This window comes from Pseudopipra pipra, chromosome 1 (genome assembly GCF_036250125.1).
Source record: "Pseudopipra pipra isolate bDixPip1 chromosome 1, bDixPip1.hap1, whole genome shotgun sequence".
Classification (NCBI taxonomy): domain Eukaryota; kingdom Metazoa; phylum Chordata; class Aves; order Passeriformes; family Pipridae; genus Pseudopipra; species Pseudopipra pipra.
The window spans coordinates 146,956,690-147,245,047 of record NC_087549.1 but is presented as its reverse complement, the minus strand read 5'-3'; the positions used below and the strand labels follow the sequence as shown (position 1 = coordinate 147,245,047).

General features: G+C 39.0%; 3 protein-coding genes and 1 long non-coding RNA gene across 6 annotated transcripts; 2 read left to right on the top strand and 2 right to left on the bottom strand.

Moving 5' to 3' along the window:
* Positions 1–163,670: 163,670 nt before the first annotated feature.
* LMBR1 (limb development membrane protein 1) lies at positions 163,671–251,537 on the bottom strand. Of its 3 annotated transcripts, XM_064638150.1 has the most exons (17): positions 251,224–251,534; positions 235,726–235,798; positions 233,259–233,298; positions 230,736–230,875; positions 225,541–225,644; positions 206,385–206,511; positions 206,104–206,172; positions 203,595–203,659; positions 202,437–202,509; positions 196,852–196,932; positions 195,764–195,840; positions 195,424–195,501; positions 194,445–194,518; positions 194,119–194,209; positions 192,562–192,628; positions 188,136–188,297; positions 178,687–186,210 (listed from the first exon to the last, which is right to left on the bottom strand). In XM_064638150.1, exons 1-17 carry the CDS (start codon positions 251,284–251,286, stop codon positions 186,128–186,130), a joined length of 1,467 nt encoding a protein of 488 aa, XP_064494220.1. In that variant the 5' UTR covers positions 251,287–251,534; the 3' UTR covers positions 178,687–186,127. The 3 variants fall into 3 exon arrangements, with proteins under 3 accessions (XP_064494227.1, XP_064494220.1, XP_064494236.1); XM_064638157.1 differs by lacking the exons at positions 178,687–186,210; positions 188,136–188,297 and adding an exon at positions 163,671–165,693 and having other exon boundaries at positions 251,224–251,537; XM_064638166.1 differs by lacking the exon at positions 230,736–230,875 and having other exon boundaries at positions 251,224–251,281.
* On the top strand, positions 165,836–173,199 carry RNF32 (ring finger protein 32). Its single transcript, XM_064637568.1, is given in 7 exon segments — positions 165,836–165,849; positions 166,379–166,659; positions 167,005–167,027; positions 172,163–172,258; positions 172,698–172,735; positions 172,737–172,857; positions 173,041–173,199. Coding segments are annotated over 7 exon segments (732 nt in total).
* Positions 251,538–256,432: 4,895 nt separating the features above from the next.
* On the bottom strand, positions 256,433–263,694 carry LOC135403801 (uncharacterized). The gene is made up of 3 exons (XR_010425498.1): positions 263,111–263,694; positions 261,323–261,446; positions 256,433–257,699 (listed from the first exon to the last, which is right to left on the bottom strand). It is a non-coding gene; the product is annotated as an uncharacterized LOC135403801 (long non-coding RNA).
* Positions 263,695–272,551: 8,857 nt separating this feature from the next.
* On the top strand, positions 272,552–287,747 carry NOM1 (nucleolar protein with MIF4G domain 1). Its single transcript, XM_064638128.1, has 11 exons — positions 272,552–273,784; positions 274,559–274,683; positions 275,619–275,814; positions 277,799–278,122; positions 278,636–278,746; positions 279,852–280,019; positions 280,598–280,719; positions 284,498–284,630; positions 285,000–285,131; positions 285,835–285,944; positions 286,799–287,747. Exons 1-11 carry the CDS (start codon positions 272,603–272,605, stop codon positions 286,974–286,976), a joined length of 2,781 nt encoding a protein of 926 aa, XP_064494198.1. The 5' UTR covers positions 272,552–272,602; the 3' UTR covers positions 286,977–287,747.
* Positions 287,748–288,358: the final 611 nt, after the last annotated feature.

Sequence of the window (288,358 nt, the reverse complement as noted above, 5' to 3'; positions counted from 1 at the left end):
CTTTGACTCACTCCAACAGGTTCATGTCCTTCCTGCTCTGGGGACCCCAGAGCTGGGCACAGCACTCCTAGTAGGATCTCATCAGAGTAGAGTAGAGGGCCAGAATTCCTTGACCTGCTGCCCGTGCTGCTTTGAATGCAGTCAGGATACGGTTAGTATTGCTCCTGCAGTCCAACCTCATGGTGTTCACCCCTGGCCTTTTTTATTTTGTCACTTGGATTATCATTCCCAGCTAGGGCTGTATGTGGGTACTATTTCCAGCAAGAGTCAATTCTCATCTTCTTTAGATGTGAAATATTGTCTCTGCACTGTAATATTTTATCATATCGCATATTGGCCAATAGCCATATAATTTCCAGTTCATAAGCACACCATCACCCATCAAACACAAGTGCTGAGGATGCAAAAGAGCTTTTGCAAAGGGATTCCTAAGTCCTGGCATTACAAGTAACACCTGCTTTACGTGACGACTCATGAAATGAAGGATTGTCCTTGATTGTCTACCTCAAGATGATTCAAAATGGTCACAAATGGTCTAATTTGTATTTTACAACCAACTGAAACTGCAGAAACTCCAGGGCATGCATTCTAGAAGAGCTGACAGCCTAGTTTGTGTCCCTTTAAATGTCACTGCTGTGTCACATTACTTCTGACACAATATGTCATGTGTGGTGTGATTTCAGAAAGCAGGCAGCCTCTGAGCCAAGCACACAGCAGATGTTGAAGAGACCAGGTGGCCACAAGAAATGGGTAATTTTAGATCTCTCCAACTAGTTCAGCAGCCAGGCTTCTTCACTGTTTGTGCATCTCCACTCCAAATCTCTGACAACAAAGACAGTAACTTTGATTTCCCAAAGAGCATCCTCAAACACATTTGATTGTCTCTTGATCTTTAGAGTATAGCCACTTGGGTTTATAGCAGAAGGATGGGTGAGAGACTAGCAGGAAGAATGGTACAGCACAAGTACCTCTTTACTAGCTATTTGTCAGGCAAATGCAGTCACAATCAACAACCTACTTCTGCTGTCCTGGTGAAGATGGTTTAGTTATCTCTGTGAACTTCCTACTCCTCATCCTCTGCAATACAAGTAATTTCGATATCGCCTTTTCTCACACCTTCTTGTAGATCACAGCTTCTTGTAGAGCTCAGGGCAACCTACTGCTGTTAAAGCTGGAGATCTGACCACTTCACTCCCACCACATCATCATAACATACTAATTTCCTGCTTAATGTTTATCCATACTAATTTCCTGCTTAATGGAGTTCAGCTCATGTAACTACAGCCATCCAAAAATCAGGTGTTTGCTCACAGCAAGCTCTCCATGCTCCCTCTGTAGTCCAGAGATGAGATGTTCTTCTAAATTGTCTCCCCATCTATCTCATATGCCTCTTTTAGGAGAATTAAAAAATATACACCTCTGCCCTCCATTGACTACAGAGGAGCCTGGATGATAAGCATAGATTTAAACCCTGATTTTCAGAAACATAATAGAGTAAATCCCACTGCACACCATCTTCCATAACATTAGTTTCCATGTTACACACCTAGTCAGTTTTACATGCAGAAAAAGCCTCACCTGTAGCTCCTACTGGTGAGGGGTCATTGATGGTCACAGCCAAATAAGAACCAACAATTTTGTATTTTAGGTAATGGCCTTTGGATACCTGTGCCAATTCCCTCACCAAATTTTCAGTGAGCAGGGAAGCAACTGTTCCCAGAGAATGTTTCCCTCGTTTCCTACTCAGTAAGTGTATGTCAGAGCAGTAGGAAAGACTTCAGGAAGCTGATCAAGTTCTTGATTCTGCAATGCTCAATAAATCTGAGCTGTACATTATGTTGATTTAAGTATCTTCCAGTTGTCAAAGCCCCCTAGATTTTCAAGAAATAGATTGTACTGCACAGAGGTCTAACTACATGCGTGCTAGCAAGAGCAGAGCACCTTTTCACCTATAAATTTAAGCAGATATAAGTTGTTCTTGTCCCTGCCCAACTCTATAGCTATAGAAATATCATTTTACTTTTTCTTGTATCCTGGAGTCAAAGAGTTCATTTTAGGTAATAAATCCTGCATAACGGTAACATAATCCAAGGAAGCAGTGACTGCAGTGATACAGAAAAGGTACTATTTTTCTCAGTCATGATTTAGGTCACAGCTTCATCAGATTGGTTATTGCTATAGCAACCACAGCTTTTGCTTTTGTACAGAGACTTCTAACAGTATTCCACAAGGTAAAAGAAACATTCTGAAACACAGGAGATAAACCAAAGACATAAAGGCATACAGTCCATCAAGGTAAAAAAACCCGAAAGCAATCTACTCTTTCCTTAAAGACTGAACTAACGCCTCATTGCGAAAGAGAAAGAATGAAAGTAATGAAAATAAATATAACAAGTGTTTCATGGACCCTGGTAGAAATGAAACCATGGTAAGGCTATTAGAGCTCAGAACACAAAGGACTCTTTCCTCTGGTACAGAAGGTCACAGATTTAGCTCCTGTGAAGGGAAAATCCAAGCATACTTCATTTACTGAGCTACTACACTAGAATAAGCACCTTTAATTATTTTAGTCTCTCTCTCTCTCTGCTTTCCAGACAATGACAAAGCCTTGTGAAGGCAGGGTTTTTATTTATTACCTAGTCCTGTAGGACGCTTTATTTAACCAGCCTTGCCAACACAATGATTTCCTTTGGAAACTGTGTCCTTTACCACAAATTACGTCCTATTAATTTAAAGAAGCGGGGACAGAAATTAACTTTCTGCCCCTTTTGCCACAAACCTGCTTATAGACCATTAAAAATATACCAATCCAACTTGTTAAATGTACTTTAAATCAGCTGGCTTAAACTGGCAAAGCCCTGCATGTAATGAAAAACTTTTTGAGTTGCCTTTTAGTTGGGCTAATGTATGAAAAATAAGAGAGGACCTAATAATGGCTAATGGTCAGCACTTACATAGCAGAGCACTTTTCATCTCCAGAGTGCTTTTCAATATTAACTAATTAAATTTAACCCATTCCTGCAAGGGGGATGTTATGAATGCTTTATTGATCAGGTAAATGAGGATAAAGGTCTGAATGGTTTAACCCCAAAGCCAGGTAAAATCAGTGACAACCAAGACACTGCACTGACTTACAAGATGTTCTCAGTATCTCAGGTTCATCCCTTTCTCAGGTGGCAACTAGTGACAGACCCCAATGGTTCTGCTGGGCACTTAATGGGACAGAATGGGACCATATAAGCTTGTTAAAAATTGCTACTGAGAGGTTTTGGTTTTCAGACAATGAGGTCCCAGTCCAGCAAAGAAATCTGAGTACAGTCCTTGGTTAATATTTATCCTGAAAAGTCTGTGCTGAAGACTTAGTACTTGGCATAGTGCTGTCTGTGGTATACAACCCCAACAAAGGACAGAAAGCACATTGCCTCCCAATGGATATCAATGGACGAGTCCTACTCTATAACTTTATACAAAAATGTACTTCTGCAAACAGACTGAGGTTTGGGCTGAAATAACTGTTCCTCAGTATTCCATCTCATATAGCCCTACTTCATTCTTTTGGCCAGCTGACATTTGTTCAGATTTCATAATATTTACTTACTCATGTTTCCTTTTTTTACTGTATTTGCTGAACTATATAGCTTTCTTTTTATCTGTAGATACAACCATATGCATTGCTGAAAATTGGTAGATATTATAAATGTACCCACAGCTCTAAAATCTTCCAGCTCTTCCCTCAACAAGATAAAAATTAAAATAACTATATGAAAATTTTGCTAATAATTAATAGATATGGACCACATCAGAAAAGTGCTTGAATGCCTGCCCTGCTTTTCTTCGGTGTAAGAGTATAGATATGGGTTATGGCTACATCATAGTAAATAAAGCAAACTGGAGAGTGACTCTCATCCCCTCAGCTAACTCCTCCAGGTCCATCAATAAGGACTCCAAAGCCAAACTGATCCCCAGCCATGCCCAGACATCAAATAACAAGGTCAGTACCTGGCCTTCAGTGGTCATCTGCAGTTTACTCCTAAGGATACAGCCTGTGTGCCGAAAAACCACCCAGCCCATGAGGTAACATTTCAAAATAATGGAAATCTTAACATGAGTTTAAACCTGACTGAATGCATTTCAGGCAACAAGCACTGTATGTTGCCAAAGTTGTTCTCAGGCTCCTTGGACAACAGCCTATGAGAGAAGACACACAGGACACCACATTTTTTGTTTGAAGAATCTCTATAAGACAACTGGTTTTCAAAATTCAACAGAACCTGGGAGAGGATGCCAGGATAGCTTGGCTCAGCAAGAGAAAATTATATGGAAAGTTTGAAATGCTACACTGAAAGTTTCCTATCAGGGTGGAAATGAGGCCACAACCATTGGGGTAGTCCCACAGGTGCTTCTGAAACCAGCCTGCCCCTAATGACCTTGTATATCATTTGCCCTTCTTCTCCAGAGGCAAAGATCCGTGACAGTAAAGACATCCCTTATGAAGCCTTCATTGTTATGTGATGCAGCTCTTTTACAGCTTTCACTTATGTTAGAGGCATTGGCATCAACCTGGGGTTTACCCCTGGTCTGAGAGTAGGTGGTTTGGGGGATTCATTATAAGATACCCCAATGCAGATGCTCCCTTTCTTTCAGCTGAAATGGTTTGCCAGTCCGCTGCTCTGCGTTTGTCTTTCAACTATCAATCTTTTTGGTGCAAGTATCTGATGTCTGGTTGTACCTATGGTGTGTTAGGTAGGATAGGGCTGTATAAATGCTGGACATTTGAAGGAGGAAAGGGGAACTGAGAAATTACAGGCTGAGCAGTAGAGGTTTTTCCCTCTGCCTGTTAAAAAACATCTTCAAAGCTGACTTTAACAACTGAAATCAGAGGCGGATATGATTCAAAACTATTCTGGGCTTGTTAAACTATTTTTATAAATGCAAAAGCTTTTATTAGCTTAACATACTATTCCAATCCACACGAGTAAAATGAAGCGTGTCTTCGTAATTCTGTCAAGATTATGCACATTTCCCTCCTGACTCAAGACCACACTGATCATAATGGCGTTAATTGATATTCATGTGCATGCCATATTTACTTCTGCAGAGTTCCCGTGTAATTGAGCAATAGTTAATGGGCACTTAGGACTCTATTCACAAGAGATTACAAATGTGTGTGTATTGGGGAGCTTTTCCCTGTGGAGTTTCCATGTGTCTGGATAGGTGCATAATCAGTGCGCCAGTCATCAGACAGAGCAGCTGACACTCGTGGTCCTGGTGAGGGCTGGAGCGAGACAAATTCTCAGGCCCTTCCCAATTTGGACTGGGGGGAGGGATGGGGACTGCGTCAGGGGGAGATGATTATGAGTCAGGGCTGCTCAGCAGAGACAGAGATGGCATCCATGAAGATTCAGGATGAATCGTGGCTCCAACCTTCAATAAACCAGAGCTGTCTCCTTTCTCCCCCTGGGCAAACAAATCTCTCCTTATTTTATCCTTAGGCAACCCTATAGCCTGTGTGCACCTTCCCCACCCTTCCATCACTGGGGCATGTGGCATCCCTCACATCAGCCAAACGACCCATTTCCCCCCATTTCCAGTCTTTAGACTTAGCCAGGCGTTCACAGATGTCCTTCCCTGGAAAGCATCAGAATTATCAGAATCACTGAGACCCTGCAGTGCTCCACTGTGTAACCTTTCAGATGTAGCAATAACACATTCAGGGAGCAGACCTCACTGAGTGGAACCCCAAAGCACTTTACAAATTACAGAGAGAGGAATCACGTTAACTCCCTCCTGATAAGCTGTCATTCCTGGTCTGCAACACAGCAGCTGGTTCACAGCCCACTGCAGCATCTACAGCAGCTCTGGACAGGCAGCAGAACTCAGTACATCATCCAGTGACATGGCAGGAGAAAATAAACCAGGCATAGTGTGACTCCTTGGATTGGACAGTGGGTTTGGTGTGTGCATTTGGGCAAGGTTTCAAAGGAGAGTGAGTGTCACTGGGTGGTGACATCCCTGGGATTTTTGAGTTAATGGAATAAGGGAGAGGAATGAATAAACATGAATTTTCTAACACACTACCACCAGCGTTTAGTGGAAAATAATATAATTTTTCATTTTCATTTTTTATCTTCTTTTCCTCTGCTAATAACTAGAGTACAGAGCTCGTTCTGCTCAGGCAGCTGGGATTAATAATATAAAACCCTTGAGCTGGTAAGAGGGAAATTGTTATTTCATATTTTAAAGTTCATTTACAATTCTGGTTACAAATGCTACTGATTTTATTGAGTGCTTCTGGACTCTTTCTCTCTTGCAATGCTGCTCCTTAGGCTTAACACCATCACTCTGACCTTGAGACTTACTCTTTCCTTATGAAAGCTGAAAAATTGAAAGCTAAAAGATAGAGAAAAAAATAAAAATAAAAGCAAATCTGCAAAGTGAAGGAAGACAAGTTGGAAAGTCCACACCACTGGCTTGTGAAATGGACTTCAACAAAAGTCATACGAAATCCCATCACAGTGGCAGTTCTGGAAAAACACAGGGGAGTCTTTCAGGTCATAGTCCCTGTCACAATTTCATGAAGTTTAAAAGCTGGCATGCTCTTGTAATTTTTTTCTCTTACAAAACACAGCTGGGTCATTCCTTGTCAAAAGAAGTACAGTATTGCCCAAAAATATGACTTACGCTTGTCTGACAAGTTTCTTGTGCCTTGTCACTTAAACATCATTCCAATAGAGAGTCTAGAAGCTGTATCTGGAGACAACATCTGTGTCAATGCTCTGTTGGGCTGCCTGCAAGGTAACTGCCCTCAGCAAAGGTGTCCCCTCTAAGGAGGAAGTTCAGAGTCTCTGGGACTGGTACAAATTTCTGTATATTTTAACAAAATCACCTTTCCCATTGGTCAGGTAACAGTAAAGCTGCTTCCACCCTAGAAAAAGATTAAAAAAAAAGTTATCCTTAGGTTTCAGAATTGCATGGAATGGTATGAAAGAAAGACCTACTGTTGTGTATTAGGGGAAATGTAAAAATATTTGCTGTCAGAGTTAAAATACAAGAGAGCTTACATTAGGCATCTCTGACACATGGATTTCACTGATGTAGGTATACAGTTATCACATGGCATTCACATGATGATCAATCATCTCCAGGTGGAACAGCTCCAGCAAATGAGAATGAATATGGGAACCTTTCCTTGTATTTGTCATGTAAGAAATAAATCTCTATTGCCAAAAAGAACAGTAACAGCATTTCTTCCTAGTCCGGATAGTGTTGTCTTTGTCACATCCATCATGATGCTAAATGCGGGACCAATGATTATAGAACTTTTCCAGTCCAAGATGTGATTGAAAATGAGACCACTGACTTCACATATCAAAATCTTGACTGGATGCGATATTGTTACAGCACAGAAGCATTTAGGGATCATCCAATAAAGGCTGGCAATTGTTGTTTGTTTCATCCTGAGACAGATATTTTGGGTTCAATGTAGGCTGCGGTCCAACATCTTTCTCTGCTTTCAAATATTTCTACCTTCACTTCTGTTTGAATGTTTTACCCTCCGAGGCAGAAAGCGTTCTATGACAGGTTTTTCTCTATCCACTCTTTTGGAAAACTTTCTGTGGAAGACTGAAATATTTTCTGGATATTATGGATTCAATGGGATTTACAACCTTCCATTTATGAATTAGATATGGCAGCACTTGGGAATACAATGCATACAGTCCCATCATGGAGGTATCCGTAAGTCCAGTTATTACACTGTGCTAAATTATAGAGTTTCTTCATTATTATCTCCAGTAGAGAATTTGCTTCTTTTATAAAATTATCTCCCAGACTGGTAAATGACAGTTTCCAACCTTTTTAAGAGTTCTCAGAGCAAATGGTACATCTATTCTGGGTCAAGCCCAAACGGACAGAGACGTGCTGTACAACCTTGGTAATTGTTAGAATGGAAAAGGCATTCGTGGGTTAGGTGATGACCTTTAGCTGTGACAAAAGTGAGGTGTTCATGGCACATCTTTGCAATACAAATTAGTCACATCACTTGGCAGAGTGTTTCTCAACAAGCTGGAACAGATCGGATTTTTTTATTGTGGACCAGGTTTTGGAGAATCTCATGGGCACGTGGTTTTCCTCTCAGCAGTGAGAGGAAGTGACAGTAGTTTTCAGGATCCAGCTCATGCCCATTGAAACTAACCAAAGTTTTTCCACTGGCATGGAGAGAAGAGGGAGCGAGGCCTGAAAGCCCTGCATTTCAGCAGGACAAACCAAGCACTTCCCTGGCAGTGCTGAGCCCAAGCTTCCAGGAGAAACACAGCATCCAGAGCCAGTGACAGGCTGATAGCATCCACCTCCTCCCCCGTTTGCTTCCAGGGTTTGCAGTCACCAGCACTTTCTTGAATCTTAACTCTTCCCTCATCAAAATATAAAATTTCCTTTGGAGGAACTACATTTTTTACTGGGCCAGGCAAACAGTTTGGGCAATAATTCCAAAATGAAATATTTCACAATGACTAATCTGAATTTTTTTGTCTTGATGAGAGAAAAATTGTATTGATTCTTGTTTTGCTTTGGCATTATACTGAAATCCTGTTCAGTGCAATGTGTATACAACTATCAGATTTTAAATGTGATCATCTTCTTGACATGGTCCAAAGGAATTGAATGGTTTTATTCCTCCAAATGAAGATTACAGAATGATTTTCCACTAAATATTTCAAATGCGTATGGAGGGATCCACAACCAAAACAAATTATAAAATCTTTTAACCAAAGCAAAATTAAAAGTGTTGAAATTGCCCAGAAAGGTGTAATTTTACTTTAAATATATTTGTCAGAGGTTTCCATGTTTTTGTACAGAACCCAAACTCAGACACTTACTACAATGAGAGATGTGAAAAGTTTTTCCATATCAAAGCCTGCCGCAGATTGAAATCAATCTGAACAGCAACAACAAAAATGTCATTGCTTATTAAGATTGAGAGAAGAAAAACTCATAAATTATTTTTTCCCTTTAAAAAGAAAATATCTGTGGACATTTTGCTGAGAAGATCTCACATTTACATGCCTCAACTGAGGCTTTGAAAACTGTCAGAAAAGACTGATTTATGGGAAAACCTTTCACATTTGTGAAAATGTTCCAGCCAATGAAGGTAAAAGACTCTGCAGAAGGAAAAATTAAAGTTCGAATGTGCTCAGTAGACACTCATTAAACTTTGGCAGCTGAATTTGTCAAAACTCCTGACTGTCTTCCTGAGCAGTGAATATATGCCAACCCAAAACAAAACCTCTCTCACAAACCAGCAATAAAACTTTGAGTGCATATCAAAATACAGCCAATGTTTGCTATTTTCAGTGGAGATGCCCATATCCCCAATTATTTTGGTCACTCCATGATCACAGTACCTCTCCAGGCTGCATCACACCCCCTGCCATCCCTCTGCAGCCAGGAATAGCAATACCATGACAACAATGGACCTCACTAGAGCTATCCCATAGTGTTCCTGATTGTGTGGGAAAAAGAAACAAAACAGTCTCTGGTCCCTCTCTCCCCTACATTTACACCAATCTTCGAAATGGATTAGACACAGGCTAGATGGTGAATTAACTATCTCTTTTTCTCCCCTGTACTGCCACTCACTAAACCAGAATTCTTGCATTTAGCTCAGTATGCTTCTGAAGAACTTCCTTACAGTGTCATGCTTATAACCACATAATCACAGAATATGGTGAGTTGGAAGGGACCCATAAAGACCATCAAGTCCAACTCTTATAATCTTAGAGTATAATGACAAAATTTGTGATTCAACCACATCCTGGAGCTTCTGTGTAACTGCGTACAGGGTTAATGGAGCTGTTCTGCAGAAGCCAATGCAGCTGCAGGGAACTTTCAGTACATTACAGAAGCATTAGCTCAAGAAAAAACAGGGGAAAAGAGCACATGACCCATTAACTGTACAGCCAGCAAGGTGTGTTTCACTATCTGCTCCAGAGAAAGGGTGTTAATATCAGTTTGTTGCATCCTCAGAAGGTATGAAGGGAGACACTGTGTTTGGAAAGCACATGTGTGCCCTGGCTATTGACTGTGCCATACAAAGGTGCTAAACTATCCTTTCTCAGGGGAAAGTGTTCAAATTGTAAACTGGAGGCTTATAACTTGTATGACTGTGGAGTGTTGCAACTTAGCACCATATAAAGTCACAAAGGGTTGAATGGTGTAACCCCATCCTGGTTTGAATACAATTACAAAGCTGATGGAATTGAATGAGTTGTGTAAGTTACCATGAATATAGCATCTAAAGCACTTTTTCTGTACTGCTACCCACTTATCTATAAATATTTCTAGATATATATAATGCAACTAACAATAAAAAATGCATCTAATGCTCTTTCTTTGTATAACTGTCCATAAACCTGCCCAAAGAAAGAGAGAATATATGTGTATATATGTTACATTTATTCATTTTGTTTTAAAACAACTTTTTGAACAGTCCCTAGGAGTCTTCAGATTTCAGATAAGTAGACTGTGTGACAATAACAAACATTAAACTACTGTTTAAACCAACTTTAACAAAGTTGGTTAAAAGTAATTCCAAAGCCATCATATTTCTAATTAAGTTTGAAAGTGACGCATAACAAAAGAACTCAGAGAAACTTTAATTTCATATTCCAAACTAGTTAGTCCAATTTGTTTGCTTTGAATCGCTCATTTCAATAAGGTGAAAACTTGTGTTAATCCTCCATTCATCAGTTGCCTGGGTGCGTGTGAAATGAGTCATGTGGACAAAATAAAGCACTGCTAGCCGCAATATTCTATTGTCCTTTAAGCTTCCTCAAGGGGCCTCTTCACAGGTACCAAAAAGCCACTTTAGACACTTCACATATTTTTGAAGATCCTCCCTTTTTTCACATCGTACATTACTCACTCATTGAAGAATAGCCGAAAACAGGCATAAAATGAAGGAAGCTGAAGTAGGCCAAACTCATTTTCTACACAGAGAGAGATAATTGGCACTGCAGTAATTTTGAGGAACTGAATTAAATGAATAAATTGTGACATGGGAAAAACTGAAAAGGACAACAGTTTCCTGGCTTGCACATAATAGTTACTCTGGACAGCATTTTTCTTGGAGACCAATTGATAAAACAGGACAAAAATGTTTTTCCCATTAATTGCTTTCAAACATTGTCCTGCTAAATGCCCAATTAAAAGGTAGAAGTGTGAGCTTCTTTTTTGCTTATAATGACCACATATTGGGGGGAAAAAAATCAGTAGCAACGTCTTAGCATTTTCTTTTGTGGATGTGGAATAAAAAGATCAATGGAAAAAGGTTCTTAGCTTACCTTGAACTAAAACAGCCTCAAAGTCTGGAGACAGCATGGGGGTGAGCATGGGGTGGTGGGTAGTGGGACACATACAGTATCACTGCACTATGCTGAAACTATCATTTACACTAAAAAACTTAATTTCATAAGTTAGTAAAATGCATAAAACATAAGTTCATAGATTATTTTGAATGGATTGTAAATGGGGTTATTTCTTGTCCAAGAAAGAAGTAGTTATGTATATAAACATTATACCAAAATTTCCCCTCATTTGATTTTTAAAAAACACTTGTAAAGACATGGTTCTCTGACACTTAAAGAAAATTCTGATGGGTCACATACACAAAAGGCAATGAGTCAAAGTTATCTCTGAGATAACTCCACTGAATTAAAAGGGGTTAATTCATCACCCTCTTCTTAATTATATTAGTTGAGCTCTTAGAGAGTTGTCACTGTGAGTCAATACTAAAAACATTCATTACTTTTTGCAATGCTATTTTTAACAGCAGATTTCTAGACGGGACTAGCCTAAATCTAGCAAAAACATTTTAAAAGCGACATCTTCATAACAAAGTGGCTTTTATCTGTCCATACATCTTACCTGTGCATCAGTAATGCCTATATGTTTCACAGAGCTTTATAATTTCTTCCAGACCATCATGCATACTTATCACTATCCTTACATTAAAAACACTCTAAAGATGAAATGGTTGTACAGTTTAGTTACAGAACAGCTGACATGGCCCTGCACTGGCTAGTAATGCATAGGGAATCTGTTTGGCTGAATTTAGTGATAAATTCTGCTTCATAGGAAAACAATCTCCAATTTTCAGGTTGTTCGGAACTCTCTAGAACAGAAGATATGTTTGGTGTTCCAAAACAAAGCATCACTGCTGGGCAGGGATCTCATTTGCACCAGTCTGTGTCCAGACTCTACCTAGAGCTGTCTCTGGACTACACCTCCAATAAGCCATTGATGTATGAATCTAAATATACTTATGCTCTTGCAGAGAAAGTTCAAAGAGAGGTAAAGTGGAGGGCCAGTCCCTTCCTGACAAAGGGAAGTCAGGGGCAAGAACTCAAGTGATAAGAGCTCCACATTTTACAAACTGACTAGCAGTTTAAAATCTCAAAATCCAGCTGAAGGGAAGGATGGCAGGAGACACATGTTGTCCTGGGTACTGCAGGAGGCTGCTGTACCCCCAGCAGAGATCTCCTGTGCATGTGCTACACTTGGATGGACAAGCCATGCAGTCCATCTCCAAGGTCAGCATGTCAAAGAACCATCCATTACCCTTTTGTAGCCATTTCTAGGCCAAAAGAGAAAGTTTCTGAAGATATCATGATTGTAGTGATCCCTCATCATGGCTGGGCTTTCGCGAACGAAGATTTGGGAAGGCTCTATCCACATTTGCTACAGGCACGCTGGTGGCTTATGAGGCCAATACGAGACAGACATATCCGATTGCAAAAGGCACAGCAGAAAGACTCCCCAGATGGTGTATTCCGCAAGACACGATTCTTTCTGCGTTGCCTTTTCTTCTCCAGAGTGATCCTGCGTGTGTTCTCAAAGGCATCAGCAGCGTTATAGATTGTGTGTCTCCAGGCCTCCCGATTGGAGGCCAGAGTAGACCAGTTATGGTGATCAATATGACCAAGGCTGAGATGTTGTTTCAGGGAGTCCTTGTATCTTTTTTTCGGGGCTCCTCTCATGCGGCGGCCAGTGGCAAGTTCACCATAAGTGATCCCTACATGTCAGGTTTTATGTTGATTCTTTTTTTTCTTGGCAGCCTAAGTGAAATTTTCTGCCTTTATCATAGAAAAGAGACTGGTCCCTCTGGGGCGGCAGATTTCTCTTCATCCTCGTTGCCTGAGGCACTGATTAAGTGAAGTGCTTAAGCACCTGGGTGACTATAAGCACATGAGCCATTGCACTGAGTCAGTTAAAGGTAGTCAAGTGCAGAAAAAGACCTTGCTACGGGAAAGTTACTGTGCAGAGCTATCTATTAACAGGAACACAAACCAAAAATTGCAGTAGGGCACCTCTGTGTATGTTTTCACTATTTACAGGGATTTAAAGAGCTCTGTGAAATAGACCCTGATCACAAATTTTAAACCATTAGCTTTAAAATTTGAGTTAGAATCATTCTCTTTTGTTTCAAGACATCATGATTTATATTCAACATCTGCTTCCATAAAGTTCCATCTTTTAGTTTGAAAAGTGAGACATCGCTCTTATGCACAAGGGGGAACACAAATATGATTATTAAATATTGTAAAAAATAGTCCTAAAGAAAGCTGGGTGAAGAGTTTTTAAAATTTGCATACAGTTTATGTGTTGACTCACTGTAGCACGTATCTTGTTGGGAACAGAGTGTGAGAAAAGTATCACAACAAAATGCCACAGAAGTTTCATCCTGCAGCAGCCATCCTTACCTGCAAATGAAATGGTTATTTCATTAAAAAAACCCACAGTCTCTTTAAAAAGATCTATTTAAAGCATTATGTTACCTGAATCCTCAAGAGTTACTTAGGGGGCTGTCTGTGTTGGAGGTAAAACTCTGCTTTGCCTCCCCTCCTTACTGCTCTGAATGAATGGCAAAGCTCTCTTTGTTGCTGCAAGAGGATTTGGCACTGAAGTTATCCTAAATTATTTGTGCAGGGACAAACTGGAGCTGCAATGCCATGCCAATGCTGTGCCTCTGTGTAGAGTCCTGTCCCACACCTCTCTACCTGCAGATTTGCAGTGCAGATTTGGCTAGTGTCGAGAACAGTGACCACCTCAGGGCAAAGACCATGTCTTTCTATAATTTTGGAAAGTGTTTATCAAATCAGAAATATTCATCTAGTCCAAATCTGTGTTTATAATGAAAGAAATGGAAGAAAATTATCATCATCTCCAAAACCCTGTTCCTCCCCACACTGCTCATCACATGCCTGTTACATCTCTGGGTCCAAGTCTCTGCAGTTACATTCTAGTCCACTGGGACAGTACCACTTCAGGAGTGATTATGCAGTAGAAACTCTGGGATTACCTGCTTTCCTTAGGTGTCCTTATCCTAGAAGGTAGCAGGTCTGCTCCATCCTGACTGAAATGGATGGCAGACAGCCCTATGGTGATACACAGGAATTCCCTCAAGAACCCATTAAAATAAAATTATAAGTTTTATGAAAGCATCTATATACCCTGTGGTGCATGTGCAAGTTTGCCTTCCCTTTTGCCTCCTATCCCATAGTGAACTGACAACTCAGATTATTTTGGGTGGCTTCTGGAATAGACAAAGAAAATCCTACAGCTGTCTGCTAAAGCCGCTGACAGGGTGGCCTGAGGGACACTCAAATCATGAGGGAACTCGAAAAGAGGAGAGCCATGAGCATGACAATTCAAGCAACCAGTCCCTGGCAGTGGTGGCTGGCAGAAACTTCAGAAAAGGTGCTGCAGAAAGGAGACCTTCCCCTGCTACATCTCACAGCACCTCCGTATAGCTCCTTTTCCCAAAAGTCTTTCTTTTCTACACCATAACTTGAGATCACTGCTTGTGTCAGGTTTGATGATTATCACCTCTTTTAAGAATTAGCTGGTACACGTCCTTTAGATCAACAGATAGTAACTAATACATTTTGTCAGTCTCTTTAGATTCATCTAAATAGTACAAGATGTGTTACTTTAGTACAAGACTGTGCATTATGTTACACCATGCGGAGAGGTAAAAATTCCTCTGTTTTTCTAACTTGATCTTCCTCTGCTTCTGTGTCCAGGACTGCACTCGTGCTTTTCTTCCAGCATCTGCGTGTCCATCAATTTTCTGTTGATTGTCAACTATTCACTGCCTGGTACAACTCATATTCTTCTATCACCTTCAAAATGAGACTTTTTTCCCCTAGATTTTCACTCTTTCAAGATGGGTCCTAAGCCCAGACATATAGTCAACTTATCATTTCCTTAATGTCAGTCCTTGAACAGGGGACCCAGAGAAGCCGTTGGATGCCCCATCCCTGGAAGTGTTCAAGGCCACTGAGCAATCTGGTCTAGTGAGTGGCATCCCTGTCCATGGCAGGGCGATTGGAACTAGATGATCCTTAAGGTCCCATCCAGCACAAACCATTCTATAATTCTATAAATCAAGCCTATATAAAATGGCATAGTGCTATAGACTCTGAGAATTATGTGCTAGAGATTTGCTTCTAATATTCTTATTGGGAATATTGATATTTCTGCCCAAAAATCCAGGTCATTTTTACTGCATGTGTCTTGCATGGGATGATCTGCATTAAAAAGTAATGTACATTTTCTATTTTTGAAACACTGTAATGATACTGACTTTAAATTTTTTAATATTGAGTTTCTGAAAATGGTGCTTCACATGCTTTGCTCTCGACCACATACAAACACATTTTGAGTGGATGTCTCTTTTAAGTAAAAATCTATTACGCATAAAAAGAGTAAAAGTCCAGTAACAACTTATCATTAAGGTCTTCTGTGTCATCGGGTCCATTACACATTAATGATTCCTCCAGAAAGAAATGAAGAAGCATGAATTTATGTGTACATTGTATATCAATAATAATCACAGTAGATACTAAAATTATTGCATGTCCTTTACAGTATCCTGTTGGATAGTATAGCTTCTATGGGAATATAAATGAGATAATTTGTGTCCCCCAAGCAATTTAAACAATATGATTTTTTTATGTCCCTGCTACTTTAAATGGAATTAGTGAAGGCAGTATGTTATCCTCAGTCACTATCCATCAGAAATTACGCTAAAATTGATTAAAGTATTACTTATCCTAAGTACTGTTGACCTATTTTCTTTCAAACCTGTCACATATACATATAAGATTAAATATACAGTAGGAATCATGCAAAGATACAGGATGAAAAACTTGGAATTCAGAACAAAACATAGCAGCTGATTGCTTCCAGAAGAGTAACTTTCTGAATGTTCAGGAGCTATTCGTAGGAGGTAATTTTAACATGAGCCTGGATAGTGAAGATTTTTCTTAGGGATTCATATATCTAATTTTATCCTTCATATAATTTTTTCTTCATTCTCCTGTTTTCTGTGCTCTACTGTTTCCTGCCATCACTCTTTGTAACTACAAGCCATGATCTGCAGCAGGGTTCACAACCATGGTAGGCTGCCAAAATAAAGTAGCAACATAACCAGACCTGGCCATAAATATTTTTTCATTTTTCCATTGATCCACCCATTGCCTGTTCACATCCACTCTCAGAATTACAAATCAGGTAATTCCTGCATGGAGTGACAGCATAACCTGCCATTCTCGTTTCAAGACAGGGTCCTTAAATCCAGAAGCATAGACATTTATGAAAATCTTGCTGTGGGTAAATAGCATTTTGGAAGGGGGCACTCACAAAATCTAAAAAAGGCAAAATAAATTTTTTTAAATAAAAAGAAATGGAGGAGAAGACAGGCAATTTTAAAATATTTTCCAGTTTAGCCTACCATTACAATCCTGAACTTAGTTTTTTTAATATTTTGTAGTCTGTTGATTCCCATATAACCCAAAGTTCTCTGCTGTTTCTGTCAGAACGAGACATAACCTTGAGGTCTGACCGCTGGGCTTGGATTTCTGGCAGGGATCAGCCCTTGCACACAGTGATTCATTAAGCTTGTAGTTTAGCATAGCACCTGCATACACATTTGGAATCCTGGAATCATAGAAAGGTTTGGATTGGAAGGGACCTGAGAGATCATCTAGCTCCAACCTCCCCTGCCATGGAAAGGGACACTTTCCTCTAGACCAAGGCGCTCAAAGCCCCATCCAGCCTCACCTTCTAGGGTTGGGGTAGGCTCAACTTTTCTGGGCAAGTTGTTCCAGTGCCTGAGCACCCTCAGAATGAAGGGGGAAGACTGTGTGGCTTCCAACCACTTGGGCTTTCAAAGAAAGTCTAAATAAAATTTGGGCTGCATTCAGAAAATCTGATAAGAACTTTTCCCTGAGGAATTGCTTTAAAATTAGCAGGTTTGTCTTATCTCCTGTGATACTCACAATCATCTCTGTTGTGATTCACTGGGTCTTTCTTAGAAATAACCTGATTTCCTGCACGGATTATCTTTCAAAACTAAGGCCTAATTTTGGTATGTGCATTAACCAAAAGGTGATTAATAAACCCCTCAGTTCTGTACTCATGAGGCTGCACCTGGAAAAATGTGACCAGTTTTAGACCCCTCAGTACAAGCGGGATTCACCCAAACAGGTGGAAGGCTGAGGCACTTTACAGACAAGAGAGACTGAAGGTGGTTTAGCCTGAAAAGAAAAAGCTAAGAGGGAAAGTAATTGCTAGCTTTAATTACCTAATGAGGGGCTGTGGAGAAGATGTAGCCAAGCTCTTTTCAGAGCCATGGCTAGCAATCTTGAAACATATCCTACAATATTATACCAAGCACCTCAAAATGAAAATATTTCAAATTATTAATTTACTTTAGTTATATTTATACAAATTAATCAAGATCAAAAATTAGAAATTAATCAAGCATTTAAACTGAAAGTTTAAAATCAATTTAAACTTTTAATTCTGCTTCAGAACTTATGAGTATTTTTCCAGGACCATCTCCAATTTTTCAACACACAAATGTATGGTCATACATAGACTCCACCAGCTCAATGAGTCAATTCTGAACCCTAATGCTATCGAAAGTAAGCAGTCACAGAGCTCTGTGCTGACTGTTCTTACGCATTTTGGGTGAAACACTTTGAAAATATATTTATTGATGTGGATCTTGGATGTTCATGTTTATAACAGACATTTTGGTGGAACATGGTGCACTGTTCTCTCAATATCTCAACTGCATTAAGACAATCTTAAAACTGTGGTTATAGATATTGGTAGTGCCTTCTATACTGGGCTGAAAATTTCTAATATTGCCCACAAAATTCTTCCATATACGTGTACTTCAATTTCTGTATTTTCTTGCTGTAGCCCACTTATGATGGCCAGCAGATCCCACTATACATGTTTTACCTGAACAGGCCATTAAAAAGAATCCAAATGACTAAAACAAAATGTTTGCCAGTGAAACAATGAGGTAAAATCAAATATAATTTCTCTTCTGCTGCAAAAACTTAGGTATATTTCTTTTTCTCTCTTACTGTTTTCAACTGTCAATTCGACAAGACTTTGTTGGTTTGACAGGCTACCCAAGCACTGCCAAACATGCAAGAAAGCCTGCCTGGGTACCTGGCAGACATGATCATGTGTAGCTTTTTAGAGCAGGTTGGACAAACATCTGTCAGAAATGACGCAGTTAGACATGATCCTGCCTTAGGGAAGGGAGCTGGACCAAATTACCTCTTGTGGTCCTTTTCAGACTTTTATTTGATGATTTCACAGCCTTGGGCTGAGGTGACACATTGGGTCTGATCTTGGGCCTGGAATGTCCAAAAATTTTACATCGGTTACATGTGGGTACATAACAGCATACCTTTCTGGCCACCACTTCTTTATTCATCTGTCTTTCTTTTATCTAAGGGCTATACACAAGCTCACGCACTTCTCAGAGTTTTTATTAAACTATTATTAAACCATTCAAACTGAAAACATAATGAAAAAGTATGAATATTAGGGACCGAAAATAACCTTTGGCATTCCACCCATTTTGCAGTCTGTACTTTCCCTGCTGGGGTTTGCTGTCAGGAAGACGGCACTGAGGATTTTGATATATTTTCTAATCTGCAGTGCTGTGTAGGTGTTGCAACGTTTGTGAGGTTTCCTGGCTGGTTCTTACTGTTTGTTTTGCAGAGCCAGAGGTTTGTATTCTGAGATACTGGGAGACAGAAGACTGCAGTTGGGTGAAGGGAACATATTTGTCAAGGGGACTCTGTAAATGCTGCTTCTGCCCTCTTTTGGAAGAATTCATGCATCTCTAACATCTGAGTTCTTTAGATGTTCAGCGCCAGGAGTAGAACCCCGGGTTTGATGCTGTGGGAACATCTCTCCCATTTCTTTATGGTCCCCATCACTCTTATTGCTGATTTTGGGGACTGCAGTAGGTTTCATTTACACTGGTTTCTTAGGGATTTCAGCTACTGCCAACACAGAGTTGCCACGAAATATCACAACTTCACACAGGGCCGTATCGCAAGCTGGCTAAAGAAAAGGTTAAAATACAATAAAATGTTACTATAATGTAAAGTAATGTAAAGTAAAATAAAATAAATATTTTTTACAAAAGCCAAAATATATTCTGTTTATTTCAGTTTGTGAATTACCTGTTCATGGGCCTATTAGAAAGAAGAAACCTGTATCACAAATTATCCAGGCTATCATTCTGAGGCTGGATTATTCTGTCATCTCTCTTTCCTTTAAAATTACTGTCCTAGGAGGAAAAGGAGATTTATCATTCAAACTCATACAAACATTGCAGTACAATCAACTGCTTTAGATTAAAGTCATAAAAGACCACTTTTACATCCTGCTCTGAAGGGAAATATAAATTTTCTTTTTAAGAAACAAATAAATGTAGATAAAATAAAAGTAAGTTCTGATCCAACTCCTGATTAAGTACGTAATTGATATTGAGTTCAGCTATCCTTTGCTTCAGTAATCTTTATTGTGCGTACTTATTTCTGTACTTGAGTCTTTAAATATGCCCAGTTCGTGTCTGGTAAGCCCTAAAACAGAAATATAGCAGGACAAGAGGATTCTAAATGTAACATAGCTGCCAATATCAATAGGTCCAATTCCTGTCTATGTTGAACAATTATTGTATGTTTATCACTCTCCGTTTTCCCTTCATTTTTTTTCTGATCACTGGAGAACTCACATCTATTTCTGGTTTGATGTTTTTAAGTGTTTGCAAAGCACTTTTTGAGAATAATTTATAGCCTACAAGTTCTCCCTCACTTGCTCCCTACAAGTATTCACCAGACATTCTCCAGGCTGAATTGGATGAGTAACCTAAGACATGTGGAATTATTTCTGCTCCCTGGCAAGACAATTTCCATTATTTAAAAAGAGGTAATAAAAAATGATTATCAAGTGACATGCTCTGCCACCACTTGTAAATATTCATTCCTGGCTCATATCCATGAATTCTGCAGAATACACAGTGATTTCATGATCATGTGAGCAACCATCTGAAGATTCTCTAAAACCCTGGATCGCAAGGAGCAGAGGAGTGAAGTGATTATATTTATGTGCGCTTTTTTTCCCCCATTCGTCAACAAGCTCTGCCTTTTAAAGTGTGATAAAAAGATACACAGATGCTTATTTTTTTGTATTCCCTCACATTCTAAAGAACTCACTAGAAAGGCACCTGCATAAAACAATATCACAAAGAATGGTCAATAACGACTGAAAATAGTGTTAGTACAGGTGTTGTATGAACATCTTTGATCTTGAAAGCTCTGCTTCTTTTAAAAGCTTTAGGAAGAATGAATGTGTTTAAGTCAAAGAAAGAGCCTACGAGTATTGTTTTCTAAAGTAGACAGGAAGAAAAATCACTGACTTTATTCAAATACCTGCTACACTACAGCAAGAATAAAGGCTGAAAAGAAGCTAAAGCTTTTTATATATATATAGCAATATGAGTGGATTAATTCAGCTAGAACTGGCTCTCCAACAGTAAAAGGTGTCATACATTATTCATAATCCTCTGATGAGCTACTTCTAGGCAGCCTCAGATATGCAATTTCTAACATAAACCTCATATAGATATCTTTCTCTAGGTTCATATCTGTTAATTTTCTAGTAGTTTGCATTGTAGGATAGCAAATGTGATTGAAATGCTGACTCTGTTCCTGAGGTTGTAGTGAGATCTACAGAGGATCTGTACATTTGCAAAGATATTTGGGTTCACATGGAGTCCTCATGGAGACAGTGCCATAGCCAGGAACTAGATATGTTCATTTCCTGGAAGTAACAAGACAAAACAGGTGTGAAATACCTGCCTGAATTGTATCAAAAGTCATATGGTGACTTAAGAGCACACAGCCTCAAAAGTTAGAAGGCTACTGGATGATCCAAACTGTAGATGTGTGTCCAGGAGGAGCCCTATTTTCTAAAAGATGAGCCCTTAGGAGGTGCCTCAGTCAGGCAGCCAAACACTCCCGGAAATCCAGCTGCCTGTTTCCTCATTTTGAGGTAATAACGTGGTGTTTAGTACATTATTTTTGCTGGTAAGTCATCCATAAGACCATGGTGCAACCAGTCAAGGCACAAGTACAGCGCAGCACAGTGGGTTTATTCGCTTGTATCTGGTTCCTTTCCAAACCCACACTATTGCCTTGATTGAATTAGCTCACCCTTATGAGCAGAAGAGAATATCAGAAGTTAAAAGAGAGAAATAGTGTAGCCAGTTCAGGGTTAGAGCCTAGGGGATCAACAATAACCTGTAGCTCCACAACACATCATATCTGAAGGTTCGTTTGCAGATGGAAGTTACTATCTCCCTTGAAGAATGAACTCGGCTTAATTCTTACATCTCTTGACAGCAGCCTTGGCCAGAGAATAAAGGCAGAGGCCTTCTCCTGAGCTATTTGATCCTTGATTTCCATAGCTGAGATCAGGGACTAAACCCCAACCTCAGACCAGTGAACTGAGAAGGTTTTTTATTCACTTTGGTCAGACGAGACCATAATCTAATTCCTAAAATGCAGAAGAGTTGAAAATGAAAGGTAGCTATAAAGGACAGCTTTCCTGAGACTTCCCTGTAGTGAAACATAAGATAAGGACTTCATACATTAAGTTGTTGCTAAAAATGTGGATATCTATGCTTTCTTCAGAAAGCAAAAAATAAACAAGTAAATGACACTGGTTACAGTCCAGCCCACGTCAAGAATGACTGTCAGAGTTTCACAAGAGAGGTGATGTTATCAACCAGGAATAATGTTTATTAGGAAAAAAAAATAAACAGACTGGTTTGATTCCCTGCCATAATGGAGCAGTGGAGTGTGCAGAATGCCTCTTGCTGAGAAGTGCCAGCAAAGTACCGAGCGATATTAGTGGAAAATGGAATTCAGCTTTTCCGCTGAATTCAGCCACTACTGAAGTAATTTGGGTCCAAAGAGAAAGGGAAGCGATGGGTGTTGCACAGGCTACTAAAGATCCCTATTTAACAAGCCAACTGTATAGTGACAATTGCATTTAAAAGAATTTATTTTTATGATTATGTCAGTACTTCTTCTAAAGGGTGAAGTTACAGCTTCACTACAGCTTAGAACAAAGTCCTAAATTTCTAACAGAGACAATAACACAATAGAAGTAAAGGAAGGACTTTGTGTCTCTGATGCTTGTTTCAGAAAGAAAGGCAGGTCGGAAAACAAGAAATCAATTAATTAAGATTTAACATTAACTAGAACTTTCATCTAATTGTTTTTGTTGCCTTCAGAGCTGACATTTCAGATGTGCATTCCTCTCTGCAGTTCAAGGAACTCTGCTGTGAGTTTCCTTTAGAACACTCTATTCTTTAGGATCCCAAGAATAACCCTGCTCCATTGTCACACTAATTCCCAACAATGAGTTCCTCAGCCTCAATAGCTGGAGAAAGGTTTTACTATACCAAATTTTCACAAAATCAAAGTGGCTAAAAGCTACTGTAACTCCACATTCCCTGAGGTGCCTTGTGAAAACATTCAGAAGCTTAGCACTGTACTTAGCTGGGGGTTTTATAAGTTTTGTCTACTCAGCCCATGTCTGCATTAAAAAAAACATTCAGCATCTCGGGATTACAAGAGCAACAATTAAAGCAAAGCCTAAAAGCTGACCTCTCTTCAAAACCTTGAGCTATTGCTGTGCAGGAAACTATTTTATACTTAGATGCCAATCTTTGCATAAGCCTTAAGCTTCCCATAAGCAAACAAAGACTAAAGAAACATTCGTCTCCACCAAACATCAGTGGCAAACATAAACATAGGGGGGTTTTGTGTATCTGGTGAAAAGATGGTTTGGGAATGGAACCATAATTCACTCTAATTGCCAGATCTGACTTCTGCTCTTTCAGAACAAAAAGATAAATTTGAAGCTTCGCAATCTCTTTGGTCAACTCACCTACACCAGACATCAGACACTCTCATTTTCGCATACTCTCGTGATAAGTTTAATTTGAAAGTGCCCTTTAATGTCCTGGAAGAAAAAAGCAAAGTGAAGAAATATCTCTGACACCTCAGTGCTAGGCCTCCTAAAGCAAATGATATAACAACTAAAGCTGAAAACAAATCCTGGTCATCAGCATTTCAAATCTCATATTCATATGAGATAAACTGATTTTTGTTTGAAATCGCAGCATAAAGCAGTCACCAAGTGCTTTAGTAAAAAAGGCATCTTTTACTGAAAAGATGGAAAACTCATACAAAATATTTTCAGTGAGCTATAAGGATCAGGAATAGAGTCTGCTGAGTTGCATGTGTCAGATTTGGAGAGCTACAAATGGGTCAGGTGACTGCGTGAAGATACTGGGAAGGGAGAGTGTAAACTGGAACATGTTTTTCAGGTTAATACAACAGTGATTATCCTCATAGTTTAAAGAGGTCTGCAACCAATGATAAAGTTGGGTTGAGTTTGACAATTAAACCTAAATTCTTCCTCTGCCAATAAGAAATTAAGACCACTGTGTTTCAACATCTTTAAATAAACCATTTTACTTACATATCTTGCATTTTCTGGTTTTGATGCCTGTAGAGATTCAGTCATTCACAGAGATTGAATTTAGCTGTGTTAACACAGAGAAGGAAGCCCTTTCATGGGACACATTCTGTCCAGGAGGTGGATCTGCAGCCATTCTTGTGCTCCTTGGAAGAAGTCCGATGGAGTCAACTCCCTGAAACCAGTGATTGCTGCATGTTGAGAGGCTGTGTAATGCCATACACTGGCATGCACTGTAAAACAAAGGAGTTACGGAAACCACAGATAGAAAATCAAAGGAAAATCCACTCTATCCCTGTCTATTCTGACTTAACTTGCCTGAAGAAGACATAGGCATAGATCAGAGAAAACAGGTGCTCCGGCCACGATATTTATCATTTAAACTACTTCATTAAAAAAAAAGAGAGATTGAGAAGAATTAATTGGACTTAGATGTGATTTCGTTTGTGTACTGCAAGTGGCCCCTGATTATAAGCAAGGCACATTCGCAGACAATAAACTATCCCTGATGGACTGAGGAAAGTCTGCTTTCCAAAGTCAGGGAACAAAAATAATTAGCATTAGATAGCACTTTCAGTTAGCAAAACACTTGCAGGGTCAGTACAGCAATATCAAGTGAAGGAGGCAAAATGTTTTGAAGGATCACTTAAAAAGTGTAGTGCTGTCGTGCAATATTCCCATTCTTGTGACCTGGGTCATGATCTGGTGGAGGGTGTCCCTGCCATGGACAGGGGGGTTGAAACTAGATGATTTTCAAGGTCCTTTGCAACCCAAGCCATCCTATGATTCTATGATCACTTCATTGGGAAAGTACTGCTCAAAAAGACTGTCAAAAAGACTTTTCTATGGCAAAACTAGTATGTTGGATATCTGGCAAAATATCTCATTTCGTTTCAGTTTTCTGATGCTTGCCCCCTGAATTGTTGTTGCAAGGGGTTTCTAGTCATGTCAGCCACACTGTCAGCAAAGGAAGGGAAGATATTATAAGTAACAACTTACAAATATGAAGTCACAGTGGCCAGAGTAGGAAAACAGTCCTCTAACATGCAGTTTATGTCATATGTACTTAAGTACATTTAGTCTGGACACATGGTGGTTATTCTTCTGCAAATCACTCATGTCAAATACCTGAGCTGGGGGATAAACTAGTGGGCAAAGGCCACCCACAGGAATTTCCCTCAAGGCTACAGGTTATTATATAAAACACCTATTTAGATATCTTTTATAGCCAAGGAAAAGGAAACATCCTCAAAAGTCAATTAATCCCCCTTCCTTGAAGAAGTGAATGATCCTGAATGTCGCTGGAAGTACCTGTCCCTCCCCACTAGCCAGTGAGGAAGCCAGATAATCCAGCCAAGATGCCTAATTTGTGCATAGATATAGTCAAATCTAAGCATGTTAGTTAAAGTTATTGAAAGCTAGGGTTTTTTTGAGCAATGCTCACACTCTGTCTTTAGCCTGCAAGGTGCTGCTAGAAAAATTATCACAAAAATACTTTTTTTTTCTTCTTTAGCTCTTATGCCCAATTAGGAAAAATAAAGTTCTTTAATGATGACAAGGTCTCACAGTTCTCATGAAAGAAAATATTAAAATTAACCCTGTATCTTTCTTTCCATATTTTGTTCTCTCCACCTCATTCATGATAAATGCTTGTCTTTATTAGAGCATCTTTGACACTAAGTAATTCACAGCTTTCCTAATGCTTCTACTTTAAACCAGCTTTAACTGCTGCTACAAGATGGCTTGATGTAAGCACCTGCTGCTTTCAAATTGATGGAGGATGAAGGAAGAGGCATGGATGCTCCCATGACTGCGCTCACTCCAGAAGAATGACCAATAAGAGATTTCTTGTTTCTCCCCAAGGATTTTGCCCTGCTCCCTCTGTTCTTGTGTAAAAAGGGAGATAGAGCAGAAGGTAAAGCAGAAATGGTCATCAGCTACCTGGGATTTCAGAGCATAGGTAACATTTGTTATTTATTAATTGAATTACAGTATTTCTACCGTAAAAGCTTCAGTAAGAAAAACGTAATATAATCATTTAAAAAAAAATTGAAGAAAAGACTGTCTTTTCCAAACATGTCAAAGCATATGGAAGTAGTCTGGCAAATCAAGCAAAAAGATAGCTAATGGGCCAACAGGATATCAATATCTTTCTCTGACAAGGGAACAAGTGTAAAGGTAGGCAGTAAATGTGAGAAAATCAAGGGGAAGGAGGAGAAAACACTCAAATGAAAGAAACAACGAAGTATGCAAATAAGGTTGTTTCCACCCTCCCACTCTCCCTTTCAGAGAAACAGCCTCTCATTTTTTTAGGAAGAAGTTACAAGAACTATAAGCAATCCTTTGAATGCAAAATAGTATGTTCCTGTGCTGGTCTACTGCCTTTCACGTACCTAAACTGACAAAGGTTGTAGCACCAAAAAATGTGAGTATTAATATTTTATAGACAGATGGCTGGAGCTTTTTAATGAGCATGTACATAAGCAGACTGCAACTCCAGGCACGCTAAATTTAATCTTAGGGGTAGAATCCCCAGAAAAATTTGAACACCATTTAAAACTGGCTAATGTCAAACAATGCATTTGGTACGTTCACAAAATCTGCCAAACCAAAATGAAATATCCAGACGGTGGGATCCACTTACATATTAGCTCTGAGTTACCCTCAGAGCACCAGATAAAGCCACCAGACTTGAAGTAGTGGAAACACCACTGTAGCACTCCAGTCAAAGAATATGGAGCTCAGAGGAGATGCTCAGCTATATGACAGTACAGGTCTGGGCCACTGACCTCATCTGACCAAAGGACATGTGAGCAGAACATCCACAGAAAAACATGCCTGGATGTGTTAGAGAAATTAAGATGTTCCTGAAACTGTCATACTTTAGTTCCTAAAGATTCACTCCAATACCTTTGATTTACCCAGAAATCCAACAGTGAGTATACTATCAAAAGACACATTTAATGGATAACCTGTAATATTTTTGGCTCAAATCCGTACATCAACTTCATTTGCACCTGAGTTTAGAAACAAAATGTTGTAATCAATCAACTTTTAAGCTGTTTCTCCCCTGTTGTATTCAGGACACATTCTGGACAATGAAACCACAAATGGGATGTAATTTGGAAAGCAAATGTCCATGTGCATATTTACCTATATACAGCTGTTTACAAGCATCTCTTGTTTTAGGACAGCCACAGTTCCTGGCTCTCTGACACAGCATCTTCATGAACCAGGCCAGAAATATTCCTACTCTCTGCCTCACTCTTCTATCGTTAAGTAAAAAAAATACGTTGACTCCAAAAGTGCCCTCCATATAGTATAAATTGCAGCACTGCTTCAAAACTGGCCAGCTTGCAGTGGAGACATAAGAATTGGTATCTGTCTACAGCCATCTTTGTCAGTGTACCCATATGATGACATCCATCTTACATAACTTAAGGTATCTAAAAATTAAGCATCTGATATATGCCAGGCTTCTTCAACAGCAGCGAATGAATTTCTTTGGGTGTAAAGTTCCAACTGTGACTCATTCACTGACCATCAATTTAAAATTAAGGAATATTTTCATCCTGTCATCTTATTTAGTTCTGATATTTTTAATAGTGTTATAATTATTTTGGCTAATGACGGTGAACTTGTTTACGATTGAACCCATTTAGTCTCTAGGTACTGTGAAATTATAATGCTGGATGTCACTGCTAAGGGAGCCCATTAGACAAAGAAGATGATAAGTCAATTTATCATTGGCTCTTAACTCAAATTTCGGGGAGTTTGTTCAATTCTCCTCAGTATTTTTTTTACCAAACAAGTCTAGAAGTTGGAAACAAAATAAACAGATAAACAAACAAAAACAAGCAGAAAAAAGACCATCAGCTCCAGCTGTGTTTTCTTAATAATAAGATGCTGCTTGTGCCATCCATTTGGGTGTGCAGATGGCAAAAATCTCAGACATCTCCATAAAATTAACAGCAAAAACATTCGATGTGATCACAAAACCCAGTGACTTAGTGACATAAACATCTCAGGTCTGTGGGAATTCCAGAGACTGGATGTTGGGAGTAGGGGACAAGGGGAGTGTGAGGGTACATTCGGAAAATAGGGGCCTGCTACGGACAATATTGCAGCTGTATAGTATGTAGAAGATTTCTTGCACAATGGCTACAGTATTATTTTTTAATAAACAGTTAAAAGAGAATGAGTGTCTCTATAGCACAGGTAAGTAATTAAAATTCTTAACTGCACAGTCAAACACATACAGCAGCACATTGCCAACTACAGACAAAAGTAGGGCTGTACAAGTCTGAACATGCACCTATTTATTAAATCTTATTTAAAACACTGAAATAAGTGCAATGTCTGATGAAATATTTAGGGTGTTTAAAGGTGCCACAGCTGACAGAAAGCTTTTTTTTTTTTTCCCCCTACTGGCACAAGATTATTCTGTTTGGGTTTTTTTTTCTCTTTTCTTTCAAATAAAAAAAAAAACAGGGTAAATTATTTGAACAGCATCTAAGTAAAAGGTAGGCTTTACATGTCTCTAGTTTCAGCATGGGGTTTTCTAAAAGAAGTGCTGCTGATTAATTGAATAACTTTTTGTTTCGCTGGATTTTAATCCATAGAATTTCCTTTGTAATTCTAAAGACACAGTGTTTGCATATAATGTGACATTGTGCCATTTAATATCACTGCATAGCTGTGCAATTGGTCCCAAGTATAATGTAAGCCCAGACAATCTATTCTTTTGAATCGAATGTCCTGGTAGTGATTCTGGCAAAGTGCAAAAAAAAGGACATTGTATTACAAATTCTTTGAAATATAGAGGTCTCACCATCCCAATTCCTCCTTCAAGCAATAGCAACTGTTAACACTACTGCTAACAGACCTGAACCTTCACATAACCTGGCCCCAGCAGAACAGCTCCACCAATAAAATTTTGGTAAGTCTTCCACAGCCTCCTTTGCAAAGTACACTATTCTCCTTGGATGGCACAAGCTCCCAACACACTCTTCCAAAGAGCCATCTATTCATCACTGACTTATTGTGACTAAGAAGTGAGCTGAACACTGTACAAATTGCTTTTTTCTGCCTTCACCTCTTAACAGGCTCCTGTCCCTTGGCCAGCCTGGACCTTGTGAGCTCCACCCAGCATGTCACTCCCTTTTTGACTTTGTGTGAAGCTCCAAGAACCCAGAGGTCATTATCACACGCCAGATAATACTGTTTTCTGCTTTGGTAAGTGTTGTTTCTTTTACATTGATCACTTGCTATTTCATGCCACTATACTTCCATAGAGCTTCCTGTCAATGGTGATGGTTGTCTTGGTGCCTATTGGTGCAAAATATATACCCCTGAGAGCAATGAACATTATTTGCATGCATGCACACAACCTTCTATTTGCTCTTGCTGGTTGACAAACCTATCACAAATTATTCTTGGTAAGGCTATTAACACATTACATTTGAACGTTGTGGTTTCAGTGACTCCATAATAATCACTCAAGTGCCCTCCTCAGTTTTCTGGTTGCTCTGCCCATTTTGCAGGCTATTAAGCATGTGTGTAGTGCAAATCATCCAAGAAAGCACACAGCATCTCTTAGGTCACTTTGAGTCCCTTCCCATTTACTGAAATGTGAGTGGTCAGCTTTCTCACCCAAGCACATCCTGAGCAGCAGGTCCCACCAGCAGGAAAGGTAGGGAAGGGAAAGAACCTCAGCAAGCTCTGTCAGGTCATGCCACAGACGTTGCTGTTGGGAGCTGGTCTTATTTTGAGGACACAGAAAAAAAGATGAGGAGAGAGCAAGTCAAAGTGGAGCAGTAGGATGGGGGTCAGGAAAGAGACAGGAATTTAAGGAATGGTGAAAAGCAAGCCAAGGTAGAAAAAACTGGGAAAACTAAAAATGGGAAAAGACGATGGTAATTCCCATTCAAACAGCCCTGCCAAACACTGTTCTAGAGCTTCTTCCATGACTGGCTTGTCTGGATGCAGAGGTAGACATCACAACACACAGGGAAAGCCTTAGAAGAATATATGGCTGAGCTGAACGACCACTTCAAATGCTATAATAGAGTAAATGTCTGAGGGAACTATTTCCGCAGCTAAAAGGGATTCATTTCTACTCTGAGTTCCATCTATGGGAGCTGTAGACACCAACACAAACCACCTGAAAGATGCTGTGTTGAAGGCCCTCAAGGGTACCATGTGTGTCACCAGCAGCAGCACCTTGGCAGACCAGCCACTGAACTGACATCCAGAAATGGTGATCCTGTTTCACTCCTGACACACGGAACCACACGTGGGCATTGCTAGTCCAGGAAGCCCTATCCATTGAATTTGCCTCCATCTTCCTTCTTAAGTCAGTGCTTTTAAAGTCTCAGTGAGCTTCTTGCTCCTATCCCTTCTGGATTGAATGGGAGGATCTGCCTTGACTGCAGCAAGTATTGGGGCAGATCTTTACAGAACACTGGAAAGATTTTCTCAGTTACTAATGAACAGCCTAAAAGACCACAAAAGATGAGCTTCTCTTTTTCTCTTCACACACTCTGTGAATGTATCATCAATCTTACAGATGTCATCCTACGATGAGTAAGTAATTTATAAGTTATCCAGTTGATGATTTCATCCTGGTGTACTATAATTTTGCAGTTTTCTCATGACTGTTCATCCTTCAGATTAAAACATATCTGTTTATTCTTGGATTGTTCTGATGGTTCTATTGGGTTATTTTGTTCCTTTGTGACTAGTCATAAAAGTCACACGATCTGTGCAGTTTCAAATTCCAGACTGGATAAATGCAAAAGTATCCACATCTTCGATTTTATAACAGCTTTTATAGTTGGCTTTTCACAAAAAAATTGTGAGAATTGTCCACTTTGGACAGCAAATTAATTTATTTCAAAATTGATTGATTATAACTAATTGCTGTAACAGCTGTTGCCCAAAAAGCACCAGATATGTACTATGTTTTGTGCTTTAATAGACTAATGAAAATTTCAGATTTTATAAAGAAAATGTGAGGCTGGTCAAAAGGAAAGGGAAGGGGAGAAGGGATTGTGAATGCGTCACTGATCCCAAATTTACAGTAGTTGTCACTGTACCTCACCGTATACAAAGACAATACCCTGCTTCCCTCCCTAAGACTGATGCTTTCTGCCTTCTTGTTTGCTTTGCAATGGGCAGAACAGTTACCAGTGCAAACTTAGCAGGGTATTTGGAAGGAATATGGGATGTCTTATTCGTGAAAGAATAAAAAATTGGATAGACAATACGTCTGTAATTATTCATATTGTAGTAGTAAGGAGAGACCCTACTCAGAGAACCATGCCATGGTAGGTGATATGTGTATTTATTGAAAAATCCCAACGGTCTTTCCTCTAAAAATCTCACCATTTAAGCATGGGATGAAAACAACAGGTGGATACAACGAAGAGGGAAATAAAGCAGTCGGGATAACAGCATATTTATCGTCTTCAGTGGAATAAGTAGCAGCACACCAGCTGCTGGGCTATTGTCAGATGTTTTCCAGCCACCACAGAAAAAGTGAGTTTTGAGGAGGGGTTTGAAGGAGAATAGATTAGCAGCCTTATGGCATTATTATGAGGAGTTATGCATATGCATAAGGAGTAGCTCTGAGAAAGTAAGGAGGCTCTTGGACTAACAAGCGACGAAGAGAGGCATCATGGGGCTGCCACAATGTAGTGCATATTGAACCTGCTTTCATATGTAAACAGACAGCATGCTGCAGTCTCACAGGATCTCTGTTGCCTTTTATTCAGCATCCCAGTGCTGCATGTAGTGGTGGCTGCTATGCCAGTGATACATTAAATACATTTAGTTAAATAAATATAATTTTAAATGTCTCAGTATTTGAATACTGAACACAGTTATAGTGTGATGAAGAACAAGGAAGGAAATGGTAACTATGGTATTTTAGGACTATTGGAAATAATGACCAATTTGCTACTAACGCCAGCGGAAGATAGATTTCACTCTAAGCATTTTGGAACCTTTAAGCTTCAGGGCATAAGCAAGCATGCAGTGTGACTTAGGAAAGGTTTTCCTTGTTGATAGGTTATCTTACAGGTAACTTTTGCAAGATTTCCACTTTTCTCCTGTGCAGGAACATACAAAGCACAGCGTTGACTCCCTGCAGTGAGCCTCGTGCTTCCAAATAATTTATTGACATAGCTCCCTCTGAACACAGTAGCTTAGGAAAACAATTTGGAATAAGCTACACAAGAATCAAGTGAAACTTTCTTCATTTTCCAGATGTATCTGATTTTTTTTTCTGTCAATCCCTTGCATCAATAATATTAGGAAAATGAGGTGGTTTTTTGATGACAACGTTTACTTTAGGATAGTGAATATGCTTCCACATGAAACACATGGGCCATGTCAGTACACGTCCATGTACTGCACATAACCTTTTCGTTTGAATTGTACATGTGTTAGGAACATATTCGCTGGGGCTACACTGGATGCTGAACACTAATATTTGCACAGGAGGTTCTGTTCCTGCATTTATTCCTCAGTGGGCAGGCTCCTGCCTTCCTTTGAAGGCATTTATAGGAGTATGGTTCAAACAAAATGTGCTGCAGACTGAAATCACCTAGTGCAAAATAATATATGGAGGTTATTTGCTCAACTGTGTGAGCCTGAGACCAAAGCATATCGCTGCAGGAAACCATGGGGACTACACTGTATTTTCATTAGGTACTTAGGATTTAAATGATTTGAAAACTGCATTTCAAGTAGAGAGAAAATTTGCTGAATGGCCTCTTCACCTACCTTGGGAAATCTGTGAGCTTTCCAGTATTTCAGATATTTCCACAAGCAAATAGGCACTTCTAGAATATCTTTTACGATTTATCATCAGCAGGGCTCTGTATGGAAGGCCACTGGAGTGCCTTGGCATTCTGCAAACACCCTGAACAATTTAGAAATGTTATTTTGCCTTCTTATCAATAGATGGAATACATTACAAAGCCCAGCCCTGATAGAGAGCTCCTGCTCTCACAAATAGTGGACCTAGCACAAAAAAAAGTGAAAGATTTTTAACTCTTCCAGCTCCCTTGTCACACGCCACACCAAGTTACTTCAGGACTGCCACAGGCAGGTGAAAATCCACAGGGAGAGACATATAACATGGTGCAAGCACCAACTGACCCCACGAAACATGTGTTGCTGAGCAGCCTGTTCGAGGAAGGGCTGCTTGTCCTGGGGGTGCCACTCAGGAGAGGGATGCACAGCAGGGAGGGAGGGCAGGAGTCTGGCCCTTGCACCACCAAGCACACAGATTTGAAACCAGAATGCAACAGGGATCAACCTGTGTCATTTGGGGGATATTTTCTGGGCTTTTGTTTTGTTCCAGCTGATCTGACTCCTGCTGTGTTTCCTAGCAGTTAAAACACTTTTTCAAGCAGTTTGATTCAGTTTTGTGGGCATCTTTCACCTTACTTTTACTTCCAAAACAGAGTAGGCTGCATTTACCTCTCCGATTCAACTTCCAGAGCGGCTGATGTATTGAACAACAGGGTGAGATATGAAAGGCCAGGGGATTAGGCATTTTGCATTATGTTTAGGAATGCTATTTAATTTCCCTCCAACACATTTTGAGTCAAAGTCCTATAGAAGGCTTGAGAAAGAAAACTGAAATTCAGTGTGGACAAAACTGGTTCACCTCAGTGTTTTGCACTGCTTTGTGGTTTTGTTTTTTTTCTCTTTAATAACTGATAGTGCCATGGGCAGTATCAGTGGTGTAGCCTTATCAGCTTCTATGTCTTAAAAAACAGGGTGGATTTTCAGAGGATGGGTAGGAAACCAGCTACTGTTGTCTTTCAGTGGACATCCTACCTCTCCAAATAGCCTTATAAAATATGCCCCTATAAGTGGAAAACCTGTCAGGGAGGCATGCACGTTCTGCAGTCTCCTACACTCAGTTTTATGCCCCTTTTTTAAACAATTCCAGCCTGGCTAAGGCCAGAGGCAGCCCTGTGTAAACACTGCAGAGCCGTGTGGCTACGGTTGCAGGCATGGGCACCACTTCCAGGCAACTGAAGGGCAAAGCAGGAAAGAAAGAAACAACCTCCTTGAACCCCCTTTATGAAATCCATACCAGGTACAGCAGATCTTGGTTTGCACAGAAAAGTCCTTTTGTTGCTCCTCTGCCATGACCTCTGTCTGTTTGTCTGCCTGTCCATCCAGAGACTGAAAGCACCAGCTCTTCCTGAAAGCCTAGAAAGTGCCTGTAACATTGTGGGCACTACCACAAACAAACACGAGGAAAGACAAAGTCTTATAAGATGTTAATAGGAATGTGAAGGCAAATAGTCTTGCAAAATGCAGGAGACCAGACTCAATTATTCAAAGAGTCTTTCCTGGACCTTGTTGTTTATCATTCCATGATAAGGGATATATTTATCTTTTAAATTCTTACTAGTCAAACAGAAGAGCTTTGCTTTCCCAGAGGAACAATTTCCCTCCTTCCCAAGCTGAACACCTCTGCCTCCCTCCCACCCTCCCCTCTTCCCGATACACACAGCTCCTGGTGCATGGAAAGAGCAGTGGGACATGTCAAGTACATTTTTTCTCCTTAAAGCACGTGTACCTGGGAGGTCACAATCTTTACAAAGTCAAAGTTTTGTGTGTTTGAGAGCTTTGCCCTACTACCATGTAATTGAAATCAAGCTTTTAAAAGCTCACGACAATGTGTTTGTTCTTTAACCTCACCCAGCGAAAAGAGAGGGCTTTGCTGAGAGAACCCATTGTTAAGCTCCTACACTTAAGTGATAAGGCACTGATACAACCAGTAGCAAAGAAAGAAACTAATAATAATAATAAAAGAAAATATTCACATGTCTTCCTTCCCCACTACATTAATTCCCTGCCCAGATTAATTTTCTGAGTTCTTAACAAATGAGGCACAGCATCTTTAATCATATAAAAATATTGTTATAAGACTTATTTAATAACAGGGAGATGTAATGAGTTCTCACATCAGAAAATGGAGGGTTTCGTGCATTTGAAAGTCTGCTCATTATCCATTCCTACATCTTAATGATAGATGTATCTATTACTCAAAAAAGTAGAGGATCTATTCAGAAATGTTTGAAACTAAATGACTGGAACAATACATGCTTAAACCATCTTACATCATCACCGAGCATATGGGACACTTATGTTGTTATGTGAAAACCTCTGAGCACGTGGGGAGGCAGCACAAAGACTGAAATGGAACAGGGCTGAGGTGTTGTTTCTCTGACCCCGAGGAGATGACGTGCAGGTTGTGAGAGTGTGTACAGCAATCAAAGCAATCACATCCTTTCCCGTCGAGGAACTAGGAGCCCGTGAGTGAATTTTGCAGGTGTTTGGATTCTGATTTTTTTTTTTTTTTTTTATTCATGCCAAAGACTACTCATAAAAGATTTGTTTCCTCAGTAGAAGGTTTGCAGAAGCATGATCCAGCTTTAACACGTCACACCTCTGGCTTGCCACACAATTTATAAACCCAGAGCTTTCCTTCGTCATGAAAACACCTTGCAAGGATTCAACCATTTCCACCCTGACTAGCTTGCTGATCTGAGAGTTTTCCTTTCCTTACATCATGGTGCTGCCATGAAAAAGGACCAGGATTTCAGTAAGTGGCCTCGACCTTCAATAACAGAAAAAGATGCCTGAGATCCAGCAGTGAAAACCATAGAATGATGGTATCTATAAAGACAAGAAGTTTCCAAGGGCACTAATTGAATTCAACCGGCAAACTTCTCTAAATGGAAAATAGCTAGTAGCCAAAAGATTTTTCCTGGGAAACCACCCAAAGATAGAACTTTGAGCTGACTTCATCAAAGGAGATTCTCAACTGTGAAAAATGATAACGCCCCCATGGCAAGTACTGCATCAAAATCAAATAAGGCTTGGAACAGTAGGAACTAGAAGGGGAGTTTGTTGTGATGCAGCAAATATCCGTGTGCAGTATCTGCAAAGAAACACTATGAGATAGTCTTTAAAGCAGGAAATTTCCACCCCAGTGTAAAGTCCTTCCAAAGAAGCAGAGAGCGATATGGACCAGGATGTTTTCACTGAATGGTAAGCCAAACCACTTGGAATATGACAAAAGTCTATTGAAAAATACATTCCTTTTAGCAGAGATAATTTATAAAAAAGAAAGAGAAAACCTAGAAAACAAAGCTATTCCCAGTAGCCTGACCAATTTTTACAGCTGAAAGCTGTCCATGTCCCTACGTAATGACTAGTTATGCTACTACAGTGTTGTGTTTTACCTTCTGAGCAAGTGGGTAAGAAAATTTACACAGCCAAAGAGATATGCAGGGAGGCCTTTTTGATTCACTGTTTTATTTGCTGCTTTATCACAGTGGCTGTATAAAAGCAAACAAAATTCTCTAGTTCCTGCAAGGCTGCCACCAAACTCCCCAGCACAGAAAACAGGTGTGCACAGTGAGCACCGATGCAGTTTTGAGCTGCAATCACTTTTAAGCAACAATCACTTCATACCACCTGTCTCAGTGTTATCAGGGATTTTAGTTGAATTGTGGCCTAATGGTAAATAATTCAGCAGAAACTGAGACTCACATACAAACACAGACAAAGACAGAAAAGTAAAATATAAAAGATCAGAGGGAAGATCCATCTCTAGATTTGAAAGGTCATCAGTAAAACCCTATTTATAGGCTTTTCTGACCAGCTGAAGCTCTGTCCCTGGAGGTAAAAGCTGTCTGAAATGTCCCCATGTGGGCAGAGCAAACAGAGCCATTCTAACGAGTGAGGAAAGGTTAGGCTCAGGGATGAGTATGAGTGAAAAATATTTGGCTAGACTCCTGGTACAAACTCCCACGCAATGCTTTGAAAATCTACCCCTCTGTGTCCTTAGCATTGGTTTTCAAAGTACAGCAGCCTAGAGACAGATGTGCCATTATTGTTTATGGTTCAAAGGCAGAGAACTCGTTTGGTGGGGAAATAAAATCCATACTAATAGAGCAAGTACCAAAAAATGTTCTAAGAGGGAATAAGCATGTTCTAAGGTGTTTTAACAATCTTCTGGCTCCTAGCCCAGAACTCAGTTGGAACAGTTGTATTCATCTCCAGGCCACCACTCTTTGAACTTATGGAAACCTATGGTTATATTTAGCTAGCTAAAAGATATATGGCCAGTGCATTGTAACCCTTTTGTCAATGACTCCCCATTACAAGTTTTAATTTTATTGCTTTTTAACCACAGTTGCTTAATTCATGGGTTCAGCTGAGAGGGACGGAAGGCAGTTGATGGATGGTGTGACAATGGCACTCCTGGCTGATGTTAAGGCACTCATCATCTTAGGAGGAAAAGCCAGTTTGCACCACTCTGCTCAATGGGTGATCTCAAAGTGACACGTGCTCCGAACCAGCCCTCTCTCTGCTTATGGGACTATTAATAGATCTGCTGTTAACAAGACAATTTGCAGACAGAACATCCCCTTAGATAGACAGTGTACACAGGGCATTGTTGCCAGCAGATTTTAGAGCATAAAAATGAAATTTAGTAGTATTTAATACTGTACAGGTGCTCATTTGTACAGGGGGGGGAAATAAAATCACTAAAGAAAAAACAGCCACAAAAAAAGGAACTTGTTCAGCAGCCCACACCTAAAACTTTTCAGTTATAATGAGTTTCATATTCTTTTGGTTATAAGGGGATCAATCAGGAGAATGTAAAATCTTAATGAAGAGAGAATAAAGCAGAATATTCAGAATATTCATAGACCTGACATTGTCTTCCTGTGTGATTGTAAAGATCAAGTCTGCAGATAATGTGCCAAAAGGTCAAGCAATTAAAACCACCACCAAAGCTCCAGTCTACTAATAGGTCTGGTAAAAAGAAAAGTTTGTGTAAGTGAGAAGTTGTAAAAGTATCACAGCTGGTCCACTGGGTAGCCTGAGTTTCCAGCAACCCCAAAATAGCACTACAGATAACGGGTAACAACGAGGGCTTAGAGGATAAGAGGCAACTTTTCTCAGTTTAACCTCCCAGTTTCCAGTGCCAGTCCTGAATAGGTGATTCCACCTAGATTACTTGTGGTCTGCAGCCACCACCAAGGACTGGAATGGCATCATGAAGAGTGAAATGAAGATGTGAGGTTGAACACACCACAGAATTGAGTGGCCTGATTACTTCCATCCTCCCTATTTTGAGTGCAAGTACATGGGATCAGAGAGTCACATAGAAGCAGATGCCAAGTCCACAGATCACAACACAATTACTTGCCCAAGTCATTCAGCCAATGGGATTTTGCTGCAATTCCTTAACACTGTGTGTAAAAGCAAACTGAGGACATCAAAAAACACATGCACAAAGTCAGAGCAAATTTGCGCTCTAATGCAACATTTAATTGTTATAAAAAATGATTTTTAAAGTCCAAAGAAAGTGAGAAGAAGAAGAGGAGAAACACAGATATTAATTATGCCACATCACATGTGGAGCAAAGCAGCTGAGGCTGGAAGTTTGAAGTGATTTCAAATAGATGTGATTGGAGGCTGTCATCACAAAAGACCTTCCTTTCCTTCCTTCCTTCCTTTCCTTCCTTCCTTCCTTCCTTCCCCTCTTACTTCCCTCCCACTGAGTGCTGCCATAAAGCCAGGACCATCATCCATTCAGGCAAGTGATAAGATTAATGAGCTACCTAAAATCAACCAGAGGAGCAGGGCAATTTTCAACCCTCTCTGGGGTTTGCATGAGTATGATGGGCACAATGAAGGTAGCAGAAATTTGTATTTGGAGAAAGGAAAAGACAAAACTGCACCTTTCAGCAGCTGCCTGCACAGAGTTTTGCTTACAGCAGTCAGGAGACCACAGCTTGTCTTCATTAGACCTACACACCCAAGAGGTAGGAGTGTGGTGTGAAGGGAACTTGTGCTGTAATTCTCTCTGGTGTCTTACTGCTACTGCTCAATGAGGACAGGCAAGCTCTCCATCACCACACATTGCCTGCCTTGAGAGCTCAGCTCCTCAAAACACTCATGGAAATAGTTGTAAATAGGAGTTGTAAGCAGTCCTTTAGCTCAGTGCCTAAGTAACAAAGCAGTCAGACACATGTGAGGACTGTGTTAACATTATGTTAAACTTCACATTCCCTGTTTCACTCAAAACCAAGAGGGTCATCAGCTCTCAGCTCAGCAGCTGCAACTGCACCTGGCTACAAGGGTTCCTGAGCTATGACTGCCTTGAGGAAGCTTGGAGGCATCCAGATTTCCTTAGGCTCTGGAGAAAGCTAGTGAGATGTGTGAACAACCTCTGCAATCAAACCAGATGGGAATGTGTATCAAAGAATATAGCAACATACGAACATTTTGAAAGGGTATCAATACATTTACTGCTTTCTATTTTCATGTTTAATAAGTTAACTGAAAGCATTCCTAGACCTGCTTGAAAACATTTTTGAGGATGTAATAAATGCTTGCTCACTAACAGTTTTCTGCTGCTCTTTCTAAGGCCTCTCAGCAGCAGGTATTAACAGCTGTAATAGGGATTTCACATGCAACAACCTTGAGAATTAACCCCATGCACAACCCACAGTTCAGACTGTGCTCATCAAAAAGACAATTTGAGGTGCAGGGTAAAGCAGACAGTGAGGGCATTGTACGTATTTTGTCTCCCTCATACCCCTTGAATGTTGTGCATACTTACTAAAAATTAGATTCCAAAACTCATGAGTGCTAATTAGTCTTTTCCTGCAATGCAGCACAGCATATGGCAAATGTATTCACCTCTCCACATCTGTCACTGGTAGGCAGCTGAGACCTGTCCTTTGAACCTTCATAGTTTTTCTCTAATTCTTCTCCCATCCTTATTCCCATCTCGCTTCTCTGGTCCCAGCTCATCTTCCTGACCTTCCTTCTCCATGCTGAGACAAGGACCAAGCATGGTATAACAGCCAACTCCATGTAACAAGCTTTTCTTTAAGTAATCATTAAAGAAAGTGTCCCAGCAGGAATAAAAAAAAATAATAGTATCACATCTATTTGTCTACATATATATTCATCTCTCAGGCTAGGAAAATAGGTAAATATTTTAGTCGTCATATTTTCAGGAGCTGTCAACGGTGTGCTATGACATTGGAAGACAGCCTGAATCTCCTCATTCGGAGATATGCAGCAAAAATATGCCCTTACTGGAAAACTTTCCTTTTCTGGTGGATTATTTAAAACATTTCCATAAAAATGTACCACATAATCCAAATGGGAGCAATGTTTCCCTCCTCGCACATCAGGCTAACACATACAAGTAATTCAGTTCTTCTCCTTTCCCCCTGCCAGCATGGTGTAAGTGGTAGCCAAATCTCTTCCTCACTAAGTATCCTGGAAAAATGTAAAGGGATGTTAAGATCTGTGCAGTTCAATTTAAAATAGGAATATTCCTACGAGCTCTAAGCTTCTGTTTAACTATCTGAGAGAACAACTGCAGCAGGGATATGTTCTCCAATATCATTCAGAATAAATCAGCCTATTTGACAACAGGCCTTTAATGGGGAGCTGTGACAGAGTAGGTATTCAAAGGAGATGGGATTTGGAGTAATCACATCAGCATCTTGTGGTGAGGAAAAACCTTTGGTCTCACCTGGATTATGCACACAGCCTATGAAAGCAGAAACCGCTTCATGATTTTGCAGCCTAAAAGCAATTTTAAAAAAAACATAACAAAGGGCTGTAACAACTCTATCCAAGTTAAACCAATGAAATTTGCTGTTACCACACACTGCTGAGCCCTAGGGAAAGCACCTCAAGAACCTGGGATTTGAGTCCGAGACAATTAAAAAGAGGTTTATTCATCAGAAGTCTGGAAGCACAGGGTGGGATTCAGCTGCCTAAACATAAGTGTGTCTAGTGCCATTTTTGATGCCTTAGGGTATCGCATCTGGCCCCCAGCTGCTGCTCCAGAAGGGAGTAGGTCTTTCATAGATCATGTGTCATATCTGCCAGTCGTGTGTGGATGCCTCAGTTGGCCTCAGGCACAGAAAATGACGCTACATGCTTATGTTTTGGCACCTGAATCAGTCCCGTGCTGTCTATAAGCAATTTCCGATTCTCTATTTTAAGTGTTTATCCTTTTTTTGTTGTTGTTTTTCCCAGTCTTCATTAAATTGTGGAAATTAATTGTCTCATTCCAAGCACCCTTTCTTCTGCGAGGGCTATCTTGGTGCAGAAGGCTGCCAGGAGTGACACTTCACCCCTTCCTGAGCCCAGAAGGAGCTGAGTGCTCCACTCTCCCATCAGCTTTGGTGGGAGCTGAGGCAGCTCTGTGCATCACTGCAGCCCTCTGCCTGGATCTGGACAGATGCAGAGGAATAATTCCCAAATGAATCACACACAGGCAGCACAGGACAGTGCAGCTTCCAATGCCATGGAGCTTTCCAAAGGGACAAAATTTTATTTCTGTCTGTGTTAGCTGCAGTTTGGGCATCTGCTGGTGGCTGACTTTCCATTTGTAAGAGGCATTCCTTTCTCACCTTTGTTATCAGACCCTCACCTCTTTGAGACAAGAGTGATGATGACTAATCCTCTGTAGGCATTTGAGCCATCACCTTGATCTCCTGAAAACCTTACTTTCAAGATACAGATGCACACTGTGGGGACGTGGTTGCTATTGCAGCATGAGCACAGGGATGTCCCTGCTGCTCCCAGAAAGTGACAGTTTTTACTAGAGACAATTAGGTAGGCACACAGAACAGTAAAAGGGTGGTATGGTGAAGATCTTCATCACTTCATTCAACCTATTTATGTAGCAGGAATTGTTTTCCAACAGGGACTTTATTTAATTAGAATAGGTGAAGTTATTGTGCCTGTGAAGCAGATATAAGAATGGTGAAGGTACTTATTGTTATATAACAAGACTTATGAGAAGCAGCTGAGGAAACTGGGAGCATTTAACCTGGAGAAGAGGAGGCTCAGGGGGAATCTTATAGCTCTCTATAACCACATGAAGGGAGCTTTTAGCGAGGTGGGGATTGGTTTCTTCTTCCAAGTAACAAGGACAGGAGGAAATGGCCTCAAGTTGCAACAGGGGATGTTTAGACTGGATATTAGGAAAAATTTCTCCACTGAAAGGGTAGTCAGGTACTGGAACAAGTTGCCCAGGGAAGTGATGAAGTCACCGTCCCTGGAGGTATTTAAAAGATATGTAGATGTGGCACTGAGGGACATAGTTTAGTGGTGGACTTGGCAGTGCTGGGTTAGCAATTGGATTCAATAACCTTAGAGATCTTCCTCCAACCTAAACAATTCTACTGTTCTATGATTCTGTGACCCAGAGTGGCTTTTCATAGAGTGTTTCCACTACAAATAGCTACAGGATAGTGAGTGCCTACTCTGGTCTGTTAGTTAATCACAGAAAAAAATCACACCAGTCTCTGCTACAAATAGCACATCTTCAAAAGCAAACCCTAACAACATCAGTAAGTTTTCATAAGCTGTTTCAGTATAGTGGTGCAAGAACAGCTTTGTAACACCACCTACAAATGCCAGTGAAGGATCCTGACACATTGATTTGCCAAGACCGAAACACAGCAGCATCCACAGGTGCTTATTTTGCCTTTTTGTACTTCATCAGCGTCATGCAACTGTTGGCTCAGTCAGCAAATATGTCAGGTCTTGGAATAACAGCTACTTGTGTAGCTTAGGTACCCTGCCAAAAGGTAAGTGTTTTAAAGACTAAAATTGTAAAGTATTACGGACATAAAGCCTGTGATAGCAAAGGTGACTCCTCAGCATTATGCTCCATAGCAACATATTTTACCAAGGCCAGGAAAAGTCAGCTTTATCATCACCACTGTCATCACTCTTAAATATTGCATCCTAGGCAATTTCTTTTTGGATTTAGACAGATGTTTTCCCAAGTTCTAATTTTTGCTCTTTTAATCTCTAGTAAACACAGGCTTCTCAATTAACATTTATGAGTTGCCCTCACACGGCTCACCCTGTGCAAAAAAGCACACAATACTCCCCGACTCTGCCCTGGGCAGCACTGTGTGCACATTGGTATGGAAGCATGAATGCAGGGACAGATCAGGAAACAGGTGGGAAGCCTGGGTAAAGCCAAGCAGAAGGCTGACAACATGGTCAAGGGCCAAGAGAACATGACTCAGAGGGAGAGGCTAAAGGAGTTGGGTTTGTTTAGTCTGGCAAAGAGGATAAGGGGCAATATAATAGTAGTTGACATCTACTTGACAGGGACTTACAAAAATGACAGAACCAAACTCCTTTCAATGGTCCTAGACAACATAACAAGGAACAATGGCCACAGGCTGAATCTTGGCATGTTCCAAGTTGGACATTATGGAAATAGTGCACTTGAAGGGAAGTGCAGCACGAGAACAGGTGCCTGGAGAGGTAATGAAAACTATGTCCTCAGTGGTTTTTAAGACTCTGTTAAAGTCATGGCTGAACTCATCCCCAGCTGGCAACAGTCCCACCTCTTATGGGAGGCTGGATGAGAGACCCCCAGAGTTTCCTCCCGACCATCATTTCTGTTTCCTGTTTCATCTCTTTATCTTTAAATCTGGGGGGACTTGTGCCTTAAAAGTGCAATCTGCACTTCATATTTTCTCATGTTTTAAGTGAGCCTCTGAGCCCTTGAGATTTAGAATAAGGTCAGCACTACTTCTTCTTTTAGATGGGTGTGCCTTGCACGACTCTCCATGAAATGGCATGTTCAGAGCACGTCTTCCAGAGGTGAGCTTTGCTGTGAGGGTGGACTTGTGATCGTGCATAAATGAGCTGTCTTGCTGGATGTCATTATTAGCACTAGGAGGCTTCTGATATGCCCAGAAATGGAACTATAGGTGTCTGCTGCTTTCAATCAACTGCATCTTAGGTAGCAGAAGTGCAATGTTCTTGGGTTTCAGTTTTATGATTTAGGCAACTAATCGAACATAGCTTGTTCAGCTTTGTGTGACTGAGCAAATAACTTAATATGAGCCCTTAGAAGTGAATCAGTATGTGATAATTCAGCTGGTCCCTCTATCTATGCCATATGGTCTGGGAATTTTGCCTTGAAGAAGGTATAGCCCGATCCCTGATCTGAACTCCACTTCTCAGGTGGTTTGAAGCTGTCTGAAAGATCAGTCATTGGTTTTGACCTATATGTCCTCCTTGGGGGTTGATGCGTGTTGGAAGCGCATGTTGGAGCTTCCTGGTTCATCTTTGAAAGGAATCTATGTGGCACATAGGAAAACCACTCTGGTAACTCCAGCAACGATGAGTAAGTTACAGCAACCATAATATTTATCTCAAATCCACATCAGACTTCACTTCCAAAGCCAGTCTCCAGACATGTACTATATTCATGGCAAGGGTGTTTTCAAAGAAAGGATCATAAGAACAGAGCGCACCTAAAGCATTTAAGTAATACACAGTATTATGTAACATACCAAGCATTATATGATGATGTGGTATTTTACTAGTAGTAGTTAGCACAGAAAGACAAACTTCATTATTTTTAATAATAAATCTGTATGCATTTTCTGTAGCATCAAAAGGTACATAAGAATAACCATAGAGTATTAAATCAGTCTGGCTCAGTATCCTGCCTCTGATGGTCATTCTCTCCTAGTCATTCTGAGTTATAGTCTCCTTGAAATGGCTTAATAGGCACCAGAGCATATATTCTTCACAGATTTATTAAATTCTCTTACAATTTATACTTTTGGCTTCCACAAATTTCACTGTCAAGGTGCACCAAAATTTAATCATATTTCCTAAAAAAAACCCCTTTCTTTTTGTGTGTCAAGCTTCCTCTTCATAGTTTCACTGCATTCCCCCTAATTCTTGCATTATGAGACATTGTGAAGTAGTCACAGAGGAGTGCTGTGATGACTACAATGAAGTGCTCAAGATGAGTAATTTTGAGTAATCTGTCCTTTGATTACATGATATTAAAGCAGAAGGAAAACCAGACCCTGCAAATAATTTATATCATCTTGCTGGTAGCTTTGATTTTCTGAAGATATTCTACAACTGGATACAGGGTAACAGTGAAATTTCTCTCTTTGTGCAAAGCAGCATGAGCTAACAAAGCACATCTATGTAACACATGCACAGCAGTTGGTTAACCATTTCAGAGTGTTACCTTGGCATTATAAGATAAAAGAGAGCAGAGTAAAGAGGAATGATGAGGATGTCGGTGTGTCATAAACAAATCTCCACTTTCATTTCAGAGTTGACACTGTTAAATCATACTCTAAAATTCTCTGGTGTCCTTTATTGGGCAGCTGCAAATACCACAAATCTTATTGACTCTCATCCTCTAATTTTAAGGTATATATATATATATATATATATATATATATATATATATGAGCTACTACTCTTTGTGTTTTTCTTTTTCACAAAAGCAATAAAAGTTTTCAAGCATCCCTTTCAATTCCGCACCAGAATCTGACCCAAGAGAGGACATGGCACTCTTGAAGCAATATTAAGTACCAAGGGTCATGGTGAAACCTCTCTTCTGAGGTATCACTCTATTTTCGCAATTTGCTTCCTGCACAAGCTGAAAGCAAAATGCATCCACATGACAATTAAAGTCTAGAATGATTCATGACTGGTCTTTAACAATAAATTACCAATAGATTTCTGAAGACCCCAATTCAATTCTCATTGCAATCTCACAATAAGCACTGCCATCTATGCCCTTCAATGTTTGACATAAATTATTTGAGGCAGCACGTATTTCATCTTCGTTGATACAAGAAATTACAAGTGGCCTAGTGGTTAATGACAGAAGTTGACATATCAAAGGATTCAGAGAAGCATAAACAAAAAATAAATCACCATCCGACTGCCCCTCCCCAATACTAAATTCCTCGTTTTACAAAGACCATATAATCCTTTCTTTTTCAAACAAATACCACCGTATCACTGTTATTCTAGCATAAGCTAGCATAAAGCTTACAATAAGGACCTGTTTAATGTGCTTTTTAATAGCCCTGTTTGAAGGACTTCTTACTGACATCATATCGCTGGGCGATCCAGAGGGGATTACACGTGTCAGCCCAATCAATTGCTGGTAATTGTAACACAAAAGACCTATCTGAGAGCTCACACAGGCACAGTAAACTGTGCTTCTATATTCGCCTACCTTGTTAAAAAAAAAAAAAGAACAGCTATTAAATTAATTGGCACTAAAAGCATGTAATAGTTATCTAATCTATTAATTTTTAGTTTAATATTAACTAGGGTGTCTCCTATGACAAGTATTTGACCTGTAGAGAAAGAATGGAGTAAGATCACCCGTGCAGTCTTTCAAGTTAACAAAATAGTTGCCTGAACGAAAGAGGTGAAGGCATTCTTTAGCCTCTGCCTCGTACTCTAAGATTTTATTTGTTTTCATACAAGTATTGACTTTATGTGGGGCCAGCCTGGTTGTGCCTGACGCAGCATGTTTCTCTGCAAACTTCAGGCCTTTCAGCCCAGCCTGGGGGACAGCAGAGGCCACATTGCCATCGCAGAGCACAGAGGATGCATTCAGAGCTCACATCGGCTGTTCAGTCAGAGGGGGCCACAAAAAGGTGACCATCCTGCTTGTCAAGATGTGTTGGGTACCGTTGGCTCTAGGAGTGGACTCAGGAGCCCTCATCACCTCCAGGACATTGGCCCACACACAGGGGTCAAGAGAACAATCAGCATCCTCTTCCCATTTCATCACTTTGTTTTGCTCCTCTACCCCAGTGTTCAGGATAGGAAATCACCAGCCTGCCACAGGGCCTGATGCTGCAAGCTGAGAGCTCACACTCTGCTGCAGTCACAAGTTGTAAGTGTCTAACTTCTTCCAGCACCAGCTTGCTGCTCAGCCTGAAGCACGGCCATCACACAGGTGAGATCCAGCTCTCAAAACCAACACACTTACTCTAATTTATATTCATGTCACTGAGGTCAGGCTCAGTCCCACTAATTCTGAGTAGTGCAGGATTAGACCTGACACAAGTCCAAAAGCCCTTTAAGCAGTCAATTAGTTCTAATTATGGCAAAAAATCATTTGCCACCTTCTGCTCCCCTTCAAGGAGACATTTTGGGAAAGCATCAGGAAGAGCAAGATAAATATCCAGAACACAAATCATGATTTCACCCTTTTGAAAAACTGCATTTGGGAGGCTGACATGATTTATTGATCTTGGTAAAAGAGGTGTTTCTAACTGGAGTGCTGCAGCTCCACGGGAGTGGCTGCCACAAGCAGCAACTGCACCTGAGTCATTATCTGGTGCATCCCCATCACCACTGCCTTAACACTCCCTGGGCACTTCCTGTGGTGCCACAAATTTGGCAGAGAGTTGCAGGATAAATGCAGAAATACATAAGTGAAGAATTTCAAGGTGATAAATTCATTCCCTAAGAACAGTAAGTCACAAAATAATCTCTCCTATTTTAAATAGTGGTAAAGGAAGACCATGTTTTATTTATATGCAGCCTACCTGTCAATGCTTTCTAAATACCTCACAAAATAAATAAGAAGCATTAAAGGGAACCAAAGTGCTCTCACACAGCAAAACTTTCCAAAGTACCAATGCTGCCCTAGCAGTGAAACTAACACTCGTTTTTGCTTGGACAAAGAAAGTCAAAAAAGAGGGTTAGAAGTTATATCCTCTTTATAGGCCAAGGTAAGTGGCCCTCTCGAAAATTACACACTTCTATATGTGCAAAAATATACACTCCTCTGCGTTGACAATGGCCAGGACTGAGCAGTCACTTGTGATGCTATCCCAGTGCTATCCCAGTAAGGTGAGCAGTAAAAACAATAATGTGGTTTTCAAAAGACTAAGTTGGTTCATGTCTCTGAAAGTCCTCAAAACCTTCCTGTGGCATGGTAACCTCAAATCATTAACCTAACACAAAAATAAATGTTTTTTTGATGACCCCATCATCTGCAAAAATACAATCCAATAACGCTGTTTCAATGGAAAATGTAATTTAAAAAAAATCCAAGTATGGGTGCAAATGTGCTGACACGTGAAGTGTCCTAAAGAAACACTGACTGTAGTTGGTATTGAGGGATACCAGGTCCTTATGAACTGAACATATAAACCAGAGCCACTGAAAAGCATCATACCTGAAAAACATGAATATTGAATAAACCAGATAAACTTGTCAGATGAAAGGAAAATGTAGCATATAGAATTGATTTTGTTTGTTCCCTTTAGATAGGTGCTAAGTTATTATATTTCTTTCTACAGATCCCTTCATGATGGGGAGTATGAGTGCATGGTGACTCTGCTCAATGTTCAGGATTTGAAGGTAGTGTCTCTATCAGTTGCCCTTTCTCCAGGGACGAAACTGGAGGTATGGTTAAAACAGTCCAAATTATTTTTATGTTTGTTCCCATCCATTTAATTCTTTCATAGAAATTGACCTTTCTGAAGCTTAGCTTCATTTTGTAATATTTTCTTTTCTTGCCTTCACCTCATGCATTGTTTTCCATGGGCACCATTCCAAATAACTAAAGAAGATAAAAATCACTGCATTTTAAGAAGACCAAGAGGAACATTTTAAACTTTTTATTCACCATCTGCACAACACCTACCTCACTCAGATGGGCAGAGCACAGAGGACAGAGTGTGGAGAGAGCAGCTCTTTCACTGCAAAGAGCTAAGACATCTGCTATGCCTGGCAGCTCTCTTCTCGTTTTTCTCTGTGCATCTGCAGGGTTGGATAGATTACAGTCTGCACCATGGTTTGGGACAAGTAGCCTGAGAATGAGTCCAGCCTTGACTGAAGCTTCAGGAGCTACTGCAATGTATGAAATAAAATATTCAGAGAAAAAAAATTTAAAAAATTAATAAAAAATACTGTGGTCAGATTTTAGACCATCTAACACAGAATTACAAACCCTTGTGACGTTTCAGCCTAAGATGTCAAGGAGCAGATTGCAAGACCAGCTATTCATAGCCACTAGACTTTGCTTCACCCACAATTAGCAAAGATGCAAGAGCTACATTCACACTGTCAGCTGTGCACACACAGCGTAAAAGCCACGTTCCTTCTCTCCATTTATCCACAAGGAACTGGGTCCACAGCCCTGGAGATCAGCTAATCTGAATTGTACATTCTTAGAGATTTGGTGCAGTGCTAAGCACTGTGCCACTCTCAGCCACCACAATAAGTAATTTAATGAAGACCATAAGCTAACCATTTCAGGATTGTGTTTGCAGATCAGGTGTCCTTTCTTCATACTTTGTGGAGAAGGCTTCAATTTTCCTTCTCCACGTTGTTTGTTTGCCCATAATTTAGTTGTCAGCTGCAGAAGAGTGGGTTTTATTATGGATGGATATACTAGAGACAGTCGAGATACAGATTTAATTGTGTAAAATTCCTGCCATTTCCCACTAGCAATGTTAACACCCAGTGGTCACAACAATTGGGTGCAAAGTCAGAGATTAGTGTTATATCTCAAAAATCAGTCAGAATTTTGACTGATTTTTGATCTAAATGCTCTTTTGATCTAAATGACAAACAAAATGTATTTTCTTTACAAGCACACAAGGGCTGTTAAGCATCTTTGCTCTGCTTAGAATAGTTTCGTTTCAACTTCCTATGTACAACAGGGCCAGGATCTCAGCAGTAGAGCTTTCTTACATTCTTCTCTGTTGATTTGTTAGTGCTCTTGAGTGATAAAAATCATGATTTTCATAATAAGTGGAGTTAGTGAAATATGTTTGGAATTTGGAAGAAGTGTTGAGCTCATGGTGTGCACCTCATTCCAGTTAGGCAGCCTTTTGCAAGCCAACGAAAGGCTCAAATGCAAAGTACAAATTATTCCCTGTCCTTCACAAGTGCCTGACAACCTTGATCCCTTTGAGACTGCAGCACATTACTTTCCTTGCAATACCAGTCGTGGCTGTGCAGTGAACACCAAGGCATCTTGGTACATTGACATTAGCAGTGACATTAGCTAAGGTCACTAGAATTGCAAAAACATAGAACAGAAGTTACTGTTTTAACCTTGGCAGGATAAAAGGGCATAAGGGCTTTGTTTTTTGCTGTTCTTTAGATGTCTGAACATTTCTTTTCTGTGTGGCAGTATCTCCCCAGAACATGGCCAGGTCAATGTGCTGTCTGTGTGGTCAGCAACAGAGCATTACCTTACACAGCACAAAGACAGCAGAGGACAGGGGATACTATGGTTGGTTCATCACAGTACAACTCAGGAGGTGCATGTACAACTCCTTGTGCTTCTGCAGATCAGCTTCTATGATCCTGAGCGTTTTCTATCTCTTTTCAAAGCCTGACTTCACACCACTGTGCTAGTGCTTTCTGCTCCTCTGTCCTAGACTTGACATGGCTGCCTGAGCCAAATTGTAGCTGAATCTGAAAGTGAACTTCAGATAAGTATGGGGTTTTTATGTACCTTATACAAGGCATCCCTTCCTCTAGGCACTGCTGTAGTACAAATTATCGTTAATAATAATATGTGCTTTGCAAAGAGACTTAATTCCATAATTATATGGGTAATTATATAAGGAAAAGTGAGTAGTCGGAATAGGTCTCATTGCATCCTGGCTAGAAAAGTATTTCTCAGACTGCAGAACTTTACTTTTCTGGCACAGGAGATGCTCAGATAGGAACGATCCATAACCCACACCATGAAGCAAGATGTGACACTGTCCCTGCACAAGATCCAGGTGCAGACAAAGGAGAGCAAATAATTCCCAAGGTAAAGAACAAGAGGATGCTACTATCATTATCATGGTAATGCAGCTAGCCTACACTCCTTAAAAATGAAGCATGATCTGGATGATTTGGCTTTGTCAGAAAGCTTGAAATTACGTAGAATTACACAGCATAAAAATGAATTTTGGTTATTTTCCCTTTTCCTACTGTACTCTCACAGATTCGGCTATCACCAGCTATTTGCCCACTAAGAGCTTGACATTGAGAAAGCTGGGAGATGGAGGTGCTTGAACATTTTGGTTCCATGTCTGGGCCTCCAACTATCTCACCCACACTCAGAGGGTTAGAAGAGAGTTTGTTTTAATGTTTCCTGTCACAGTACAGGTACCCGACTGTGCTGACCAAGGTTTCACATCTCTTCATCACACAGAGTGCCTGAAATGGATAAGTTAGTGAGCAACACTGGTCCTCAGCTGGTTCCCCCAGAGCCATATACTACTTGTTGAATATTTATGGAGAAAGGACCAAAGGATCTGCCTATAAGAGAGGGCTGGAAATGGAAGAACTGATGTGGATTTGGTCTGAATCAGTTAAGGGTATTTGCATCACACCTCTGCCTCTTGGGCATAAACTGAAACACCAAGAGCACAAAGAACCACTGAGAGGTTCAGCAAATTGAGTGGGGAAGTGATTTTCACCCACCAGTAAAGAAACAAAAAAAATGCAAAGCAGGAAAGATCACTAGGATCTCTGTGGGTTTGTGTTCTCAGCAGAGAGGTTACCAGGCATCTGTGGATGGTAATTCAGAGGCTGAAACAGTCTTCACTGTGAAGTGAGGAAACATTAACCAATAATACTGAATTGAAACATAATTCTGTAAAATAATTCTGTAAACAAGTTAGCCTTGTAATAGGATAAAGCAGAACAAAATATAATAAAATAGGCTTCTCCTGAACTTTTTACTATCTTAAATGAATTTTGACTATCCACCTAATGTCACAAGAAGACAGATGGTGTTGACACAGTATGTGATTACTGAGATAAATTTTCTTGGCCAAGACAAATATTTTAATTGAAGAGCAAATAAATACAATTTTCATTTCTTTTTGAGATGCAGTTGTTTGAAATCCAGTGGGGAAAAGCAATTATCTCATTACTGCTTCTTTTCCACGGTGGCAAAAATGCATTCAAAATTTGAAAAATCCTACCAGGTCTAATGTTCTCCCATGTTTCCTGTATTCCTGGGTTGCAACAGTGATGACAGTCAGTTGCAGCATGAGAAGGGTGTGGAAAATGGAAAGAGATCATACCCAACCCTGCCTTCAAACATAAGGAACTTCACCTGCATTCAAAGGGAAGATCCAGGAAACCTGGCAGAGGAAGTTAACACATCTGGAGTGTTTTGGTTGTCATGCAAAACGCAAAAAACATATAACTCTATTACAAAATTTATGTATTGCAACAACCAACTTCCTAAGATTCTACTTTCTTAAATTCTATTGGTTTCTGGAATTGTCTATAGACTTCTATTAAATATACTTCTTGGGGTTTTTTTTTTTTTGGTTAGTTGGTTGATTTTTTTATTGAATCCCCCAGGATTTTCTAGTCAAAGGAACATATACTTCTCAAAAAGAGAGGTGAACCCGCAGCTCATACCCCTTTGGCTGCTCTACTCTGATGCCCAGAGAAAGTCTTTTAGAGCATACTGAAAAAAGAGACTTAAGAGATGGTTTCCTTATACTCTAATGCAGATTCACATGGATGCCCTTAGTCATCACATAGTCATATGCATGAATTAATAGGTTTATTGTGCTAATGTGAGGCTGCAAATGCAGAGTTATGCTCTTTCTTCCCTCTGAGGCTGTGCTGGGGAGCTGTACATTCAGGTTGTCCCTGCTGCAGGGATTCCTTCTGAGGCAGCATCCCGCCACGTCCCATCTAGCAGCACCTGACAACATTCCAGTTGGAGCTTGCACTTTCAGTCAAAGGCTTTCAAGTTTGATCCCTTCAAATCTCTGAAGTTCATCCGTACAATTACCTCTGCTGTTCAAAGCAACCCAGGGCTTAGATGGAAATAAAGAACACGGAAGGATTTCCCAGGGTGCTCTTGGAAACTTGAAAAAAATACAACGGGGAGAAGAAGGAAAAAAAAAAAAAAAAGAAGCGACATTAAACCTTGAAGTTCTTGCAGTGGTGGCAGTGTATTTGACACTAAAAGGCCAAATTCTGCTCTCAGAGAGTTGTGGCCACCTGGAGCTGTCAAGGACAGCCTTCAGGATCCCCAAGAATCTGTAAAGTGAGTTTGCCCTAAAAAGTCCTGAGGACCCTTGCTGACCAGCAGATACCCCTCTCCCAAAGTATCTGTCACATTTTCATCTATAGACAGTACCCTCATGGAATGCAAGCTCTGTCAGACTGATGTTCCAATCCAGTGTTTTATTAGAGATGGATTAATAAAAAATAGCTATTTATAGGACATACTATATATCAAGCAGGATGCTATATGATAAGAAGCACCCCTTCCTTTAAAATTGCAAACAATGAACTAGAGATTTTAAATATTGTCTACACCTTATGCCCTTCCTAGCTTTATCTGTCCTGTTTCCAGCTTTGACCTTACTTCCTGCATTTCTCTTTCTTCTCTTGCTAATTAGGGATATTTGTGTTTCTTAGGAGGTCATCTGATCTTGCTGCTTATTTCCCACTTGGATCAAAACTCTTATGAAAAAAGTTAAAGCTTTTAAAACACATTTTACAAGATACCTATATATATAACTAACCTCTTAGGATCAGTCTTGACCTACATCCTTTTATTCTATCATAATAGGCTTATCTTTACCTGATGCTTAAAATATTCTTTTCACCTGAGTGATTCTGTCATTTACACTTTCCTTCTCTTTCTGTCTGTTAAAAAAACATTACAAGGAAAAGAAAAATCGTCTATTGGATACAGCCTGTTTGCACTGGGCACACATGTTTATGAATCAGATAAGACCTTTGAGTGTCAGGTAGGTGGTGGCACTAAAAGCTTTATATATCACGACATCAAAGCAGCGAGGAGATGAAAGAGCATATTTTTGCATCATAAACAATATTTACATATTGTGATATTCCAAGAATCTTTCATTTAAACAGGTGGAAAAACAGGGAAGCAAGCACACATGTAAAGCAAAGTCTTACTTGTGGTTGATGATTAAATTTTATATGGCTTTGATATAACCACTGCAATTAAGTGCAGTGATGAGCAAGGACTTGTTTTGCTCTTTATAGGGTACACACTGTTTACTAATCCCTGGTTCGTATGATAAATCCATCATCATCTGGGCACAGCTGCAAATAAAATTTTTAAAGGACAATTTTCACCCTGTGGAACAAATTTCAGAATATTTATCCCCCCTGTGCACTCTCTATCTCTTCTTCTTCTCCCTCCTTGGAATGTGCTATTCTTAAAAAGAGGCATCTTTTTTTATATTCAGACTTTCTGGACAGTGGTAGCTATTTTTTATGGCAAATTCCACCATTTTTCAAGCTCCAGGTAGCACATATGCGATGTAAATAGAGGCTGGAGATTCATTTGCCATTTCAGTCGGAGGTGGCTGTTAAAAACTGGAACATGCTCAATCACCGCAAATCAACACACTGCAATTTTCACTTTTCCTGATTTTGAGCATTCATCACCACTTGCTCTTCACCCTTGAAAAGAAGGGCAAAAAGACAAATTACTTTAATTAGGAATTAGTTATGAGAGAATGAGGTGTTCTAATTATATCTAGAACCTCTTACATAGTTTCACTCAGGCTTATTTGATTTCTTAATTACTGAAAGAGAAAAGCTGCACGCAAATTGCACCAGTTTTTGAAAACAGAAATGTTGTCTTTTATCTGGTATTATGGATTAGTCTACAATGAACAGTGATAAGGCAATAACACCTCCAAGACAGCACATGCATTAGCACAGGATAAATTTTTTTGTTGAAACATTAGATAATCACCTTCTTCCATATCTCAAAATACATAATTTTATACACTATGGTGTGAAACCATAGATGTGACAGGCTGTAATGATTTATTTATGAGACATTATTCTTTGATGCAAGAATACATTAGGTTATAGATCCCATTTCCACAAATATAAAGTGTCATGCACTGCATCTGAGCTACAGTAAGATACTGTAGGCTCTGAGGTTCATTTTGTATACATAAAACTGTGTATAAATATATATTTTATAACTATATCAGCAGCCAAAGTTGCACAACAGTTTCCCTTTTATCAGATCCTTCAAAACATATTTTTCTCAGATCTATCTGAAAATATGTATCAAACTGGAGATAGGGTCTAGGAGACTGAGGCAGAGGCACTGTTTGCTTATGAATGGTTTGAATACTGTTCTTTGTTATGGATGTCGAATGTATCTATTTTATCTATTTCAGGACATTTTAGATTATTTCGAAAATAACTGTGGTGATTGTTGGCAGCATTTTTTTCAACTATATCTGCCCTTGTCTTAATAACATGCCCAACTCCATGTGGATCGCAGAGTGCCGCTCAACTTTTAAACCTCTCTGAAAGTTGCTTTCATTATTTATTTTTTTTTCTTCCTCTTTTCTCTTACTGATGGAAAAGCCCCAAGATTCTCAGTGTTGGTTGGACTTTCTCCCAGCAAAAGCATGGGGCAGCATTTACCAAATCTGCAAGCCTGCTCAGGCCAGGTGAAGACTTGATGGCCAGTGCCTCTGAGATCACAAGTGAGGAGAGGCTGCAAGGTCCCAGCACATCCTCTCTCATGGAATATTCCTGTTTGAGCAGAGGCTGCCTCTGGCTGATGGAAAATCTCACAGCTAAATGATTTGTGTGAAGGGAGGAAAAAGGGCCGGGGAAAGGTCAGGCATGCTGTGCATCTTACAGAAATTCTTTAAAATCTTCTGAAAACTTTTTTGGAATGCATGATGAATTCAGGATTCAGGATCAAGCCCACATTTACTGAAAAATAAATCTCTCAGCAATTAGTTTTCTTTTTATGTATGTATAATGCTTCAGGGTCTTCTTGTGATAGAGCAGCATGATTCAAGGGATGTCAAGATCATCTCCTTCCTTTTTTTATCCTCTGTTGTCATGATGAGCAATATGTGCAGAGGCATGTTTATTATCAAGCTTAACACAAAATACTATTTATTCCTGTGATGTATCTAAGGTCTAATAATTACAGTCATGGATTCCCAATAGGCTAAGTTTATGCAGCAAATGTCTAGGCTTTAGAAAAACAGATATCCATAATAACAGAGGGGGAAAGGTTCAGGTTTCCTAGCTCTTTGGAGCTGCTTATCCAGTACAAAAAACCAGGTGAAACTGAAGTGTCCAGTTGCACAGGAGAAGGCACTGCAAGGAGACATGGTCAGGAAGGGATGAGAGGTTTGTAGCAGCTCTGAGATGGAAACTGTCCCACAATTAAAAACCTGGAACTGGCTATAAAAAAGAGCCAGAGTGGTTGAAAGAGACAGAGAAGTTTTGTGTGTGTGGTACATGTGTCTGTGCTGGGTCTACAGGTGGGTATGAGAGCTGATTATATGTTGCTTTATTTCACTCCTCAGAGAAAAATCTGCTTAAACCTGGATTTTTTTCAGTGGAATCCTTTTTTTTTGCTTTAATGTTTTATTAACATGATTTTTTTTCTTTTGCCTTCGAAATAGCTTGATTTTTAAATGTAAGTTATTACATGTGTAGGAAAATGTCAGCAATAAATATCAGTAACAGAAACTGCCCTGAAATATGTCATAGTTGTCAGATCAAATATTTCATTTATTCATTATTGACTCATAAACTTATTGCAGCTTTTGGTCTTATTGCAGTCCAGACAGGACCATTTTCAAAATGTAAAATATTTTCCAGACACAGGAAAATTAATTCACCTCATGGCTTTAAAAGCCAAGAAGTGAACCAAGACCAATTTATTGTCTCTGTTAAAAACTTCCTATGACAAACATCCATCTAAACATCTCCTAGAAATGTGTACTGACCCAAATCCCTGTGGGTTTTATACTATCCATTAACTTACTTTTGAGGTCACAGTCTCCCTGTTACTGTTTACCTAAAGACCTCATGCCTAAAGCTTGTCTGCTTTTCCAATACATCAATCAGGCTGATAAAATCTATTTCTTCCTCCTATATATATATATCTTGCCCTACTCATATCTTTAAACTCTCATTACTTCATTAACATCAGTATATTAAATATTATGAACATTCATGGTGCAGTTTAAATTAAAAATAATAATAATATTAATTGGAAGCTTTTTCTAGGCAACATTTGAGGTTCCTGAGGAAATTTCTAAGCTTTCCCTCTAAGTCTTTTGGTTGTTTCAAAGGCATATATATGTATGTATGTATGTGCACATAAACTGTTCCCTTAAAAGAGGGTCATCCTAACTTTCAAACTCCATTTTATACCTTGTAAAGTATACATTGAAAAGTATAAAACACAAGCATGGGATACAGAAAATAAAACCCAAAACCAATGCAGACAACTGCATGGCCATCATGGACCATCTGATACTCCAGTGCCCTCACACAATGAAGGAAATTGAGTAGGGTTTTGGGGAAAGGAGGCAGGAAGGGACCAACTAAGCATCTGAGGCTGACTTGGAGGGTGGGGGAAGCAGGTGAAAACTGGGGTTTGGAAAGAAGGGAAAGTGAGTGGGTGAGAGAGTTTAGGAACCTCTGAGAGTGAAAGAGCTGGGAACAGGCACAAATTTTTTGCACCTTTGAAGCAGGCACGGGTAGAACCTTAATCTGATTCTTCAGTGCACCCCCAGCCAGGTCAAAGAATCACAGAATCATAGGATGGTTTGGGTTGGAAGGGACCTTAAAGATCATCAAGTTCCAACCCTTGTGCCATGGGAAAAGACAACTTTCACTAGATCGGGTTGCTTAAAGCCCCATCCAGTCTGGCTCTGACCACATTCAGATATAGGGCATCCAAAGCTTCTCTGGGTGACCTGTTTCAGTGTTTCACTATCTCCTTCAGTTCTTCTGGAGCCAGGGCACCCTACTCTGTCCTTAAACTACTTCTGGACTCAGTTAGCTCCTTCTCCCACAATACACACTGCTACCACCTACCTCAATGGCCCCCGATTTTACCTTTGTATCTCCCATAGGGAATGGAAAGAGGAGGAAGATGGAAAAGGGCTCAGGAGACCAGGGATCAGGCCATCTTCTCATCATGTGCAGCAGCTACGGGATGTAGGACTCCTGCTGCTCTCATTCCATGGAGAAGGAGAGAGACGGGGAACAAGACGATGTGGCTGCTGTACATTTCATGCAAAAGGATCTTCTTGTGAACAAGGATGCTTCTTCTACCTCATGGAAAGAGGATGCTCCACTGCTTGCTCCAGTCTGCTGTGCTTCTGCAGATACTGCCTATGTCACCTATATTCAAAGCCAGGTCTGTAACGGGCAGTGGGTGGTTGTCATCCCATTAGACAGAGGGACATAAATGTGTATATTACATATTTTATATGTAGTGTGTGTGTTTAAGCTAGTCACCCCAGGCTGATGGTATAGTCAGTGAGATCCTTGGCAGACTGTGCATGTAGGAACCTCGGGTGTGATTCATGTCATCCTAAAGTAAACGCCTGTAATAGGCCAGGCAAATTGCACCCTAAAAGCACTTATTGCTTTTCCTTGACTATAAAGGGAACCTAGAGTGATTAGCACAGCTGTAGACAACTACTTTGTAGATGTTGAAAGATAAATTACATGAATCCCACCCTCTCATCTGTACAAGCATCTGAAGAATTCACTGTAATGATGGTGGTTTAGCTGTGGCCTGCAGAGCACATGACAGCACCATGTGGAGGTCTCTGGCTGCTCTCTGCTGCTCAGCATCAGCCGTTTGCAGAGGTGCCTCAGGGCACCTGTTGCTGCAGTCACAAACAGACTCCTGGTAGGAAGGGGCCCAAATCTCAAAAGATTTAGAAATTCCTGAAAAGGATTCAATCCTTGGAACTATGCAGGGCCAAATTAGGACATTTCATTTTCAGGTAGAGGTCAGAAAACAAGCCCTTTACTTCTTGAGAAGTCCAAGGCAATTTCTCAGGTGGAGGAACAAATCACTAATACGTCCAGAATCTTCGGAGGCTGATGAGAACAGTCGCAGTCCTATCCTTAGGAGTTGCCTAAAGGATCTGACCAGGGATGCATCCTATAGTTGTATCATGCCCTCCCTGAGGAGCTGGGTCCTATGTTCATACAGTGAGTCAATCTCACCAAATAAACAGCAGAAAAGAGGAAATTTCTCACTGAGTTCCCAACTTTTGCCTTTCAAACATCATTTTACAATATTTCCTTTTAAGCCTACAGTCACAAGAAGATCTGGGATCTATCTACCAACTTCTATGTATTTTTAATTTTTCAAATGTTTGTACCTCGACAGTCTTTCCCCCCAAACCAGAAGAGGAGCCCTCACAATGGCATCTCTTCATTTAGATGGGGCACTCGACAGAGAGACATAAGGCACTTCCTTCTCCCTGGGAATGACAGTCATCATCTCTGGAGCATATCCCAGCTCTTGCCAGCACAGTGAGGGAGAGATTTCATCGTAATAATTTTAATATCTTTCAAATGGCTGCATGGATGGATAGCAGTCCTGGAAAAATATACACTAGAGGGTAGTCAGGGAGCATGATTAGTATTGGGAACAAGTATTTTTCTTGGCAGAGGACAAGTGTGCCATTTGATAGATAGTGAAACACAGCAAGAATGCTGCTCGGTAGCAGATGCCAAACATTCTCTTGTGTGCATTGAAGAAAATTAGTTTTGTTTTGTTTTGTTTTGTTTTATGCATAGGGGAAGGGAGGGGGGCTTTCCACTGTCTTCAAGAGCACACATGGCAGTACCTGCCTCCACACTGTGATCACAGCATCTGGGACCATTTCCCATCTGTGATGCTACTTCCCCCAGCCTCGTTTATCAGGGTTAATAAACCATTTGAAAACAGTGACCTGGTTCTGATTTTGTTCTACATCTCTTTGGAGGGGTGCAAAGCTCCACCACTCTCATTTTTACACGTACACATGCCCAGCATCCTGTTTCCAGATAGGCATGTTTCAGGTGGAAATATTTGCAAAGAAAAAGGGAGAATATTTCTGAGCAGTTTGTGTTCTCATTTAAATTAAGCAAAACTTTATGATGATGAGGTTTTGACTTGGTATGTTTTAATCTGTCAACATATACTTCGAAATAAAGTGTCTTTAAAGAGAAAAAAAACCAATAGTATTTAATTTTAAAATAGTGTCTAGTGGGCACCCAGAGCAATGAGCTTTTGATAAATATTTCATAGAGATTTTTAGTGAATGCTTATCATCTGCCTTATACTACAGAGCCAGAAAACTTCTTGTCCAAGGTGTTGATGCTTTGAACCCAAGGAATCTCAAAGCCCACACGAGATGATGCCTTTGGAGTAATTGCAGCTTATGCCAAGTTGATAGATTAGCTTTAGCATTATAAAATATTTAGCATTATAAAATATAATAGTTCTGCAATAATGCATGTATTAGAGTCCCAGCTATATATTTACCAACACTTAATACACTTGTATTAAACTAGCCCAAGCTATGGAGGATGGCTCCTTAAAATCACTGTGGAAAAACACCAACAAACCATGGTGTTTCCAAAGCCATCACTGGGACTTTACCATTATATTAACTTGCTGACAGTATTATATTTCTTAAGAAATAAAGTTCTGGGATGAAAAAAACTAGCTCTTGGGTGAGGAGAGGGATTGCCTGAATGCCTACTTCAGTGCAACACCACTGCTCTGAATCATCCAGGTGAAGCATTTCACTCCTGTCCTGAGCTGGCTTTCTAAGCTGTGGTCTCCTTGTGAGGGGACAGCTAGCTTTCCTCTAAAGCAGAGATAAGTGGACAAATCTGGAAAGCTAAACAAATCCTTCCTTTTGAACTAAGCCCAAGAGAAACACCGGAGTGAAAGAAGAGCCATCACAAAGCTTTTCACCCAATTCGGAGTCTTCTAAAGTTTGGAAACAACACTTCATTCTTCATTCCTTTCTTTGGGCTTGTAAAAGTAGAAGTGTTCTCTCCTCCTCATGATTTTACACGTTCAATCATGCTACCTGCTATACTTGGAACACTCTTCCACATCCTTTCATGAAATTTCCTCCGACCTCTCTGTAAAAAGCCCTCTCACAGCAGTACTTCCCCTTCTTTTCCTCCAAGGTCACTGCTCTCCCAAAAATTTGTATGACCTGTGACCTGCCGTGGCATTCTTCATTTTCTCCTTATGAGCCTGTGTATTCCTCGAGGATACTTATCTTGCCACACATTTCATCACTGGAGAAGTAAACTGAAGCCCAACTGAAATTAATGGCAAAATTCCCATCAACTAGAACAGAGCCAGGATTTTGCTCAAAGTATTCAAATGAGGCCTCAGTTGGATGTCTGTGATGCAGATATTTCTGTGTGCAAGGGCAAATCACATCTGCTGTCTGCATTTAAAGCGCATTGAACAGCTGATATTTTCAGTGCTGTATTTCTTTCTAAAATAACCCATTTCATCTGACAACAATGTAGAATTTTTTATAGCAGGAAAAAAAAACAAATTAAGAAACAATCGAATGTATATAAAGGTTCTGGGGCTTTTTTTCTGTTATGCTGGCAAATATGTATACATATATTTGCAGATATCTTATCTACATGTTGCTGTTTCCTTGAGCACCTCAAACAATAAATCGAAACATGCCTCATGGTAACATTGTTGGGTATTTTTCTCTCACCCACGTACATACCTATGAAGGTTTAAAATACAACTCTTGAAACGATTCAGGACTGAAGGGGGAAAATAATCTTATTATGCAACAATTTATTGTCCTGCCAAATGTGGGTGCCTTGGAAGCTTGAACAACCCGCCAACACACCTGTGTACATTGGCATTAAGCTAAATCAATAACAAAAAACAGGCCTGCAGCCAATTACCTGTCACACAGAGATTCATTTTAAGTGGAGATTTTACAAGCATAACTTGAATCATATCTAAGTTATAAGATAGTCCACACAAGAGATTTACAAAGATGTTTGAATTTAGAGTAATGCTTACTAAAAAGCCATGTGTAAGAATGTTATTAAAAAGCGCTCACTAGCCATAATAACAATTGATTTTCCTTCACGGCAGAGCAATTTGCTGTAACAGAGAAATGAGGGAAAAAAAGGCATTTTCTTTACATTACTGTTTCTTGAGATCACCTTCTTATATCAGATAGGTCAAAAAAATGTCACACTCTGCTTCCAGGGTTTCATTGCCTTGATGCATATACATCCCATACTAAGCATTTATTTCTTTGTTATGATTTTTCAATTAGTTCTCTGATTGGTTAAAAACAATTGAGAATGCTAGTTTTTGTATTTGTGAGACACTGTATGTGTCAATTTCAATATATGCTAAAGGTGCAGAGTACAGAGTTTAATTCATCTATTGGCCTTTCTGCTCACTTTTTTACCACTGAGCATTCAGTTGCTGTAGGTTTTGAGCTGTTCCCTGCAATCCTGTGTGCTAAATACTAATCGCTTAAGGTATATTCATTTGTTAGTATGAATCATTGTGGATTTAAAAAGCAGTGGTTTTCACATTAAAGATGTTACTCACCAAAGCTATAACTGATATTTCATGGAGCACCCATTTTCCTGGAATCCTGAAGGCTGGTATTAAACATGATGAATCAACAGTTCCTTTGGAAAAACCACTGTTTCTGCACCAAGGTCACTGAATGTCATCAGAGCACAACTGGTTTGCAGATTTCAGGACATGCTGGGACTTGCAGCTTGGAAGAGAGGATATCATATTTCCTCCCCTCAAAAACTCTCCCAGCTATCCTCCCACTGTTTCAGAGTTAGTTAATTTGGTCAAAAATGCCTTTTAAGTCTTCTGGAAACTTATAATGAGATCACTTTCCCACTAGTATTATAGGGGTTTGGGGGTAATACGGTGCTCACTAGATGCTGGCATAACTCGTTGTAAAGGTGGGAAATCTTATTTTGCAGTTGGTTTAGGTGCCATATCACTTTTGTGAGCTGGGAAAATTTTACATTGCTTGACCAGGAATTTGATCAAGTTAAATTTAGATTAGATATAAGGAAGAAGTTCTTTACTGTGAGGATGATGAGGCACTGGAATAGGTTGATAGAGAAATTGTAGATGTTCCATCCCTGGAAGTGTTCAAAGCCAAGCTGGATGGGGCCCTGAGAAACCAGGTCTAGTGGAAGCTGACCCTGTTCATGGCAGGGGAGTTGGGACGAGATGGTCTTTAATGTCTTTTCCAATCCCAACCATTCTATGATTCTATGATTCACTAAGAAAAATAATGATAATGCAATCTAGAAGACACATTAAACAGGATGCCACAGTGGCGAGTGCTGTATCTACTGACCTAAAAGATTGTTTTACCTTCTTCCATGCATCATTTATCATTTCCATAGACATAAGGATGAAAGCACACAGAGAAAATGAAAATGTCAATCAGAAAGCCTCTGTACACCAGTGCCCTAACTTCTATTTCACAAGCATCAAAACAAGAGATCCTAAAGGCAGAGATGCTAAAAATAATAATGGATTTTATTTTTTTTTTAGCAAGTGATAAGAATTTTGTCCCAAGAACTAAAATTATCATAGGAAAATGGATTTTATTTAGAAGAGGAAGGAAATAGAAATGTGCAAAAGAGAAGTTACATTGTTTAAAGCTGCATTTAGTAAAATTCTACCACAATATTTCTGATGGATATGAAAACAAGAGTTTACATTTGTGGAATGCAGGGGGAAAGAGGAAAAAATTAAAAAGATGTCCCATGGCAGGACATGGGAACATGGGACAACAAGAGGGTGTGCTGAGAAGTTCTGGAAAGGCCAGGCAAATAAATACAAGCCTCTGGGATATACAGGAGCTGGAAGGAGAGAGTATGAACAAATTCCATACAAGGCATCTCATGGCTGGGGTGAACCAGAGCAGTCACAAGACTGCATGGATGAGTGAGGAAAGTGAAGTTTTAGATGAAGATTAGGGAAAAAGAATGAGAAGAGGTGGTAGAAACTGCAGAGGAATGAAAATGGGGAAAGACAGCAGGTGAAACCAAGAAATGCCAGCACAGTGGAGAGGGAGTGGATGAAGAATGCTTTATTATAAAATTTAATTTTTGTTCTATTGAGTGTACCACTAGTTATTAACAAGCTCTTTTTTAACTTTAATATGTACTTTATCCTATTTTCTATATTTTCTTGTAAATGTAGACATCCTCAGTGACTGAAGATTATTGCAAAAAGTGACACTCAAGACAACATTTCCAATTGTTTGTGAAGTCTTTTCCCTGCCAAACCTGACTTTGTACTCTGATTTTTATAACTATAAAGTCTGTGTTTTGTAATATTGCTGTATATTTGGGCATTTCCTCCTGAAAATGTTGTTATTCTTTAAGTATTAAGATGAAGGACATAAAAAATATTTAGATGCTTCCTCTCAAATTGACTGATTCTTTGATAAACATTTAGAATAGTGTTAGTATTTTGTATATATATATATTGTTTATATATGTTTTTTTATATATATGTAATTTGCAGCTTGAAGTCACTGCTAATGAGTAAATACACACATTAATTTACCCAAACTTTAACTCTAATAGAGCATTTACCTGAGTTACTTTTTTTTTTTCCATTTCAGAATCTTAATTTATTGCCTAACCATTATCTGAATAAGGATACTATTTGATCCAGAATCATTAAGTGTGGATGTATTTGCAGGTGGTCTTTCTCTGGACTTTACAGTATCTGGATCATGTTTCTGAGCTAGAGCTAAACTCCTAAAGACCTGAAACAATGCTAAATGGTTTCATCAAGAGACCCTTGCAGTTATTGAAGGGCATTGTATTGCTGGGCTTCTATTTTTTTACAGCATTGCCTGTAAGTCCTTTCATCTCAAAAGTAACTGAACTACTTCTTGTTTGCCCTCTGTGTGTACTGTCTTGGCTAAGAGGTGGCTCTGCTTTGCTGCCAGGCAAAATGCCTGACTGTTTTCAGCCAAAGCATAAACCTAGAACACACGATAAAGATTTTTTAAAAAAATTAAAGATTAAATAAATATAAATCTTTTAAAATAGATCATTTTCCAAGGGAAGGAAAAAGTATAAGAAAACCCTTACAGCTTCCTTTCACAGCTTTAACACTGGAAATATTTAAAAAGCCTACAGCTCTCTACCAGGCAGCTTCTTTGAAGCCTCTATTTATTGAATGCAATAAATACTTAGGAGTTATCAGTATCTGTTGCAACCTGGCAGTATTCTCAGGTAGAGGATTAGTAATTAATTAATGGAGAACTACTGAGTCAGAACTACTTCAGAGTGTGTCCCAGTTACAGCATTAATAGTGGTGCAAGCCAAAGGGAGGGCAGGAATTTATCCTTGAGATCCAGTTCAAAGATGGCACCAAAATGCCAACGGCTCCTTCCACCCTGCTTCAAGTTGAAAGGGTTGAGAGCTTCCGCCTTTGGAAAAAAAGCCAACAGATAAAGATGCTTTAGTTCAAATATGCCAAGTGCATATGTAACCTCCCCCAAGCTAGAAAGATTTCCTCATTGTTAAACCAGACCTTGACCTCAGATATACCATAATACACACCAGCCAGGTACAAAATGCATTTCAGCTCTTAACCTAAAGATGTCTGCTAGGCAATTGCACAAAAAATTTTGGTTACCCTGACACTTACAGACTGGCCCAGAACCCTATTTGAAATCAAAATTTTCTAGTTGCTTTCTGGGAAACTGTTATCAAAATCATCTTCTTATGTTTTCTGTTCATTTGATGCTCAAAAAGCAGGTAGGATCTGAAGCATGATGTCACCTGCAACTAAAGACATTTGTAAGTAGCAAACAGTTTGTGTATGATTCCTCTGTAAGGTGCAGGATTTGGATTTTGGTAGCAGGTGGTATGGTAAAATTTCTTAATGCAAAAATTGTATGTTGACAAACACAAATGTGCACCATAAGAGAAGCTAAAACATACAGAATATTTACAATGATGTTTTTTAAAATGTGGAGCTGGTTTCCAAGTTTTGGATCCCTCAAAGCATTAGGTATCTTAATAATACGTATTCACGCGTTTATATTTATATTAGTGTGTGTATATTGAAGAGCAGTAGAAAAAATCAACTTTTTTAAAGTTAAACTGATATTTCATTGTTCTTATGCAGCTATGCTGGGCCACATTTTGCAGTGTGAAATAGATATCACCAAGGCATGTAACTTTAAGCAGTCAATGGTGAAACTACAGACATTTTCATATAACATGCCATGGAGCAAAGTTATTGCATTCTTCAATATTCTTGTTTGAGACCACTTCTGACTTTTATGATCACCCTAATTCAAACTGAAGTAATAGAGAATGTGTCAATACAACTTTCCCTTTAAGTATTACTAAGGAGCATGCAGGAGCCCACATGTTTGCTTAACTGGCCCTGCAACCAACACTGCTAACAATAAAACCAGAAGTTCAAACTCAGTTCCTTGCTTTCAAGTGTGCCCTTCAAACAGCAAATACCAGTTTATCATCCCCCTAAAACAGGGTGCATGTTAACCAGGAATAAATCCAATGTATCTACACCAAGGTACTTAGCACACAAGATACCAAATAATTTCACTGACTTTTTTAATACATACTTTTTACCAACAGTAACAGCTACTCGTGGCATGTATGTGTCCATGTGTGAATGTGTCTCAGAGACATACAACCTCCCCCACCCTGTGTTTTCAAGGACCATAATATACTGCCTGCTTCCTAGTCCTGCAGATACCCTTGAAGTGGAATAATGTTTAACAAAGGGCAATGCTGTGGGAAAACTGCCAACAAAATGAAGGGTGGGGGAAGTCAGTCAAAGCATTCTGATGAATATTTTTGTACCTCTAAAGACACAACTATTATACAAACATTGACCTGTTTGTCAAGCAATCACAGTTTACTATTGCTTAAAGGTCACAGAAGTTTCCAAGATTATTAAATAATGCATGGAGCCAAAGACCAAGGATATTATTTAAACAGTAGAGGTAACTTTTGTTAGTGAAGGACAATATGATGACAATGTCCCTTTATTTTCCTTGAAATTTTGTCGAGTTTGCAATGTGTTATTGTAATAGCCCATTTCAGTGAAAGAGAGAACTCTGCTGCGGAAATGGGGCTCAACAGTACAATAAAATATTATCTACATTTTTCTCCCCTTTTGTGTACTTTTGTCAGTACACGATTTATATTTTTTGGAGGCATTTCAGTGGTACTAGGGAGTAGCAGTCTATCCCATACATAAATGAATGCAATGATCTATCCCTATTTGTCTTTGCAATGAGGGTTATGAGCCAGTGCAAAAAGTGCTTTGCAAAAATTTAGAGTATGTGCTGCGAACTGACAGAAAGCAGTAGAAGCTTGCAAAACCCAGTATCTACTTAGGCTCCTGTTAAGACAGTCTTGTTGTAATAAAAACTGCACCTACTGCTTCCCAATGCCTGCAGTTCCTTCATCTCTCAGTATGTCTTCCAGGTCACCCCTTCATTGACCTTTGGAGGTGCCTAGCTCTAGCTATTCCCCAGACCCAGGGATTCAAGGATATTTACAGCTGCCCACGTAGAGTCCAGCATGGTTTTACTCCCCTCACTGACAGTGAGTTTCTGCTAAGCGACAGACATTGTCCCACCGTCATCGTCCTGGAACAGAGCCAGAGCTCAGGGAAGAATGACTTAAGCAAAATCATATCCTGAATAGCTCATCATCAAATCATTGTTGTTCCCTCCCCAGAAATACCTCCCAGGTCATTGTCCCTGCAGAAGTGCCATGTTGAAGGGCTGTTACACTGTGACACACCTCAACAGCCTTTAAAACAGGTAATCATTCAACATCCACCAGCACCTCCCAGCACTGTAAAACAAAAGCTAGCAAGGCTTCCACATCCTTCATTCTTCACAGATTACAACACAGAAATCATTGTGGTCCCCAAAAGGCAGGATATTTGGAGAACAATGCCTTTCCTAAATAATCCTCTACCTTCCCTCTTTACTGATCTCCACACTGCATAAAACTGGTTAATCAGGGCCATCGTCAAGAGGAAGACTAAGCAGCAACAGAAGTAGTTCCTCTCACAGAGGCAGTCCCATCTGATACAGAGGATTGTGCTCCATGGGCACCAAGCTCCAGGCAGCCACCTTTTTGACCAAGATCAAGAAGGACATGTTTTCCCACCTTGCTAAGCACCTGCAAGGCTGTTCTGAGATCTCCAGTAGGCTGAACCTGGGAACTTCACCAGAAACCACAATCAAGATAATTACAAAGGTTTTGTTCCATCGCTGAAATAATCAATAGTTCTCTTCACATCTAAAATTTGCAGCCATGTAATATCGTGGAGGTGAATAATTACTGACAGAATTTCTAATTTAAACTAAATACTAAGAAGAGCAGAGTCATGAATTGGGATGGATTCTAGCACCCAGTGCAATATTTCTGTTTGGCTGGTGCTTGGCTCCTGTTAGTTCATTTTTATGAACATTTATTTTTGGAAGAGTCACAACTAATGGTCTGCTTGATTGCCAGGGTCTTCAGTGACAAATTGAGGGAAAGAAAAAGAGGAAACTTCAGGGGACTAGTGAGAACTAGAAAAATTCTAGCCTTATTCCTCTGCTGACTATGACTGAGCATATTCTCTCATCAAAATGTCCATAGGTCACTTATAATAAAATGAATAAAAATATGATCTCTTTTACATGAAAGACAGCTGCCTGACAAGAAGCATTTGGTCACATGACAGGGCAATTGAAGTTATCATCAAAACCAAAAAATAATCTAAAAAAAAAGATAATAATAAAAAGGCAGTGCCTTTGAAGAATAATTTCACATTACACATCACAGAATGGCTCTGACATTCCAAGAGACACCATTTCTTTGGGAAATCAAGTCATTAGCTCAATTTGTGGAGCAGGTAGGTACCTAGTGAAACTGGTAGTCAGACTTTCACATTTGACTTTAGGGCCGAAGCAAGATGCCTTCAGAGGCAGGAGAAGGAAGAATTCATTATTAGTGGGACTGGTAGATACAGAATTATGCCTGGCAAACCCAAAATACAATTCTAAGAGCCACTTTTCTACTGAAAACTTAGTGGCATTTGAGAGGGCATGCAGTAACTTTATTCCTTATCCCAGTATAACACAAGAGGCACATTCATTTGTATACCCTGCAGACTCCTCAAATAAGCCATTGCCCAGGGCACTGTCTGCCAGACCCACCCTTGCCTTCCCTATGATCTAGGGCAGAAAAGCACAAAATGAGAGCCAGGAAGTTCACCTCTCTGGGTGCAACCTGATGGTACTGCAGTGGGCATGTCTATTCTGGCAGCAGCGATCCCTGTAACAGCTCCCAGTGCAGGGTAATGCCAGGAGGAGATACCACATCAGGTCACGAAGGCAGGAGATCCCAATTCATAGGCTACAATTCCTCTCTCACAGCATCCAGCAGCAGCACGTGGCACAGACCCAGTGCAGCATCGTGCTCCAGTGGGTCATACAGCTGTGCATGGTACCTAAACCTCACTGCCGCCGACTTTAGGCAGTGACTCATCTCAGCAAAGGCAGAGAAACATCTAGGAATGTAAACTGATGCAGGGGAATTTAATATACCTTGAACCTACATGAAAATAAGACTAGGCTTCCCTCATTCTTTCTTATCCTCGTTGTTCAATAAAAAATATTTTAAAAAAAATAAATAAATAAAAAAACCAAGCAATCTGTAGAGTATAAATCATGACTTGATAAATGTAGGTCCTTAGAAGCCAGTTGTGTAAATACAGATACACCTGCAGGCCCTGATAACCAGATTAGCAGCAACAGCTGCCAGACCACGCATCAACAACCAAGAGATATTGTTGTGTCCTGGCCAAAGAAGTTTCCAGATTGACTCTCAGGTGCTTCCCGTTAGTGAGAACAATGCATCATGAAAGTAGATGATCTTCATTGATCTTGAAAACTTAACATTTTTCTCCTTGAATGTATACAATGAGGTTTGACACTAACATTAGTTCACAGTACCTCTGCTGTACAAAGGGATTGGACTTTGTCTGCTGGCAGCTGGGAAGGATTTCTGTGAGAGGAAAAAAAAAAAAAAGGTGTCTGGATTTGGTATGACCTCATATAAAAAAGTATATCCTTATTGGATAAGAACCCAGATCAACTTATTCATAGTTGTCCTGCCACACCTGTTCTTATTGATGATTAGAAACTAAAATTAACATTTCTTTGTGGTGAAACTCCACTTGAATCACAAAACAAAATCTGATGAGCCTCAGAGAGACTAGTAATACAAGCTAGACCTAAAAGTACACAAAGGAGGCACAGACCTGCAAGGGGTTGGGGGAAAGATAGCTGTCTGTGTTTGGGAAAGAAGCTTTGTGTCCCTACAAAGCTTGGAAAACAAGTTTAAGGTTACTGACCGTATTTCAGCACTGTGCTTGCCATTCTTTCTGGGGGAAAGACAGTTCACAAAAAAATACCATAAAATCTGAATGCTTCTGCACTGCTGGGGTTGTGGAGCTGAGCAAGACCTAACACAGTCCCACCCCTCCTCAGCTGTGCCAGTCCCAGCAGGGTTGATGTGCTGGGCAGAGCTGGGGGTTGGTAACAGTGTCCATTGGCAGCACCCAACACACCAAGACGTGGGATCATCCAAGGAGTCTGATCAGGAGCAGAAGGAGATGGGGCCCTCACTCCTGTGGCATTGTCGGGACAAGGTCTGACAGCCCCAGGCTGTGCTGAATTAGAGCTTCTGGACCATGGGCAGGGGTGAGTGGAGGCTGGGCTGGGCCAGTAAGTGCCCTCAGGGTCCTAACAGCTTCCTTTATAGGAAAATGTCTGAAAAACCTTACAACCTGATACACCCAATATATGTGATAATTCTCCCCCAAAAGACCCAGGCATGAGCTAATCATCCATGAACTTATCTTCCATGATGGATGTGAGGACTTAGACAAAAAAAAAATGTGTCTTGAATCAACTCTAGTGAACTAGGTGACTCCCTTCTTGGCAAGAACATCTATTCAACCTAAAACAAGGTAAAAGCAATGCAAGTTAAAATGCTGATGGGATAGGAAAAGTAGAGTGGACATCTGTTCCAAACAAAATAACTGAAAGAACTGCAGAATTTTTGGATTATGGATGTGTACTCTCTTCACCTAAGAGCTCTGGAATGGAGATGCATGAATATGGACTCTCCTCTGTGGGTAAATTGGTGTGAGGCCAATTCAGGCTTCCCACTCCCAGTCAAGTGTCACTGCACTGTAGATACAGTTGGAGTATAATAATTAATATGCATCAGAGAAATTGCTTTATTATAAGATGCATTATGCTGTAAAGACATATAAAAATAATTTTGAAATTCTTAAAAGATGATTCCAGCTTGTTGTGGCCTGTTGCAAAGCATTTATAAACTGGAGTACTTACAATAGTTCATGCATGTTTCTGCATGTTACAACGGCACATCAGAGAATTTATCAGAAAAAAACAAACTCTACTAAGTCATTTTAGTTCTTATAAAGGTTACTGTCACAATTTTGCCAGATTTTATAAGGCACAATACCAGATTGTCACAAGGGAAAGGCTTGCAGATTCAAGTCCTTATTCTTCCCTCTAGCGTGTGCTGGAACCAGCACATTTGGGACACAGAGGTTACGTCAAAGCCTTCCAACTCTTTGAAGGATAATTAGCATACCTGCATAATCACATGGTCTACCTTCTATGCATTCATGTTAAGGAGAGGACATCAATCTAACAAACACCCAGCGGCTGACAATTTTCATATATGTGTGTATATATATATATATATATATGATAGTTCTCTATAAGATACAGTATTCCACCTAACAGCTGCAGAAAACTCCTTGCCACATTCCCAATCCCTCCATGGAAATGGCTGCATAATTCTTTTCCTGCTGTACTAGGTAGGAGTGTTCTGCTGAGGATATGATGCTGTTGGTTGTCACTTTCTGTTGTTCAAATAGACAATCTAGATCACTGGTTTATTACAGGGTATATAAGAATTACAAAAAGTAGCCAATGAATAATACTCTAATAGAATGATTTATGTTTGAAAATGTTTGAAAGTACTTGTAGATATGTCTAGAAGTCATCTAAAACAGATATCTGGTTCAAGAGAATGGCGTACAATGACGTTCACGATCTATGTGAGACTCTCCTCAGCAAACGAACCACAAAGGAAATAGTGGATATAGGAATACCTGCAGGTCTTGGTGTAGCAGACTTAGAGGAGATACTTCTCTCTTCACTGTCTGGCATCCAAAGAGACTATAGTGCCATGCATCAGCAAGGTTCCCCTCTCTGGTGTCTGTGTAAAGGCAGGGAAATAATCCAATCAAATGGCACATACCAACTGGCCCTTTCTCTACAGTTTTCTCTCCTTTGTCAGTCCGAATTTTCAAAACTGGAAACATATGACAATTGCATCAATACCATGACAGTGTCCCAAAACAAGCATGGTGAGCACTGTGATCTCTCTATCCAATACACCAATGGCCAAGAAGACATGACCTCTCAGATGCGACCTCTGCTATTTGTGCCTTTGGCTCCCTCCAAAGTCTACGCTGATTCATCCCTTAGGGGCCTGCACCTACTTTCAGTCTTTTCTGCATGTAATTCTAAATATAAGCTTTTACCTCTGAAGTCCTCACCTGCCCTGTGTATTAGGTCTTTCATGGTGCTGTGCTGCCAGGCTGTTGAGCTGTGGACACTAAAAGGAGTCCACAGGAAGAGAGTACTCTTGGGTACAACTCCAAGCATGTTCCACAGTGTTTTGATGGAGAAAGCAGGGAAATCACAGTGTAGAAACAAATATATACAAGCCATAGTTCTTGGTCTGCAACCAAAATGAATAGCCATATATCCTGGACTGAGATATTTCAGAGACCTATGGACAAAGCCTGTGTTATTGTAACAGAGTGTTTTCTCAACCTATGTCCAGAGAAGCTTATACTTCATTAAAAAGCCATTGTCAAACAGATTCTATAAATGGATAATAGCCCTAATAAATTTTATTACTTACTGTAAAAACAGTAACATAAACAAAGCACATTAAGCAAGCCCTTTTACCTACAGAAAACATATCAGAACTATTTTCCTGCAAGATCTAATTAGATTAAGATTTCATTTTCAAAACAGAAGAAAATAAGTATTTTACCTGGGGGAGATTTGGCTATAAGTCAGCAACAGGTTTGTTGTGGGTTTTGTTTGGTAATTTTGTTTATTTGTTTTTTGTTTTATCAAATGGCAAATTTGCCCAGGTAATAAAGAAAAGGAGCACACTGGTGATAGTACTTACTTAAAAGGAGAAACTCAACTATGTGCTAAAACATCAAAAGATCAATTGTTGCATTTTTAAAACAATTATATGGTTTTCTTTAATGTTTCATACTGCACAAACATTTTTGCAAACAGTAACATGCATATATGCATGCAAATGTTAAGGAACCGTAGGTCCTAGTGTCTGCCTCTTCATTTCATATGTTTATAAATGTGATACTTAAGTAAGTTTTAAACTCAGATCCAGTCTATGCAATCCTCGAAACGGCATTTTGATTTGGGGAAATAGTACCTTCGATTAGGGCTGCAATGAAGGCATGAAGTTGCACTAAGCTCTTTGAGATTCTATTTGATATCTGTAAAACGGGAGATTAATTCCCTCCAACTGCTGAGCGTATTACTGGTGTAAGAGACCACAAGTCCATTGAAACCAAGGAGAGTCCCCACTGTATTTGGCAGGGCTTGAGCCCTCACTGTTTAGGCAGAACAGGAAATGGAATTTCCCTGGCAATTAATACACTGCCACTGCAGCAACAGACTGGTGTGAGGGTGTGAAGGATCTTGGTATGAGTCAGATCCAAAGATGATATCTGGCTCCGCTCTCTGGGCTACACAATGAAAGCAATGATTGACTTCAGTTGTGTCGTTTCTGGGACTCTTCCATCCATGATCCTAAACAATGAACTCCTGGGAACCTGTATGTGCTACTGATGAAGCAGTATCTGCCTGTCCCTGCATTTGGCTCTTTAAGGGACTACAAGGCTAACCTCTCTGGTTGCCCATTTTTATGAATGGGTCGATTGCAACACACATCACCTTTGCACGTTTGAGTGGCTGTTTTAGCCTTCTCTGTGAAGAGTAAGACACTCAACCACCCATAACAGGAGAAAGCAGCAATAAGGACAGTATTGGTTTCCTAGTTGCACCCATCATTTGTGTCCATGTATCCAGGCTTCAGCATACATAGGAGCATTGTAGCTCATCAGTGAGACTGCATTTCACAGCTTTTTGAGAGCCTTTACTAGCCAGAGTGCAGCTACTCCCTGCAGCTCCATTCCCAAGCTACCTTGAAACCCACTAACCTGGATCGTGGGAAGTGTCATTGTGGAGTGGTCAGCACCATCTGTCTAAATAGGCTTATAACACTCTTAGATGTGTCAAATCCCTATCCAGTGTGCCCAACTCATTTTTGCTGAGGTCCTCCAACTGGTTTCACCAGATTCTTCTATTGTTACTGAGAAAGGGGAAGAAATTTTATTATATATTTTTAGTCTTCTTAAAAGAAAGCATCTCCTTCAGTTCTGGGAGAAGAGTGTCTTCATATCTGGGAACTGCTCCAATGCTGTCTACCTATTCCCTCATGACACCAGGAGCAGGGTGGTAAATGCACAATCCTCTGCAACACTGCAGGATTGTGCAGGAGGGACTCACACTCGGGACAACAGTGAAGTACAAGCTGAGTTTACTCAGACACCGGATTTCCCCATTACTCCCATGTTATCTTTAATATTCCAGATGTCCTCAATGTCAAAACACCAGAATATCTTTGTTCTAGTGATAAAATTCAACAGCCCAGTGAGGGGAATTCACCATCCGGGGAGAAATCCAAACTTGAGGTGTTTAGCTGAAAGTGGGCTCCCCTTTCATTTTAATTTACTCATCATATAATCAGGAGGGAAAGTGATGTGAGAAATATTGATGAGCAGTGAAAAAGAAGGAAAGGCAAATTCTGTACTCTGCTGAATGAAAGAGAGGATGATATGAAGGGGCAGAATTTTTCTGCACTACAGCTGGTACAGAAAACAAAGAGTTTCATTCCAGATAATATTTAGGGGGGAAAATCCCTTTTTAACTTTCAGAAACAAATAATTTTTTGAAGTGCATATAAATAAAAATATTTTATTTTTGTCTGCAGATTTTAGAAGAATGCTGAGAAGAGGAGGAAGTCATAGAATGAGGGAGACAGAAGAAACACCACTTCAGATTTCCTAAGAATAAAAGTGAAAGAAGAACCTCGTTCCTATGGGTGACAGTAGAGAATATTTCAGTAGAAAACAAATCAGCCAAGGGTAGGATAATATTGTACAGAGATGGATTATCCCCTTAGGACGCTACACAGCAAGGAACTTAACACCTTGTTTTATTCCTGCTGGAGATGTGTTAAAGCAGTGGTCTAAACATTACCAAAAAAAAGAAAGAATGGTTTTAGAGTAAGTCTCTGCTACTTCAGTTTTTCTCTTCATCTGACCCAAACTAGAATGAAAGCTTTGCAAAACAAACTCTGATTTCAGAGCTCCAGACCAACTCCACCCATTCCTATGTCCATCAGACTTAGGCATTTCTCTAAAACCAGGTACTACACAGCTACCCTGCAGCCTCAGCTTCCCCCAGTACTGCGCTTCAGGCTGTAAATTACACCCAGTATCCAAGTCTCAATGAAGAGACCTTTCAACCCATAATGTGAATTGGTCAGTTGCTTTACTTAAAAGCAAAGATAAAACTAACAATTTGGAAATTGTCTATAGCATATTTGCAGTGTTGCAAGAGTGCTGCTCCTGCTCTTGCCCTTCCTTTGTATCAGTCCCCTTCCAGACCCACACTGCTGATGCCCTCCCTTGCAATTGGCTTTCCAAAGGAGAGGAGCCGACATCACACAGTGGGGCTGGAAGGAGCCCTATGACATCACCTGCACTGTCTTTCTTCCCCAAGGTATCAAAAGAAGTAATTTAAGGGCACTCTGATAGCTCAGAGATAGCTACCCAATTTGTTTGGAGAAAGTATATGAAAGCTTTCCTACTTCAGAAAACCAAAGAATCAGGATAAATGTTTCAAAATGATACTCTTATTTCCTGGCATTTCTTTTTTTTGATTCAAACTCAAAACTACAAGACTCATTTTTATGTTACTTTCCATCTCAGGTTTATCAGGGAATTGTGGAAAAAGAGAGAGGCATTGAAACATTTCAAAGTTACAGAAACTATCTGTGCGAGACTGAGTGTAAGTTAAGATGAAAAAATCAAAAGTGGGCAGTTGTGTTCTTGTTTATCCCAATCTCACCCACCCACATGGTAGCAAAATAGGCACCATGCCGAAACTTTGTGGCAAGAGGCTATTGTGTGGGCTTAGAATAATTTAAGAATTGATTGTCAGCCTGTTTCTTGGCTTCCAGCTATGAAATAATGCTCTAACTAGAGTGTAGTACACTGAAGGACTCATTACAGACTTTAAAGCTGTCTCATTTTCAATTATGAATATTAAAAAGAAATGCTTTGAGTGACTCCTGTGTTATAATTAATACTCTAGGTTTTGGTTTGTTCTGTTGGTTTTTTGAGGTCTGTTTTAAAGACGCTTTCATAACTTACTCCTGAGTTAGTTCCCCAAAACCAAACACTGTTCCTGTTTATATCAGTGGGGAAATTCCCAGTGGAAAAACTAATCAGACCCAAGTTAATGAAAACAACACCCCCATTTAAAACAAAGTCCTAGCCTTAAACAATCTTCTAGCGTTGCCTACTTGTGTACATCCAAGACAAAATTTTATAGTCTGCATGTTCCAACCTTAAAAAAAAAAAATCCTGATTATTTATTTATGCCCTTTTTGTTTAAGAAGTTAAATCCCCAGAGCATCTCAATTTAGATCAAAAGCAAGCTACCAAACTTCACCTGGCACACCTGCGCTGTGTGATTTCTTAATTACCTGCCTAACATTCCCAGAGCTACAAGGCAGGGATGCAGGACTCTTTTAGCACACAGTCAGATCTCTGAAATGCACCTTGTGTAGCAGAGCCTTTCCAGAACGCCCGAGGTGGTAACCAGCACTAAGTGATCCCACATCCCTACAGATACTTGCCTTTCAGCAAATTGCTTTCTCACAGGTTTTCTCACGAAGGCAGGGACCTATCGTGGGGTAAGAAAGCTGGAGAAAATGAGGGATTTATGAGCTTCTTGAGGAAGGTTTTCCCCTGTCTGGCAAACGACAAGGAGTAGCTATATGTCAGTAAAAACAAAGATTAGGACTAGGCCTGTTACAGGTTGTCATTGCTTATGCTTGCCATGCAACTGCCTAGGCACCAGGAGAGAGTGTGGCCACCCATGTCAGATACCAGGGAATCCTTCAGTTGGAAGCCCTGGTCATGGAGAGCACAGAATCTAAAGAGACACACTCAGAGCAGGAGAAAGTGGTATGACAAGGACAAGGCTGATTTGAGGAGGCACACATCAATTTTTTGCTGAGACAACTTTTCTTGGCCACATGATGTTTCTGCACACAAAACCTCTCTCATGTGTTAGTTGTGACTGTCACTTTGCTTAAATGCTGACGGGTTGTTGACATGTCCTTTGTCTGGCTGAGGAACATGCACACCTTGTCAGATGTGGGCTTAAATCACCCATAATGTTTATTTTGCACATGCAATGATAACTATGCACATGCAGAAGATCAGTCACATCTTCAACTTCCCTGACACCAAGAACTTGCAGTGTTGTGTCCTCATGTGTCCACATTACCATTTTTAATATGAGATTCACTGCCATTTCTCATTTATGGTTGTTTGGATAGTAATTAGGCATCAAATATTACAGTTTCTTTGGCCATTTGTCAATAGTGTAATTTTATTAATTGGCCAAAGCATTGACTCTGTTACCCTGAATGTAATTTATACTGCCAAGATGTGATGGCATCTCTCTTGGTACAGTGAAAATATATGGAAACAGTGAAACTTCTTGAAGGAAGTTAAAGGTAAGCATTAGCAATAATAGTTTATGTGTCTCTGTAATACACAGGACCCCCCAGTACAATCAGAATTCTTTACATATAACAGATGAGGCAGAGGAACAATACACAAACACGCAATAGGTGTGACAACAGCCTTTCATCTACAGGCAGGTCATTCATTGTGACCCACCTGCAATGGAGACAGAAAACATTAAATTTTATTACAAAAATGTATGCCTTTTTGTGAAAGATTTCAGGAGAAAACATTTTTAGTTATGTCTTTCAAAATTCACCTTTTGGTTAAGAAACATTTTCATTGCCAAGAAAATTGCCAAAAAAATGCAAAGTCACAGCTGGGATCAGAGACACACTGAGAAGACTGTGCAGGACCTGTTTCAAGCAAAAACATCCTCCTGATATGACTGCAGGATTTTTGCAAAATCCTCAATGGATTAAAATTTCAAATAATTTGGCAAAGGATGCTGTAGGGCCTCTTACATTTAATAAAATCAAGGAGAGGTTCAGACACACAGAGATTTGGGTAATCAAGGAACTACTTAATGTTCTACATGTAATTTTAGAACTTCTATATAATCTTGAAGACCCAACCAACAAGACTTATCATTATCCTTTGAAATTACAATATTCTACAGAAATTCTACAAAAACTCCTGGGGCATGGAGATGTTTTTTAAAAGCAAGGCACTTTGTAGCAAGGCACTTCCCAGCTTTCTCCATGTAATAAAAAAAATAACCTGACTTATCAACAAGAAATCTATCTGCTAAAGTTAATGAGGAACATCTGTTGGTCTACTGGGAGAGACACTGGAAAAATGGGTGGGAATTTCCAACTTTAACTATGCTGCCACTCCCACAATATTCAAGTCAACAGAAAAAAAACTGTCAGCAAAAGGTCAAAGTCATTAGTAGAATTTTTTTTCATCTACAGAGAGACAGATGAGATACCTATAATTTCAGATACATTATTTAGGATTTTCCGAAGTTCTCATTAAGTTAATTTATCATATAATGCCTATCTTTTGGAGTAATGTTTTAAAGGCTTGTGATACTACTATGTACACAGGACTGTAAGTGAACAACAGGCTCAGATTCACAACATAACTTGGTATAAAAAGCCTCTTAAAACATCAGTCAAGTCAAAATAATCGGCAATGCCCCACAGGTTCATGATCCCAAGCCACTTGCAAGGCACATTATCTTAGGTAACACACTTTCAGAGTGGGAAAAGCCATCATATTTGCCACTGGCTAAGGCCATACATGAGCCATTATTGCTGCTTAAGTGATGCACAGAAGTTTGTAAGATTACCATAATTTGATTGTGACTATGAGTCCTAAGAAGTCATGATCTAAGGCAATTAAATTTCTAGGTGAATGATAATGCAAAATGCTCCCAGCATGCGGTGTCAGTCAACAGGTGCGTTTATGTGAAGTTCCACAAACACATTCAGGAAGTCTGACCTGAAAGACACCTTGGAGAAAGAGTTTTAATGAGTGAAGATGAGAAATGCTCATATGCTGTGTTCCATGATGTTAATAACTTTGAGCAATTTGAAAGCTTTTTTTGTCCACCCTTGATACAAAATTTAGCTCTTCCAACCTGTAAAACAGGTTTTCATCTCAGTTTTAAGTAGTATTGACTACAGTGTGTTTGAGACTAAAAGTAGAAAAATCCATTACTAGCCTTATGGTTTTCTTTCTCACCAAACTACTTGTTTAGGAAACAAATAGCATCAGCAGATACTATTTACAGGCATGACAACAGATTTTCCTAGCTCTGGGATGACTGTTGAAGTTTACATCTGTAAAGGTAAGTCCAGATCTAAAATATCTCTTGCAAATATTCATGGAATTCAAACAAATAACTGCAGGGATTTTTAAAGCAGACAAACCATTTTTACTTATGAACATTTCTGCATAAATATAATCTGTCATCATTGGCTGATATCCCTAGCTATCAGATATAATGGCTATTCCACTGTTCCCATCATCACATATTTCTGATTATTTAAATCATTATAAAAATGGATAAATGTAAAGCTGAATTATCATAGAATCAATAGAATATGCTGAGTTAGAAGGGATTTATCAAGATTATTGAGTCCCACTCCTGGCCCTGAGCAAGACACACCAAGAATGACACCATGTGCCTGAAAGTACTGTCCTAAAGCTTCTTGATCTCAGGTTTGGTAGTGTGACCACTTTCCTGAGGAGTGGAATTTGGCACAACGTATATGAGTTTCATAGGTATTGCTGGAAACACCAACAATTACTGAGATTACTTGATTGTCCCATTTTAGGGTCCCAATATTGCAAAACTTCTGGTGACTTAGCCGAACACTGACATGTCAGACACCTGTCTGAACTTGAAAAATCTTTTTTGGAAAACTTCAGCCAACAGAGTTCACCTACTGCCAAAGACAAGACCATGTAAAAAATACCTGCCTTGTCCATGTTAAAACCCTGTGGTAACCCCTTGTTTTCAGAACTCTAATGCCTGTATGCTTTGGAAAACATAATTGAATTTTGGCATTAAGTTGAGGGTTATCCCTGAAACACAATCCTTATAACCTCTGTACAAATCTACAAAATCTACACCAGGGAACTATTGCAACTGTTAGAAAACCACAGGTCACACATGAACCATGGGCACTTCTGAGACCTCAGTCATTCTCTGAAAGTACATCCCCAACATCAGTATTTCAGGTTGAAGACAAAGAGATCTGATACTGTCTTCCAGTTATAAATACAAGCTATTTCCAGTCATTTTGGGTCATTCGAGAGGACGGAGTGCTTTCAACTTCCTTGGTGAAGACTATGGAAATAGGTCTCTTAGTTGGAAGTGGGGGAGGAAGAGTGAGAAGACAGGGGAAAATGAAGAAACTAAACTGAGGAACAGACTGGAAAGAGCCTGACATTTGTTTCAGGAGATAGACAACATGGGCAGGCCAGAGTTTAACGGCAGTTGTGTGGGAGGGAGTACAGTGTGGGAGCCAGTGAAAAAGGAGACCTTGAATTATGGCTGGGAAAGACTATTAAAACTGGAAGATCTGAGGGAGGACTAAAGCGGACAGTGTAAGGAAGGCTGGAACTGCCCCAGCAATAGGGAAATCTGAAAGAAATGGCATGTGGCTGGGCAAAGAGGGTAGGAGTAGTTAAGTACTCCTGTCTCAGTCTCATTTGGCACAGTAAAAGTGGTTGCACTTAGAAAAATAGGACATCAAACTTCCCTCATGAACCCGGAGTGGAAAACACAGTTTAGGGGCTTTGCACATCCCCTGCTGCCCTGAAATATCTGCAAGATCCACTGAGTGGTCCAGTCTGCCTCACAGAAAACAAGCCTCTCAGTGTTTTCAGCAGGACACTGGTATCTAGTGATTATTAATGCTTCTACTCTATTAATTGAAGTAAGAGAGCTTTCAGTGGCCAACACAGACTCCAACCCCTCTGGCTCTCCTGGGAGTCACTGTGACCCTGCATAATGAAATGCCTATTTTGGCAGTCTACTTTTCTTTTTTTTTTTTTGCCTCTCAAATATGGGAAATTACACACCTCAAACTGTGTGAAAAGAACCTTACAGTAGCAATCAGATGTGAGGAAGTGCCAGAATCAAATTGCCTCTCCAGCCTTGATTCAACCCTTTTTTGCATAGGCATTATCTTTAATAGCATGATCATATACTTCTCCCTCCTGCCGGGCACAAAATGGACAGCACTGATGATAGATGGGAGGATATAACAAAGGGAGACTGTGCCCATGGGGTATGGATGTCTTATAATAGCACAAAAAGAGAAGAGGATTCAGGTGCAGTAATAATGCAGAACAGCCATTCCCCAGGTATGACCTGGACTGCAGGTGTCACACCGGGGAAGTAATAGGAGATGGTTACAGCTCACAGCTTCTCCCACTAAATCTAGGGCTTACCAGAAGAGGGAGGATGGTTTCACCGTTGTCCTTGAGGGCTGGTTGTATTTCTGCTGTTCAGCTCCTATGCAAAGCCAGGCAAGCAATTTAAACTAGCTCCCTCCCTCACCGTTATAAATTGTACAGCTTCATTTTCTGGGTCCCTGACTAGATACTGTGGTGTCTCTGAGCTGCAGAAGTGCTGACCACTCACAGTCAACTACCACATAAAATATGGCTCCATGCTGTGCAAAGTCAAACTCTAACCAGCAGAAACTGGGCATTCAAATCCAGCAAACATTTCTGTCCCGCCACTTGCCCCACCTGTTCATGGTGGGGCTTCGTGAACGAAGATTTGGGAAAGGTTCTATCCACATTTGTTACAAGCACGCTGGTGGATAATAAGGCCAATACGAGATAGACATGTCCGGTTTGCAAAAGGCACAGCAGAAAGACTCCTTAGATGGTATATTCCGCAAGACACGATTCTTTCTGCGTTGCCTTTTCTCCCCGAGAGTGATCCTGTGTGTGTTCTCAAAGGAAGCAGCAACATTATAGATGGTGTGTCTCCAGACCTCTCAATTGGAGGCCAGAGTAGACCAGTTATGGTGATCAATATGGCCGAGGCTGAGGTGTTGTTTCAGGGAGTTCTTGTATCTTTTCTTCGGGGCTCCTCTCTTGTGGTAGCTGGTGGCAAGTTCACCATAGAGCAGGATCTTAGGGAGGCGGTGGTCCTTCATCCTGGAGACGTGTCCTGCCCAACACAGCCGTGTTCTCAGCAACATGGCCTCAATACTTGTGACAGCTGCTTGCTCTAGAACAGATGTATTGGTCACATAATCTGACCAGTGGATGTTAAGGATTGTACGGAGGCAGCATTGATGGATGGTATCTACATTCAATACCATACTGATGGAAGCCTATTCAACCTAAGGCAACTGAAGGCCCACACTAAGACCTGAAATCATCTTGTCCGGGAGCTGCTCTATGCTGATGATGCTGCCCTTGTGGCCCACACAGAAGCAGCTCTGCAGCGTTTAACATCCTGCTTTGCAGACGCTGCTGAGCTCTTTGGACTGGAAGTCAGCTTAAAGAAGACAGAGGTTCTCTATCAACCTGCACCTCAGAAAGTCTTCCATCATCCCCATATCACCATTGGCCAATCAGTGCTCAAATCAGTCCAGCAGTTTAATTACCGAGGTAGCCTCATCTCCTCGGATGGCAAGATTGACGGGGAGATAGACAACAGGTTAGCAAAGGCATATAGTGCTTTTGGAAAACTCCATAAAAGAGTATGGCGCAATAAACACTTGAAGAAAAGTACCAAGATCAATGTTTACAAAGCCATTGTGCTGTCTACTCTTTTATATGGTTCCGAATCATGGGTCATCTACCGCCACCACCTGTGTCTCTTAGAACGCTTCCATCAATGCCCCACCTGTAGAGTCATGTTAATGACATATCCGTTGGGCTCTTGAAAAAATAAATCAAGTATTTTTTGTGAAACTCACGGACAGCAGAGCGCTGAAAGCTATAGGAAAGTCTAAGGAAAAATAATAATGCTGAATTCAGTACAGAAACTAGCAGAAGGGAGCAAGAGAATACTTGAGGTCACATGATGAATACCAAAAAGAAAATTAAATACTACTCGCTCATTAACAGAACGTGGGCCGGTCTGTGTGCTGAAAGAGGAAGAGAAGAAGCAGAGGGACCAATATGTAGATCTATAATTAATACTTATGACCCACTCATTGCACCCAAAATAGCCAAACTGAGATTGCAAAGCTAACCTTAATTCTGCTATTCTTTGGCTTCCATGGCTTGACCTCTCAAATTAGCTAATACACTTTTGATGAAGGCTGGTGTTTGGCTTTTCATTTGTCTGTGCGTATTATCCACAATCATAATTTAAAGAATTTAAGCTTTAGAAGTCACTGAAATTTATCGTTTGAATTATGATAGAAAAAAAGTAGAAATTCTTCAAATCCAGTCTTGAGAAAAGGTGTATACAAGTATCCAAAGGGAAGTTGTCAAGAGGATGGAGCCAGCCTCTTCTCGGTGAAGCCGAGCCATAGGGCAAGAGGCAATGGGCAGAAACTGATGCACAGGAAGTTCCACCTAAATATGAGGAAGAACTTCTTTCCTGTACAGGTGACCACGCATTGGAACAGAGACCAGAGAGGGTGTGGAGTTTCCCTCACTGGGGATATTCAAGAACTGTCTGGACACAATCCTGCACCATGTGCTCCTACGTCAAGTAGGATGACCCTACTTGAGCAGGGTGGTTGAACCAGATGACCCACTGTGGTCCCTTCCAACCTCACCTATTCTGTGATCCAAAGACAGACCCGGTAGCAGCTGGAGGGGACACCTTGCCTGAGTCACGGGAATGGGAACCATCTCCTGAGCCAGGTACTGTGCCAACCCTCTTCTGCCCTCTTCATACCAGATTGGGGTGAACAACCTTCTCACTCAGGCCATGGCTTTGGTACATCTGTGCTGAGGGTGAGGATGACGAGACAAAAAACAATTTTATCTCCTTTCCTATACACAGTGTTAGTGCCCAAGCCCAGCACTAATGTTTTTCTGCAGACCTGTTAGATGTCATCACCCTTCAGCACTCAGATTTGTTTTGGCTTTTAAGCATTTCTCTAATTCTTTTTACAAGGAAACAAAATCTGATCCTTCATAAAACGTCAGCTGTTAGGATGAAGCTGCATCTGCACTAAGAGGAAATTAATAGCAAATGTTTATCCTGGCCACTGGTGAGTGTGTGGTGTTTTCCCTCCCTGCAGTCAGTCCAGGATTTCAGTTTTTATGGCCTGTGGCTGTTAAATCTCGGCTCTTCAGATGACATATGCATAATAAGTATGTCTATTCCCTTAGCCCACTCCAGTTACTAGGATATAAGATGTACTTTAATCCTCTTTGACTGTGGCCAGACCTTCACTGAAGAAATGGTGGTGACAGCTTATGCTGCTATCAGCTCTTCAGCCTCTTGTTCCTACTTTGCTCACCATTATCACCTCCTGAACAACTCCTGCAAGACAGATTGTGTGATTAGTTTGAAATGAATGAGGGAAGGCATCTTTCATGACTTTAGATAGGTGTAAACCACACATCAGGAGCACTTCAGGGTCCTCAGAAACACTTCAGAGCAAGAGTTAACTTTGATGAAGTCCATTCCTGATGTCTCTTTATTGCCTTCGAGGAACCTCATTTTGGTCCTGAGTCCTTTGACGGAAAGTCTATCACAATAAAAGCAAGGCAGAAAAACACACCCACTACTTTTTAAACCTGTATGATTTGTGGGTGTGTCAACCTGGATTAGGGGTTTACTTTTCTTAGTGAAGTCAGAACTAGTTTGGGGTTGAAATTAAAACCATTTGCTAAAAAAGAGATACCCGTTAGAGGGAGGGAGTATATCATCGGTGTATTTTAAAAGCACAAATCTTAATTCAGGACCTTGTTTTAGACACAGGTGGTGAAAGGTAATGAAAGGTGGTGAACCTAAGAGAGAAATTATATTTTCATCAGTTTGTGTATGATATAAAACACTATTGCCTCCACATCCTCTTCCCAATAGGTTAATTCTTCTTTTTGAGTTGAGATACTTGAATCATTACCTAACTTTGCTTTCTGTCACAATTTTTCACATCCATGAAAATGTTTAGCAACAAACTACCTTAAAAAGATCATAAGCAGAGCACAGATACTACCAGCAGGATATTTGTATCCTTTGAATAAGGCAATCAAACTTCCACCCTCCTTTATCATCTCTTACCTCTGCTCAGTTGGCATGGTTGAAATATTATAGCCAATCTCATCAAAACAATCTGAAAGGAAAGTCAGGATCCTTTCAAAGCCCAGAAATATTACTGGAAGTACAGAAAGCTCATCTTTACAAAAATTATTAGATCTCAAGTTTGCTTCCTGCAAAAAGGTTAAAGGGCCTACATCCAATTAATAGTATGTATCTACTTCAGTCCAAGACATAATTTAGTTGTGACTATACTTTATTGTACCCCAGTCACTTCTAGACTATAACTACTGTGGCTGTATTTTTATTTTATCCTAAGTATGTCTTTGGTCTAAGTGTGATTATTTCAGGTTTATTTCAGAGCTTCTTAAATAAACTCTGCAAAAGCAGTGCTTGAATTGCCATGTATATGAATGTTTGTGGGTTTTATTGTTATGTGAGATGCGTATTCAGAAAAAGGAACAAATTCAATTTTTTTAATTGATTTAAGAACAAATTTGAAAGGACAGCTGTCTTAGCTAGAGAGTTTATCTTCCCTTTTTAAAAGCATTTTCTCTTTTATAGCAAAAAATATCATGGTTGTAACTAAAGGTTCTACCAGTCTTCAGCTGCTTCTAAGTGCAGGTTGGATGGAGTTCTACCATTAACTTCATTGGGAGTAAGGACAGACCTGTGAAATAAGCTGGGGTATAACGCCTCACCTTAAGAGAAAAGAGGAGCAGATGAAGAGAAATTACAAGACAGCTTGATCTTTAGCACTGGTAATCAACCTTTAGGACTGAAAAAACCCCTCAGAGTTGGTATTTCGCATTTCTGTGTCGCTCCATGCCGGGGGGGCTGATCAGTGCCATGGCCCATGCCAGCATCAGAGGACAACCCCTCTAAACCCTGTCTGAGGGACTAATGGGACTGGGATGCAGGGAACTGGGCTGTTCCCAACCTTCACTCACCCCTTAACCCAGATGGGAAGGAATAAGTGGTGCTACCCTGGAGCCAGAGTCAAAATTGTTTGTGTGAAGGGAAGGAGGGTGTCTTGGTTTCAGCTCACTTTCTCATTCAAAGGGACTTGCATAAAGGGAGGGTATTTCCCTAAGCTTCAGCTTCCATCCTAAACTAGTTCCAGAGCTTTGTCCTGAATCCTTTCCTTTCCAAAGGATCAATTGCAGGCTGGAAACCACAGGACTGGATCTTGGAACATCCAGCTTCAATGGACCTTCAACTACAGCAACAAACCCGGTGATGTTTTGTAAATCCTCAGAAAACAGTAGTGAAAGTCTAAATTCCTATGTTTTCCAGCTGGTCACTACATTCCTGGACAATAAGATTATTACTTATTCTGTGTCACCCCTGGACAGAGGGAGGCCAGGCACAGCCCTGCTTCCACCTGCAACCTTCAGAGCCAACTTTCCAACGTACCAGACCACAAGAAGAGAGGTCAAGTTATAACATTTAGATGAATGTGGAAAGCTAAGGTATTTTTCCCTTCCTACAGCATAGTGATCACCTGAATCTAAATTCCCATGCCCTTCTCCTGGCAACCTAGAGGAGAGGACAAACAACAATCCCTGGAGCAAGCCCTTGTCCACAGAGATACGTTTCACTCTTCCCATAGAGCTTCACAGGCCACAATGGAGTTCAGTGCAATGACACAGCCCCATGGCTTGTGCATACCAACATTCTAGATCCTTTCATATATTCTCCGTGATGTCTCAGATAACATAACAGGGTTAGCAAAACCCACATGCACTGAAAAAGATACAATATATGCACTTCATGCCTCAGCTCCAACACTAAAAGCAGAGATATAAAAAGCAGGTGTCCATAAACCGCGGCATTGAAAATACTGTGGGGAAAGGATACGTGTTAATCTCTAAATAAGGTGCCATAGGGAGGAATACTTTTATAACCCAAGAAAATGTTAAAGTAAGTTTAAACTTTACCACAAAGTCCACCTTGCCTATTTACTGTGTGAGGTGATATATCACTTCTATGTGAGCAATAAAGATAAATTGTGTTTTAAGGCAGGACTATGAAAATTACAATGTGGATACAACAGTCCCTTCCCCTTGAAGCATTCCATTTCTTCTTATCATTTGATGTATAATCTAGAAATGGGGCTATTGGAGGCAATAGAGGCTTGAAAGAGATTGAGGCTGAAGAAAGTAAATTTCTTTTCTCTCCCATGTTATACCCATCCTGCTTGTATTTGAGCAAATTGTTTAACAGCTCTCATTGTTCCCTGGAGATAATATGTAAATAATTATAAATGTTATTCATTAGTACCTCTGAGGAAGTGCACTTTGATTATCCCAAATGAACTGTGTCATTCCTGGAATTTATTATTAGGTTGATGTATATATGTATCGTGTAGTTATGGTTAAGAAAAACTCAAGTCAAATTGAAATTTATGACACAGTACTTCTCAGTGTCCACGGTCAGAAACAGTGGTTGATGGTGTCTTGGTGGGTTTTGAAGACCTTCTGCCATTTGAGGAAAGAGAGACGTGTTAAATCTTAAAAATAAAAACATAATAATAATTTAAAAACAATTAACATATACTATGACACAGTTTTCTATTTTTGAAGATTTTTTAAACCCAATTCTTGTGAGAATAGAGTAGAATAGTTATCAGTTATGCCTGTTACACAAACTAAAAGGCGGTTGTGTCTGTGCCGTGACTGACCCTGCAGCGCAGCGCCATCTGGTGCGAACGCCTGGAATTGGCTCCCACAGGGAAGCACGTTCCGGCTCTAAAAAATACGTGTTTCATTTCCACATCCATTTCTAGCAGTTGCACTAGGCACTTCGCCCCCTTTTATGAGATAAATCATCCCACAATAGCCTTGTCAGTTAGACAAGTATCATTATCTCGCTCTGCAAGCAGCTATGCCGAGGCAAGCAGGTAATCCGAGTTACAGCAGGAATCAGTGTGGAAGTCGGGATCGGATTCAGGATCCTTGATTTATAACGCTGCCCAGCAGCCACCCAACAAGAGGGAGAAGCTCGGGTCTCGTGCTTTGGGGTTAAAGTGTGAGCTGCAAAAATTTATTCTTGCTGCCACAAACCTAAGGAACAAGGAATGTTCAGGGAAATCAGGACATGGCAAAATAAAAACTAGTTAGAGGGAAAAGACTTTTTCACCTATTCTGCCTGCAGAACTCACTGACAAAGGACATCCTCAAGGCCAAGAACTTAGCCAAATTCATTATATTTTCATACAGTGCTGGGGTCAGAACTTCTTACCAGCAACCATTTTTGCTGACAAATTTGGAAAATACTAATAATCCCATGTTTTCAAGTTTAAAGCTCTCTGATTTTACAAAGTAGTATCAGCTGAGATGCTGGCTAAAGCAGATTATCCTATATTTGGGGGGAACTAACACTGTCCTTTACATTACCCTTTCCTTCCTGGACCAGTTGAAGAAAGATTCTTCAATTTTGGGGGTACAGGAATTGTCTTGATCCTACAAGATCAAGGGGGTAAGCTTTCCATTCTGCCACAGATTTCCCATGTGATCTTGGGCAAGACACTTAGGGTGCAATTAGATGTGCTTGCTGATCTGGTGTGGTATGTTGCCACCAAAGGGGACCTCCTCCACCTTTATCCTCCAGCACATTGTGTCATGAGTCCTCACTTTCTGCTGAGCTGTTTCATCTCACCAAACTAGAAGAAACCTACCAGCAATCCAGAGGGCAGAAGAATTCAGAAGTGACCTTTTCAGCAGAAATGAACTTCCATATTTAAGCTACAATTTAATGACACAGGATGAGCCACTCTGACAGCTCATCACCACCAAAATAGAGAAGTTCCCTCTCTACAGTCAGTTCCTCATCCTCTCTCATTGCTGGTATTCATTTGGATCTACTTCTGGTGTCATTGACCCCTTTGAGCCAGAACTCACAGCAAAAGATAAACTCTACAAAATAAAAAACTTCTGTTAGGTTAATGAGTTTTAACTGGTTTATAGCAAAATCCAACTATACCAAGACTGGAGGCGAAGCAGTGGGACTTTGCATCAGGGAAAGGGAAGGAGGGAAGAAAAAGGGCAGTGGGGAAAGAATGAGTAAAGGAGAAAGGTGTTGGGAAATTGCCTCTCCTGGTCAGTCATCAGCTCTGTTCAGTTGCTCATGAAATCAAGCCCAAGCTGTCATCTCACAGTTAACGATCATCAGACGGCCATGTACAATGAAAACAGGAGCATAAAAATTACTTATATAAATTTCCTGATTCTTTCCCTTCTCTACTTTTGACTTATCTCATTTGCTTTCTAATTATACTATATTAGATTTAAACATATCAGAAAAGTGTTCTGAAAAATGCAATTATTTTCCTCTCAATAAGGTTTTTATGAGTATTAATAAGGTAAATGTAACCAAATTGACTTATAACTGAGGGATTAAGCCTTATCACTGCAATGACACATAACCAAATTCAGATCTATTCTAATAATCTGTTGATGGAGCCTACATCTTCATCTTTATCAGACAGACAAGCAGCTGGGGCTATAAAGTATATCGTAATAAACAAAAATGAACATGACTGAATAGATGTTTCCTCACCCTTCACACTGGCAGAACTGAATAGCTAGTTTGTAGAAGAAAGTGACACAGACAAGGGTGTAAGAAGGTGTAAAGAAAAAAATCTCTCTGTTCCAACTTTCCTATATTATGTAAGCTGTATATTCATCCATACCTCTTAACCCCAAAGATAATTCGTATCTCTATTTATGCTATGACAATGTTTGTCCTAGAGTTTTGTCAGGATTATTGCCTGCTCAGACAAGGGTGTAGGGCAAACTCCAAGGAGGAGATGCCAGTGGCAAAGCTCCTGCTGACTTCAGTAAAACCAGGATGTCATCCTGGACAATTGGATGAAAAAGTTCCCGTAGCTCTTCTAAGGTAAGGGAGACATACACTAATAACTAAATAATTGGCCATGAACAGGGGAGGAAGGTAATCTGATTTTACACAAACATGAATTCTCAGGTCTCAAAACTGAGCTTCTCCTAGTCCGGCCTAATCTTTAATATTTCTTTTAAAGGATCTCAATATTTTTCATGAAGAATGACAGATTCCTGCCTATAATAAAAAAATGTATACAGCTCTAAAATAAAGACAAGGGTGTAACTTTATGAGTTACCTGCTGTTATAGCCAGTAGGTCCCACACATGGGCTGCCCCACAGCAATGTAAAGTACAGCCATGGTCAAAGTCAGACACCATAACATGCTGTGACTGCTCTCAAGATGGACAAAAAGGACTGACTGGAGAAGACTGGCAGGGGGCAGGGTGCTAACCCATACTTCTCTGGAGGTTATGTGGACTTTAGGGTCTATGAAATTACATCAGAAATCTCAAAGAAGTCTTCTTTGGTGTTTTTTATCTACTTCCTCTTCCAGTTTGAACCAGCATCAGCAGCTGAAGACCAAAGCTTGGAGTTTTGAGGAAAAAAGTTAGGTTGGTTTTTATTATGAGTAATAATATTTACAGTACAATAGAGCCTGGAGGCCAACAAGATTGGGATCCATTGTAGTAAATGAAAACCACTTGTCTCCAAGTAATTAAATAATTAAATTATTAAATCATGTTTAGAACTTCTTAAAAAGTACTTATTTTATCTACACATGAAACAACCAAAACTCCTCTAGTATTGGGGTAAATGACAGGGAAATATCTTCTGCAGACAACTCCATAGCTGCCTTCAGGACCTTTGCCACTCTCATGTGACTGCCTCGTGGCAACCTGTTCATCCTCCCAGTCCCTTAAAAAAACACTTTCCTGGCCAAGCCAGGCATACTGATACGAAACTGGGGTGTAGACCAGACCAGAGATAGGGAAACTTTGCTAAACAGGTGTGGTTCATTATTAGACACTTCATGCTTTCTATTTTTACCTTAATCTCTTTGCTCTTCCCTCAGGGCTTGTGTAGTCTAGAAAAGATTTATTTTAAAACTTATTAGCTCAAGCATTTGAGCTAATATATTTAAAACCCCTGGTTTCTGATCCTCACTCAAAAGGTGGCTACTTTAATCTCCCCAGGCAGGGTGCACGAGTCCCCTTTTCTCCACTTGGTCCTTTCAGAGGACCAGGGTGTCCTAACTGCTCCCTTCACTCCTTCACCTAATTAAGCCACTTTTCCATCAATTGATGATGAAAATACCTTGTGCTGTTTATTCCAGGGCTTAAACAGGTGTTAATTAAAACACTTTAGCTAGCAGTTTTAAAAATACACCTTTTATCCTAGGGCCTCAGATACAGGAGCAAGTTCCTGCAAGGCAGCTGAGCCCTGTAGCTGCGCAGGCGCTGTCAGCTGCCTCCAACCTCTGCTTGCCTCTCCGGCCCTAATCTCTGCAATCTTCACACACACATCATCTACAAGCCAACAGACAGGCTATGTTTGCTAAGGAGAGCAATTATTTAAATGTCTCCCAATAAATTCCCAATCCCATTTCAATTAACATATGTAAAACTCACAGTAATGTTCCCTGTGCAGCCCCTGTATCGCTTTAGAACTGCGTAGCCACAGTTTGAAGAATTAGTTATTTGCCATTAGGAGAATAACGGCACATCTGCCACCTTGATCATCGTGTTTGTATTATTATCAACTTCTGTCTGAGTGCCAAGTAATTTAATCAAACTTGAGAGAAGAAATAATAATGTTTCAGTTGAACAATGGCGTGGCCCTTTGAAAAGGCAGAGATTTGCTCTAGGGTACACTAAAAGGAGAGAAGGTCTATAAACAAAGGGTAACACTGTGAAAAATTTATCTGTCAAATCTAGCTATTTTTTTTTCCTACTTGCAAATAATTCTCCAGCAGATTGCAACTACTATAAATGTATCACCCTTCAGCAGATATGCTATGTAACACATTGCTTCTTTAGAGATTGTTGGCGGTTTGTTCAGTTTAGTGTTTATGGCTTCCTTTTTATGCTGGTTCACAGCACATTACTTTGTTTCTCTACTCCGACTGGACAGTCCAAAGGAAAATGCAGAGTTGTCTTGGATAAAGAAAAATTAAAAAAAAAATAAATAAATAAAAAGAAAGAAACCGAGGGAAAGAAAAGTAAGCAAGCAAGCTGAGGACATGTTAAAATGTGTGAAATCTTTTCTTGTCATTTACAGTGTCAGGAAGATCATTGTATCTGGTTTTGCTCCCAGATTGTTTAAGCTACTGATGGAGGAAGAGAAGGCATAAGTCATATTTACTGACTGCCTGGAAAACTGTTCAGCCGGTGTAAATTCTTTGCATGTGAGTGCATGTCCATGTGCCGTGTTGTTTGCAAAGGGTGCAGTCCCTTATCCTTGGCCCTTTTGTTTGAGCAAATGCTTAAGTGCCAAGCCTTGGTCAGAGACATCTGGAAACTGCTGCCTATCCTCCTTGCAGCACACACAGCGCACACTTCTGTAGCTGAAGCCGGTTGTCTTTCTCTCATGTGATGCTATCAGTGGATAACCGTGGCTAAATCAGAGTGGCTTCTTTTTTTGCTTCCTAGGCCTTCTCTGCCTCTGTAATTCTCCATTGCCAGATGCGTAAAACAGAACTGGAGCTCCCAGAAAATATTATCCCAGGTTGTAGATCCATGCAAGCAGGGGATGACAGTGTATTGATAACAATAGAAAGAGCACAAGGGTAGGCACTAACATCCAGGCAGGAGTCTATCTGTCCACAGTAGTTTCCTCTGAAAGAGAATGAAAACCCCGATAGCTCTGGACAGTGAATTTATAAAAGTAATGGTTGAGAAAAATTTCTGCATTGGCAAGATGTTACAGAAGCCCTCAGCAAGTGACCAAGCAGTAATCAACTTTTGCATCCCCATTTTTTCCCCCCGTTCCTTTGACGGTATGGGTTATTAGGGTGGGATATGCTTTATGGGGGTAAGAAAGCCAAAACCCAATGTGAAAATGCTTTCAGATCATCTGAAGAGAACAATATGAAGGTTAGAGTTTATATGACTGTTTACAAGAATGTTGTTATTACCATGCTATAAAAAAGAAAGGAATGTGACCAAACTAGTATAGAACATCAAAAGAATTGTAGAGTCATTTTAATGAGTTACTAAAACTAAGTCATGTTCTGCTGTTTTGAGGCTATATGGTTCTATTCTGTGCAATGGATTTAAGTCACTTAGCAACCTCAGTACAAGTTGTAGCACGTTGGGGCATGCTCCCAGCTGGTGTTTAATGCTTCCAGCATCCCCAGATGGACAGCCTGTCCTATCCCTGTTTTACAATGTAGGAAAAGACAATTAGAGCCCGGAGGTCTGCTGCTCTGCTACCTGACCTTGTGCAGGCAGTGACAGTTGAGTAAGAGAAGTGAAAAGTGGGGTTTATGGGTGTCTGTTCAGACCACTGCGTACGTGGGAAAATAGCAGCAAAATCAAGCCAGGAAAGTCATGCTTCTACGGATTTCATACGGATTTCATATGGATCATCATCGTCATCAAGTAGCTACAAGTAATGGGAGGCTGAAGTAGGCCATATATAACCCATCTATGGCAAGAAATTTAAAGAAATTTTCAAAGTTAATAGGAGTTTATCTAACAGTTAGTTTTGCCTTAGAAAACCTCTATCATGTTTGCAGCGTATTTGCTGATATTTTCTGATTCATTTTCTTTCCTAGCAGTAATTCTTTTTTATGATACCAAAATGCCACCTACATACCAAGCATACAGTGCACCTCAGAAGGTCCAGAGATTTTGTATTTAATATAAAATATCCACAATGACATTTAAATCAAAGTGCACAATTCGGAATTACTCTGGGCTCTGAAGCTGAACCTATAACCACACTTTCAGAGCAGTCTTGGACCAGACCTTGAGACAGCCTGTAGAGTCTTTTTAAGTACAAATCTTGACTTTTAAGTTGTTCCTTTCACCATGACAGGGGAACTGGAACTAGACAATCTTTAAGGTCCCTTCCAACCCAAACTACTCTTTGGTTCTATGATTCTATGATGCTGAAATGTGGTATCAGTGAGATATTGATTGGCACTTGTCATAAAATAAAACATTTTGTTTTGCTAAAGATGATGCTCTGTTAATGCAGATTGTATGATTCTAAGATTGCAAAATTTCTCTTTGGAAATTTAGGACTGGTCTATTCTTATGTAGTTATTATGTAGCTTTTCCCCTCCAAGCACCATCCAGATCTATATAAATCATGTATTGTTAAATTATCCAGAGAGGCTGTGAGTACCTGCGTGGCTGTTGGAGCTGATGGATTTCTGAAGGAGATTATTACCCTCCCTGAGATACAGAGCTTCACCAGCCTATGAGGGCTTCTTTTGGAAGCTAGAGAAAGATTTGTGTGATTTGTCAAGTATTTGGATGAGCTACTATGCAGTCACCTGCTGGGTCTTCTATAGGGGGCATGGAAAGCTCCTACTCCAAGGGTACCTGAGAGCTTACAAACACAAGCCAACAATTCCTTCTACTTAGTCTGTCATGCCCTGAAGAAAATTTATGGGAATTCAATTTGCATTGTAAGTATAAAACATTAAAGAAGGAAACTACTAGTTAAAAAAGGAGGGGGTTGCATTACCAGTGCTGTCTTTTTTCACTTACTTCTATCAACTTTTTAATTGCCCAGTAAAATAACAATAGTCACACTCCCATCTTCTGCCCTTTCTAACAGGAGAAAAAAAATAAGTGCTAGTCATTAAAAAATGAGCCATATTTGTGAATGTGCTTTTTCTCCACCCCTTACTCCTTGCACAGATAGGTGCTTACCCACCCTTCCCTTTGAAGGCAGCTGGCTGGGTTATTGCTCAGATAAGCACACATCTGCACTCCTGAGGTGCTCTGACAGGTTAGCAGAGAAAATACCAGTTAAGGTGTCTCTGAAAAAAAATATGGAGAAAAAATTCCTGGTGCTACTTAAGCTTTCTATTCTGTATTGTGTCATCAGCTACTATCTAGGTGCTAATGTTGCAGATCTCTGTTGGGGTGGATGGGTTGTGATGAGGAGCAGGGGTACCCAGATGGATCACTGGAGTGGAGACTGAAATATCTCACTATGGCTCTTGTTTATAAATCTGTTGGGTTTTGTTTGAGATTTCAAGTAATCAACCACATTGGTGGAGATTATCACTGCTTTTTTTATTTAAAAGCATCTGAAACAAGTCTCCAGTCATGTCTCTGGGACAAATCATCTGTGAACATCTCCAAGATACATAAATGCAGCACATCAGCTGCTTAAGCAGTTTATCAAATGGACACAAGCTTGTGTGTGGTATGCTGTGAAATATATGTGCCATGTTATTATACACCTGGGCTATATGTTTTACAGCAACTTAAATTTGACATTTTCATAGACCAATATTCATGTTATTAATAGTCATATTTAGGACCATGCCATTATCACAAATGTCACACAGACATTTCAAATTTTCAGTCTCCTACTTTTAAATAAGCGTGTGTTTGGTCAGTGCCTGCTTTGGGTGTTCTTTTTCTTAACACACCAAATATAACTGAAATGAAAATTTTCCTTGCAGTGCCTTGCTTATATACCTCTGTTTTCATCCCCCCAAATCAACTCAAACTGGTTTCTTTTATTATGGTTTTCTGAGAGTACACAAGAAATTAATAGTTCTAACTGTGAAAATCTGTCCTGGGAAGCTGCCAGAAAAGCAATTCTCCCTGACATTTGCAGCTGCCACCACTGGGAAAAGTTTCCACATTGATTTTGACCTTCTGAAGTCCAGAAGCAGAAATCTCACCTCTCTGTCAGCTTGATGTTGTACCATGCAAGTGTGCACAGTTCTACCCTTGCCTTATTGCCTGAGAAATCTCAGCTGACTTTAAAAAAAAACGTGATTTAAATAAATAAATTCTGTAAACATCAAGTATATAATTGAAGAAGTTATATAAAGGTTCATATATGCATTCATAAAGGTAAGGATTTAAGTAGTTCTAGCAAATGTGACATGCCTTAGTGCATTCATGATTCTGTACAGAAGGCTCTTGCCACAAATTATCACCTCATTCCAGACTCAAGACCCAGTACAAAGGAAAATGCTCTTAGATTTGTCAAATCTCAGGCACTGAGCATCCAGCTCACCAGAGCTGTGCTCTGCCACAGCTAGACCTGGATTTCATGATGCCCTATGCCGTGATCTGTCCTCCTGCTCTTTGACCCTGCATGCCAGATGTCCTGGCTTGTGGTCCATCAACCAAAGGCAGGGGGAGCAAAGTGGTGCCGATGTCCTGTTGCCATGGAGAGCAGAACAGAGGTGGATGGAGAGCTCCATGTTGTACCAACCAGTGGTCCCATCACACAACCTGATGTAAAACTGTCCTATGATTTGAAGAAAACCCTCTCTTCCCACCTAGGGAACAGTAGGGTAGAAGAAAAGGAGCCAGATCTACCTGCTGGATGCAGTGTCAGTGGACACAGGTGGTCAAGGAAGAAAGAGGCTGGGCTGTCACAGGAATTAATCAGCTGCCTCTGTACCAAGCAGGACTTTCAGAGCTGCATTGCATTCTTCTCATTACATTTGGCCAAGAAAGGCAGGCTAGCTGTGCTCGAGCCTCTGGTTCAAGGGAGAGATCCACATAAGCTCAATGAAGATAAATGTCCAGAAATCCTTGCTGTAACATGCACAGATGAGGTGGCACAGCAGCAGGTATTTTGGGTGGGATGTGAGATGTCAGAGTAGGCCCAGAAGCTGTTAATATGAAGTTCTGGAATCAACTGTAAGTCCATTAAGGGTGGATTTCAGACCCTACAAATTCTCTGTCATGAACGTCCAAATGGCTGAGTCCTGGAGCTTACCATCAGAAACGAGCACACTTTCCTGAGAAGTTTACTACAATAAATTTGAATTAAATACCTAGTGTCCTTAGAAGGCAACATCAAATCCTAAACATTATCTAATTTGAAGGTATTATACATGGTCTCTTCCCCGGAGAGCTGTGAGCAATACCCAATGGAATATCTAGACGGATTTACTTTTTCTCCAGCTGACAAATGTCCAGGTTCCACCTCTGAGCCTGGAAGAAGAGCTCAGCATGCTCACTGTGCAAGGAGCTGCACGACTGACACTTCTGGAGAGTGTATCAGGTCATGTAGACTTGCACCCACTTCACATTTGAACACAAGTCCAAAAGAGCTAGTCTTGACCTGTTCCATGCATGAGTCTTGGGAGGGGTGGAAGAAAACAATACTTGGAGCCCAAAAGGAGACAGAAGGAGTGGGACCCCTGGGCAATACAGGAGACAGATGGAATTCCAGGACAAGCTGGTCTGCAATGGACAAAAAAAGCCCAAACCAGCTCCAGGTTGCTGGAAGCTGCAAGGATTGGCAAAGGGCCTCTCCATCCCTGAAACCAGCTCTTCTGCTGGTTCCTTGGAGTTTTCAGTGGAGGTTCCAGGTGTATAAAGAAATCTCAGGGAAAGAAGTTTACCCATCTTTTTTTATTTACTACAGATATTTTGCTTAGCTCTGCGTGAAACCACCTGCCCCACACAACCACAAATATTGCAGCAGTAGAGCAATTTTTCTACCACCCACATAAGATAAGGAACCAAGAGACACGAAGCCTCATTATATCCAAACAAAAAACTTACAAGCAAAAACAAAAGCATTAACAGGAAGCTGAAAAAGTAGCTGAAGATATTAGCTATTGTGCAATCAAATACAAAGTGAATTCCAGAGTGTACTTTGTTATTTAACACATCTGCTAAGTGAAATCCATGTTCAAGTTACATTTCGAAACTCATAAAATCACCGTCACTATCATAACTATCATCTTAGTTAAATTCTACCATAGTCACTTTAAAGCAGCTTCCCAGCAGAAACATGTGAGGTGAGAGGTGGAGGTGCAAAGGTAGGTGGCTCTACCCACTTTTCAAGTAGAAATTAGTCTGCCTTGAAAGCAAATCTCAGGGATGGATGTGCCGACATAAACATGGAAATAGCGCAGATTTGCACAACCTGCAGGGTTGCAGGCCATGGTGCTTTCTTGGAGGTTTTACAGTATTATTCAAATAACAAATTAAGTACTGCACTAACAAAGGAACAGCATCTACTGCTTATACTTCAGAGGATGACTGATACCTTCAGATAGGCATTTGCATGGAGGTGAGATGCTGTGGGACTACTTCTGCACATCCCAGGGAAGTGGATTTCTGGAAAAGGAAGGCTTGACACCAGTGAAGAGTTGAATGTGGCAGTCTTTTGACATCTCACACTTTCGCTGTACTTGTCCTGTAACCATCAAAACCTCTGAGGCTGCATTGAAATAATCTCTGACTTGAGGCAGTCAGAAGGTCAAACAACTGCTTCCCTAGCTGCAAAACTTTACCAAAATATTCCAATGCCTCTTTCTTCAGGAGAATAAACGTGTAGCTGGATGCCTATTCATTGCTTAGACCCCAGTGTCATCACTTGAGTATGTTGACAATCAAGTCTCTTGCTCATCAAAAATGAAACTTGATCCATCCTTCAAATCCATCCCCTTTTTTCTCAAATCAACAAAAACCCTTCTCTTTTTCACTGACTTTTATGAAAATCATAGAAAACAAGTCTAGCCATGACTTTTAAAACCATCTAATGTATACGTCTCACCTGCTTTCCCAGGCAAGGCTGGAATCAAACACACCGAGCTGTCTCCTGAAAGCTGCAGCAGCCAGCAAAGCCAGTCATGTGCTCTGAAGAGTTTGCCCCACAGAAACATGGATTCTTGCTCTTGCCCTTTCTAATTTGTAGTTCACTCCCCTTTTGTTGTAAATGATGACCTTAAAGTGCTGAATCATGCAAAATGTCATCTGAAGGCACCATTTATTTTGAGCTTGATCTCCCTAACAGTTTGACAGGGAAGTGCCACAGTGCTGTTCCCAGGATTAATAATGTGAGATGCTGCAATACAGAAGGCATCAAAGAGGGACTTCAGCTCAGCAGCTCTGCCTCTGGATAATCCTCCCCAGAGAGTCCTGAAAGTCAACAGAGAGCTCTGCATCATGCTGTGAGCTTGGGCCCATGATGAAAGGTGCTCTAAAAAAGTCAACTGCAAGGTCAATGTGTTTTACACCCCTGTGTTGAAAAATAAGTAAGCATCAGTGTCCAATTTAGTTGTCATCACAGAGTGGGACTCCAAGGCAAAGGAATGCTCTAAGCTTGTAAGGACCACACTTCTCTCCTTCCCTTTGATGTGAGCCAAGGTAATGGAGATTCTGCCAAGGTGTGACTAATTCCTTGTTACTACATTGCATAATATTCATATACTTTTGAAAAAAAAGAAGGCCTTTAAGAATTGGAGGGAAAGAGAAACTCACCCCTGACACATTCCACAGAACACAACCAGCAGTACAAAGCGAGTTTTATTAACAGATGGTGAAAGCTTAATTTAAAAAGTACTGTGGGCATTAAAGGAGATTGTTTTATGTCTTTGACATGAATACTCAGGCTAGATGAACTATCAGGAGTTTGGTTTAAGTGAGATTAATGCTTAGTATTTGGAATCCATCCAAACTGATTAGATCTGATTGAGTAAGAGAGCACAACTTTCTATATCATTTTCAAAGTGATATGATTAGGCTGTGTATGTAGTATCTGAAAATGTAAATATAAACAGAAGAGGAGGGAAAAATACCCTTTCAAAGTTTTAAATGCAAAAAAATAATAATGATCCAACTGTATACAAACACTTAAAATTTAGCTGACTATTAGAAGAGCTAGATAAGAAAAAGAGTATTAATGACATATAGAAAGTGTTACAGTAATAACAAGCCTCTGTTCTGCTCTGCTGAGTGTCTCAATTATCTCCTTTGAAGTCAGTTGAAGGGTACAAGTTTGGGTGAAGAGAACTTGACTCCAGATCATTTCATCAAGGAAGGTCAGGGAAACATGGAACTTTTCAGGTTGTTTGTAGATTTGCAGCCACCAGTACTAACTAGGAACAGTTTGCAGTTATTTAAATTTTCACTTTTTATGTCATAAAGAATTTACTAATTTTACATATATTTATATGTGTAATTAACAGTTTTACCAAACACACATTTTCATGCCAACCAGAGAGACTCAGCTGCAAATTCAGGTACCTGTATGTTGGTGCCTGCTTGTAAACTTTGTGTCTGAGTTTATTCAGTGAAGAACTGACCAATGCAGCCAACGAAGCCTACAGACCCCCATCAGCTGTGCTCTTTTGGGTGCCAGCTCGTCAGTCAAATTCACATATTGACACCTCCATCTAATTGCTTATGTGTATATGAAGGATAAAGGACTATAACCTAGAAAATACTAATTCTGAAATAAAATTTAGGCAGACAATCTCTTGACCTTCCTCTTTCATGTAGTAGGTAAAGGGGCACTGAGAAAGACCACTGCTGAAATGTTGACGCAACTTCTACAGTCCACACGTGGACAACTGGAGAAGATTCAGAGTAGGCCTATAAAAGTGATTTAAGGGATCACTTAGAAAACCCAAAGGGCTTCACTTGGCAAAGCAAAAATTAAGAAATTAATCAGGGTCTGCAAATCTATAGCCTTTAGAAGAAGAAGACCGTTTCAGAAGACAACAGCATAATATGAATACATATCAATGTCTAATATAAAAAGCTACGTAATTCCAAATCTGGCCTTACTATCTGGGTCTTACGTTTATGTAGTTGGTAAGAAACAGTTCTGAAGTTGGAACAGAGAGGAGCTCTACCCTAGTGACCATGTCTAAAAGCAACCAGTGTCACCAGGTGGTAACCTGGTGGCCAGAAGCTCTGTGGTAGCTCAAAGAGGGACTTGTGCCTTCCTACTGAAATGTGAAATCTGCCCCCAAACTGAAGGCTGGTCGCTGCCTCTAAGACACAAGGGACTAATGGCAAAGCCAGGAGATGCCTCCAACATTGTCGCTGTCAGATCTAACACATTGTCCTTTCTTGTACTCAGATCTTCACCAATTTCCAGTTTATCTCAAACTTCATCTCAGACCTCATCTAAGAAAAGAAGCAAATTCCCCCATGCAACATATACAAGGGATGAGGAAGGAGAAAAAAAGAAAAGTGAGAAAACACTGTTTTATTCAGCTTTTCATCTCAGTTACAACTTTGTAAATGGTGCTGAAATTATTTCCAATAAAGCCACTATTCATTCCCTCTCCCAGAGGATAACAATTTCTTTCAAAGGGCTAGTCCTGCCACCAGGGCTTGTTGGGGTGAGGGGAACAACTTCACAGCAGATGCAGCCAAAGTGCTGGGATCCCAGCCAGAAACCCAGGCACATCATTTTTCTAGAAGTGACAGCTTTCATCTTTAGCAGCAATGGGCAGCACTCATTAGAGCTCTTCACTAGTAGTCAAGGTCAGGGCATTATCTTCCACTGGGCCTTTGGTAAATTAATTTCCTAAATTAAAATAAGAGGGGAAGAAATCAAAAAAAAAAAAGGGTTTTTGAGAAGTGTTTGGCTTCTGCTGTGGATTTTTCATGGGACAGCTCTGAACTCCCAAATGCTGGTCTCCATAATAAAGAAGACAGAGTAGAAGTCCAAGTCCAGGCTCTGTGGGCAGGAGCTGAGGTTTCTCCCAGCTCTACAGTGTAAAGAGCATTTACCATCCAGTAGGTATTTATAATCCAGTAGGCACAGCACAAATGAAACAGGGAGAGAAATAGATACCCTGATCTGGTGCAGAGGCATCCCTGGACATCTCAGCTAAGTTGGATAGCTGGTGAGGATTAAAGGCAATACAATGAATCACAAGTTTTATTCATGTCAAAGAGGTCTCCATTTGACAGCATTCTTTAATAGGTAAGAGGCACTTTAGGAATTCAGTATAGTCCCATGGTTTCTTAATGAAAAAAAAATAACAAATGCTGAAAAACTCTGCCAAACAACAAAGCTTACATTTTATACACGCTCATCAATTTAACCCTAAAACCTTAAAAGCCTCAGGGTGATCCCAACGCCTTTAATACCAAAGGCCCTAACTATGCCACAGATCAAGCACCAAGCCCAAGCCTGCTTTGTCTAGAAAGATTAAAGCACAGTCAAACAGGTGAAGGCTTCTTTGGAATCATCACCTGCAATTAAGCAAAGGAAAACTAAGAGGAGAAGAGGTAAGCTGAACTTGCTTTAAAAAGACACCACGGGAGCAGGTGGATGCTTGCTGAGGATAGCTGTGGTGTCTGCTGTCATTCTTTCACCAAATGATGTGCATTCATTGGGATTTCCTGCACATTAGCAACAGATCACTTGGTGGGAAAGTTGAGTGGGTGCTGCAAAGGCAAAAAAAAATTCTCCCCCCCCATATATCATTCTGGAAAGACTGTTGTTGCCAAGCTGCTATAGACAGCAACATCAGGGCTCTCTCTGAGTAAAGCAGTGCAACAGGACATTTCTTTTTGGGAGACAGATAATAAATAATTTATCATTCTTCATTGCCTTAAAACAAAGAATTCGTAAATAACTAAACATTTAGTTTAAAACTAAAAAAGGGTGTTTAAAAATCTAATATTTTTCTTCAAAACACGGCTCCTATAGTCATACTATTTCAATTATTATCTTTGGAAGGCAGGAAGATTTTAGTCATTGCTGTCAAGACAAAAATCTTGCAAATGTAAGTAAAAGAATAAACATCAGAATGTAAATTTAAATTACATTCAATTTAAATTTTTTTATACTCTTTCATAAATATTACAAGTCATAATAAAATAAAAATTACATGTAAGAAAGGGGGAAAGGAAGGAGAAAGCCTTACACACCAACATACAAATTTTGTGGCTGTAATATTCTTCATGTTCTGCATTTGGAAGGCACTTTACACAGTCCCTGAGGACAGATAATACTAATCAGCTGGGTAAGCTGATAATACTATTAATGTTATTAATATTAGTATTAATTAGGTTAATAATGATCACTGTAAAATCCATGATAACATTTTTGGTGGTGTTAATTATTTTAAAGCTTTGCTGAATGACATTATCCATCTGGTTTAATTAATTCCATACATATATTTAGAGTCTACCTAAAATGCAAAGAATCACTGGCTCCTCTTCTAAAAGCGCCAAAAACTGCTATTTCCTGTCAACATTTTCCTCTGGACACACACCTACCCCAAAATCCATACAATTAACATGGAAGACTGAATGGTGAGAAAGTTCTTCTTTCAACTCAGCATTTGCAAAATCTTTATTGTTCACCACCAATAAAATCTTCTCTGTCAACCCACTTAATCTGTTCCCAAGGGTAACTCGGGGAAGAGTTCAGGAAAAGTGTGAATCTGAGCAGCATCCCATGAAGCTCACCATCTCCTCACTTCCTGACCAGGAGAAAATATAACTAGAGCTAAAGTCTGCCTGCTGAACACCAGCCACACCACCTGGGTTATTTAACTGGTTTGCTGGGGTCATTGAGGCAGCCCATGATTATTCACAGCCCAAGACCTCTGTTCCCAACCAGGCACTGGTAGAGCAGAGGGTGTAGAAAAAAATCCCATACCCAGGGCTCAGCCTGAACAGAAAATGCCCCAGAAAAGGGTGATCAGCAGAAATGAGAGAGTCATGATACCAACTGGCCTAAAACTTTTATGTGGGTTTGAGGAGGGTGGAAAGAGTAAAGAGGAAGAGACATGTTTATATGATTGGCTGTAAGGAACAAGACTGATCTGCACAGTGACAGCACGAAACAAACAACCTGAATAAAACTTTCAGGTGGGGATTATATAAAGAAAAAAATCAATATGGTCAAAATACATAAAGAGAGAATTAATAGAGAGGGCTTTTTGGAGTTCTCAGCTGAAAACTCTCAGGACTGGGCAAAACATGAGAGGGTTTTATAACCTCTTTTTCTCCTTTGTATTTTTCAGGTCACCCTGGCTTACAAAATTCAAGCTGTATTTCTTCTGCTTTGCTTCTTGTAAAATCAATAACAACAATCAATTAAAACTTGTTTTGTGCCAGCAGGCCATTGGTTGTGATAATAATGCAGGGAGATGAAAGAAGATCACTTTATTTCCTTGACCTCCTTGGTACACAGATAAATACAGTGTCTGTTCCATCTACAACTTGAAACCACAACCCTGTCCTGGGTTGGTTTTTAAATTATATGAAAGAAGATTAGATACTCTCACACACTGTAAATAGTTTGAAGTATCTGTTTTCAGTATCACTGTAACTGGCTGGGAGATAGCATCTAATTTATGCCTAATTCAGCAAAAATTCCCAGGCTCAGCCCAGGTTTTATTTTTATTTGAATCCTCTGTGATTGCACTAACTTCGGTCCATTTTCATCAAATGGAAGATGTGAAGAGTCAAGGAAAAGACCTGGCAATGAGAAATCTCACAATTCATATCAACAGCAAGCTTTGTTCATCTCACAGCATCCAGGATCTCTGCTATGTCCTTCAGGTCCCGTATCCTGACTATTCAGACATATACACACACAAACAGATCTATATAGACATACACAGATATAAATGTATACATATGAGATGTATGAGGTAGAGAAAGAGGCAGAGAGAGATCTCTGTGAGTTGCTCTTGCATCTCAAGTCAATACAAAACTTAGCCCTGAATTTTTTCATTCACTTTCCCAAAAGCCCTGAACACCCATCCGGCCACTCAAAATGCCAGGCACAGTGCAAATGCTGGAGCAGCCCTTTCCTCAACAGTTGGTATTTTAAACATACATGGAAAGCAGGCATCAAACTGTAGGAGGAGCAAAAAAGTAGGATGAGGTTAACAGCAAGATCGACTCCAGGCCGGATACACACACAGCTTGTCCAGGGGTGGGGTTGCATTAGATCTGAAAACAAAGTTAGAAGGGTTTGTCAACTGGAGGTGGGCAAGTTATGCAACTATTTGAACATGAGCATGCCTGCCTGCTCAGAAAAGAGATTAGGGACTTGAATATGCTTTTATACCTGCTAAATAATTAGTATCAAATAACCACATCCACTCTGCACTTTTCCTCTAAATAGCAAAATGCGAATGAACTGTTTCTTACTTCAGATGGGAAGTCTGGGATTTTTAAAGGGCCCTGAACAGTGTTAGACACGCAGCACCCAAAAACTTCACCCTGAGAAGTTACCAAAGTGAATCCTCATAGGTTTATGCTCTGACACACTCACCAGAGGCATTACACCTATTCTGCCCAAGGAGACTTCTCCAACACTCGTTCTTGCAGTCTGGTGAAAAACATACGGCCCAGCTCTTGCCAGCCCCACAGCTCTGAGGCCAACAGACCCTGCCCACAGGCCAGCCACTTTAATGCTACTCCTTGTAAAATGCCTTGCTGTTTTTTACATTTGCTTTTGGTTTTTGTTTTTTTTTTTTCAAACAAAGTCACATCATATTTTATTCATAATATCAGGGTAAAGAACAACCCCTGTGTTCTACCAAGGTCTGATGTACAAAGGGTTAACCCTAGGACTGGAAAAATTGAAAGCAGGTTCAAAGAGACATACGGCCTCAAAATGCCTTGTCCATATCTTTTTGACACTTTTAGCACCATTAACAGCTATTATTTCTGGTTTCACTGCTGTTGCATCCCTAAGCTATTCAGTACTGGGGGCACATCCTAGGACACATTTCACTGTCTAAACACAGATATGATCCAAAACAATCTCAATGCCTTTTACCTGTATCACTCCCTCCCTCCTCCCACCATGTACACAGGGTTTCAGCTCAGCACAAGTGAAATTCCAGGCACTGGTTTCCTTTTCTCACTTTTCCTGCAAATTTATCAGCAAGTGTTGCTTTTTTTCAATGTCTTGAGTACAGCAAAACTCTTCAGATCACAGATTCAACCTCTTTGCTTTCCCACTTGGGGCTGCCTGTACTGGGAGGGCACCTGAAGCTGATGCAAGGAGAAAGACCAGTCTTTTCTGGCGTGTGACTGCTTTTCTCTATTTATTGATTGAACGTTGCACAATGCCTTTGGCTTAATAAACCTCGAGAATGTCATAAGAAAATAAATGAATAATCAACACCTCCATAAGCCCATTGCACTCAGCTGGCCTCCAGCCGTGGCAGAGAGCTCACCATGATCCATGGATGTAACGAACCACAGAGAACCGACTGTTTATCACCATTTCCAGACACACTCTTAAACAGCCTGATTTTATTATACTTCCAGTGTTCATATGGTGAATCAAAGTGCTTTCAAAGAAACAAGAGTTACCCAATTAACCAGAATGAGACAGCAGGAAAAAAAACACAGTAGATAGGAAAACAGCTTTGCTCCCCATTCCAGGTCTATTAAAAAAGTCTAGGTGGACACTTGTATTTTTCCCTGCTGCTTTTAACCACCAAACTGAGAAAACTAAGGCTGTTATATGCTCCTGGAGTCAAAACTATCCTTCTTTGATAATTCCTTGATATTATATTCAAGTATCAACCTTGTCTTCCCACACAGTTATTTTATACAGTTTCTGAAATTTCCAGTTTCTCCCACAAGCTTCCCAAGAGCAGAGCGGAGGCAGTGATAACTTGGAAGGAAAGTTTAGGAAGTGGAAGGAGGTAAACTTCAGCGGAATGTGGTGGGCAACGACTCCTGTGGCTCCTGGATGGTGCACCCTGGAGCTGCAATTTACCCAGCTAATATCAGGAGCACACAGGTCAGGCTGAATCCCACCTTTGCGGAGTGCTCTTTACAGAGACAAAAAAAAAAATATGTACGTTCCCTGATCTTTTCAGGCATCACAGACCTTGAAGAACTAGAAAATCAAAATTGCTACACTCAACATAATCATTCTTAAAATCCCTTTAACTCTTTCATCTAGCCTTTCTATCTCTCTAATTCTTCCTTTTCTTTCAATTTTGCTTTCAGTTTGTGAAGTTCTGATGGAAATCCTTTCTGCACAGATGAATAATGAACATCCTTGTCCCCACTTCACTCACGTGTTCTCCTGGCAGAAGTCCCAGGCTTGGGAATATTAAGCCGTCAAGCAGGTAACAGCATCTGGCTTAGGACTCAGGGTCCTTGCAAGAACTTGTGCTGGTTATATTTGAAACATTAGCTGAAAAATTAGTGGGACAAAACTTCACAGATCACTCTCAAAAATCCTTCATAGCAAGGGACACAACAGTGAGATTGGGTGATGAGGGATTTTTTTCACAATGTTTGTTTTTCTTCTTTTTCATATCTTTAACTGGACTATGCAAATACCTTGCAAAACTCTGTCTTTGCTCACCTTTTCTAATCTTTTATGTAGTCTGGGCTTTCAAGCTTTGGTTGTATGTTATAGTCATTGTATAACTCTTTTTCATTGAATTTTATTAATGGTAATCATATTTCTAACTTATCCATATTGTATTTTTGTAAATAAAGCTGCACTGCTCAGGCCCTTTATTTGCACTGTGTTTCTCCTACCTGCTTTTCAGTGTATTTAAATTATGCTATAAATATTTTGAAAGAGACTTTCACTTGCTGCAATTACATTTTTGAGAACTTGAGCATGTTTATCTCTGTCAATATTGATTCCATGAAAGTTTGCAAACAAATGCCTCTTCCTTGGAGTGAAAAATACAGCCCTACCACCCATAGCTTCTGCAATCACAGCTCACCAGTCTGTCACCATCAGATCTCAAAATAGGCATGGGATCCTCTCAATCTAACAGTGTGTTTCATAACAGCAAAGTTACCAAAATAGTACATGATTTGGGGTGCTTTGTATTTGGTTGCACAAGCTCATCTCCTGAAAACTGTGATATAGACTCCAACACACATATAACATCCACCTGTTGTTTTAGGGTGTTCATTGATATTATTTCTCAGCATTTGTGTGGATATGTTTCTTTACCTTGAAGAATTTTAAGTTGTAAGTGCAGCATAAGAGGCATCTTTCCTCCTTCTGCCATTTTTAAAGGATTTTTCCCCTCATATTCTTTTTCAACTCAAAAATTTATGTTCCTGCAGTTTGGGTTTTTCTTCTTCTTTTCCTGTACTTGAGAGTATGAAGGAAACAACATTTATCCAGTTCCTCATGACCATTAAAGCTGCTGGAAAATTTCCATTCTTATCTAAAAGAGGAGCAGAGATTCAACAATGCAAAGTTCATAAATGCCTTCATGAAAATAGGCAATTACCCTGAGGACAGGTACTTGAATGAATCTTTGGCTTTCACTGTGAGAAGGAATTCAGCACAGTTACACTAGTGGAAAAGCCAAAAAAGGGAGGTATTTTAAGTGTCTCAGTGAAGAAAAAGCTACAGTTTTGCTTAAACAAGCTGAGAGATGGGACCGTTCGTTGTACAAGATAAAAAATTAATATGTTAGCCCTTATAAATCCTGCTGTTGATGGAACAACTACTTTCTTATCACTGGCTCCTCATTAGCCCAATTATATGTTATTGGCACAGTCTTTTCTGGAATATTGTCAAGTTGTATGCTCCAAACATACCCAGACAACAAGAATTGAAATGCTTCTCTTGGTCCACCCCAGAGGTTTTATACATACACTACCTTGTTGCAGTAGAGCAGGATTTATAACTTTACTGAGAGAAATAATATTTCTAACAAGTAAAAGTAATAGACATGATGCATTTATAAATTGTAAAGGTCCAAAATAATAAATGTATGTGTCTTTTTCAGTTGAAATTTGTCTCTCTATTTTTTTTGCCTATCATATAGATATATCATATGTGTCACACAGAACTGACCCTCTCACTAGAGAAAGCCACAATTTATCATAAATCTTGAAGAAATACCCAGTCCACACTTGGCACACTCACATACTGACAGTGGCATTAAACCTGGTCACATTCATATTGAAGTCTTAAACTGAATTTCAGAAAAATCTCAAGAAGTCTTGACACTCCCACTATGAGTTCCCTTTTAGGGAAGAGCTCATCTGTTATTTACTTTTGTCACATGCTGCTCCAGATATAAGTATAGGAACGTCTGCATTAGCTCTGGTTTTCTCCACCATTTCAGCATATATGACTGTTCATATCTGTAAGTACATTTGCCTATGAATTGCACATTTCAGTGCTGCCCAGGAACCTGGGACATTAATCCTGGGTCAGAATTATCAATCCTCTGCTCTATGAGAATGATTAGCATCCACTAAAATAAGACCATTAAAGGAAGGACGCAGCATCATAGGAACAGTGGCTGGGTTCCACGCTCAATTTTTGCCTATGTCACACTATCAATACAGGTATGGTGTCCCAATAACTCCTGTGTTTAGGTTTTGTGAAAGGAAATGGAATCAGACCTCTGAGTTTAATATTGCTTCTGTATATATATTTCTTCATTATGACATTTATATTTTTGTGGTATTTTTTTCTTGTCTTAAATTCCATTATTTTGATGTATTACCTTTACAATTTATTTTATTTGTTACCTTGTTAATCCTGTTTCATCATTTCTTTCTTACATCTCACCATTTTCCTGCTTGGAAAAGGTTTGAAATTTCCATACACACACACACAAACACACACACACACTTTAGTGCAGCAAAAACAATGGCAGACTTTTCCTTGATTACTTGCCTGAATGGTGTCAGCAAAGAAAAAACAGATGTCAGAGGCACAGCTTTTAAAGGCCAAACAGGCCAAATTAAAGGAAAATGAAAAGATGTTAGGTAAATTCACTCATTCTTCAAACAAACTCATATTCCCTACCTAGGTTTTTAAAAAAATTGCCATTCCTCCAACTAAAATATTCCGGAGTGTTTATGGTCTGCCAGATGATTGGAGTGTAATAAATGTAATTTTGCAAGCTTGTAAAATATCCTGACATTGCCTTAAAGAAACCACAATAAACTATCTGGTTGGATTGCTTTATTTCCATTTCTATACCTTATTAAACCAGTATGGAGAAGATGCAGCAGCAAAACAAGGGGAGTTTACCTATTGCAACACTAGAAATAACTGAAAATAGCTTAAAAATAAATTCTGTAGCAGGCGACAGTCCATTAAAAGCCAACGTATACCCCTTTAAGCCTTGCTACAAGCCAGATCCTTATCTCAGACGCCGGCAGAGCGCCCATTTACTTCAATAGGAGCCGCACATGCATATTCTGAAGCAGAATTTGGTCTGGTGTGTTCATTAAGGGCTTCTGAACTTAAGATGTTACTTTGACGTTCCAGAAAGGACCTGTAGTACAGATAAGCTTGTGTTGATTCTCGGGGAAGCTCCCTCTGTTGCTGTTTCGGGGCAAGTCCCAACACCGAGCCTGCTGGTGTTCCCCTCAAGCATGACATGCACCTACAGAATAATGAAGACATTGAACTCTTTGATTGACAGAGCCTTATAGAACTGATGCACAGAAAAGAACAATTATTGCAACATCGTGGCAAACCCCATCTTGGACTGAAATTCCCTTTTCATCTGCAGGCTGAGGAGCATGCCAGGATTATAAATGAATTATAAATGGCTATTGCAGGTACACAAACACGCACAGTGTTCTAGGAAGTGAAGTGCTACAGCTTCAGACTCGAGAGGCCCAGCAGTGCTCACACGTTCCTGGCGGCTGCCCAGATGTTCAGAGTCAGTGGCTGGAACTGTGGCAACAGCTGCCTGAGCCCCTCGCCCACCTCCACCCACCCAAAGACGGGCTCTGTCATCGGGCAGATCACAGACCTGACTGCCAGGTCCCCACCAGCATTGGACCAACCCACGGCCTCGTTGTGGCTCATGGAACAACTTGGCCTCAGGAACCCCATCGGTCACCTCTCCTCTTCTCCTCCCAAGCCCGCCTTAGATGACCCTCCTGCGATGAGAAGGGAGAGTATTAATCTCTGAGAGAGTATTTCCATAGAAACTGAAATACTGTCAAGGTTCAGGAACAAATGAAAAGATCAAGCAATTTTCCATGTTTGTCAGCTTTGGCACAATTCTCGCTATTCCAATCAGTGTTGCTCTTATTCTCTAAAAAGAAGTGAGTTTTTTTTCTAAGCAGCGGTACCAAATTTGTTCTCATGCGCTAATTTATAAAGGCTTTGTCTTGTCTGTCTTATGGCTTTATCTGGGTTATCACATCACCTCTCTTCCTCTCCCCACCCTGTTATCCTGGATAAGGGAGAATTTTTTTTTATGTAATTGGGAATTCTACACAGATTATGAATCTCAGATACTGGCACCAGCAAGTCTAAGCTGCCCACAGGACTCCTCTGCCATTAACAGACCGCAGTGGCTATAGATGAGAGTGCCACTGTTCCCTGGCACAGCAGCTTCAGCTAAAATCCATGCTGTGCAACACCTGACACATTGAAGCTGCTGAGGAGATAGTACGTGGACATCTTCCCCAGTCTTTATCCAAGGAGGTGGACCTTCATAAGAGTAAAAAGGTGACAGCAGGAACTGGGGAATTTCTAGTCCTGGAGGATTTCTAGGAACTTTCTTATGTAAATTACCTGTCTTAGAGGGAGAGCTGAAGGCCTGATCTCTCCTCCCACTCTCCATTAGTCCCTTAGGGAAGAGCAGAGCCAATGGATGGAGGGTCCTACTTGTCCTTGCAGTCCAGGCCAGCAGAGTCAGTGTTCCCATCTAACACATTGCCTCCAACATGCAACCACATATTTAAAAGGGAGTACACAGAAGCAGAAGGAACAGATCACATCTCCCTATCCATCCTCCTCTGTTCACCATCTTGGAGGACATTGCAATGCAAATGACCCTGCTCCTGCAGCACAGGAGCCCACTCCAGTCCTCGGCTGCGTGGGTGAACCAGCACAACCCTCCAGGTTAAAACAACAAACACGCATTCTAACTACGGTGAGCGCTATCTTGGTGAGATTATGCATCTATCTAGGAATTTGTTTCATCCCTGTGCCAGAGATTCTACTTCTGCAGAGAGCTAAACAGCAGCAGTAGAATTTTTCCAGTGCTAGATGCTGAATGACACAATAAAATAAAAGTTATCTCTTTCATTTCCCGTAACACCTTCTCTTGGAGGGCCTGGCACAAGGAGAATATGCCTCATTACACCTCTGTGGTTTGTAAACCCTGGAGATCAGTCTCTACACACATGGGGAGTAGGAGCTGTACAGAGCTCAAGTGATTTCACTAAGACTAAACAAAGAGTTTATGATGGAGGCAAGAGGGAGACACAGCACTCAGACTCCTCTTCTGTCTTTTAGACCTAAGATTGCTTTTATTGTACAGTTCTGTGCTCCACGGATCCTGTTGCTCCTTGTTTGGAGAAAGGAAATGGATATTTATATTTTTATACCATAACTCAGGCAGAGGCAATGAAAATTGACATCGGACTAATGTTTTAGCTGCCATTCAACAACAGATTCATTAAAACAAAACCACCCTGCAGATTTGGATTATAAACAAAGCAATTAACAACTACAAAAATTTGCAACCCATTAAAACTATTTTGGGAGCCAGGCCCTCAGTGGTATTTCAGAAGGTCATACCAGCTGCTATCAACTCAGCCTGTGGCTCCTTGGCTCTGGTCAGTGTCAAATCCATCCCCCAGTGCACATCCCAAAGCAGCCCTTGAGTCAATCCATGTATTTCCAGTTCCCAATTAATTAATTCGGCAGCTGGCTGACACCACACCCTCCTTCCCTGGCCACACTCATTATGCCGAGCTCAGGGGAAAGCAGGAGCGTAGATGCTGTTGCACTCTGATTTCTGGCATACGCCTGGAGTGTTGTGCTCCCAGGGCCAAGGCTATTTCAGTCAGCCCTGGGAAAGGTCAGGAGATGAAGCCCTGACACATGCAGACCTGGCAATCCTCTTTGTCCTAGCCTCCAAAAGCAAAGTACTGGGCAATACACTGATTTTCCACAGTTCTGTTGCCTCTTTGCGCCTCACTCTTGGGTTTTGTGGGCTGCCGTGATTTCCCCAGAACCCCTCGGAGTGGGGTGGGAGCAGCACCTGATAAGTGGCTCAGAAAAGTTGCATTCACTCAGGTGCACCCAGCTGGGAAGGTTCTTGTCAGGCAATGACAGGCTCTGGCCAGTCCTTACCCCTCACCTGCAGTTTCAAAAAACACCAGGTCTGTTGCTGAGAGTCACAGGTACATTGCTTATTGTTGCTTATATCTTTTTTTCCCTACTACCATTTATCAAAATCTCAGTCCTTTGTAAGGGCTTCCACTATGAAGTTACAGGTTCTTGCAAAACTCTGCTGTATACTCCTAAGTGCATATAATATACTCAGAAATATAACTTGTTATATTATTTGTTCCACCTCTATAAACTATTAAGGATTCTCTTGAAAACATTAACACTAGTGTAGTAGTTAGATAATAGAGATACTACAGTACACGCTTTTGTTTTAAGAAGTTTTGAATTTCTAGATAGCTCTGTAATGCCCAAAAGTTCCTTTTGTTTTAATCACAATACAAAACAGTCTGTCTATTTACCTTAATTATTCATGTTGAGGTTTTCAAGGTTCTTTGTCTTTGTGTTCCCATCCTATGAACTCATCAAGCATCAAGGTTTGGAGGAGTTTTTTTTAGCTTGTGTTCTGAATATGTTACAGTTGGCATCACACCATAAAACACTTTGGCAGCCAAGCAAATAGCTTTACATGAAACCCAGCATAATCGTGGGTTACTGAAATATGCTTCCTGTTCATGTCTGGAATTCCCCTAATTAGCAGAGTATTTTCTAATTGGTCCAAAATGTATCATGAAAATGTATCATGAAAATGTATCATGCCAAAACCATGATGAATTTTCCAACTTGTCCACCCAGCACCATTTTGCTCCATCAGTTTTGTAAAGCCACCTGTAACGTGAAGGGAAATGAGTCACTCACTGTCTCTGAGTGCATGATTTTTTGTCCCATGTATTTCAGATAGAGATTAGTTTGCCAAAAGTCTTTCACAGGATAATCCAAAGCAATCACAGTTGATAAAACACTCCATATAGCCACCGCTGGGTTCTTACAGAGCTGCTTTGCCAGTCAGCACTACAACTCCCAGCTGGCCACTTTGCAGCTCATGCCAGGAGATGTTATTTTTTTTTATTATTATTGTTATTAATTGCATTTTGGGAAGTGTAGTGCTTCCCATCAACAGGACCCTAAATGTGGGACGGCTTCCCAACACAATCCTCAGCTGACTGGCAAATGTGTGATGAATTCCTTTGAAAAAACTTTTTTTAAAAAAATGTACTTTTCCTTTCTGGCTATCACTGAAAATGCCTATCCTGGACACACCTCCATTATTGATCCTAGAGAAGACTTCAACTTCAATATATTATTTATATATTATTTTTGACTTCTTTAATAAAGATTATTCTGTACTTCATTACCCACTGTGGAACTAAGTTCCCAGGCATAATTAGCTGCAGCTTAAAAGCTTTCTGTGGTTTTCAGCACAGAAACTGGGGAGAAAAGAAACAAACCACATGCCTTTGGTGACCAATCATGCAGAATAAACAGCAGACACTGATAAACTCTGATTTCAAGGCAAGTGCAGTCCATAGGCTTGAATGTATTCAAATAAATCTTGCCATGTAAGGAACAAATGTTGAAGGTCAAAAACTACATGCAGATAACTCACAAACAGCAAAACAGACTGAACAGTACAATAAGGTGTTCATCACAAATAAACCACCTCCTTTATTGATTAGATACAGATAAATATGAAATGTTTAATATGAAGTGCTTAATAAAACACTTCATAAGTCTTCAAAAGAAGAGAAACAGTCTGTGAAAATGAGGAGCAGAAAAAACTTTAATTCTTTTGTGGTGAATGCTACCGAAGTTCAAAAATGTAATCCATTGTGTATACCCAGATTTACCTTCCTACATTAATTTCCAGATTTTAAAATTGTGGACTAGTTTTTGAAGATGTTGACCTAGAGTATTAACTGAGATGATGCATAATGCAGTTGATTTTAGCACTGATTTATGGCCTCAATTATGCAGTTCTACATCAATCTAAAAATTAATATTTCAGTCTAAACACCGTTTCACATTCTCCATGATATAACTTGTCACCGTTAATCTCCAGCCTTGATGTTAAACACCTCCTTGCTAGCAAACTGTAAGTACAACATGGACTATATTTTCTGTGCTGCTGGAAAGAATGATTGAAGACTGACTTGATCGAAAATCTTGATTTATCTTGTCTACAATTTTCAGTAGTGTGCAGTGATTTATATACCAGAGAAATTTCTTTGATTAGCTTGCCATAGTCTAGAAAGGGTAAGCATTATGGACATTAAAATTTCAACACAAATGTTATCTTCGCAGTAAGCACAATAGTGACATCCTCTGCCTATCAATTCCTGTATTAACTGAAGTTCTGACACTTCTCAGCAGAGATTTACCTTCAGAGCTTTGAGGTTTGAGCAATCAATATATAACCTACTTTGATGCATTCCACACACCAAACTACATTAAAATAACATTAGGGCTTGCTTTAAGCTGACAGCATCCAGGAAATGCACAGTTATAGGCAAAAACTCAACCTTATCTGATCTTTACATAATTTCAGATTCTGCAAGCGATGCCTGACTTTGTGCCACAGTAACCAGCTGGAGCATGATTTTAGTGCCCCAGTTTTCTAGGCTTTAGCTACTTTACATACCCAGTCCAATTGTGCTAAACTATCTTTAGCAACTTTTTATAATGCATAAAGGAAGAAGATCCATAGTGTCCTCTTGAACCACAGAGATCTTCACCAGCAAGCACTGGCTCTGCGTTTGTCTCGTTCCCTGACACAAGGCTCTGCAGAGCGGCAGCTGGGACCCCTCACACTCCTGCTGTGGGTTCCTGAGCAGTGCAGTTCAGGGAAGGATTCTGGATACTTTTCCTTGCAGCCAGTAAGGTAAGACTGAGATTCAGTCATTTAAGTGTCTTAATAAATACAAATGTACCCCGGGAAATAATTACAGTGCATTGAAATGTCAGTCTTAAAGAACATTTGATTAGACCTTCAAGAGATATGCCAGGTTTTACCAATACATGCCAACTCTATTTATTTGAAACACAAAGTGGTTTTCTTTGTACGAAACTTTTCTAGTGTAAGTTCCACCAATTCCACAGAATGGGGTGAAAAACCTTAATTTTTCCCCTGAGAGGGCTATATAGGCTGCTCATACACAGTGAATACATTGCACCCAAAGATCACTCAGATCCTCCACATCAGAACAAATAGCCTGCTCTGTTATGGCTTTAGGATTGTTCATAACCTTAGAGTTTCAGAAACACAACCTGCTGAAACAGTAATGGCAAAACTTGATGTGAGGTAAGAAACACACCAATAGAACATTATTGGCAGAGGCAACACCTTCTCTCCCAATGCTTTCCAACCAGGACTCCCCAAAATAACCTTTTGAGCAAAACTGAGAAGCTGTTGAGCAGAATAGTTATATTTATTCACCTTTACAGAGGAAAAGGAAGACAATGTAGAAAAAAAGACCTGAGGAGATTGTAATGTCTGACATGTCTGGACTCAATGGTCTTAAAGGTCTTTTCCAACCTAAATGATTCTATGTTTCTAATTAATGAAGTTAAATTCAGCCAGAAAAGCTTGGTTTGCTTGTTGTGAAAATGTCTGTTGTGTCACTTGCGTTGTCAACAGGTTATACATGTCAGCTGGGATCTGCTAACAGGCACCCAATGAGAACTGACACTATTTAAAAGCACTGGCTAGAAGTAAGATTAACTCAAAGCACTTATCATATCCTCAGGCCTTAAAACCAACAGGGAAACTATTGTTTCTGCCAGCCCCATAGAAACAATGAAGAAATCCAATTTACAAGGCCAGTAGATCCCATAAATGCTCCTACATCACCCCCTCAAAGTTAGATAAGTAAAGTGTTATTCATTATACTGTTACTTTTACACTTCTACTTAGATATTGATGAGGTCAGATGAATTCCATGTAATGTGGTGAGATTGCAGCCTATAGTCTTAAAGTTGCAAACCAGTCATTACAGTGCATGTTCACAAAGACAAAATTTTCACTACTGCATGCAGTAAGTGCATTCCTGTTCACTTAATAAAACCTAGATTTTCTACAACAACAGAAAGAGATAACTTAGATAATGGACAAGACTGGTATATAACAGTTATATACAGTGAAAAAATATTAGGAACATTTTGAAGGCTACAAATTCAGATTTATGTTCTTCTTATATTAACATGTACTTTCTGCTTTCATACTTCACCTGTACTAACATTTGAGGAAGACAAATGGGATGATGGGTGCTTTTGGTCTGCGATTCTTTTGCTTGTGTAACTCGGACCTAAGTGCAGGTCTGCACTGTAGTCCTTAAGCTCTTTTGTACAGAGCATGCATAATCAGCAGACTTGGATGATTCTGCTAATACCACAGTTAAGTGCCTTGAGCAAACACACTATTATAATTTTGCACCAATTTGAAAATATCCATTTAAATGTTAAATGAAGAGGAACTAATCAATAAAAACGTGCATAGAGTCTCTGGGGAAGTACACTGGAAAAGACAACAATAATCTGCCATTAACATGCAAATAAAGACACAGCAGGAAACAACAACAGTATTGACTTCACTACAATAGTTTAGGAAGAATCTTTCACTAAAATTTGGGCCAAATTCAACTTCGATTTAAATCATTGTAAACGGACCGGCTCGATTTGACATAGTGGGGAAAGGAACAGAAGCTCCAAGGGCTGGAGGCGTGCAGACAGCTCCTGATACTGCTGATGGGCCACACTGACCTTGCACGGCATTTGCTGTAAGGTGCTGCACAAATATTTTTAATTATATTGCCTAAAGAGCTCAGCATCTGAGACTGCACACAAACTGAGTATGGAGTGAAAGGAAGTAATATAATGCACAACCAAAGGCTTGAGCTGGCAAGACTGGACAGTCTACCTAATTACTTTTTATGCTAACACAAACACTGCTACGCATCTACAACCTTCTACTTATAACTTGTGAGCTACTTCCCTCAAACGTGCACATCAGAGACAGATATTTAAAAAAAAGGATTAAGTCACAAAGAATAGAGAGATGTAGACCAGATTTCTCTGTATCAGAGAAGATAAAATAAAAATATGGACACACAGGGAAATGGACATGACAGGCTTCAAAGGGAACTGGAGAAATCATAGGCAAGAGTATATAGAATGGTACTGACAGAGGTGTGATAAGGTTGAATGAAAAGCCTGAATTTCTTTGAAATAGGAAAAAATGAACTTTTTGATGAATAAAAAAGGTGGAAAGATAGGCAAGGAAGGTTTTTGTAGGGGCTGCAACAATGAAATGTGATGCACAGGAAGAAAGCAAAAACCTCTTAACAAGTAGAAAAGTAAGTAAAGAACCAAACAGAACAGCTCTTAGTGATCAAGATATAGAAAGAAAGACGATTTATTTTGAGAACTAGATTGCTAGATAATTTGATAATAGTTCATCCTCAAATCCACAGTTCATGAACACATTGTGCCACGGGATAACACTTGGTTCCCTCTTACACAATTCAGCTGCAGCTAAGTTACTGTTGCCAGCAAAGTGAAAACAAAAAGTTCATTCAGGAGTCAGATCAAACACCTGGAAACTCACTGTTAATCATTCATGTTTTGCTCTGTGAAAATAGTACCCTGGACCAGTCAGATATTCCTGGAGAGCAAACATTTTTATTTCAAAACTATGAATATTTTTTCTGCACTTTGTAAGGCATCATCTTAGCTATTGCTGGCAATGATACAGTATTCTCAGCATAAATCATGCTGACTGAAGTGTTCTCCTCTGTGTTATCCCGGACACTGATGCTTGCAGATTGTCATCTGAAGGCTGTAAGGGTCTTACTCTTTGCTCCTCTTGCCGTGTGCCTTATCTGCTTTGAGAGCCTTTGCTCTGCACGGGAGGCAACTACAGTTCAGCCCTTAACCAGTGACTGTCCTTTACCACAGGTCTTCAGAACTCACTCAAAGGAAGATAAAATTTAAGTGAATTCCTGAAAAACAGAAGGAATGTCCTGCTGTCATGTTGGAACAGACCAATCACCCCCAGTAGGAAGAGGCTGAAGATTCAGCCAAGATGCTGCTCCACGTGAAGAGAACAAGTAATGGAATGCAATACGATTAACAGCCTTTTGCAAGAGGGGCATGAATTCAGTCACCTCTGGCTTCTTTTCCCCACTTGCAAGGGGACACAAAGATGCAAGTTAAACCAGCAGCATTTCTTTGTCAGAACTTCTTTGCCTTCCTTTAGTGACAACTAATTTTCTTCAAGCACCAACAATTATCCTTGTGATTATTCTCCCAAATATAATAAATAGTAATGTGAGTAGTGTTAATGACAAAATCCAGAGGCTCCTAAATGATCCATTCAGGGTAATTCTTGTCTGACTTTGGAACTATTTGGCTTTTCTCTCTGCAGCCAGGTAACTCTGCTAGCATGGATTAGTGACCTGCCTTCTGTAGTTCATCAACAAAAATCAGAGCAAACAGGTTGGCCCCTATATGAGAATGTAAAGCAATGAAGACTCCTTATTTCTTTACACATTTCTTTATAAAAGCTGGCACAGTCTCCCTTATCGTGCTTTTAAAAAAAACTCTCTAACTACAGTGTATTTTAGCAACTACCAGCTAATTCATCTGCTTGATGATTCTTACTTTGATACTCAGCCCATCTTACACTCCTGATCTCAGTGAAACCTTTAAATTTAGCCTGAGGATAAAATATTGAATACTGTTCCTATTTATATGCTTCTGTGACCAAAGTAAGAAGAAAAAAAAATCACCTGATGGATCAGAGGAAAAGAGCACTGGCATTGGCCCACGGTCTGATCTCACTCGAGCCAGCCTGTTGCCTGATTAATGAGCTGTGATATCATAGTCTGTGAGGAGGCATACATAAGTGGCAAGGAGAAGAATAGCAGCAGACACCATCAGGCTGCCTCTTTTTAAATCGGGGGGGGGGAGGAATTTTTAAAAATAGTTACAGTACAGGTTCCTATTAAGGAAGGAGGAAATCCCTCATATATCAAGGCTCCCGGATTGAGGAAGATTTGTTGTTGGGGTTTTTTTTCCCAATAAAGATATATAAAACTAGCCCTTTCCCCGAAGAGGAGAAGATTTTTATGGAAGTGCTTTAAAACATTAGTAGTTACTGGAAAAACAAAGGTATTTTTTAACCCGAAGAAGTCATTTTAGCTGACAGGTTTTAAAATTGCTTTGTGTTTTGCTTACAAAATGGCAAAAAATATCCATGGTTTCTCAGATGCTTTACAGCTATTGAAAGCAGAAACTGATGTGTCAGGGGAGAAGGATAGTTCAAGGTCAGAGCTGGTCAGAGGAGGCTCATTTCTGTCTTTCATGATGAATTTCTTAATAATTTTCAAATATGGCATCCAGTACTTATTGCTATAGTTTTCACATAGCCCTACTGGCCCTTGGAGTATGCAAGAGACTATGAAGAGAACATATGAATATTTTCCAGTTAAATTATTTGGACTGGAATTCAGGACTACATTTATTCCTAAGTCTTCCCACAGATTTCCTAAAGTACTTCAGAGAATTATTTTTCCACCAACTGGAACTGCAGGCTGCAAAACACGGGAAATAAAATATAAGTGTTTTGCACCACTTTCATTAAAACATACATAAAGATCACAGATACTCAGTCATATTTATGTGATCATCACAAGTGTGATGATCTTTAGTGTAAATTTTATTAATGTTGGTGCGGTGGCCATGAGTTCCTGGTCACCACTGATCCCTGTTTGACTGTAAGTGGCAAGCAAAGACATATGAAAAGTGTGTAGAGAACATGTCCTTGACATGCAAATATCCCTAGGTCTCACTGAGGTCTCAGCCTCTTGGGAAATTAAGCTATTGGATATGGATCATAGTGGGAAAGAAAGCACCAAATATCTGGAAAAGGAGTGCTTGGAGGCTGGATTTGGGGAAGCAGTGCCCTGGGCAGGCTTTTCCCTCTCCCTTTCTCTCTCTCTCTCTCCCTCCTTCTCTAATTAAACCAGAACTGGAGAACAGGCATGCTGGTAGGGTGGCTTCCATATACCCCTGGTATCAAGGCATGGGTAGTAGACAGGAGGAGGACTAAAGACTGGGCTGGTACAAAATGAACCCTTTTCAAAAGCATATTCAAACATCTGACAACCCATGACTTAGGGCCTTCCTCCAGGTGTCCTGCAGGTTTTTTCCACAGTCCTTTTGGTGATCTCTCACTAGAAAGGGACCAAAATCTGCTACAACAGAAGGATTCAAGACAGATAGGATCCCCTTGTGCAGCAGGGAAGAGCAATAGTGCTCTTACCTTGGGTTTTACTTCCTAGGATTTTCCTTTTACTAAAAGGCAGTCACCTAGAATAAGTTATGGGCTCAATGTGAACAAGAAAGGACTTCTTGGTCCCTTCTTCAAATCCTCAGCAGAAGTTAGTTTGTTGTGTTAGTTAATGTTGTGAGGACTTCCTTAAAATCTTACAAATTCTATCCAGTTATGCCAGTGAAGAAGACACAGACATCCATGGAAGTCTGTGGAAACAAAAGAAAAATTTAGTATGAGGGCCATCATTTGATTTCATATTAGAAAAACGAGGGACTTAAATTCCATATGTAAATTTAATATAAACATAATAAAGCTTCATATAAGTCTAACAGATAGGTAAGATCTTTTCTTAAAATTAACCAGCTTCCAGAGATTGATTTTTGCCATAGAAATTCCAGTTTATAGCACCATTTTTCTAAGTGATTCTCTGCACTAGAGTATAATTTAGATGATGGATCCCTCTCAATTACTGTCCATTAGAAGACAGGAAAACATTAAGTTCAAGTGAGTATTATGAGAATTATGGGTTACCCTTTAAGTGAAGAGATTGTAAGTGAAAATTAATTTTTAACATGTTCATTTCTGATGTTGTGTAGCATGTTTTTGAGCAAAAAAGCTTTCCTAGAAAGATTATTTTTTTCAAATAAAAGCGCCTTTCATTACCAAAAACCCCCACAGTGCAGCATAATAAAACCATGGTAACTGCAAAGTTCTCAAACAGCAAAACTTGCAAAGTATTTCACATGACTTCCCTAAACAGTTATATATAAAGGGACCCTGCACTGTAAGGTAGAGGATGGCTGGTATATGCTGCAGATGTTCTGAGCATGCAGGGGTTTAAGGGCTGTGAGAAAGCACAAGTGATGTCCAGCACAAGGGAAGCACCTTCAGGAAACACACTGGTGTTCCACGTGCACATTTTTGTATGATACAAGGTCGAAGCTGGAGGCTCATACCTCAAAACATTGCAGAGATAAAGAGTAAAACTTTAAACCAACTCACTAAATTTGAAGCTAAACTCTTCCCTATGCAAATTCCACATTTGCTCACACGAACATGCCTAGTATTTGCAGAAATTAATTTTAGTTACCTATTTATCCAATTTGCCTAGGAAGTTCAGAAAACCAATTTGAAAAATAGAACTATTTTCATATAACCTTGATGCTGAGACTAATTTAGAGACATAACATGACCATCCTGCTCTTAAAAGACATCCCTCTGATCTACTCTTTCAAAATAAAATTAAGCAAACTTGAGGATTCTTTCACACTTATTTGGGCTTGTTTTAATTGACAGTATAGGTTAATATGAAACATCATGTGTTTCCCCTTTGAAAATGACTGGAATAACTTCCTCAATATTATTAGAGAATAGAATCTTTCTCCCTCTGTAGAGACCCATGTGGAAACAAGAGAAGATGAACAGTTTGCATGACACAAAGAACAATTGCTCTGCAGCTGCTGCCACGACCCTCAGGCTACAGTGGAGTCATGACCCACTTCCTTTCCCCTATAGGGATCTTTTGGTTAATGTATCCACTTAGTTTACAGCCCAAGTATAAATCTTATTTTATGCCAACTTACTGAGAATTACATAGCAGGTTGATATCCATCTGTGCGGCCTGCACATTCCCATACAATAAAATATCTGTATTCAAGTCCTTTCTGACACTACATGAAATCCAAGGGATTTGTGTGGTGAAATCTTTGTGGTGTGATTGACAAGACTCCTGGGGTCAGGAAGCCACCACAGGTATATTTCTTTGTTCAGTGTATCTGGAAGGAGTGACCTGGTCTGCCTATGGAACAACTTTATTAATATTCAATAGTTAACACTCAACAGCTTTCAGAACTAACATATAATACAAAATATTCCTAGGAATACAATGCAGACATAAATTCCTTCACAGATGTCTGTGCATACTCAGTCAGTCATCAATATTGTCTTTAACTGGCATTCTCATGGCACCTTCCATGTGAAGACCTCTACTGGGATTAGTTAAGCCTCTCACAGCACATATGTGAAGAAGGCAGAGCACTCAAGGACTAGCACTGCATATAAAAGCATGTTACAGAAAAGGGAAAAGTCCTGATGCAGGGTGAAATATTGGCCTTTTAAAGGTCAAAAATGTTTTCATTTCAACGTAAATGGAAACAGGAATTGAGCGCATTTGCTTTCTTTCTTTTTTTTTAGCCTATGAAACTAAGGGTCTTTTCTACTCCTCCTCTCCTTTTGGCTGTACTCCAGCTCCTACACATGCAACAGGGATTGATAACAGTAAAATATGCTGGTATTGAAAATCTGCCCATTATTAATAAGGCAGAAGACTCATTACTCCTTCAATATGATGTTAATGTCAGAATAAAGCCAGCTTTTAATTGCTATGGGGGGTTTATTTGTTTACTTCAGAGCTCTGTTGCTCTTGCCAATGGTTTAGATCCGTAAGAAAGTGAGATCATCACAAGTGCTGCTGCAGCGACACCCACTTGACCCCTGTCCATTCCAGACAGTGAGAGATTTTCCATTCTTCTGAATTGGAGTAGGATCAACCCCACTGTACATCACTGGAAGCTTCCTCACCCTCCTGTTGTTGTTCCACAGAGTCGGATTAGGACTCTTCCATAACTGTACAGTTCATTAAGGTTTCAATATACACTTATTCTGGATGTAAATTACTTTCATGTTTCAATATACACATATTCTGGATGTAGATTGCTTTCATGTCTTCACACAAAAGGTAGCAAATGCAAAGTCCATAATGTTGTCACGTGGCAGCCCAGTCTGGACACTGAGTAGTTACAAAGCCTTGTCTTCCCCTCCTACCTGAACTCCAGTGTTCATTAAATGTGTATTTAGAGTGAATGAAAAAACAGAGTATAAGGAGAGCAGAGATGGAGACCAAGGGTACACTGGGATGGTGATGGCAAAACCCATAGCACCTAAGTATTCATCAGTTGTTGACGATGACACAATGACATTCTATCAAATTAAAACTGGAATAATAATTTCTCAGATCTTGTGGCTTGAAGCAGTTTCTTAGGATATTTTATTTACAGTGACCTCTGTTTACCAAGTCCTTTTACCTGCAAGTGAATTCTGTGTACGTTATGCTCCTTGACTTTAGGAATGTCCAAAACCAAAGACTTTATGAAATTTTGAATGGTGGAATTTATTTTCACTCTTCAAGGGAAAGAATGTGCAAACATATCAAGATTTCCATGTAAGAAATGAGAGGGATTTGATTCTAAAATAGCTGAGTAGAACAAGTACTTCTCTGGGACAGAGGAAATCTGCCTTCCTGAAGATAATCCTAGTGAGCAAACTGCAGTCTTTCTTTGCTCTGTGATAGAGATGATACTCCTTGCTGCAGAAATGCTTTGTCATTTAGTTAAAACATGAGAGGAAACTTCCCAGGCTGGATCTGAAATGAAGCAGCTGAATATCTGGCAAAACCCATACATCATAAACTGTGCCTCTAAAACTGATATTCACTTCTCCTTCTTATATGCCAGAAACCTAAAAATTCCTTCCTTTTACCAAATTGCAGGAAACATCTCATCTCATTAATGCCACTCTTTCTTAGAATCTTTTAAATATGCATTTTTCATTAAAATTCTAATTCTTGATAAACTGAAAGCAAGATCTGGTGACAAAGAGGTTATAATTAATCTAGCAAGACTAGTCAAAGAAATCCATGTAATTGAAGGAAAATGTATGAATGAGGAGACTAATGCTACAGAACTTCCAAAGTCTTTTCTGTGGAATTAATACTATGGAGACCTATAAAAGATTAATCAAGATAAGCAATCGATAACTTCTCAAGTGCTAATAAGCACTGCCATGTTCCATGATATGTTGAGCAGTTTATCATGTTTAACCATATGAAGATTTATAGAAAATCCATTGTTAAAACCAAAGGATGAGGTAATGCACCACTTAGTAAATGAAGTGCAATTAAAATTTATGCTTGATATTACACATTCAAAAGATCTGTAAAAATCATTTTGATTTCCTCTTTTTAAAGAAAAGAAATTAACGTACAAGTTGTACCTTTCAGTCAGTAGTCCTGGGAGAACAGTGAAGACAGCAATGGCATTCTTCAAGTTAATATCTGCTTTCAAGGGAAAGGTGACGAAATAACCTTAAAAAATTGTTAATCTCTTTTCTCACTTCATTTTACTTAGGGATCAAACTTTCCTTGAAAATTCTGAAAGTTAAATAGAATACCTATTAGGAACATAAAGGTCTCTGCTATCCATCAATCTGATAGATTTGCAGGTCAGCTGAGCGAATTACTTAATGGCTAATTAATAGTCCATAAACTACAGGTCTTGACCTTGGGGTCACTGTGACAGAACTCCACACTACAGCATATTATTAATTAAAATCTACAAATTATGTATTTAGTAAATCAATTATTTAACATTATTAAGGTCTCTCAAATGTATTGACATGATTTCTTATTTATTTATATGTCACTGGGCAACAATATATTCTGACAAGCACACCATAAGCAGTCCTGGTAAACTTGACAGAGTTACAGTAACAGAATGTATACCAATGCTTTTCCTTTGCATGTCTCTAGTTTTACTCTTATTTGGGGGAATATTTTGTAAGTAAGAATCTCCTCCAAAGCTCAGCAAAAATTTTAATTTAAAAATCTTTATGGTCATAGCCATGTCATAGGAAAAAAAAAGTTAAGATCCTGTCTGCTTGCTCGATAAATTGCTAACTCTTAAAAGCCTTGTATTAAAACCACTGACACTATGTACATCATTTTGCTTTTGCAGTGTCCTGGACCATATATTTAAGTTTATACATAGCTGCACAGCCACATATATATGTATATATCTCTATACACATACCACATCATTGCTCTGCTCCAGTTATGGTCATTCTGGAAGCACAGATGATTCATGTTTTTTCTGTGGCATGCAGATAATGATGTAGGAGAGAAAAATAAGCAAACTAAACATTGTCCCAAGGAGTATACAAAATTACAATCAAATTTCAGCAAACAAGAATCAGATTTTCAAGGTACAGATGACTGTCACCTTGTAGGACCCAGCACAGTCACTTCACTGATAGAAGCTGGATAGAGAGAATGAGCTGAGGTGTCTCCACGGACATATAAAAAATCTAGGATGGAGACAAATTGAATCCAAGGCTCTGGCAACTCATGAGATTGCCTGGTGATTAGTACTTATCCTGTCTCATAAGATAAACTCTTTAACATCATTGCTACTGCTCACAAGGAGGAGCACATTTCATGTGTCCAGATGTACTTCCTTTGAATTGCCTTTGGAGGTACCTGCTCCTCTCCCCTAAGATGTGGCACTGAAGTTCTTAACTTCTGGTGTGCTAAATGACACCTAAACTAGATGCCTTAAATAAACAGCGTGACTTACCTCCCTCCATGGACAATAAATTATCCAGACAAATATTTCAGTATAAATTAAATCGCTATGATAGATACATACAACTGAGGGGGTGTAGCACCCAATTAATTAAGTGGCATATTCATCTGCAATTAGCAAATAAGCTCTCAGATCTTGGCATGGGTACTGTAAAGTGTGTAAGCCATGGCTATGTAATTACAATGAAGCATGACTCTTTCTCATGATAGTTTCTTCAGGAGAACATATCCACTCTAACCTATATTCACAGATTGCTCTGACTCACTCAAAATAACATTTTTCAAAAAAAATATATCGTTTAGAAAGCAATGGAAGGATTGATAAGATTATATTAGAGACATACTTTGCTGGAAGATCACTTTGATTACTAATACTAGCTGATTGTTTTTAAACAGCTTTACTTCAGAGTGGTACAAATCATGTACCACCTATAACTGATATATATATAATAGTTCAGGAAAGTGTTCCAGAAACATTTACAGCCCATGCAAGTTTGCTTGCAAGGTGAGACCATCTTCTTCCTTGATTTGAATAGCATGAGTAAAATTGTCTATAATGCATCACTCTGCGTGACAAAGTCCTTATCAGTAGACGCTGACAGAGTTGAGTAGGCCTTGGGTCTCCTGTCTGCAGAAAAAAAATAAAGAAAAAAAAATCCTGCTAAATACTGTACAACTCTTCCACTGATGAGCAGGGAGTTGGTTTAAACTGCCTCTGAAGCAGTCTGCTCAAGTCAGGCATTATATTTTTGAAATATCAACTTCTTGGCAGAACCTTCTTACTCAGCCACCACAGCCTTGAGCAAGGGACCACATAAAGTCATAGTGCCCAAACACAATGCCACTTTCATTCTGAGCTTCAATTATTGCTCTTTATCTGCAGGTCACACACGACACACTACCTCACTGAACCAAAGGAAAATCACGCCCGAGGGCCATGAAATCAGTGGCACTAAAAAGACATTCCGTGACATTAGTATGTCATGCTGGATGTATGACCTGCAGAAGAAACACTGCGTTCCAGAGCAACAAGCATTTCCTATGAAGACCATGTTGCTTCCTGGCATCTCCAGGGCATAGGATTCACTGCGTTTATAGCGATCGTCTTAATGTATCATTATATTAAATGTTTCAGGCACTTTCACTTACCTTTCAGAATTAAAGATTAATCAATTCCATGGCTGTGTACATCTAAACAAAATGTATTGATCCCATTCATTTTTAAAAGCAAGACACTACGTTGTATTTCAATATGTCATATTTTAAGTCTTGCTTATTGATCACATTTTGAGAACTCTTGATATTCCATTGGAAATTAAGATACAGAGCAAGCATAGGATTTTCATTATGATGATGTATCCATGGAAGCCACAGTCTTTTGTATTGACATGCTTTTGTTTGCACTGAGATCCACCCACTTCTCTTATTATGAGCAGAGGCTCTACCTGAGAAACATTATTCATTTTAGTGTTCCTGCTGTCTTCCCTGGGACCACACATACACGTTGAAAGTATTCCTACATGCAAGCAACAGATCCTAAAAACTGGGAGTAGACTTGCATGAGTTTCACATTATATGTAGTCCTATACTTCAAGTCTGCAGAAACCAGCTAGTTTTCTGGGAGCAATTTTACTGAATTCAATTGCTGACTTTCACCTTTACAGCAGTTAAGTTCTTCAAACCAAAACCAGCACCTTTGGTTTGTCTCTTTAGTACTTAATGTTGGTCTAGTTGGCTAAAGACAAATTTCATAGGGCACCAAGAGCTTACAGATTCCAGACACGACACTGAGGGTCTCATAACTCAGAAAGATTAAGCAAGGAGGGCACTGTTCCTCACAACTGCACAGTCAAATCAGGAGTCTGGAGGCATTAAGCAATGAATCGACAATCATTGATACCATTTGCAAGATTTACAGCTTTATATTACTCAGCCTTGGAATGTTTATAAAGCAGCAAACAGAATTTTCAGAAAGCGAGTCTGTTCACCAATACCAAACATGTTCCTACAAGGCCCCATTTTCTTGGGTAGTATTTTTGAATGCATGCACAGAAATTGAGCCAGATAGTCCTATTGTTCCCAATAGAAGTCCAAATGCTAAATATACACACAAAAAGCATGCTGGAAACATGCCACTTATGTAGTAGTTTGCTGAAATGGGAATACATTGGATTAGAAGAAAGCAGTGAATCATTTCTGGATGCTGCTTGAAACTATCAGATTCACAAGAGGATCTAAAAGAAGATGGCACATATCTTAAAACCCCTCATCTGTGCGTGCATTCCATGTGTTGCTCTTCAGCATTACCACTGAAGTGTCTTTCATAAGAAATAAATACGTTATGTAAATAAAACATAAATAAATAAATTCTAGAGCTCCAGGCAAAAAAAAAGAGTTTATATTATAATATCATAAATTATGAAGAGTAACTTTTTAAAACAGAACAGTGCTGATAAATATGTGTGATAAGACTGAGTAAGGCTTATTTAGTTTCAGAGTAGAGTAAATCAGTCAATTTAAGTCAATGTAATTATAGAAGGAAGATAATACAGTGAAGTCCTCAAAAAGTCATCAGATTTCTCCTGACACTTTTTTTAATCCTGAGAAAGAGCAATGTAAATTAAACCTGTGCAAGAGGCTAAAAAAAATTTATTCAGTGAGTTATAATCACAGAATCGTAGAATATGCTGAGATGGAAAGGACCCATTTGGATCTTGGAGTCCAGCTCCTGGCCCTGCACAAGACACCCCAAGAATCTCAAAAGATACCACTTTTACTTACTCTTTTTAGTACCTTTACTCTCTAGCTACTTTTAAGAAATCAATACACTCTTTTCACAGGAAATCACCGTCAGTGATTTCCTGTTTATAAAATGTAGAGGAGAATAGAAACTATGGACTTTATGCTAGATCACTTCCTGAAATGTGGTGGTTTAAAAGACTAATTAATTGAATATATCTGCCACAAACAAACACACTTTGTAAAACAAAACACAAATGCAGCCCTGCCTACCTAGATATGAGGTTTCTCAAAAGGCATGCTGATTCTTCAAAATAAAGTGAGGCAAAATCAATTTTTTTTTCCCAAAATCCTAGAGAGTTGATAAAAGGAGATTAGGATTTAAATTGTTTCTGCTTTAATGGAAAATGCAAATTAATTTGATCAATTTTCAAAAACAAAATTAAAAGTGCAGGCTGCCAAACATTTTTCTCAAGAGGGAATTTCATTTGTTCTAAACACCAATCTTTCTGCTCCTGTATCTGTAGCCCACTTGCATAGTAGCAACTGCTTGGTGTAATAAATGTCTATTATAAATCTTTAGGAGAGTCAGAACTGATAAAAAACAGTGACATTTCTCAGATTGCCTTCTGAAGTTTTCATTTGATTTTCTCTCAGACAACTTCCTCCACACTTAATTACCCCCTTCAGTCTCTTAGGTGACTTCCTCTGCCATACCCTGAAAGTTTATCTCCCCACCTTCTATAGATCCTATTACACCTAAGATGTCTACATTTTTATGATATCATTAATCCTCAAGATGACTTAGTAGTGCACCTGATAAGTAAACTGTCTTTGGGAAAGGCCATTCAACTCACAAAGAATATGACCCAATATCAATAATATCCCATTTCTTTTCCTTTTTACTTGTTTGATGACACCAGCCTTTATATTAATGAAATCCCCATCAATTTCCCTTGTGGAGCCCTCATACCCAGACACTGAAGTTCCTCCACTTTCTACATCTCCAGTTGAGTCCTCTATCGTCATCTTCACAGCTAAGACCAAACTTAATTTCTTATTTTCCATAACACATTCTCACTCTCAACCTTTCCAGCTCAGCTGCACTTGAAACTAAGCTCTCTCTGACTTCTCTCTCTCAATGTATCTCCTCAAATCTCCCACATCCATGTTTCTTCTTTCTTTCAAAGCTTTCTTTCAAAGCATCTCTACTTTCATCTCCTCCTACACTCCTTAGCTCTGGCAAATCCATCCTCTTCACCACCTTTCCTTTCATGTATATCCCTCACTTTGTGCCACCCAATTTGTTTGGAACATACTCAATTATTTATCAAATTTTCTCCCTCTCCTTCTCATCTATGGAATAAAAACTTCACCATTACTAGGCATGAAGAGTTAGCATGAGTGTATAAAATCATGGACATCTCTAATCTTACTCATAACATTCTGTTGATGTTTGGGAAAGTATCTACGGCCGATGTGGTCTTAAAGTGGGTAAATCACAGAGTCCTGGTCTAAAAAAATCTTGATCTTTAGAACAAAAACGTTTCTAAGAAATAATCACCTCTAAGCACATGGAGTCCCTCATATTCCCTGCAACATTTAAACCCAGATACATTTAAAATTTACTTCCATATGTATATAATCTAATCCTTTATCAGAACTGAGCATTGTACCAACTCATATTTGTAAAAATGAACATCTAATTCTACCCAGAAATTTACTCTTGGAGAACCAAAAAAGTGCTTTAGGTATGCCAGATTCATTGAACACATGATACTTGCTAGATTTCTTTATCTTTCTGCAAGCATCATGCTATATGGTAATACCAAAATTGTCCTAAGGGTTTGACATTAGTTCAGATCTCAGGGCTTTGATTGCCATCCAGACTAAAAGCATTTTGTAAGTATGCCAAATTAATAAAAATGCCTCCTTGATACTGTTCACCCGGCCTTGCACTACCTGTCTATACCCATCTACACCAGAAGAACAATGTAATTTCAATTCTGAGATTCCAGAGAGAGTTCAAAAGACATTTCACTCCACTCGGGAGTACTCATTTATCTCTAATACATAAACCCATAAAATTAGGGTAAGAAATAGCTCTTCTGCTGTAACCTAAGCCTGTCTATGCAAGCAATGTTCCGTTTTCTACTAATCCTAATTGTAATCAAGTTGTAGGTTCCATCTATCCAAAAAATATGGATCCAAACTGGCCTTTCCTACTGTTATGCTTTAACATTTCATATTTACTCAGCCTAAACTGAATTGTGGATTTTGCACAAGAGAATTCTATTTATTTATTTAAATCAAGAGTGTGTTCTAGAAGGTAAGTATTTGAATTACATTCTTTGTCTCTTAAGACATGTCCCAGTATCTATTACAAGAAAGGAAAAAGATTGCATGTGGAAATGTAAATGCATCAAAACACTTTAGAACGATCTAACTACAAAAGGAAACGAATGAGACTAAGTTAAGGAATAATAGGGTAATACTGGTCAATGCTAAAATATATCTGCAGAGGAAATAAGTTTAAAAACTATGTGGTTTGTTGGTTTATTTTAAAGTGGGGAAGAAGAGGGAAATCAAATAGATTTCAATGGCACACAAAATTCCACACCATAAAATGAATCAAAATTAAGAAGTTGTCTGAATCTAGATGTGCCAGGGAAAATCTAAAATATCTTTGGTTCACCACTGGATCAAATATCTAGATCACTAGTGTAGAACTGAATTAGCAGAGCCATAAACCCTATGATTCTACGATGGCCTCATCCTTGAAACTCCACATAATGAATGGAAGCAACAGTAAAGTACTGACAGAACTGACACTAAACCTCCTCCAAAAAGTTCTGATATTATAAGATACATCACCTGTATCTTGTACACATTCTTGAAACATCATAAGTAGGCATCATCATGCCATCCAGTCAAATGCTTTCTCCTTTTCCAGGTGTAGCTTACAACTAGAATACCTGAGTTGTGGCTCCATAATTTCCACAGAAAATCTTATCTACTATCAAGCAAGTTCCTTCTATTCAATTAAAATACTCTATAAAATATATAGCCAAAGATAATGCTATCAACTTTGTGTGCTGGCAGTCTGGTATAAATCTTACTCCGTATAATGGAGAAAGAGTAGCATGTTATCAGGACACTGCATGCTATTGTAGATACAAATCTACTTCAACTTCCATCTTATTCCCAAAACTCATTAACATATGAAATTGGAAATTCTATGTAGGGCCTCATGCACAGTGGTTAATCTTCTAATAATATTATTAATGTGTTGATATTAATAATATTGGCATATGGTCAGAAACACCTGGTTGCAAAAATCGCATACTTTCCTTCTGATGGCAAAAGATAAAAGTCTGTTTTTGAACGAGGAGCATGACAACTTGAATGGAATGCTGATCTCCTTTCATAGAGTGCCAAACTTATCTACTATCAACTCCAGAGTTTCAGTAAATATTATCCAGTCCCACTTCTAAGAGCACCTCTACCTCTTGGAGAATTTTAGCCAGTTATGTTGCAGTCAACAGAAATCAATTAATGCTATTTTCATAGGCATAGTTTTTTCTAAATCTCTCCAAATCAATATAACATTCAACTAATTTAATTCATTCAGTAGGCTTTGGAGTCTTCCTATATTTTAATTTAAGAAAACCATCCACTGGTACCAAAGACCTGAAATGGGTTTACACTGTCGACACTATTACAAGTCACATATAATGGAATCTCAGGAAGTTGACACATTTAAATAAGATTGGAAATGTTATTGTTCATCCATCAATTTAAAATGTGACAGAATACTGGTTACTGAAGAAAGAGTTGCAGAAGGCAAGGGGACAGTACAGACTCCAGAGTGTGATAAAAATGTTTCTGTTGTATAGAATTTTCAGTTGACTGCTCCTGTATTATCCTCTACAGCATAGTTTAATATTCAGCAGCAATAGATATTTCTTTACATAACTCACAAACTATGCTTCATATACTTTTAATTCCTTCCTATCTAATGAGTTCATAAAAAAAACCCTGAAACACATATCAAAGCTAACGAGCTGATGCAAGAGCACACTATGTCAGCATCATGTGCTTATATTTCTCTACCCCTACAAACCAGAGACGAGCACAGCTGAGTCTAACTTTCTAACTTCTCCACTATTGACTTTCAGGGCCTGATTCAGCTGCCCAAACAAAAGCATCTAATGCCATCTGAGATACTACAGAGACTCTGCAGCATCCACCTGACACCCACCAGTGGTGATGCAGGAGTGGCACATGAAGGACCGTCATGATGTCCCAAAGGATCTCAAAAGGCACTAGATATCTATGCCTAGGCAAATGTATCCCACCTCTTGTTATTTTAGCAATATGTTTACTAGAAGAAAGCTCTCGGGACACAGTGTGTGCTGTCATAAACTACTAAATTATACTGGATTAAACTCTTTTAAAAACTGAGCACACTCTGCTCTTATCTCTTCACAGTTTGTAATGGGAGGTGGTTCCAGAACCTTACCTGCTCTGTCTGATACTTAAAAATGTTTCTCATATTGCCAGCCTTACTCATGGATGACCAAACCCATTTGCTTTAATGCCAGCGTGTTCCAGCTTCACTAGGACTGTTGATTTTCCTCCCTTGCTGGGTGTACAGAGAAGCCATATACACTTACAGCACAGTGTTTCCTATGCTAAACAATGCTGGGCTTTAACAATGCTTTTTGGGATGACATTAATACTCTTTATCACTACTGGAAACACTGTGTCTGAGACTCTGTTTGCCTTTTCTGCCGTCACTTCGTGAATCACACAGAGATCCTGTTTTTAACTGGCAAACTCCAGACTTTCTACGGTGTTTGTCATCTTGTGTGGGTGAACTTCCACATTACAGCAATTTGTCTTTTTATTAACCCTAGTTAGTATATTGATATTTTATTTAATTTCTTTCTCTTCCTTCCTATTAATATTATACACAGCCAGCTAAGTTATCTATTTACCACTATTCAGTATATCCCTTCTTTGATACAACATGAGCTCTCACCTTCAATCTTAAGAACTGCAAGCTCACCATTTTTAGCATAACTGAGGAAGGTCTTCATTAGTGTAGAATTTACATCTTGGGCCAAAAAGAAAACAGGATTGCTGTCTGATTTGAGCGTTTGAGAAATAGAGAAGCTAGGAAAAGCAGATGAAAACACCTGATTATCTGCAGACAGACAACCTAATTCTTGTACTTGGGTGTTTAAATCTGATATCTAGAGAAAAGTACTGTGAACCACATCTTGATTGGGCAGGAAAGAATGTAAAAACCAATGATGAAACTCACAACCACGGCACTATCATGGCCATGCAAGTACTACAGTGTATAAAGATGTACATATGATAAACTCACCCTCCGTTGTAAGAAATTTCCACTTGTGTTACTATGTTCCAAGGAGCTGATGCATAGTAATGGCTTTTCGCTCAAAATGAGACTATCTCCAAAACAGTCATCTCTATCAAGTGTGAAGAAGCAAATCCACAAAAGGAGGAGTGTTTAATAGGCCAAAGGGTTGCGTTGTCATCCAGCAGGACCTCCACGTGCTGGAGAAATGGGCAAAGAGGACTGTCATGGAGTTCAACAGAGGAAAACACAAAGTCCTGTCCCTTGGGAGGAATAACTTTGCTATAACTTGCTGACCAGCTGGAAAGCAGCAAAATAGGAAAATTCTGGTGGACACCAAGTTTAACACGATCCAGCAGCACACCCTTGCAGCAAAGCCCAACAGAATCCTGAGCTGCACTGGGAAAAGCACTGCTAACAGTTCAAGGAGGGTGATTCTTCCCCTCTACTCAGCACTGGTGAGGCCAGATCTGCAGTGCTAGCTGAAGTGCTGGGCTCCCCACCTGAGACATGGACACATTGGAGCAAGTTCAGGAAAGGGCCACAGAGGTACTGGAATTTCTGTCATACAGAGAGAACTGGGATTGTTCAGCCTGGAGAAGAAAAGGTGCAGGTGGATCTTATCAAGGTGTATAAATACCTCATGAGATGGTGTACACAAGACGGAGATAGACTCTTAGTGGTATCCAGGAAAATAAGATATACAAACAGGGAATAAGAAAAAACTTCTACATTGTAAGGATGACTGAACACTGCAATAGGTTGCCATAGAGGCTGTGGAGTCTCCATGTTGGATATATTCAAAACCCAACTTGACAGGGCCATGAGTAACTTGCTCCAGCTGACCCTGCTTTGAGCAGGAGGAGCTGGACTAGCAAACTTCAGAGGTGCCTAGTCCAAAACCCACAAGAGTCCAGATAAATCAAATGGACCCTTAAGTCTCTCACCTGTTGCAATCAAGAAAAGAGACAACACCTATAACAAATTTGGTTTTCACCTCTTCTAATTTCACGAGGCACCTATCCAAGCTATGTCTCTAGGCTCCATCTACAGTCAATGGGGTAGGGCAGCACTTCACAAGAGGGTGCAATTCATGTCTAAGACAGGAGGCACTAGTGACTATTTGAAGAAGCCTCCCCTTCCCTCTTCACCTAAACAAGAATTTTGGGTGTCAAGAGAGGTCAGCTGAACCCCATGCCACTTCTTACACACTACCTTTGTCCATTGCCACATTCATATTTCTGCTCTTCCCCTTTCCCCAGTCAATTGCAAGTCCATTTGAATTTGCTTCCACTATGTCTCCAGACTTACTAAATCAAATCCATTGTACGGCACAAAAGCAAAGGCTTTCTTCAAATCCAAATAAATTATGTTCAATGTTTCAGGATTGCCTCCCAATCTGCTAGTGTATATAATGCATTTAAATGAAACGTATGCATATGAATGGTGATTGCTCCTTATTGAAACGCACATCTCTAAACACCCTGTAATCTTGTTTCTTAACAGTGTCTCCCACAAATTATTCCAGCATAAAAGGCTTTCTTCTTCATCCTCAAACCAGTTTTAAAGCCATAAAACACAAACTGTTACTCAAGCGCTTATATTGTCATTGTATTTATTATTTATTCCCTTTGCTAACACACACAGTTATAAGGGTTTTCCAAATGTATAAGGGAAATTCTCTGAAATTGAAATTTGGACGAAGATTAAGAAAACAATTAATGTATGAAAGACACAAAAGAAAGTCTCCTAATACTCTAATAATTGATAATTATTTAGAGACCTCATCTGATGCTTATTGCCAAGAGTAGGAGACTTTTTCTCTCTGCAATGATTTTTTTGCAGCCTGAATTCCTTTCCCATCAGGCAGTCTCACAGAACCATCTGATCTCCTAAATGAGCAAAGTAAATGAGTTGTCCTTTCTCTGCCTATGTCTCATGCATTCTGATTCCATATCTGTCGATTAAACCCCTGAACAACTCAGAAGCATTAAAATCCAGATACATTCTCTCCAAAAAAAATGTATAAAGGCTTTCCTAGAAGATTTCTAGGATACCTGTATTTTTATTGAGTCTCAACCACTGTCAAACTGCAGTTCTTCCAATTTGCCTACTAAGAAGTAAATTTCACAATCAAAATTACTTAAAAACCTAAACTTCATTTTCCCGTTGACTGAGGTCCTTCAGACTGAAATCACATTGAAAACACCCTACCTGCCTAAATCTCTTTTGAGAACTGAGTGCTTCATAACCCTTTCCCAAAGAAACCTGCAGATTTATTTTCTTTCAAGTAACAAGGTGACTTTTTTTTCAGAAAACAGAGATTTCATCACCAAGAAAATAAAATAGTCTTCTAGAATGACGACATTTAAAATACGCTAGTTGCAGTATGATTCTTGCATGAACAGGTGATGAAAGAAATGCATTTCTTCCTGCCAAAACTAACAGCTGTATTATTAAATATATTGATAGGATTGTTCAAAAATCCAGTCAGATTACAATTGTGAAAAAATACCTCATCTGCTGCTTCTTTTTAATACAGTAGCAAATATACTGCCTGGTTTGGCTTCATGCCAAGATTAATTTTAAATTGGACCTCATGAAATATTTATGAGGTCCAATTTAATGGGATTGCTTTCTCTGGCATTAAGCCTGTGTGGATAGCATCTTAAACACTAATGTTTTTAACAGAACCTCAAGACACACACACAAAAAAATCCCTGGCTATTAATAGGCTTATTAATAAATTGTTTAACACTGACAGTCTGTGTTAGAAGTATTTTGACAGGCCCTTTGTAGTGAATCTTTACCTGCTTTTCTCTGAGCCCTCACTTTGCACTCTGTCAAACAAACGCTGCTTAGCATTTAGCTAAATGGTAAATCATCATTAGTTAGAAACAAGCTGAAGTAAGCCTGAGTAAAGAGCTAATCACACTTAGGTAGGCTTTGTGGGGAACTGACAGTGCAGTGCTCAGAAAGCTACAGACACCACTCAGCTCCTCTGTGGCTTTCTTGACTCACTGAGACACCATTTACCTTTGGTTTCTAATTACATTTAATAGTTCAATAAAAACACTGTATTAAGACACGTATACTTACAAAAAACCTCAGTGTTTTGTACAAAGGAAACATACTGAATAATTGATAAATCATTTTCCTTCCCTTTTTCAATTAAGAGCGTGGACCTAATCTCTAGAGCAAATTATTTCAACTGCATTTGAGCCCATTTCTAAATAGCTGCTTCACTGCTCCTCCTCCATCAGTGTTCAGAGTGGACCTTCAGCAATCAAAAATCATGAGTGGAGTACAGTGGTAAGGTCAGTACAGACCACAGCCAAATTTGATCTCAGTGTGTTGCTACTAGACAGCACCACGGATGTGTGACCTCTGGTTAATGTAGAAACAACACTGGGGGTACCAAATGGGGGTACCCTGACTTTATGGGTCAGCTCTGCAAGCTGCAATACAGGTGCTTGAGTACAGAGACATGTACAGAACCAAGTACCTAACGGAGTACAGAACTCATTTTTTTTCCTACAGGGAGCTTTGGGAGGCCTGCCCAAACAGAGGTATGTCTGGAGTGTAAGGCCAACATATTCTGCACCACCAAACAGAAAATACATTCCAATGTGTTTCCCAGCATGATCCCTTTAGAAGGGCCACAGATAGCTCATACACCTTTGGGAAAAGCAACAGCTATGAGACAATCAGAAAAAAGAGGTTGTCCTTCAGACCCGCTTGGTTCAACAAATCTCTGCAAAAAAAAGGATGCTTGTCAGAAGGGTAGAATGTATCAGGCAAGCAGGAGTGAGTAGCATACAACTCAGAAATGAAAGAGTGTGGGGAGAAATCACATCAAATTATGTGTTTAAGTAATTGGAAGACAATAGCAAAAAGATACACTTTTCCGTATGTGTGACATCTAATTCTAGAACAGCAACTGACAGTCACAGAGTGTGACATGACATTATAAAACATTCCTCAGATCCTTTATAGTGGAGTTAGATGTATTCCCACTTAAATTCCATATCTGTATCACCAATTCTGCATTCAAAGAGGCAGAAAGTTGGCTTCACAATTTGCCTTCCCAGGACTCAACATGTTCAACAGTGAGAGTTTTTTAACAAAAATAAAGCCACACTACTAAGAGTTTGGAACTAAATAAAAAAAGCTAATGATCTAAATAATGAAACTACATGGGAGTCTGAGGAAGGCAGATTGTAATTAGCCAACTGGAATTTAGCCAGGATACCACAGCTAACACCTCTGTGACCTTCAATCAACACTCTTTTAATATGCATGAAGTTGGGTTTCTTTATCATTAATAAACTGAATGAAAATCCAGTTGGAGCAAATGCTCTGTTGGTTGATTTTCATCATTACAGAACTGCTGGAATGATGAAATTCATGAGGGAAAAATGGGTGAATAGTCAGTCTTAAATGCTTAGATATCTAGCAGTCTGTCGCCTTTCCAACACTTCTGATGCTGACAGCTGTTGGATGTGCACAGAAAATGTTTTCACACTCATAGCTGGGGTGTATAAGCAACATGTTCACTCCAGAACTCTTCCTGGCAGAAACCCAACCACCCAAATTCCCACTGTAGTCAGTCGGAATAAAGAAGAATCTGTGGAATGATACCTTGAATTCATTTCCACACTCCTGTGAGACCACCGTAGCTCTTTCTGGATCACATGCTGCACACACCCACTTTTTTAAGGCATAAAAAGCACCGGGTCAGAACAGCACAAAGCCTGCCCATTTTGTTGTTCCCACACAGATCAACACCCACAGCATTAAAGAAAAGCTAATCACAGGAAAGCCATGACTCACAGGCAGCCATTTCAAATGAAGGAATCCCACCCCACACAAAGCAGTTCTGTGGAATAAAAACTTTGAACCAGCTACCCCTGTTTAGGAGTGTTGATAGCAAGATTAATTATCCTTCCGTTGAGAGGCAGAAGCTGCCACAATGATGTGTCACCAGCACTTACCGAGCAAGGATGTATTCATCACAAGTGACAAGACTGCAGAGAACTGAAATTCTTGCTTAATATTTGTCTGTATGCTAATGCAGTTTGAAAACAAAGTTCTCTAAAGCTGGATGAGAAGAAAAAAGAGAAGAAAAAAGAAAAGGAAGAAGAAAAATGCTTTAGCCAAAGTAAACTACAGGAAGAAGTAAAGCAATTTAATTTTTTTACTCATTTTACAGGCCTTTTGAGATTTAATCTGCACAGCCATTAGGGATTTAAAGAGGACTGATGTTTAACTTGTTTGCCCATTTGACTTAAGACAAATCCAACTGACAACAACAAAGCACTTTCTTTGTCTTCACCACCACTTAATTTAAAAGGGACATGTTTACTAACAGCTTAATCTGTTTAATACAAATAGTCTTTTACATTCTTTAATCCTGTCCAAAAAAAAAAACCAACAAAACAAACCTTCAAAAACCATTTGGTCCCTTCCAAAGCCCAAAGCTGGACTTTGGGGCAACCTGATATCAATAAAATATCTTAGCTGTACAAACAAAACCGCACTGAACAATTTACATCATCTTTATACAAGCAGAAAAAAATATGTTATTTTAAAAGTGTCTGCTGAATACTATACACTTTTTTTTGTGATAAAAGCTGTCAGTCTGAAGAAATTCTATGGCAAATGCACATATTTATTTCATGGAGCTGCATGCACAAAATTCTAGTTAGCATTAGTGAGGATTAATGTCAAAGAGCATAATAACTGCATCATCTCTCAATGTCACACTGTTTCTAAAAACCACTTGGGAGAGTTCAATGGTCTTTCTTCAATGCACATATAGCCTTGCATTGCATATGGAATGTCCTTTTTTTTCTAGTATATTCTCTTCCATGACCACCAGTGTCGCTTGGTTGTTTAATGCTAATAAAGATGGAAAATGTCTTATTCTGTAAAAGTGTTAACCACCTGCCAGTCAGGTTTATTCTTCTCTGATTACATTTTCTCATCTTTGCTGTTGATGTTAACCCCAATCTAGCAACAAAGCAGAGTAATGAGAATAAACATATTCCAGTAGACTTAGTACTGGAACTGTCTGCTGTATGACCTTCAACAAACAATTCAGCCCCAAGCCAGTGTAACATGTGAGCATAGTTTAAGTCAAAGAACAATCTTTCATAATAAAGATGCACTTTATTGTCTCGTGGCATTGAAACCTTGCCTTTCCTCTGTATTTCAATTTCTCCATCTGCAAAATGGACTAAGAGACATTCCAGCAAAAGGATATTGTAAATACGAAGTAATGTTCTTGTCACTTTGCCTGAAAACTTAGTTCAGGCAGTGTCAAACTATCCTGTAAGGTGTCCAGGGTTAAATTTTGTGGTTTGCATTTAAAATTCTTAGTCCACAAGCTTCAGAGCCTTGCAGAACATTCTAGATGTACCATGTTACCATCATCTCTCCTTGTATTACAAAAATTCTAGTGGCGTACATCTTTCCTCCTCTTTAAATATGAAGGAGAAAATATATGTCTGTAAAATACTTTCAGGGCTTAGTATTTTTAATAGAAGGCACTATAAAAATTGTGTACTGTTTTACCTAATATGTCAGTGTTGCTTCAGGAATTAGACAGTTATTAAAATAAAGCCTTTTATCTTCAGATTCAAAAAGGAATGGAACATAAAGACACCTCTGTCAAAATACTCATGGTGACTACATTCATGAGTAAACTCAGCCATACAAAAGCTAAGTGATTATTAGTCCCTGGTTAAACAAGGAGCTCGTGGAAGAAATGGGAACAAGCCAATACTAAGCATTTACATAGGCCTTTTCACACAAGAATTTAAAACATTTTACAAAGAAAACAACAACGAAAAAAGCAGCACTTGATTCCTGAAACTCAGTCTTCTGCCATATTTACTACACATCAATCTTCTCCAGAAAATGTTGGTTGAAACATTTACTTTGTTACACATATTTTCACTCTACCTCTGTATCAGGTATACTGAGTAAACTGCAATTTTATACCAACACACGTGCTTTTGAAATCAGATAAATATTTGAACTTCACTACAGAGGCTTCTATAAAAGCAAATTACACCCTGTCCTGTAAAAACAAACCAATCTTTGATAGCAATAATAAAAATCATATGACAATAATCGTATTTTCAAGTTAATGGCAAAATAAAGAGATGTTAAAAGGGAGTCTTTATCAACCTAACAACTATACTATATTTTAAACAGACCATGACCACGGAACAGGTTAGATTTCAGAGGTTTATCTGAAAATTTCCCCTTAAAGATTATTTAAGATTTTAAGTGTTTTTGGAGGGAGGTTGCTTGTTTATTTCGTATTTATACTAGCATCTGGAGGAAAGAAGACCTCAACCTATCTGTCAAAATCATAGGAATAATTAAGAAAATCCCTAGCAATATTTTCATTAATGTTGTGTTCATCAATTGATCAAAATATCTAGTTTGGTCTCAGAAATCTTACTGTTTTAGTGAGACACAACATCTTTAAAAAACAAAAATAAAACAAACCATGCTGTCTCAAGGCACTTGTGAGAGCAAGACTGGGGGATCCACTTGACTGTAAGTGTAAAATGTTCATCCCAGTTTTATAGACCTCTTTCGAAAGCCTCACTGGGCTATTTTCAAAAGCATGAAGATGCTTCAACTGAGAGGCTGTCTTTCCCTTCAGCTGCAAAAGTATACACAGGGGATAATTAAATTGCAATTAACTTCTAACCACCTTGTCTCTCAACAAAGTGATTCTCTCCTGTGGGAAAGGAGAAAGTAAACGGGATTTGGAGGTGTGGTGTACTTTCCTCCTTGCTTTCCCAGAGCTGACAAATGCCTACTCCAGCTGGAAAAATATAAACAGCTCCAATGAATCACAGAAGTTTGGACATCTTGCTTGGTTACTTGATGCCAGATATCTGATAATGCAGACACTCACTAATCCTCCACGTACCTGGCATTTTTGGAGTAAAACACAGTATGAATAGTTGGTTAGTGAAGACAGGGACTTTAATTAACCTTACTTTGTGGGAATTTACAATTTTAGGCTATGCAAGTGGTGTCATTTAAATTTTCTGCCCTATCTCTCTTCATGTTTTCAGGCATATAAACTGTAAAAAAAGCCTTGGGTGTCCTCCTTTTTCAGAAGGCAGCCCAAAAAATTCCTTGGAGACAAACTCAGTTAAGGAAAAAGGCATAATAAAATAAAGGAAAAAAATCAGTTTAAACATCAAGAATTCTACAATGTGTAACTATTCCAAAGTCATAAGAGCAACCAGGCATTTTCCAAGCGTGACCCCTCCCAGTGGCAGCAAAATGCTGGATGTCATGCTGAGAAATGGGACAACCTGAAGAGGAGGTACTCATTTTATTGTTTTTTTAGTGAAGAATGATCACTTCTGCTGTGCAGGCAAAAGAATAACAGGTGAAAGAAAATAGCTTTTTAATGCTAAGTTTTTAGTGCAAGGATCTTCTGTGTCTATGGTCTCACTGTAATGTCTCACCATTACCTCAAAACAGCTGAAACTAGGCAGGCTCTGCAGGGAATGTCACCATAAGGAAAACCCCAATTACAGCCAATGTGCCCCAAATCTGTGATGTATTTTGCTGTGGGCTGCTTCAGTTTCATCTGAAGTGATAAACCTGTAAGATGAGCAGTAAATCTGTTGCTCCCAACTTCTTCAACTGTTATAGTGCCTGGAAGTTTTATGGATGTATTTTTGGTGGCCTTTGGGCTTTATATTATTTCTTCATTTAACATTGAGGGTGAATACAGACTATTTATGGACCAAAGACTCTAAGTTCCTCTCTAATGTGCCCTTGTAAAAAAAAGTTAAGACTGTCCAACTTTGTGACATAATAGAAGATTAGGCACTTGGTGGGCTCATCTGGGTTGGAATTTAAAAGTTTCCACTTTCAGTGTTCACCTTCTTGTGTCTGAATCCATTTCACATTCAAAATATCCTCACAAAATGTGTCTCACAAATTATTCCTGTTTTTAAGAAGCTTTCAACAGCTTTTAAGACCATTGTCAGTGTAGTCAGAAACTATCAGAATCAAGAGTACAGTGATAGGAATGAGGGGAAAGGTTATTTATTTATTCATGCCAACTGCATCAAGAGCCAGGTATCCCCTACAAGGCAATTGCTGTAAAGGAATAGTTTGTTGAAGATATAGTCTGCAGAAGCACATTTTGGTTTAACTGTGCTCACTGTAACTATCTATTGATACCAGAAGAGAATTCCACTTTCACATGTTTATTGAAGAATATTATGCCAAGGCATCCAGATTTAAGGTATGGAACCCTTTTACAATCTTGTAAGTAATTAAGCATTGATCCATGGCATGTTTCATTCAATTGAAGGAAGAACTGAGAAGGTATTGCAGAAAATGTAAGTTATTCACAGGTTTTCTTGGTATTAATACAAAAATGCAGAAGAATCTAGCATTGTAACATTGCAGAATCTAGCTATGCAACATTTTATTTTAATATCTCATTATATTTTATTCATGTGATGAGCTAATCCAATTTTGATGCAATTCTGTAAATACGGCACAGTAAAAATTTCAAGTTATGGTTTTGATTGCCATTTTTAGCCTGTCTACTCTATTTCACAGCTCAGCATCTCCAACCAGCCTTCACCTCTCACAGTGCACCGGTATGGTTCCATCTTACCTCACTATTGACAATTCATGGTTCAGGGGAGATAAAGAAAAAATGAAGAGTTTGTCTCACTGAGGAAACTGAGAGTAGAAAGGACAATCTCTAAAGCCTACATAAACAACTATTTACATTTTAAAATCAAATTTCCTCGTGGCAGAGGAGAGAGTTTTTAATAGGATAAAATAGTGACAAAATATGAGTATTTGATAAGATGCAAAAATAAAATGTAAAGTTCTATAATCCAAAAGGCATTTCTTTCTCCAGTGTGTACAGGATAAAAACTGTCAGCAGATAACATTAGTAGCCAGCTAAACCCAACCATCTGATTAAGCCAGGTCATGTCAATCAAAGTTTGGGGTCAAATAATATTGTAAAGTATCAGAGGTCGTGAAGAGATGGACACAGAGTAAAAGATACGAATGGTAGGATGTCACACGTGAGATGAATGCTGAAAAGAGGCACAGATATTAGGAATATGAAAATATATCACTGGCCTGATTCGCATTTCAATTATGGAGCTTTTATTTCTTTCTATTTGTTCAAAGTGGCTTTGAATGAAAAAAAAATTAAAAATCATAACCCTACTGGACTTACTGTCATGACCTCATCTGGTTCAGTGCCGACAAGAATTTAAATCTTATTTTTCAATAAAATTCAATGATTTAATACTAGAACTGGTTAAATATGGGGGGGAGGGGAATAAAGAAAAGAAAAATTCAAATTCAAAAAACTATTCAATCGTACTAGATTTCTAATATCTTTATTCATCATTCATGCATATTCATCTAAATTCATTTTTGGCTGCCTGAATGGGAATGTTTCAAAGACTCATACTTGATGTGAACACCCTGGGATGTGCATCTACAGCTCCATGTAATCTGTTCAGAAAGCAAAACCATTATCATGTGTACCAGGTAACCAATCACAAAATACCAATATAGTCTACCAATATAATCAACTTCTTGTTCGGGACGTTTAGTTTGGATTTTAGTTTGAACTGCTTGCAATTGGAGTGTTTTAAAATTGCTCACAGAGAATTGCATTGGTTCTGTCACGGGAACAGGTAAGTTTCAAAGTAGCTTTTAAAAACTAAACCCAAGCAAAAGTCACATAACTGAAAATATCAGATGCAAACAAATAAATGGTACAAAAATGACAGGTGGCCTCCCTTCTATACTCATATCTTGCAGTGGTAAATCTGAATACCAGAAGTGTTAACATACAAATCAGTGAGCAGAAATTCACTACACATACTACCCTAACCAAGCCCCTCTTATAAAGGAGGGAAGTGGAAAACCATTTTCATCCCAACTTCCTTTTATGAATCTTGCTGTCAACAGAGTATCAACTGCTAATGAAAGGTTCCTTCAGGCTGCCTTGTACTTTACTCTGAATCAAAGTATCATGACTGCTTTCACCTGCTCCTGCCAGGATAATCATCTGAAAGTTGATCAAACATATCTGAACCCGTACAAGAGCAATAACTGATGGAGACGGATGCTGTCAGCTGGGAAGATGTCTTCACGCGCTGTTTGTTCAGCACTTGTCACCTCTGGATCACAGTTCCTCTGTGTGCACCTTTCTTTTTTATTATGACAACACTGCAGTCCAGCAGCTTTCATTCCTGAAAGCTCGATGAAAATACGTGATGATTTTTTGAAATATGAGAAGAAGCTGCTTATCTTTGGAAAGATGTTTTCTTTGATGCTGGTGTAAAAATGCATGGAATGCATCTAAACTCAATTAAGGAATATTTGTAGTATCACTTAACCTCTTACAAATGCTTCCTGGCCAACTGTAAAGAGAGATGACATTTTCTTTGAACAGGAGAAAAAAAGAAGGATCAGGGAGATACATATTAAAACTTACTTCTTGTGGGAATTTGGTCTGGGAAATTTCTTCCCAGAAGAGGAAAGTTTTGCCAACAAAATGTAACATTATGTAAAATCATGTCATTGCTTAAGGGTTGGATATATTCATTACCCAAGAAAAATCCATCTGAAGTGCTGGACAAGTTGCAAAGACACCAAAAAAATCTGTATTTTGCTTAAGAATATTACTATCAAGAAACACTGTTCCTTAGCTCTTCTACTGCCCAGACTTTTCCCACTTCCTGGTGAAAACATAAAAAAGCTTTTTCCTGCCCATTGAGTCTTAGATTCGGATATTCAAAAAAATTTGGTATATTTTTCAAAGGTGGTTTTCTATTAATTTAATTCATTTAAGAATTTCATTACAGCAGATAGATGGAACACAGTGGCAAAGGTCTGAGAAAGAACAGATTGTGCTAATAGGACATACATCTAAGATCCCCAAGCTGGAAGGAATACAGACCTTGTCTTCTAAGCTGGCCATTCCAATGTAAAGTAAGTCACAAGATGCTGCCAGGTGCTGCTAACTATCTTATTGTTCAAGTATTTTACATCTCTAAAGTTATTAACAAAACCCAGTTTTACCTTTTGACTACTCACATCAATATCTCTAGGAAACAGGCTGGTGGCCATACTTCAGCTACTAACACCTCCATGGTCCAGATCCTTACAACCCAAACTCCATCTGAATCTGAACTCCTGCTGCTTGTTGCCTTGCTTCCAAGGATTCTCAAGCAGCAGAAAGCAACAAATAAGTGGAGGTTAGGCTGTGTGAATCATGGAATTTTGTGTCCAGATCCATACCATGTCTCTCCAGGGCTGATGGTTTTAACATGAAGCCTTGGAGGAAGAGGGAAGGGATAGTGCAGTGTAACACACAGTGTTTGCCTCCCCAACCTGTGCCAATGTTACGCATTCATCTGAGACTGAAAAACAGACCAGAAAAATAAATCCCAAGGGTTCTCCAAGCACTAAATGAAAAGGTAAAAGAAGATGAACTGGTTTGGGCTTTTAGATGCAGTAGAATAAGGAAAGGTGACTTCAGAACACTCCATGCTTCTGAAATTCAAATCTTAGCTGTGTTCTTTCACTTACATGGGTGATACAACTGTGATGTCAACAGGCTCTTTAAAGAATGATAGTGGGTAACTACAGACAGAAAAACTGAAAATAAGAGAATTCTTTGACTGCTCTAAAAATTCCTCCAAAGGAAGGGTGTGTATTTATTCTGCCAGAGCCAGGATAAGGCTGAGGGTGAGAGATGAGGAATTAAGCAGCAAACTGATAACACCAGCATTAAGAAACACTATGCACAATGACAAGGTGTCAGCTGTCGTTGGTTACCATGCAAGGACAGTAATGGAATTGCTAGTGACTGTAGTAATCTTCTCCTCCACACTTTTGCACATTAGAGAAAGGTGGTCAGTAATTAAATGAGTGGATTTTATGCTGGCAAACATCTACTCAAACTAGTGTGCATTGGCACAGCATCCACACCGCTGCCACTGCCATGCACAAAGCTACCCACAACCTGCCCAAAACAAAGTTTGCTCAGATACTCATGCAAAATACCCAAGTATTTGCCAGACTTTCTGGGAGGGATTTACAACCCATACTCCCAGAACAATATCATTAGTACTGACCATTATCTACTTTTCCTACAAAGGGTACAAGCTGTTGACCAAAGGCTGTTGTGTCATGAGATAAATGACTTCCTGGAATTCCCTGGATAAAGGCACTAAGAGATAATGCAACACATAATGACCTCAGGTGGCCTTTAGACTAAGTCTAAGTTTCCATAAGCAGGAAACTGGAATTTCCTACACTGTTTACTGAGTGGGGGCAAATTTTGGTAGTTCCCTATCAGTCTGCCTTTAGCATCAAAGAAACACCAGATCAGTGGGATTTGGAATTTTAAGTCCTGGTTCCTCATAAGACTTTATTGCAAACTAAGGAGCAATCACACTAGTTCCTCCTGGTTCCTCCTGACAGAAGCTGGCCAGGTAACTAGTAAACACACTAAACTGTATGAAGAAACAATTTATGCATGTTTTTCCAATTTGTTTTTCCAAGTCATTTTTCCAAATTGTTTTGTTTCATTTTCAAAGTGTTTCTTCATAAATATTTATCAGAAGGTGAGCACTTTTGCACTTTTCCAATTCATGCTTTAAGTGCTCTGCCCTCTGAACATCCAAGCCTTTTGATTTTGTTGTGTTATCAAAGTGACTCACGCTGGAGAGATCTGTCACCCTGCAGGTTTTGGGTCATCATGAACAAAATATTCTTGGTCATTTTGATGTTTAAGCCAAAATCCAAATGCATTGATAATTAATAAATACTTCACTGTATACTTTAGATATTGTACGCTGCCCTGGCAAAAGGATATTACATTGCATTTATAAATTTATAAAGTGATGAAGGAACAAAGAGTCCTTCCATGTGGAGCTCTCACTTCTAATTGTAAATCATATCTGTGTGGGAGATAATAGACCTCTCTGCTTTCTCATTTCTTCTTTTATTCTTCCAGTTCTTTCTCCCATGTAAGTTTTCCCTTCTGTAGAGCTTCCTTTTCCCATCCTCCTTGGAAAGAATGCTCAAATGCTTTCAACACAAGAATATAACATAAAAATAATTAAAATCATCAAAAATAGGGGATCTTATTTACTGGTGGGCCGAAGAAGAAACAAAATTAGTGGTATGTAATCAGAAATAACTGAGACACAGAATGGGGAAAACAGTGTGGATTTGATAAACATTGATATTAAACAAACTTATATATAATTTGCCTGAGATTTAAGAAGGCATTTGCTAGCCTAATGTTAAACGTCCCCAGTACTGGGAAGGAGTTGTTGGTTGGACTGGGAAGATATCAAAGGAAAAAGGCCCTTGCAAATATAAAAGTATAGGGCAAATAGAAGTGATTGATAGGTCAACACAAGGATTAATATGAGGACAATTTCAGTCACACTGGATATAAGAGCACACAGCATGGCAGAAGAGCTTAGCAAGAATTAAAGAAAAGGATGGAGCAGTATTAAGTTTGGTACCAGTAATTTTGCAAGTGATCTGAACAAACTGGGAAAGCATTTGGGAAAATTGTTGGCTTCCTTATTTCAATGTCAGAAACGCAAGTTAATGAGACTTTCGCAATAGTAAAAATTAATAAAACAAAAAAATCTCTATGCTGTAGAACTTTGCAAGAAAGCTCCCCTGATGAAAAAGTATAGTTTTATCTGCTAAGTCTCTCCTGACTGCTTAGCTCTCAGTGCTCAACAACTTTTAAAGAGAATTATAACAGTAGTAAAAACACATACACCTCCTAGTATTTACATGAAACGAAAAATCTCCATCTTCACTTAACCTTCTCAAAGGGCATGAGAAAAATTATCTGCCAAATGGTGTTGGCATACAAAAGCAAATTGCAAGAAAACATTGCCTTCACTTGGTGCAGTGAAGCACTAAATTTGTAAAAAATTCATGAGCCTTATCAACAAAAAGTTATCACATATCTGAAAATGTATCACTAAAGATAACACTTTCTCTTAGGACTGAAAAATCATTTGAGAAGCTAATGTTTCATTCAGAGACTTTGGAAACTGAAAATCCTACAAAAATCTAAATAATAAAATTATTTGGGATGCTTACAAGCTTCATTTGGGTCATCTCTTTAGATATATGTGGGGATTTGACCCCGGCTGGGCGCCAGGGACCCACAAAAGCTGGTCTGTCACTCCCCTCTTCAGCTGGACAGGGGAGAGAAAATATTACAAAAGACTTGTGAGCTAAGGACAGGGAGAGATCACTCACCGGTGACCATCTTGGGCAAAACAGACTCAACTTGGGGAAATTGGTTTGATTTACTACCAATCAAAATGGAATACAACAGTGAGAAATAAAAATTAAATTTTAAAACACGTTCCCCTCACACCTCCCTCTTTCCTGGGCTTAACTCTGCTCCCAGTTTTCTCTACCTCCTCTCCTCCAGTGGTGCAAGGGGATGAGAATTGGGGGTTGCAATCAATTCATCACATGTTGTCTCTGCTGCTCCTTCCTCACACCCTTCCCCTGCTCCAGTGTGGGTCCCTCCCACAGCAGACAGTTCTCCACAGACTTCTCCAGTGTGGGTCCTTCCCACAGGCTGCAGTTCTTCATTAACTGTTCCAGTGTGAGTCTCCTGCAGGGTCCCAATTCCTGCCAGCAAACCTGCTCCACGGGGGCTTCACTCTCCACAAGTCCACGGGTCCTGACAGGAGCCTGCTCCAGAATGGGCTTCCCACAGGGGCACGGTCTCCTTTAGGCTCTGTCGTGGGGTCTTTCATGGGCTGCAGGTGGATCTCTGCTCCACCATGGACCTCCATGGGCTCCAGGGACAACTCCTGCCTCACCATGGGCTGCACCATGGGCTACAGGGGAATCTCTGCTCCAATGCCTGGAGCACCCCCTCCTCCTCCTTCTGCACTGACCTTGGAGTCTGCAGAGTTGTTGCTCTCACTTGTTCTCACTCCTCTCTCTCTCTGCAATTGCACTTTTCCTTTCCCTTCTTAAACACATTATCCCAGATGCACCACCACCATCACTGATGGGCTCAGACTTGGCCAGTGGCAGGTCCATCTCAGCAGAGCTACTTGGCACTGGTTCTATTTGACACAGAAGCTTCTGGCAGCTTCTCACAGAGGCCACTCCTGTAGTTCCCATGTAAACCCAACACAACACTGAATAAACTGCCACAGCCCACCACTGAAACCTCCTAGCAGAGGCTGTGCAAGTCATATACCTCGGACACTGACCCCACCAACTCACTCTCATTGCAGGTAACCTGTTGTGATGCTACAGGCTCAAACCTGGAAGTGAATCTTACTTACACTCAGATGTTTAGGTGTCCATTAAATGGACGAGCTGGCTCACAGGAAGTTAAGCACATGCTCAAGCATTTTTTCAGTCCTGGGTGACAATGCACTCACGCCACAGGAATTGTCAGTTTTAAGTAACCTAAAAGCACCTAAGAAAAGAAGAATTTTAACATAACCAAATCTGACTGCTCTCTCTCACACAGCTGAGGTAAGGATACAGGCATGATTTGAACTGCTTTGTTTTCTACTCAAGTGATGATGACTTTGGTCATTGAGTGTATTTTACTAGTCTCTTCAGAAAGAATGATCTAATAGGGTAAAAGAAAATTGCTAGGGTATCTTCTAAGGTTCAATTCTTTCACTTATTCTCCCTGAATCACCACTTAAATCACCTCTTAAAATCACCACTTAAAATCCTCTTTCAATGTCTAAATATAAACAAATAAAAACCAAGCCAAATCTTTTCCTCTAGGACTAGGTTTAAGAAGAGTATTATATCACTTTCCTCAAATAGCTACCTAAATACAGACATGTTACAGTAATAGTATCCTTAACAAAAATGTCTTTATTCCTTAGCAGCTAGAAAGGAAGATCATCTTCTACAGACCAGTAAGGAAGAATGACATTAATTTGACCTATAAGAAAATTCTACTGTTGGAAGCACTAAGAATACAACTGTGAAAATGGGAAATAAGCAAAATTTTCAGTAAAACACATTTGGAAGTGAAGTACACTAATTAGTTACAGTGTCAAACAAAAAAAAAGATGGGATAGTCTTCAATTTAGAAAGTAAACATTTTTTGTATTACAATCATTTTCAGGAACTCATCATCTGACACCTGTTCTTGCAGTAGCCTCAGATAATAAAGACATCACCTTTGGATTCTGAACTGCTATTTAAAAAAAAAAAAAAACACAAGCAAACAAAACTAGAACAAAAACATAAAAATGCTTTTGATGATGCTAGAGGAAGCAGAATTTGCACATGCAAGAACTGGAGTTAATCAAAATGGTATCTCTGAGGTAGTGAGGAAGCACTACAAAGGTGAAGAACAAAACGCACCACCAGAAGATTCTGGTTTACAACAGAGAACGCACAGTCTGCAGAGTACAGTGCTCTTAAACAAGGCTGTCTCAGACTTCCCACTTAAAGACCATCTTTATGAGAGTTCACAGTTTCCCCAAACTGTAATGATTTGGACTGACATTCTCAAAAATTTGTCTGATAAAGACTGAAGTTTTTGAGAAATGTTGACCTAAAATGATTCTCTTCTTTCTCAGGGATGAGAGGATGAAAGCATTGCTTCCTCTATTACCTCCTCCCCCTCTTTTTATTCTAAGTAAAAAATACCTTTCACAGCTGTTTGGTGGAGATGCTACAGCTCCCTCCATGACTCAGATCGGGATTTGGAAACATGGCATAGCAGTTGCCATAGCATCAATATTCTGTTGTTCTGTTGTCCACAAATTAAGCCAAGTTATGAGCTTCTGCAAATCTGCCCACACAGACTGAGAGGAAATTTTGACTGTGTAGCAGATAATAAGAAGCCAGCTCCACTGATTGAAACCTGTTGAAACCAAACTGAAACCTGTTGGGACAGTTGGAGTGTGTGCACCACATCCTCCCAAATCACAGGTCCATCCCCTGGCAGGGCTGTGCCTTCTGCCTGTGTGCACCCACCAGGCCCACTGCCTAGGAATGAAAGCTGTAAATTTTCTCCCTCCTGTGCTTTTCATTGCCTCTGTCTGTTATCCATCCTCTCCTCATTCAGGGTTAGAAAGCATATATTGCAAATTATCACAGTGGAATGAGAACCAGGCAGAAAAGTTTTTGGATGATTGGATAAAGAATCTCAATTACAAAGTTCACAGTGAAAGCTCAGCCACATAACAAAGAACAACAAATGACAGCAGACTGTCCAGTGCCTCCAGTGACTTTGGCAATCAGCATATTTCTGGGTGCAACTTCACAATCACCTTTCCAACAAATTTGAAATTTTATTTCTCTCCATAGGATGGCATTATAAATATTAAGGAGGGAAAAAATCCCGAACACTCTGGAATCCCCCCATAACTTTTTCTCAACACCTCAGTAGTTTTTAACTATTATATGTTCATCTACATGAAGCCATTTCATTCCATGTACCAAGAGGGCAATAGTCTGGCAACTCATCACAGCTGGGCAGGAAATGAGACTTACATCTTTAAGATCCTCTCTCATTTACAACAGGAGTTGAAAGAGAGGCAATGCATAAGGAAAAGAAAAAAACATGGTCTTAAGATAAAAAATATAATCCTCAAGTATTGGAGTCTGGTCAGCTTTGGCCACAGCATCACTTACACGATGCTGAAAAAGTTACCCTGATCTTTTCACTGCTGAGCCCTGATTGTCTGGCCCTCACTTCCTGAAAATCCAGATTATATATGAGATCACAGAATCTGATTTATGAAATGGCTGAGAATTCAGAACTGTAGGAGTTGGCTACAGATCTGTTTTCACTACAAGAAGTGTAAAGTACTCTGAAATGTGTGAAGTTTAAGGCATCTCAAACTGAATTGATAAAATTAGTCATCACTTTTACCTTGCATTTCACCATCTTTCCTGTCCTTGTGTGTTAAATAGCAACAATACATTAAATAGTGATTAATCAAAGGATTAATAAACTATCCTCTATAGAAAGATACTTGAGGAAGTTGATAATCACGTATACAATGCTGGACAGAATGGTGTGGAGCAAATAACTCAGTGGCATACACTGAGCAATTGAGATAAAAAGAAACATTTCATAAAGCTCCTATTCAGCGGTGCCTATTGTATATGTTAAAGGCACAGACGCCTCATAGAAAAAAGTAGCTATGCAATCATGTAATTTAACATCCCTGTCAGGGTGTGGATGAACAAAAATTACCAGAATTAAGATTGCCCATGTATTTTCTGTTTTCTCTACACTTGACTTTACAACCTTAACACTCTTGTAACAAAGCATATGATATACTGACATACTAAAAACAATTTTTCCACTGTTGAGTGTTTCCATGTCAGGGATTTGTAAACACTTTTTTTGTATTAAAGTCCTACTAACATTTAGAAAGGTCATGAACTTTGAAAAGTCACTGAAGTTTATATTCAAAAATATTAGTTTATTATACATTTCTAGTTATTTAGATACTGCACCTACATTTCAAAAACACATGCAAATGCTATCATTTATCAAGCAAAGGTGTAAGACCACGTTCAGTGACCCATTTAGGAGGGTATGGGGGTAGAAGCCAGGAATCTGAAAATATCCACTTTAAAATGTCTCCCTTCTTTAACTTGGATCAATTAAGGAAATGGTTTGCCATTAAACTATGGCTCTCCCACACACCATTTAAATACACACTTGACTCCCATTGAAATGGTCAGTTCAACTTAAATTAGATTGAACTGTGCATAAACAAAAGGCTACTGGAGAGCACAAAACTCCCATAGCACCCTCTACTGATAAAGAGGGAATGGGATTAACATTCATACAGAGCAATTCCACAGAACAGGCAAAGTAAGAGAAAAGTGAAAATGGGTTTTCACTGCGGTTCAGAATTTAAGCTGCTGCTTTATAAAGGGACCCTTTCAAGACATTACACTTAAAGGCCCAGTCCTGTAGTCCTTACTCTGGCAAAATTCCAGCTGAAGTCAATGGGAATATTGCCTGTGTAAGGACTATTCAAAATTAGTCAAACTGTCTGAATATCATTCAATCAGCTCTAATCACTGCATTGAGAATAAAGGCCGTAATTTTGGCAGGTTTTGTCACTTTAAATTCTTCAACAAATACTTGCATTATTCTCTGTAAATCATCTTGCCAAGCAGTATTTGTCAAATAATTGGACAATTTTTTTCCATCAACCATTGAATAAATTATGAATAACAAGCACTGATTTAACCATGTGACTCCCATCAGTCAATTCTTAAGTTTCCTATGAAGGACTTAACTGGGGTTTTTATTGGTGGCTTAAACATTAGAGAAAATCTCATTCAACAAGAACTACTCAGAGACCTTTCCATCAGTATTGAAGATGTCAAGGCTAAAACTAAATGGTGATTTGTTTTTTAATTGTATGGACTCTCATAAATGTTATCATATTTTTGATAGAATGTCTAATTTCACTCATTCTTCCAAATTCTGGAGCATAATTTTAGAAAAAAAAAATATGCAAAGCTCTTTTTCAGAGAGATGATATATTTAAAGAGATTTAATAACATTTGCCAAATTAACAGATATACTTGGAATAAATATTTTCCCTCAGTAACATAAGCTTCACATAGGCACGATAGCTACAAAACTATCACAGTATTAGCAACAGTATTTGTGTCTCCTATTCAACAAATATTTTGCTGGTTCTTTTACCTTTGAGACAAACTCTAATTAGAAATATGAGGGTCATTAGAAAATTTTAAAGGGAGGGTGAAGATCCAGATTTGCTACCTTTTACTGCTCTGTTAATAAGAAATTAAACTAGAAAATAAATACACATTAAAACACATTTCATAGGCATTTAAAGTAGAAGTTTAAAATTTCTTTTTAAAAAATAGGGAGAAAAATTAATTTAAAATTAGAAATACTAGGGCATCAGAGTGCACTGATCACCAGTATCTAAAATATTAAGCGACTTCTGGTTTAGAAGAAGAGACAAAACCTTTAAAAGATCTGTTATTGTGCAATACAAGAGAAAAATCTTAGTTTTACCTGAACTTCTATAGCAGCTGTTGTTACTATTACTTGGAACAAATAATTTTGGATATTTATGGTCTCATCTGAAATTGCTCTTCAGTAACACCTATTCCTCCAAATGGCACACACCCTGTCATGATGGATACACACACAAGGCAGTCAGAACCAAGCATATGCACAGCCAGGGCCTAAAGCATCCCTCTCCTCCTTTTCTCTCTGAGATGAGCACATGGGCTCCTTGAATGACTTTCTACTCAGGCCAAAACAAACAAAAACCAATAATGATGTGAGGAGGCAAGGGCAAATGAGCAGATGAGCAAAAAAGATTGTCAGAAGAGTTTATAAAGCAATGGTGACTGGTAAAACAAATTAAAATCTCACAGGGAAAAATTAATTGTAGAAGGCATTACTGCTCTATGCAGTGGCTTGCCCTACAGAAGCAACAGGGATTCCCTCTCTCTCTCTCTCTCTCTCCCCCGTGTGGATGTATCTATATGCACATTTTCTTGTCTCTTATTAACTTTCATTAACTTTGTGTTTCCCTCTCATTAATTCACCTTTTATTTCAGGTAGTATCAGGAAGTGCAATTAGCTGCATCAAGAACATCTCTGCTACCCAAATTATTTAGCTGGTAACTATGTTTATAATTAAGTGGTTTAACATCACTTTATTACATCTTCTCAGTTGCTTACAACCTTGCCAAACTTCAGTTGTCTTCCATGCCAGGTTTCTGTCTTGGGAAGAAACTTTTCTGGAAATTTTCTGTAAAAGCCTTCTATGTGAGTGGAAAAACTGTTTTGTCTACATTCAAAAAACTTACGCCTTTCACTGATATTGTTGGTGTGATAATTGCAGAAAAAGAGATAAAATTTGGGCGTGTCCTTCTACATATGCTCAAGGGAGTCTTGTCAGAGTTGGCAGATTTACAGCCTCTGTCTACTGCTAACGTGTTCCATCTTCCCAGAGCTCTGAAAATAAAACCACATTGACCATATATTAACCCCAGCAGTTGACCCTGGTCTATTCTTGTCCTACACAGGCCTTTTTCTGCAACCAGGGGACACCAGAGTAAGAAGCACAGGGCCTGAGATCAGAAAAACTGTGACAGTCTTGCACTGCAGCCTAAGATCTGTGGATGCACAGCTGGGCAATACAGCCTGGGCAGTTTAACCACACAGCTCTCCTGTGCTCACTGCTCCCCTTTCACTCTGGGGTGCCTAGGCAGAATAGTTAAAGCACTCCTTCCTGATGCCAATGGAGTATAGACATGGAGCTGGGAAAAGGTGGGAGAAAGGGCTGGACTGGAATAGACTGGGGTAAGAGAGGGGAAATCTGGATCCTACAGCAAAAATAGAGAGCAATTTTACATTGACTGTAAAAACTGATCCTAATCAACACTCAGAAAGAACCCCACATCTCTAAAAACACACTCTGTACCCCTCACAGCCTTATTTCTGTAATTATGTTGGTCTTTTACTGTAGATCTCTTCTATAATCGTTCTGGTTTTCATATTAAAAACACATTGGGGTGGATTCTCTGCTGGTGTAAACTGGCACAGTGCCACTGATTCTAGTGGAACCGTGCCAATTTTCATCAGCTGCAAATCCGGACCATTCTTGCTAATTTACTTGCAAAGAAGCTCCCCACATGCCTCTAATCATTTCTATTTTCCCCCTTGACCCTTCCCGTGTTTGAGGTTGGGTTTTTATCTTAGAAACGTAGTGAGAAAATGCTTTATTTTGTTTCATCAGCAAATTGGGATGTCATTAGTCACCACTTCTAGCCTCTCCTCCAAAATCAGACTCACAATAGAGTGCAGCACAAAAAGCTCTGCAGCACCTCCACGGTTTGTTGAGGTGCAGGAAGGGACACACACCCTGCAGCTTCCACGGAGACTCAGGTGTTAAGACCTGCTCTGTCAGAAAAAGAGATGGCACATGCTTTGTCTCTATGGCAGTTTAAACACATCTACAATGAACCTTGGACATTCCACTGACTGATTTATTTTTCTGATGAAAGCTTTTGCTTTCTATTGCCAACCTAATTTTTCCCCACATTGGCTTTAATTGTCTCACTTTAATTAACAAGGGGGTTTCTTATTATGAGCTGTGTTTCTAGCTTCTGTAGAAAAACCTTGTGTAGCATTCTTTGTGGAACACGACTTTTTGAGAAAAGTATATGGGTGCTTCTACTGCCAAACTTCTCCATTAAATTGTTAATCTTTAAAATATATTGTAAGGCTGGAGCAGCAAGATATACAGCTGCAACAGTCAGAGTTATTTTTCCTTAGAATTGTACTCCATCCAAGCTCTTTATAGTTTCGTGTTTTCTATCTTAAATGATTTTATCAATTAAGTTTCCTAACACTAAAAGAAGTTCACCATTCTAATTCCTGGAATCATACTCAGAGCCATTTACCCACACACAGTTTTGTGAAGTTGTCTACCTTCAGTTTTTCTCTGTTGTATCACATTTTGCTGATTAATTACCTACATTTTAATAGGAATTCAGTTAGCAATTCTTTAGCTCCTTCAGATTCCTTGGATGAATGCCACATGTTCTGACTTTCACTGTCATTTAATTCCATGGTTGCTGCAAACCCTGTATATACATCACTGCTTTTGGCAAAGATTGCTCTTAGTAAATAGCAAATACTAAGGCAAGTAGTTCCTCATGATCTGCTCTGCTGAAGTTCTAAGCCACCAAAATACTTTATTTCTGCATAAGCTCTTTGTCTTAGTTTGTTCCCTTTGTACCTTGATGACTTCTCATGCATTTCCAGCACATTGGTAGTATAAGTCTAAACTTTCTTCAGATTTCCTCTGACATGTTTGAGATTAATTACACTTGTATTACAGGGAAACAGTTTTGAAAAAATAATAAAACCTTATTATTTAAAATACACACCAATAATGTCATCTACCTCTCTCACACTCTCCTTAAAACCACATTGGAGAACAGTCTTTGCTTTGTGCTCTTTACTGTCATTCTCAACCAATTCAATCTAGTATTTAGCCCAGATATTCTCTCTTGGTCCTATATACTCTTCCCTTTTCTTGCCTAAAAAAAAAAAAAACTATGTAATTTATAGAACAGCCTCCCACTTCCACATCCAAATCTCTTTCCTACACAGTATACAGACATGAATTATTGTACCTCATTGATTTTTTTCCTGAGCACCATATTTCACAAGTGATAAATTATACCTACATTATCTTGATGTCAGACATTAAGCCCTACTCAGAGTTTCCTTTAAGCTCCTTATAATCAGTATTTGCAAGTTTTATTATTTTACTGAAAAGTTCCTCTTTAGAGATATCTTTTCACCCTTGCTGCACCACAGATGCAGTTGCTTGCTTTATCTTCTGTTCTTGGGTGTATTATGCAAAGGTGAGAGGTCTGAACAGTACGTAAGAAATGGGACATTTTCATCTGCAAATACCAAGAGGAGAAAAGTAAAATTGTAGACGAATACTTTTTCTTGTAAAGAATGTTTACTGCATACACTTTTGTTCTATCAGGAAATGTATAATACTAAATAGAAATAAGAAATATTTTTGAGTTGTATAAGTTGCTGATGAAACAAAGAAGAGAATACTATATTATTTAAGTACCTTAATTTTTTTTTAAGTTAAAATTTGTATAATGCACAGGGTGAAAAAAAGACAAGAAAATATTCTAGGCATCGGCAAATGTCTCAAGAGTGGTCTGACAAACTCAATCTATTCAGATTAGCAACAATAATTGAGGGATGACTTGATGACATTGTTAATGTATCTTTTCAAGGAGAAAATACCAGTTAATAAAGAGCTCTTCAGCCTAGCTGAGAGAGGCATAAAAAGAGCAAATGGTTAGAAGCTGATGCCAGACAAATTCAAATGAGATATAATAAAGAGTAACGATGATTAATCACTTGAACAGACAACCTCCCTCAAGTTATGAAATTTTTAGATGAAAACAGAATGGCTTTATGAAATATATGATTTAAACAAATGGTTTAATTTCTAAACCTTGCTACCTGCATAAAATTCTTTGCACAATCTTAGGAGCTCAAACTGGGTGATCAAATTGTGCCTCAAACTTGAAAGTTTTAACATGTGACAATACATAACTTTCAGAATCACGCAACCATTCCTAACTACTGCTGATTTGTTTTAATTGTCTTTTTTGCATTCTCTTAAAATGGTACGTTTGTGAAACAATTTTCTAACCCTCTGCCTTATTACACAAAAGGTTAATTTCCCTTCAGACAGAGCAGGTAAAAAGCAGGTGAAAGTTGTATTTAAAAAAACACTCCTGTTTCAAATAGCATTTTACGTAGAAAAAGAGAGAGAGGGAGAAAGAGACACAAACATGAGCACTGGAAGTATTTAAAGCATGCTCTGAAAACCTCTGTGATGACAGTTTGAAGAAAGCAGCTTTATGTGCTACTGAGCCCATCTCTACAATGTCTTTTAAATGCAACTGTTTACCTAGAAAATATAAGCAAGGGCCAGAATCTGAACTAGAAGAGGCACCTTTTGAGTGCAGACACTGAACTGAATCCTTAACTAATAAATTGTTCCACACCTTTGTCTGAAACAAGAAAAGCAAAGGTCTGCATTTTCTCACAAGAATGCACAAGCCCCCTCAAAAGCAATATGGTTTTCTACATCTAAGTCTCAGTATTTGTTGACTTAAAGAGTTTGTATGAATGACAATGCACATCACTGGTTTGTTACTTCTGTCATCTGTGCTACTGAGTGTACCTTGGCGCAGATCAAAGTTGAAAGCTTCTTAAAAGATACACAAACCACAATGTGACAAATAGCATGCTTTGTTTGACACAGCAAACAAGAAATTACTTTCATCAACCCAGGAAAAGAATCCTGTGTTTTCAGTGCTAATTCTGAAGACCGCAGTGATGGAACCAGAGCTTTACTTCATCCCCAAGGAATGAGGACCTCTCCAAAGACAAACAGAAAGGAAGGAACAACATCAGTGCATTAAATGCTGACAGTGGTACGAATTGGAGGCTTGTACTCTATGGTGCACATTTGCAAAAAAATCACCCTTTACACAATTAAATGGATTTCCCACAAAGTGAAAAATGCCTCCACTGAACAAATATTAATCTGACCGGAAATTATGGATTAAAACATAGACAGCACTTCACAGATAGATCCAAAACTAAACATTCCTACATCTATCACATTACACAGCCTAGTACCACACATGGTTAATGCACAGGCATCAGAAATATTGCAAACAAGATGCTTTGTTCTTTTTACAGTAACATTTCCTAAATAATTGCTGACGCATTCTTATAAAATATTTGAAAGTTTCTACAAATATAAGGCACTTCATATCTGTAAATCCTTACTACATTTGCACAAATTGAGTAAAAAAAATTTCACTATGACATATGCTAATAAAAATCAATGGTCATATATGAAATCACATTCAGTTTGGAGTCTAATTTGATCCAAAAATGTATATATACAAATTTCCCCTTAAATTAAATTTTTTCTCCCAGAGAAGGAAATAATACTTACTTAACAGAACAGATTTTTAATTCGACTATGAACAAATGACAGCCTTTTTACTAACTTGAAAGGGCTTTAAATGAGACCTGGTAACATCTCTACTATTCTTACAAAATAAAATTGTGCAGCTTTCCTACTGACTTGGAAGAATGTGCCTGGAAGTTAACAGAAGTTCACAGAAAATGTAAACAGTAAACAAAGAGCACAACAATGAAAAATACAGAGTATGCCTGTGTACACCTACAAGTAACTAAATAAACACTGAATATATGTGGACAAATAGTAAACAAGGTAAAACATTTTCAAACTCTGAGAAGAAAGAGCAGACACTGATAATTAAGGACATCTGATTCAGTTCTCTTAAAATAACCTTTAACAGGGCAACTACAAAGCTCTGTGACACGGTGTTCCTTGCTGAGTCAAAGGCAGGGCTCCCATGTGCAGATTTGCCAAAACCTGCCCTCCTCAGTCAGCAGAAGTATTTCAAACTGGAATTCCTTGTTAATGCACTCAGATTCAGCTCTCATTCTTTATGACAACAGTGCACTTGATTCTCAGATGAAAAATTGGCTTGTAAAATTTTGGTAGCATAAATGTCCCGATTTCCAGTGGGGAAAAAAAATCTGTATGTTTACATGTGCAAAGGTTTACCCATCCTATTCGCTGTCCCTGGAGCCTGGTTTGGAGGCAGTGACATAACCCAACATCACTGTAACTAGTACACAACAACCCTTTCAGGGAGAAGCTTAAGACAGGTACAGAGCTCATCAAGCTCATTTACCACACAGGCTTTACTTGTTGTGCCAAGACACACTTTTATAACACATTCTTTTAAAAACACCATTCAAACACTGATCAATTTGAAGTAGCCTACACAAAAGTACTGCATTCCTTTCAAGTGTTTTAACATTTTTATTACACTCCTCTAAACATGACTAAGTGTAAAAACATATTACAGACAGTAAGTTTCATAATATAAAGATGCAATATCAGTGAAGCTCATTTCAGTTGCTGTGCTAAAAAGTTCACTTTAAACCTTTGAACTAGAATTACTGTTTCTGTATCAGATTTATTCCACAGACACAATTTAATAGCTCTTCCTGAAAAGTTGCTCTCCTGCCATTGATGACAGCAGGCCACCTGCCTCTGTTAATTAGCAATACCATGTCCTGTTGCAGCTCTATAACAAGAAAACAGATTGGCTCTTCGGCTGGAGCATTTTGTTCTGCAAGACCAGAAGCTGTTGAATCTGTGTCTTGCTCCTTCAAAAAGGCTTTAAAACTTACTACACCCATGGTACCTCCGCTGAACGCTGCTATTCTGTCACTAAAATTCTCATTGTTTCTAAGTCTTCTTAAAAAAGGATTCTGTAAAAGTCAATCATTCTAGACAGTTCCATCATTTCAGCACTTTTTAAACACATGATTAAGATTTCAAAACTATACACATGGATAAAACCAGGTATCATTAGTCACTTATTAGTCACCTTCAAAACAGGCAGTGTGTTCATTATGTTAATGTCCCTGGAGTGCTTAAAGCAACCTTTTGCATTTTGAGTGGAGGCTCTTGGTAAAAGGTGGCACTTAATAAGAAAGAGCAATTACTATGGCATGTTACTCTCCAGAAGACTGTAGTATGAATTTTAATTTCTTCCTGACCATGTTTCTTCTAAGGCTAATAGAGACATTTTAGTTTAGAAGCAGTAGGAAGTACAGTAAAAGTGAAAAGCAAAATAAGAGACTACACTAATCTTCTCTGAGTTTCAATTAAGGCCCAGCACCTCTGGATTAAAGGCTTATTTTAACAAAAAGCCTTAATTAAGCATACATGTGTATAGGATCACCGTAATGAGGTATGACAGAAACAGAAGAGATGGCAAATATTATTTTAAAGAAGCTTATTAACAACTTTAGGAAATTCTGTCAGGGATTCCTAAAAAAAAAAAAAGAAATAATGCAATACTGAAAAGACACAAGAATGTTGAACCAAGTTCAGGCATAAAACAGTGAAACCAAAATAGATGCAAGAGAGATATTTTTCAGTATCTTTGTATTTAATTGATACATATTAATGATTTTTCTACACATCAGTGGCTTTAATTTTACAAATATTACAGCATTTACATTTCCATTTAAATTTTAGACAGGAGAAAATAATTTTCTACTTTATTTCCTAATTTAAATTTATTGATAAAAATCTTTAGGAGTTTATATTGTAAAATAGCCCTTCATCATCTTACTGAATTGAATTTGGTGTTAGTCTTAACTTGCAAGTTCACTTTAAAAACCGTTATTTTATCTTTTCATTCCTGCCTTTGGAAACAATCAGTGATTTAATGTCATTTTAAAGATAGCCACTTCAGTTGCTTTTTACATCATCCCCTACAGTAAAGAGAGGTATTCTCATTTGCAGATTTGACTTTAAAGTAATTACTTATAATTACAGAGAAGTGCATCCAATGGATTAATCACTCCATTTATATGCTGCTCGAAGGATTACTCTCAGGACAGCTTCACTGCTTTTGCTTGGAAAATGTCAGTTCCACAAGAAAACAAATCTCTCAAGTCTGTGGCAGCTGAGAAGGACTCTGTCAACTATTTAAACCCAAAAAAATAAATAGCACACCTGGACTTAAGACAGCATCTACGCCTGTTCTCATCAGAAATAAAGGGCCATCAAGTGAGAATAACCAGGAAAATAGCCAGAGAAAGCCTACACTCCTGCTGGGGGGCTAGAGGTACCTTCACATGGTTCTGGATCTGCAAGAAACATGTCAGTGCTTATCAAAGACAAGGGAATTGTTTCTGGCTCAGGAAGCCAAGCTCTAAAGCCTGGGAAGTCCCTGAAGGAGCTGATGCTGTACCAAACAAAGTCTTACTGTCCCCCTCAGCCGTCTGCTTTCCAGAGGTGGACGAAGACTGGACATTAGGGGACAAAGCTCTTTGTGGGATCTGCATGGACACCATTCATCTCATACAATTCACCACCATGTTCTCTTTGTATAGATGATTTTTTTTTATAATGATGACTCTGTTATGGAGTTGCCAAAAATACAGGTCACCCAAAATGGCAGTGAGGAAGCTGATGAAGGATTTGGAACACAGGTCTTATGAGGAGTGGCTGAGGGAGTTGGGGATGTTTAGCCTGGAGAAGGGGAGGCTCACGGGGGAACCTTATCACTCTCTGTGAGTACCTAAAAGGAGGTTGTAGTGAAGTGAGTGTCACTCTCTTCTCCCAAGTAACAAGCTGTAGGATAAGAGGAAACAGCTCCAAGTAGCATCAGGGGAGGTTTAGATTGGATATTGGGAGAAATTTCTTCACTGAAAGGGTTGTCAAGCATTGGAACAGGCTGCCCAGGGAAGTGATGGAATCACCATCCCTAGAAGTGTTAAAAAAATGTGTAGATGTGGCATATAGGGACACAGGTTTGTGATGGACTTGGCAGTAACGGTTGGACTCAATGTTAGAAACCTTTTCAAACTTAAATATTCTATAAATCTATGACAACTACAGGGCCTGTCTCCCATCTTACTGCTGTGTCCCTGACCATGGCAGGAGGTTTGGAATTAGATGATCTTTAAGGCCTCTTCCAACCCAAAGCATCCTCTGATTCTGTGAAACAGAACAGCATTGTAAGCAGTGGCTCTCCTTTGCTACAGACACTGTTAAAGGGTCTCTCTTCACCCTCTGCCAGACTCCACTACTGAGCCACATTCTCCAGCTGTACCAGTGAGGATGTTGAGATCACAGCAGAGCAGCTCCAGCCCCGAAGGGGCTGCTAACATCATCCTTGCTCTGAGTGTCACAGGTTTCCTTGTCTACAATAAACTAATCTTGCAGAGCAGTTCAATGGGATTTATTGCTATGGCAATATTTTTTCCTCAGTTCAGCTTGAAATTTGTGGTTCCTCCCATTCATTCTGAAGCCATTCTGTGTCCATCTGGGTAGTTGACTGGGGGTGAAACGAGGTTGACAGGGCAGGGACACGGTGGTTTATGGATCCAAAGTTCACTTCTGTGCCTGGAGCAGATGTTAAGTTCTCTCCCATGGCAGCCCTAGGAGAAAAAAAGTGAAATTTTAGTGAATTTCTCATCTGCTATTGATGAGGCTGTTTCTGCTGAGAAACATTACTCAAATTCTTGTACATGTCTGTTTGTAAAGCCACACTATTCCTGTAAAATCAGCTAAAGGCTATCAATGGAACATCATGATTTTACACTGTATGATTTCACATCTCTTAAAATAAAGCATAAGTGTGGGGAGAAATGGAGGAAGAGGTAGATAAGCCCATTCACTGTATAAAAATAATTCATTCTTATTTATATTCAGTATTCTGGAAGGCAAAGTTAGCCTTTGGGATTGTTTTTAATTATATGAAGTTAAAGTGTGTTTGGGCATGCCAAACTTGTATAGTTCTTAATGGGTTTATTGCATATAATAATTATAGGCTCAGTAATTAAAACTTAAAAATTACTGCTATTTTATCTAATATAAATGATAAATCAAAGATTTCATTTGACTTTTTATAAGTTAAAACTAGGATGTGTCAGAAACATCAATCTTAAATTTCACATTATGGTAATTGTATGTTAGGCTTCAAGTACTGGAGTTGTATGTGTATAAAAGCCTTTGACAAGTCAAAAATATTGGCTAAGAGTGAAGTTTCTTTTATTTTAGTGTAATATGTACAGGTTTAAATAATTTACAACAATAACTATTCAAGATTGGTTGGGAGTTCTTGTTTTTTTTAGGGCTGCTCCTCCAAAAGAAAGATGATACAGTTTCTGCAGTTTGTCTGCAGGATCATATAATACACATTCATAAGCTCCAGGGTTTTTCATTAGCAGAACATTTTAAGTCAAGGTTAAGGGATACCAAGAACATTTACAAACCTGTGAACAAAGAAATGGACAGAAGAATAGTAGATACTGGACTAAGAAAAAAGAGCACTCACCACAAAACCAAGGAAGATGCAGAAAAGGAGTATGTTCTTGATCCCAGTACTCCACAGCTAAAGTTAAGTAAACCATTCTGATTTGTAATTTTGTTTTTTATTTAAAATAAACTAAAATGAGGACACTAAAGTTTCTGTTCAGTAGGATAACCTAATGCTAAACAGCATAATATCTGTTTTAAAATTTGACAGAATTCAGCAGTTTAGTCCATTAGGTAAACAATGGAATTGCCATCAGTTGCTTGAATGTTTCTTTTCATATCTGAAGTGTATTTTAAAATATTATTCTTGTGACAGTGAAAGTAAAAAGGAAGATAGTGCATCTTCATGAAGACAAATTCTTCATTAAGAAGCAAGAAGTATTTTTAATGTATATTGACTGTTATAACTTTCTTTACCTTTTATTCTCAAGGAAACAGCAGTGATTTTGATACTGTATTTATTTGGGGTAATATTTTAGCATTAAGATTTTTTTTAAGCCTATTTGAAACTGTTTTATTCCTTATTCTGCAAAAAAACATTTACTTGTGCTGCATGAAATGTATTCTTCATTAATATGTACCCACCTTTGCTCCAAGTTAAAAAGGTTTGTTTTTACAATGGTCCTGGGGCTAAACCAGGGAAGAATTAACACCTGTAGTTAAATACCTTTTTCAGTTTAGAAGCAAACATTCAACAAGATAAAAGTCACAGATGTGAGGGCTTGGAATGATGCCTGGTGAGAAAATTCACTTTTAAATAGTATTATAATAGTACAGTTGTGGAGCAGCAACAGATGATATTGCTTAGAAAAACAAAGCCAGGGAGCATCTTAATGGACCAGGAGAGCAAATGTGCTTCCCGTCTCTCAGTTTCAGTCTTGCATTTCCCTTTTCTAAAGGCTTCAACAGTATTTTTGCCATGAATGTCTTCTTGTCTCCATCCTTTCACTTGCCCTGATTAGGCACTACTTACAGGGTCACTTGGCTCCACAATTTTCAATTTTAAACATAATGAACTTTCATCGTCCTTAATAGTTGTTTTATTTATTCTTTTTCATAGAAACAGCCTTGGGCCTCTCTGAAGATCACGAACCATGTAAATCAGTGACTCTCCCTGCAAGCGCAGGCATCTGCCTTTTGGAATCAGCTGAAGGTTAAGAGGGAAACTTCAAATAACAAAGAAGTGAGTGTAACAAGTGACAGGACAATGGTAGTAAAACAAGCTGATTATTACTATGTTTACATGGTTATAGTTCTAAAGATGGGCGGGGTTTTTCTTTGGTTCATTTTGAAGAGAGGATAACGGAGGGGAAAACAGCAAAGAGGTACTGGGGTTAACACAAGTATCGATAATGAGTGATTATGGAAGCTAAAGTTTGTGGTGAAAAAATGCAGCCCAAGTGTTAATATGTTCTCTGATCATAAGATGAAGTACTTTCTCTTTAAATCCCAGCACTTACTGAAATGTTCCATATAAATGTTTGTGGGAGTGATTCAAAAGAATGTGCCAAAATATTTTTTTAAATGGAAAATGTTTCTGGGTTTTGTTTTTTAACATTTTCACCTGTAGTCTCACATTATTTTAAAATGCTTTTGCCAAGCTTTCTTAATAAGAATTGTGTGGTTTAAAACTTGCAAATGTGAAACAAGTTTGAAAATGTAATTCAATATAACTTTGTCTTCTTGAGTTTGTGGGTGATCAAACAAAATCACACAGGCCTCTATAATTCCTTTTTTTTCCAATAGGCACTTGAGTCTGGAAATCAAATAATAATGGTTTCAAAGTTAATGCATGCAATCATTTTGATAATCTTCATATTAGGATAAATAACTTTGATGTAAATTGGTGTGTCAATAGATGGGTTAGGTTTGTAAACTTGATGCATAAGGATGAAAATTCTTCAATGTCTTTAGCTGTGGTAAATGTAAGTTTTCATTACTTAATTTTTTTTAAATGGTGCTTTGAGAATATCTTCACAGAGCCTTTTGCTTTGACCACACATCCCTTCTTGTGTGTCCTGCTGCCAGTTTTCCTTCACCAACTATGTAATATAAAATCTTTCCTTCCAAACACCTGTATAACCTGTCCCTCACAAATATCCCAGCTGGTTTGTATCAATTTGAAGTTAGGTTTTACCACCAATACCTTCCAGTTTCAATAATCCATATGTGAAAATTTTAAATAAGCATTTTTTTTTTATACCCCAGGGATATACACAAAGCCATCTCGTTTTCTTCCTTAAAACAAAAACAGTCTCTGAACACTGTAGTTGGAAGGAAATCAAGGGCAGGCACTTTTGTGTTGTGATACTGTCTTTCATGCTATGACTGCTTTGCTTCTTGTTCACTCCCTCCGTACCCAGATTTTCTCATCATCGCTTGTACGTATTGGACTATCAAAATGGGACCTTGTTTCTTGATACCTTTACAAGGGTGACAAAAGTAACAATGTGGGGTCTATGTGAGCAAAACCACATTCAGTGAAATCACTCTTCGCGTTGTTCCAAAAGCATAAACTGACCCAGCTTGAAATCTCAAAGCCATCCTGTTGTTCTAAGATATGGATTCAAACAGATTTACGTTTGAAGGATGTCATGACCTCACAAGGAAGTAGGGTAGGCACATAGTTCAACCAAAGGGAAGAAAGTATTCCTTATAATTTCTTTAGCACCTCACAAAAGTTCTCTCAAAAGATCAAAGGCAGTTTGTGCAAATTTTAGATGATTAATGATATACATCTGTAGATGGATGTCTCAAAAATTAACAAATCCTGCCCTAGAATAATGAGCTACTTGAGTGAGGGGATCACCAAAACCCCATTCTTTGGTTTGCTAGAATTCCTTTTTCCTTCATAACTAGGACAATGGGTTTGGATACACAAGCTGCCTGATGGGGTTTTGAAAGCTCATACAGAACAAATATGTCTCGAACAGTAATGTCAGATTTATGCAAAGACTCTGGTATGAATGAAAGAGTTTACCCTTTCCTTCCCATTTAGAACTAGAACTCTCATCTAGGTGCCATCAGTTTTCATTGTAATTATTGTATATCCCTCTTCCTTTCTTGTTTTGTCAAATACCACTGAGGCTTCATCATGGACTCATGTTATTGGCTTATTAAACATGCCTTCGACGTTCCTCCATGGATTTTGGTAAATCCACACAAGCTGCTTCTTCTGGTCTTCAAAAATGGAAAAGATCTATTCTTTGCTGTACATACCAGCATATTTTTTTACTACTAGGATACTGACTCTGGACTTTATCTGCCATTTGTGGGGGCAGGCAGGAATACTGTAAGTATTTTCATTGATCCCTTCTTTAAGAAGGCAGAGATTTCACATGAACATACAGCAAGGCACCTCACGGTTATCATTTAAGATCAACAAGCTCAGCAATCACACTGACACTATCCCTGGCGTCTTGTGACAATATCTTTGTTTCTTTATGCTCTTTATTTCTGTTGAATATGTTACAGTTTCATCACAATTCAGTATTTTTCAGCAGCAACAGTTTTTTATTATACCACTTTATTAATTTTTTTTTTTAAGAACACATGAATGCAATGCTGGAGAAAACTTCACAAATTAATTTTAACAGATTTTATTTATACTTATGATTTGAAATTTTGTTATTGTGCATTGTTACATTGTTTAGTTAATCTCAGTTTAATTGCTCTGAAAAGGTAACAAAATAAATCCAAATTACTCACAGATAAAAGTTTACATTAGAAAAATCCTGTATAAATCCTGTATGTAAAAGAAGTTCTGATACTTACTGAATAGATAATTCATTAATGGTTTGAGTTGGAAGGGACCCTAAAGATCATAGAGTTCCAAGCCCCCTCTCATGGGCAGGGACACCTTCTACTAGATCAGGCTGCTCCAAGACCCATCCAACCCGGCCTTGAGCACTACTCAGGGATGGGGCATCCACAGCTTCTCTGGACAACCTGTGCCAGGGCCTCACAGTGAAGAATTTCTTCCCAATATCTAGTTCAAACCTGCCCTCTATCAGTTTGAAGCCATTACCTCTTTGTCTATCACTCCATGCCCTCGTAAAAAGTCCCTTTCCAGCTCTTTTGTAGCCCTTTTAGACACTTACTATGAAGAAGTATGTTGCCTGTCAGTGGTTTGTCTGATGTTATTTTGGACATGACATGGCAGAGGAAGGTTGGTAGTACTTGTTCACTTCTTAAGTTATGATAGTAGAGAAGGTAATCAGCCTTTTTATCTGTTCTTTCAAAGCAGGTATAGACTATTTTCTGCTTCATTTAAACTGCTGTTAGATACAATCCTGGCCTTCATTCATCAGAATGAAATCACTTGCTATTTATACAACCTAAGATATATTTTGTTTTCTCACAAGTTTCATTAATTGCAGTTTAGTGCAATAGTTATTTCTATTTGGAACATGGAAATAGATGTAGATTTAATACCAGTCAGTCACTTCCTTAGGTTACCTGATGAAATTCCTGCATTTTACCTTGATGGCTTTGTTCAATGTATGTGTGTAGCATAAGCATAAATACATCATGCTTTATTACATTCTCTCATCTATCATCTTGAAAATATTAAGCAAAAGGGACAAGTGACTGATTGAAGAGAGTGCTGCTTCAGAGAGGTGATGATGGCAATTAGAAGAATTATCCCAACTGCTTGCAAGTTTCTTTCTGCAGTGCATATTTAGGGTAGTTTTTTCTGTCTGTTCTCCCTTTTAATTTTTCAAGAAGATTTTTTACAGCCAAGTCTGTGATGTGAATCAAAGCCTTTCAATAACCTTAGATGCAGAGGTTTTGCTTCCTTTTACATCAACTGAAAGCATATGACTGTCCAAAGACAGGTAGGACAGATCTGGCAAAAGACCATTCTGCCAATTTTTGGCTACCCTGAAAGTCTAAAGTTTGACAAGAGAGAGCAAAAGACAACACTCATTAAAAAGGTTACTTCAGATTTGGCACAAAAAAGGGAAATGCCTCTGGAATTCTTTTTGTCCTCGGTGTTTCGTTAGCTTTCCTCCCTCAAGGGAAAAAGCCACTGTATCTGAAAGCTTTGCCTTCAGCTGGCTGCTGGCCATTAATCCTCTTGTGTTTGCCAGCTCAGTAGTGCTCACTACTTGTTCACTCTTTTCCCAGCTTTTCCTTCCTCTAAGAGCCAACTGCCTTTTTTGTCCAACTCTATGTCTTTTGTCGGGATGTAGATCATCAGCATTTGGTGGGAATTTAGGTCAGATAAAGGTGAAGTTTTCCTGTAGCCTGTGAACATAGTTTCTCTTTTGGTTTTGTTTTGGGGTTTTTTGGTATGCATGAAATGCTGCAATTGATGTGTATCACTTCTCTAAATTTAACATCTCTGTTGGGAAAAGGGACGAAAATTAATCAGCTTTCATTTTAAGTGTTTCTTTTATTATCTTTCCTCCAGTCAGTAGTATCTGTCATTTCTTGCTTTCTGCCACTCCATCCATTGTTAACACAAAATTCACAGATTCACAAACTAATTTTATTTTCACTGGAAAGATTGCAGTAGTAACAGACAGAAACTGATGACCTTTCAGGCAGCCAGATTTTTTCTTGTCAGCATTTTTTACTTTTCAGCTTTTAGAATGCTTTAAAGTCAGGTTTGGTTCTTGGGGTTATTTTTCTCCTTTGAAAAAACAGGTGCTGCATTCATGTTCCCGTGTACTCCATAAAGTGAGTACATTTTCATATAACTATTCAAGCACATAATAGATGAGTATTTTAATTAAACCACTTAAGTGAATATCTTAATGAATTAAATGTAATCATCTTGAAAAGTAATTTTGATTCTAGATTTTTATGATAAGAAATATAATTTAAGGCTATTTTATGATGAAGCACTTTATTCTTTTTTATTACCTTTTTAAAAACTGTATGTGTAGTTCCTAACTGAGCTATACACGGGATATACTAAGCTGCAGTACTTTAATTCATGAAATTTCATGCGAACATATGGAGATTTACAAAATTCTCTTAACACTTTAATTTTAAAAATATGCATCTTGTAGAGTGTTCATAGATTGATGAATAAACTGTTTTTACATTCTGTAATCTATCCTGTTTAATCTGTGCCAATGAGATTAAATATAAGTAATTGTAATTATTTTTTCAGGCATGCCTGAAAACCTTTGGAAAATTTACAGGCAAAAAGTTGTCCTATGTGTAGAAAAGAGCAGTATCAGACCAGAATGATACATGATGAGGCATGTTTGGTTAAAATAAAGTGTGCTATTAGGTAAGCCTTACTTCTGCTACCCGTGTGTCACTGGACAGTATCAGTTTCTAAATAATATTCCAAAAGTGTTAAACATTTGATAATAGACAGAATGAATGCACTACAAAAGTTAAAGTTTGAAAAAATTCATAAAATTATTGTTTCATATAAATAGGTATATTAGCTCGAGTCTCCTCCTCTTGAGCAAAATTTCATCTTAGGGAATTCAAGCTTTCTGGAGGGATATATTGTTAGAAAACCGTAGAAAGACTTGAGAGAAACAGTGCCTCCTAAGGATAGTAAATTAAGAAAGCAATTATTTGAGAAAAAGTTATGCTGCATTCGCTTCTTTGGTCTGCTTCTTTTGTGTGATTCACCTTCCTTAAATCAGAACTCCTAAATATCAACTCTCTTCTTTTTCATTTATTTCTTCTTATTCATATGAAACAGGCAGCACGGGAGTCACTCAGTTTTTTTGTTAGTCTGTTCATTCCACTTAGAGGGAAAATGATTTAAATATTTAATTTTAAGGCCTGCCAGTTGCCTGGTAATATTAGGCCCAACAATATTGGGCTTTTTGTGAGGCTCTATGTTTTCCCTTCTCTTTTTGATAAATCTCAGTGATCTATTTTCCTACAGAATTGTATGAAGGGGTACAGTAAGAGGAGAAACAAATAAATCCATAAACAATCATTACTTCCTTTCACTGTCACCGTTCTCTCACTGAACACTGAACCAGGTAGCTCCACTCCATTGCTTTGCCCCTCTCTAACTTCTGCTCAGAGAGCAAAAAGAGAGCTTTGGAGGTACAGCCCCCCTCTTGCTATATTCCGTGTTTCTCTATGACAGTGAGATTGTACCCTAGAAGTGTCCTGGCAGAGTGGGGGAACAAAACTGGTGCTGCTGCTCTGCTCGTGTGCTGACAGTGGCAGGAGGGAGAGGAAACACTGCTCTCAGCTTTAAGGCTGAGAGAGACTGCTGGTTGCTGGGCTGCCTCTGGAATCAATGCAAAGTCCTTCCCTGTAGCAGAGCAAATGAATATGGGGGTGACTGAAAAAAGGTGATGTTACTTTCAAAAGTGTTCAAGCACTTAAATTTTGAATAAATGAATCCATTGGTGGGTTGTGACTGTCCTCAAGAAGCGTGATGAGAACAGACAAGAGCAACACTTCGATTTTTCTGCATGAAGGACCAGGGAAGCAGTCATATGGTTCTTTCCCAACAAGGCTGTCAATTTTCCATGCTGAGCTATGAACAGGGCGTCACTAATGGGAAGTTGAAGAAGGTTCCTAAAGTATCGTCTGTTAAAATTTCTGCCACAGAACTTCAGATGGCTACAGCAGCAACCTACCAAGCTACCTATGGTGGGCTGGCTTTTAGGGTCCCTGTTTTTTGTACCTAATTTAGGGAGAAAAAGCTTGATAGACTGCTCACACTTCATCACTCAATTATAAAAGCTGTGGGCAGGTCTTCATTCAATATAGTTTCCATATACAGTCCACAGTAGTAGGAAATCATTTTCATATGTAACACTTCAGGATTTTGCAGGGAACAAAACAGGCACCACTTTTTCACCTTCTATTAAGAATACATTTATAGTCTTCTCATAACAATTAGCCAGGTCTAAATGAATTCAGTACTTATTGTGATTAAAGGATATGTACTTATTTCTCTTAGTGGCTTTCAAGTGGCAACAGGAGATGAGTTTTCCTGCCATTCACTCTTATACTTCTAAGTGTTGGTTAATGAAAACACTAAAGAAAGTTTTCACAAGGAGCTATCCATTTCCAGATGTTAAAAAGCTTTCCTAAAATAAAACTTGCTTCTCAAAATTGTGCTGTGCTTTTAAAATGTCACTCCCTAAACATTAGCATAACCAAAAGGGGTCACAATTGGGAAAAAAACTAATTTATTTTTTAATAACCCTGCCGCCTCTGGAAGGATCACAAAGGTTAAATGTCAAGTCTCATACACTTAAATAAATATCACAAAATAAAAAACAAGGTCTGAAATATTAGTACTGGGAAGGACACATATTACTTTTTTCAGGGTGCTACAGTAGCCCTTATTACACCTGTCATTAAAATTTTTAATAATCTAGATCAAAGTAGATAAGAAAGGTCACTGAAACCAAAGTAGGCTACTTTTTAGCACTACTACACACAGAGAGCAGGGTGTTGCTTCAGCATGTTAGGTAGTGAATTTCTTTGATCCTATCTATAAATGTCACTCCGTATGTCATTTAATTGTGGTATAGTCTTTTATTGGTGCAATTAAATCTTTTCAAATGCATTACATTATCTCCAGCTCCGCTAAAAATCTTGCCATTGTTTGGAAGCGAGGTAAGTCATTGCGAAATGATGCAGTTGACTTCAGTTTCTTCCTTCCCCCTCCACATGATTTCTCCCAACGATTTTAATTTAAATCTCACCAAACAGTATAATGGTCCTGGAATTTGTTTAGTCGTTTGACTTCCTTTATCACACGGAGATGGTAAACATTCTGTTGCTAACTTGAAGTGGCTCCAAGCACCAAAACTAGGAGGATATTAAACCAGTAAAAGCTTATCAACTGATTCATTGATATGCTGTAAATTCCAGCCTTTTCATTTTACTTCTGAGGGTTGCCATAAGTCAACACATTAGTAAGCAATTTGCTGACATTGGATCACTTAAAAAGGCTTCCCTGTGGACAAAGTTCACCTCGGCACTTTGTTTCACCGTTTCATTTTATCATAGTCTTGTGCTGCTGTACAGATGACTGATGCAGTTTTGCATACCAATGGGGTATTTCACATAGTCTGTTTGTGCCATTCTAGTCAAGCTTTCAGAAGTCACAGACTTAAAACGTAGAGGCATGGTGTTTTCAGAAATAAATGCAATCAATCAGTTTCAGTTGGTTTAGGGGGAAAAAAAAGGTTATTCAGTATTATGCATTAAAACACAGCAGGATTTAATATTTAAATCCCAGAACATGTTAACACTAACAAATCATACAAAATGCTGATTTCCTTTCTGTTCGCATTGATAGTTTAGGCTGATTTGCCAGCTAGCAAAACTTCTGGATCACATTTCAGCTACCTTTTTTTTTTCTTCCCAATCTTAGACTTTATTTGCTGATTGATGGATGTGAGTTGGGTCAGGTCATAGTGCAGAAAATACAGGAGTAGCTCAGAGAAGATAGTATCTTAGCAGCAGAGGAACTTCATGGACCCCTGTCTCAGGCAGGAGAAGAGTTTTCCACTTTATTTTTACAGTTCCAGCTCAAGGAGGCTCAGGAAAGGACCTTCAGGATCACTTAGTGAAACAGGGAAGGGAAGTGCAAGCTTGGCGAAGAAACAGAGGGCTTCTCACTGCTAAGGGAAGAAGGAACAAGCAGCAGAGGCACAGAGAGGGGCTTAATGTGTCCCAGCCCATGCTGCCCCCTGCCCTCAGCTCTCCCTGGTGGTCAGTTGTCCTCAGCAGATTGTCTAGTCCGAGTTCACAGACAGAGGGCAGGTCCTGGAACTGACCCCAAACTGCCTGTGTTCCCTCCCATTCACAGAAATAGACCCTGGATAAGGGCTGAGTTACAGCATGGTTGCTATTCTTCAAACTTTGTGTCCTGAGTAGCTTTTGGAAAGCACCATTGTGGCTGCTCTACCTTTCTGTTACATCCCTCCTCGCTTGCTTACAAACACAGGCCAGGTCTGTTCAAGTTTGATACCCATATAAATGAAGACCAAGCAAAAATCAGGAGCAGAATTGTTTTCAAATAGATCAACCTTTACTTGATAGTGAAGAGAAACCATAAGCTATATAAGGGTTAGGTGTCATCTTACCCTGTATTTCCTGAATTTAGGCTTTAAAATTAAATCAGTAAGAGCAGTTAAAATTACAATGTGGAGTAGATTCAGTTCTAGTACCCAGGTAACAACAGTTCAGGTACAACTTACTAGGGTTGTTGTTGCTTAATAAATACATAATCACTTTAGAATATTAAAGACATAACCTATTTCATGAGTCCTTCAGGGAGCACACGGTGTCATTGTTCAGGATTGTTTGGAGACCACAAAGTGTAAATATTGAAGGAGGCCTGTGGTGGGATCCTTGTTTATTTGTTTTCTGTTTTACACATACCACCCAAGGTCAGTGTGGGAGACACTCAGATTTGTCTTTCCTGTCAGTGAGCAGTTGTGAGGGGAAGCACAAGGTTCCCCGTCTGCTCTTTGCTACACACAGAATTCTCTTACAGACAACACAAGGGGCTGCTGCTTCTCTCATCACATTGGGATTTAAATACACTAAACAAGGGCTCTCGGGGAACTTTTCTGTTATGTTAAATTGTTAAATCAGCATTAACTAACAAGGAAACTAAATCCAGTTTGTACTGACACACGGATACATTCTTTCAATAAACTGTTGTGTTAGGGATCATTTGGAAATACATTAAGTTATAACAGTTCAAAATTAGAAGTGAATCAGACCATAGAATCAAAAGAACACATGGGATCAAATCTGATATTTAGCAGGAAATTCAGGAAATGCAAAGTTTATATGGAAATCTTAGAAGGTTAAGTGGGCTCTTCACATACTTTCTGTGGCCTTTTCTTAGGATTTGGACTGTTGATTCTCTGGGTCTAGAAAAGTTGACTTTGAATATTCTGATATATGCTATGAAGGGTCACTTTAGCAGTAGGAAGGAAGCATTAAAAAAAATAAAAATTAAACAATAGGAAAGTGTTCACGTGCCATCAGGCTGCCTGACCTTAAACTCAACCCTTCTACCACCTCACCTTCCACTTCCCAACCCACACTCCCTGAAAAACATGGCTCCTTGTTTTCCTATCAGGTTTTCACTCACAGGAAATGCATGGAGAAAAAGGCTCATGTTGTATGGTCATGGCACAGGTGTCAAAATGGTCCTTAAAACTGCTCTGTTTAGGAGCAGTGACACAAAGAAAGAATTACTGAAGACATAATGTACTGCCAGGGCTCAGGTTTGAAGGTTTCTGTGTCCACTTGAGCTCTGCATTTTTAGGCACGCATGAGCATCCCCACAGGCAGCAAAAAGGATGATGAGAAGCCTGCATAAAACAGTTGAGGGAATTGGGGGTCATTTCTTATATAGAAGATAAAGGGAAATGTAACCTTTCAGGTGTGGAAAAAGCTGGTGCAAGCAGAAAGACTTGTTTTACTGTGGACGTTTGAGAATCAAATTAAAGCTTAGAGCGCGGCAAGGACCCTTCGCATTTGACATTTAGAAAATCTTGAACAATTAAACACTGGAATATACTGCCTAGAGACAGCAATCACATCACAGACAGTCCCTGCCAGCCTGGTTAAATATCAGGAATAAGGCAGGTATGTTTGATCCTGCCCAGCTGGATGGATCAGACATCTCCAGGTCTCTTCCATCCACATAATTCTTGAACTTTAAAAACAGCCTAAATGCTCCTGTGAAATGGAAATTAAAGTCTGAAGCTGCTTAAGTTTCAGAGAGTTTAGGAAACATGGTGGTCATGTTTTTAATACATTAAAAATTGCCCTTCAGTCAAACTATTAAGCTATTGAAAATTACTTACAAATTACATAATCACCATACTTTCCTATAAACAATCCCCACTGGCCTAAAGCAGAGGGTTCAAATTAATTGCACACCTGTCGTAAAACACAGGGCTGTGATGCCTCTGAATGTACAGGAATCTCCAACATATTCCCTGCATCAGCTATTTTAGAAATATAGCCATTGGAGAATCTGAAAAGCAGGTTAAATTGGGAGGAGGAAAGAGAAGGGAGGAACACAACTATTCACACCAATTGCTGGCAGCATAATTCAGAATGCCACAGAGATTTTTGGTTTTTCATTGCTTAAAATAAAAAAAAAAAATAAAGGCACAAAACCCTGCTATAAATCACACTTTACCTTTATTGAAAACACAGTAAAAAAAAAAATCTTCCTACAAAACATTCAGTGTAACATTTCAAACAAAGGAAAAAACACAATACCACTGCTTTTCACAAAAAGAAAAAAAAAAAAATCAGCCTACCTAAGGCAGCAAGTATTTTCATTTATTTTTGTAACACAACAAAGGATCCACAACAGAGAACATTATAAATCGTATTCCTGGATGACCTAAAACAAACTGGGAAAGGTTTGGTGGGGAGAAGGTATTGTTTGGATTTAAGTAACGCTAAAAGCACAATTTTTCAGCTGTATTATACCTTGGTCAGATACATCCACGTGAAAGGAAATTCAGTTGCTCAAGATTGAGTTTACAAAGCCTTAAGCACAAACTGGACCGAGAGGGGACCACCAATTCCCTGTTCAACATCTCCCAGCCTCACACGGTTCAGATTGTGCGTAATTTCTAATTTTTTTTGTAAACTGAGATCTCAACCAGTAACACTGCGATGAAAAACCTGAAAGTGGGTGACAGAAGGTGTCTGCTGCCATCGTTACAGCCCAGCCAGCAGCAGCAACAGCCACAGAAACACCGGTTCAGAATCGTACTTTTACGGTCGCATCATCCAAGCCCACGTGAAGCTGGTCCCAGGTGACAGGGATCAGAGTGCCAGCAGCACTCTGAGAATGTTCTCTGTCTCCTCAGTGGGAATTTTAAAGACAAAGCTCCACGGAGACAAGAGCAATGTGTGTTTTCTATTTAGGTAACATAAGGTTGGGTCTCAAACCCCACAGGGAAGGAAAGGAAATGTAGCCTTTTTTTGTATATACATGTGTTTCATACACACACTTTGAGATTTCAAATCCGTGACCCAAATGTATCTTCATTTTCTATCCATTTGTTTTTAAAGCATTAGAACTCATAGCAGGTAAGGGAAAAATACTTTTGAAACCTACCTTTAAGAAATGGTAAGTGGCTCAACTTTTTTAGTTATATAAAGCCGGGGAGAGAAAGTTACTCACAGAGATTTTGTGACTCTAAGAATTTTTGTCCAGACTGGAAAACTCATGGTTAGGTGGAAATGGGGAAGTCATGCACCAATTAATTTTCTCCTTAAGCATTTCAACACATCCATTGTATCCACAGCACAGGTACTGCCATCATGCCACTTTTCTGAATGACCACTTTACATGAGGAGAGAAGGTCCAAAACATGCTCATACACATGAAATACAAAGGTACAAAAACACACGGAAATCCTCACCCTGGGACCACACGAAGCCTGACTGAGGAGAACACTCTGCCCACACAACGTGTGTCCATCTCTGATGGAGCGAGGCAGCAGGCACAGAGAGCCGTGGTCCCACTCCCATAAATCCCACTGCAGATGAACTGCAGCAGCTCCACAGAACATCAGCTACTGTGCAGTGACTGCCACGGCACAGGCTCAGAGTGGCTCTACCAGCACATCACTCCCACTGAGAAAGGGGCTGGTTGCCTCATGCCACTGGAAGTTAAAAATCACAAATATATGCAATGACTAAACCTTTTCCCTCTTACTCCTAATTCAAACTGACTTATCTCTTGGTAATTTGTTAGAGGATGCTCTAGTGACAGGATTGTTTAAATGGAATCTAGTGGTAAAACAAAAAATTAATGAATAAATGCTAACATTTTCACGATGGAGGAACAGTTCTAACTAGGGAATGTCTCTGTACAGGTTATGTGAGAAAAGAAATATATTAAAATCAAAGCAAGTGCCCCAAAACTTCAACAGCTGGTATTTATGGAAGCACTGAATATATGAGGAATGCAAAATAAAGCCCTGTTCAGGAAGGAGCTTCATCCAGTGATGCTGTCTATAAAACTTAATGTAATGGGGGGAGGGGGAGCAGAAGCAACAGCAACACTTAAGGTTAGTGATCAACAAACATTTAGAAGCAGCATCCCAAAATGCTCATGTAGGTATATATGAACGTTCAGACACCTAAACACCTTGAAGAATTAGGATTTCCTAATTTCTGTGTTTATGTGAGGCCTTCATACAGATACAGCTTTTAAATAGCTTGGAATTAGATATGTCAGGAGTATCAGTATGTACAGGATACTTCTGACACCACTGGCTGTTTGGAGTCACCTTCTATATTTGTTAAAACATTTAATGCTATATATATTAAAAAAAAAATCTAAGAGCAATAAATGAAACTTTAAAAGTTACTGAAAAAAATATGGTGATGAACACAGAAGTAGCAAGCATCCTCAGGTTTTCTGTTGCCCAGAGATATTTTCAGAAGTTCACAGGCTTCTATAAAGTCCAAGATAACGTTGCACTGTGAATCACAAAACAGATTCTAAGAATTGATGAAGTTGTTTTCAGTGTCAGTGAATCACAGGCATATTTAGAAACCCTACAACTGACATTTGTATACTAATGATATGTGTTTCTTCTTTCTCTTAGAAAGAAGAGTTTTAGGTGCTTCAACTGTGAAACATTTCAAAAACCTTCCACTAAAGCTGCCTTCTGGTATGTTTTCTTACAGTGCATACATCAGATCTATGTAGATTCCTCTTCTGCTATTTCATGTTTTGTCTGGATCAAGAAGAGTATCTGTTCTAAACATCAACGTCACAGAGTACGACAGTGAATGACTTGAAAACACAAAAAAGGGAAGCAAGATGAGATGTTAGATGTCTTCAAGAATTAAGGCCAGATTTAGAAAAAAGTTTCATCAGCCCCCGAATTCCATGAACTTCAGGATTTTAAATATAGTTTTAGTAACATGGAATTTTAAAGGCTGACTAGGAACATAATCAAACAGTCTGCACAGGTGAGCTCACATCATTTCCTACCACCCTTCCCCAATTACTGGGCACAGTGGGGATTCTGGAAGCCACTTTTAGCGTTAATTCCTCCTGAGATGTGTTCTCCTTCCTAAGATTCTGGACCAATATTCTCAGGCTTTAATTGTTAAAGTGCAACAACTGTGGTCTGGGGGGACACAGTTCCTCTCAGAGCCATGCAGCACTCTTGGGACAGCAGGAAGCCATTCAAATAGAGAATGACTGCACAGTCATGTACAGACAGGAGATCCTGAACAACTTGTGAGCCCCAATTGAAGAGCCGAAAGCGACAAGCTCCAGCTCAAAAACACCCCAGCTATCACCTGGAAACCCAAGGCTGCAATCCCCACCTGAAGTCAGCCAGTTCAGCACCTAGAACTGTGTGTGGCAGAGGGACACACCACGGGCTGATCTCACACCTGAATCACAGAAAGGACCATCACAACTTCATACAACAGAGACTGTGTATACCTTGCCTGAGGTAAGGGCAGGGGGCAAGGTAGAAAAAGGAGCAGAGGTTATATCACCATCTGGGTGGTGGCTGTGGGCTTAGACTGCTCTCCCTGAATGGGATGAATTCAAAAGAAGCATTTTTGTAGAGTTCAAATACTGCTAATGTGACTGAAATAACCTGCCAGCTTACCAACAGCAAATTCAATAGTCATGGGTTGGGGAGGGAAGTCAGTGTAGGGAATATTGTCTCAAGTCAGCACTAAAATAACAAAAATCCTAATGCTAGGGAGCAGGGGATCTTATTTCATTAAAGCAGTTAGAGGTTCACAGTTCACATCAATACTTTTTAAAATTAAACTAAGCACATTTCTTTTTAAAGAGGTTACTTATGTGTAAGGCCTTAGTGTCCTGTCTCTGTTTAAATTATTTCATCTAGATTAGAAAAAATTGCTATTTTCAAGATCAGAGAATATGATCTTGAGGCTCAGCTGCTGTATGTATGCCACCATCCCGCCTCTGGAAGAGGAAGAAAAGAAAAAGGAAAATAAAAAAAAAAATTTAAGAATTCAAGGAAAGCCCATATGCAGGAAGAGGTTTCCACCTTATTCCTTTCTACCTGTTTCTACCTTATTCCTTTCTGATTTAGACAGTAAATTCTTTAAGAAAAGGGCCATCATGTCTTTACTACACAGCAGTAGGCACATGTGAGCACCTCAAGTAGCATCAGCTGCTGCAGAGACACACGGGAGAGCAGCAGAGATCTGGTGGGACAGAGGAGGGCTGCAGCCCCTTGGCACTCACCACTCCTGGTGACACACTGGAGGAAGTGTCACTGTCCATCCCACTGAGCACACGGCTGCAGGAGCTCCTGCCCTCCCCTCTGTGGTGCTCGAGGTGGTACTTGGGAACCAGACAAGGAAAACAACTTGTCAAATCCTTTAATTTCTATGACACTAAAACAGTCAACAGGGTCAAAGGTATTGGAGGAGCAGGGACAAAGATAAACATCACATTACAGACAGTAAACAAAGCTTCCTATGAATGCAAAAATTGCTACTTGTACAGTAAACAATACCATTAACTTTTAGCTTAAAAGTGATAAGCATGTGTGCTTTAGGCTTAGAAACCCCACAATATTACAGTTCTGCCACTCCATTTAATATTGTGCTACCAACACAGAATAAAGCCAAGAAATGGCTAACTTAAAACACTTAGTTTACATCTATTTTTTGGTCTTGTGTGGTATCTAGTTGAAGATGGAAGCATTGATGTGCTTTTGCCTCATAAGAAGTGAGGCAGATGTTAATGTTACTAAGATCAGCTGTATATACCTTGAAGGTATAGAACACCTGACTCTACATGAGTCAAAATACTAGGAATGTACTGTCAATATCCATTAATGAATTACCAGTTGCTTGTATTTAAGTGACAATATGTTCTGTGAAGAGTATACAGTGACCTGTATCTTACACGCAGTAACGAAGTTTTGCATAAGCATGTCATTTTCAAGGCCAAAGGTGTATTTTAATGTGGACAGTGTCACAACATCAACAGCTCATTTAAAATCAAAACACTGTCAGTAGTTGCACAGGGTAGTTCTGAATTTCCCGTCCACCTTGGAAACCACACAGCATCTCAACTATCCCACAGATTCCAGTGTAAAATCTTTCCATACATAGCTTAACTCATACATCTGCCTGCAATACCCAGCAGAAGGGGTGGAGACAGTCAAGGCTGCAATGCTTGTTTTGAAAATGAGTTTTAAAGCCTTGCCTGAAGCTTGGGTGCTTCTCAGCAGGAACTGCCTCTGCTTAGTTTAAGTAATTGCCCAACTCACTTTCAGAAACCACACACACAGTATAATCCACCCTTTTCTGTGCTCCTGGGTCACTCATGTCAGGACAAACATCTCTCCAAAGGCATGAAGAGCAAGACCAAGGATGGTTCACACTCCCTTGGTGTATTCCTAATATTAATTTCTTCAGTTTCACAGAGTGTATTTAAATAACTGTCTTAATTTTGTAACAAAAATATTTCTATACAGCTAACTGGCCTCACACACCACAATTCACCAGCCCCATCAAGACATGAGGACAATTTTGGTCATACAATGACTTGCACGAAGAAGTGGACACATTTCAGTTGTTTTTAACTATAATGCTAACACATAGGGCTACAAGCTGTGAGAATACCTGAATGGTGCCCCTAATAATACATCTCCCAATATTTTAAATGTAAACACATTTTAAAACAACTTTCAGTTACAGCTCCCTGTTCTTAGTTGCAGAACTTTGACTCAGATAAAGATTTCTCTCTAAAGTGTCAGCATTAAACTCAAACAACAGAAAAGATGCTTGTAAATCTTAGTGAAATCAAGCAATTTTACTTTGTCTTCCAAGACTTGGTACAACACATCAACAGTCAGTTCAATAAGCCTTGCATTTATACCAATCACACACACAAAAAAGTAACTCTCTAGCATCATATTTACTACAGCAATATTTACATTATGCCCCAGATCAAGTCAGAAAAGGTAGCTTAAAAAAAAAAAAAAGGGAGAGAAATCCTCGTGTGTACTGGAGCTTGATTTTTTTAAGCACTTTAGTGAAAAAACCAAGCAGACATTCACACAGACAGCAATAAGGGCGACAGCCCAGAGCAGTCATCTCAGGAGAACAGTCAAAGAGTTTCTGACACAAGGTTTACCTTATTTCGGAACCACAGTGGAAAGCAAGTTGTCCCCAACTGATCACATATAAAACCCCAAACTACAGACAGACTGACACAGTTGTTTTATAGAAATGGGAAATAAAAAGGAACATTTTCTGGCTCCCTACATGATGGGCACTCACTGAACATGTCCCCATTCCAATCTGTTTGAAACAGGACAAAAATGCAACCAGATTTTGAATACTTACTTGGTTTTTTTCTTTACTGTAAACTGCTTACAGGATTCCCAAGGCTGCAGTAATGCTATGAGAAAGGATGTTACCACCCACCAATGCCATCCTGAATCTAAGGCCTCTGAGCAGTTAAACTGTAACACTGCAGAAATTCAAACTACCAAGATTGAACACACAAGTTTTACTTATCAAACCACCTATGTCATCTCTATAATCTTAATTTACGATATCTATACATATAGGCCTATATACATCTTCATGTGTACATTAAAAAAACAGGCTAGTGACAGACACTGAACTGTGCCACTGAACAGAAATCCTGGTAACCGAAGTACAAATTCAGAGAAATTTACTTCAAATTAAAGACTGTAGAAAACTGCAACTGCAGCCTCCTAGGCCTGTGCTCCTTGCATTGATTACAAGTACTGCTTACACACAGTAGTTCATCAAGAATTTTACAGGGGGGTACTGGGAAGGGTAAAGGACCTCCACAGCACAGTAGCTCACAGAACTGTAAGAGCTGTGACAGGGGGTCTACACAGCTTTTTACAAAGCATACTAGGCTCAGATTTAACACTGAAGGTAATCTTCATGTGGACTTCAATAAGACATTGTTTGACCACCAGTAAAGCAACCTGGCATTTAGAGCTAAGGACAGACAGCTGAAAACATTGGCCTTCCAAGAAAGCATCGTGACACAGCCTACTGTATGCAGCACAAAGCGAACTGTGATCTCCACCAGTTACTGCTATTTTTAAGACATTCTTGTAGAACTGTTTGTCTCCTGTCAAGGATGCCTACTCCAGGTACTTTACATTTCCAGTAAGGGTCATATTGGGCTTCAAGTGTATCTTTTCTTCTTTTTTTTTTTTAACCAAGTCCCAAAGTTATTCTTTATAGCTGTGTTTGTGTAACACAGGAGGTACTGTGCATTCAAAATGGTAACAAGTTTAAAAATAAAGATGTGAGACTTTCAACAAATAAAAAGGAATGCATTATTCTCTTCAGTTTCCAGTCTTCAAGGCACCTCCTGCATTAACTTACTGGGAAATAAACAAGCAGACCAAAAGTTCACTGGAAAGAGAAGAATGTGACACACCTAACTTGCTCAGAAGCACAGAGCATCAAAAATGAGACAAGGCTGGACCCAAACTAACAACAACTAAAAGCAATCTAAAAATGCTGATGAGATGATAGGAATGCCATGAGGTTGATGTTTTCAGCTCTGTTGATTGCAGGTGATTGTTATCACAGTGATTTCTGATGGCCATTTGCGGACGGCTTTGTCTCCGAGTCTCTTGGATTGTTTGATAGATGAAGTTTATCTAATCCTGCAAAATATTAAGAATGAGATAAAACTCAGACTCTCCCATGTCTCATGCATACACGAGTTCAAAAGAATACAGAGAATCCAAATTCTACTTTGTGGTTAAGGACTTCACATTTGCTGAAGACCAGAACTGACCTTCTAGCTCCGGTAAGAATTACTTCTGGGAAATTCCCTCAGTGGTTTTTAAGTGAGAAAACCCCATTAAAACAGACAAGCATGGAAGTCAGAGAATCCTAACTTAACATTGCTGAAATCACAGGCTTAGATGTTAAAAACCAAGAAAGACTTGCAATACTTTACCCTGTCAACCTACAAAGAGCTAAGTAATTACCTAAAATACTTCTTTTAAACTATAGCATCTTTCTGAAAAGCACCCATTGTTGATCCGAATGTCATTGGTGATGACCATATCACCTCTCTAAAGTGTTTATATGTCTAATAACATTTTTAGGCCTACATTATTATGATTTATCTCAGTTTCCAGCCATTTGTTCTTATTGCACAGTTCTCTACTATTAGTGCTAATTCAAGTCTCACATCCTGCCCCAGGCAAGTAATTAAATTACTCTTTTTTGGGGGAGGGAGGGGGGGGTGGGGAAAGATGGTAAATTTAAACATATTTTATTCACAAGAGGCATGATGTCAGTCCTTCCTTGCTTGCTACAGTTCCTCTCTGAAGTCTCCTATCAAGCCTCTAAAATTAAGGACCAAAAACGGAAAGAGCTTCTAATTCATTTAGTGTAGACTATACAGAATGTTTTACTCAAGTGCCATGACATACAAAGTTAAATTTCTTGCATTGCTGGAATTCCAAAATTGACTGCACTACTAAAGAACCTAAAACTCCTCAATAGTGTCTTATTTGTAAGTCCCAATATTACATGAACTCTTTTTGGTCATAGGCCAATTTTGATTCTCATTCTTGACACTGTTTGTTATGTACAGCAGTGAAAACAAATCCAGTTTTTGTCAGGAATCTGGACATTTCAGGGTTTATAACTCCCTACTTGTGTCAAATTCAGTGACCACCTATCCTACTGCTCCTGCATTTTCAGGTCTGTTACACTGCCTTCAACATACATAGTTTTTTATTAAACACTTTATTTATAATTATTTTACAATAATTTTAACCTAATTTGCTACCAGCAGAGGTGCACTCTGAGAAGTGCTTGGAGTTTGTTTCAGCATCACAACTCTGAAAGCAGTAATCAGTGAAAATTAACATGAGCAACTTTTAGATGCTGCAAACTGAATCCACAGTTACAAAGAAACAATTAAGTTTCACCATTAATCCTCACAATATAAGCAAATACCACTCTAAGGATCTAAAAAGACAGGAGACTTGTTAATTAGTAAAGACAAGATGTAGCAACAACAATACATATGTACATTTTATCCTCTTAGTATCAAATGTGTTTCAAGTCTTTCTTCTATGATCAAGAAATATGAATGCACAATTTGATCAAATTTTTTGTTATATCAGGTACAGGTTTGACTCAGACATCTGCTAAGATTCTGTATATTCCATACAAAGATTTTCTGAACACGTGCTGGAAAAAAGCATCACAACAAAGCAGCGAAGACCTCCACTATTTTAGGGAACTAATAAGTTGCTTTAAACAAAAAACAGCCAACCCATACACAAGCTGCAGTTCTGGTTTGTAATAATTGCTCATTACTGTGCTCTCCAAAGGCTGAAAATCCAACTGCAGATCAGCAAGTCTCACATATCATTAAAATCAACACTGTACTTTTGCTCTGGACTCTTCAGAAAAAACTGCAATGCTACGAATCCTCATTTTAACTTACGGAAACTTCCACCAAAAGAAAAGTTTCCAGAACTTTACCAGTAGCATGCACATCAAGGCAACAACAGTGGAGAAAGGAAATCTTCAAGCACAAACAGAATTCTCAGAGCTGTGTTACCTAATGCCTTCAGGAGCTCTTCTCGCACAGCAGAAGTGAACTTTCTGACCAGACACAATGTTGTCATGATAGCAAAGAGCAAGTTGTAAGATAGTACAATATAGAAGTTCCCCAGCCAGTTGAACCTTCCAAAGTCTCCAAGCAGATCAAATCTGGTGATTCCTGTTAAATTGCATGTAAGATTTAGATCAAAATATTTATAACATTTTTTAAGAAACATAAAAATTTATTTCTATTACATTTACATTTGAATGCAGATTTCTTTCAGACAACACATTAGAAGACACACCGTTAAATGCACAAGACAGTGTTCTCAAGATCATGTTCTACTTTGTTGACTACTATAAAACTATACCAAAACCCTTACCAAAATGTTTCCTAAATTTCCTAGGAAAATGCTTGAATAATGTGAGTTGAAATTGTCTATTCTAGGTAAGAACTCGGCTTTTATACTTTCACTAAATAAATAAAACTAGGGAAAAAATCTAGCTTTAGCATGAAAACTGCTTGAAACTTCAGTTTCTATGAAATCCTTATTTATTCCACAAAGGATGAAATGCCCCATGGGCTTTCTTATAAAAAAATACAGGTAGGAAAGAGCCTTTCTATGAGAGCCACAACATCTTGTGGTAAACACTAAGCCTTTGTAAGTGTTTTTCCAGAGCCACTGTTTTTGAAACCAAAGTTTAAAGACATCTTTGCAACTGCAGTTTTTCTCCTGGATAAACCCACCACTACAGCCACGGAGTATGTGGCTGAAAGACGGCGCTGACAGGTCTCCTTCACAGTGCATCTCAAACCCTGACACTCGGGCTTTGTGCTGATCAAAGGCCTGTCAATCACTACAGTTAAATGAACACAATTTTTCCAACACGTGGAAATGTCTACAAGCTGTAGGGCCTATCCCAGAAAGCAGGAGAGGAAGAACCATAGGCTGTTCTTTTGTCAAGTCTTATCAAGTACCATACTGAATAAATGGCAGGACATTGAGATGATACCCACAAAACCATTGTCTATGATTGCTAAACCATTATATTCCCAAAAAACCTCTGGTGTAGATGATGTCACAGGAAAACTTGTTCTTACAACAGGCAAAAGAAGATTTGCTTTATCCCAGAACTAACACAGCAGCACCAAATGAGGCAATGACAAAACAGCCCTGGCTCTGAAGCTCCTGGAAGTGAGTTTTCTGTTATGTTATTTCATAAAGGTTTGGGGTCTTTTAAGAACTGACTTCAACAGTGATAATAAACGAAGAGAGACAGAATTAAGGGTCAGTTACCCTCCTTTCAAGGGTAAGCTTGGCACTTAGGAATCTCATTGTGACCGGATACCAAAGACTTGCAGCTAATTATCACAATGTTAAAAGATACACCTACTTCTTGTACTCAGCATCAAAACACGGGAATCAAACTTCCTATCTAAGGAAAAGATTCCAGAACGAAGAAAATGAAAAGAAAAAGTTTCAAAGGATGAAGCAAAACAATCACTGAAGCTGATCAAAATAGCAACAGGGAGAAATATCAAAAAAGCTCAGAAGATCTTACCACAAAAAGAAGAAAATGGCTGCCTGAATTAACTGGTAAAGAGATGAAGGACAATAAACTGCTTTCCCACTTAAAGGCAAACAGTGTCCTTAAGATTTCCAAAGGCAGCAGTGTTTCAGTCAGACTGTGAGGTTACAGGAAAATTGAGAAAGTCAGATTTGAATGTACAGTCTTCCAGAGCTTTAAAGGAAAAGAAACAAAACAGGCAGAACACCAGGGAGAGAGTTCTCTGGAAAAGGAATAACATTCCTTGATACAAAGAGGTCCAGAAGAACAGCAACCCACAGAACAGTGTTACAAGGACAAACAGAAATGAACCCTGACACTTCTGTTAGAGCAGGTGGGAAAATACTGTCCATATATTACATTCAACTTCTTCTTACAAATAAAAAATGTCACTGCTCATGAGAAAAGATCTGACACAGTAACATTTCATAAACTTGCGGGAGAAAGAGATAAAAAGCTTTGGATGACTTTCTTACAGAAGAAGTACCTACTGAGCTTACAGAGAAAAAAAAAACAAGACTAATTTGAAAAACTATTTAGTAATTGAATAGAAACCTGCATCTCTACTGCTCCAAATACATATACACAAAAACCGGTGACAATTTACAAAATAAACTATTAGCGAATTCTTCAGGTTAAAAAAAATAGTATGTTTTTAGACTGTACATACAAAGAAGTTTAAAATTCCTGTTTACTTAAACATAATGCTCAAGAGTAGAATTCTAGGAGAACTTTTGTATATTAGAAATTTCCATTTTGCCTGCAATTGTTCGTTTCTGTGTTCCTGATTATTAAGTGCCCTGTTCCCAATTTGTTTCTCGGTGGTTAGCAGTATGGTGCTGATGGGAAACATTTTTGAAGGGCTGCCTAAAGACTGAAAAGTTCTGGGAAAAATGAATTAACTTATTTAAGTAGAATAACTTATTTTAGTAAAAACTTTCCTGGAGTTCTGGAAGAATGACAGATTAGACACATCCATCACCTACATATCTAATAAGAATGCTATGAAACATAAAAAATTCTATTTCCATTTTTAAAACTTGAAGAAGGTCAGTGCATGTATCAGATAACTTCTGCTTTTTCACCTTTCCCATAAGGATAAAGTCCAGCCTTTTCAGTATAGTCTAGAAACTTGCTTTTTTAATAAAGAGAAAAGACTATGAATCTGCTTAACATATTTATTTCTTTTCATCTATTCAGTGCCACAGGGCAGTGGCATGTAGTGCAACACACATTGATATTTTTGCAAAGCACCACATGACTCACTGTACTCTAATACACTCTATTAATCCTGTTTGGACAGCTGTGACTGTGCATTTGTTAGCTGTGTGTTAATTGTTCCATCTTTTTTCTTCTTTTATTTATCTCTATGGCAAACTATTCAGGAATTTCATTTGTTAGTCTGTTTTTTAAGTGAGTTTTACCATTAATCTGTTTCCTATGAGACAACAATGGACCCAGCGTGTACACTTACTGCCACAGAATCCGGTTATTATCAACTCTTAATCTCATGGATCATTAACAATTAATTTTATTTTCTTTTAAACAATTCTTGAATGCAGTAACTCACTGGACACAAACTAACATTTTAATTCTGTTCTGAAACACTGATTTTTCAACATAACATCTTGCTCTGTGTGCTAGAACCGTTTTACTTCTTAGATCTTTATTGTACTGTCTATATTTTAAAACTGCACTACTTTAAATACTTGAATTATTCTTTTGCACTTTTGTGAAGTTTTACTAGAGATTATTAAAAATGAGCTCTAGAATGCATATTTTAAGATTCAACGCTCCAAAACGCATTACAGAGGTTTTTTTGTCTGTTATCGAAATAACTACTAAATCTACTAAAACTCCTCATCCATAGATACACCCAGTGTGACAATATACAGTGTAGTTTACTAGAAAACATTAACTACTCTTGATTCAACAGTATTCTGGTTGAAAAGAAAATCAGCTACAGAACTGCTGGGCACGCACTGCTGGTCTGTAGGCCTGAGCCAAAACTTCTAATCTTGTATTTAAGACTTGTACAGCCCGAGGTGAAGACTTTTGTTTAGTTCCACTTAATGTTCCCAATGAAATTCACATTAGCTGCAAGAATTCCGCACCACTTAAATATATAATAGCCTTGAAATCTAACTTCAAGAATTCAAGCTGAAGATTACCTTATTGAACAAGGTGAAGACACAAAACGTCTTTCAAACTGGTTAAAACAGTTTAACTACTTCAAATGCTACTGCCAGTTCTTAACAAGAGAATCAGAAGTTCTTCAGTTCTGCTACGCTGGACTCCGAATTTTTTAATTTGAAAAATGAACTAACAAAAAAATACAAGCAGATTATTTTAGAGAAAATGAAAGTAGCCTGGTATCATTGCTGATAAAGAAAAAACTTAATAAATGAAGGGTCATTAACTGTTTTTAAAAAGACATTTTCACTCAATGTTATCTCAAATGTTTTACCTGGAATCCCTGAATGTGTTTTTTGACAGAAACTGAGCACTGTAATTTCACAGTAAACATGAAATTATTTTATACTTCCCCAGACAATCAGTTCTCATAACTATTCCTATCCTCATCTCCTGTTCTAAGTTTCCAATCTGACCTACCTTTTTAAAAGAATATATTCTGTAGAAAATGCTTCGCATCTCTTCCTTAGAAAGTATGTTCTGCAGCTCATGTATGTAGAATATACATTCAACAGCTCACTCTGGTGTAGAAAAGAAGCCCATGCATACATGCTCTTTCCATTGAAAATGATGGCAAATTAAAATACAGCTATAGGTTGTTCTTTTGTGTTGTTGGGTTGTTTTTTTAAATTCAATTAAACATCCTTTATTACAGTGTGTTGTACCTCCATTTCACTTACCCAGTGTCCTTGACATCACTGGCAAAGCAGAGCTCAGCACCAAGATGGAGACACAGTTCCCGATGATCTGTTTGAAAATGATAAACAGTAGTTAAATGATAAATGAGATTGCTGAAGGGAACACAAAGAAAAACAGTGGTCAAGATGAAAAAGAAGAATTCTTAAAAGGTACATTCTACAAATTAAACCTAAAGCACTTTACTTTAATAATACAGTAATATATTGTTAGTCTCGCTGACTTCTGTCACACTTTCCCATATGGTGATGAAGATGATCCCACAAGATGAAGATGATCCACGAAAAAAATCAAATACGTCATCGTGTGCTTTTAATCAAAGTGTTACATATGCTTAGATTCAAAATAATTCAAAACTACCACGTTGCAAAGCATCAACTGTTTACTTAATTCCTGCAAACGTTTTATAAAAGAATCATTCCATGGGCTTAGAAGAGACGACTGATACATCATCAGCTTAAGCCTTGGATGTAACTGCTTGCAGGATTAGCATTATTTAAAAAATTACAACAAAGAGCTTCCTTTCAATTCAATGCCTGTTGTCTACTTTAAATAGTACAAAAAAATTCACAGCTGTTAGATTTTACTCTAGTTCTTGTGAAGCCTTTATAAAGAGTAATTGAAACTTTCTTTCACAAAGGATCATTTTCTTCAGTCCTATTTCTATCAGTATCTAAAAGAAAAAAAAAAACAAACCTGAGAACTTTTTGAAAGTAGGTAGACATTTGTGCATTCACTATTTATCTCTACACTATTTCTGGCATATTGTAAACAATTAAAAGGAAACAATAAGAGCATTCCAACTCTCTACAACTTATCTAGTATAACCATTCTGTGTGTTGACCTACTTTCTCCCTTCCAACAATTTATAATAAAAATATCTTCATCCATTACTTAAAAAAAACCAAAAAGCCCACAACAAAAAACAAACAATGAAACACACTGAAAAACTAACTAAATTCAACATCTGTTCCTTAGTTACTGATCACCTCCCCTTGTCAGCTGTGGGAATATTTTGCCAAAAACCTAAGCATTAGGTAACAGCATTTATTATTCAGAAGCTAGTGGTAAATTGTAGAAAGTCAAATTAGCTTCAGATTGCTAAATGTTGCTGAATAGCCCTCCTCAGTCTTAGTTTAATTATTCAAATTTGAATTACTTTGTCTGTATTACTTCTAGAAACCACGTTGTTCAGAACTCAAACAAGCTCCCTGAAGTACAGTTAGCACAATCAAAGTTACTCATTAGCAATACGTTTTCTTTGAAAAAAGTTCTTTCACTTGCTTTTCTATAGCCAGTTAACAAGCTCTGCCATTCCCGGCTTTTTACAAGTGAATGGATGCCATCCAAACTAAACAGAGCACATCCTTTTTCCCACTCATTCAGCATTTTGAAAATCTTCCAGTTTGTGTTTACGCAGCTTACAAACAAATACTGATCACTGCAAATGAGCCATTCAGGGCAATTACTCAGAGAGTCAGTTTGTCTTGGGTGGCAAGAAAGAGAGGAGGGGGCCATCCCCGTCCCAGACTGCACCTCACCTTTGTCATAGTTGTGTCATCCTTCCTGGGAGTGAAATTTTCAAAAAAACGAAGACTGTAGAAGCCAACAACAGAGGATACCATGAGATAGCTGTGAGAATCAAGGAAAAAGGAACCTCCAAGGAATGCAAGCTTCACTCAAGTTCTCAGCAGTCTCCTAAAAGTCTTAAGAACTAAAGAAAAAAGAAACAAAAACACTTCAAGTGTTTGAGAAGGACTGACCTATCTCTTTATTCTTTACAGGCAAGTGTTTTAGTAAATTACCAGTGTCCCAGAAAACTAGACAGAATACTTGTTAACAGACAGAATTCTTACAGAAAGGATACAAAATCAAAATGATTTCAAGTGCTGCTCCCACAAAGCCAAAGGTGGATAGGGAGGCATTTCCTATTCCAGGCCCCTACAAGAAGAAAAAACTTTGCATAATTTCACAGAATCACAGAATTTAATAAGATACATAACACTTCATAAAGTTAACATCTACCAGGACCAAAAAATTAACATCTTCCATGAATATAGCCTTTTCTGAATACAGTGTTTTAGGGGTGTTCTGATGTCCTAACCTGCAAGTCCCACATCCCATGAAACGGCATCAGCAGCTTTCAAACTGCAGTGAGATGTGTTGCCAAGACAGAAGGGATAATGATTCACTTTGGATGCACTCTGCACCCACCCACCAGGCTGTGTTTTATACATACTCCACTGCTTTGGAAACTAAAATAAGATGCCTCAAAGTTACACATTTCTAATTGTTCACAACACCATTGGCAGAGTGGCCATCACACTGAACACCTTGTACAGCTCTGGCAGCTCATACCCAGCTATGCCCTGGGGAAAGCACTACAAAGTTAATAAAACAGCCCTCGTGATTAAAGATACTATGACTCAATGAGCTGTTCTTTACTTTCTTCAAGTATTTTTATAGTAAAGAAGGAAAAAATGACATGTTTTCTAAGAGGAACACAAACCATCACTTGGTTTGTGTTTTCATATTGTTTTTTAACATAGATTCTTAAATTGAACATTACTAGTCTGTATGAAAGTAGAAGACGTAAGTAAAGCACAAACTTTACAGCTTTGCTTTACTGAATCACTGTATCTACATAAAGATTCTGCACTAGTTTTCATATGAACTCACTATAACATGACATGTAATTAATGTTAGTGTTTGCACAGGAACAAAATCTAGAAGCAAAGTCAAGGTCAAGGCTCATTAGTTTCCATGTTATTAAAGCAGAAGTTCTCACTTGCACTTCTGTAAAGTTTTACTAAACTGATAAAAATCATAAAAAAAGTTTACTTTACCCCTGATCCCTTTGGCATTGCAGTCTCATCTACCAACAGGTAAAGAATGTTGAGAGCAACCAAGAGAACTGAGATGGACTATAAAGTAGAAATAGTCTTGTTATTTAAAAGTATTCCAACATGCTTAAAAGGTATACATTTATCCCCATCGGGCTCCATAATGTCAAGTTCTTTTAAAATGGTCCAGAAATATCCAGAAATATCAAGATTGTTGCTTAAACACACATCACCCAAAAATTTTAAAATTATTCCCCCCTACAAACAAAGAATTCTTCATAATTTTTGTTGAGGAAAAAGAAAAAGATAAAAGGAGAAAAAAAAAAGGAGCGAGAGTTCTTACCGTCTCAATCAGTAGCAATATCATGACAGCTGGATAGACTAAATTCCTTTCCCAAGCAGAAGCTTTTTTCCTCCTTTCTGTCCAGAAGAGAAAAACCAGAAGCTTAATAGCATAGATCACCTTAGAATATAACAAGTAAGAATCATTCAGCTATCTATAAACTCTTGTTGTACCTACAGGTAACAACAGTAACTTTATCTGGAACAAACATCAACCAGTTCATAAAAACATCCACCCTGCAGAGCTGTACAAAGCAATGCCAAAAATATGAAGCCTCTCTAGAGAAAGGTTGGGGAGACAGAACTAACAGATTTTTCTCTCTTGCATGCTTTACCCCAGCTTTTTCTTCTCCTGGCACACAGCAGTTCTACAAAGTTGAAAATACACTGAATTTAAAAATATGCTGTTTACATGTATGTATTAGCATGACCTAAAGGGACAGAACAGAATTTCTGATATTTAAATGGTATTTTCCTCTTGTAAGGCAAGAAAGACAAGACCAACTTCACTGGACATCACCAGCATGTGCAAAAAAAACCCCACAATTCATTCTTACCACAGTCTTAGTTTGCACACAACAAATTGATAAATGCAAAAATCCCACAAACCTTTGAATAAGTAAGGAAATCTCTGTTGAGTTGCTGACATCACCAGAAGTATCACTTTTCAGTTTTAAAAGACACAAACCTGCTAAGAATTATTTTACTGCTCTTTAACACAATTTGACTTTTATAGAAAGAAGTCAAAAAGGAAAAGTATTGTCTTAGATTAACACAAATAATCATAAGCAAATTATTAATTATGAGAAGACCACAGTATTGAGCTCCATGCAAGGAAGTCAAGTGTTTCAATTTCTCTAAAATTATGTTAAAAATAAGATCCAAATCAGACTCGCTACTTAAATTTGTTTGTTGGAGGGGCGCAAGGATTCTGTGTCGTGTATTTATAGAAACTATGACAATTTGTAGGGCACAAATTTGGTTAAGAACAAACTGCAATCAATCAAGCCACTGATACAAGCTAAACACAGCACCTTAAGGTCATTTATTGAACTATAATTCACAGGAAACACTGGAAAAGTTCATTACCTAGATTTGTTTTCTTGCTTTTCACTTTTTCAAGCTCCCGTTCCAGCTCTACTGTCTGGTATTCCACTGTGGAAGATACACCTTTTAAAAAAGAACACAGTATTTTGGATGAGACTAAGTAGTGTAAGACACACGGTGACAATTCAGATTTAGGGAGCATCACATTAACACCTGTGACTTGAAACTGCAGGTGTTTCTTTGAGACTCTTCAACTGCTTTTCAAAAAACAGTCAAGAGCCTCTAACTCTGTCTAACCAGCAGAGTTCAGCACATCAGAGGTTTCAGTGTGATCTGTGATCCACACCTGTCCTGCTGAGAACAGCTATGGCTAAGCTTTTGCACAGGTCCAACGACCACAGCGTGACAGGCAGGATGTGTCAAATGCCTCACTCTTGCATCCCTGTATGATTCTTGCCTTCAAGGGCATTATTACTCAGCAACACAAAGGCAAAGTGGAGCTTTGCCTCCAAAGTGTCTAGAGCTCCAGTTTCAGCTTCTGCCACACCTTCCCTTTCCTCAGCAAGCTCAGTTTGCATACTGTTGACCTGCTTGGTAACATATCTTCTGCTCATACCAGTTTGCCTGATCTGTCAGTCTCTCCGTGCAACAGAGCTCCCCTCTGACAGCCACAATCAGATATTGCCCACAACCCCACAAGGCCATGCTCTTCCACTTTCCTTTTCACAGTTTACAGCATACATGTGTCACTGTTGTGCAACTCCTCATACTCTCTCCTCTGCAGCAGCTGAAAACTGACAACCATAATATTAACTCTTTTCTTCCTGCTAATTTTTTCCCTAAAAGTTGCTCAGCGACTTTTTTCCTATCCCTACACAGCCTCTAGGAAACCCAGCCCATTTTCTCTCTCCATTATTTTTCTCTTCAACCTTCCATGCTCTTCCAACCACTTCTCTTTCCCAGTGGTTTCCCTCCTTGATGCCAGTTCCTCCACAAACACTGCACAGGGTTCAGGTACTGACACAGCTCTGCAATGATGACTAGAAATCTGCTGTTTCAGTTCCCATCTCATTATTCCTCCTTTAGCTTTCACTCTCTGCAATCACAAACTGAAAATATTCCTCCTGGGATAAGTTAGAAACACTCTCCACTCACCCTTGCCCCACTTTCATCCCTTTTATTTCTCAATAATTTCACCTGAAAATAAGAGTTCATATTTTCCCTGTCTACTCTAGACCAATCTCACTCTGCAAAAACACTCTGTGGCAGTGACAGTTCAAGGTCTTAACAAATCCAAAGTCCTCTCCTGTTATCATTTGTCTCAATTTACATTCACACCCTTCACCTGTTGGCCATTCCCTACCCACGGCCTCACCTTTGGCTGTGGGCTACCCTGTAGTAGCACCATGCTCCAGATACTTTTTTTAATATGAGATTAATATTCTTCTCCAGGCTTTTATCTCATATCTTGATCATTTGGCTACAAAAAGTAAACAGCACTTAGGCTGCTGGCACACTAGCACTACTTTGTAGTCCAGTCTCATTATTTCCTTATTTTCTGTTGTCTGCTCATCCATCCAGCGATCTCAGTACAAGAAAAGAAGGTTACTCTTTTTACTGCAGAGTATTAATATTGATTTGTTCAACGCAGTCAAATCATCAATGAGACATCCAACTGTTTCAAATATTAATTTTTACACATTCAATCAAATGTTCTTCACACACATTTTTACATATAACACATAACCTCTGTGCTATGCCTAAATATTTATCTTGGATTATAGTGACATAATGTGTGGGGGGTAATATTTACAGGGCTTCAAATATATAAATATCTCTAATCCCAGGACTAACCAGTAAGACCTCCAAACACTGTTCTGTAACAACTTTTACTCACTTGAAGTGCTTGAAATATGAATGTCAGTTTAATTTCTCCATGTTTTTCAATGAGTAATCATAAAGTGGGTTTTCAGAAAAAGTCATGTCTTTTAAAAAAGCCCCTGAAGCTACTTATCACTATAAAAATAAGCTTTTGTGCTGATGCATTCTCTCTGAAAAAAAACGTCTAAAACATCTTTTTTATGGAATGACTAATTACTATGAGGTGGGGAAAAGGACAGATATAGAGCTCAGTGGGAAAAGAACTTTAATGGAAACAGCTGAAAAAGAAGGAAAACTCAAGTCGGTATCTGACACTTTCTTCTTCTCCATAACTGATTTAGGGGTCTCTGAGGAAAAGCTCAGTTGAATATATATGTTGTTTTCTCCCCTCAGTATAAAAATCCAGAGCTCAAAACACTGATTTCATAGGAGTCTTTTCAACAAAGTCAGTATGATCACATTAGGTCCCCAAGAGACAGGTCAGTAGAAATCCTGAATCATATCTAAGTGCTGTTGTAGTTCCTCCTTAAAAGCAGTTGCAAACAACAGGTTGCTATACAAAAGGATATTTTACGAGAGGGGAAGGCAAAGTTTCAGATCAGTCAAAAGAGTATTTGAAAAGGATGCAGCTAAATTCTTAAAAGCTCTCTAACATTAGCTTTATTTCAAACATGTACAAAGTTCAATGTCAGCGCTGTCTAGCCAATAAATCAAATTGGTAGACGAGACTTGTTTGGACTAGCAATGAAAAGTTAGAAGGGATTCTCCAAGAAAGCCACAAAGCAGCTCATTTAAGGTCAATTTAACGGTATTATTCTGTTTTTCTTCCAGCCCCGACATAAGATTTCAGTACCTCAAAGGAAATTGTAAGAGTATCTATTTGCATTCCCCCAAGGTGATTGGCAGTTCAGCACCAATTAGTTCAAAATTACACTGTTACTAGTGTGCAATAAAAACAACACCTTTCATCTTTCTTACATAGGTAAGGATACCTTCAGAGCCAATAACTTTGATCAAGTAAGTATTTTTGATCCTACCCCACCCGTCTCTTTGGATTCAGGAAAACTAATAGCTGAAGGCAACTTTTTTCTTTTAATATAAAAAAGTCCCAGCTTTATTCTTCGACTGTAGGAGTGATGTGGGTACTGAAATATAATACACTGGAAACAAACATTTTCCCAAAGCCCAGTATCTGTTCAATAGATAAAAATACTAGGGTAGATAACACAATCAAACTTTCCCCTCCCTCCTCCTCCAATTTTCAGTTAGACACTGCAGACACCTGAGGAGGAAGAAAATTAGTTCCCACAAAGAAGATCTACAGTTTCACAGTTAGATTTATTTTCAAATATGAAGAGCTTTACAGTCATCAAGTATCGCTTAAGCCCCTGCTCTGGTCCTCCTCAGTTTTAATAAAAATTGAACTCTTTGGTTATATATATAAGTCAAGTATATATTTCAGAACACTTCACTGCAAACCTGCCCAGTAGGGTTACTTTAGCACATATATTTCCACCACCAACACTGTGGAAGAGTTGCAATAGCCGTGGCAGGGGAAATGTGTAGCCAGATTATATCTGCTGTGATACAGCAACAAAGAGACTTACACAGTTTCTGTGTTAAGACACAGATTATGGCCTCTAACATCACAGCACTAGATTTACTGATGTAATTAGCACCACCTTCATTTGTACACATTTTTTAAAAATGCAATAAACATGGTAAGCACAAGCCTTCACAGTTCTGGCAATAATGATGTCTATTTTTCTGGCATAATTTGTATGCATTAGAAAGACTTCTAGAAGAGAAGATGAAGCTTTCCATGCTTGCCATATTAAGTGAGAACCATGCTTAAATTTACTTAACTACTCACAAAAATCCTGCAGAGTATCTTCTTGCACATATATTGGCCCCAACCTACGTGCTATATCCAAGTTTAGATTTCCATTTACTTTTCAGCTTAAGTCCATTAATTTTCTCTGTATACCAAACGATGGTTTTTCAAGCATTCCTTCAGGTGGGGGTGCCAGTGCCATTTCCTCAGCATGGGAAACAGAGGAATTCAGCTCCCTCTCCTGTCACAGGACATTTAAGCCCCCACATCTTTCACCGCTGAGCAGTAGGCTGGTGAGTGCTCCCTGGACCATGGGTGGGTTGTCGTTCCACTTTTCACTGAATACCAACCCATGTGCTGAAAGAGAATCCAGTCTTTCACTAGCAGCTGGGAAGCCACTTGCACATGTCCTAAATCCAGACCCATTTAGCAGACACCTTCACATAGACTAGGTCCACCCCACGAGTGATATTAAACTGCAATATGAACAACTGTTGCACAGACTTCTGCACAGAAAAACAGCAGAAAAGCATCACCTAAATAATCACATTCCCTACCTGAACAGTAGAACCTGCCCTGTGCTACTTCCAATTGATACTTGAATAACCATCGGGTCATTTTTTTGTCGTACACAAGCACAATCACCATGACAACATAAAATACTTCATAACAAATATCTTACAGTTCCCAGATAACATCAAACACACAGAATAATCATAATTACCCTATCACAGCTTCAAAGACATTCACTGCATGCACCTTTTTGTGTGCCTGTATGTGACTGCACATATAAACATGTGTAATAGTATAGAAACCTGGGCTTCCAAAAAAGCAAAGGTGAATGTTACTTTTAAACTGAAACAATGGCTGATTTTAGCACAAAGAAATCATTAAATCTCCAGAAATTTTAAACACTGGAATAAAGATGACCACCATGATGTCTGCTATCAAAGGTACTTTCCTTCACCAAGCAACTTTGAAAGGAGACTTATTGAGACCTCAAAGAAGGAAGGATTGAGATATATGACAGAAGACTGAAAAGTAGGAGAGAAAAAGCAGGAAATTAAGAAAATTAAAATAAGTCATAAGACAGCACAACAATGGGTTTGTCATGACATGAATATTCTTTGGTTTTCCAACCTGAAAAAATTGGCTTATCTGTGCAGTTAAAAGCAAGTCAGAAGATCTGCACATGATTCCCAGGTTTATAGAACCAATACATTTTCCATAATTGGTACCTGCCATGTTGCAATACTCTTTCTCTTGGAAGCCAAAGCTTCATACTGTTTTTTAAATACTTCCAAACAGAAACACCTTATTAAGAAACGCAAGACTGTAATATTAAATACAAGAAGTCTATATTTTTATAATTATGTATTTTAATTATTTATTAATATAATTATTCAAAGTATTAAATTCATCAAATAGCTCCTAGAATATAAAAGACTGCTCTGATTTTTAATGGATTATTGCCTTAGATTCTGAATAACAATGAACTGAAACACAAAAAACCCTCCAAATTGAAAACAAAATGCACATTGTAGGAAGTGGAATCTTTTGCTTATAGAAGTTACTGGTTCTTCAGACAAGGCTAAAATTGAGCCATTTACCGAGCCAAGATATTTTGCAGTAACAGTTGTGGGTCTGGTCACTGCTCAGTTGCTTACTCAGAACATTCACACATTAGAGCTGATGAACATGTTAAAAACAAACCCAAAGGGAACCACACACATAAGGGACAATCTTGAACAACCCAGTGAGCAATGAAACACACGCATAACGCTTTCCACACGCTAAGATGTCAAAATTTTGGATTTTAAGAGAAAACAGTGAGACCAATGCTCCTGAGCAGAACCACTCTACCCTACATACTGCATCTGGAGCAGAATCACAACAAGCATACCATACATACCATTAAGCTTCCTCTGAATTGCTTCTTCCTCCAAAGTGATGATATACATCTGCTCATCTAGGTCTTCCAGGATCTGTATTTGGAAACACAAACATGAACTGAGTGTCAGAGGCACTTTTTTTCCTGACTGCACTAATATAATCAGGTTCACTTTGCTCCAGTAACCTATATTTTAAATATAGAGTCTACACTTTACAATACTGACACAAATGAGAACTTCACAGAAACATTATTCCATTCTGCTACAGATCTGTTTCTTTACTGCAAGTAAACTTCCTGTTTTTATTTACGTTTTCAGTTTCAGTCTAAAGAGATGGAACAGTATATCTGACCTACCTTCAAATCATATCAACCCTCACACTCGATTTAAACAAAAATAACTGCAGACTTCGAAAAAGGATATTAAAAAGTTAACTTTTCACAGAAGCCAGTATTTCAAGCAAATATAAATTGCTATTGGAAGCTAAAACCAAATAAATTAAGTCTGTCTACCTTACCATCAGGTGCTTTGAGATTAAAATTTATGGATAGCAAAACAGTACATATTATCTTTGTATTTCCAGGATTGAACTGACCAATGAAAAGGAATGCAAGACCTAAGTGCACCTAAATTTTAGTAACTATGAACAAGGAAATGCAATAGCCAATCACTAGAGCACTTGTACATGGTACAAACTTCTCACATCCCGCACAGCACTCAGTATGTGAACAGAAGAATATCTGTGCATAAAAAGTTCTTTGCTAAGCCAACTACCCACATTTCACCCATCTAAGTGTACCCCCAGGTACCCTTCCTGTTATACAGCCTTGGTTTGCTCTCAGATCCTTTGCTCCTGAACTCAGAACAAGCCCACACTTTTCAGGTGTTTGTAAAACACAGTAGGGAATACTGGCAATGAATAATACTAGTAACATTGATAAAAATTGAAAAATCAGAGGAAGTTTGTATTATTATAAGAAAAACTTTCTGTGGAAAAAAAAAACAGGCTCTTGTGCTATATAAAAAATTTCAAATGAGTACAAAAGTCATGGCTATAGAAATTCTGATCACCTGAAGTCAGAATTCCATAGAAGTGCAAGCATGCTAAAAGAAAGTACCCAAATGCCATTCTACCTTCGCACAGGTTGCACAGGAGGACAGAACTGTGTGGCACTTACTGTCGGCTTCACCAGCAACTGACCCATTACTGTAAACATCCGTGAGAGTCCCACTGGCGTGCACACTGTGGGGGAAGAGAGAGTATGCAAAACAGTCACTTGTGAGAAAAAGACCAATTTTTTATTGGACACTCACTGTGCTATTCCACACATAACCATTTTTTGGTTTTGAAGAGAACTGCAAGAGCTTCAAGGTCCAAAGGTGAAGTTGTAAGCACATTGCAATCATATGATTTTTGAACAAGACGAGCATCTCTCCCCTTCAAGAGCTTAACTGTGATTTTTTTCTTTCGGCAACAAGGAACATCATATTATCAGATATCTTAAAACTTTCTCAACTAATTATTTATTCAAAGCATGTGGCACCAGAGGATATGTCTACACTAGTAAATTCAGCAGTGCCAGGATACATTCCGGGGCTTTAAGAATGGATTGCCCACACCAGGATTCTGCTAGAACTATCCCTGGCATGATTTGCCCTGAGCCAATTAGCACATTCTCAAACAATTCTCAGTGCAGTTCTGGAGTTCATGCAGCCCAGGAACCATTATCATGAGGCAATACATACACAGACACCTTCTGCCAACTGCAATATCCTGAATGGAATGACACTGGCTGGCCACTGCACTGGAGAACATCTCAGGCCCATTACAACTATTAGCACAGGTACAGCTGCAAGGTCAAGAGATCCCAAAGCCGCTTTGCTCTGAAAGTCACCCTGCAACTTCAGTTGGTAACAGGCTCAGCTGCCAGATTTTAAGCTACTTGCTAAGAAATAACAATGGGTCCTTTCCAATCCTAGCCTGTGATGGTTTCCAGGAACGCTGCATATATGCTTCTTGGGAGAAAGGCTCAATATGCTAATAGAAAATTATTATTAGAAAGTAACAGTTTAGGGAGAACAGCTTTCAAATACTGAAACCTGTAGGAGATGAAGGAATTTGTAACAGCACAGAGGAGGTTATATATTTATAGTTTCCATTATAATAAAAGTGTTGCCAAAAAAAAAAAAGGAGAAGCACACAAGATTTTATAGTGAGGATTACATTTATTTTTATTAACTAGTGCTTCACTGTAACTTCTACGTATCACAGGAAAAATACAAGATATTCAAAAATCTAACTTAAGCCAGTCTTCCTTTACTGCAGAGGAAGCCTGCAGGAAAAGAAGAAAAGAGAAAGGAAGTGATGCTCCAAATCACCACTGCAATAGGCTTTACTCAAACACTGCTGCAGCAACTAAACCAGCTGAAGATCTACAGGAGCTCCACTCCAGCAGCTCACTCACTGCTGTTATGCTGCCCTTTCAGCTACACAGATCTAACAGCTTTTGGAGGGCCTTAAATAACCTCAGTGATTTGCTTGTACAAGACACACGTAACTCTTCCAAAAACTGGCATTTAATCACAACGATTTTGGTGAACTGGTTTACAACAGCCCCAGAACACAGGCCGTGTTTTCAGCTCTGCTGAAACAAAACTACAGGGCAGATGCAGAAGTTTTGTAAACCAACGTCCCATTATTAGTACCTCTTGTGAATCACACTCTGGAACAGGCTGCACCAGACACCAAGAAACACAGTGTTTTACCTCTCCCAGCTTCCTCCAAAGTGGATTTGGGAATCTGCACACACAGAGAACCTAGGGAGATTCACCAAGGTCTCTTTCATAGACAGATCTGCTTAGTATTAGGGACATTTCAGATTATCATTCCCCATCCTTTCTCCACAGTGGCAGCCCTGGGTTAGCTCTGAACGTATCAAGTTTGGAGAAGGGATGACACCATGAAAGTCTAGAAAGGGATATGTTCTGTCCCTCTCAGCAGTTTTCTAGAAAGCATTCAGGGATGAGGTTGAGATTATAAGTGGGATTTGGAGCCTTCCATAATGTTTCTTATTCTCCTAAATACGGATGACTCAACTCTGGCTAAGACCAGTTGATATAAAGTTGGAGGTTTTATTGCATTTGTTTTAAATGCAATTGCATAACTGACCTGCAGACTGGCCAGATACCAGCTCTGTGGTTATGAAACCTGACTGCACCATCTTCCAACTCCTGTCTACACATTTTCAATTACAAAAGGAAGAAAGGTAGTTTACTGAATATAGGACAAAGTGTTCCAAAATAATTTTCTCACCATATCGCCAACCTCCTGCAGACATTTCATTTAAAAGTTGTGCTTTTCTTTGCAGAATGGAGTTCCTATTTTTCACCTACCTACTTTACAACTTATAAGTTAAAATTGTTTTGGGTGAGGTCTGAAGTTGCTCAAAACCCAGAAATGTAAGGTACCATTCGTTTAAACTTCAGAGCCCAAACCTAACAGATCTACATCTGAATTTAAACTTACTAGGAAAAGGAAAAAAAAAAAATCAAACAACTTTCACAATCAAAAAATTTCCTTTAATCGTGAAAAAAACCCTACTACTAAAAAAAAAATCCCCCAACCCACACAAAAACCCCCCAACATTAAATTGGTTCATCTTTTGGAATAATCAGGAAAATACTTACACAGAAGTAACAAGCATCCCATCAGTGATATACAGGAATATAAATATGGGAGGTAGAATTCCCAGAGGTCTGTAAAGAAAACATTGAGCACAGCCTTAGGTTATTATACAGGCTGTTTATGTCACAGAATTTAACAGAAAAATGGCACTGACTGAATGAACAGAGATTCTTTACAACCTGTGCAATACTCACATAGCATTTACTAAAAATATACTTAACTGGAAACACCCATTTCTGTAATTAAAATTAAATTAGTGTTACAATTCTTCTGCATTCCATACCATATAAAGACTCCATACTGGCAGCATCATTGTCTATGAGTGCTGAAGCCACCCATACGATTCCAAGGATAAGCAGTGCAAGAAGGATGAGCATTACAAGGGTTTCCAAAATGCGTGCTCTGATGCCCTGTGGGCAGAAGAGGGGAGAGGAAGGAAAGAACACAGCCAAGAAGTTTGAATCAGATATTTTTAAATATAAGAAAATTACAAATAAATAGCAGATCCTTCTTCCTAAATACATACTCACATTTTATCATGTAGACAAAAGCATAACATGTAATGCACATTTAAAAGGCAGTGCATAAAAAAAGGAAGTACTTATGGTTTTATAGTGTCCAGATTGCATTTTCCCCCTTAAACCCATAGAAAAACGTTTTAAATTGCATATGCCTTACAGTTCTCATTAATCTCATTATTCCATAAAGTACTCTTTATACCATATGATTTTGCTCGAGCATTTTTAAAAGATGGATTACTTTCCTAATACTTTCAGCAAAGAAAGTGGATTAGCAAATTTTTATCTATGATTCCAATCAAGGGAATGGAAAGCCAATTATGGCAAATAGCCAAATGGCCCCGCAAGCATTAAACCCTGCGCAGGTACAACGCACCAATTTCCTTAAAATACATTCTGCAGCTGCAGCTGCACCAGTCAGTCTTCAGAGCCCTCCAGCGCACAGCCGGAGTACTGCTGGCTCCTGGCTCCTGCTGCAGCCACTGCTCCCATCATTCCCATCATCCCTGCGTGCCTCGTGAAACACAACACAAATCACTCCTCTACAAGGTGACAGACCACAGCATTTGCTCCAGTCTAAACATGTAACAACGCTTTAATAGTTGCTCTAATAGTTGAGTCTTAGATTTGCAAATATAACTATACCAACACATAAAATCATACCTACTTTTTGCTGGTGTTTTTATCACTAATTTAACCAATTTTGAGCAATAGAGCAATTTGGACACTTTCTTCAGGCATCCTGGCCTATGAAGGGACCGTTAGATTGATGTTCAAATAACAACTTGACTTTTATTTTTCTTTGTTTGCCAGTACACTGCTCCACAAGCAAACCCAACTCTTGTTTCTCACACAGGTTCACACCAACTTGGGGATATTTCACTGCAAAGACTATGTGATAGTTAAAAGCAGAAAATTCGTTTTACTTCATTGTTTGTCTATTTTTGTCACCTCTTCCCTCACTGCTTAACTAACAGGGTAATCTTTACGTGGCATTTACCCTGAAAATTACACTCCCTACATAATCACAACAATCAACCATGAACAAGGACCTCAGGCATCCTGACCATGAGCACTGATGACTTGTAGCACACCACTTCCTCTCCTCCACCAGGCCTCTGCAGAACAGCTAAAGTGGCACAAAGGAAAATAGATAAAAAGAGACCTTCACAAAATTCCCCTTAAGAATAAAGTGGACAGATGAAGTCCAAATCCATAAACAATCTCAAACAACTAAATTTCAAATTAAAGTAGCATAGGATAGGATACAGTTTTACTCCTAAAATGTATTTTGTATGTAAGAAAAGGAGCTTTGAGGTTGTTAAAAGTTGTAAAAATGTTATTTTTGTAGTGTTCAAAAACCAGCTTTCAGTCTTCCATGAATTATTTTGAAGGTGAGTGTCAAAGGCAAATACATGTGTAAAGTTTTGAACTTGAGTAATAAATTACCAGGAAACAAACAGATTACAGTCTAAGTACTGAGCACTGATAGAGAGCCTTTACTTTACAGCAGAAGGCAAAGGACTAAAGAAAACCCAAAACTTTCATGGATACATGCACAGAGAACTACTTCAGGCTTTCCAAGACAATAAATATAAATCTATTGTCTGGGTTCCTAAAGGCCTCAGCCACAGAAACTGGATTCCTTTCTTCCCTTCTATGAGACACATGCACAAATCTCAGCCTCTCTGACTTCAATTGTCACAGCAGCAGATTCTTCTGGATAAACCTGGAAAATATTTCATTTTATATAGTGACCTGAGCACCAAATCCTCCTCCCTTGGATTGTCAAAACAAAGAAGAAATACACTACTATGGAGACAGTCAATGTAAATAACACTTTTTCATAGTGCAGGTGTTCTCTAAAGACAGGTAAGATTAGGATGATACAAGTAACACTCCCTCTCAAAAAAAGGAATGACCACAGCAAGTACCCAGAGCTAACCATTACTTTTGGCCACAAGTACCATTGGCACAAACCCTAGAAAAAGCCAGTTAGCTGCCCAATGAGCCTTCCCCATTTTTTTGTTTCCATGCTAGTTTGATCAATCTTTGATTCCTGGAAAATTGAATCAATCTCCTTTTGCTCTCAGTAGTTACATCTATGTCCACATGTGTGATACACCAACAATAGCGCAGTCTCATGTGTACTGAAAAGCAAGACTGACGGCTCACTCCAAAGCAGGACATTGTTTATATTACAGCACATACACACCAGGAATCACACACTGATGATCATTTTAAAATAGTAAAATAATAATATTTTTAGGAACTTCAGTGAAATTAGATAGAAATATTCTGTCATAGACAGCAATGAATACCTGGTAACGGTCAAGGATTTAAAAAAAAAAAAAATTAAGACACTTAAGGCATATAGGTAAATACTTAACCTCAATTAGGCACCCATAAGACTGTGCCCTATGAAAACATTAATGTTCCAGGCACATTAGTTCATACTTACACACACTAGTGTATCTACCAAACAGCTGCAATTTGTAAGGAATGAAAAGTTACAGAAGTTTCCCCCCGAGCATACACTCACATGGAGAAAACCTCTGGAGAATCACAGAAGGGCTGAGGTTGGCAAGGACCTCGGGAGGTCACCTGGTCCACATTAAACAGGGCCTCCTAGCACTGGATGCCCAGGACAGCGTCCACGTGTTTTTTGAGTACCTCCAAACTTGGAGACTCAAAAACCTCCCTGGACAACCTGTGCCAGTGCTCAGGCACCCTCACATTACAAACTAGTGAGAAATGAGCCTTAGACACCCTTACTACTTCTTATTTCTGCTGAGGGTAGTTTTGTTTATTCCAGTGAAAAATCCATAGCTTGAACATTGTCATTAGTAACATCACTAATTTAAAAGCTGGGCAAAAAATCTATACTCCTGACTTTGAGAAAGATACGGGTAAATACAAGCAGTGTTGCATTTTATTTCAATAAAGCAAAATTATCCAAATAAACCTTGAAATTCAATGGGTTTTATTTTTATTTTTTTCCTGAGCAAAAACCTCTTCCCTGACATTTTGGTTTTGGCTTAACATTTCTTCTTTGAGTCACTTCACTTCTCTCACACAGCCCCACTATATTACCCAGATTTCTTAGACAAACCAAACATCCTGGCACATCAAAAAGAAATTCACAAAACACACAAAATGTAATTGAGCTTGAATTTTAAAATTAAATTGGTAATTGAAAAACGTTAAGGTTTTCATACTTTCACTGCTATACACTAAGAATATTGCTGTGACTTCAGCTTATATTTGTGTGCGAAAGAAATAAGGGAAGCAGAAAGATCTAGAAAAAATTTATTCCTTTCCAAAAATCCTCGTCTAGAATAAAGCCTGGGATTAGAAAGATTATTTGCCACTCAAAGATTAGAAAATCTGAATCTGTAATCAGGAGACACTGTCCTCAAAGGAAATAGATGAAGCAATGTAAACCATGGTTAGTTCTTCAGACACTCCCTGAAGATATCCAAAAAATACCAAGAGTGACACAAACAAATTTTTAACTATAGACAAGGGGCACAAAAAGCCTCCTCACTTTTGTACATGTAGGTGTTGCTCCTACTCCCCAGGGATATGCAGAGAAGAGGGAATAAGCACTAAGAAGGAGAAAGAGATGAACTAGAAGTGGAACATAACAAAAGGGAACAGGACAGCACTAATGCCAGCTAAAAAGAAAGGTGGAAGTGTTGAAAAGAGTGTGATTTTTGGTCTTCAAATCATACATAAACTTCTCTGTACATCAAAAATGAGAGGGATGTTGCTCCTGGGAGGGACTTAGTTAGGGCCATTGTTTGGGAAGCATTAACACTCTCCACAATTTGAAGGGAGATGGCACTTCTCTTTCTGGAGAGTGATTTTAGTTTTAGTATCTCCACTTCAAAGTCTTTTTCCATGAAATTATCTAGAACAAAACATCAACTGTCATTGCACTACAAGTATAGTTCCACTCACAGTTTCCTCAAGTGAGTTTCAGATTATCCATAAGGCAAAAGCCACTTCTGAAAGTCAATTCCCTGTTGTCCCTGAGCAGAAGTCTAGCATCATACAGGCCAACGTGACACATAAAATGGGTCTCTTGTGGAAGATGGAAAAACAAAAACTATGGTGAACAAAAACTTTTGGAAGCAAATTACTATAATCCAATAGAAATTGTAATTAAACTGGTTAGCAAGGAAATTGGGAAAAAGGACTGACAGATTATACTCTCAACGCCCCTCCCTTTTCTTTTAAACTTCAAAGTTTCACAGCACATTTTCAAAATCCTCCTAGTTCTTTAAAGTGAGCACTTAACAAAGTGAAGTATTTTATTAAAGGAAAGATGTTTAACACATCAATCCCAGTTGACTGGAACTTGCCAAAAGCCCAGTAACATCTGTCATCTTCTCTATACACTAATGGGGGGAAAGTGGGGGAAAAAAAAAAAAGAGCATTTGAAGCTCTCAAGGCCTGACTACAAATAAAAGCTTTCCTACAAACACATTCTATGCATCTTGTGGTTTGTACAGCCTTACAGACACCTGACTTTCAGACTTCTAATTCTTTAAAATTCAATTGTCAAGACATTCAGTAGTCTTTAGCTTAATCCTGAGCTACTTATGCTGCCTGGAGCACCAAGCCTAGGGGTTCGTGTTTCCAGAAAAACCTAATTTTAGCAGGAATGGTTTTAATTATTCTAGAAGTGTTCCGACAAATTTTTAATTGCTACTCTGGAAGGTGCCATCAAAATCTTACCATGTTTCCTTCCTATTATGATTAACACAGATAAGTCATCCTGGATGACAAATAGCCAAAAGATATTAAAAACCAGTACATAGCCAAAAAAGGAAATCCTTCAGCTGAAAAGGCCAATGAAGTACAAATGGCAACAACAATCTTGAAGGGGTAACAGATGTCATACAAGAAATTCAGAAAGCAAAATTACTAAGGAAACCATCTCTCCTTCATCAGTACATTTGTGTTAAAGGATGACTATTATGCCACTTACAACACAGTAAGACTTTTCCTGCTCTGCGAGTTCACACATAATACTTAAGAGACTGGTTTTACTTTGGAAGGGAACATGTGCAGTGATAGTTTCTTACAACTTTTCAATAAGGAAAAGGAAGAGCTCTTGATATTGGAGACAGTAAGCGCTGGGCGTTTTTCTTTCCATTTGAAATTCTGCGACTACTTTAAATTATATAAATGTATATATATATGTATTATATATTATATATTTATATGTATTATAGAAATGTATATATTTTGTATATATACAAAATGCTTTGCCATTAAGCTGGCATGGGTAACAAGTGAAGACCTTCCTCTGGACACTGGTTGTCCACAAAGTTTCAGACATCTCACACAGCCAGTGATTAGCAGAGGGATCTTTCCTGACCACAGTGACTTACAAGGACAGCGCACAGGCAAGAAACATCCTGACTGCTCCTCTCTCCATTAAGAGCCTCAAGTTAACTCTGGAAAGTTTAAAAGGAAATCTCTGACAATTGCCATTCTAGCAAGGCTACAGTAAAACATGCACCACATTCCAGGAAACTCATCATGGAAGATACCATTATCTTCCAAGCAGTGACACAACTCTGTGCCAGAAACTCACAAGTTATTTTTGGGGGAAAAAAAATGAAAGCAATCGAGCCATTTTTTGCCAATTTTTGCTCTGCCAGTTGTGATTAGGAACACAAATATTCTTCAGAAATTTAAGCCTAGTTTTTAATGCTTTCTAATGCTTTATGAATTTTAACACATATGTACAAATATTTACCAAGAGTTCCTTTGCTTTAATGCTGATTGAATAAATAACTGATTAAAAATAATTGAATAATTAAAAACTTTCAACATGTTATTTTCTCTTTCTGTAAGAGGCTAAATTTCTGGTAAAATCAAAGAGCTACAGCCCCACCCTTACCTCAAGAAAAAGCATTTCTGTGCTGGAACATTACCTGGCTATAGTGATTTTGATGAACATATTATTAGCTCCTCTAAAATGGACATTTTTGGAGCTACACTGCCAATGTGGGACACGGAATAGCTTTTGTTAATTCCGTATTTTAATTTGGTTGCAAATTGTGCAGAAAAAACAAAAAAAAACTATTATCAATGAAGTAAAAATTACATGTTACACACAAAACCAGAGAGCCCTAACTAGGTTTCTATGGTGCTGAATATTTGAACACAGTTCTGCTTGGACATCTTGACCTCTTGCAAGGTAGGTAAACATCACTTTTTACACCATGCCCTGACCCATGGGGAAAGCCTGGGAAACATTTCTGCAGTCATGGCACATTTAAAGTACACATGAGGCCCATTGTTTCCATGTGACAGTAAGGAGTCTTAGTAACCTCAAGATTTGTTCAGTGCAAGGTTGACTGCAACAAACATGCACACAAACATCTGCAGGAAAAATGGAGGGACTAGAAAAGTGAGAATTACAGTGGGTATGAGGCTGGGGATGTTATATATTAAGATCAATTACAATTTTAGCATGAGACACCTCCTCTTTCTCAATTTGGGGGCATTAGTGAAGAGATGAGCATCAAGCATTCCACTCATTTCTATGGTTAGACACCAAACTTGGAGCAATCTGGTTCCAACCTATTCAAGGCAGTGCAGAAAGACTTTTTTAATAAGCAAAGGAGACCCATTTTGCATCAGGTAACATGAAACACTACATTAAGCACACAGATATTTAGTTATGGGGTCATTACCTTATGAGACTATACAAATTCCTGAGTCAAACCCAGAAGCTGCAGTTTTAAGAGAACTCAGTTCTTTAAAAAAACATAGGTGCTAATGACTCAGGACCCTCACAGAGTGAGTTAAGAAAATTTTAATCAAGAAATAACATATTCAGGCACCAGATTCAAGTAATCAGAAAAAACGTTTCCTTGTCCATAAAAGAACCAAATACTTCAGGTTGTAACCAGAACCAACTGTGTCTTCTCCCACACCACATCTTCCCTCACAGAATCCTTTCAGCCTGTGGGAATGTTAAGATTAAAATGAGCACTTTTCATCACAACACAATACATATATTTTAAAGTTTATATTTATTTTCCACACAATACAAACAGTAAAAAATCAGTCATAAAACATTCCCAGAAACTTTCAGCTGATGACTGTGTTAGTATATTTTCTCAAATGGTTTAACAGTGGTTACCATTCTGCCAATGGAGCGAGGAGGCAGCTAAAATCATTTAACTGTATAGAAGTTAACAGTAACACGGTGTAAGTAACAAAATCCAGAAATTTCAAAGAGAAACTAAGAACTGGAGAGAGAAAAACCAAATGAAAGTTAAAGGAACTTGATGGGAAAAAAACATAATTAATTTTTTGGTACTGGCCAAAGAGATGTACCAATAAGTATTAGACCTATGCCTGCAGAGTTGGAAATGAAGGACCAAAATACCTCAACTTGAGGTCAAGAAAAAGATGTCTTTATTTAGTAGCCTGGTGAAAAGGACATCTATCCAGGATGCAGTACACCCACTGGACTGACTCCTCTGCCAAAGAAAACTTAGGCCCTCCTTCAAAGTCCCAGAGGAGTATCAAACCCCAGTGTTATAGTATATTTTGGGGTCCATATCCACCAAACTTTCCTGTTGACACCACTGCACAGACATAACTCAGTGAAATAACCTAAGAACCAAGATGGACTCCTTGCAGACTTGTATCCTTGCGACTCAGATAAAACACAGGTTTTTCCCTTTTTTCCCTAGGACTTATTTAATTATCCAGTAGAACAGGGACTCCAGTGAGAATGATAATGTGGGATTCATTTATTGCCTAGCAATTAAGGCACTGTTTCAAATACATGGATTAAAATTATTTAAGGAAAGAGCATACCCTGGCTCTTCCACATCTAGGTATCATTTTTGTAGATTTAACATAGAAATAGTACATTAGAAACATTATTCCTTCCAAATTTTGTAACAGAATATATAAAAATTTCCGAAAATAAGGAAAAGCTGGACAGAATAGCAAAGAAAATGCAAACACACACTTGCTGGAATAAAATAATTACAGTCTACAGCTGTAAGATGTAAACAACTACCCTGCTGCAGCCCATCCTAAAAAGGACAGATGCAGATCTACTGACACACAACCCAAACCTTTGGGGGAGAAGGGAAATAAGAAATGAAAGGATAACACTGTAAAATGATGACTGTCCCAAGGTTACCCTTTCCCCCCACAAGTTTGCTCTGCTGTTCCATTCTCTAGCCCAGCCCTCACTAATGGAGCTCTCAGATGCTCCATTCCTTCCACCTACCAAGTTTCCAAAGCCACCTGCAACAACAACACGGGAGCTGTGGGATTTCTGACACTATGAGTCTCCCTCTAATCACTTACTTTTGGATCAGAAAGAATCTTTCCTGGTGGACTGGCGTGATAGGAAGATAAACACAAGTTTTCCAACATCTTTGTAGCTTGGCAGAGGATTAAGATAAGTAATGCAAAAGTATAACGAAAGACTTGGAATTCGTGATTATAATTCTGGCAGAAAGAAACCCTGAAGACAGCTACCAAAAGCAAATGACATGTAGAAGCACACAGGCCACTTTTAAAGTTCTAAAATGAAGAAAAATAATAGAAAAATAAAATAAAAAAATTAAATTAAATTCAAAAATCCCTGAAGTCATGTCTGTTACTAACCCCCTGATAGGGTGAATAAGATAAGAAGACACTTCTAGGAATTAGTCAAAGCACCAGAAAGTTGGAAGTTTCTATTAATAAGCTGGGAAACCCTTCTAAAAGCTACATCAGGGGAAAAAAAAAAAAGGTCAGGAGAAACTCATTGGTTCTCCCTCCTCCTTTGCTTTGTAAATTAAGTTGTGGTCTGCCTCACAAATCCTTACTACAGATGCATTAGCTCCTTCCTTGTGTTGTCAATTCAAAATAAGTAATTCTTAATACAGAACAATCCTTAACGTGGAGTATTTCTAGTAATACTAAATAAATAATACAGACTAAAGGTCTAAGTATCACGTGGTTATCAGTATTAATAAAAGCCCGTTGCTTTTAGAAAGGAAATCAAAAGTGGTGTTTGCCTAGTAAAATCACATTTAATAAAAGGAACTCTATTAGAAAAATGTTTAATGCCTTTCTACGATTAGGACACTTATATTAAACCTCTCCACTATCAATATAAAACTATATGGAAATTTTCTTCTCTGTGAATTAAAATTCTAATTATATTACATCTGTAAAGTATTTTTAAATTTTTATATAAATTAACAGAAACGCATGAATAGACTTACAACAGAGACAAAGTTTTTGCTTGTCCTGAACTGTCAGTGCTTGATGTTAATGAAGACTTAAATGAAGACACAGACTAATGTAAAAGTATTCAAATACTCAAATCTTAATTAAGAGATTTCTCATGCATAAACCAGCCATTTTTATAAAACAAATCACATTCTTCAAAGAGGAGATCAATTTAATGTTTCTTACCATTTAATAAGAGAAACTCAAACACTGAGATGGGAAGATGCTCACATTGCCTCTTGAAACTTTTAACTCAGACATGTCAAATCCTTGAGGCACCTACCTGCCTTTTTCCATTGACTAAGAAAGTGGCCTTCTAGATCCCCTGAATTACAGTCATTTCAGGGATCCTGCATGTGTGAATACTTCCCTTCCAAAGGATGGCAAATTTTTCTAGTTTAAATGAAACAGTTACATTAATTTTATTATAAACTGAAAATAAATAAAAAAAAGAAGAAATACATCTCAGGCTTTTTAGACACACATCTGTCATCTACCACAAACAGAAGGGTCTATAGAGGGCATTAAGAATGCTCCATCCAAACAAAATTTAAAAACTACTCATTTCTGCCTAAAAAGAAGTGTCTTAGGGAAAAAGTCTTTTAGAACACAGTGCTTCAGTTACATCAATGATAAATGAAGATACTCAAGCGTAGCATTGGGAGCTGTTCCATCTGCACACTTTACAAGTAGTAGAAGTATTTAACGTGTCTATTTTTGCTCATGCAGAACTCCACAAATTATCCTAAAACCAAATAAAAACTGTAACAGAAAAAACCCCACTCAGTTTATTCACTAAGAGAGCAGCAGAGAAAATTATTCACATCTCATTCCATCTGCAGGCTTCCAGCTACACGTTAAGGCTTTCAGCAAAGAACTGTGGAAATTCTAGAAAGCATAAACCCGCTACATACAGCACAAATGTGCAAGTTCAGGACGACGTGGGCGTGAGGAAGGCACAAAAGTTCAGCAATGCATCTCATTCCTGGCTCAGATGGGGTGGAATAACTAATGCTCCAGTGCTAGTTTCCAAAACTGAGCAGTTTTACAGACGACTACTCATAATGTGTCACCTAATGCAGTTTCTCACAGTGTGCTGGAGAAGTCGTGGTCAGAAAACCACAGTTCAAAAGAACACATCATTTTCTTTGAGCAGTATTTTTATCCCAATATTACTAACAATCCTTGGTTCATCTTGTTACTCTAAAAATTTCCACAGCTCAAACACGTGAAAACGTTGCAAGAATACAGACTAACCTGACACATTTTGATTTGCTATCTACATATATGATTTTCTATCTCATCCAGCATTATAGAGTTGGTCAAAAAAAGTAATTATAACCTAAACCCCACATACTGTGACAGAAAAGCTGAAGCACTGTTCAGCTAACAACGTGGCAGCGAGGCAGGCAGTCCAGAAAAGCTATCCCAAATAAACTCTACCATTAGCTTATCTCCTGGTAGCCTATTTTTTTGTAACTTACACTGAGGCCTCTTTAAATGAAGTACATTCTAATTTATGGAAGCAACCTACTGACATTTAACTACTTCAATGAAACGGAGCACAGATCACATCTCATCACATCTTGATCCAATGTGTGCAACAACCAGCATCCACTTACTTCCCCCTCAGCTGTCCCCAGGTACAGAACTGTTACATATATTCAACAAACCACAGATCTCCTTATGCTAAAATAAAAAAGACAGATTTTTGCATATAATGTCCCCAACTGACTTAAGCAAGAAATCTTATAAAACCTTATAAAGTATTTTACATACTTACAAAAACAAATTCCTAGTAAGCCATTATTCCTCATCAAACAAGTTTTTCTCTCTTGGTCACTGATTCTTGAATTTCTTTTTATTTCACTCTCATTGACACATGGTGTGGCCTTAAGCTGATGAATACGTGCATGTTATTTATCTGTCCTGCACAGTCTTGGATCCTAAATGTCTAAATACAGACAGTTAGGTCAAAAAAACCTTATGCATACTGAAGTTGAGGCTTTGAATTATAAAAATTAATACAACCAGCATTTCCAACCTCTGTTGACCTACCTGTAGTAATTTTCATGTTCTTACTGTGTGTAATGCAAATTTGTCTTACACTCTTTGTGAAAGGACAGAAAACAGACTTCACTGCAATAATTTTTACAGATAAAGGTATTTTCATCTCACATGAATCTACAGTAGAGTTATATACTCCTGTCACAAGTTTGCAAAAGCAAGCTATACACTCACAAAACTCTTTTAAGACAAATTTGCTGATATATAACTGTAAAAGAAGAATTTATTTTTCCTCTGCAGAACTGCAAATGAAGGACCCGGTAGTGTAGCTATAATTTTAACACATTTTTGGAGTTTAGTGTAGACACTTATCAATGTGACATGCTAACAAGTATAGTAAACCTTCTCATCTTCCCTTTCCTGCCATTTTATAGGGTCTTCTCAAATTTAATATTAGATGGGCCTGTCCTCTACAATACAAATTACAAACCCAATCTACATTTAGCCATGTACACAGCATTTCTGAGACTTCGGTGGAAGCAGGAAGCACATGAAGGTTCAGGATATGGACCATCCTTAATGCAAGATTTACCATTAAATACAGTCCTTAACTCTGCACCTTACATCTTACAGATTATGTTATGGGTTTGTGCAAATGTCAGCTAAGTATTTTTCTATTTTAATAGGGAGAGGGAAAAACCCTGAACAAGCTGCTTGCCAAATCAGAATCCCAGAATAATCAGGATCTGCTTCTAAACAACAACAAACTCTAATAAATTTTAAGTGGTGTCATTTTAAAGGACTTCAGTTTAAAAACTGGATTTCATATCTGAACTTGAGATGTTAGCTTATGTCAAAAATACAAACCCAAACAGCTGCCTTTGATGTGACTGATTAAACAACTTTTGTCTCTGGTATCACTAATGGAATGAGTAAATGGGTTGTAATATAATGTATAATAATTCAGTTACATACTAGTAAACATTTCATACAGATCAGAGCACTAAAGTCTCAGTTCATGCTGAATGATTTTATAGACAAATAAATATGAGCTTAAATGCCAAATAAACATCCACTGTTAACAGGGCACCTCAAGACTATTTGGAGAACCATTACACACAGTGGCCCGTGGGTACTGCAGCCAGAGGGACATGCAAGCATAAAGCACAGTTAAATGCTGTTTGCAAACAGGGTTCAAGATCATGCACTCTTCAAATCCCCCTCCCAGCAAAATCAAGGCAAATTTTAAAAATTGACTGGTTTTAATTAGAGATAATTTCATATTGGAAAGGAATTCCAGACCACTTATTTGCCAGTATTTTGCCATAAAGGAACACTTTCTTTCCATGGAAAACTGTTTGAAATAAGTAAAAAAGGTTCTGAAAGTAAATGCTTCAAAATTAACTTTAAATATACTTCCTACATTGGCTTTGCCACATCCTGAAAATATATTTTACAGTGTTCTACACCTATAGTTGTACCAGAGTTTTACTGGTACAAATAACAAAGCTGCTGGAAAAATACAGAAATTAGAATTTCCATACACACTAAGAAAAAAATTCAGCAGGTTCACTGTTCACTGTACTTATTACTGTGTTTAGTTACTTAAGAGTTGCAAATACAATGCATTGCAACCTAATACATCAGACACTGAAGCTTAGTTCAGTCTTATTTCGTGGTGACATGAATAGGAAAAGTCGTTGCTACGGATAGAGTGGATCAAATCAACTACTGAGGAGATGGAAGACATACACACTGGGGTTGCTCAGCAAACTAAAAATAACTTACTTTTACAGCAAAAAAGCAGCTTCAAAAAATGTTAATAATGGTATTTCTGCAAAGCTTCAATCTTTCACCCTCTCCCCAAATAAGTAATTTTACTTGTAAAACATATTTTTAAAAGTCATGCTCCAGTGAAAGAGGTGAAGGGAAGAAATCTGTCTTAAGAGCACAAACCACTGCATTTCACATTTGGAAAGGAACCTACACCCCGCATTTTACTTGCCCAGGCTGAGCTGCCGCTGCTAACTCAGGCAGGACTTTGCAGCCACCACAGCCAAATCTTTATACAGTAGCAAGCACTACACAATAAATGTTCTGAACACTGGCCCAGCTCACCTGCCTTCAGCGTATGAATAAACTGCTACATTTTTAAGTGGTGTTTTTATTAAAATAAACTCAATGAGGATTTGGGAAGAGCTATCAAGGAAAGGCAAGCAGATGGAGAGACTAGCTGACACATAACAATAGCTGGTGAAATATTACTCTTATTTTCTGTAATAAACACCAAGATCAAAACATTACGCAAGTTAAATTTCCTTGAAAGGTTCCCAGCAGGAGTTTTCCTTTTTGTTTGTGCAGTACGCGATTTCCTCTCACCCACAAAAAACATACCAAGAATGTGCATGTGCCACTAACACTAAGCAGCACTTCCTTAATCACTCATTTCCAACAATTTATGGATGATCAGTGGCAAAAACGAGCAAAAATAATGAAAGCATGCAATGAAAGCTCATTGAGACAAACCGGCTTGGACTTCCTACTCATTTCTGTGTCTCTTTAAGATGGGGATCTGATACAAATTAGCCACTGGGAAAAAAGTCATCTGGTCATAAAATACAGTACAGGGTCACTTTTATGTAAGTTTGCCAAAAGGGACATAAACCAGGACAATTTCAAACTGTGACACAGGATAGAAGTATATTAAAAAAATCTTTGTTCCTCCTCCATTGTGCTGTCATGTTGCTCAGCTTTATAGACATTCTGAGCACCAGCTCTGGCCTCTTCGCTTCCACCTGGTCTACCTAATTAATTAAGCAAGGAAGTTACCTCAAATTTTTGTACTATTTGTTTTTACTATCATGCACTTCTTTTGATGTTCCAGGAGTTAACCTCTTAATCCACAGACTTTGTGTGTTGTGTTCTGAACATTTTGGGATGTCTGGATAATTTGGATAATTGGTCAGGATGTTGCTGTCGCTCATGTTAAACTTTATGCTATGACTTCAAGTTCAAAGATCAGTATTAAGGTAAAATACTTCATAAAGCCTTTTTAAAACTCTACACTTGTGATTATACAATACCCAGTTATTCCAGTTTGTCACAGTGGTTAGGTTGCACTATTTGTATTTTCTTACAAGGAAATTACTCTTAAACATCTTTACCTTTGTCAACTTCAAATACATACAAATTTCTGCTGAAGTTACATCAAGAGAAAGCATATTTTAAAGGTCAAGAAAAGGTATAGCAATTATCTCCTCAAAAATGATTGCCTCCTTCACACAGCAGCACACACGTAATTTTCTGTGCAGTCTGTTATTCACACATGGAAACATCAGCACTGTGACCTACAGATGCTCAACTGCAAATATCACATTTTTTTCTTTTTGGAGGGAATGATAAAGAATGAGGTTAATTCTGACACAAAGAAACACAGCTGACATCTTTGCTTCATAACTACTACAGAATCTGAGCACATCACTGACGAAGAACTGAAAGGTTATCTGAACAAGGAACATAACTTTATGCGCAGACTATACAAAGGAAGACAAGGAGAACATAGAAAGATATGAAACCGCTTTTAATACTGATGCAGGAGATCAAAGTTACATCAGGTACTCCAATAGCTCAGTTAATGCACTGGCTAAGGTGTAATGTAGCACTGTGACCTTCAATTACTTCAGTAGTTTTGAAAAACTAAATTCACATATGTGCACAAAAATACACGTGTCCATACACACATATATGCACATACATGTCTGTATATCATACACCTCCAATATTGTTTTTCTAATTATTGTTCTGATATCAGAAATCTGCAACTGCCATTAAATGGAAATAAACTAGAGCAAAGAGCAGCACTTAAGCTCTTTAAAAGGGCATGGTCAACCTCCCTAGGCCCAAAATGCCCTTTTTGAATTAACATAGTGGTTTTTTATTAAAAACTAGGCAAGGAATCACTCTGAATTTCAGGAGAGCACTGCATCCATCCGTGGTGAGTGTCTAATTTCCGAATTTCTCTCCTCTGCACAATATGCAAGCCCTTGGTTGTTTTAAACTGTTGCCCTGGGGAATTAAACTGAGTCTATAAGGGGGGCCATGTGCCATTTAGAAAGTATACTAGCAGCCAAGAAAAAAAACCTTAGCAAATTGGAAGATGGTTAATCAAACCCATTCTGATTCAGGAAACTCAAACAGTTAAGGGAGCAAGGCTACAATACAGGAACATGGAAAGAAAGGTTATACAAAGCTTTAACAGCAACCTATGAGCTATTTGAAATATCATAGCTTGCAAAAAAGTCACATTACAGTCAGTGCATAAAATCAGCTCTTATAGCACAGTCTATGATAAACACTCAAATAGATGGCTAAAAACTTTGGGGGTTAGGTCCATATGTGATAATAACTAAAATTACTGTTGCTATTTAATCTGAACAAAGACATCCATTAAAAAGTAAAAAAATCTGTTCCATTTCAGAAATGAACCTCTTTTAATGATTCATTTTCAGAACTTTTATCAAAATCCAGCCAGTAATTCATATATGAACACGTTCAAATAGACATCTCCACTGTGCACACCTAAATCTCAAATGACCTATGTAGCCATTATAACAAAGGTAATTCAATGACAAATCCAAGATGACTTGTATAAAAGCTTCCATGGCAGCAGTCATCTTATCCAAATTTTGAGCTGAGTTGGGTATCTAGAATCAACTGCTTTTACAACTCCCAACTGAAAGATTAAAGATTACATATCCATGCCAAATCTCTTTACTGAATGTCTTTACACTTACAGTAGCTTGCTCTTCTCTTAAATGCTGCAAGTTTTGCCAAATGTATGAAATGTTCTTTTAAATTGAGACCACTGAAATCTTGATTTTTCCAGCGAACAGTAATAGCATTTGAACAATGTTTTATCTCTCTGGTCTATTAGTTTGATGTGATGGATGACAAAATACAACATTTTTTTAAATTTACACAAAATAATTTGTTAAAGTAACAGAATTCTACAAAGCAATCATGGTCTCAAATTATTATCTGAAAAGAGGTAAGAAATATAACAAAAATCTACAGGAAGTAAAATAAGATGGGAAATACCCTTCCTTCCCAGATTCTAGAACTGAAAAACCTACATGTAATCCCGAGTTTGATTAATCATAAATTTTCCCAGATTCTAAGTACCCAATTACGTGATGTAATACTGTAAAATATATATAGTAATTATTGCAAGTAGAATTGTTTATCTGCATGAGCATCTGAACAGAACAGCACATTCAATTTTAACTACCAGCTTAGTCCAGAAGTGACATCTGCCATTTATTTTCCAACAAAAGTGATCAAAGACAAGGTATGTTCATATTAAATAGACCACAATTTCTACATCTTCACCATCGGCCTTAAGGCTCACTCCAAACTGAGCAAACAATTCAGTATGTCTGCATCCATTTTGGATACTTTGAAATAGAGCAGTCTGTTAGAACAGATACTGGATAAAGGCCTTGAGCACTTATACCAGGAATCACATTTGGCATCTGGGATGTTCCAAAAACATCAAGAAGTAAAAAAAAAAATTCCAAAATTGAGTTCACTGCCCTTTCAAAAGGTGGGTCTTAATACTAAAATCTGATCTCATCTACCCCATGAAAAAGCCAAACTACTCTAAAGCAGCAACAATCACTTTTTTCCTGACATCTGAAAAAGATTATGGTTCTATCTCATCTGGAGTTACAGATGCTTCCCAGCTTAAACATGTAATGGTCATCTTATTTATCTTGAATGGGATTTATTGATAGCCACTATCACTGTTACTATCAAAGTTTCATGTAAAGTGCAAGTTCAATGTATCCAGGATACATAAAGTATCTGTTGGAGCCAAGAGAACTCTGCAAGTCAAGGGGACACACCAGAACGATGGTACCCGGCACGCTAATGGAGAGAATCCTTGGTTTTGTTGGATTGCAGGAGACACAAGCCTCACTGAAATCAGTTATTTTTTTAGAAGATACATATTAACAATGGCTAGATACTTAAAGGAAAACGGGGTGGCCTCCACACAAAAACTGGAAGGACAAATGGGGTTGCTAAAAGTTCTTAGGCCTGTAGACACCTGAAGTGGAGGAAGAAGAGAGGAGAGTGTTTTCCAGCCAAGAGTGACAAAAGGAGTTAAACACAGTAGCCCATCATCAAACTCCTTTAAAGTTGAATGCATTAGTTTAGTCATCCAAACTCATAGCTGAAGGGCCCTGGACACACATCTGCAGTTTGGTCAATACACGGCAAAGACGCGGCATCATCAACTCAGCACAGGCGACACCAAACAACATTTACACACCAGCAGGGCCCAGCCAGGGTGGTGTTTTCTGCCACAGCTGTATTGCTCAGTCTAAGTAATATCTCCCAGTACCTTCAGCTGTGGAATACAGTTTTCGCTTCTCCACGTGGTTCTCTCAAATTAAAATTTTTCTTAGAAACTACTGCATGAAGGATCTGTTTTCTCTCTTAAATGAGCCCTAAAATCCCAACTTGAATGCAGCACTTCAGTTGAGTTTTCCCTAATTCCACCAAGAGCAAAAATGGCAACATCACTGCCTCCATGCCAGTTCCTGTCAATGCAACCAGGAATTACGTTTTCCTTCCAAACACAATTATGCCCCTGTGGCTTTACATGACATGCCATCCATCAATGATTCATAGTCTTCCATATCCATCTTTAATTCTTTTCATTTTCCAGACTTCAGATCACTTTCCAAGACCCTTTGCTTTCTGAGAACTGTCATCCAAAGGGAAGAGAATTCCCTCAAGTGTAGTATCATTAAAAACAAAAGTGTAATCATTTGGATGATAAAGATTAATGGAAACGCACTACAATTGGTCCCCAGACAGTCATTCCAGTTTAATCTATTTGATATTTATGATTTGAAATTCATTTTGATGTGCCTCCATTATAGTAATTTTTCACTGTAATTCTTTAGTTCACATATTAACACAACCGTTATCATTCTATTGTTCAAAAATTGCTTTGCCAAGTTCCATGCCTCACTGAAAGACTTGGCTCTCTTAACTAAGTTGAATATTTTAGGGTATTCTTTACCCATTTAAGACAGTTTTCTTAACATATTATTTAAATACTGACCATACTTGAATCTTCTTTGGGACACTTGTAATTTTAAAATTCACAAATCGAGCTTGTCTTCACAGGATCATCTGTTATTTAATCACCTTTCCCATTAGCAAGAAACCTGTCCTCCTTTTCCTTGTTATGTTATTTCTAGTGTACTTATTGAACCTTCTCTCCTTTTACCATCCCCCCAAAAAACCTCATTTTCAAAAAAAACTTGGCTAAACCTCATTTTCCAAAAAAATCTTGACTAAATAATTTCATTTATACAAAAACAAACAAAAAAAAAACAATCCAAAGAGTTAAGTCATTTTCTTGGTCTCAGTACATGTAGTTTTTCAGGATACCTTTTTCCCCCACACAATGGCTTGTGCAAGACTGTGCAGCTGTATTTACACCTTCACATAAGCACACACATCCCAGAGCCAAATCCTCCCAAATTTATAATTTCAGTTTCATCAGAAAGAAGAGCTGAAAAGGAAATATATACTGCAGTTACTCCATATTTAACAGTGTTTTCCTACCTTTTTTAAGCCAGCAAATCCTTCTGATTCCAGGAAGAAAAACGCAAAGGGCATCAACACAAACAAACATAGATTTGAAAAAAGAGAAGCAAGATTCCACAAACCTGCAACAGACAAGAAAAAGTTTACATTATATGTTTCTAAGGTTTAAAAGTTAAAGATACTACATTTTCCTCCCTTATATATAACAAAGTAGTATACATACAAGTGCTAACAGCAGCCAGGTTTTTATGGATACAGTTATTGGCAGGTCATTGCTGAAAAACATCTATTTCTGTGTAATGATCTTCAAACAAAAATTGGATACCAACTTACACAGCAGCAAACATCTGAAACCACGGACTACTTCCACAAAATCTCATTGAAGGCTCTTTAGAGAACTGTCTTCAAAGTTTTCAGGACAAAAGTATTTTACTGTTATCAGTGAATCTCACAAGAATCAGTTCTGTGTAATCACTTCCTCCATATTTTTTCCAAGAGAAACTCCGACAAACCATGGATTTTAACATGAGCAATACACAAATGCCATTGTCACCTCCAAATCAGAAGATAGCAACAACAGCCTTCCACTGGCTCAGTAGGCAAGAGGAGAGCAGTAGATGTTGTTTATCTCAACTTTAGTAAGGTTTTCAATCATCTCCTATAAGTCCCCTCAGTCTAATTAAAGAAGTAAAGTCTAGATAAGTGGACTCTGAACATTGGATCAGCTTCTGGGCTCCCAGGGTTGTGACCAGCAGGACAAAGTTAGGCTGGAAGCCAGTCACCAGTGCTATATAAACCCCAAGGAGTTCATGGTGGGTTTAACATCTTCATCAGTGACCTGGGTGATGGCAGAGAACCACATCCCCAGCAAGTCTGTTCAAGAGAGAAGAAGGGGAAGAGCAGTGTCCTCCTCTGCCACTCCAATGAACCTCAACAGGCTGGACAAATGGACAGAGAGCAGAGAAGAGCAGACTCAGGGAGATTTTATCAATATGTAAAAATATCTGATGAGGGAGGAGGAAAGGAAAACAGAGTCGGATCTTCACAGTCGTATCCAGTGAATGGAGAAGAGGTAATGAGCACGAACTGAAAAACTGGAAAATCTACTTTGCCATAAGAGGAAAGAAGAAAAACAAACAAACTAAAAATCCCAAATGTTTTCCACTGTGAGTGTACTCAAACACTGCAACAGGTTGCCCATAGGTTTTGTACCCTCCACCCTTCAACATATTCAAACCCAAATGGACAGTGCCTTGAGCAGCCCTCCCTGACCAACTCTGCTTGGAGCAGGTTATTTCCAGAGCTCCTTCCAACCTCAACCATTCTCAACCACGGGAAAAATCAACAACTACTTACAACTAGGACATCTGTAAGACACATGTGACATCTGCAGGAAGGGAATAGGTTTAGCAAACAGCCTGAAGTGACAGCTAATCTCCATTAGGGTATCTGCTCTATAAAGATTTTTTTAAGCTGAACACTTTCTGAACAGCCAGTTTCTGGTGCCTAAACATAAACCCATCATCACTCATCCTATCAGAAGTTGTACAGGATGTGGTGTTTCTTCTTTATAAAAGCAGAAGCTTACCTGCAGTTTTGCAGCTAAGAGGTCTAACTACTGTCACATGTTCTGCATCCTGATAAAAACAGCTTTTACTTTGTAGAGAAAAACAGACTTAGTCCCTCACCTTCCCTAAAGCGCACGTTTCCACAATTCTGTGGGACTATGTTATATCACCTGAATATCACTGAAAAAAGAATATCCCCCATGATAAGAAAATTTGAACTAACAGCTTTGTTTGTTTCCTTTCTTCCCATGTAGAGGTTTTTTTCCTTTTCTTCTTTGAAACTGTTCATTTTGGAAAGAATAGGTAAGGAAAGAGACATTTACTGGGTGTGTGGGGAATTCACTATTGAGAGAATTTCTGTATGTAGTTCCAAATGTAAAATACTTAGTAGTGATCTTCACCTATACCCTCCTAAAAAATGCTTTCACCATATACTTCCTTTCTCCTTAAATGACACTATTTAAATTTGAAGAAGAAATAAAAACAAGGGGGGAAGAGGGAGACAGGGGACCAAAAGAACTACTACTTCAGCAATTGACAGCACCAGGACACCAGGAACTAAACTTAGCCAAATACACCACAGAAAAAAACCCGAGAAAATTCCAACAGATGCGTGAAATATAACACTCAATTGCTAAGGAAAACAGACTGCCTAAAGGTGGCTAAACTCCAGCTAACAAAGAAGGGGATTTTTCCTTTTGAATTAGCTTAGCCAGGAAGCTCCTGTTACCATTCGAGAAACATTCAGGCATAGCAACATCAGCAAGAATGTCATTAACAGCCCTTAGAAGGGGACATTAACTCAAGCAGTCTGCTTTTTTTTTCCTCCCTAACAAGTAAGACACCAGATTTAGAGTAGAAATACTACTAGATGGGGGTGGGAGTCTTATTTCAGCAGTTTTCTCTAACTGAAGACAGACAGTGCATTTAGTCACCTAATGCAAAGCTGAATACCTGCTTGTCCTAATTTCAGCAGCTCTGTTACACATGTATCTTACAATACAAAACAGTGCTTAGGTGCTGCACAGCATGTAGAGCATTTTAAGGAAGGGAAGAGTGGTGCATATCCAGGTGATTTTTAAGAAGTTAAAATCCACAAATTTACACATTATCAGTTGATACCAACCACATTTACAGAATATTAAATTACAGAGCTACAACATGCACCTGAAGTTGAGAGGGAAGGACAGTGACGTTCTGCTGCTGACAGACAAAAGCATGTTCCTCCAAAGAAGGAACCTACAGAGCCCTCCATATTTCTTATCCTAATTTGATAGTCCAGAAATCAAATTAAAATATACCCAGAAAAAGAATTATTTCCTACTACGCTGACTGCATCATAAAACTGCAAGAGACTTGCAGACATCAACATACAAAAAAGCTTTAAGCTATTAGAATATTTTAATTTTTTTTCCTTTGCATTTGTAGTGACTTAAGAATGTCCCCCATAAAACATGTTAATAAAACACAGAAATTAAAAATCTCTCAGTCTTTGGCAAACAGATTAGACCCTGAGCAACTTCTCATCCTTCTTATTCATGGCAGTTTCATTACGTTTTACCCCCACCTGGTGGTTGTACCCAACAGCAGCACAAGGGAACACCAGCTGTCAGAACTAGTTCTGGGTTTAGTTCAGCATGTATTAATTAGGTAAGAGTGCTCATAACGGATCCAGGCTTTAGAAGTTTTTTCTGCCTTTCTACCTAGTTTCAAAAATTTGAGGCATACATTTTCTACTTTTCTATATGCCACAAATAAAGCAACTATGTGAAGTATAAAATTCGGTTCAAGAACCTCAGATTATAGCTGTAATTGATAAATCTAGAAAAAATGAACTGTTTTCAAGCAATACATTTGATAACACTTGCAAAGTACACAAGCCGTACGCGAAGGCTGTGCTGGACAGAGACATAACATTGGCTGGGCTTCAGTGCTTGTGATGGCACTACGAGCTCTCACAGCTCGCACAGGTATTTGTCGCTGACCTCGCCGAGGTCCTGCCAGACACGAACAGGGTTTAGAGCCGGGAAACACCGATGTGCAAACCCGGCGAGTGCCACAAGAGGGAGCCCTTCCCCCAGGGAAACGTTCCCGCACACAGATCCAAAACCTCCTGATGCTCCTGGAGTTCTTCACACCAATTTAACTCACACAAGGTTTACCACAGTCATACCTGCCCCTACGGTAAGCTTTGCAATACACACACCTGGAAGCACCAAAATGCTGAATTTACTTTCTTGCTATAGTCACTGCTATTGGACTTACAGAATATAAATTACACTGTGCAGGTATAAAGTGGTACTTTCCAAAGATTACCACATTAAAATCAAAAGAAGATGGTCACTGGAAAATTCAAAAGCCTTCTTATTTGACAGCTACTTACTGCAGCAGCTTTCTCGTTAACCCAAGTTTTCTGCTGTAGTGTAGCAATTCTGACAAAGGGAAAAATTCTGAATTAGCTATTATATCATTTTCAGTCTCTGAAATATTTTACTGTCCTTTTTCCAAAGACAATTCAGACATAGAAGGAAGGATTTACTTTATTTTTTTCTTATGTTTGCAAGTAAAGCATGTAAAGGTCTGAGCAGCCAAAGCCACGTGAAAAATGAGAATTAGCTGGGGGTTTTTTCCTCCCATGGAGGAGATATACCAAATTAACAATCCCCTACAATGTGTGACAAAACAAATCATAGAATAACTCAACTAGAAAGAACCTCTAAAGTCACATAGTCTAATCTGCCTTTAAAAAAAACTAAACAGCAGGTGCAATCAGGTTGCTCAGGGCTTTAACCAGCTGAGTTTTAGAAAACTTTCAAGATCTCCCAGCGTCTCTGGACAACCTTTTCGACTGTCCAATCATCCCCAATGTGAAGAATTATCCCTTTATGTTCTGCAAACACCACTTCTGGCCTCTCACTTCACAAAAAAGCAAACAAACAAACAAAAACACCCCAAATTCATCCTTGCAAGTGAGGGATCTGGAAAGTCAATAATTTGCTACTTGTGTTATTAGACATTTAGCAAAAGCATACATTTTTTCAGAGAAATATCCACTCAAGCCCAATTACTATCTGTTCACAAGAGCTAAAAGGACACCACAGTTAACTTTTAAATTGTTTGTTCCATATTAAATAGTTTCACATAGTAAACCTACTTTCTCCAGCCAAATCTACCAAAGAATGTCCTGTTTTCACCAGTTACTATTTTACTGCATGTCTTTACCACATGATATGCTTATATTCATAGCAAGTTTCTTAAAACATGTTTTTTTATATTGAGAACAAATTTAATAGCTATCATCTTAAAGAGAAAGGAACATGAATCTTGCATTAACACACAAGGAAGAAGCTTGAATAGCACGTTTCAAGTTAGCTTCTAGTAGCTCTTATTTACATTAATATTCAAAGCAATGAATTTGGTTTAATTCCATCAAGTCTGCCTAATTCTTAAAAAAAAAAAAACAACCAAACAGTTAAGACAGATTTTGTGAAATATCACACAGCAGCAAAAACAATGAGCCAACAGAACATTAACAATTCAATTAGCATATTAAATGAAAATGGAGTTATCAGTTTGAAAGTAAGAACACATCTGTGCAAGTATAATGAAGACATCCATTTTAATTACATTATGCCGAGTACTAACCATGAATTAGTGAGCCATTTAACCACTGAATATAGTAGTTTTGTGGAAAAGAAAGCAGGATCTCATTGCTGATTATTGAGAAAGGTAGAAGCAGGACTGCACCAGCTGAAACTGCTAGAGTGAAGGTGCTCAAGAACAGCCTGAAATTTAAAGAAATGTACCACTGTTACCACCAACATGCTCTGAACAGGGGGGGAAAAAAAGTAGTTAGCCTACCTGTCAATCAGTGTCTGAAGGCAACACATTCTTACACTGTAAACGGGCAGGAAAAACTGGGATTTCCACAACATTTCACTTCCAAAAACCAAATTTAAGTTTTCAAATAGTTTACAGAATCCAGTAAAAGAATTAGTTTTTACCAACTACCACAATTATTCTCTTGGGACTTGCATGCATTCAATTCCAATGTGATACAAAGGTTAAATTACTGGAGTTCATGAAATATCTTTTCATAAGTCTCCTCTTTTAGTTTTCATTTCCCACATACACATATATGCAAGAAAATAAAAAATCCATTTCTATATTCTTAGTACAATTTTTAAAAGCAGAGCAGCTTTCTAATGTCTAAAGAGTACAATTATACATAAATACTTTAACACCAAATTTAAAAAAAATTGCTTTTCTTTCACGAAGTAGTTATTTCAGTTATCATCTCATAGCTGTAAAGTCAATACTCAGAAATTGTCAGAATTATTTCAAATATTTAAGCTTATTCTTTGCAGATCTCAAACACAACTTATAGCAAATGCCATCTTGTGGTATTAAAAAGAACTGCGTTCTTAGAAAAAAAAAAACAAAAACATTCTTAAAGAACAAATACAATGCTACAATAAAATTAGAAATAATTCTAAAAATAGCATGACAAAAAACGTGATCTTAAATAGATCATCACTACAACAGGAGCATCAGTAACTTGCTTACAGAAATTTTACTTTTCCTTAACAGTCTACGCATCCATTTTTCATTTACACAATACTTAATCAAGAGAAGAAAGTCTGAGTGACTAATTTTATTTTTAAAAATATTCTTATGCCATTGTTGTTGGCTTCTGAGACTTTTTTTTTCATTGATTTAAGGATGTTTAAGTATTCTAAGACAGAACTGTGAAACCTAACACACTACAGAAAGGTGCTACAGCGGTTTGGTTTTGTTTTCTCTACACACACCCCTCTTAAGTCCTGACAATCATGCCACGTGAAGAAAAATCTGTGTACAGATGCTTGAGAGTTATTGCTTTTTGAAAAACAACATGCACACTCTTAAGGAACAAGAAAGCTTAAGGAACAAGAAAAACAGCATTTTGTATTTATAACAACACTTTTAACAAAATGTTATTACTCTGATGCAAGTGCTAAGCTTGTCTTAAATTGTTCTTCAGGCAAACACGGTGTATGTTTGTTGTATTTTAAAGCTAAATTAGAAAACAAACGCAGGGGGTTAACAGTTAACAAGACAAATTTTACCCTTTGAATACTGAAAAATGCAGAACCACAGGTGGACCACAGGTGCTATAAAAATAATTCAATCTAGAAGAGCCGTCACTGTAGTCTTAAAAGCACAGGAGAGATGTTCCTGGACTTGAGAGGGAAGAGCTTCATGGCATTTAAAAATATGTATTGTTCCCTAGATCTGAAGTAGACCTTGTGGCAAATAAATGTTTTGAATTCATAAAAAGTATCAGTATCACACTACTGGGAGAAGTGCACCTAAGATTTACATCTCCTTTGTACATCTGTTTTACATCTTGTGCTTGCCACCACTGCACACCTAAAAGTGAACAGCTTGCAATGTACTCGGCACCTTCCCAGGGTACAAGACAAATCAATAAAGTACTCAAAGAGCTCTCCTTCCAAGAGGATGACAGTACCACCAGGGAAGAGCTAAGAACATTGTCATAAGCAAGTAGCAGGTTCACACAGTTCAGCAAATCATGTAATTGAGATGGCAGCAACAGCTCACGGATGTTCTGTAAATCCTGAGGCATATTTAAAATAGGAGATATTAATATCCAGCTTCATAAAGGAACAGGATGAAGACAGAGTTACTGGCAAACAAGCAGCTCTGGCAAGTGTTTGTCTTCCACTTGTTATTCTTTTTTAAGCTTTTTTACAATGATTGGATACAGATGTCTACTTCAGAGGGAGCTAACTTTCTTCCCAGGATCCACTGCCTCCCTTGACAGGGCTTCCATTGACTACAGGGGGAACTTTAAATACCTGCATTTTAGAGATCTAAACTTAGGTGCAGGTCTTGCACTGAGTTCTACCTCTTGCATCAGGTCCTCACACAATATTCTGCCTAATGCAATGTTCATGCCTACCAGGAAAACCATAGGTGAAAAAAGCCCTAGACCAAACTTTGATAGCACAAGGTACCACGTAACCAAATCTTTTTCCTCTGTCCTCTAGCAATCTATTTGCTGTCACATCTAAAAAGGGCTGTTATTTATCTGAAAGCACACAACATTCTTATCATAACAATATATTCAGGAAAAGAAGTTCTGCACAGAAGAGCTATACATACGATATTCTGTTAACAATGGCATCTTCATCCTCTTGCTCATCTGAAAATTAAATTACAGCAGGTTATATTCAATACTTACAATGTCTTTCCTCAGGCTAAAATGTATATACATAGGAATAATTTTAATTTACAATTAAAATTTAGACATACAATTTATTAGCATCAATATTTTAAGAAGGTTCCTTCCAAAAATGAATACTCTTGCCTTTTTTTTTTTCCCTAGTTGAACTCTCTTCAATCAATGTAACAACAAAGTTATTTCACTTGACTTAAATATGCAGATCAAAATTTCTTGGAAACACCTTCCAGAGGGCTCTGTGGCAAACACACCTTCAGACTACTACTGCCATGGTTGCTACTAGAAACTGGCCCTTTGGGCATCTCTGAAACCAGGGAGAGCAGGCAAGCTATAGCAAAGTCATAGGGTCCAAGCTAATTACTGCTGGAAATCCCTAAATAGATGTTTCATTTTCAGTATCAATGTCTTCTCAAAACAAGAAAGCATTCCCAGAGCAGTAGTGATGACTATTCAGTTGCTTCCCCTTACTTATCCCTCTTCCCAGCTCCTCGGGGTTTGTGACAACAAGGAAGGGTCTTGTTATTCTTGCTCTTTGTTTTGGATTTAAGGTATCATGGCTTCCCTTCTGGTATTTCACATTTCAGACAATTTTTGTTTATTTATTCCTTGCTTAATACTACAACTATTTGAAATAATATCAACATCTAACTAAGAGATCAATCGCTAACACATAATTTATTCTTCACAATCTTCTCTACATCAGTACACAGATGTAAGCATTTTTAAATTTGAAATCATTTTACATTCAGCTTTCTTGCATTTGTCAGGTTTTCCATAAGAGGTAAATCAAATTTATTTTAAAATCTAAGCATAAATAAAGTCAGGTGTTTTACGTACTTAAGAGTCATGCACACACTTGAAATAAACATGTAACCACTAACATCATGCTATTTTGAAATTCTTCGGTGAAAGTACAGAGGGTTGTTGGATTTTTTTGATGGGAAGCTCATGGTATTTTGAAAGACTAAGTCAAGGTCTCTTATGAATCATTTTGGCTAAAGAGCTTTTTGGATAAAGAATGAACAATTTGTCCTTAAAGAGTTCCAGTTGTGTTAACTCTTCAAAAATGTCTCATCGGGAAGATCCTAACAAGCTACAAGGTTTGTCTACCTAAATACTCACAGAGCTTTCACAAAGACAGCTGCAGAGCAGTTCCTCTTCCTAGCCAAGACTAAGTGCCAGAAAAAGGTAGTAAAAGTGTCTTTGCATCCAACAGTATTTGCCAAACCAGTTTCCTCTTCCTGTTTTTCTGTATCTCCAAATGGTAACAGCTTTGTAGTATCCAAAATACATATTAGGATCAGAGGATAATGTCAGTCTTACTTTCTATGTTTAAAGAGATGCATCTTTTTTTTAAGGTATTAAATTTCATGAAGCATTTACTTTTTAAAATGTGACTCCTTCTATGAAAGCAGCTCTATCATAACACAGGTCACTATAGCTGAATAAACAGTTTCCATTAAAGCTCAAAGTGCCAAGATCATCATGCACAAGAATGTTTCTACAGTATGACTGACTATTAGCAAGCACCAAGGTCCCAGATAAGCTGCCAAGAGTCAAAGATTCTGACATTTTATACAGACTTTTATGCTACTGTCTTTGGAAAAAAATATAGATGAAAATGACAGGGCTTCCTACAGCCTAGTTTCAGACAATGTTTCTAAAGGAAAAAAAATTATAGTATTATCTCAAGAAATAAGACTTCAGTGGAAGTCATAAGGAACAGGCTAAGAATACTAAAATAACTTTACCTGAGCAAAGCAGGACTTTTAGAAGAAATAAAGCACTTTCCTTCTGTATCACTGGTAACATTTTACTTTACCAGCTAAAGCTGTAAACTTGATTTTAGCGCTAAAACAGAGCTGAAAATACTTATTCTGGAAAAGCTGACGTGAAAGGAGAGCAACAGGATCTAAAGGCAAAGGAGGCAGAAGCATCTACTTGACATTAATCCCTTTCTTCCCTCTCAAAAAAGTTAAAATTTAGGCTGTCACAGCACCACAACAGAACCAGTGACTGTGGCCCTCCCACTCAATCCCAGAGTGAGAACATCACTGATCCCCTTCTGAGACACTTCAGTGCTCTCCCTGCCTTGCTTGGTGATCCCACATAGCACAGTGAAGGACCTGAGGAGTGCCAGAGTAGGCACAAGGGAGGATCTGGGAACTCATGGCTCAGGGACAAAGGAAACAGAGAGAGGGCAAGACAGCAGCATAGACAGCAGCACAGACAATCAGGTCAGTCCAGGCTGTCCCAGACCAGCAGCCTGGCAAACACTTTTGTTCAAGGATCTTGTTCTTCTGCTTTCTTTTTTCAGAGAGAAGACAAATCATCTATTCACTTGAAAAACAGAATTGTTTTTGGATATGTTAAAAATTCTGTGCTTACCTGCTTTCCTTTTGTATCTTGTGATTATGAAGTAGGAAACTATGTAGAGAACAGCAAACAGGAGAAAACAGATCTGGAAAAGAAAAAAAAAATCCATCTATTAGGTTGTGAAGAAATGTCTGGATTTTAATAAACAGAAAATCCAGTCTCAACAATTTAAAACCGAATTCAGATCAACAAGAGTGTATTCTATGTAAATGTCAAGACTCTTACATTTTATATCTTATTAATAGAAAGCTAAACCCATAAGAACAGTTTAATTAGAATAACAGGTACTGGGCAATTATATGGCCAGCAAGTTTTACTCTAAAATTAAGAAAAAAGCCTTATTTACAGTGTGATTTTTTTTTGACTGGGGGAGGGCTGGGTGGAGTGGGTTGTTTTTCGAAGTTTGAATCCACTTGAGTTGTGAAAGTTATCAGACTTATATGCCCTTCACACGTAACCTAAGGATAATTGTCTTATACAAGGGGCTCTCTGAAGATCTATTTTGGAGTAAGCTGTAAAGCTGTGGAAAGAAAGAAACATGTTTACTATTTCCATCATGTCTTGAATCAAACTAATTCCAGGTGACAACACACACTCCAGAGAGACTCGTGTGCCTACACTGGATGTCCAAGCCTGAGCTCAAACATGATGTTTTCTTCACAGTCAGAAGCCAGGGGCACAATCTTCCTCTTCATACGGCTGGGGGCTTATTTAGGTCAGATGTACCTTGAGCCCCAGAGTGACTTGCATCAAATTGTTTCTAAGACATAGCACCGGAATTTCAACACTATAAGGTAAGACCAAATCACCTACAAATATGCGAGAAATCTTAGAGGAAAGGAATCAAACAGCAGGACAGTTATAACCCTCCAAGTCTTTGTGGGGTTAAAAAAAAAAAAAAAGAAACCCAACACATTTTATTTGCTCCTGAATGAGGCATCAGTGGCTCAACACTGTTTCCTTCATCTTGGGTGTTGATACTATTAAAAACGTGACTCAGTCAGAAACGCAGCAAGAAGGAAGCATCTTCTGTGCAGCAAAATCACTGGGCAACAGCTGATCTATTTATTTAATCAATCATTTGTAGATTTGTTGCCTTGAAAAACTCAGTCTTAAAAAACTCAGAAGCAGAAAAGTTACCCTAAGAAAAAGGGAAAAGTGAAAGAGAAGGTAGATGCAAATTTTCCAGGGTTATCATCATTAAGTAAGCATATTGCATCCAAGTCAGCAGATTCAGAGGGAGAAAGAATGCATTATTCAGGAAGGACAGCCTTTTTATAAAATACTGATAAAAATAAACTGAGAAAGTTATTTCCCTTGTGTAGTCAGACATTTCAGATTTAAAAAAACAAAGTATATCCAAGTATCTGAGAAAGGCATTTGGGTGCCTGGAACTGCCCTACAGGTGCCTCCCAGAAGTAGGACAGTGCTGTAGGTCTGAAAGTGGCAACCAAGCTCATTCTCTGTGCAGGCAATACACAGCAGCAACATCCAAAATACAGATGCTGAAAATTAGATTTCATGACTAGATCTCCGAATTCAAACATTTAATCTGAATAGAGCTCACCACTCCAACTTTCCTGAGGAAGTTTCAAAGAGGAAAAGGTTTTGATAAAAAATTCAATTCTTTAAATAAATAATTCTAATTATAAATAATGTTATTAAGATTTAATAAAAAAAGTTGGTATATTTTTGAATCAGGAAGAACAAAAGAAACTGAGAACAGCCTTGGTTTTTCAGTACTCTGACCCAGCTTATCCTGTCAGTATCAGAAAATGCAATGGCAGTGCTGAAAGAGAATCCTTCTCCAAGCTTCCAGTTCCTCTGAAAACTAGACCAAGACTACATATAGAGACATCTAATTTTAGGCACCCACTTTTTAAAATCGGGTATCACGTACACAGGGTCAGTGAATTCTTTAAAAATCTGTCAGATCCAAATAACACTGTACTGACATAAAAGAAATATGTAGTTAAGTTCATTTTTTGTTTAATTTTATTTAAAACAAGAATAAAAGTTACTGTAATCTTGTTTGTACCTTCAAATAAAACAAATGACCTTTATTCTATCTGTGATAGCAAGGTTACAATGAAAATGTGGGTCTGTGCTTAAAAGGTACCACTGAGATAAAGGAGATGTTTTGAAGGGCACAGCAGATAAAAGCTGTCCAGTAACACAAACTATCAAATGCTGCATTTCTGGTTTTAAATAACAGCTACTTTGCAACTCAACAGTAAGGGGTAAGTATGTATCTTGGTGTAATCATGCCCCTACTTCCATCAGAATTGAGAACAACTTTGTACATGTTTGATAAAGTTGTTTATTATTGAGAATTCACATAATTTTAAAATGATGGGCAAGAAAACACATAAATTCTGATAAATGAAAGCTGTAGGATCTTAGCAAAAGAGAACTCATAAACTAAAAGTCCTTCAAACTGATCAAAACAAGTCAAGTGGCAAACTCAGAAATATTACTGCAGTCTCAATTTACACTCAGTGAAACCTCTGATCCTGAACTGTTTCTAACCATGCATTCTGAACAGCTTTCTAAAGGGAATAGCTAAAGTCAGCATCCTAACTATTTATAGAGTGGAACTCAGTTAAGCTGGGGAAAAGGAATGTGTTGCCCATGATAGCTGAAGAATAGGCTCCACTGTCCTGACATGCTGCAGTCCTGGGTTCTTATTCCTCATGCTGCTGTTTGTTTCAGGATATTTTGTACTGGGAAAAAAGAAAACCAGCTTTGTTTGTACTTGCTCAGCTTCAGTTTATGTTTCTCATATGAGTGACTGGGCTTGTGTGCAGCACTCCAGGTACAACCTTACAGCTGTATGGAACAGCATTAAGTCCTTCTTGCTGTGCTGAAAGTGCTTCACCACATTCACCTGAGTAACTCAGCATTGTCCTCTGATTCACTGGATCCATCCACACTGTCTTTTCCAACCACTTCCAGCAGAGCAGCTCTCAAGTTACAGTAGAAATGTGGATTTAGAGTTCAATTTCATCACCACATCTTTTTTTAAAAAAACCCACACACTATGTCTATGGCTTTGAGGCAACTGAGTCCTTTCTAACCACGTTCTAACCTTCTGTTGTGTTGACTACATCCCCTGAAGAGGTTTGTGCTAACAACAGAGTGGTTTACTTCATTTTCACCTAGGTTGAGCAAGATTGCTCTTAATGCTACCTGAGGAAACTGAATGGTAGCTTTTTTTTCCTCCCAAAACACACCACCTTTTGTCATGTACAGTACAGCCAGTTTCTTAGTTACTTTACAGCTCTTCCACTAAGGAACACTGACCCTAGTTTAAGAAATACCTTTTAATGCATTTCCTGGGTACAGCCCTTGGCATCCACAAAAGGAACACTCTAACAATAGCCATGTGGCTTCAGAAAACACAGTTCTTAGCAAGTCCTGATTTGACCTTCTCAAAAAACCCCTGGAAGAGAGCTAATTCTCATATGCATATGTTCATAGTACCCTAAATCATCTGTCAGCTTTCATTTCTAATCACTTATTAAAAAGCACAGGTAGTCATACTGAAATAGGGTACTACTTACAACACCATAAAAAAACTACATCGATATCTTCAGTGGAAAAAAGAAAAGCCTTTATTCTTGCAATTCCATCTTTTCTTCAGAAAACTAGCATACGTGACTGTATTGGAGCCAACACTGAAATATAATGCTAAATCTAAATCATTTTGCAAGCTGTTTCCAACCAAAAAGCAGGTTCATGCCATCATCTCTACAGTAAGAGCTGACAAAAGTTAAGGATGCTAAAATACAGCAAATCTAGGACAAGCTATATTCCTCAGATCCCCAAGTTCTCAGCAAGGAGTTTTTCACTGGAGCTCAAATGAAGCTCTTTCAGGTTTGATTTGCAGAGACAGTTAAGACACTGTGCAAAGACTGTACCCAAATGTGATAAGTAAGGATTTCTGACAGCCCCCGATAGTGTTAACTGAAAAAAAAAACGAGAAAAAAACCACACTTCACAAGAAATAATACCTTCCAATGTTAAAATTTATTTCCTTAAATTCATTCAAACTTTGAGAGACAAAGTAGTTGTGGATCTGTTGCTACAGTTAGACTGGGAACTGCTCTAAACGCAACTATGGCGCGTTCTCACCTTGTGGGGAAATACAACTCAGTCCATGTTTGACCAGATGGATCAGAACATAAAGGAAATTAAGAGGAGTCCAAGAAATGTATACAGTTATAGCCAAATAGTCAAGCGAAGCAATTCTTAATCATTTTTAATGTTTGTGTGTGTGTGTGTCCCCTCACACCACTCAGTAACTAAAAACTAAACACATGGATTCTATGTCACATAGAGGGGCTCCCTTTTAACAGGGGGCACATTAAGGAGTCTTCAAACCTCATGCATGTAATTCATCCACGTCTCTTCCCATGGACCAAATACAACCTCTGGTGGGACAAGCAAAAGAAACCTGTCTTCCCCTGGAAGTGCTTTATGCTCCTGCTTAGATTACACACTAGACACGCCAAGAGAGGCTACTTGGAGGCACACTGCACTACATTCTTAGGTATCTGGTATCCAACTCTTCCACAGAGTCATACTTCTGGATTTCTCACCCAAAGTCATCCAAGTATGATCCAAGTAATTCTTTTGGATCTGTAGCACACAGCTCCTGTGAGAATGGAGCTGGAGATCACCTGCATACATTTCAGTTCGTAACTATGTGTCTCTAAGGGGCTGACATTAAACACGAGCAATAACAGCCTGAACTAATTCAAATTACGTTGCACTTATCCCACTGACAATTACCAAGGATCAGCTGACACTAATTTGTCCATGTGGATGACCTTTAAAACTCTGGCACTGAAATTCATGCCTGATTGGAAAAAGCATCATTTTTTGTTGCAAGGGCTAGAGCTACCCTTTCATGATAAGAAAGATTATGCTCAAAATGCATAAGATTCTCCTTTTTTTTCTCTTACAAACAAGATTCAACCATCTTTTACAACTGTAATTCATGTGTGTGTGCATCAAAAGCTGCATTTTCATGTACAGGAAGATCCACAGATTCTATTTATGTAGCATGGAATTATTCCCAACTGTTGTGCAGGAAGCACAGGTGTAGTTTACACAAGGAAGAAAGCACATAGGTGCCTTGTCCAATAATTGTCCAATACCTCTCAATCACTGTGCCCTGGTAGCACACACTCCAAAGAGCATCCCGGGCTGTATCACCTGAAGCAAAGCCAATAATCATGGGAAGTAATTGTCTCACTCCAGGCAGCATTCATCCTGTCACGTGGAGTTGCCAAGTCTAGTTTTGAGACTCCAGTATAGGAAAGATGTTGGTAATTGCAGCAAGGAAGATGGTCAGGAGGCTGGAACACTTGCCTTGTGCAGACTGGCTGAAGGACCTCAGCAGGTTCAGCCTGAGACAAACAAGGCTTCATTAAGGAGACAGAGCTGAGCTCTTGACCATGGTGTCAGTGGGAGGATGAGAGTGAAGGCAAGAAGAAATCAACTCCATGAGGAGAGACAAGCAGTGAAACCAGTTGCCCAGGAAGGTTGTACAATCTCCATTCCCAGAGGTTTTTAAATCCTAAGTAATCTAGTCTGACACCACAGCTGACCCTCCCCTGAGCAGGAGCTTGGAGTCCAGTCAGCCTTTTTTACTGTCCTAAATAAATAAGCACCATTACAAACTTAGTCATCTCATAATTCATACCCTTCGCCAGGTCATTTATGAATGTGTTTAAAAGTATTAGTGTAAGCACAGGCTCCTCTAGGACTGTGTCAGGGGTGTCCTCCAAAGATCTGGACATCTTACAGAACAACTTTTAGCAGTAGGAACCACCAAAGAACTCATTCACAGAAAGAAGTCACACACCTTAGTAATGTTCTTTGACTTAATACACTTCCAAGCACAAAACACAGGTTCAACACATGTTCATTTCGACTTGAAAAGCATCAAAGCAGATAAATTATCATTTCCTCCCTCTTGATTGCATAGTAGCATCTACCATAAGGAGAGAAAATCTGGTAGAGCAAAACAGACAAGAAGTGAACAGCATCTTACTATATTATGTAAGAAACGAAAGATCAAGAAGCTCTAAAAAACTAAGGAGTTAGGGAAGAAAGGAAATAACTTTAAAACCAAGAGGCTGTGTCAGTATCAAAAATTGTTCCTGTTATTACAGCCACCAGCATTTCTGTGCAAATGATACACGCAAAAAAAGGCTACAGACATAACAAAGAATATCTCCACTTCTTGTTGTTACTTTACAGACTGTGTCCTTTTCCCTAAGTAGAAAAAATAGCACAGAAAAAAGAGAAGGCAGAAGTCACTCTGGGTAACATCACCATCTAGAATATGTCTATTTACATGTTAAAGTGTTCAAAATGGAACTGTCTGTGTTTTGCCTGTGATTACTACATACAGAAAATAGTTGTGTTGCACTTCCGGGGTTTAATTTCTGTAACAGAAAACAACCAAACACAGCACTGTACACTCATCTCTTACTGCTCTCACGCTGCTGAAGTATTTTAATGTGCATTAAAATGCCACATGGCAACTAAATAGCTTCTTCTTACTGTTCCACTTGGCAACTGCTTTTGTTTACTTGCAGAAAGGATGACAGGAATAAACTCCAAGAAGATTCAGGTGGAGACAAACAGTTCTGCTTGGTCTATTTCTAATAACTCAATTATCCCACTGACATCTAAAAAGCAAACAAGATGTTCCACCTGTTTTGGATGTGTCAACAGTAAGTGACCTACAACAAACTAAGCACACTAAGAAAAAACTGAGAGCATAGTTAGAAGTTTTAGTTATCTCGGCATTCATTACATCATCTGCTTTGGACATCTTATTTTTCTCAAAATGAGATATTAACTATTTATTCTTAAAAACTCTGCACTCTGTGGTTAGATTAAGTTCAATCTCAATCAGCCAGCCCTATACACTTCGTATGACACACTAAATTCAACCTTAGGAGAAGATGTCAAATATGTCCTATGTCTACAGATTAATTTTGCTCATTAACATCACCCTCCACAACTATGATTCCCCCACGTGTATGGTCTCCTCTCAGGTCTCCTCCCTGGCTTAAAACACGTGCAAGATATTGACCCACTTTTTTTTGTTGGTTCCTAAGTCATCAAAATTATAAGTGGTTCACGGGCTGGGTGCCTAGAGTTGCTCATCTAGGAAAAGATTCCAGGATCCAACAGAAAATAAAAAACATCCAAAAATATATTCCATGTGCTAGAAATTCTGCTGAAGATAAAAATCAGCTTCTACAGCCCTTCAGAAGGTAGCTTCCATATGTCATTCACCTAAAACTACATTCACATTAACTTCACCAACAGCAAAGCTTCACTTCAAACTAATGAAGGAATTCAAATCAATAAATTAATTTGTTAGCTTTTACATTCCCTTTTAGGTGTTTAATGGCAATGTATTTATACTGCCAGGTAGAAAGGAAAAAAAAAAAAGATATTATGGCATCTCCACAACTATTAGTAACAAGTCCAAGATACCTGTGTTCAGGGTTCTGTAGTCCATACCCAGTAATACACTCAAATCCCCTTAGAAAACAACAGCAAGTCATTTTTGTTTGATCTGTACAGGCTACAGCATTAAAATCAGAGTCAAGAGTACTTTTCCACATTAGTACACGATTTAGAAACACTCTCTAGAATTAACACCAACAGCACTAACCCAGACCATGCTACCATTCTGCCCCTGAATGAAGGTACTGCTCAACACTGCACAGCCAGGCTATGATAACACTTGTATTAAAACTTAAGAGTCATTCCATTAAAAATGCATTTCTGAAAAAATAACCTCGGAAGTCTCATTAATACAGACTTAGTAAACAATTTATTTGTTTAAGACAGCTTCTTCGGCTCATATTAATTTTTCAGGGCAAAATGCATATCTTAGAAGACAGAGCTAATGAACTTTCTCATCCTAACACATAAAAATACTCTTCCTTGTCTTCTCACACATACATCTGTAGCATTTTTTAAGTGGCACTCCCAAAACACAAACATATTTAAACTGCAATACCTGTGTGTTTTCGTAATTCTCTACTGGACATAAGTAATCACAGTCCAACTTAGCAAATATTTTAGACCTGTTGCTATTGTCAAATTCAACTAAAACTCACCATCATCAATTCTTCCCATAAATATATGAAAAATAGAAATTACAGTGAGATAATGGAAGAAATGGGATACTAGAGGCATAACCAGACACTTAAAATCAACAGTAGAACTGTGTTTTGACAACAATCATGAAACCTATTCTGGTAACCACACCACTGTAAGACAAGAAGGTGAAAGGGGAAAAAAAATATCACACACATACAGTGCTTCTGTCCTCTGTGTATTGAACTCGGCCATATGCAGACCACGCAGACTTCAATGCCATCGATAACATAATACCTGCTGTGGAGCACATGTGATTTGGAAACAGAGGAACTAAAACACAGATCTATAGAATACTTTCCAGTTAATCAAAATTCTCAAAAATTATCGAAGTGTTCAAATATTAAAACAGTACAAAGCACAGGCCTCTCTCTTGCAATCGTGCTGCTGGTAGTTAGAAACAACTTTTAACATATCCGATTAATCAAGAAGCTAGAAACCTCTGTGTGGGAAGCAGCTGAGCAACACTACCATACATATTCAACACCAAGCTGATGAAACATCAACATTAGTTTTGAAATCACCTTTAAGAGAGTCAATTGGGCCCCAGAAAACACAGATCAAAGCTGATGAAAGTATGAAGCAATTTCCCTTGTCACGTGAATGCCTAATCTGGAGGCAGTAGCTCATTCCAGGTCATCTCTACCTGGCTGTATCCTCACCTTCTGGACATTATATGCATAAAAACAAACTACAGTCACAACTTGCAAACTCTCTCCTCTTCCTGTGTTGCAAATTCTTGCATGTGAATGTTCCCAAGAAGTCATTTGACAGCACACATTATAGGAAAGCGTCTGCAGTTTTCAAGGTAAGAAGGGGAGCATGAAGGGAGTAGAGAGTGAAGCAGAAGCCTTTCGCAACAGGAGTTATCACTGCCCTCCTAAATGAGAATAAATACCAAATTAAATACGGGAGGGTGAAAGACAGGAAAGGAGAAAGCACTTCAGTTTAAAATAAAAAAATCACTCGCTTAACCTTGAAATAAAAGCGGTAAGCTTATGTTGAATGGAATAGTTTTTTTAGATAGTCTTCCTTAACCCAAATTTCCAAGTATGTCACCAGAATGGAATTCTGACTTTCTTATCATAACCTCACTGGCAACATGCTTCAATTCTCTCTCCACTCTGACACTACCACCATCTCCACTGCTGCTCTGTTCTCCTCCTCACCCACCCCTCAATCCTCCTCAACATCTCTGAAAACAATTCTTTCCAAAGAATCTTCTGCTAATAAACTCAGTAACAGTCAGCATCCCCCTTCACAGCAAAGACTGAGATGTTATCACAACCCTCTGATCTCCCAGTTACATCCTGCATCTTATCCAGTCTCTCTACTCCATACCCAGCTACCCAAACAAAACCCAAGACAGATATGCTTGTTTGTGGTCCTACAATGAGCAGTTGGTTTTGTTTGCTATCATTCTTTCACTTTTCATTAGATTTTCTGAAATCTAATTATACCTTAACATAAAATTTTCTTAAACATATGTCTGTACCTTCCATGAAGTGTGTCACCCTTCTGATCAACTGCTACCCCAAAGAAATACACCAGGAACTCAAAGGGAATTATTTTGAACTGTAAGTAATTGCACCTTTGTATACTTCAGCCTTTCATGCTTATTTTATGTAAACAGAAAAAGTGGAACTCTCCAAAAGCTGTTTCTGTTTTGGGAATAAGTATCCCTCTCCACTTGTCTACGCCAAGTATTTGGAGATGCCTATTGATTCCAGATGGATCCACAGTGCTGATCCTCAGGACCAGCAGCCAGAAGATGACTCATCACTTCTTAAAGTTCAGTACAGCACCCATGTTTACAAGTAAAGGTATATTTCTAAGATGACAGAATTATGCCAACATTTTATGTACTTAATTATGTTCAATGTACATCAATTTTTCAGTTTTATATCTCAAGCCACTACCACAAATAAGTCTTTATTCAGTTACAAATCTTTTCCAGAATATTTGAGAAAAAATAAAAGGAAGCAATACTGAGAAACCTGGGAAAATTTTACTTTTGAGATACAAGAAGCCATTTAAGGTATAAATTAGTCTTTAAGTTTTCAACGCATGGATTGAAAAAATTTCAGTATTTGTAGCAAGTTTGTTCTTAAAAATCACCCACCCTTCTAATCAGTATTTTCTTCCTGGCCCACCTGCAGAATATCATCACTTCTGGTATGAAAAAGGGCCTGCGAAGATCACAATTTTTTAAGGAGGCAGAACCGGTCAGGAACAAGAGCACACTCCCAACAGGAGTACGGTGCTTTCTCATCTTACAGCCCTATATGGGACAAATGCCAGCAGTAACCACACTGCACTAGTTCAAAGAAGAATCCTGAACTAGTTCATAGAAGAATCCTGAACACCATCTACCCCAAGACAGGACAAGACGACAAAAGGTATGAAAAGAAATTGGAAAAGAAAACAAAGCCAGCGGTATTAGTGTGAAATTGCAAACAAACAAACAAAAAATCAAAGACATGAGGCGGTTGCAACTACCTAAAAAGGCCTTTCTAAACTGCTAGAAATTATTTTTATATTCAGATTTGTGCACATAAAATAACAATCTTGTCACCTTAAAAAAAAAAGAAACAAACTTAATATTAAAAAGCTGTATGGTTAAAAAAAAACAGGCCTTATTGTAGAGAAAATTGCATTAAGAAATAGAGAAAGTAGGTTTCTCAGAATATTTAGTATCTGAAGCCTGAAAACCTTTAGACCTTCAAATGGAAGCATCTCACGTTTAATATAAAACTACATATTACACCAGTTTCAACATCTGCCTGAACTTGCCTGAAGCACTCAGAGTCATAACAGTACTTCTGTATTCCAACTTATTTTACCAGGACTGATTTTTTTCATGACATATTTAATACAATAAACTACTTCCCAAACATACTATGTGTATTCTTAAGCTTTCTAAGTAATAATTCCGTGGTCACAAAATTGTGTCCTTCCATAGTTTTCCCCACACTGCAAATACAAGTACAGTGTATGTATTTCGCTGAGGAAACCTCATAACTAAGTGTACACGTATATTTTTACAAACTCAAAATTCTACACTTTGTAAGTGGAAAAATAACAATTAAAAAAGTAGATCTAAATTTTAAAAGTCCAAACTAATGTTGCAGAATAGAGGACTCAAACCGGAAAAAAAGGAACATAAGAATATTCTAAAAAGGGAACCCAGGGGACCAGAAAGAGACTGAACCATTGCACTTACTCGATTTACATTTGAAATAAACAGTTCACAACAACACCAGCAGAAAATGGAACACTTTATAAACAGACATAATAACAGGTCACAAGGGAAAAGCAGGTCCCTAAAAGCTCAAATATCTTCCATGGATGTGCGAGATCTCAGCAAATTATAAAATGAACCTAAAGGATCAAGAAGGGCAAACTAAGTGTACAAAGTAACAGATCATATCAGACCAGCACAGAACATTGTCCAGCCCTTACAACTCTTTCATACAAATGCTGATCAAGTACAGAATACAAACCTTCTTCTATATTTTGCCATCACCTACAGTTGCTTTTCAGAAAGATGCCTCTTTTAGCCAGAGCTGAGTATGACTCAGGCTTTGTTAAGCCAAGGCTCTCATTGACTTTGAGCAAACTCGTGGCTGTGCCATGTCTCTTACACTTGGGTCATCAGTTCACAATCTCCACGTTTACTTCACTGCATCTGAATTTTAAAGTTCACACAAGTCTGAGAGTCTGGGTGTTTTCAACAACTGTTTGAAAAAACAGATCCTCTACATGGAAGACTCACATAGAAGAGCTATGATGAAACTAGAGTAGGGAGTTAACCAGCTTCTAGTAGTAAAGATCATTCTCGTGAAGCAACAAAATACAGGGCAGATGATTTTATTGCCAACAGGCACCCTCCTGAAAAAAACAGGTACCATACAGACACTCCAAATGAGGTCAAGAGCGAATGGGCCGGAGTTAAATTAAGCTTTAAACCACTGAGTCACCTCAAAAGCAGATGAAAGATTTATTTTTTAAAAAATCTTTCCCTAGCCTTGCTCAATCTATAAACATGTGTCAGAAATATTTGTCTTTTGAAGGTGGAATTAGCAGAAGTTGGCACCTGCAGAAAGAGACAGGCACCACCAGCAGAAGGAAAACAAGCCTTGAATTTTTTTATGTTACACAACTTTATGGAAAACTTTGTAGCTTGCCAGTTCAGAAAATAGATGAAACAGAAATGAAGCATTACACTGAAGCTAAGTTTAGTGTGCCCTTAGGACTCCATCAGAAAGCACAGTCTAAAAATCCTGTACGTGTTCAAAGAAAATTTCTAAGGGAAAAGTGAAAAGGATTTTCTTTTCAACTACATCAGCTTACTTTGATTTCTCTTCTCTCATGAATGTATCATTTTAGCTTCCAGTAAAGACTGTGGCAGGCAACTAGCTCTCCAAAGACACTACTACCAAATTACATAAATTTGTCTTGCTCCTTACAGGCAGATACAGGTTTCCTCCCTTGTAATATTAAACAACAAACACAGAATCATGGAACAGTTTGGGCTGGAAGGGACTTTGAAGATCAACTAGTTCCAATGCCCTGCCATGGGCAGGGACACCTTCCACTATACCAGGTTGCTCAAAGCCCATCCTGGCCTTGAACACTTCCAGGGATGGGGCATCCACAATTTCTATGGGCAACCTGTTTCAGTGTCTCACCACCCTCACACTAAAGTATTTCTTCCTAATAACTATTCCAAACCTACTCTGTTCCAATTTAAAGCCGCTACCCCTTGTAACACAAAATCCTTCTATCAACTGCTCCACTGCCCCCAGCCCACCTGCAGCTGGAATCAAGGTTTTGTGCCTATGTCAGAGTGGAGCCTGTTCCCTCCTCCAGCTGAGGGGCTGATGATTATGCCCACTACCCACACAACAGCTGTGTATTTGCATATTTTAAGAAATTATATTAACCACATAACTTCATGAGCGGCAAGAACAGGAATGGGTAGGAGAGGATGTTAACATAATTGTGCATGTAAGGAACACACTCGGTGTGCTCCATCATGCTCAGACCAACCACAAATGCACTCGTAATATGCTCCTGCAGCTACGAGGCTGCACACTCAGCTGGGGGCGGCAGCACTTTATGCACTCCTAGAATTCTGTGGTCTTCCAACATAAATTAAAGACTAGATCACAACTGTACCAATGCATGACTTAAAAGGTAAAATTGTTATTATTATTATTCCCACTGGTTAAATAATAACAAAGGTGACTAGTGATCCATGTTAAGATCAAAGTAAAGTTTCAAGAGAAAGAATATTCTGCCTCCACTGTCCAAACAAAACAACACTGCATCTCTAAAATATGAGTTACTGATGTCTTATATGACTTCTTACATGGCTACACCAATAGGAAGAGTTACCAACTGCTCTAAATGGGCTGAAAAAGCTTTAGAAGAGCAGCTGCAGTACAGATAAGACATTTCTTTGAGTTTAACAGACCTTCACTACTTGTAACAGTACCCAGAGAGGCTGCACACAGTTCCTTCAGACTCAAAATCTGTGCATCCTACCAGATACAAAAGCACCATACGTAGCATAAGATTTATCAGAACAAGAGTCTGGTGGAAATGAGTAGGAGATAATTAGCACACAAATACAAATGGAAAAACAGACACAAGGGAGAAGACAGGTGATTTGTGCATACACCCGTGTTTTCATACCACAAAGGTGATTAAGGTAACGCTTAAAGCCTTCCTTACAAAATAGTATTTTACTTTTTATGCCCCTTCACTAGTCACAGCTTCAAGGACATTCACTACATGCCCTCCCAAAAGAAAGTCCAAAACGTCTCCTAAAGTAACAATTCTCTTCATACAGGTTTGTTTTGCACTCTTCGGAAAAAAGCATCCCAGAAAGAGAACACTTCACCAGAAGAAAGAAAGTCTTAACATTGATTCGTAAAATATAGAAAAGGAATTAACGCTCTGGGGATCCAAGCAAGTCTCTGTTACCAAATGACCGAGCCGTAGGCCTACATAAATCAGTTAACAGTGGGATTTTAGAGTCTCCCAATGTAGCTGAAAAATATTTAAAGGTAAATTATGAAATCATATTTTAATTCAAGAAATGTCTTCTTTCTCAGATAACAGTGACCACAGAGAGAACGTGATCCCCCAGCTGAGCTGGGCCAGCACGTGCACAGGAGACAACACTGCATGTCTGCTGTGAGCAGCATGTATTTCCTTCCTGGAATTGAAGCAGGAGAGACAGGAACCCCATCAAAACACCTCCACCAGCTTTGAATAGCCTTGAAAACAATTACGAGGCAGTCAGAGAGGAAACCACAACCACTCTCTCTGTCTGCATGCAGGATGCAGGGCTGCACCTGCCTGCTCCGTATGGCTCCATTGGGAGAGCACTGGGCAAGAGGGGTCAGGGAAAAAACATGAAGGTTACACACAGCCACTGAAAACAGCTCAACGAGGCAGGAGGATCCCAGTATCACAAGTGGTAACACAAAATCCCATGTGCACCTGACAGGAACAAGGCTGCACCTGAGGGCTGAGGTGTTCACAGAATGGATCAGGCTGGAAGGGATCATAATGAGTCATCTGGTCCAACCTCCCTGCTAAAGCAGGGTCATCCTAGAGCACATGGTACAAAATTGTGTCCAGACAGTTCTTGAATATCTCGAGTGAGGGAGACTCCACATCCTTTCTGGGCAATGTGTTCCACTGCACGGTCACTGCACAGTAAAGAAGTTCTTCCTCATGTTCAAGTGGAACTTCCTGTGCATCTCCTATGCCCGTTGCCTCTCGTCCTATTGCTTGGCAACACCAAGCAGAGCTTGATCTATCCCCTTAGCACCCTCTTTTAGATATCTATACAGATTAATGAGGTCCCCTCTCAGTCTTCTCTTCCCGAGGCTGAACACTGTTCACGAGGTTGTTGCATAGTTATCTGTTCCCAGAGCACTCCGATGGAGCACACCGATGTCCTGTACGGATACACAGCATTCTCCCTTTTCACTGAAAGCACGGGGAGAAGAAAACGCTCCAGGGGGTCGGTCAGCGCTGGGATCCTCCAGCCGGCCCGGAGGGAGGAGCACGCACAGCGCTGCCCACCCGGGACGGGCCCCCGAGTCCCTCCGGGCACTGGGGCAGGCAAGGACAGCGGGGGGGAGCGGGACACCCCCCCGGCTGCACGGGGCCAGGGCTGGGGGCGGCGAGCACGGCGGGCGGGGGTCCCGCAGTGACAGGGCGGGGAGGAGGCGGGCGGGGAGGAGGAGAGTGGGCGGGAATCGCGCAGCCGGAGAGCCCGGCGGAGGGTCCTACCGTGTACTCCCGCACTTGGCTGTGGAAATTCTGCTCCCGGATCGTCACCTCGTCCGCTTCCATCCTTCATAGTCCCGCGGCCCCCGCGCGCAATGGCGGCCGCCGCCGCCGCGCCTGCTCCTGCCCCGCCGGCGGCGGGCGGGCCACCATGGCCAGCGGCAGCCCGGCTGCTCCCCCGGGCCCCGGCGGCGGCGGAGGGGCTCTGGCTGCGCCGGTGCGTCCTGGGCGGGCGCGGCGGAGGAGGAGGAGGAGGAGGAGGAGGAGGAGGAGGAGGAGGAGGAGGAGGAGGAGGAGGAAGGGCGGGCAGCGCCGCCTCAGCTCCTCCTGCTGCGTCACCGCGCAGCGACCCCGCGCGCGCCGCAGCCCCGCCCCCGGCCCCGAGAGGGGCGGGGCTAAGGGGTGGGGGCGTGATCACACAGCAAGGGGCGTGGCTTAGCCTGAAGGAAGGGAGGGCGAACGCGACCCGGAGGCGGGGCCAAGGGGAGGCGGGGCGGGGCCTTGAGGGCGGGGCCGGGGCGAACCGGGACTCGAAGGGGCGGGGCTTGAGGAGCGGGCGGGGCTTGAGGAGCGGGCTGGGGGGCGTTTTTGATTTTAGCGGCGAGGGCGCGTTTCACGGAATCGCGGAGGCAATTGGGTTGGAAAAGACCTCTGAGATCATCGAGTCCAACCGAATGACCGAACACCACCATGTCAACCAGACCATGGCACCGAGTGCCACATCTAGTCTTTCTTTAAACACCTCCGGGGACGGTGACTCCACCACCTCCCCGGGCAGCCCCTTCCAAGGTCTGATCACCTCGGGTCGTGTCGAAACAGGTCACCTGTTTGTGCCTGTGCGGGGCAGGGACAGGCGGAGTCCCTACGCGTCCTGGGGGCAGGGAGAAGGGGAGATGGGAGAGGGGAAAGGAGTTACAACTTGAGTTCCATTTCCCCGGAGCAGCTTTTTGCCTTTGGGTGATTTCTGCTGTGTTGTTCTTTGCCCGAGCGCTGTGGTGCAAAGGCGCAATCACCCTCTTTTCCCCGTTCCCGCTACACGCGAGGACAATCTTCGCTTCCGAGTTTGCAAGTAGCTCAATTTGTCTAAATACACGCAAAAGACTTGATCTAGGACACACTAAAAAATATAGATTTGGTTTAGCAAACCAAACACTTCTTTCAATCCAAATTCATAACATTATTCTAAAGAAATTCCAAAAATAAGGATTATCATTATCTGCCTATTTACATCTATTGATACATTATCCATGATGTCGATGCCAATCATAATTCTGATTATATTCACTCCCCAGGCTCTGGCCCATCTTCTTGGTTAAAACAGATGGTGAGGTATTTAGGAAATTTTGGAGTTAGCAGAAGTATTTCTTGTAGTTCTGAATGGATGTAGAACTTCCTACAGCTTCAGTATGGTCACAGTTCCACCCTTGTTTTTGATACTTGTGAAGATACAGACGAGGTATTTGCAGGCAGAATCACACTGTGGGTGTGAGGCCAGAAATACTCCCACTCTCTCTCGTCCTGAAGCCCACTGCTCAAGGAGGGAGACTTTAGGTATTCACTGAAGCTGCAGCAACAGAAGACAATCAAAAGCAGAGCTGAAGGAACAGGGAGCACAGTCTTTGAGCTGCTTCTTGGGGAAAGCTGTCCTACTTTACCGCTATTCCCAACACAGCACTAGATTCTGTCTGTTAGACAATATTATTACTCATCTGGGTTTTTTCATTCACCTATTTCCACTTATCTTCAATCTCCTTTTCTTCTTCAGATGCTGAAAGTGGGGAAAGCATCCATAGCTGCCAAGAGGAATTTGACATGAGACCTGGGCTTGTGAGAACAGCTGATGTTGTTCTCTGCTGAGGAGCTGGTCCAGAGTGAACAGTGTAACTGCAGGCAAGGTTTATAGGTAAAAGCAATATCTTTTACTTTAACAACAAACACAGCTGGCAAGAGCAGACAACTGTCTGGTATGCAAGAATCTGATCTCAGGGAAACCAAATTCTCTCAGAGCTGCCTATAGAAATATTGGTATATAGACAGGTTCCCAGCTTTCATCATCTTGTATAAAAGACATGCACAATAAATTACAATGGCATCATAACCAGGGTGTAAGGAACCTAGTGTTAGGTCTTCAGTGGATTTATGATGAAGATGGAAGTGCCGTAGCCAGAACAAACGAGATCTAAGAACTGGGGAGACCAGAAGGTCCAATTAAATTGGGAAAATGAGAACAGTCAGATATTCAGCCAGCTATGAATATGTTAAATCATACATACTAATACCAAAACAAAGGAGTAGCATGGTTGAGATTCAGGCCACAGGCAAGCAAGCAAGCTGATCCATGCACAAGGATGACCCACAAGAAGCAGATGGAAGAGTGAAAAAGTCTGAGGAAGAAGAGGCAATAAAAGCCATAGTTAGGAGTCAGGGAAAGATCTCAGGGCCAGGACCCTGTAGGCTCTTAGGGAGCTTCTGCCAGCACAGACCGATGCCCGCTGCCTGTTGGTTAGGAATCTAGGCCTGAGGTGAGTCTCAGTTCCTGAGCTACCTGAGAAATTATTCACCCACTGCCCAGGAACAGCTCATGGAATCTGAAACTAAGTTTATTTTATTAAAGAGCTCTGAGAGTTGTATCTAGGCACCAAGAATTTAATGCATTTCTAACTTTATCTGCAAAGATATTAAACACAGGAAGACTGTGAAAAAAATAGCCGTATTTTGTAGCTGTTATAGAAACTAAAACTAAGATTTGGAAGAACTGAACCTTCCACTTCCACTTGGGCTGTACATTTTCTTTTTAATCCATTGAATTTGAAATAAACCTGAGGAGGAGACACAGGACATAATTTGTCTCATTCTGTGGACTGGCAAGTTCTTTCTTCCATTTCTAGCAGACGAATCATCAGAAACACGATACACGTTTGTATTTGCAGGAAAGGCAGGGAAGGGCAGGAAATAGCTTCGACCCTCTCTTGGGCAGAAGTTATTGCTCAGTTCTGAGGTGTTTGCATCACAAAGGAAGGTCATGGTAGCCACCACAGCAAAATGTATTTATATCAAAGGAAGTTCAGTGCAGAGTGGGCAGCTCTTGCGAACCAGTGAGGAGATTCATCCGACTGACTGACGCATCCATTGATTTCTGATGAGAGGAGTATTTTGAAGCATACCAGAAGAAAAACTCACAAATCAAGTACCTTGCACCAGAGAGTGTTTGAAAGACCTCTGGACATTTTTCATCAATATTTAAGACAAAACAAGACAGTACTGGAGAGACTGTCCTCAGCCATTCCTAGGACCTCAGTAACCCTAAGGATTTTACGAGTTTATTACTTTTCAGTCTAGTTTTAAATACATTTTTCAGCTTCAGGATTACCCAGTAAGTGTCTGGTTCCCTGATTCCCCAAGGAGGGTTTTATGTGCAGTGTTACCTCTGAGACCCTCTAAAAAAATAAGTTGGGATATTCAAGCTAATACAATTCAGTTGAATTGTCTAAAATGGAAGTTTCTAAATTTGGAACTGTTTCACTAGGAAGGTACCCTCAGAATTTGCCAATGGATTTTAAATCACTCTCTTTAACTGTAAATGTGAATTTGGCAGCATGCCTTAAAACCTAAATCCATCTCGCAGCAATTGAATAGGTGATGCCTTCTTTTCAAGCCATCATTGAGCCAAGGGCAGCTTGGACTAAATAGAAAATAGGAAGTTATTCTCTCAGTTAATACGATACTTACATGCTTATATTCAAAATATTGCCTAAGAATTGGCCAGATTGAAGCCCAAAGCCCAGTTTAGTATGTTGCCAAGAATGGCCATTGATTTTAAAGAGAACTTAGGGTACACACACACCACAGATGATACCCAGCACTTTACATACTCAAAAGCCAGTCGTGGAAGACAAAAAGAAAGATGCAAAAGTTAAAATAACTTGATCATTATATAAAAGAAATTTTATGCTATCATAGTTATTTATGATAATTAATAATAAATCATAATTGTTAGTTATTTATTATAAATTAGGATTATTTATTGGGTGATTATTTCAGTGTCTTATATTTGGTAAGATAAAGCATAGCAAGAGTTGCATCAAAACTTGAGAAATCCAGCTCATTCAGTCTTGGATTCATAACTTCTACTTTCTATTTCTTTACTTTTTTTAGAACAAAATAGTATGATTATTTTTTTTTTTTGTTCCAAATACTTCCAGCCTGTACCTTCATTCTGTCAACCCAGTAACAATAACTGCCCAGCTAAATGTATTACAGCATAATATATAAATAAAATAGGATTCAGTGATGAATAAAACCCCTTCTAGTGCCTAAGTTTGCTTCACTGATAGGAGCCTAAAGAGAGAAAGCCTGCAGAGTTTCTTACAGGCAGAGGCATAAACTCTGCAGGAGTTCCGTGTTGTCAATACAGGAAGTATAAGTCATGTCATGAAGCTAGAACAGTTTCAGTTCCATATCTAGGCAGCATGAAGTGCCTGAAAGCTCACTTTGCTTCCATTCACCTTTAAGTGTCTTTCATGCCCTACTGTGAGCATTCAAAGCACTTCTCAGATCAAAGTAACAACAACAACAAACAAAAAAAACCCCAAAAACAAAACAAAACAACAAAAAAAAACAAAACAAAACAAAAAAAACAAAACACACATTAGGAATTAAGTAAAAGGGAATATTCAGGACATCTGCTCTATCTGTGAAGCCATGGCTGATTTGGCTGATTCTTCGAGTAGATATTTACTGGTAAAACTTCTAAACTACTGCCAGGGTCAATATTGTTACAGAGTTGAGGACTCAAAAACCAAACCAACAGAAAAAGCAATACAAACACACACACAGACACAAAAGCCTCCCTTTCACCAGTCTATGTCTGTTTTGAGCCCAGAAATTAGTATTAGATTCAATCAGTCTCTGAAAGGTGCTCAACTAGAATGGATAGGTGAAAAGAGTGAAAACTCACTACTTCTCTTTATGGTGTGTTCAATATTTAATTCCTGCTAATCACAATTCACCTCAAAATCTCCTTTACAGTCAGTTAAAAAGATCTACTCTTAGTAAATTTACTCTTTAAAGATTTTTCTCAACTGCGAAGTCAATTTTTTTTCTTTCATGCCTGAATAGTCTCCAAACTTTTAACACACTTATTAAAATGCAAGCAAGAGAACTACTTCAGGCTCAGTTTCAGCCATTCTATGAACAGAACAAAATCAGCCCCTTATTTTATGATCTCTTTATTTTTATTACAGACCATTTTAATTATTACAGAGGAAAACAGAACACAGATTCAGAGATGAAAAACATGGTTACTTCCCAGAAGTAAATGGAATGTGCCGTTGAAGACACTCGTGTCTGCTCTTGTCCTCCTGCTATCAGAGGTCTGGCTGTAGGTAAAAGGCTTCCTTGTGGTTTTGGTTGCCACGTCCACTCATTTGCTTACACAGAGCAAAGCCAGTTTTAGGGACATTTTAATCCAAATGCTACAGCAATCATTTCCTTGACAGAAAATAGTGGCTACCTCTGAACCTCGTTCATATCAACTAGCACCAATCTGTAATTTCTGTTCTGAATCACTGTCCTCCAGATACAGCCCTGGCCCTGTAGATGGGACCTCAACCCCTTGTTCCCAGTGCATTCATGAAATTTGACTCAATTCAAGACTCTTTTGTTTTCTGTTTCACAAACATTTCAGATTGCTCTGTATGATTAGCTCATCTTTGTAATTTACCACTCTTATCTCAAGTATTTGCCAATGTTTTTATGTCATCTGCCAGTAGCATTAGCAGTGGTTTGTTGACCAGAATAAAGATACCCTTTAAAAAATGTAATTTCTATATCTGGTTTGGTTTCTTTAGATCAAAATCAGTTTTTCTTATATTTTTTTCTCATCTTTGGAAACTTTCTGATGTACTAAGTACATGTAATAATTATTTTACTGGTTGCAAGTGTTATGTTTGCCCTTATGGAGTATGAGCTTGCCAATATCACAGGTTGGTTCCATGGCAACATCATAATGGGATCCAAAAGAGTTATCTGAGCATGAAGTCAACATTATTTTTGTTAGTAAATAATCATTAGAAGCTTTAATGTTGTTTTACCACTGGCTGAATAATAAAACCAGCATATGCCTCTGAAACCAAATTGTCACAAGTGATGTTTCTGTTCTTCCAGAACAGATGCTTTCTTCACTTCTGTGCTTTCTTTTCAGTCTCTATTTAGTTCCCACTCTTGACGTGCCCACATGGTACCATTTTAAATGACTCCAGGCCCTGTTCCACTTTGGTTTGTTGAGTATGTGACACTGTGTTACATCTACACAACACACCACACAGGCTGTAAACTCTCACCCATCACCATGTCTGTGTTTTCTCTGCAAACATTGCTGATCCTTTACCTTCCATTGTTTCTCTGTCCCTTTGGAATATTATCCTTTGATTTGCAGGCCAGTCAACATCTTTCATTAGACATCCTACTCTGCCAATCTCCTATTGATTATAAAAGATACGACCATGCATTAGCTGTATTATAAACGATGAAGCTGCAAATATCCACCCATATTATCAGTTCCTGACTACTTAACATGGCTGTACTCACTGTCCTTTAAAGAAAAATTAAGTCATTAATCTGCTGGGCCATCTGTGCTCAGTCTGAACTATCCTCGAGCTATTTTTTGTTAGTTATGTAGTTTTAAGAAATGGAATTTTACAGTTTTTGGAGAAGATAGGTTGCAATGTGAAATCCTTAAACAATAAAAAGCCACATTTTTGGTAGTAGTTAAATAATTTATTTTTTTTCTCTCTTAAATTCAGTACCTGACTCATCATGGCTAAGATGACTGTATTGTTAAATACCACATGGAAGGCATTTCAAAAATCTATCCAGTATTAAACTACAACCGTTTTTCAATCTCAGTGACAAAATCACATTGCATAAATTTAGTCTTTGAAAGTAAGCCATGCACCTTTTATGAAGGACTTTTATCCAAAATGCTAGAAATTTTAAAGGAAATTAATCATCTTAATTTCTAAAATTAATAGGTGCAAGATTTATTCCTAAATCATGGATACTCCTTTCTAATTAAATTCAAATGTGTTTAATGCATCTCAGGAGTGTTAAGATAATAAGTAGTCTTTTTCTGGAACTTAACATCCTCGATCCCTGTCAATAATTATATTGGGTGACTAATAAAATATGATGCCAGGCATTTTTTAAATCTTTATCTTCCTCCTCTGTCTCATTAGCAAAATGAATAGGTTTGCACCACAGGCACCACCTAATCTGGAGATTCAATGTTGTTCAAGGACATAGCAAATAAATTTCAGCAGGTATTCCTTCCTGCAACAGTCAGATATAAAATACACTTTTACAGCATTTGCCCATTGCCATCCTAAAATTTCTTGTTGCCAAATAAGACTATTGCCATTGTAAAAGCCACCAAAGGCTGGAAGACCAAAAAGGGCCACTACAACTGTCAATTCTGATCTCCTGACTAGGAGAATTTTATGCAGTTGTCCCATCAAAGATTACACTCCTCATAGTGCTCCAATGACTAGTATTTGATCCACGGAACATGGCACTCATCCATTCCACCAGTGGTCTATCAGAAAATGCTGACACCATGAGAACAGGTTATTTTATAACATAAGACAATACTTATTTTCAGAAACTGGACTCAGCTCTAGCAGGCCTTTTAACAGAAATCATGCCCGCAATGTGAAATTAGCTAATTTGTTCTTCAGAGTTTAATTTCCTTTCTCAAGTAGATATTACATTACAGTAATTACACCTCTAAGTAACAAAAAAAAAAAAAAAAAAGGCAGGCTCCTCAATCCTTGGGATGATATATAGTGCTCTAGCCCTCATATGAAAGCGAAAGCCATCTCTAGTTACTTTTAACATTTGGGAATATCTAGTATTTGAATGGAAGACTCCAGAGATTTCATATTATCTCGAAGGTGGGAGGATAGAACAAGGAATAGGCTGTGAATCATCCAACTCTTTAAAATATTTTCTTCCTAATTTTAGGTCCTGTAAGCCATACATTAAACTCAAATTATACCCACTCTGCCATTGATTGCAACTGCAGAGATGCTCCATGCTGAATACTCAATCCATGTCTATGCTACAAGGCACATATGTGATATTGGACCATATTTTATATATGGTGTGTCAATCCAACTCCCTGCTCCTTGCAGAAGTACCTGAAACTAAACCATACGACTAAGAGCAATGTCCAGATGCTCCCTGAACTCTGACAGGCTTGGTGCCATGACCACTTCCCTGGGGACCCCATTCCAGTGATCAACCACCCTCTCAGTGAAGAACCTTTTCCCAACATCCAATCTGAACTTCCCCTGACAGTCTCATTCCCTTCTGTAAGGCACCCCTTTGACAGTCACTATCACACTGTGCCTGTTTGGGGTTTTTTCCCATTTTATTGAGCTGTAGTCCTCGGCCTGGGCAAGAGGAAAGGTCAATCTACACAACATAGAGAAAAGCATGTGGCTGTCCTACAAAACTTCCAAATCCAAGGTTTGTCTAGAGACTGTTGTCTACACACTTCTCTGTCATTCACTTTCTTCACTTCTACCAATCCTGACTTGTGTAGAGAGGTTGTTGCCAAGGTCTGCGTCTTGAAAGCCAGGCCACACTTAAAAAGAAGGCTGAAAAAACTACAAGAGAAACTATCTCATAAGTCAGTCCTTTTTCCTGAAGCCATCTCAAACAAGACAGACACTTATCAGATATTGAAAGACATAGTTCTATCTTCCTGTGTTCCTTGGGACACCTGGCACATCTCAAAGTACGTTCAGACTAAGTACAAGCAGAGATTGTACTTTGCCTGTTCCCTGGGGCAGGCTGGCAGGGCCCTGAATGTCCCAATAGGTCCCTGACCAGCTCCACTGGGACCCTTCACCTCTGCCACATCTACCTACTGACCTCTGGGCAGGTGGCAGAGATTAGCCACATCCATCTAAAAAGCTCCTCACCCTGTCTGGTCCCCACTGAACATGCTGGGGAACAGAATTACTGTGGGCATGGGGTAGTTGCAGAAGCCTTCAGGGCTGTGACCTGCCTCTGTGGCTGGGCTTAGCATCCTCCAGGTTTCCAAAGTTATCCTGGAGCTGTGAGAAAGTTCCTGGGTGTACATCTCTATAGGTACTGTAATTGTAAATGAGGGACATGCCAGTCTACATTCCCATTAAAAAAAAAAAAAGTCCAATATACAGTTTAAGAGTGGGGGAGGTGGGCATGAATCAGCTGCTATGATGTCCTGGCATTTCCCTTTTCCCTGATCTCAGAAAGCTGGGAATGCCACCAGCTATGTTAGAAATGTTTCAGCTGCACTCTCTGCCCCATCTTCTGCCTGGAAGAAGACAGTCTTGTCAAACAGCATTGATACCTGAAAGTCTCTTAACAGCCTGATATCTGAGGCTGGTTCCTAGATTTGAGAATTTGTGGAGGCACCTGAATCTAGGATAAGTCAACTATAAAAGCAGACCCTAATTCCCCCTCAGTGATGTGAATTTAGCATATGCCTCTGTGTATACACAGTGCCACCATCTTAATCTGTCTCAGGTTTTCCTATATTCCAGACAGAGGTGTGCAAGCATGGCTAAAACTTCTTCATGACAATGCCTCTATTCCCTGGCCTGTCTGTTTGCCCTTCCCTCAGTAAATCTCATCCATGGCCTGGATTAAGTCCCCTCCCAAGCCCTCTCAGTGTCAGTTGAACCTTACACATAGAAAAGGCACAGATCTCTTGGTCTTTCAACGGAGGAGTGCAGAGAGAAAAGTCTCCCCACATTACTGGCTTTCAAGTTACAACTTGCACTTGTTGAACATCAGGTGTCCTCTTTTCCTGACCAGGTGCACCCTGCTCTTCTACAAGCTGCTAATGGCTGATATGAGAGGAGTGGGACAACTCCCAGGCTTATTCACACAAGGTTGAAAGTGTCAATAGTCATCCTTTCATTTCTATGAGTGTATAATAATGGTCACTGACCCCATTTCTCATCAAAGGTGTGGTCATGCATGGCTCCACCTGTAATAACTACGACATGACAGAGGAGTGCATCTTATCCCTGGCTGAAGGAGATGATCATACTTTTGGCCTTGCTATGGGTGTCCTTCAGCTTTATTACCTCTCTCCAGCTTCCCCCTATTTTCCACATGTTCCATGTTGATATGGCTGCTGTAATCAGGCCTTCCCAGAATTGTGGTCTCACCCTCTAAAGAAAAAAAGCACAAAGGTCCCTATAGGCCATTATGTCATGAGTTCAGAACTGATTGTAAGCTTAGCTCACCACAGTATGCTGGCTCTGCATCATACATAGGAGGATAGAAGGCTGTAGAGTTTTTAGAGAAGCACAGAGACAAGGAATTTCTCCAATGTGAAAGCAGGTACACCATTCCTACATTCATTCTTCTATGAAGCATATGCCCTACAAACTGGTTACTGATAACCTAACAGAATCTAGTTTTTCTATTTTCAGTACCACTAGGATTACAAAGATGTCATCTCTTTGAGATAGATGATTTTTTGTTTCTAAATCATCTTATTCTGTGAGTAATCACTTATTTAAACTGTACAGATAGTAAAAAGTTAACAATGCTTCATAGGATATATTCATACTGTTTTACATCCTGTGTGTTGATACCTCAAAATTTATTTGCTTTTACAGAAATAATATTTTTTGCATTGTTGTTAATTTGCCAATAACTAAACATACACCATAAGAGTAGATTAAAAGTCATTATAAGGCACAAGAGATAACATGGATACAAAGGGGTCACTTCGTCCTGAATAGTAAAAACAACAAACCATAGGAAATAACTCTGCAGTTTGTAGTCACTGCTGAAGTATTGCACAGGAGGTAGTTTTCTTTGAAGTACCGGTAGTGCTGCACAGCATATGACAGAGTTTGACTATTTATGAAGCCACGTGTGCACTGAATATTGTTTCTGCAGCCTGACAGCTCATCTCCCTACATCACCCTGTGTCCTGTCATCCCTGGGGGTGTCTAAGGGCCATTACTCTGGGCATACACTGACCTGATAACATCAGCATCTTTAAATCCTAGCTCACAGCATGCTTTGCTCCATTTGTATGGAGCAAAAAATTAGTTTAATGAAGGTATAATTTCAGACCAATTTGCTGTCTCATTGTGTAGTAAGAAAACAATCAACCTTTCCCAGATAGGCCTTCTCCCTACTCAGCCCTGTTACCAAAGTCACATTTAGTTTGGAATGCATTCAGGCTGCTAGCAAACCTGTGAGGGAATTCATTATTGAGAATTGCTCTTGTCCTAAATAACACTATAGGCTATGGCAGACATTTGGATTTTCTGTGGTAGTGGCAGGGATAGCACCACAGTGACCTCATCCTCTTCCCAAGTTCTCTTCACTGCACAGCAAAACACCCTAGTGAAATACAGTCTTTGATGGCTGAAATGCCAGCCATACTCCTTCCCTTCCTCTGTCTTGCATCCCCACCACTGGCTCCCATATTCAGCTCCATCACCCCACAGAAGGATCTACTGGTACATCCTTCTAGCCTTCATATTTTCTCATCATACCTTGAGTCATGCCAGGTGTGAGGGAACATTAGCTTTCCTGTCAAACAGCTCTGAAGGAAGCCTCAGATTCCTTCTCTATGGCCTAAAGCACCTTACAGAATACCTGAATCAAAACTCGTTTTGTCTATTAAATTTCTGAAATTTATCACATAGTTTGGCACTTGTGAAGTAATCCTGCAGCAGACACTGGGCCACTCCAAGTTCCCTACATCTAATTGGTTTTTGTATTACTGCAGGCTAATAATCTCCAGAGAGCCTCTGAAAAACCCAAGTGAGCCTTTCATCTGAGCAATTTGTAGAAGAACTCAAGCAAGCACCTCTCGGGCTGTAGTGCTGATCCGGTCCAGCTTAGTTCTTGTTCCATTTGTTCCAGCTACCCCTCAGCAGCACGGACACAGCAGTGCATGGCCAGACAGACCTGGGGAAAATAACCTGGCAAAAATAAAAAATTTAATCAGAATGAATTCTCTGAGTCAGTTCATTCTGTGTCCACACGTAACTGAGCAGAGGGAGCTATTCCAGCCACCACTGTTACAAGAGGGAAAGGCTTGTGAGCTACATCACACACACAAAGCAATCACAAATATGTTCTTCTGTTTGGCCAATGCCATTTGTAGTAGTAAGAGTAATAGAAAATGCGAGAAACTGTATTGTCCTTTTGCTGTGTGCACACACAATCCTCCTAAAGGATTCATGAGTCAAGAAATTACTATAGACCATAATTTTCAGATAGTTCTTCCTGCCCCGTGATATGGAATAAGAAATGCTTATGCACAACATCAGCAGGACAAGTTTATTGCACTTTTTTGGCAGAATTTGTTTAGGGGTTCACTCATACAATAGATTTTAAAGTGTATATTTTCAAATCATTAAATGAATTTGTATATCATATGAATACTTATCCATAATGTGTGTTTGTGTATTTATATATCTATTTTATGTGTGCGTGTTTATTTTTATCTATATTTAAAGTTCTCCAAAATATAGTTACCCTGACATAGTACTAAAATAAGCTTGTACAGAAGACAGCATTGCATAGTGTCCTCTGTAGAATTTCTTTACAAGAGACAGAATATATACTAATTTGTATCCTGAATTAATTTTAACCAAGGTATGGGTATTACCTTTTCTCTCTTTTTTTTTTTTACAAAATCAGTGTTCATTTAGTTTTCTGAAAATAGTATTTTTGCTCTACGAAGAAGCAGCAACTTATATTATTCTTTCATATGAGTTTGTGTGTGTATGTATATGAACAAAAGAAAAATATAGTTTAATTACAGTTGGAGTGTCTCTTCAGCTTATAATTTTATTATGCACTTTATATTTTATTTTCTTAAAAGGAACATTACAGTTTGTGCCCCAAACAAACTCTTTATTTTAAAATGGAGGAAATATTTAAATAGCTGCTTGAATTAAATACAAGAACAAATAAATTAAAGTGTTATAAACTGAAAAAAATATTACAGACAAATCTGAAATATACATAAACTAAAGCATTATCTTAGTTATCTTCCCCTGTTAGATGTGTCATTGCTTGCACAAAGTCATGTACTCCAAATCAATGTCTTCACTTATGCTACACTCTGGAAAAAAAAATGGGAGTTTTGACTACATAGAAATATAATAAGAACTTCACAATGTGACCTATAGTTTTTACTGAAGTAAATTAATGGATGGCATGCAGATGCCAAGATTAAACAGAGTAATAACAAAACATTAGTAAGCACTTTTAGTGTAATTAAATTTTTGATGTATTGCGATTTTTAGCACGTAATTATTTTTGAAGGAACTGGAGAGTAATACTGGATCACACCCTTATTCCACCTAGTTACTAAAGAATAAAGTGTGGTGATATTTTTAAATTCTATTGCAGAATAATGGTGTATTGTCCATCACTGATAATGATGGCAAGGTTTTCCTCATCTGATAATCACTCATAGTGATTACCTAATAAAAGGACAATCCTTGGTACTATAAGAACCTCTGGTCAGTCCAGAATGTAAGCAAGAATTGAAATGTGCTATATAAAGCATCTCAGCTTGTAAGTGACCTTGAATCTGCTTCCTTATTGCTGGAGGTTGGGATTGTTCCATGGCTACATTCCCAGTCTTCATCAAGGGGTTGCTGGTAACATCAATCTTAAACACAAGTCTTTAAAACTATTTTTGATGTTGGCCTTGAACAAGTCTAATAATTTCACTTAATCACCTCTGTTTTCACACAAAAACTGGAATCTAGGCTGACTTCTAATTTTTCACTCCTGTGAAATCCAGCCACAGGTTTTCTGTCTGCCATCAAGTATCTGGAATCACAATTAGATAAAATATGTCAGATGCCCTGTGACACTCAGCCATCTTTATTGTATAGAAGTTCACTTTCAGCTTAGAGTAGAATAAATTTTGTTTGACTCAGAGGTCAGTCTTTGGGAAGAAAAATGAGATATGTGGTCATTTGCATATTCAAATATGCAAATTGAATGCATCCAATTTGCATTATTTGTCTACTAATGAGAATGACCTTTCTGCTGATGGGAAAAAACAATTGAAATTGGGCACGTGAAACTTATGGAAGAATGTGAAGTTCCAAATCTCTAACAAAACAGGCCAACTGCTTGCTCCTGTGAATTAAAAAACAGTCAGTGTTGTATTGAACCCCAAATCCTGGTGTTCTTTTATCTTTAGGGACACCCAGGTTAGGTTCAGTATCTGAATTTTGCTGCTCAGATGTATCTCTAGTAACACTTCTTGCCTGGCACAACTTCCTCTTCACCATCATTTACCAAGAACATCTAAACAGTTCTCCCACCACTAATGTGGCTCAGGTTAATGCCACAACATCTTTATAATTATTTTGCATAACAAAAATTGAAGCTTTAAAATTCAAATAATGGGTGACTGTTACTACAGCAGGGCTGAAACTCAGTTACATCTGGTCTTTGGTCCTGTGTAGATCAAGTTTCTTTCAATACTGAAACTGAAACAGAAAGAATCCACGATCAATTTACCAAAAAAGGAGCATTAGGATCACATAGCCTGTGTGTTTTACTTCTGTGAATGCCAGAGAAGGAAATGAGTCCTGCAAATAGGCAGCTCATCTGTAAACTGGTATCATCATCACTATTGCTGTGTATTACTATACATTAATTACCTTCTCTACTAGGAAAAGAAATATGTGTATATATATATATATGGTCAAATTACCAGTATGCTTCTCTTCCATTCAAGCTTCCTCTTTTATCTGCAGAGCTCACCAAGGCAGTAACATCTGCACATAGGTAACAGGTCTTAGAAGGGGAACCGCTCACACGCAGGACTCAGGACTAACTAAAGAGCTTGGAATTTAAACAAACATCTTGACACGGCTTAGAAGCAAGGGCACAGTTGTTTATTCTTCTTGTTGTTTCCTTTTCATTATGGTGCTGCAGGAGTCCCCCATTAGGGATCAGGGCCTCACATTGTGAGGATTTATTTAAACATTTAATGAAAATATGGCACCTGCAGTTAAGAATTTACAACTGCAATTAAAGGATGAAGAATAAAACTGTCTCTTCAATTGATTTCTGTAATCATAAAATTCTAAATGATACTAACATGTATCTCATTTTAAGTGTGTTTTCCTATGATTATGTATAGGAACAGGACCCAGTAAGCTTAACACTGCCACTCGGGAAAAGCACCCAGACAAATGTGGGTTGTCCTAAAAATAGACACCTTACCTTTGCCACCAGCAAGCAAGGAAGAAATTTTCAGAGAAAAAGAAAATTCAAGCTGTACAGAACCAGCCAGCTCCCTAGGCACGCATATACAGTTGTGTAGAGCTTTGTTCTTAATGTCAACTTACTTGTTAGCATGCTTTTTTCTTTTTTAAGAAAATCATTCAGGAGAGCAAAAAAGACAAACCTTCATTACAAACAATGCAATTAAACTAAAAGGGTTTTAGTAATTGTTCCTATTTTCACCTGTGTTTCAAAACCTATTTCATACTGGGCACAGGTGCAAGTGATTACACATTGGGCAACAGAAGATCAGCTGTAGTTGTTGAATAATGAATTCTCCTTTAAAGCAGCATGGAAAATAACTGTCCTTCCAGCAGGCTATCTTGACACAGTAATTTCTGTAATCTGCTAATGGTGTGGTTTCATAACTGATTTAGGGTGATCTTAGCCTGTACTGCTACTGGAAGGAGCAGTTCTCTTCCCTTTTCCACAACTACCTACCTCTTTCTGTAGCTGAATCAAAAATGGACCCAGTCCAATTAAAAAGCTTCTCAGCTTTATTCGGATAAAATCTTGGATTTAGTGGACTGTGACAAGAGTCCTGCTGTCAACATGAAGAAGGATGAGGAAATGCATTACTGGAAAATGCATGGCAGGTTGAGGTTGACCTAAAGTAGCTGCAAAACTGCAGTTTGGAAAGATGGCAATTACTCAAAAGGGATGTCAGCAGGCGTAGGAGTAGATTAGGGTGGGATCTGGTGTCAGATACGTGCTGGGCAGAAGTTGTGTAAACATGGGGTTACTTAAGGTCATGTGTGCATGGTTTTGTTTTGCTGCCTTGTCCTTTGCACACGAGTCACCTAACCAGGTATCTGCAAGGCAATTGCCTGCAGCTAAGCCAGTCATGCAAGGCTGCCTTTTAACCATTGAGTTATGGAGTCTAAGGCACTGACCATCCCGATTCAGAAGCCCCAGACGAGTTTCTTTTCTCTATAAATCATTATTTCTCTCCATTTGACTATGAACAGAGAGCAAGGTGCCTGGCTCTGCTGTAGATGTGCCCAAACTAAGGAAGATCTCTATCTTGTCTGCCAGGTTTAAATCAGTGTGGCTATTTCAAAGTACTCTGAGAGAATGGTCTGTAACTAGAATGGGGCAGGCACACTCCACTGCTGCACTCTGCTTGTGGTCAGGTAAGTAGAGCTCCTGAACAGGAACTGTATATGAAATTAATACTATATTATACATAATAACATAATGCATTAGAGGAAGTGAGATTAAGATGTAGAATGGCAACCAATATGTATAAATTGATCACATAGTTTCTGCACAAGTTACCCGATCCAGAGCTTGCTATCATCCTGGAAAGCCCTACAAAGACTGCATTCTATTTGACTCAGACACGTATCATATTTTTGCACGTTTAACAAAGCCTTCAGGAAAAACTTTTAAGTTTTTTTTTTTAAGCAGTAAGACTCTTGTTAACAGCTAGGAGCACCTCACTGAACTGAAAAACCTGCTGGAAGTTGTCCCTGAGAGCAATCATCTTAGATTCTGTATAAAAAAGACAGTGTTAGCAGTGGGATGCACAGTAACACTGCACTGTACTACTGGTGCAACTGCTCCTGTGTCAGTGGCACAGCACTTACTCTTGCCAGTGTTTCCACTTTTGCAGATAAATGACCAGGTAAAAGGTGATTTTAACAAAGTAACAGTAACTGTTTATTTTAGGAAATTTGTCGAATTCAACCATTCACAGGTATTTACTCTGGAGCAGTCACTCCTATCTCCAAGTATTCTTTTTCTAAAGTTGCCTTGTCAGAATCAAAGAAATAGCTAATAACAAATAATCTTCAGGGAACAGAATTACAATTGGTATATTAAAGCAAAGCAATTAAGAACAAAGGAGAAGGAACAGAGAGAAAAGGAAATGTCCCTTGGTATGTGTTTACAGCTTTTTTGATGAAAACTGCCTTATAAATGGAAATACAAGTGTTCCTTAGATAAGGTCAGTGCTTAGCACATAGTTAAGTCTCCCAGAGACATTTCTTGGCACAGAAGCTTTGATTATATAAATTTCATGCAGGAAATGCAAAGTGCTGTAATGTGAGACTTTGATCAATGGTACTGTTTTGATTTACAATTGTGTTTTTTTAAACTGTGATGTGCACAAAACACTAATTTAAAAGCTCATTTTAGTTGCAACCTACCTTTTCCTTTTAATAACAATAATGAGATTGCATTTTTTCAGTCATCCTTGTGTCACGTATTAGATAATCTCCTTATAGTTTAAAACTAAAAATGCTAATGGATTGGGGAAATGGGTTTCTGCTTTCACTCAGCATATCTGTCTTTTTTATGCTTGTCTTTTGGATCATTTATCTAAATAATAACCTTTAGTACCCACTCCTTCCTTCCAATGAACTAAAAGATATTAATGATTAAAATCAGTGAACACATCTTCTCCCTGCTCGAGTTTTGCCATCTGAGGTTTCCACTTTCAGCTGCTTCTTTTTTTGGAGGGGAGGGGGGGAGCTACAGACATCCCCTTTTGAGATATTCATATGGTTACTTCCTATTTTTTCTCAATCAAACAGCCTAAATTATTTTAAACTAACGTAGATCTCTCTTAATGAGTGTCACCAGTGAGCACGGACTGAAGGGACATTGATTTAGGGGACTAAAAGAGAACAATTACATGAAAACCTCAAAAAACAGTTTTTGGTCAGCAAATCTGTTGGGGCAGCCCCAGAAAAGAGGTAGTAATAAGCCCCTCAAGGGTAGGTGCTGTAGGTGGCAACTTTTCAGCAGACAAATCTGGAGATACAGGAGGATATATTTGTGTCTCAGAATTATGGAAGATAACTCATTTTGTTGTTACAAAAGCAGCACAGAGAAGATAAAAGAGCAGCCCAAGATCAGGTACAAAGACGGTGGAAACTGTGGGAGAAAGTCCCAGACATTTTTCTAGACTCTTTGTGTAGTTGGTTTTCATCATGTCTCGCTTCATCTGTTTAAAGACCAAGATTTCAGAAATTGCTTAGCACATAGACCCTGGGGCGGGGGGGAAACAAACCATTCCAAAACAAAAAACACCAAGATTCTAAGCAACAGGGATGTATCTTCAAAACACTAAGGAAATCGCTTTCATCAGCTACCAATATCTCCTAAAATAGGACTGAAGCACATCTGAGAGCCAACAACTTTGTACTGCCTTGAGACTCTGGAAAATGTTTTCCAGAGGAACAGTATCCTTCCACAGACAATCTTTCCCAGCAGACCAAATTTCAGTTCTGCTGATCCCAGTGGTGACAGTATGACATGGAGGGAAGCAGTACCTCAAGTATGTGCTGTGCTAGAGACTCACAGCAGAGTCTTCAAGTAACTTGCACTGTTCTGAGGCTCTCACTGACTGCAATAAATTCATTCTGGCATGAAATTTTTAGTCTGCAGAGCCAAAAAAGGCTTTGGATTTAAAGCCATATTCTTACATGAATCAGGCTATTTTCTCGATTGATAAGAACAAAGAACAACCTTTATGAGCTCAGTCTTTCTGGTGCTGCTTTGATACTTCCTGTGGCGATGAACATTCTCAATAGCTGCAAATTACAAAAGAGCCAGAAGCTACCTATGTGCATTATGTAGTCACTAAATCACATTTTCATGGCATGTGGGAGGTGACCAGGAGACAATAGCAGACAGCAATTGTATTCCACTCATTCTGCTGAGGGGTGAGAAATAATAATCCCTGAATATAATTTAATAGGAAAGGAAATCTGTTAACAAAGATTATCTCAGCAGGAAGCAACAATTCTATACGAACTCTCATTTCCAGTGAATTGTGCCATTATGCTCAATTTCACTGTAAATGTGAAACCTGCCCTTGTGGCTTGTTCTCTGCTGTGGGATCACTGTCAAAACAAGGAACAATACAAAATGTTCCCTCGATTCTGAATTCCTGTTTGGTAAGTGATGCCCATATGATGCGGAGACCTAAATGTGAAATGTGTAAAATGGAAACTGTGTTTCCTCCCTTTTCTGATATTTAGACAACATAGGAAATTTGGAAGAGTCATTGGCAGGAGTTTCTAATTTATTCACATTTTAGATCCTAAGAAGAATGTATTTACCAGGTACTCAAAGTCAAATTGGTAAATATAAAATAATAAACCATGATATTCTGAGATAGTCTCTAAAATATTTGTTGTATTTGTTTTGATATGGCATCATTAGATTTGAATGCAGGATTGGTTTATTAGCAGGTAATAATAATTCTACTTGTGTATTTTTTTGCAAAAGTAGCATGCCCATTTCCACTCAAATTGGGGATTATGGAGCTCAGCAAAATACATGTTTGTCATATTTTGCTTTATGACATGAAGCACTGAAGAAGGCAAATATTGGCACTTTCTCTCTTTGAAGATACATGAAATTTTGCATAATTGGAAAGCTCTGTTGCCCTGAATGACAAATTACACGATGAGACAGAAGGAAGATGCAAATCTCAAAGTTTTAAAAGCACCTAATATTTTCTCAAATTATATTCAGCTGTATTTATCTTGCATTCTGGCATGCTGCTGGATTACTATTATCAATAAATCTATAAATAAGATGCAAAATGCATGGAGCCATCTGTGCATGAATAAAGAGTGGCCCGGCAATAAATTACAGCATAATATATAGTTTAAAATGTAGCAAAGGGAATGCCTTGACAAATCAATGCAACGTATCTTGTCACTGAGGGTGAAAGATTCATTATGCATCACCCTTGAGAAAGCTAGATTTCTGAGGCATGGGTCATCTAGGACATATGATGTAATCAGAGAATATGGAAAAATGCATAGAAAGACACAACTAATCTTCAGAGTAATAAAGCCATATTAAATTTTTGGGTAAAATATAAGTCCTTCATTGTCCAAGAGAGGTCAGGAGTGCAACAACAACGAACAAAATGAAGCCTGACTTCCTATGGATTTGGTCCCCACAGGAGATTCAAGACCAAACCTTTTTCTGAAACTGGGTCATATGTGCTGGCTTTCAGTTATGTTTTTCTGGTGTCTGCTGAGGTCTGAGCTCATCTGGTGGCACTTTTTTCAGCCAAGAAATTCTTTGCTCTGTCCAGTTTTTTATGAAACTGGGGGAAATTCAGTGTTTTAAGAAACTCCGGGCATCTGCCCGACATGACTGGAACCAGCACGCACCCAGCAGGCTGCATAGCCCCGGAGCACAGCAAAGAGACTAAAAATAAGACCAACCAATTGGTTTTCCTGCTGACAGCAGCAAACCGCCATGGGACATTTAATTCCTGCTGATCACATAGACGACAGACAAGTTGTCACTGGCTGTGCAGAGCAGGGAGGATACGTCCCTGTGGCAGGGACACTTGTCCTGCACCCTGCTGCGGATGGAAATGTCCCAAGAGCAGCCAGCACTTCCACAGAGACCGTGGACGTTGTCTCTGGCACGCTCAGGAAGAGACACCTGAGCTTGGCAGGGTTGGAAGGGGTTTAAAATGTGGGTCTGGGCAGGTGGAGGAGAGGCCGGGATTCTGGTGTGTCTCAGCACCTCCAGCAGCATCAGCAAGAGCCTCGTGCCCAGTGGGGGCCTTGTGACCGCAGCCAGGGCTGTGAGAGACAAGTTGTTCCAGTCTCTGGTGTAAGATAGACAAGCCTTATGTTTTCTTTCTGGAGCATGTCCAGAGAAGGGCAATGGAGCTGGGGAAGGGTTTGGAGCACAAGTCCTATGAGGGGCAGCTGAGGGAGCTGGGGGTGTTTAGCCTGGAAAAAAGGAGGCTCGAGGTGACCTCATGGCTCTCCAACAACTGCCTGACAGGTTGTGGCCAGGTGGGGGTCAGTCTCTTCTCCCAGGCAACCAGCGACAGGACAAGAGGACATAGTCTCAAGCTGTGCCAGGAGAGGTTTAGGTTGGACATTAGGAAGAATTTCTTCACAGAAAGGGTGATTAGACATTGGAACGGGCTGCCCAGGGAGGTGGTGGAGTCACCGTCCCTGGAGGTGTTTAACAAAAGACTGGAAGTGGCACTCAGCGTCACGGTCTAGTTGACATGGTCATGTTCGGTCAAAGGTAGGACTCGATGATCTCGAAAGTCTTCTCCAACTTAATTGACTCTGGAATTCTTAAATGTATATATGCACAAAAGGGGGTATCTCCGGTGTGGGGTCACAAGGGTCCCTCCCCTTCAGAGCTGGGGCGGCCCGAGGCGCCGCCCAACAGGGGGCGCTGTGGCCACCATGGCGGCCGCGCGGCGGAAGAGGCGGTGCGGCCCTGCCCCAAGATGGCGGCGCCCAGGCGCGGCGTGGCGGCGGGCGGCGCGAAGGGGATGAGGCGGCCGGGGGCTGCCCGCGCCCGCCGCGGCGGCAAGCTGGACCGGCTGCGGCAGGCGGTGCACGACTTCGTGCAGGCGGCCGGCGACCAGCCGCCGCTGGCCCTGCTGAGAGACTCGGAGAGGCAGAGCCGCAGGAGCCGTCGGGACGCCAGGAAGGAGAAGCGCAGGCTCAAGCGGAGCCGACGGCGACGACTCCAACGCGGGGAGCTGGTGGAGGCTCCCGCCGACCCGGACAAGCCTGCTCCTGCCAAGCCGTACTCTTCTAAACCCGCTCCGGCCAAGCCTGCTCCGGTCAAGCCTGCTCCGGCTAAACATGCTCCAGCCAAGCCGGTTCCTGCCGCCCGCCCCGCAGCCCCGACCTCGCCCGCCGCCGGGAAGCAGCGGCCGGGTCCGGTGTCGGCACCAACATCGACAGCCCTTTCGGCCCCCTCGGCCGCCGCCGCCGCCTCGGCGCGGAAACGAGCCCTGCTGGAGGCCAACGAGGAGGAGGAGAAGGAGATCCGTCGGCTGGAGCGGCAGCTGGGGCTCGGGAAGCGGCGCAGGAAGCAGGAGGGGCCCGCAGCCGAGCGGGTACCGCAGAGTTTCCTGCGGGACGGGCTGGGATACGTGCTGGGAGCCCTAGGCACCCGGGCTGGGCTCAGCAGGCTGTGCGAGAGCAGCGACGACGAGGAGGAGGAGGGAAAGGAGAAGGAAACCAAGCCAAGGCCGCGGGAGCGCCCGCCGGAGCCGGAGGACGACGACGAGGAGGAGGATGATGAGGAGGAAGTGAAGGATGATGAGGAGGATCAGGAAGACGCCTCAGACCCCTCCGAAGGGGATGACGAGGAAGGACAGTGGGAGAACGAGAGCTCGTCCTCATCCCCCGAGAACGACGAGGAGCCAGAGGCCAGCGAGCTCCTGGAGCAGGAGGAGGATGAAGAGGAGGATGAGGTAGGAGAGGTGGGATGTTCGCCTCTGATAACACAAACCTGCTGCTCAAAGGACATGCGGCGACCAGAACACAGAGCAGAGTTACATCGCCTCTGTAAAGCACAGGTGTTTGCTGTCCAGTCGGGCCACGTGAAGTGTTGTCCTGGTTCAAAACCGCACCTGGCCCAGCAGCAGTGTTGACTTGAGAGATCTACCAAGACCTAGGGACAGCTGATAGACATGGAGAGCTGATAGACACCACCCCAAATCAGGATGGTGGCTGGTAATACCTAAGGCACGTGGGATCTGGAGCTATTCTGGCTTTAGAGTGTGAGAATATCCTTAAACGCTTCTGCTGTGGGCATAGACAGCTTGTGTTAAAATTAGCATCTGTCACACACCGAAGTGTTACTTCTAAATGATCCCAGAGGTCCCTGCCTGTGTTAGTTCTTGTAGCATGAGTGGAGGAGAGGAGGTCACACAGCCCTCATGGCGCTAACCTAAACTGTCACTGATAAAACCTGGGTAAAACATAGGATGTCAGGTTTTAGTAACCATAACGTAAAGAAAATTTCATGTATAGGGAAGAGGGGCTTTCCTGCTGTCAAGTTGGTCGTAAAGGGTAACTTCTTGCCTGCTTCTTTTCTGTATTTTGTTCCTTTGACGATGGTTATTAGATAGTAAGATTTATCTTTAAGGTTGGTGTAGTAATCTTAAATAGAAATGTATGTTGGTGTTCCAGTACTTAAGATCCTGGTTTCATCTGGTATCTTGTTTTCTTCTTTTCCTGGTAAGAGTCATAATCACAGTGCTACAAAGTATGTTCCCCCTCAAGTAAGGAGAGCTCAGGAGACACTAGATGACAAGAAAAGAGAAGAATTGGGAAGACTGAAGAAAATGGTGAATGGCCTCATTAATAGGTAATGTAATAAGGAAAGTTGTTAATCTTTCTGGTTCAGTGTGACAGTGCTCATCAGTCAAAACCAAGTGACAAGGATGTGACTTTTCTCTCCACAAGCTGATTTTAAGTTGGCAATCATGTCTGCTATTGTTAAGAATAATTATCTGTGTTGATATAAATTCTTCAAAGTTAGTCATTATAGACATTGAAAAATCTAGAAAATAAATTTAAGATTGGGCAGAATTCCACACAGCAGTTGCCTGCAAGTAGTAGGTATAATTCACTAAGTGTCAGTTGGAATATGCTTACAAAAAACCCTCAGTGTGAGCTTTAACTCCTTCCCAAAAAAACCTGGTTTTTTTTTTTTTTAATTATTAAATTTCTCCAGCACTATGACTGAGAAGGAGCAACACTTCCTAAATTAAAGTACTTCAGAACAGAAAAAAATAATGAACATTCATTGTAATTTTAGAATATTTTTTAAATAAGAAATCTAATGGCATTTTATCTGTTATCTGTAATATGCAGACTAGAGTTTGTTCAGTCATTCGAAATTTGATACACCTTGTATGTTACAGTAGGAATTATTTGCATAGTTCATTTCTTCAAAGACTGTGATGTGCTATAGTTACAACTGCTAAGCACAGTCTGTTTTCTTAATAAATCTGTTTGGTGTGACAATAAGCACATCAACAGTGCTTTATAAGTGCTGCTAATGTGTTTTTACATGTAAATATTTTTTAAAAAGCTACACCAGAATTAAATATATTACTTTTTTAGTTTAGTGAGCACAGAAAAATACAAAAGGCTCCTTCCAGTCATTTTTTCAATCTTAAGTCTTTTCTTAAGCCACTCTAATTTCTCTAAAAAAATTATTGTTTGCTGGGTAAACTCAAAATTGTGGAACTGTGTAAAGAGAAGAGAAAGTGAACAATGGATTTTGTTTCTCCATAGGTTGAGTGAACCAAACTTGTCCTCCATTAGTGGACAGATGGAAGAGCTCTACATGGCCAACAGCAGAAAGGACATGAATGACACTCTGACAGATATTCTCATGAACGCCTGTGTCACTGCGGTTGCCATGCCTACGAGGTTGGTGATGGAGCATGTCCTTTTGGTTAGCATTCTTCATCACAATGTAGGAATTGAGGTAATTCTTGTGTCTGGGACTAATTTTGTTTAATAATACACAATGTAGAGTGTTTTCCTTGATGTTTTGTTTTGATTGCCGTGTCATTTTTAAATGCGTGTCACTAAAAAGCATCTTTAGTTGAGTTTCATCAATAATTGTAACTTATTTGCAAGGTGTCCACAAGTGAAAGGGTCCAAGTCTGTTGCTTTATCTGATTTTATTTCCTCCACGAGTTACCACTGGTCAGCTTTAAAACCACCATTTTTTCATCAAAATCTTTCTGCATCCAGGAACCAAAAATTTTTAAACTTCAAATTCTCCCCCCTTTAATTACACTAATCCATTTCTATTCTCTTGGGTATTTGAGGGTATCGATTTTGAATTATGTGTATCCAGATAAGAAAAGTGTTACAGTTACAGAAGCCCTTTCACATTGCTGGAAATAAGTTCTTTTCTAACCCAAATCATCAGTGGAATTAAGCAGGTATAATAATGCTCCGGAATATAAAAAACTTCAAAAAGCATGGTAGTTTTGGGGGGAATTTTCTTTTGTGTTTTTAAGCCTGATGAATAATTGAGAAAAAACCTCTTTTGCTTACTGTTAGGGAAATGCTGAAGCTACTGATGTCAAAGATTTTAGCTAATTTCAATGAAATGTCTGTCAGGGAACTGAGGTGCTTTAGCACCATGTTCCCATCAAATTACACTTTTTTTTTTCCTACATCTCAATGCAAAAGGTGTATGGATGGAAGTTCTTGGGTTTGTCATATAGGCCTGAATACTGGCTCTGAAACCATATTAAATATCAGATGGATGCAATTACAGCAGCTTTCTCCATGCAGCCTTGATACTAAACTTTTATTTTGTCACCCTTCTGCTTGAATGGCAGTTCTGACTGGAAATATAATGTAATACTACAAAGCTGTATTAAGAACAGAATCAAAATCTTCTCAGAAGTTGAAACTTTGCAAAATACCTGGTGATGAGGTTTAGATACAGATATACTAATTGGTAGATGATATCCAGCCTATGTTCTGTACCACTGGCTTGATTACACAGCACCTTTGAATCCAAGACTGAAGTATTTCAGTTTATTATAAAACCCCATTTTTTTTCTGTAAAATAAATGTAGAATATGCATTACATGAAAGTGTGATAGTACAGCTGGATTGAAGATTAGGTTGAGCAATGCAGAAGCTGAAATTCCAGTAGCTGTGTTTATACATTTGTGCAGTCATAGGATAGTTAAAACCTGAGCTAGTCAAGGCTTGTAATGCAAGTCAGTGCTGCTGCTGGGACTCCTGGTTTTCATAAGTCAGCAGGTTTTAACACCATAATAATGGGTAGAGTCTTGTTTAGCAGCAATGTTTTGGTATGCTTTCTAATTCCAGTCTTGAGCATCAACCCTCTCTTCAGAAATACAGAGATTCCAGAATTTCTTTTCTAAACTGTATCATTGACAAATGGCTAAGAATTATCCCCACTTCAAAATCAGCCTAAGCTGTGAAAACTCGGTATTTTGGGGGTTGTTTCACAATATTATTTTTTATCCCCCTGTTAAGGATTTTGTTCTGGAATGCTGAACTCAGTGATGTGTTTGGCTTTTGATATACAGCTTTTACTGGATGAATGACTAGCAGTAGCAGCATGCTAGCCTGACAGCTGGAAAATTGCTTATATCTGTCCATGAAAATTATGTAAACAAATGCTGATGTATGTGTACTGTAAGTTTATAACGTGTTTTTCTTGCGCAGGCTTTAAAAGACAACTGGATGTCATATATGAGGTGTAAATAACATAAACCTTTTTGAAAACATCACACCACTTAGATGTTTGTGCATGCAAATTTAGAACATCCGTAATAGTTGAAAGGAGCAACAATATTTCTTTAAAATCAACAGTGGCAGTGACCCAAAAATAAATGTTTTACAGATGTCTGTAAAATCTACTTACAGTTAACTGCTGGATGTTTTTTTTCTCCCTTTAATGGAATTGCTGCCAGGTCGGTGCTCACTTTTTGGAAGCTGTGGTGAAGAAATTTGATGAACTCTGTAAAAGTGATGCTGAAGGGAAAGAATGTGAAAATCTGCTTGCCTTGATTGCTCATCTCTATAACTTCCATGTGGTTCATTGCCTGCTGATCTTTGATATTCTGAAAAAGCTTGTTAGCACTTTCACTGAGAAAGAGATTGAGCTGATTTTGTTTCTTCTGAAAAACGTGGGCTTTTCCTTAAGAAAAGATGATGCTTTGGCTTTGAAGGAACTGATTACCGAAGCCCAGAGGAAAGCAAGCACAGCAGAGAAGAAATTCCAGGATCAGACTAGGGTATGTGTGTGTTTTTAAGGATTTTATCATCTCAATAGACTTTAATAAGTACCTGGATACGTTACTTAAATTAGAAAAATATTTTCTGCTATGTTCTACTTATGTTCTAAATTACCATTAGTGTTTGGTTGTTGCATTAATTTATTTGCATTCTTCTTTTCTGTCTTGCTTTGTTATTACTTAGGACACAGACACCAAAATGCTTGTGATGGTGACACAGGGCTGTTTTATGTCTTATGCAATGGACAGGGCTTCTGTTTGATGATACTTTGTACACTTCAAAAAATGGTCACTGAGACGTGGTGTTTGACAGATTAAGCTTTGAGTTGAAGCTTGTACACAAATTAATATAATAGGGGTAAAGTAAACATCCATTTGTAGTCATGTAATCTAAAACCTTTGTTTCCAGCTGAGCTGCTTATTCTCACAGAGTTGTAGTTTCAAAGTACACTCTCTACGGTATTTAATAAACCCACAGCACATAACCCACAGAAACATTTCTTTTCCCGATAGGTTCGTTTTATGCTGGAGACTATGTTGGCACTAAGGAATAATGACATGAGGAAGATCCCTGGTTATGATCCTGAGCCAGTTGAAAGACTCCGCAAGTTGCAAAGAACACTGGTGAGAACTTTCTTGGCATGTGTAGCCCAGTTATCCTTAAACCAGGAGTAATTATCTGTATTGTATGCTGGCTTGATGGACTGTAGTATTTTAATTCATTTAACAGTCTGAAACTGGCGGACAGAAATCACTTCTTATATCATTAACTTTTATCTCCTTGTCCAGCCTTCGGCAGAACAGTTTGAGAAAGGACATAAATACTTAGCCAAAGACTTTGCCTCAAAGTCCTATAAAAGGTATATGAAAAAGATTGTTAGATGTTTAATGATTGTGTAGAAGAAATGAGTCAATATGACAAATTCTGGTTCTGGATGTGCACACCTGCTCCTTGCTTCACCAGAATTATTTTGGAAGTCTAACACTTCAGAAAAGCTGGATGTTCCTTCTTCTTGGTTGGTTTTTTTTTTCTTTTTTTTTGTGACAGAGGGCAGTTTGTCTAGAACAACCCAGTATAAAAGGGATGAAAGTAATTTATAAATGGTGGATGTGCATATTAGTATAATAGGCCAGACAAAAACAAGCTAGGTAACCTAGTTTGTAGAATTTCCTCTCTTAAATTTTCACGGTCTTCCTGATACACTTCTAGACTCTTTTGTTGAAAATTCTTATTTTGTTCAAAGAGTTTAACATTTTTGTTATTTGAACTGTGCAGAACTTAAGGCAGTTTCTTGTGTTGTTTTATTTAATCCCAAGTGTTCAAAAGGAAAATCGTGACCAGATTGTAAGATGCTGCAAATCATCGGTATCAGCATTGTCAGAATTCCAGTCAAATTTTGTGAATGGAAGATGGCTACTTTTTCATTTATTATCTCCTTTTTAAAATTAAAAAAATATCAAGAGCTTCTACATGTAGATTTAGCCAACTTTTTGAATTTCAAAAATTACAGCATACGGGGAGCTTGTAAATCCTTTTCAGGCTGCTGACTGAAACAAAGGTTGGGCAGGAAACACGGGAAGACCTTTATGGAGATTAACTTACCTGTTTAAAGTATTTGTTTAAAAGTAATTTTAAGTAATTAAAATATTTGTTGTTTTCTTTAAAAAAAAAAAAAAGTTTCAAATAAAAGCTTTTGTGTTGGTTTTTGTTTGTGTTTTGTTACTCCAGGTTCGCAGCGGGGGTTCGGGAAGAGACACTCAGCTCCGCGTCTCCCTGGAATCTCTGCTCAGTGCCGAGCAGGTTGGTCGGTGGTGGATCGTGGGGTCATCCTGGAGTGGAGCACCAATGATCAGTGATACAAACAGCAGGACTCAGCAAAAACTGCATTTAGGAAAGGTAAATCCAGGCAGTTACAAGTCTTAAGTGTTTGTGATCTTTTGAAGGTTCTTCATACAGGTGAATAAGTTCATTTCAGAGCCCACCAAAAAAACTTTCACGGACACTTGTAAGACTGTAAATTCTGCTGTTATGTTTTTTAAAATGTACTGATGCACTTCACAAAAGCTATTACTACAAATATTTTGGTATAGCTTGCTGTTTCTTATCCTGTGGAATTGCAGAAGTGAAAGAAGAGACTTGGTTTAGAAGTGGATTTGCTAGTAGTGTTGTCTATCTGTGGCATATATCCAAGCTGATTCTAAAAGTAATGTGGTGAGATGGTCATGGTGACTTACATCAGAGAAGCACATCTTAAAAAATGATTGGCACAATTAAAATGGATTAAAATGTATTTCCATATTTGAAAAAGCTCCTGATGATGCCCGTGCCTCTGGACAAAAGCTCAGGACCTTTGGATTGCTGATTCATAGTTTACTGGAGAGCTTCATTAGTGGTATTATTCAAGGCTGCACAGAAGTAGCTTTCTTAAATCAAGCATAATTCATAACTATAATAGCATATAACCTTATTTTCAGGTGAGTTCAAAGATAATGGAGCTTGCTCGGAAGCAGAGAATGAACACTGATATCAGGAGAAGTATTTTTTGTGTCCTGATGACAAGTGAAGACTTCATGGATGCCTTTGAAAAGCTGCTCAAGTAAGTACAGACTAGAACAGAAGACAGCCCAGAACTAAAAATAGCATTGAATGGGTTGGAAAAATAGCATTAAATGGGCTTAAGAGCATTTAATTGATAGTACAATTAAAAGAAGTGAATAGCTAGGGATCCATGTAGGGTGAAAGGGTAGGAGAAGGGACCAAAACCCTGTTATAAGGGCTAATGGGGGCAGGCAGAACTGACTGGCAGTCAGAGGAAAGGTGTAGCTCCTGTTCTTGTCACTCATGGCTATAACTGTGATTTACGGCATCTTTTGGCGTAAGGAGCCTGTATCTTTTTGCATTGGAGCTGTGTCCCAGTCCAGTGGATGGAAGGCTGTTGCAGGCTTGGTCCCTTACAGAGACAGACCAAAAGACCCTGCAGAACATCTCTTGGTTTTGTAGCTGGATTTCCATGGTTTCTGTACTTCTGCCACTTCCCTGACTTCTTGCCACCTTGTTAAGCCATCTTGTAGGTCTCTGCCCATACTTGCATGACCTGGTAGTGTTCTAGCACCCCCACTTCCCTCTTGCAGAATTTATTAGCTTTGGCTTTGCTCCAGGGTCACATTTTGCATTGACCAGTTTCCTTCCCCCTTGGCAAACAGCTCTTTAGAACAAGATGTGATCAGGGAAAACCTCAAACTAACCTATTCTTTGTGTTTGTCAGAATATTAATTGTGAGACTATTAAGTAAGTGGGAAGGGAGAGATCAGGTCTGAACTTTTCTGTCACAGCCTTGTAATTCAAAGGAATTGTTTTGCCAGGGTGGCATGCAATTATTTAATTTGCTTACCAAACCAAAACAGACTTTGTAATAAAGTCAACTAATATTTGATTAAATGCCACTTCTGCAAAACACAGCTTGAATTTAAGACTGTGATGGAGTCATTCCAATATCATAATATGGCCTGTTCAATTAAAAGAAATTAGCTGCTGCTGCTGCAGCTCTTGCCAAGACCTGGTAGCTCAATTTGCAAATTGGGTTTGACTCTCATCTGTACTATTTAAACTAGTACACAAATCTGAATACATACAGGCTTGGCAGAAAAAACCTCTGCAAATTGCCTGGTGTGTGTTGGTAAGGATTTTGTACAGCAAACTCAGAGAGGGGAATTCCCTAATCTGCCCACATCTGGCAGAGTATAGTGGAAAGTACACAGAACTGTCAGTGAAGGAATTAATTTCAATGTGAACATGTGTTTCAGAGTGTATGGGAATTTATATTCATATGTTTGATGTCAGTCTCATGAGGAAGAGCATATAAAGAAGTATTTTAACTGTTCTTGTTGATTGACCTTCTGCTAGGTCTGCTGGCAGAGTTGAGGTGTGGCTAAAGGATAATTTAAACTATTTAAAATCCGGGCTGCTGTAGTTTTGCTAGTTCTTCTCCTCCTTACTGCAAATGAAAGCAATTAGTTTGAAGCCAGAACAGTTCCCTGAAGTGGCTCAGCTTGTGATTGCAGAGGAGTCAATGTAAAGGGAGGGTTGGGAAATCACTGGAGACAAAGAAGAGAGCGAGCAACTTGATCTTCATGAGCTTGAAAGGCCACACCTCCTTCACACCCACAGTTTCACTCAGGAGAGGAAGTGAAGCTGCTTCAGTTTGATGGAGAGGCAGTTTTAAAAGTTGTTTGGTAGAGATAAGGAATGTGAGAAACTTTGCATCACAGAAGATATTAACACTTTTTAAGAGGCTCACTTATCCCGTTGTAGTGGGCTGTGTAATTCAGGATACTACGAAAGTGATTGTATGTACTGAAATAATTTGAGCTGACTTTTAAAAGGTGGGTTTGAGAGTTGCTAATTTTGATCTGAAGGCAGTGATAGTCTTGGACTTCAGCTGGTGACAACTAACCCACTTAGAGGCAGGCTTCTGCTGGCAGTAAATAACCTACATCAGAGGCAGTTATCCCATATAATGGTGGGAAATTCTTAAAGCAATCAACACATACGAGTCCGTGGGAATACTGTAACTCATGAATGATTTAATTGGTGAGGTGGTTGCACATTCTTTATCAGATATTTTTGGGTTTATGAAATCTGTACAGGTTTATGCTGAAGCTCAGCAGTGAAAGACAGTCCAGACTCTTCAAATTTAAATACTTAGGAATGCTAGGTCTGAAAAGATACAATACTGCTAGTTCTATGAAAAAGTGAAGGTAAGAACAAAACTGAATATCCAAGTGTTGTTACTTGGTTACAACTGTCTGGCAACATGAGTATTTCCTAAATAAGCAAGTTATGATAGAAGTGATGATAAAGAAGGAAAAAGAGAGTGTACCAAATTAGTAATTACAGTGTAACTTCACGAGTCATCTATTAAAAGCATGTCCAGTGGCTGAAAACCTGTATATTTGTAAAAAGCCCTTTTAGTTGCTCTGTACTAAAATCAGACAGAACTTGGCTGATGAGGGAGCAGGTGAGTTATATCACAGACACAGCACTCACAGTGATGGTCTCTTTTGGAGAAGCAGACTTCTAAGTTTTCACTGCTCATTAGCAATCAGCCTAGAAATCATCACAGATTTTCCTATTGTAAAACCTTAAATTCTGTGGAGTTTTGGCTTTAACAGAGAAAAATACTGCTGGTTATCTGGTGTGTCTGTGATCAAATGCAATGCAGATGTCTGGGGGTGTATACAAACGAGGGGTAGTAGAATCAAGCAATGACAAAGTACTCTGCAGGCAAGTTCCAGTGGAGTCAAACCTGGTTAGAAAGTATGCTTGCGTTGTACTAATGCCATGTGAAACTTGAGCTTGAAGCAATGAGAAGAATTTTGTTTGATATTTTTCAGATTATAATACGAAGCATTTTTCATTTTAATTGGTTTTAATGCTGCCAAGCATTTGGCAGCCCTAGAAGTTAAATCATATTATTCACAGACCAGGTGCATTGCCAGTTAGTTACCATTCCCTGCCAAAGTGTCTCAGCCCTCCTTTAGACTGGAAGGCTGTTCAGTGCTTGGCCTTCATACAGAGGCAGCCAACATAAGTACTCAGAGATACTGTTTTCTTCAGGCTTTTTTCTAAGGTGCTTTGAAATCACTGACTGCATCCTCTTAGCCTGCTATCAAACAAAAATGGATTTCAAGTATGATGAAGTTGACATACAGATTAAAAAAATTCATATCACCAATGAAGTAGGAAAAACACCTTAGAATATTTTCTTATCCCTACTAAGTACCACGGAAGTGAAGCACCCTGGACGTGTTTCTCCAGATAGGCTTACAGTGAATCCAAAGGCTGTTTTTCCTCCCATGGCCATAGGTACAAGTGTGAGATAACAGCAACAAGGCCCTACAGTTCTTGTTCCACTGTTTAACCTTTGTAGCGGTATCTGTGCAGCAGCATTTGCTGCAGTCCTACTGCTGTGCTCAAAGGCACAACCATAGTAACTGTGCCCTCTCCTCTATTTTAGTTTGTGGAGAGCTACAAACATGGAGTGGGCTACCTTTCCTTCCAACAGGGAGTGATTACACTTGCATCATTCCACTTCTGTCTGTTGAGGTCTTGCTCTTGCAGCTACTCCTTTAACACCCATAATATTGTAGCATTTCCACATTGCCATACCAGGATATTGGTTTATCTCTCAGTCCTAAATTTTTGAGTCCATTCAGTACTTTAAAGGCTTCATAAGAACTTTATAACAAGTAAAATTTAATGTGATGTTTGGAGGGTTTTTTAAAGTATTACTCTCAGATGTCGACTGTAGCTCTTACTTTGCATCAGTAATTTTTTCCTTACTAAATGATTCTCATCCTCTTGCTAAATTTTAGGCTTGGACTGAAAGATCAGCAGGAGAGAGAAATAGTTCATGTCGTCCTGTACTGCTGCTTACAGGAGAAGACATTTAACCCCTTCTATGCATTTTTGGCTAACAAGTTTTGTGGATATGAAAGACGATTTCAGGTAAAGAAAAACCTGTTCCTTCTTTGGTTTAGTGTCATGACTGTGGTTAGGAAAACAATTATTAAATACCTGAGGATGGATGCATGCCTGTTAGGATCTTGATCCCAGGGAAAAATTCTGCTGGTATAGCTGTGCATTCAGGAAGGCATACTTGTGGTCAGATATGAGTAGGAAATAAAATGACTACTGGAGAAGGTTTACTTTCTTCTGTTTCATGCATTTTAAAAGAATTGGAACAGTCTGATCAAGCATTTCTGTTAATTAACAGAGGGCTCGTAAAGAATAGAAGGTCAATAGGTTTGTTATGTTGTTACTCATTTAAACAGCTGCTTGATTTGTAGGATTACTTTTTTTACCTTTGACCCCTAGGTGACATTTCAGTTCAGTATTTGGGACAAAATCAGAGACTTAGAAAACCTGTCAGCTGCTGCCATCTCCAACTTGGTTTCACTGTTGGCTCACTTAATAAGGACAAAGTCACTGCCACTTTCAGTTCTCAAGGTTGGTGTGTCTCTTTCCAAATCTTTCTTTGTTTTCCTTCCTTTTTCTAGTTCTGTGGAAGGTGTGTTTTCTCTCTTACCTAGATGGTACTTTAGCTGATTATGCTGAGACAAAATTTGTTCGAAGCTTAGCAAATTATTCCATTTGATTACAGTAGTGCTGTCATTTGGGGAAAGGAGAACCTGTGGTGACCCGGGCATACAGCAAATCTACAGTTTTAAGATTATTTTCTTTAGAGTATCCAGAGTTGGAACTGAGGCTCCTTCATTAACAGGCTCTAGCAGTGGATTTTGTGCTATGATTTTTAGCTGATGTTGATTTTTATTAGACAAGAAAGGAAATCTACTGAGCATCTGGATTTCAGAATGGAAAGTCCATAGAATCTTATTATAAGAATAGTTGAAATTAAACAGGCAATTAAATGGATTGTCCTAGGTACTTATGAAGTATTTACCTACTTGATAGATTACATCTGGTGTTCTGGTACTAGTAGACTTCTATTCCTTAGAAGATTCTCTGCTTTCCTTATTGATTGGCTTTTGGAGGCAGCATTCTCAGCTAATTCTTCTGTGCCAAAGTCAAGACTCAGTATATGCAGAGGCCAGTTGGTGTGCTAAGAGCTGATCATTTGCTGTTCATTTAGAAGAGAAGACAGCTGTTTGAAATATTTGAATTAATCTAATTCTCTCCCTCTGCCTACCAGGTAATTGAATTTAGTGAACTAGACAAACCCAAAGTCCGTTTCTTGCGACAAGTATTAAGCACACTGTTAATCAAAGCAGATGCTGAAGAACTGACTGACATTTTTATGAGGTAAGTGATCAGAGAGATCTCCAGGGAACCCTTGTTGGGGAGTAATTAGGAAGATAAGAAGTTTGCTTATTTTGTTTGGAATTACACGATGCCTTTTCCACACATCAGCCATCCCTTAAAAGTCAGCTCTCCTGGGTGAGTGCAGGAAGTGTATCACTTGTGTGTTGGCTCAGGCTCTGACAGAGATGCAGCATAACGAGTGTTACACAAACTAAAGCTTTCAAATATTCAATGTATCATGTTGGTGAAAGAACTTTCATGAGCTCTGTAATTACCTGCTTCCCCTGTTGCTGTACCATGTGTGTGCAATGGGATTCACTCTGCCAGCAGTCATTGCTAGGAGGTATGTTAAGAAGGAAAAATAAAGTAGTACTAATGAGGGAGAGGTTTGGGGGATTTCTTTATGGGGTTTTCATCAACACTGTCTGAAAAATCTTATTTTTGATATGAGACTGGGTGGCCTGAAGAGGCTGGGAAATCTCCATCCTTGAAGATGCTGAGGACTTGAGTGGATAAGACTTGCAATGTCACATGAAGCAAGAAGAAATTAGGTGGTGACCTTTTAACACAAGGAAGTTTGAACACAGTGTTTGCCTCATTTTTTGCTGTAATGTAATTGTTTACTTAAAGCAAGTCTGAGGCTGCAGTATTCTATTTTATTGTTGAGGGCCAGTTGTATGTTGAGTGTTTGGGCTGTTTGCCAAACCAGACTTGGTAATTTGAAAGCCTCTTCAATAAAGCTCCTTTTATAGGTTGGGGTTTTTCTATGTCTCTATTTGAAGAAGATGAAGAAAATTAAGAAACTTCTGAAATGGCAGAAGAGTAAATAATATTTTTTATCTGTATCTTTACAGGGTATCAGACAACCCCAAACTGGGAATGCTACGGGAAGGCTTGAAACTCTTCCTTACCCACTTCTTACTGAAACATGCACAGGCCCAAAAGAGTGCTGAAGAAGCTAGCTTGTTAAAAGAAAGAGTTGAAGTAGCAACCAAGGCTTTGGAGGCAAAAGAACCCAAACTGAAGCTATAGTTCTGTTTTTCTGATAAAACATACAGAAAAATATTTCAGACCCAAATAATTGAGAATGAGGAGGGCCATTTTACTCTAAAGGATTCATTTTTTAATGTAAATATAGTTACTTTGCTCTACACACTAGTGAGAGCTTTAATTGAAGGGGATATGAGGCCTTTTTGAAGAAAGGGAAAATATATTTTTGTCATGTCCCTTTTTGATACAAGTGCTTCGTGTTGATAGTTGGTATCTGGAGAAGAGGCTGAATTTCTCTTCCATGATACTCTCAGTCAGCAGCAGTGTTCTGCATTGCACATTCTAACCTTTTGAAATTGTAAAATAATGGCACCATAAATAATAAAGAAGCAACCTTAACTAAAGGCACTTGCCTAAAGAAAGGGGCCACTAGATGGCACAAGTACTGGTGAGTCGGTTTGGGAAGAAATCAACTTTTTTCTTAAAGTGTTGGAAGTTATTTGCTAATTCTGTGAATTGTTTCCCTGACTGTTGGTCAGGAAAAAGATCTTCAGTTGGATTCAAAGCTCTCGTAAAGTGACTTGAAGATCTGACTTTGCCCAATTATATTGGGTTTAGACATCACAGCATAATTTTATTGCATTTTTTTGGCCTGTTTTCCACAGCTTTAGAATTGGAGTTGCCTAATCACTTATGTAAAAAAGATAAAGAATATCATCAATATGAATATTTAATAAGAGAACACCTTCTTTAAGAATTTGCTTACATCTTCCAATCAGATGATTAAAATAAATGGTGTACATTTCTGTATAACACACTGTTAATGGTTTGTTTCTTTTGTCACCTTACCACTACACGTTAAACTGCCGTTTTTCTAAATGCTTTGCTTTTTGTATTAGCTTTATTCTAGCTGGCCTGGCAGGAAAGGAATGACCTTAAATTGGGTGGAGAGGGAAAGTACTTTATTGTCTGCGATGTACATCTACATGATCTACTTATGTTGGAGCTGTTGGCCCTATTTCTGTAGCCAGGCTGGCCTCTGGTGTTCAAGAGGCCACCTATGGTGCCTCCTAATTGCATTTGATACCAATTGATCTGTCCCTGTTGGGAAAAATTATTTTTTAATCCAATTGTTGAATGTAGAATCCTTTGCTTGCTCAGGTGTGTGAGTAATGTTTTCAGGCGGAGTAGTGCTTCCCCCAGGAGCCAGGGAGCTGTTTTTCCTCACCTTTCCTCTGTAGGGAGCAAGGTGTTCTGGGAGCAGAAAGATCCACTTTCAAAACCCCAGGTTACACTAGCAAGGTAACAACTAACACAGAAGAGAATTACTATCAAAAGAACAAAGCAAGATGCTTTTTTTCCTCATGTTTCATATCATTGGCAGCTTTTAAGAGTACAAAACTGTCCACTTCCCTGCAGTTGCA

Excerpts from the sequence above, each read along its gene's own strand:
- NOM1 (XM_064638128.1), top strand. The coding sequence starts at position 272,603 with ATGATCTCGAAAGTCTTCTCCAACTTAATTGACTCTGGAATTCTTAAA. Across the intron at positions 275,815-277,798 it reads ATCACAATGTAGGAATTGAG|GTCGGTGCTCACTTTTTGGA; the intron begins GTAATTCTTGTG and ends AATTGCTGCCAG. Across the intron at positions 280,720-284,497 it reads GCCTTTGAAAAGCTGCTCAA|GCTTGGACTGAAAGATCAGC; the intron begins GTAAGTACAGAC and ends GCTAAATTTTAG.
- LMBR1 (XM_064638150.1), bottom strand. The coding sequence starts at position 251,286 with ATGGAAGCGGACGAGGTGACGATCCGGGAGCAGAATTTCCACAGCCAA. Across the intron at positions 203,660-206,103 it reads GGGATGCTTGTTACTTCTGT|TGTGCACGCCAGTGGGACTC; the intron begins GTAAGTATTTTC and ends CTTCCCCCACAG. Across the intron at positions 188,298-192,561 it reads AGTGATGTCAAGGACACTGG|GAATCACCAGATTTGATCTG; the intron begins GTAAGTGAAATG and ends GCAATTTAACAG.